The sequence below is a fragment of the Pistacia vera genome, unplaced genomic scaffold (genome assembly GCF_008641045.1).
Source record: "Pistacia vera cultivar Batoury unplaced genomic scaffold, PisVer_v2 Contig230, whole genome shotgun sequence".
In the NCBI taxonomy this organism is placed as follows: domain Eukaryota; kingdom Viridiplantae; phylum Streptophyta; class Magnoliopsida; order Sapindales; family Anacardiaceae; genus Pistacia; species Pistacia vera.
The window spans coordinates 439,901-723,523 of NW_022196036.1; the positions used below are offsets into that span (position 1 = coordinate 439,901).

Consider the following 283,623-nt stretch of genomic DNA (forward strand, 5'->3'; position numbering starts at 1 on the left):
CTCCTTGGCAAAAATCATGGGTCCGTCACTGAATACATCCCAACATTCATTTATTCTTTAATTAAAGATACTGGTTTTGTATCATGTTTGATTAAGTTTCACATGTTATATTTTGAAATTTATCTCACTTTCATTTGCAACTCACATGATAACTTATAAATAATAATAAAAAAACTTATGAATATGATAATATTTATAATTTAACATGTTCTATTTTGAATTCATTAAATTTCCTTAATAATTTTTCGTATGCAAAATAATTTTATAATTATTTCATGTGTTCCGTAGATAACAAAAGAAATATATTAGACATTTTTGACCAAAAAAAAAAAAAAGTGGTGATAATGCTTGGATTTAGAAAAGGGATGTTAATGTTAAACATAAAGTAGAATTGTATAACTTAGCACTCTGAAGTATCAGCCATCATATTCTTTATAAATGGAATTTTTTTAATGAAATTTATTTGCCCTCTCTTTAGTCTATAAACTTCAGCAACCCGAAAAGATAAAAAATAAAAAAATAAAAATAAAACTGTGTGTCCAACGCTTGAAAGTTAGAAATCAAAACAATGAGAATATGAAATGTACCCATGATTCAACTTGACAATGTTTGATTTATGACTGGAAAGAGTTTGGAACCTATTCAGATAGAAAACAATACTAAATTGAGGTTTGATTTTGGGCATTTCACTCTATCCATGGTGTCACAATAGGTACAAAACTGGTCCAAAATGAGCTGACATATTTTTAAATTGCCCAGTCCCCACCACCAGATGCAGAACCAGTGAACCACATTCCCACAAACATTTATAAAGTGCCCAGTCGACCAGTCCCCACCACCAAATGCAGGACCACATTCCCCAAGCCACAAACAAATTTTTAAATTGCCCAGTCCCCACCACCAGATGCAGGACCACATTCCCACAAGCCATAAACATATTTATAAACTATCAGTCGGCCAGTCCTCACTACCAAATGCAAAACGCCATAACCACATTCCGACAAACAAATTTATAAATAACAACCATTAACAAACTCCTTTGCAATTGAAATTTTGTCCCAACATAACCACAACCACAACCACAATCACAATTCACAAACAATTTCAATTTCAGTAAAGCAATTTAAATACACGGCACTACTCTTCACAGATAGTACACAAACATTAACCTTGTATGGGTTTACAGCAACACCACCACGGTCAACCACCAGTAAAGCAATTTCAGTCTGCTCTTCCTAAATTCTTCCACCGGAAAAAGCCCCCTGTTACAGACAAACAATTCACAAAAAAACAAGTTAAAATTTGACGAAAATCATACTGTTTGAAGAAACCCCAAACCCCAAACAAACAACCCCAAACAAACGACCATAGCAGATGATGAAGATCCAACGAAGAAACCCCCTATCACCGATTAAAGTCCAACAAAAATCCCATGAAGGTGATGACGAACCGATGAAGAAAATTCAGATCTAATGAAGAAGATTCAGATCCGACGAAGAAGATTCAGATCTGACGAAGCTTGTACGAAGAAGACGAAGTTCTGACGAAGATCCAATGACGATCAGATCTGAAGAAGCTCATACGACGATGACGAAGATCCAACGGTTGTTGAAGGTCCGACGAAGATGAACAATATCCCACGAAGATCCTGCGAAGCTGACGAAGATGAACAAGATCTGGCCGAAAATCGTTACTTCGGGAGGAGTTTGATTCAAATTTTACGGCAAGGGTTCTACTGTTGACGGATTTTTCACGATTTTGGGATTTTAATAACGGGGACGATTTTGTTATTTTTTAAAACTTGTATTGCATTATTTTCAATTAAATCCCAATAGTTCAAAAATTCTCAAAAAACCCCCCGCTATTTCAAGCCAGGCTCGACTCGCGAGCCTAATGAGCCGAGCCGTGTATGGCTCGAACTCGGCTCGTTTTGTCTCATGAGCCGAGTCGAGCTGGCTCGTTATCAGACAAACCAAGCCGTTAACGAGCTGGACTCGAGCCGAGTCGAGCCGAGCCGGCTCGTGAGCGGCTTGGTTCGTTAAGCAGCCCTAATCCCACATCAAAATAAATGGAGTTTATAGTACAACCTATATATATGGTGTAGCTTTATGATATTCCCAATGGATGAACNATTTTGTGTTAAAATTAGTTCTTACTTGCTGGTTGGAGGGAATATAATTGTTAAGAGTTTGCAAATCATGACCAGTAATTCAATCAATTCATCGGGCTTAAATCTAAACTATGATTTTCGCATCTACAATTTTTGTAGTTTTTTGTGGGTATTTAATTTAATTAATTATATGTTGAGAAATGTACCAAGTAAAATTAGAGGACCATAGATGGATATGAGTAGCAGGTAGCTGATTTACAATTTACATTGTGAAGATTCTGTAGAATGTGGACCTTAAATCATATTCTAGAGTCTTAACTAATTGGCAGAGTTAATTGGATAATATTTGTACAAAGAGAAATCGGAGAAAATCAATCTATTTGTCAATTGAATAAGAATTCGTTACAAAATACAATAAGCATCCTTCTTTTATAATCTTACACATCAATATTTCCACTTTGCTTTCCTCTCATGGACTTAGCCTCTTGGATATACTTTTCAATAATCCCGTTCTCTTATTTTAAGTCTATGGGAAGTGATTTTTAACTGCAACCATAAAAATACTTATTATTACGAGAGTCTCATAGTCTTTTTAGGTAGGCAATATTAACCATTATGTTTCAACTATGTCAAATAATTCAGGCTTTTAGTATTGCTTGGGAAAAAGCTTGCAACTGGAATGGCAATAGCAAGTTAATGGTTCCGTCAGGAAATTACTTGGTCAGTTCAGTGGTGTTTAAAGGTCCATGCAAAGGTCTAATTTTATTTATAGTGAAAGGGTTTGTGAAGGCTCCTAGTGATCTATCAACGTTTACCAATACGAATAGTTGGATCACCTTTCAAGATCTCAACAACTTCACCCTTGCTGGTGGTGGAATTTTGCATGGCCAAGGACAAACTGCATGGCCACAAAATGATTGCCATTAAAATTCAAAGTGCCAGCTTCCTACAGTAAGTTCTTTCATTAATAATATGCTAACATTTTAATCTATGTCGCCTTTCAATAACTGAAACACAATTTCGAGTTAATTAGTTGCTTACTTGCTTCACTTTTTAACAGTCTCTACGATTCAATTCCCTCAACGACTCAACAATCAATGATATAAAATCAGTTGATAGCAAAAAAGTTAATATCAACATTTTTTCCTGCTATAACTTGAAGCTAAAATCTGTCAAGATCTCAGCACCTGGAGACAGGCTCCTTCAAGAGTGAAGATCAACAATGTAAGATACAACAACATTCGCGGCACTTCCTTCTCCAAGGTTGCAGTTAATCTAATGCGTAGCAAAGTGAAGCCATGCTAAAATGTAGAGATTGGTGATATCAACTTGGTTTACAATGGCGGTAATGAAGGTCGAGCAACATCTTCTTGTTCAAACGTTGAAGCAATCCTGAGAGGAAACCATAACCCAACCACATGTGCCTAGGTTATCTCTGTACTTAATAATCATTCATACGATAATTGTTGAATGGAGTCTATAAAATGAGCTACATTTGTTAATTCATTGCTTTGTATGTACAACTTTCGAAAATTATATAATAAAAGCCAACATTTTTGTTTTGGTAGTAAAAAATTGGGAAGTGGAACAAGTTAGACTTTTAGTTTGCATAACATAAAATTAACAATAAAGAAGACTCCAGACAAGACTTTAAAGGTCATAGTACGCTTGATTACCAAGTAATTAAGATAAAATACAAGTTTAGTTTGATTATTGCAACCACTTTACTTTAAACTTGCCAATAAACAGCGTGAGATGAAATTAAATTTTATTTGTAACTAACCAAGAAACAAATCACAACCAACCAAACAGAATCAAGAAAGCACACACACACAATCAACAATCAGATTTCTCTTATATATTCTTTGTAGAATATAAAAGAGAAAGTCTTCGTTCGCAAACACTAAGGGTTTCTCACATCGAACTGTTATGTATTCTTTGTACAAAGTTAGGGTTCTTGTTATTCTGGTTCTGAGTCCTTGTGTAATCTGTGTAATCTTAAGTGGTTTTGGTGTAATCATTTGAGGAAAGAGCGTCTGTGTTCTTGTTCTAGGGATTCCAGGGTTAGAGTATTCCTAGGGTCAGATTGCAAGTTGAATCAGAGGCGTGTGAGTTGGGTTTCTGGGCGTATTTGAGTCTAGGACTGTAAGTGATTGATTCTATTAATCGTAGTGCAGCGAACTCCCCTTTTCCGGAGTTCAACGTGTATGTAGCTTGCTCAAGATAGGGCAAGTGAACCATGGTAAAATCTGATTGTTGATTGTGTGTGTGTGCTTTCTTGATTCTGTTTGGTTGGTTGTGATTTGTTTCTTGGTTAGTTGCATAACACCAAGTTATTATTTGCAGAACTTTTTATTCTCTTACCTCGACAAATGACTCTGCTTTTGAACTTGATTATTATAGGTCAGGTGGTTTGAAGAGTATTTCGCATCAATGCCAAGGCTTCAACATCTTGTTAAAGAAGTTTGTACAGATCTAGCAACTCTTGCAGTCTTTGTTACAATAGTAGTACCCAGTCCCTGTAATTGCCGGCTTAAATGGTATTTCGAGCATGCACCGATGATGAATTCTATTTTTAATAAATTATGGTACCTTCTATTTGATTTTAGCATCTAATCATGTATAAGTGGTTAAGGTATTAAGCTTTATCATTTCATTCTCTTTATTATACATTCATATCCCGCAGTCGTATGCTTATATGTAGACCCGTTTGCCTGTACTTTTCGAGCTGCTAACAATGTCTGCATCGCCCAGTTCCTTTCAAATTATTGTTAGAGAAACGTAAGCCGACAATAATCTGAATTTCATTCTCATTTTATAGTTTTGTAGTATAATAGATGGCTATCATTACAGGAATCTGCTCTATGACTCATATGAAAAGGAAATAGAGAAATAATTTAAATAACATCATTATTTTTTAGATTGTAAAAATGTTGAGATATAATTCATATTTTTGGATTACATTTTAGAGTTTGTTTTGTTGAAATTATGAATACAATAGAGAGAGAGAGAGAGAGAGAGAGTACCTGATCGCTGAAACTGTTGATGAAAATTGGAGGACAAGAAATTGAAGAAATAGAAACGATAAATTTAACTGAGATTTAAACATTCTGTTTAGATTTTGATTTGAAAATTTTGGGTTCTTTTAGCTCGCTTTTCTGCTCTATCGATCCATTGATATTTTGTTCACTACGTCTGAAATTTTCTGATCGCGAATCCTGTGGGGAATGAAATTTGTGCCGGTCCGAGCCTCATCAGCCCAGAGGCTCGTAATTATTTCTAAGGCTAATTACAATAATTATCCAAGACCTCCCTCTATAGTCTATAGCTCTTTATTAACAGAAAGGGCTATTATTCCACACCTCGCCTGAGGTTTCAGCTTTAGTTGTTGACACCCCAAAGGCATGAAAAATTAGCGCTAACCTCTGTCTCCACATTTGGAGAAATATCCAATACCTCCCCCTTATTGGCCTTAATTGATAAATTTCTTACATCTGGTTTATTTTATTGAATCCTATGACATTGATTAATATTAAACCTATCCATTTTATTCCAAAATTATTAAAAACACCCCTACCTTAAAAGATGTCTTAGGGTTTCATTCAATTTTAAAATTAAAAGTCTATTTTATCCATTCTCATCACTTACCAACTTATAAAATATTTTTAATTTCTCCTACGTTATTGTTTCTATTAAAAATTAAACTGGTAGAATAGCTTCCATACAATTTATTATATATTTATGATTTTTAATTTAATTATTTTTTACGGAAAAAGCTTAATTTTATCAAAATTCTTTTTTTAATTCAACTGCTTTTTTGTTTCAATTAAATTTTTATTTAAATGTGTTTATATTTGTGTTACCATCCCTAGGAAGATATAATTAAAAGTTAAAGGATGATTTTGTGGATGAGGGAGGAGAGGGATAATAACCCTTTTTAATTATGCATCTAATGAAATGAAAATTCTATTTGTAATTTTTGCTCCAAATTCAACACTTCACGTCTCAAAACTCCCGCAAAACGAAGCACAAAATTCCTTCGATTCTTAAATGTCGACCGTCCCCGCCGTCCATAACCACCGCCACATCCTCCGTCTGATCCTCTCATGCCGCAAAATCACGGCGCAAGTGTCCAACACATCCACCTCCTCGATCGTCGCCATGGCCTCGTCGTCCCAACACGACTTCCTCAAGCGTTACCACTCCAAACTCAACCGCTTTCCAGGCTCCCACCGCTTCTGGGACACCAGCACCGCCTCGCGCGTGGGCCACAAAGTCGCCTTTCAGCTTAAAGAAATCGGAATCGAATCTGTTGCTATTGATCTCCATGAAGAGCTCTCCAGGCCGCCGCATCAGAAGATCATGGTCTTGCCGCTGTTTGATTCGGTGCGTCGCGCTGGTGTCGTCGTTGATGGAGTTGAGAAGTTGAGCGAAACCGGGCCGGTCTTTGATTAGGATGGGCTAGGATATTAAGAACAATTTTTTAAGCCGGGGGGTAATTGTAGGATTTGAGAATGGTAGTCGTATTCGGATTTTTGATTATTTATTTTGTACTTGTAACTTTTTCAAAGTTTTATATTCTAATATTGTTACAAGTTATACATTTTTAAAATTTGGTTGATGATGATTGGATATCTAATATATTGAATTATTGATATAGTATTTGGCATGGCATTTAGTTAAAGAAAATTAAAATTTTAATTGAATTTAATTTAATCAAATTAAAATTTTTATAGTTCAATTCAGATTAAGATTGATGACATTCGATAGACTTATTGCCTTCAATCCATCCAATACATTTCTACTGTACGGTTGGCAATTTTTGGGCCTCGCCTCGTTCGGAATCCTAGCTACACCGTCCGATCGAATCTTGAATCATTGCCTTCCCTTTTTTTTTTTTAAAAAAAAATTATAATTATTTAAGTTTTTCTGCGGTCTATAATTTCTAGAAGAGAGATATGAATTTTATTAAATGGATTAGTTTATTCATGAGAAGTTAACAATAATATTATGTATATAAAGTCAGAATCCTAGTTCTGGATCGAAATTTATGATGTTGCTCATGTATTAATATTACATTAATTATAAAAAAATAAAATATATATTACACCATTTTACAGTTAATGTGATATTGTTACAAGCTAACCACATTAACTGAAATTTGAAACACCATTTTCAATTATATTCGTATAGTATTATTCTAAAATTTGAAACACCATTTTTGGTATCAGTAGGGCTGGTTAACGAACCGAGCCACTCACGAGCCGGCTCGGCTCGGCTCGAGTCTGGCTCGTTAACGGCTCGGTTTGTCTGATAACGAGCCGGCTCGACTCGGTTCGTGAGATAGAACGAGCCGAGTTCGAGCCATGCTTGGCTCGGCTCGTTAGGCTCGCGAGCCGAGCCTGGCTCGAAATATCGGGGGGTTTTTTTGAGGTTTTTTGAACTACTGGGATTTAATTGAAAATTATGCAATACAAGTTTTAAAAAATAACAAAATGCCCCACATTGTTAAAATCCCCAAATCGTCGAATTCCTTCGCCAGATGAACCCTTGCCGTAATAGTTCAAACTTGAAACTCCTCCCAAACTCACAATTTTCTTCTCCATCATCAGCACAAAATTTCCGTCGAATTTTCATGGGATCTTCGTCATCTTCGCGGGATCTTCGTCATCTTCATCGGAGCTTCGTCATCTTCGTCGGATCTTCATCATCTTCGTCCGAGCTTCGTCATCTTCGTCGGATCTTCATCATTCTTTCAACATCAAAAAGAAAAACAAATTTGAGAAGCTACGAAAGTGATAGTAACTGTTTGTTTCCAGCGAAAAGAACAAGGAAAAACAATGGTTGTTATTGATACACCGATTCTCTCTTGCTTAGATCGTTTAGAGAACATGGTAAGTCCTTTAAAGCCAGATAATAATCAACATATCCTGTCATAATCAACATATCCTGTCTGTTGATTATAATGTGTTAATAAAATATGTGTTGTGGTTAACAGTTGAGACAGGTAGAAGAAATTAGATGCTGTAGCAGGTCACCAAAGAGTTCATGTGCATCTACTCCATCAAGTGGGACCCTAAATAGTGGTGGCCTTCCCTCGTCCGTTGATTTCTCCCCAAAGAGTCTAGAGAAGTGAAATAAATCAGTTTGACAATAAATGCGCACTGCTGCCCATCAAATTTAAAAAGAAAAAAAATTGAATTTTTTATTAAAAAATTGAATTATTTGGAGTTGGCTCGGCTCGAACTCGACTCGATAAACCGGCTCGAACTCGAGTCGATAAGCCGGCTCGCGAGCCGGCTCGAAATATGTTAAAATCATTAACGAGCCAAGCCGAGTCATATAATATATGACTCGGCTCGGCTCGTTAAATTTTCCTTTTTCACGAGCCGAGCTCGTTAAGCCAAAAACTCGGCTCGGCTCGGCTCGATAACACCCCTAGGTATCAGCTATTAAATTGATAATTTAATAAAAATTATTGAGTGACCATCCACCTAACCTTACTAAATCAAATGCCAACCAATCGTTGTGATAAAAAAAAAAAAAATTATTTATATATATATATATATTAATATTTCTGGATATTAATATAATAATTAACATAATTCAATTATGTTATTGAATTAATACTATAGTAAATTTTAATTTTATTTATTATTATAAACTCTTTGAATACTAATTTACACATTAAATGTTATTAAAAAATAACTATACATTAACAAAATATATAGTTATTTATTAAGACCCTAAACAAATTTAGCGAAATAAAACTTTGAAATTTGATCCATTTGACTTCATTTTATATACATTAAACTTAGAATTTAATATTTTCAAGACAAAATAATAAATAAATTGATCTTGAAAACAAATTCTCACACCATGTCCTATAAAAACCCTAACATTGTGCCATCCTTTAAAGTTTAAACACATAAAAACTATACAAAATTCTTACCATTATTTCTCAAATTAATTGTAATGGCTCCTATTACTTATTTCTTCTTATCAATTTTGCTCATTGATTGTAATTTGGAAACAATTTTGGCAACCAAAAAGCTGCCACAATTGTCTAAGGGCTCATTGTCTATATTATCCGCGGTGTTGCCCTTTACGGTGGAGGCAAAGCTGCCATCTCTGAGTTCATTGCCTCCACTCTCTAGCATTTTAGGTGCCATGGCACCTTCACTAATGGGTGCAACCCTACCATCTTCAATATTCAAGGGCTCATTTTCCCCACTTTCCGGCAAAGGACTTATTGTGCAACTTTTCGAAACATTGTGTTAGCCTTGCCACCGGCAGCTTCATTCGGCCGGTCGACCAAATGTCCCTGTAGTTCCAAAGAAACTTCCCTCTCTCCCTGTGCTTTCACTACCATTTGTGCGTAATAGAACTTCACAAGTCTACATAATTTATATATATTCTAGCTACATGTAACAATAATATTATCAAAGGAGACGTTGGTAGCATAGAATTAATCGCATGCTTTATGTCTTGTTTATGCTGGATTTTGACACCAAAGATTCGCACGTGCAAAGTGCTAAGCAGAGGTACAAATGACTGATTATTTAGAGTAAATATCAAGTCAGTCTCTTTCTTGTAGGTTATCTGTGGTCTGAGAATAAAAGGTTACACTCAGAATGCGGGTTTTTTTTATCAGAATCCCAAAATGAGAGGGGGAGCCCTATATTTATAGTAGAAGGTTTCAGGGTAATGATTACAAGTCTACAAGTGGGCAGGTGTAGTACAATTCCTATCGCACTTCCCATTGGTTGATTACATAGGAGATATCCTCAAATTGCGTAGGGCTTGGACAGGTGGGCGGCTCCCATCCACTCGTTGATAAAGCCTGAGTCTACCACGTTGATGATAGCTATACTCTTTCTGTCTTTGGACGACATGACAGCTCCTGGACGACACAAAGCCTTTCTGAACTCTGATTGGTGCTGGCTAACGTAAGCTTACGTCAACCCTGATTTTTTAGGTATAATAGAAGCTCCCCAGTTCTTAGGGTTCAAAAATTGAATTTTGAAAACTGCATGATTATGTCATGACCTGACTTGTCTCAAAGGGCATCTGCTCGAACTATTAGTTGAGAACAGCCTAAATGATACAAGGTCGATAACTTCACTCGACCAGCAAACTGTATAGAGGTCGCAGCACAGATCTTCGAGAGTTACACAAGCGACTTGAGATGATCGTCCCAAAAGGTTTAGCGACCTATGTCGGATCCTACCCAGTACTATACCGATGTGTTTCACACTCTATCTATTATCCGCGACCTGAAAGTACTTAGAGTATTTTGGTATCGAAAGTTAGAAATCACTTTGCTCCAAGTTTGATATATGAGGAAGGGTGTTTTATTTGAACGACCTTTTCAAATGTTTATCTGTTGCGCTTAACAGTTGTCCTGGTCAATAAAATAAGCTTTATCTGACAAGCGTGTCTTTGCGCAATAAGTGTTAGCCATGAGCATTAAATACAAGCCAAGCTCAAATGACATTCTCTTTTAAAGCATTAAATGCGAATGAGGGTGCATTTAATGTGGAGGAGATAACCACGCCAATGTTTGGCGACTCCAATGGAGGGAAACGTAGATTGATCTCCACAAGGCGTGAAGGTTACTCTTCACAAGGATTGGCGACACATGGTTGCATCCAATGGCTAGAAATGCGTCCCGTCCAAACGTCACTTACAAGGGAAGCCAAGCTATGGCTACCTCTTTTAATGCTTTAGAAGAGAATGTCATTTGAGCATGGCTTGTATTTAATGCTCATGGCTAACACTTATTGCGCAAAGACACGTTTGTCAGATAAAGCTTATTTTAATGCGGATGAGGGTGTATTTAATGTGGAGGAGATAACCACGCCAATGTTTGGCGACTCCAATAGAGGGAAACGTAGATTGATCTCCACAAGGCATGAAGGTTACTCTTCACAAGGATTGGCGACACATGGTTGCATCCAATGGCTAGAAATGCATCCCGCCCAAACGTCACTTACAAGGGAAGCCAAGTGTCGCCTTCTTCCCTATAAAACCCTAAGCCCATTCCACATTTTTCACAGAACTTGCGTTTCTAGAGAGAAAACAGAGTTTCCATACTTAAGAAATTAGTTCATCCTCATCTTGGTTGATGCGCACTCGTTGCTGCGATAGAATGTCCGCTCCCAGTAATCCAAAGTTAAAGAAAATTTCTTTTCTTTCTCTTTTTCATTTCTGTTAAAAAACTTAGTTTTTCACAGTAATAGTGAGAGTAGATGCCTACAAGGATTACACGATGCACATTCTCGGGTGGTGTTTAAAATGGAACACTTTTAAGAGTTAAAATCTAGGGCAAAAATCTTTGGGAAATCATCCTCGAGAATTTTTTAGGGTTTATAAGGTTATAGGAGAGAAACTAGACTTTAAGAGCAATGGACACTCTTGATACAAGAGCAACCGAGGGGACAAGCTCGCAGCCACTAGCCACTTCGGTGGGTCCCAGACAGGCGGTACTATCAGCAGCCACCGCGGACGAAATACAAAAGGTGGTAGATCAGTTTGCAATCAATGTAAACATTTACTAACACAGGTTGCACACTGCTCAAGACCCTCTAGAGGGAATAGCTGCGATCTCAGAAGTAATTTTCAAATGTAGGGTGACGATAACCTTTCACCCCTTCATCAGGTCAATCCTCGACCACTTCAAGGTCGCACCGTTCCAGTTAACATCTAATGCACATATGATAGCGGTCACTATGTATATCACATGTGGCGAACACAAACTGGGCGAGCTGACAACTGTGGAGCTCGGCTACGCCTACTATTTGAAGAGGAGTAAAGATAAGAATTCATACAACCTCTCAAAACGATCAATGATCAAGGGAGGGATATTTGGTTACCCTAGCAACGTCGAGGCTTACAAAACCAAATATTTCTTCTTTGAGTATGATAGTTGATAAGAGCTTAAAAATACACATTTAGTTAGTGATTTATGGGGATTAATTGTGGCAAATTATACTTAATTTGGTAAAGTTGCTTAATATTTTCATAACTGTCTTTTAGGGGATCACGGGTGTTTTTGAGTGTTTTTTAGGCTACTAGTGCTTAAATGTTATGCTCAGATGAAGAATCATGTTGGCAACAGAATGAGTGACGAGTGGAAACAAACGGATCAAGATTTAACAACTTCACTATACTAATCAAATGGATACATCTTCCTTAATCATCCAAATTAGCAACAAGTCGTGTATGCTTTAATTGAAGAAAAAATCATTACTGAAATTAGACAAAAAGATGAATAAGATGATCCTAAGGATAATGTATGGAAATACCAAAAGTTTTATGCCAAGAAGCTCTAAACATGCTTGAGGAGCGAGAAATATTTTGGCTTTAACAAGAAGGTATCCATGCTGACAACTTATTACGTATCCACAAGGAAATACCAAAAGTTTTATGCCAAGAAGCTGTAAACATGCTTGAGGAGCGAGAAATATTTTGGCTTTAACAAGAAGGTATCCATGCTGACAACTTATTACGTATCCGCAAGGAAATACCAAAAGTTTTATGCCAAGAAGCTCTAAACATGCTTGAGGAGCGAGAAATATTTTGGCTTTAACTAGAAGGTATCCATGCTGACAACTTATTATGTATCCGCAAGATAAAAGGTGTGGTAACAACTCTAAAGCATAAATGATTGTCCCAAACAACTTTAGATAAATATGTTATTTCATCTTAACATTTAGGGGCCGTTTGGATCGAGGGTATATAAGATAACGGGGGTAATCTTTGTTTATTTTGCAAGATTCTGGTGTTTGGTTTGCAAGTAATAACATATTATAGTAATCTTTTATTGCAAATAGTGTTTACTGTTGGTAACATGAGAGGTAATCTTATTACCTTGTTAGGGGGTATTATTAAAACATTACCAGAGTAATATGATTTTTCTATCCATTTTATCCTTAATTAAAAAGCATTTCGGACATGCCCTCAAATGTCTGCCAAATAACAATTACCTAACCCCCCTACATTTAAGAAATTAGCTAAAACACACTAGTCACAAAAAAGTTTAAAAGGTAAGAAAATACCCCTAGCCACCCAAGACCACCACTAGTCGTGACTCACCACTGCCAGCAGCAGGTCTTAGTCGTCGTAATGGTGCACAACCGGCGGGATTTGGCCAGTCATGAACCAATAAGGGCTTTTTCGAACGGCCAGATCTAGCGTTTCTATGGTCGTTTCACGGCCAAAGATGTGGCCGTCAAACGGCCACAGATATGGCCTTGAAATGGTCATAGATCTGGCCCTTTTTTGGCCACATCTTTGTGATCCATGGCCATTTCTGGATTTGCCCAAGCACGGCCGGCCATATACGGCCAGTCGTGCACTATTTTGTCGACTGCCGGCGGTGGTGGTTAGCTGTCGGTAGTGGCTTGGGGTAGGTGGGAGTGATTTTGCTATAAATTAAAGTTTTATATGGCTAGAGTGTTTTAACAAAATTTCAAATGTTGGGGATTAAAAAAAATGATAATAAAAATAATAATAAAAAATACTATTATATTAATATTTAAAAAGGAGGATAATTTAGTAATCTATATAAATATCCACCCATTTATCCTCCCAACCAAACATATTATTCACTAATTTATTCGAACCAACCAAACACATTTTCTAAACATCCTAGTAATCTTCAAGGTAATCTTTCTTTCCGTTAATATGATATACCTCCATAATAAAACATTATATGATCCAAACGCACCATTAATGCAACATAACATATATTTTTTGCAATATATATATACAAGTTTCTTAAAATGAGACCTAAAGAAATTATAACTTATTACAATGTGAAATTTATTCTTATTTATAATTAGTTCAAGTTAGGACTAGAATTTTTTATGACTATTCTTATATATAGTATCACTATAGAAATGTTCTACCATAATATGATATTAAAGTGTTACTAAAAGAAAGTCTTTTGAGTATTACGAGCGTTCAACTTTTATCTTTGAAAGTCTATATAGACTGTTGTTTTAAACATTCATAAAAAATTAAGAGAAAACATAGAAAACATATATATTCTATGATGGTGCCGCATTAGCACGTTTCATTCACATAATCACATTACAACCAGCTAATTTTATACCATCTTTATAGAGTCATTCACATTACGACCTGATAATTTTGTACCGTCTTTAAAGCCTATATAATATGATGGTACCGTGTTAGCACGTTCTACTATAAGTTCTAAATTTTGAATAGTTTTCAAGAAGAATAACTTTTTTTTTTTACAATTTTTATAAATACTATAATAATCGTAAGCATATTATATCCAAATATATAATTACAATTATATACAGAGGTTAAGTGTGTAAAATATATTCATGAATCTAGAATACATTTAATAAATAATATATACCATACAAAATAAGACACCGCTTAATTATAATGAAAAATTAGGAATTACAGCTTAATGTTATTCAAAACCTTATACTTATTAACTCATCAAAGTAAGTTAAAATCCAGACATTTAAATCACAGAGAATTATTATTTATTTATAGTATAGATATGTTATGCCTAAAAAATTTGGGCTGACGCGAGCTTATGTCAGCCAGCGCCAATTAGAGTTTAGGAAGACTTTGTGTCGCCCAGGAGCTGCCACGTCGTCCAAAGATAGAAAGAGTATAGTTGTTATCAACTTAGCAGACTCAGGCTTTATTTACGAGTGGATGAGAGTCGCCCACCTATCCAAGCCCTACGTGATTTGAGGATATCTCTTATGTAATCAACCAATAGGAAGTGCGGTAGGAATTGTACTACACCTGTCCATTTGCAGACTTGTAATCATTACCCTGAAACCTTCTACTATAAATAGAGGGCTCCCCTTCTCATTTTGGGATTCTGATAAAAAACCAGCAATCTGAGTGTAACCTTTTATTCTCAGACCACAAATAATCTGCAAGAAAGAGATTGACTTGATATTCTCTTTGAATATTTAGTCATTTGTAACTCTGCTCGCTGTTCGCTATACACGACCTCCTGTAACCTCATATATATAAAAAAACAGTGGAAGTGGGATTCTCTTTAAGAATCCAAACCACTTTAAAAATCATCTTCCATATACTTCATTGCATTTTCCATTCACGTGTAATTTCTAAGCCAGCTTAGCACTTCGCACGTGTAAATCGTTGGTGTCAAAATCCAGCATCAACAATTTGGCACTAGAAGAAGGGCGTGATTTAGTATCTGCTCTTCATCAAGAATGTTTGATCAATTAGCTCTGCTTGCTGATAAATGGCTCGTGGTTTTGAAACTGAGCGAACTAGCCCCAACCCCGAGGAGATCCCCCAGATACAGGATAATACTTTTTCCGAAGTACCTCCCATTCCGCAGAATACCGCAGCGGATTTTCCCTCGAGCTCACAACTCAATCCAACTGTGAGGAGTTACATGGAGAGGTTCAACAATACTCTCGAAACGGTTAGCAGAAGGCTAGACTATTTGGATCAGGCCGTACTGCCCGATTCTGATCAGGCGGTACCGCCGCCAAAGACTCTTGTAAGTGGCATTAAAGCACAGAAATGGGCAAAAGTCCATGCCACACACACTACAGCACGTAAAGACAAGGGAAAGCAGGTGGCAGATAATAGGCCAAAGAGCTCCAAGGGACCAACGAATGCCGATTGTGAAGTCGATAGAATACCTGTGGCTTTACGACTTGGCGATATATCGCATCATGAGCTGTCACACGCCACATTAAATGGGCACCCCCGAAAGAGTGCAAGGTAAGGAAATTCCCTTCATCGCCGGCGCGATAGTCCTGACCATTACCGCGAGGGAAATGCCCACCATACAAGGGTTGGTTCTTACCACTATGGAGATCAGGATAGCTCCCCTGACCATTCAATGCCTTCACATGGCTCCAGCCAATGTGTGTCGAGCCATGCCGAAGGCTTTGGTTGAGGTGAGGAAGAGTTTGACCTACGGTCTTTCCTCAATCGCAATCGTGAGGGTCAAACCCACGTCGCGGAAAGTGATCCCCAGATACCTCCGTTTCCTCAGATTGAAGAGTTACAACAAACTTTGGATCAGCTTAGAGCTTAGCAGAATGAGTGCGGGTGAGCTACTGAAGCATCCCCATTTTCCAGCAGTGTTAGCTGCTCCTCTCCTATCAAGATTTAGAATGCCCAATATGCTAGCATTCAATGGGAATTCTGATTTGCAAGATCACCTCTATGAGTTTAACGACCTCATGAAACTTCGCCAAGTTTCCAACTTGGCTAAATGTCGTTGTTTGACAGTAACTTTGATTACCCATGCCAAGTGCTGGTTTAGATCGCTCTCGCCAGGATCTATCAACTCGTGGCAGCAGATGAGTTCATTATTCTTAAGACACTTCCAAGCTATAGGAAGTTCTTAATGTCGTTGAGCTATCTGAGCCACATATGGCATAAGAGAAATGAGTCCCTCAAATCTTATATTGATAGGTTCCACATAGAGCCGCACAAGGTGGCTAATACACCCGAAGAGTCAGTTCAAACTCTCATTATTGCAGGGGTTTGTCCACAAATTGACCTGTGGAAAAAGCTATAATCTGGGGATGACATTTTCTCACTCACTTCTATAATCTTACTGAGAAATACCTCCAAATTGAGAATTATGTAGCTGCTCTAAATCGCCACATTCGACCAGTGCCCCTAGCTGGGGGGAGGAAGTCAGGGGGGAGAATAATAGGAGAACTAATCATAGATGGGCCAACAACAATTAGCAAAAGGGAAAGAGATAACAGTTTGAGCCCAAGAAATCTTATGCCCAGGTTCCTCATCGTGATCGCGACAAGAATCAGTATACTCCATTGAATGCATCGGTATCACCTATTCTGAACAAATCAGAAGAAGTTAGTCTGCTCGAAGAGCTAGAGCCCATGAATAATCCCCCTACGACAAGAATCAATAAGAAATATTGTTGTTATCATCAGGATAATGGGCACCATACCGATGAGTGTCGGGCTCTCAAGCAGGCAATTGAAGACCTCATTAAAAAGGGACACTTCAAGGAGTATGTTGATGGTCCAACTCCTGTTCAGGAGAAGGATGAAGAGGACGAGGAAAAAAAGCGTCGTGGTCACAAAGGTTTCCATCTTGTTGGGATCATATTTGACGGACCGCATTTCATGGGGAATTCTCGAGGTGCTTAGGAAAGGTACTCTCGGGAAGCTCGTCATGACCACATAAGTGTGATGAGCAGGGTGCCGCGACCTGCTAAGGTGCGCAGAGAAGAAGAGATTACCTTCGCAGAGAAAGACATGGAGCGACTGCTTCACTCCCATAAGGATGCACTCATTATTGCGCCTAAAATAGATCGGTGTGAAGTCCACAGGATGCTGGTGGACAATGGTAGCGTTGTGAATATCCTATTTCAGCGAGCTTTTGAAGAAATGCAACTGGACAAGGTAGAGTTGAAGCCTGCTTCTATCCATCTATCTGGTTTTACTGGGATCATCTGATTCCTAAGGGAACGATTGCACTTCTTATCACTTTGGGTGATACCCATGAGGTGACCAAAATTACGAAATTTTTAGTAGTTGACTGTCAGTTCGCTTTCAACGGCATTTTGGGATGACCTCTATTGCGAAACTTCAAAGCCATCACCTCCATCTATCATCTAAAGATTAAATTTCCCACTCCGATGGGGCGTGGGGAAGTTAAAGGATCTCAGAGTAAATCCCACAATTGCTATGTAAGAGCAGTGCAGATGACATGCAAAGGGAAAGGGAGGCCAGTGGGCATTCCCAAGCAGGCTATGGTGATCAATAGGATCGAACTACAATCGGGTCCAATGGAAAACATCATAGATCCTCGTGTTCAGGAGGAGTATTCCTATAGTAGACCTGTTGAGACTCTATCTGAGGTATCGGTTGACCAAAATGAACCGACTCGGGTGTTGAGGATTAGAAGCAATCTTAGCTCCCAACTCGTTGCCAACCTAATGAGCTTCCTTAGACGGAATATTGATGTGTTTGCATAGACTCGTGCTGACATGGTCGGGATTAGCCCAAATGTAATGTGTCATGCACTCAACATTGATAGCGCAATCAAGCCGGTTCGCCATAAGAGAAAAGCCATGGACCCAAAGCGTTATGCTACTCTAAAAGTTGAGGTGGATAAGCTCCTCTTAAATAGGTTCATTTAGGAGGCTCATTACCCGAGTTGGGTAGCCAATCTTGTTTTGGTGAAGCAACCCAACAACAAGTGGCGAACTTGCATTGATTTCTCTGATCTCAACAAAGTCTTCCGAATAATAGTTTCTCTCTACCTAGAATCGATCAGCTCGTCGACACCACCTTTGGGCACGAGCTGTTAAGCTTTATGGATGCTTACTCGGGGTATAATCAAATCTTAATGTACATGCCCGATGAAGAGCATACTCATTCATTATAGATTGAGGACTGTACTATTACAAGGTCATGCCTTTCGATCTGAAAAATGCTGGGGCAACCTACCAACATCTAGTTAACCGTATGTTTTCCAAGCAGATTCGAAAAACAATGAAAGTCTATGTTGACGACATGCTTGTCAAGCCGCGTGTCGCTTCAAATCACATAGCCAATCTCGCAAAGATGTCCGACGTACTTCAAAGATATAGAATGAAGCTTAATCCTGACAAGTGTTCATTTGGAGTATCCTTAGGGAAATTCCTAGGTATATGGTTAATCACCGGGGAATTGAAATCAACCCTGAAAAGATCTAAGCTCTCCTAGATATGAAAAGTCCCGCCAATCGAAAGCAAGTTCAGAGCTTGAATGGGAGAATAGCGGCTCTTTGTCGCTTCATATCAAGAGCAACAAATCGTTGCTTGCCGTTCTTCGATATACTTAGGGCCAATAAGAAGTTTGAATGGACTTCGGAATGTGAGCAAGCCTTCCAAAGTATAAAAGAGCATCTCAGAAAGGCACCTCTTCTGTTTAAGCGTCTTCCCAAATAAATCTTATTTCTCTACTTGTCCATCTCTTAGTATGCGGTCAGCACAACTCTCATTCGGGAAGAAGGCAGAGTTCAGTGGCCAGTATATTATACGAGCAAGCGACTATTGGATGTCGAGACGCGGTATCCAGAGATGAAACGATTGACCTATGCCTTGCTAATCGCTTCCATGCTCACACCATCCATGTTTTTGAAAGATGGAATGCATGGAGAATGATGCATGTGATACTATAACATGTATATTCATATTTTGCAAAAAAAATCAATCAAATTAAAAAACAAGTAAGGTATAACTTGTTACCTTAAGTCCTTAGCAATCTTGGAGACTTTTAATTTCAAGAGGAATTAAACAAAAGAGTATCCACACTAAGGTAAAAGAAGAATTAGGCCAAGAGAGACATTTAGGGTTCTTAGAAATTTTTTATCTCTATCTCAAAATTGATATATCATTTTCTTTATCTATGTAGCCTTGTAAACAATTCAACAATTGTTTTGGACTTCCTTAAACAATTCTATAATTGTTTTGGAGTTGTAAATAATTCCATAATTATTATGAAGTTGTTAAACTTCTTTAAATAATAACATTGGATTAACATTTAATCACCATTAACAATTTCACCCTTAAATTGTTCATATGTTTACAATTACAACCAATTGTTAAATTCAACTTAATATAAAGAAAATGATTAATTATGAATTGGAATTCCATTTAATTCCAATTAACAATTTAACTCTTAAATTATTCATAATAATTAATATAACCCTCCATTGAATCTAATTCAATGATAATAATATAAATAACTTTATTATCCTTGGTGGGTACTAGCCAACCTTGGATAATCAACTCTCTTTGGCTATTTCTCCATTCTCCTTAGTTTTTATGTATGGCCTCTTAGGTTCACTATGGCCTAGCTGTAGGCTCAATATCATAGTCTATTCTAATATGTTTTGTCATAACTCTTTAGGAACAAAACTTCCACCGATTATGGTAGGCATCTAGCAATGTTCCATAACCCCTAAGTCACAATGAAGATATACTCTACCGAACCCTTTTATAATCATACTTGTTGTATAATCAAATCTTTTTGTTGTCTAATCCCAATTAAGAATGAATTCATGGTATGTCAAAATCCTTATCTTAATTTTATATCAAATTGACAATCAATACATATGGAACGTGTCACCATGAAACAACCTTTCAGGTAACATTTTATATACCTTGGCCGGAGATTTCCTTTTTTCAATGTATCTTGACATTTGTCTAGGAACTTGATATGAATCTATACCAAGTCAAAGAATCCCATCTTGACTATCACTTGTCCTCACACATAAACAACACATGGCCAAATCGGCTTATTAACACATGACATAATTAGCCTCGTGTTTATACACCATATGAACCATATGCGTTGATCGTTTATATATAATCCAACCTTGATATCTCAGGTCTAAGGATTAATAATACACTAGTACGATCTTATGATGAATCATTAACTACATTTTACATGTCCATGTGATTCATCATAAATGGCCATATTCAATAAACAGTTCACTAATCGCTTATCCATGCTAATGCCCTAGTGATATAACTTTTATAATTACCCACACTAATAATATCACATGATATTCTACGGAGGCATTCAACATGCCTACTATGTAATATTATTGTCTAATTAATACTACCTATGTAGGGAATACTTTGATGATTTTGATCTCCTAAAGATTTGTATCATCCAGACATTTCACATATAATACATATATATATAAATGAAGCAATAAACCACATGTGAAATAAGAACACTTTCTTCTATTGATAAGATAAAAATGTATATACAAAATATATACATTAACATATATATACAAAATATAATGCCTTGGAACTGATGATACGATTGGTTCCTAGGGTATACACTAACAGTTTTGACCAACTATCCACTCAGACAAGTTCTTCAAAAGCCAGAGGCTTCGAGTAAGTTGCTCAAGTGGGCTATGGAACTGAGTCAGTTCGATCTGCATTACAAACCGAAGGCAGTAATCAAAGGGCAGGTTATTGCTGATTTTATTTTGGAGTTCTCTTACCAGCCAGATCGGGAACCTGAACAGTCAGCCAGCAGAGTTGTCCAAGAAAATATTCGAAACTTATCAACCTAGAGCCTCTATGTTGATAGGTCTTCGAACAGAAGAAAAGCCGGAGCTGGTCTTCTGCTCCTCAGTCTTGAAGGGACCCGCATTCATGGAATCCTTAGGTTTGGATTCAAAGCTACGAATAATGAGGCTGAATATGAAGCGCTACTTGCTGGTCTACGACTAGCAAAAGAAATAGGGTCAAATGCAATTGACATCAATAGTGATTCCCAGCTAGTTGTCAATCAGATTTTGGAAGAATATCAAGCCAAAGAAGAAAACATGATCAGTTATCTAAAGAAAGCTAAGGCCGCACTCAAGCCTTTCAAGCATTATACGTTCAAGCAAATCTCGAAAGACAGTAACTCTGTCGCGGATGCTTTAGCAAAAATAGCCCTATCATTGGATTCTGATGCTCTGGACAGTATTCCAGTTTGGGACATCAAGGTTATTAGCATCAACTCACCTGAGCAAATCATAGCTACAACCGAATCTACTTCCTAGATGACTCCGATCATTCAGTATCTCCGAGATAGGACTTTGTTTAGCAGTAAAACTAAGGCAAGACTCCTACGAACTAGAGCTGCTCGTTACACACTTATTGGGGATCAATTGTATAAGCGAGGGTTTAGCACTCCCCTCCTTCAATGTGTAACCGATGATGAAACAGACTACATCATGAGAGAGGTACATGAAGGGATCTGTGGTAATCACATTGTTGCACGATCTCTTGCCAATAAGATTTTCCGTTAGGGATATTATTGGCCCCTACTTCACGAGGATGCCTTCAACTTTGTGAAGAAGTGCGATAAGTGCCAGTGATTCACGAACATCTCGCGAGCTCCGTCGCACCAGCTAACGACAATGACCAGTCCTTGGCTATTCTTTATGTGGGGAATTGATCTCATTGGGTCCATGCCAACCGGTAAATGGGTCGTCAAGTACGCAGTGGATTATTTCATTAAGTGGGTCGAAGCAGAGCTTTTGGCCACGATCACTATAGAAAAGCTCATAGACTTCATCTTTAAGAATATAGTGTGCCGCTATGGGATTCCTCATATACTCATCTCTGATAATGGGAAGTAGTTCAACAACGAGGAATTCAAACAGTTTTGTAACAAGCTGGGGATTCATAAGAAATTCGACTCAGTAGCAAGACCGCAAGCCAATGGTCAGATTGAAGTTGTCAACAAGACTATTAAGCATATATTGAAGGCCAAGCTTGGCATAGCCAAGGGAAATGGGGCCGATGATCTCCCAAAAGTTCTATGGGCATATAGAACAACTCCGAGAACCTCTACTTCAGAAACACCCTTCTTACTGGCATATAGCTGTGAGGCGATAGTTCTAGTGGAAGTAGGAACTAGTTCACTTCGAAGGGAATTTTTCAATGAAACAGACAACGAGGCACCCTTATGTGCAAGTTTGGACTTAGTTGAAGAACACTGCGACAAGGCTCGGTTAAGGATAACTTCCTACCAGCAGCGGACAAAAAGATTCTTTAACACTAAAGTCAAGAGAAGAGATTTATGGGTTGGTGACCTGGTTTTGAAAAAAGCCATTCTCGACACAAGGGAACCAAGTATAGAGGTATTGGGACCTAACTGGGAAGATCCATATCGCATCGCTAAGGTAGTACGACCTAGAGCGTATCACCACAAAATGCATAATGGTTCCAAAGTGCTATGAGCTTGGAATGCTGAACATCTTTGCCCTTATTATCAGTAATTCCAAACTTGCTCATAGTTTTGATCATTTTACTTGTAAAGTTCTCGCTGTTGTACATTTCATGAATAAGATTGTTCCAGTTTCCTTCAAAGAAACACTTGTGCCGTAATCTCATGTTTTTAATAATCTTGTTATTTGTAACTTTTTGCAAGTTTGATGATCAGACATGTTATATTTGTATTGTGAAGTGCTTATGTATTAAAGTAATATCACAAGTGGTCAAAAAGTGCCTTTATATATATTCGATGAATGTCTACAGAAGAGCGACCAAGAATTACAAAAATGGTAAGCAAGAAAGACTTAAAGCAAAAAGGGGAGGAATCACTGGTCTTCGTTCCCAGGACCCCTAGCTGTGACCCTTTGATCCTCTGGCTAGTTGCTAACCATTGGATCATTTGTTTGATCTACAAGAATGTCATGTCTAACTGATCATCTTTCGGGGGGAGGTTCTTGTTCCTCTTACTGTTTGGCCTCTTCGGCTTCGAGCATAGAAACAAGAATGGCCTGGTAATCATCAGGGAGGTCAGAGATATCCATTTCAAGATTCCTTGCCCGCAAGCTATAAATAGCTTGGATTGCCCAGTGGGCAGCCTACCTCTCAAGCTCAAGATTTTGTCGCTTCCTCTGCTCAGTCAATGAAGCGACTCACCCCTAAAGTAGCTCGAGGTCTGTCTGTAACGCCCTCTTCTATTTTTTTTGTGTTTTCCCACAGCCGAGCTCGATTCTCCTCCGCCATCTTTGCACAATTAGTGTTTGCGTGCAACTCCTTTTCTCTCTCACTTAACTCTTTGGTGAGCCTTGCCACAGTTTGTTGGAACCCTTTATTGTCATCATCTTTCTTCTCGAGCTCCACTTTCTGAAAGTTTGCTGCTCAAAAAGCAGAATCTTTTTCAGTGAGGTACTGATCCGCCTGGATGCAAGTTGTTTTTGCCTCTGCATCTACGACTGTGAGATCTTGCTTCAGCTTGGCATTCTCCTCCTTCAGCTCTTGGAGTCTACCGGTAGAGTCCATGTCATTCTTCTTTTGGGCCACCGTCAAAGCGAGGAAGGACTGCACAGGAAAAGAGACAAAAGTTGGTTTTTTTTTTTAAGATCTTAAAAAACTAAGAGATTGGTTGGTATTGAGAAGTTCTCAAAGAGAACATGCTGCTTTACCTGACTTTGTAACTGGATCGTGGTAGCCACCAAATCAGTGGGTCAAGAAGCAATGAACCCATCAAAGACCGCGGTGAGTTAGCATTCTAACAGGGTGTATACCACCGACTACAGGTGTTCCGACAGTTACCTTAGTAAATCCAACACAGACGGGTCTAGCCTCAAGGAGGCAAGCACCTCCTTGGCGCGTTGTTTGCCGGCTCTCCTTTCGGTGGCTATGGTCATTCTCTCTCCCCAACATGAACTCTCGGGGTTAGTCGGAGTGTCGAGGGCGTCCCTCGAGGTCATCCCTGAGTGAAAGACGTGGTAGGGCTAAGATCTTTCTGGCAACACCTCGAAGCCCTCTAGTTCAGACTTTGACTCCTCCTCGGTGGGTAGTTGCTTTCTCTTCCTAGTCTTTTGGCCCACAGTCTTCTTCCCCACAATCTTCTTCTTTGAAGCGTGAGCAGCTGCAGGCTATGGAGCTTCTTTGCGTCGCTCCATGGTTTATTGCCTTTCGGCACCAATTTGTATCCCTCCCGTGGGGACATCATTAAAGGTCACTCCAGTCGGTTTAGTCGGGTCGATTCTAAGGAATGTGAATCCCCTAGCTCTCCTCGATGTCTTCAGGACCCTTGGTGGCATGGTTGCTTCGTGACATGAAAGTGTGTCAACAAGGAAAGTCTTTTGTTCATAAAGACAGTTCTCCTACATGGGAAGATACTTATGAGTTAAAGCTTCTAAGGACGCCTCAAGGCTAAAAAAATCGTACTTTCGTAAATTGGCTCGCTACATGACTTTGGTCAGACAGTAGACCGAAGGCCTCGATATGGCTAAAATCTGCTAGAGCCAATAACCTAGTCGTCTTATTTTCTGCAAGAAAGCAAAGAGTGCGTTAGCCTTACTTATTAAGGAAGAGATAAAGATAAGGGATAAACAGTTTGGAAATTAAAGGGAAAACCTACTTGGCTCTCTGAATTTACAAACACTATTGTTGTTGATTTTTGCAAGTATATGAAATCGTGCAAGTAATAAAGTGTATAAAATACAAATATCGAACCCAAGGGAATTACTATTATCAATTACAAATTAAACTATCCTATTACTATTTGATCAATCCAAATTTTATCAAGGAAAACCTAAATTAAAAAAACAATTAAATTTAAAAAGAAAACTGAAAAGAGAACAATTAAAATAAACCTTTGGGTAAAAACAAGATGACAAGACCTAGGGCATAGACTTCACACCAACTCTTATTCATATGTATCGATCTCTTATGCTAATTTTATTCAGCTCTTCCTACAGGTCAAACTCCCTAAATTTCCAATAACTTTCTCTCGAACAATTATCAAATTAACCCCTAATTACTAACCCGAATTATCTCTAATCAGATTTAAGCAATTGAAGATCATTATGCTCTATGGAGTTTACCAAAACCTCACAAGTCGCGGTAACCTATCTCTAGCATTCGCTCAACCTATGGTTTTACTACCGTAGACCAACTAAGTATCATCTCTCGATCTCAACCTAGTCCATTAGTTCATTCAATTCTTGGGCCCTTAAGAATCAAAAGCATTAGGAATAATAGTAAAACTTAGGAAAAATTCTTAATAAAAATTAACAATCAAAGATCAATACATAATTAAGAGATTGGGCTACATCTTAACCCTAGAGAATAAATTTAGTTCATAATAAACATGAAAGAAACAATCATATTTATTAAAACATTCATCATGAGTTTACAAGAAAAGAATAAGTAAAACTTCTCTATATTGTAAATCAAAGCTCTAGAATTTCTGTTACTTCTCTTCTCTCCAGATTTTTCTCCCTTTCTTCTCACCAAAGAATCCCTAAAATAATGTTAAAAGACTTCTATTTATATCCCACAAAGGTTAGGGTTTATTTTTCCTTAATTCTATTTGATTTGGAACCCTTAACCCTATTCTCCTGGCTAAAAATGGATAACAAGTTAGTGACTTCGGTGACTGTGCTGTGGCACTGTGCTTGGGCACAGTAGCTACTGGAAAAAGTGTGTCGCGGCATAGTATTGCTGCCCTTTTCTCACATCATTCCACTGTTCTTCAAAGATGTTGATTTTTTAACTCGATAACGATGGAATTTGGAAAAGTTGTAAACATATGAAATGTAGTCATTTGAATCAGCTTTCCAACGGTCCAAGAATTGTCTTAATCCAAGTTCTAAATATCAATATATTCTCAAATACCGAGGCATGCACAAGCAGGAACGTAATCTAGAATCTTCATCTTAGTTTTTACTATATGTTTTAACACTCAAATTTAACATGGGGGAGAAATTCTGTTATTTATGAAAGATAAGAGAGTGGGATATTTTTCTTTTTCACCTGGAAATAATTAGAGGTGGGCAATTGGGACTGGGTCTCAAAACCCGGTCCAAGCCTCAAAACAGGACCAGGCTTAAAGAGGAGGGCCCAGGCCCTTCACTGGGCCCTCCTCCAAGGTCCCAGGCCTGGGCCTAAATTTTTTTGGATTTTTTAATTTAGTCCCTTGCATAATTATATAAAACCCTCTATAATTTGAAAATAAACATAAATTACAAGGGTTAAAATAAAATTTTACAAAATTTATAAAAAAAATTTACTAACCGCTACCAACGGTAATAATTTTTTTTTTAACCGTGCCAACCAACGGTTATAATTTATATTATAACCCCCCCCCCCCCCCCCCCCCCCCCCCCCCCCCCCCCCCCCCCCAACTACACTATAAATACCTTAAAATCTTTCATTTTTTCCACCACAATCAATCTCTCATTCTCTCAATCTCTCTACTCCAATCTTCAATCAAATTCTCATTCATTTTATATATTTTATTTATATTATTCAATTTTTTTCTATTTTTCAATATCATCATAATTTCATATTATTATTTAATTTCTTTTGATTTTAATTATTTATTATTTTATCATAAATTTATAATGGCTTCTCCAAATGAGTTTTACGTTCCATCCACCGAAGAAATTGAAGGGTTCAATACATTTTCACCGTTTCCTCCAGAGGAAGCAGTTGCAATTTCACAACCACATTCGGTTGGGACGAGGAGTAGCCAAACACATGCGAGCTGCGAGTCAACGGGCACAGGCATAGCCCAACCTCCCTGACCGTCAAAGAGGGTCGTGTCCGATGTATGGCGACACTTCACCAAATCAAAACGGCCAAAGCCAAATGGGGAGGGGGAAGAATCGTGTGGGATATGTAATTCCTGTGGAACCATTATTGGCACTGAGAATGGGACTTCGACGATGCGACAACACGTGGAGAAGAAGCACCCCCAAATAATGCAGTTGTCGGATACATCTTCAAGCAGATCAAGTAGACAAATTCAAACTCAACTTAATTTTAATTCACAATCCTCAACTCTTTCAACATGGCAATACAATGCACATGTTGCACAAGAGGAAATAGCAAGATTCATAGTTGCTACGGACTCTCCTATTTGTTAATCTGAAAATCCTTATTTTATTCACATGATTAAAACTGCATTTTGTCCAGCATATACCCCTGTTAGTAGAAGTAAAAGTAGAAGAGATATACTAAAACTTTATAGCAAAATAAATAATAAACTTAAAAACGAATTTCAAAATTTTAGGAATATATCTATTGTATTTACATCAGACATATGGGCTTGTAGATCAAAAACCAATTTTTTAACTGTCACAGTATATTTCTTATATCATAATTGGGGTTTACAACAAAAATTGATGGATTTTAAACCATTATATGACAAACATAGTGCTGAAACTATTTATTTTACAATTCTTGAAGTTTTGCAAGAATTATTATTAACTAATAGAGTTGTAGCGCTAACGCTAGATAATGCAGTTGCTAATACCGCAGCAATCTCTTTATTTAAAAAGAGATTGGATCCGCGTGGTGAAAACAAATTTTTTCACCAGAGATGTGCTTGCCACATCATCAATTTGATAGTTAAAGCAGGTTTAGATGCTATACATTCAAAAAAGGAGAAGGTGCGCATGGCTATCGGATTTATTGTCGGTGGTAGCAATAAAAGATGGTAGGAGTACATCAAATATTGTAAGCAAGAGGACCCACCGGTTCGACCTTTGAAGTTATGTACGGACATGCCTATCCGTTGGAACTACACCTACTTGATGTTAGAAAAAGCTTTGCCAACCACGAAACAAATTACAGATTTCGTCAACCGGAAACACTGTCCAGAGGAAGTTGTCGGCTATGATGATTGGGCGGTTTGTGAACTTTTTTTATCAATTTCTTCACATTTTTTATGATGCTACTAATACATTAAGTGGTATTTATTATCCGACTACTAATTTAGTATTAGATATTTAACTTCAAATTGCTAAAACTTTTGCTCAATATAGATATAATAATGATTTAAGGGAAATTGTTTTAAAGATGGAAGAAAAATATGAGAGATATTGGTTAGATATTCTATTATTATATGGATTAGGCCTTGTTCTAAATCCTAGGTTTAAATTACACGTAGTTAACTATATAATTACTAAGATAGGCCAGCATTTAGGACATGATTATACGTCTTATTTGACTAACTTTAAACAAAAATTGGATAGGCTTTTTTCTTTATATGAGAACAGGTACAATGGAAGTGGAAGTGGAAGTGGAAGTGGAACATTCAGGAGAGAGGATCCGAACCTTAATGCAGCCCTCCGTCAAGGATCGAGCAAGTGGACGTATGTGGAACGTGGCGGAAGTAGCAGCTCTAGCTCATACATACATGGACCAAATGAGCTGAATCGCTACCTACAAGTGGACTTGTCCTTTATGACGATGAAGAAGCAACATGATATGGATATTCTTCAGTGGTGGAACCAAAAAGAAAGTCGATTCAACATTGTAGCCCAAATGGCACGTGAAATTTTATCTGTGCCGGTTTCTACAATTGCATCTGAGTCAACATTTTCAACGAGTGGTCGGATTGTTGAAGACAGAAGATGTTCTTTAACCGATGAGATGATTGAAGTGATAACGTGTTTACGAGATTGGACTCATGCAGAAAGAAGACTACAGCAGCACCCTGAAGATCCCAAACTATTTGAACTCTTTATGAATATAGATTTGAATGATGTAAATATTGTTGAAGATGAAAATAAATAATTTAATAAAAAAATTATTTAATTGTTTATTTGTGAAGCGTGAATGTGTTAAATGTGAATTTATGTTACAAATTAAAATTAACTATTAATTTATTTATTATTTTTTAAAATTAATTAAATTTTTAGAAACTTACTAATCTACCCCTAAAAAATACTAAAAACCCCCTATAGAATTTCATTTCGCCCCTAAAATATTAAAAAAAAAATAAGGGGAAAAAAAAAATATTCAAGCCCATAAAACCCATCCTAGGATCGGTCCTGGGCCTATAGGACCAATCCTAGGAACCAATCCAGATCCTCATATTTCTCATGGGCCTAGGACCGATCTCAGGCCCATGAGCGACTGGTCCCATTTGGGACCAGTCCCAAACGGGCCCAGGCTTGGGACTAGTCCTTGACCAGCTCTACCTGGAATCTTTCTTCCTTATTCACATAGAATATTTCTTCCTTATCATTTAGATGCTTTTCCTGCCGGCCTAATAAACATTTTTCTTTCTTCCATCTTTAGAAATCCTCTCTGTGCTCATGGAACAAAATCAGATTCCCACAACTTCAGATCCATCAGTAGCCCTAATCGTCGGTGTCACTGGAATGGCCGGCTTAGCCTTAGCAGAATCCCTACACAACCACCACCACAATTGGAAAATCCACGGCGCCGCCCGCCGTCCTCCGCCAAGTTGGTTCCCCTCTTCTCTCCTCCACAGTTTCATCACCTTCGACGCCTTAAGCTCCACTGAAACTCTCACAAAACTCTCTCCAATCTCCCGCGAAATCACGCACGTTTTCTGGGTCGCCTTCCAGCTTCAAGAAACCGAAGAAACAAACATCTCAAGAAACTCGACAATGCTCAGAAACGTACTCGACGCTCTCACAAAAGCCTCTCCTTCTCGCCTGCGTCACGTGACTTTGCAAACGGGGACGAAACACTACATGGGTCCGATATTTGACCCGTCGTTAGCCGGGATACTCGTGCGCCATGAGCCGCCGTTTGTGGAGGACTCGCCGCGGCTTCCATATCCGAACTTTTACTATACTTTGGAAGACCTCGTGGCTTCGTATTCGCCGGCGTTTACGTTCTCGGTGCATCGTTCCTCTATCATTGTTGGAGCTTCTTCAAGAAGTTTGCATAATTCTCTTCTCACTTTGGCGGTTTATGCCGCCATTTGTAAGCACCAGAGCTTGCCGTTCAGATATCCAGGTAAGAAATGTAAAAATTACTTAATTGGAGGTTAATTTTTAAACACAAGAAAATTTATATATTTATTTTTTTAAGTGAAAATTGGTTATTATAAATCTAAAATCTACCATATGTTTGACACATTATCGACACTTGGTGCATTATATATATACTGTTTGGTAACATTACAATTACAACATATTTTCACAAATTTTATTTTATAGCACATAATTGATCAGTTTGTAATGAGTTTTATTTTCTTATTATAAGTTTTGTTTATCTATTTACGAATTAATAAATTGTAAACATCATGATTACGAAAAAAAAGTTGATAAAATTAGACTATAAGTCAACTTTATTTAAAAATGTAAAGTCAATTATCATTTCTAGAGTTTCTTCTTGTCAAACATGTATCATTATTGCCAAGATAAATTAATCTAATTTCTGATACAAAGGTACTCGATACACGTGGGAACATTTCTGCGACATGTCTGACGCACGTGTACTAGCCCGACAACACATATGGGCAGCTATAGAGTGTGATAAGGCAAAGAATCAAGCGTTTAATTGCACAAATGGAGATGTTTTTACATGGAAGAGCTTATGGAAAGTGTTGTGTCAAGTGTTTGAAGTTGAATTTGTGGAGTTTGATGATGAGATTGCAAAAGGGTTTGATGCGGTGGAGATGATGAAGGAGAAAGGACAAGTTTGGGATGAAATTGTGAAGAAACATGGGCTTTTGAAGACCAAATTGGAGGAGATAACTTGCTTTGATGCTTTAAAAATTGTGTTGAGTTTTGATTTTCAACATGTTTGTAGCATGAATAAGAGTAGAGAATTTGGGTTTCATGGCTTTGTTGATACATTCAAGAGCATTAGAATGTGGGTGGGGAGATTGAGAGACATGAAAATTATACCGTGAAAGAAGATAAAATTATTTTGGTGCTATTAATACGAAAGTTGTTGTATGTAATATTTTTATATAACAAATTATTAATTTTTTTTTATGATTGGGTGACCGAGAGTATTTAAGTTAGCTTATGCACACCTCAACTAATTCTCTGAGACCTCGAAACTACCGACTAGATAAGAGCTCTAGTGGTCACCCCTATTAGGGGTCGTGAGGACTCGAACTTAGAAAATCATGTTAAATCATCATTTTATTCTTTTACCATTAAGAAGACTCGAACTTGAGAGGTCATATTAGATCTTCTTTTGCCCTTTTATCATAAGGCCAACCAGTAGTGGTTCAAATTATTAATGTTACCATTTAAAACTTTGAAACGAAATAACTTCCTCACTTCTAAGAATTTAAATCGAAAATATTTCAAAAGAAGAAAAATGTAAGAAAATTATGTTTAGCCTCCACCTAATTTACTAGTATCCCTCGCTACTAGATGTACATATTTTATATTTAAAAAAGTCTATTTACATTACACCCCCATTAAATCTCGAAAATAGCTCTCTAAGCTTAATTAGGTTTTTTATTTACACTCTAATTTCTCCAATTTTAAATTTTAAACCTTTTTTTTTTCTTTTCATATTCTCTTACTGTTTGATCTTTTCCTCTATTTTTTGTAATATACTGTCATCAAACAAACAAATACTTGAAATAAAACAAAAGGCTTCAATAATTACGAGAATTTAGAGTTAAGGTTTATGTGAGAATTAAATGCTAAATATATATATAAGGTCAAACTTGTCAAAACATGAAAAGAACATGTAAAAGTAAGAAATATTGATATATTCAATTAAGCGTTAGTCAATTGATCTTATGTTGAATGTGATATTAACCCATTTTAATTTTGGAATAAAGATAGGTTGACAAACACTTTTCACAAACTTCTCTCATAAACGTTGACATGACAACTCGTAATTGGTCAGTTTGTATTTGGACAGATAGGACCTATTACAAGCTGACCAATCACAAACTGACATATCACATTTGTGAGAGAAAGTTAATGAGAAGGGTTTGCGTGTGTAGTATTACTATTTAGTCTTGCTTAAATTAACTTACAATTCAATTTCTAGATCCACCTATATGGGCTTGGGCTTGAAACCGGCCCGTACTAAAAAGCTTCTTCTTCTAGTTATGTTATTGTCATAGCAATTGGCAAGCTTTCTTTTTGTGCTTATCTTACACCTCAAAAAATTAAATTAATGAAATAACAAACTGGCCCTTAATCATATTTTTCACCTAAATGCCCAAAAACCCCTCTCCTAACATCATTTTCAACAAGCATAGAAAATTAAAATGTTCTCCGGCAATATGGACGATGTCATAACAAGACAATTATATATAAGAGGTTAAAGTTTAAAGTTTAGAAAATAAGGACAAAGAGAATAAATACATTTTAAGTGATGAAATTGATATATTATAAGTAAATTTACAATTTCATTACACCTCGGATGGCCATGGTCCCTATTGATATGGATGTTGAATGCATCGATACTAGACATTATATATACCTAAATGTTTGACAATCATGTGGAGTCAATTGTCATTTTAAACGTACTTTTGTCGACACGTGTTAGTAACTTAGTATTACTTAGTTGAGGAAAAAAAAAAAAAAAAATCATATCAAGATTTTTTTTTCTTGAAAAAAAAACCTCTGAAATCCGTTTATTCTTTCTTATTTTTCTTACTATAATTTAATAGGTGAATTAATCTAATTTTTGATACTCAAGTACTTGATACACATCGGAGCATTTATGGGACATGTCATAATCTTTTTTATAATTTAAATTGTTTAATTAAATAGTGTTATGCATTTTTATATATATCATAATCTTTTATCGAATTATTTAGAGTTAATGTTTAATTCCCTTCTTAGATATGATAATAACAAAAATTCCCTTGAGATTCTGAAGCAACAAAAATCTTTCAATCATTAACGAATTGTTAGTGAACTGTTAACAACATTATTATGATTTAGTAAATATTATCAAATTGCCCTCTTATCGTTTATTTTAACACCTAAAGCTTAACAATAGAGAAATTTTTATTATTTCCAAAACTTCAAAGAGATTTTGGTTATGATACCAAAAGGATTACTAGACTTTAGAGATGGTGCCAGAAGATTATTATGGAGCTTATGCATGTGAGAAACTATGATAGCTGACCTACATAAAAGCCGATCAACACAACGATTGGTCGAATCTATGGTCAAGGCCCTCCTCTTATCCCACATACACTTTCTAACATCATCTAAAAGGACTAGTGAAAATAAAACACATTAGAAATACAAATGAAAATGATATATGAGATCTGTTGCTATTCTTACTATTATCAGAATATTACTACCATTAACTCTATTATTTATTATAATGATTGTAGTTATGGACGAATTTCGTAGCACATGGCACATTAGAAATCCTATATAATTAAGTATGGAGCCATGCATGTGACAAATTAATTATCATCATTAGCTTAGTTAGACCTCCTATGTAATTATATAAATTGTGTATTCCATTTTTCCTCCCTTAATTTGGTTGTAGACTTCTCAAAGATGAATTGATCATGGTTATCTATATAGGTGCGCTCGATGAAACAAAATTATTGTACTTATTGATAGAATTTGAGGTGGGTCTGATTTCTCACCCAATAAAACCTTATTGAAATAGAAGGATTATCTTCTCTTATAAATCAGTAGGCTTGAGCGTGCCTAGTCGGTGTGAGACTCCAACACTCCCCCTCACCGTCAAGCCCATAGATTGAGTCATGCTTGCTATTGGAGATAGTTGCTAACTCTAACTCCTCACCCATTGGTCAAGCCCATATGTCAAGAGTCGTCGATATGGCCATAGAAATCTGGCCATTTCTGGCTAGATCTATGGCCATTTGGCCGTTTTCAGCCATCAATATGGCCGAAAACAGCCATATTGGCAACTCCTGGTGACTCATAACAATTTCTAGCGACTTTCGACGACTCTAGGCAACGACCGGCAATGGTGGCAGGCGACTGGTAGTGGCTTCGGGTGGGAGGGGGTGATTTTATTACAAATTAAAGTTTTATATAAGCTGATATGTTTTAACTAAATCTGAAATGTTGGGGGTTAAAAAAAAGTATACAAAAATTAATTATAAAAAAAATATTATATTAATATTTTAAAATGAGAACAATTTAATAATTTAAATAACATACCCATCAATTTATTCCTTCTAACCAAACATATTAATATAACATACTCACCAATTTATTCTAACTAAACAAACACATTTTTCTAAAGATTCCCAATAATCTTCAAGGTAATCTAACTTTTCATTAATATAACATTCCAAGTAATCCAACATTCCATGAATCAAACGTGCCATGGGTTATGTGATTCTTGATTCAGAGGGTGGTATTTTAATATTATTGTGTTAATCCTACTTTTGTTCTAATTTTACCCTTACTTAATAAAAATTTCGGACACAAATGCCTACCTATTGATATCAAATAACAATTAACTCAACTTGTTGAATGACTTCTTTAACCTCATTAATTAATTACTTGGACAAAAATACCCCTCATTTAACAAAGAACTACACATATATAAAGTCCCTTTTAGAAACCTTAACCCATAATTAATTAATTATTAATTTATACCCATTAATCTTATAATCTATGTAAATATTTTATAATTACTGTCAACCAAATACATTAATTATTTATACAGCCTACACTAACCAAACACAATAATAATTCATACTTATTAATCTTTAGGAGGTGTTTGGTTAGGGGTTATGTGAGATTATTGGAGTTAAGTCATCTTATATTAGTTGATTACCATGTTTGATTGTCAAGCAATATAAGATACCGGTAATATTCAAATATCAATAATAATTACTATTAGTAATATTGGAGGTAATTTGATTACTTCGATTTTCTTAGGTATTCTAAGATTATCAGTGTTATATTTTTTTGTTACAACTATATCCCTTATTAATAAAATTTTAGGATAATAATGCCCTTATTTTTAAATTTATTTACATAAATATGGTTTTTACTATTTCATCCCAATTAACTAACTTTTTGGACAAAATTACCCTTGGATTCAAAACAAATTACAGCCCACCCAAGCCACCACCACCCCCACCTACCTACCGCCGACAACCATTGATGCATCCAAAATGGTGCACAGAAGGCCGAAAATGGCTGTCGTGCGTCGATCTATCTGTTGACGGCTAGTTCCATCATCGATCTGGCCATTTTCGGCCAAATCTCTGGTCGGAAATAGCCATACGGCGCATGGAGGCAATTTCCTACCTTTCATGTGCTGTTAGGTTGCTGAGTACCGGTGGCTGGCAGTGGCTGGGTTGGTGGGGATACTTTGTTGATTTTTCAAACTTTTATTAGGGGGTTGTTTTTGCTAAGTTTTTAAATGCAAGGGGGTTATAATAATCAATATTAAAAAATAATATAATAATATAATAATATAATAATAATAATATTTAATTATAGGATAATTCAGTAATTTAAAGAAGATACCTATCAATTTATTCCTCCCAACCAAACATATTAATATAATATACCCATCAATTAACCAAACATATTTTCCTAAAGATTCTTAATAATCTTCAAGGTATTAATCTAACTTTCCAGTAATCCAATATTCTCAATAATCCAATATTCTCTAAACCAAATACCCTCTTAAGATTATTTATCTCACTAGTAATCCTATCTTTCTAGTCATAAAACATTGTCGCAATCAAACACAACCTTAGATTATTAAAACCATCTTGTATAAGTTTTGAAAATCCTCATGAGGGTCAGAGTTAACAAACAGGGGAGGACCCACGTTGGGCCTAATGGGGGCTGCTGACCCCACTGAGCCCAACGTGGCATTCAAATTTACATATATATTTTACATTTTAAAAAGCACTGTAACTTAATTTAAGTTACTTTGACCCTCCAAATCATTGGAAAGATTTTTCCATAAAATAATTGTAAAATTTATTAATATATGTTATTTAAAGAAAGTAAATGTTATATCTCATTTTTGTTTTCTTATTTTTATACATTTGGGCTTTAAGATTGGAAAAAAAAAAAAAAAATTAAAGAAAACATATTTAATCTTAGTATACACATTGATAACTTATAATAATAGTATTGAGTTAAATTATGATTAAATCATATTAAAGAATCTAAAAATCATATCATGAAATTGTTAAATGTTATTTAAAAAAAATTAAGGATGTTTTTTAATATATTGAAAAAATATATAATGAATAATTAAATATTATACAATGAATAATGAATATTTATGTTTAAATATTTTATTATTATATATAGTTGCCCCACTCAGGTAATTGTCTGGGTCCGTCACTGTTAATAAAAATTATTCATCATTTCGATGATTATGGATAAATCCTATATAATAAAGTCTAAGTGGGAGCCATGCATGTGACCAAGTTAATTATCATCATTAATATTTGGACTAGTATATATTTCTAGACATTTCGTGTTTCATCTATCCTTCCTTATTTTGGTTTAAGGCTTCTCAAAGTTGAATTATTCATCATAGATAGGTGCGTCTTCGCCTCTCCTACATAGTTTTGTCAACATCATATAAGCAATTGAGAAATGTTAAGTTTTATTTTTAGACGGCACGGACCAATTTGTAAAGTAAATTATATCAAATTAAAATAATAATAATGATAAGACAAGTATATGAAAATTTTAATTAAAAAAAAATGAGTGGGGTCATCAACCCTCACTTGCATCTACATGGTTGATGGTTCTATCCATCACCCATGCATGGAAATACATTATATTATAGTGTTAACGTGATGCTTCAAGTTAGTTTGTTGTATGTACAGCCAATCAACCATATAGTAAATAATTTTTTTTTTTTTTTTTTTTTTTTCTTGAGTATCATGAACTCTCTTTCTTCTAAACATAAACAAAGATCAAGAGAAAATGCAAAATACCATTGTAATAAGTATCTCATTATTCACCATAAAATCTGGTAAATTTATGTCAAGATAATTTAATGAAAATTTTTGAGTGGGGTCACCAGCCCCCTCTGATACCTTAATAGTTCCGTCCATTAAGTAGGTAGGCATGCATCATGCATGTGAATCATGATCCAATTGTCAACACTAGTTGTTTGACTAGACTGGTTTTTCAAGTGGTTGTCATTGTCTAATAATTAACTATTATTATATATTGATTTTCATCAACTAACACCATTATAATCATGATCCACTTTTTAAATAATAATTCCTTAATTTGGTTTAAGACTTCTCAAATATTAATTAATCTTTCATTCTTCTTCTTCCATCTTACCAATTAATCCCTTTCTTTCTCTGTATCTCATGGAACAAATTCAAACCTTAACATTCAAATCCATCAGTCGCCCTAATCGTCGGCGTCACCGGAATGGCCGGCTTCAGCTTAGCTCAAGCCTTAAATAACCACCACAATCACACATGGAAAATGCACGGTGTTGCCCGCCGTCCTCTGCCGAGCTGGTTCCCTCCTTCTCTCCTCCACAGCTTCATCAACTTCGACGCATTAAACTCCACCGACACTCTCGCAAAACTCTCCCCAATCTCCAGCGAAGTGACCCACGTCTTCTGGGTGGCCTTCCACTCTACGAAACGGAAAACTCAACGTCGCCAAGAACTCCGCAATGCTCAGAAACGTACTCGCCGTGCTCACAAAAGCCTCTCCTTCTCGCCTGCGTCACGTGACTTTGCAAACGGGACAAACACTACATGGGTCCGATATTTGACCCGTCGTTGGCCGGGAAATCGTGCACCATGAGCCGCCGTTTGTGGAGGACTCGTCGCGCCTTCCCTATCCGAACTTTTACTACGCTTTGGAAGACCTTGTGGCTTCGTATTCGCCGGCTTCACCGTTCTCTGTGCATCGTTCTTATTATTATTGTAGCTTCTTCAAGAAGTGTGTACATGCGCTGCTGTCATTGGCGTCTATGCCGCCATTTGCAAGCACCAGAAACTGCCATTTCACTATCCAGGTAACGAAATGACCCATTTCACGTAACAAGTTCTGATTATAAACACTAAAAGCTAGAAATAGCCTTTCGTTCATGCATATGTATTTTCTTGATCGATGGACATATAATTGATATTCTTATATTCTTAATTGTTTTAAAAAAAATATATGGCTTAAATTATGGAGGAACATAACGCTAATTAAAACAACTAAGATTATTTGGTTTAACATGTAAGCTTCATCGCTTTTAATATAAGAAATTTATAAAATTTAGTTAATAAAGAAAATCATCTAAAATACAAGATGGGAAGCCCTCCAAATCCTATCATAGCTCCACTGTATATGTTCAAAATCATAAACTGAATCGAATTGGTAATTGGACCAAAAAAAATAGTTTTCTGATAACTGGTTCAGTTTCAGTTCAAGAATTTCTCTAAACCAATTTTTTGGTTTGGTTATCGATTTAGTAATTTTGAGAATCGATTAACCAAAACTGGTTTTTAAAACCAGTTTTGCAATAAAAGTTAAAAAGCTCAAAGAGACAAAAGGGCCAAAATGGATTAACCGTTTTAGTGAATTTTTTTAAGGTTTGGGTATACATTTTTACACTGTTTTGGGAAAAATTGGTTTAAAATTGATTAACCATTTTGAGGAACTGATTAACCAAAAAGTAGTTCGGTTCAAAACCGGTTTTCTCCTCAGAATCGTTTTTGGTTCAAGAAAATGGATATTAGGATTAGTTAACCAGTTTTGAGCACCTCTAACTATATATAGTCAATTTTTGTTGCCGGACGTCTTGAAGTGTGGCCATACGTCTTGAAGTGCACATTAAAAATTTGAAGATGTTTGCATTTAAGAATTTTCCTTATTGATAAACTATTTTGCTATTTTTTTTATATCCGGCACTTGATACACATGGGAGCACTTCTGTGATATGACTGACGCAAGTGTCTTAGCACACACAAATATGGGCAGCTTTGTCTGATAAGTGTAAATCAAGCATTCATTGCACTAATGGAGATGTTTTTACACGGAAAAGATTATGAAAGTGTCGTGTGAAGTGTTTGAGGTTGAGTTTGTAGAGTTCGATGATGAAATTGCAAAAGGGTTTGATTTGGTGGAGATGATGAAGGAGAAGGGAGGAGTTTGGGATGAGATTGTGGAGAACACATGGGCTTTACAAGACTAAATTGGAGGAGATAACTTGCTTTGATGCTCTAAAATTGCGATGAGTTTTGATTTTCAACATGTTTGTAGCATGAATAAGAGTAGAGAATTTGGGTTTCATGGCTTTGCTGATACATTCAAGAGTATTAGAATGTGGGTGAGAGACTGAAGAGCATGAAATATAACCGTGAAGAGATAAAATTATTTTGGTGCTATTAATAGAGAGTTGTTGTATGTACTTTTTTAATAGAACATCAAAAGTATATTTACTTTTTTAAGTGAAATTGATTATTATAAATCTAAAAATTAGATTTTTTAAAACATCAATCAAATTACAATTCAGAATGATTTTTTTTTATTATTTAACTAATGGTAGGTTTATTATAATTTTTTTGGTCAAAGTATATTATTATTTGTTTTTTCTAAACTGTAATTTTGTTTGTAGAATTTCTTTTTTCCTTTTGATTTTTTTTTTTATGTTTTTTCATTGAGTGAAGTGTTAATCTATTGAGTTGATAACGTGTCAATGGAATTATATTAGGAATTATTATTATTTTTTTTTAATTTTAACTTTGAATAAGGGTTGTGGAGTGTATTACTGTGTAGGGTGAGCACGAGTAGCGGGTAGAACTGAACCGGGGGGTAGAACCGGAACCTATCCTAACAATACTGTGCGGAGGTTCCGGTTCTAATTTTTTGGAACCGATACATGCGGTTCCAGTTTCGGTTCTGTGTGTGAAGGAATCGAAACCAAAATCGAATCTGTAAAAAGGGTACCCTATTTGGAACTTGTAAGAGGTACCCGGTTTGGAACCTGTTTAGACCTGTTTGGAACCTGTTTTAGAACTTGTTTTGGAACCTGTTTGGAACCTATTTTGGAACCTAGACTACAATGAAATATTTGTGAAATGTGAATAATGAGGATTTCTATTATTTTACATATAAAAAAATTTAAAATAGAAAAAGTTAAATTTTTAGAATACCCTAATTAAATAAATATACGAATACAATTATATTTATTACATATAAATTACACCATATTAAAGCTTTATATATTATAATACATTATATTAAAGTTCTGATTAATTAAGTGAATAATTGGAATTATGATCAATTAAAACGTTTTAACATTTTTAATGTATTAAAAGATTATTTTTGAATAAAATAGTATATTTGATTGAGTAATAATATATTTAGTTATTTACTTCAATTCAAGTTCTAAGTATATCTATAATAAATTAGTATTAATTAATTAATATGATAAATTGATAAACATTAATAAATTAATACTAGTTATATCATACTTAATCATTATACCATTACATTATATTTAAATGATTACTTAATTAATTATAATTTTATAATATTACTTAATTGATTTATAGTATAATTAATTATAGCATTACATTGATTGATTACTACTTAATTAATTTACTTATAAGTTATAACATTTAGTATATTTACTTAATTAAATAATTAGAAATTTAATTAATTATAGCATTACTTATAGATTTAGTATAATTATTTAGTCAATTATAACATTTTATTATAACATTAACAAACTTAATTAAATGATTAAAAATTTAATTAATTATATATTACATTAAAAATTTATAATATGATTACTTAATAGTTAATTCACTATAACATTATATTATAGTATGATTATATAATTAATTATAACATTACATAATTAAATGATTACTTAATTGATTATGACATTATATTAAAATATTACTAATTACTAATTTACTATATAACATTAGCATAATACTTAATTAAATGGTTAAAAATTTAATTAATTACAATATTACATTATAAATTTATAGTACGATTATGTAATTAATTGTAACATTACATTATAATTAAATAATTACTTAATTAATTATAATATTCTATTATAATAAATAAATTATAATATTATATTAAAGACTTATAGTATGATTACTTAATTCATTGTAACATTTCACTATTTCATTATAGTATGATTAGTTGATTACATATTAATTATAACATTACATAATTAGATGATTATTTAATTGATTATGACATTATATTATAAACATTAATTATAACATTATTACATTACATTATATTATGATCACTTAATTAATTATAGTATTACATGGTTAATTAGTTATAATTTATAACATCACATTATAAACATTAGTAATTTACTACATTATTATTTATTACATTACTTAATTAAATGATTAAAATTTAATTAATTATAAGATACACTTAAGATCTATAATCTGATTACTTAATTCACTATAACATTACATTATAGTATGATCACATAATTAATTATAACATTAATAATTAAATGATTACTTAATTGATTATGAGTTATGATATTATTTTAAACATTAGTAATTTTAATTTACTACATAAACATTAGCACAATACTTAATTAAATAATTAAAATTTAATTAATTATAACATTACCTTATACACATTTCATTATAAATATTAATTAAGCATTACTATAGTTAAATAATTACTTAATTAAATTATAACATTATTATATTAAATTATATTATGATCACTTACTTAATTATAGCATTACATAGTTAAATGATTACATAATTATTTATGAATTATAACATTACATCATAAACATTAGTAATTTACTATATTATTATATTATTTAATAAACGATTAAAAATTTAATTAATTATAACATTACCTTATATATTTATAATTGATTACTTAATCAATTATAACATTCCATTATAACCATTAGTATATTAATTAAATGTTTTGAAATTTAATTAATTATAATATAAATTATAGATTTATAGTATGATTACTTAATTCATTTATTAACATTGCTTATACTGTTATAGTATGATCATATAATTATATAACATTACATAATTAAATGATACTTAATTGATTATGACATTATATTATAAACATTAGTAATTAATTTACTAATTTACACAATACTTAATTAAATGATTAGAATTTTTATTATAAACATTACATTATAAATTTATGGTATGATTACTTAATTAATTATACATTCTATATAAATAATATTACAATACTTAATTAAATGATTAAAAATTTAATTATTATAATATTACATTATAATTAAACCCTAAACCCAAATAGTATATTTGTTAGGGGTGTATTTGTAAACTTTTAAGGTATTTTTGTCATTTTTTAAACTAATAGGGGGTAATTGATTTTTTATAGGATACCCCGGAAAGGACAAAACCTGCATTTTAGGTTCCGGCTCCTTGAATTGAAGAACCTACACTGTGCGGTTCTGGTTCCGGTTCCTTTTTTTGGGAACCTATACTATGCGGTTCCGGTTCCGATTCTCTCGAAAAATGGAGGGTATCCGGAACCGATCACCCCTATTACTGTGGGAGCAAACTATAGCCTCACAAAACATTATTTTGACCTATATAATATGGCTGGTCCAAAAATGCAATCGCGAGGGGCTTTAAAACACAAACACCCTTTCAAGTTTAGTAGACTCAGAGGTTTAAACATGTGGCATTACATGCTTAAACGTTATATATTTTCATCCAAAAATAATTGTCGCTAGCTTAATCTATCATCTCATACAGAACATCTAACAAAACGACACAAATACCCTTTTGTTTTATATGATATAAATAATAAATAAATGAATATAAAAAATAAACAAAACAATAAAAAAATCAGAGAAATATATTTCATAAAAATGTTATCTTTTATCCAAAAAAATAATCATTTAAATTAGAGAAAAATATTTTATAGCTATAATATTTTTAAACGACATATTCATTACAAATAATAATTTAGAAGATGCATATTATAAATTAAGAAAATAAGATAAAAAAACTGTTAAACAAAATATATATTTATACTTTATTTGATTAATTATCTCTTTACTATTTGGTTCCTCTTATTAATTGTATTATCATGTGACCAAAAAAAAAAAAAACCACATTTGTTTTTTTATATCAAATTAATTTTCAGTGTATTTCTAACTTTACCTCTCCATTTAATGGATTAGGTTAACAGCAGTTATGTTTTGGATGAAAAAATCATTATATTATAACGTTTGAGTCAGTATGTCACTTGTTTAAGTCTTTGAGTCATATATTACTTACACTAAACCTGAAGGGTGTTTATATTATAAGTAAATTTTTAAATATTTTGTTCCTTTAACGGATTAGGTTAACAGCAGTTATGTTTTGGATGAAAAAATCATTCTATTATAACGTTTGAGTTAGTATGTCAATTGTTTAAGTCTCTGAGTTCTATATCAGTTACACTAAACTTGAAGGGTGTTTATATTATAAGTAAATTTTTAAATAGTTTGTTCAACGTAGGGTTACCAGGTACGCAGCCACATAATGGCTTGTGGGTTCAATTGAATCCACTAACTTTTCAAAATTTTAAAAAAAATATTAATAGTTTATAGATTTTATAATTTTTACCTCACTTAACTTTATGTTGATCTCATAAAATAAATTATTAATTAATATTTTTTAAACTTTTCTCTTTTCTTTATTTCTTTTCTTTTGCTTTTATATTATATTTTTCTTTTGGTTGGATATTCAAAAAATACTACTCCTTTAGATTACAAGTTAAGATGATACTAATTTTATTTTTATTTTTTTATTTAAATTAATTATTTTCTTTTAGCTTTCTTGATTAATGAAAGATTAAGAATTATGAGTTTTTGTTGAGTTTACTAAATGAATTTGAAATAATTCCTAGATTTTGATGTGAATTTTGATTTAATCTTATTTTTGTTGAGGTATGAGTTAATTAATTGTTATTTTAAGTTGGGTTTGATAAATTGTTGTCAGTTATTAAGTTAATTTTGAATATGGTTTAAAGAATTGATGAAACCCTAAGTTGTAGAGATTTGGGGATTTGGTTTAATTTTGATATACTGGTTAATTTACTTTATATTTAGAGTTAGATTTGATGAGTTTTCATTTGTTTATGTGTTGAATTTTATTAGGTTAATAGGAATTGTTTGAAAAACCTAAGATATGAGTTGAATTTTGATAAATTTGTGTTGTTTTTTAATTGTAATTGCAAGTAAATTATATTTCTAATAATAATTTTTTTTTTTTATTTTTTTAGTTATGGACAAGTTTTTAATCAAAAGAAAGTTTTCTAATGAGAACCATCAATTGAAGAAAACATAAGACGTCACGATAGTGTTCATAATGAGCCTATAGAATCTAGTTCAAGACAAATATATGTTCAGCTTAACTTGAATAGTCTTCTTACAGATCTTGGATTGATGATTAAAATTTTAGAATATCATCCCAATGATACAGACAAAGTGAGAAAAACATACTTGCAAAAAGGACCTTGCCAACCACAAAATTATAATTTTAAAAAACGAAGCAATTGGGAATTTAATGCATCGTTTTAATCCCATTTGGTTTAAAGAATATGCAAATTGGTTAGAGTATAATGTAGAAAGGGGGTGTTTTTGTTTGTGTTGTTATCTTTTTAAACATGAAATTAGCATTGATATTATCTGTTGCAAATGCAAGTATTGAAAAAGCATTTTCTATGATAAAGATTGTGAAAAATTGTCTACGAAATCGAATAGGAGATCAATTATTAAATGATTGTCTTATTACATATATTGAGAGAGAGATATATTTGATGAAATTGTCAATAAAGCAATTATGCAACGTTTTTAGAATATGAAAAATCGTCGAGAATAAATTGTAGAATTGATAATTTACTATATATAATTTTTAAAAGTACATATTTTATACTTATTAGTATATATTTTATTGTAAACTTATCGACTTTGATGTTTTGAATCAACTGACTTAGAATCCTAACTACATTCCTAAGGGTCGCCATGGTCCCTTCTTAACCATATTGTTGTCGACACTTGGTACATACGTGTTCAATAATAATGTAAATTCAATTATCATTTAGTATTTTTGTCAACATGTATTATTTTTGTCAATTAATCCACAATCTGATAGAAGAATAATACTTTGGGTACTAATGGATGAGTACTAATATGTGTACTAACTAAAGCATAGTACCCGTACTATGCGCATAGTACGGGTACTATGCTTTAGTTAGTACACATATTAGTACTCATCCATTAGGTACTATGCTTTAGTTAGTACACATATTAGTACTCATCCATTAGTACCCATAGCATCACTCCTGATAGAAAGGTACCCGATACACATGGGAACATTTCTGCGATGTCTGACGCACGTTTGTACTAGCCCAACAACACATATCGAAAGCTATAGAGTATGATAAGGCAAAGAATCAAGCGTTTAATTGCACAAATGGAGATGTTTTTACATGGAAGAGCTTATGGAAAGTGTTGTGTCAAGTGTTTGAAGTTGAATTTGTGGAGTTTGATGGTGAGATTGCAAAAGGGTTTGATGCGGGTGGAGATGATGAAGGAGAAGGGAGAAATTTGGGATGAAATTGTGGAGAAACATGGGCTTCTCAAGACCAAATTGGAGGAGATAAGTTGATCTGATGCTTTAAAAATTGTGTTGAGTTTTGATTTTCAACATGTTTGTGGCATGAATAAGAGTAGAGAATTTGGGTTTCATGGCTTTGTTGATACATTCAAGAGTATTAGAATGTGGGTGGAGAGATTGAGAGACATGAAAATTACACGGTGAAGAAGATAAAATTATTTTGGTGCTATTAATATGAGAGTTGTTGTATCATGTATGTACTATTTTTATATAATTAATTATAAAAGAAAAAAAAAAAAGAGAGTCTATTTACAGCCCATTAAATGTCGAAAATAGCTCTCTAACCCTGATCAATTTTTCTGTTTTACATTCTCATTTCTCCAATTTTAAATTTAAAATGTTTTTTTTTTTTTTTTTNCCAATCCGACTCCTATAACCTGCTTTACTTTACTACGCAAACTTTTTTCTGAATCAGACCCGTGCCCGCAAGGCCTCAGACATGTATTTCATTTCCATTCAATTTGGCAACTGTCGGGTCCAACCCGGCAAGCAATTTGCCAATTAACCAAATCCCCAATAACCATTTTCTTCTAATTATTTCAATGGGTTTACTAATTTAAGCTAAGGATGGCTGAGAACCGTCAATGGCGGCCATTCAATAATTAAGCACATAACTTAACTGAAAAAAGATAAAAGAGTATGCGTGTGATATTCTTCAACCTCAAAACACAACTTTGTCAAAATGGGGATGCTCTTGAAATTCAATAAACACTATTTCAAAGTAATTATATTCATCTAAGACTCTAAGCTAGCTACCAAAAATGAAAGTCTTAATCTCTTCATTTAGTGACTACTCCATCGCTTTGATTTTGATGCTTGTACGCATAATCGTACATGTGAAATTTTTTGATAGTAGAGAGAATAAGTTTGAAGTAGAAAAGTTGCTTTCATCCAGCTTGGAATCTGAAGCCGTACTTCACAGAAACTTCGTTTCAGAAAAAGAGTTTAAGTGTCTTAGAACATGTGAGCCCAACTGGCTTCAGCTTTTCTATCATCTTTACAATCACACCAACAATGTTCTTCTTCTTCTTCTTCGAAACTTACAAGCTACAAATTCCGTTCCAAGAAGCAAATTGCATCTCTCTTTTTAACTTTATTCCAGCTTTTATTTTCATTTTCTTTTATGTAATGTGCGTGCATTGATAGCTACTTTATTCTCTGTCCGGCTTTGCCATTGAAAAAAGTTACTCTCCAACTACTCTTTTGTTGCTCCAACACTGGTACTTGCAGTGTTCCCGTATTGCTTTTTTTTTTTTTAATGTCTCTTTTGCTTTTCTTTTCTTGTGTCAATAAAGTTGAATTTATAATTATAGCTTTCTTTTGTGCCCTCTGGTTTACTGGGATGGGCTCAACCGTGGAAGGTTTTAAATGAATGGGCCCAGTGGAGTTCCATTTGGGCCTAAGAACAACTTATGATCAATGAATGCTGTTTTTTGGACCATTGAAACACTTTTTATTGCAACAATAGGGTTTTGGTATGGGCAGATCCAAGTCAAGTTTAGTTCATCATTTTATTGTATTATCCATTTATGCCCATGCTATTTTGGAATTCCCAAAGCATGAATAAAAGGAAAAATATCTCCATCTCTTTGCACATCTCATATAGACTGAGAAAAGCCATGTGTCCATGATGATAGAAGAAACTCAACCACCATATCAACATTTTTAATGAGAACCAGTCGGTCAAGTGACCCAGATGAAAAATATTGAAGCTGAGGTAGGCAGTGTTGTAATTCGATCAGTTCAATAACTACTTCAATATAAAATAATACTCCTGAAAGCATTATTTTTTAGTATTACTTCTTACTTCTTAGTCAATACATTACAAACATTACCTAAACGTGACAAGTCTCTAGGTAAAAGCTTTTTCATACAAGAGTGGACAACCATTAGTACAAAGTGATAGTATGCACAAAAAAGGGTTTCTATTTACACTAGATTTGAAAAAAGAAGACTAGTGTTTGGGGAGCATTTCCAAGTGTTTAATGCCTTCAATTAGACTGTATCAGTTCTGGGATAAGCTTAGTAAAAAGAAATGAGAGTTCATCCTTTGAGATTTCGAGCTTTGTTTTTAATATCATCTTTCCATCCTCTCCAAACAAGCTCTCTTCTTCAACATTTACATTGCTAATTAAATCTGTGATTGCCTCAGTGATCTCTTCAACAAGGTCAACAATCACCCCTTCAACTCCCATTAAACGTTGCAAGAAGACCACCTCCGGAACGTTACTGTGCAGATATCAGAAACAAGTATTGTCAGTTGGGTTGGCGAAATCCAATGTCAATATTAACTTCTTAGAATCAAGTTATAAGCTTACTTCAATTCGCCGTATGTTACAAGAGAAAGCTTGCACTCTTTGATTCTTGCTAATACCCCTGGATTTTTAAAGATAGCTTTTACTTCAGATACAATCCCTTGCAAGCCACCAACCATGCACACCTTAATGGCCTCATCTAAAGAACCCCTTCTTACATCTGTGTAATTTTGTGCCCCTCCATTGGTTAAGAAGAACACCTGAACAGTAGCATTACCGAAAAAAGCTTTAGGTTCTTAATGAAATAAATGAAATCAGTAAATTCGATGTTTTTATCTATCTTAACTTACAGGGTAAGTGCTCTGCAGTTTCCGGATCAACAGAGCAGCATCGGGTTGAAAGCTGGAAAAGAAGATAGGCCTGTCCTTGGCATGCTTAAATACCACCTGCTCCATAATTTTTTTTAACATTGTTCTAGATTAATATGCAAGGATTAAAACGAGTTTATTGCATAAACAGAAGAAGGAAGAAATGGATACCTGCAAGATAACTTGAAGTATATGTGAAAGTTGTTCTTCTTCGTAATCTATCTGATCATCAAACTTCAATTCAATATTAAAGCCTATTGAGTGATCAACTTTCTCGAAAGCCTCTTCCAATGTACATAGAGGAGCATCTTTTTCAACCTTCCATTCAAAAATTCTTCCATCCTTTAGTTTTCTAAACATAGGCTTCCCCACCTGAATTTTTATTAACAACAGAATAAGTAATGACTTTCAATTTGAATCCATCTTTTTAAGAACGAGAAAAACTTACACGAAACATGTCGCGAGCTATCATCATAATTAAGGGTTTCAAAAACTAAGAAACATATGACAAATATTTAGTGAAAATAACCTGATAATACACCATCCATCTAAGAATTTCTCTTCCAAAACACACAAGTGTACATTCAAAAGGAGGCAATAGAATATGACACTTACTTTTCCAGGCTCTTTCTGGGGTCCAAATGAAAGAAATTCTTCTAAACTGAGGTCAGTCACTCTTTTCTGAACAATTAGACCCTAGAATCAAATACCCAAATCAATATAAATCAAAATTTCTAAAGTATAATCTCCGAAGTCATAGAAATAGGTATTCAGAAACATGGTTTATATGAAGCATGTAAAAGGCACTAACCGTTTCTTGAGTGAGGATGAAATTGTCATGGAAAATGACTGGACATTCATCTTTGGTCACCTGTAACAAATATGTTTTTTTTTGTTTACGACAAAAGGTTCTTCGCTCACCCAACCAATAGTAAAAGCCAAAAAAAGAATAAGAAAGACAAAAAGACAAGTAAACTAATCAGTATCCCTCCATTAAAATTCTGCAGAAATTATATTCCCATTAACACCATTAAAGAAACAAAAATGATATCTATTCTTATTTACTACACCGAGGATTGCAATTTGGATAAGATGACTGAGGACTCAACTTCCTATGTAACAAAAAGTCACAACCACCGCTGAAATTAATTAGAGTAAACGACCATTTTCCCACCCAAGGTTTGGCGAATTCACAAGTTCCCATCCATGATTTCATAAATTCCAGATTTTTGCCCTTGAATTGACATAAAACTGTTTAATATAACAGTTAAAAGGGTAAAATAGTCATTTCAAAGATAAAAATTTCAAAATAATCCTTAACTTCTCAAATTCACCCCATCGGCGATTTTAGGTCATTCTGGTCTGTTCTCGACGCATTCGACCCCTCCCGACACCACCATTACAATTATGGGTGGGCAAAAAACTAGGGTAGAACTGAAACCGATGGGTACCCGGGTTTCAGTTTCGGTTTCTACCGGGAACTGATTGCTGCAAGGTTAGTTCCGATTCCAAAAACCTACTATGCGGGTCCGGTTCCACCAGCTTAGGAACCAGAACTGAACCTTGGAACCAGGACTAAATTGAAATATTAAAAAAATATAAGGACCATTGAAAATTTTATGATTCAATTAAAGTTTTTCCTTATTTCTTCAGGAATTTTCTCTTGTTTTGCTTGTTTTATTCACAACTAAATTTAATTGATGTCTTACCTTGTTATTAAAATTAATTCACCATTCTTAGTAAAAACAACTTTATTTTTCTATTAATTTTCTTCTCATCACCTATACTAAACACAACAACACAAAAACCAATTTTTTAAATAAAATTAACTCTATTTTTTCCTTCCATTTTCTTCTCATTGATATTAAACACAACACACACACAAAAAGGAGAAAACATGAAATCCAAATCCAACAAATTCCGCCATTTAACATTAATATTAATAGAAACCCGAATCTTCATATTTCATACAAAAAATCAATTTGGCATAAAAAATCTTTATTATTCATACAAAAAATCAACAAAGCATAAAAAAAATAAAAATCAATTTGGCTAGACTTTCAAATTCTGCCTACTATTTGTAAAAATTCGGCACAAATCCTCTTTTAATAAACGCAAAAAAGGAGGAGAAGGAGAAGAAGATAAGAGAAGAAAAGACATCTACAATAAGGTGTTCTTCGTTTTCTCTTGGCTAGGGTTTTGTGGGGGGAAGAAGAAGATAAGAGAAGAGAAAAGAGAACTTGGCTTGTTTTGTTCGAAGATGAAGAGAATAGAGAGATAGACGTAACTTTTAGGGCTACCTTGACTAGGGTTTTGTGTGGAGAAGAAGAAGATAAGAGAAGAACGAGGAGAACTTGGCTTAATTTGTTTGTAAGCGATGCTTAGGGTTTTAGCTTATAAAAAAGGTTTTTCAAAGTGATTGGTACATGATTTATAATCCAATGGTCAAAATTCGTTGTGAGATGGGGGTGTATTTGTAACTTTTTAAGGGTTTATTTGTCATTTTTTAAACAAATATGGACCATTTGGTAATTTTATCGGGTACCCATAGTTGGAACCGAAACTGGAACCTGTAAAACAGGTTTGAAACCGTCGATTTTGATTCTATTTTTCAAGAACCGGTTGGTTCCGGTTTCGGTTCCGATTCCTTCAAAAAAGGCGGGTACTCGGACCTACCCACCCCTAATTACAATCTCCTCAACCCCCACATCAAAACCCCTAACCTCCCCACTTGATTGAACCGCCCAATTGCCCGCCGCCGTTCTTAGTTTCAGTCGGCGTTTCATCCAAATTTCGGTGGGTCTTGACACCGAAACCACCCTTAACACCACCAATAGCATCAGTGGCTTCCCCCCACCAAAACCCCCAACATCGCTGATCACAATTGCTCATTGATCGCCGCCGCTTCTCCCTTAGGTTTTTGCGTGTTGTCGCGCCTTTCCAGCCAAATTTCGGTACCTCGTCGAGGTGCACTCGGATAGAAAAAGTTAGGGGTTTTGATGAGGAGGATAAGGGAATGTTGATGGTGGTGTTGGGGAGGTCCAATGGTGTTGGAATCAGGTTGGATTTTTGGCTTGGTTGGGATCTCCTCTGGGGTTATTTGAGAGAAATTTGAGATGGAGGGTTATTTTGTAAGAAAATTAATAATGTTAATTTAAAGGTGGGAATATGGAATTTATGAAATCAGGCGTGGGAACTCGTAGATTCACCAAGGTTTGGGTGGGAAAATGTCGTTTACTCAATTAATTAAGAAGAAAAAAGGGACCAAAACACGTGTCTAATCTGAGGCTCCTGTTCAAAGGCATCAGTTTCGCGGCGAAATGCGGATAGAGACAGATAAGGGCTGGGATTGAGCGTGACGTGGTGGGTTTCTAGACATCACATGAAACCCATTCAGTCCACGTGCAACTCTCCACAGATACCGGACTCGGTCAAAACCGTTATTACGAGAAAACGACGATAAAGAAACAGAAGAAACTCGCCGGGAAACAATCGGGAAATTAAATTTAAAGAAAGAAGAATTAAAAGAAATGATAAAAAAAACTAACCTGAACGTCAAATTCAATGAAGTCAAGAGGGAAACTGGTGGCTGCATTGAAGGCAAGAATTGTATTCTCTTTGATTGATTTCATTCTTTTATCAGGTGACTGCAACATGTTCATTCCAGTTCCTCTGTGTCCCATGACAACAAATTTTGGAAACTTAAAACTACCCTTTACTTCATCGCTATCACCATTAACACCTGATAATTTAAAAACAACAAAAACTCAACTAAGGTTTTGTATATATAAAACAAAAATATTTACATATATATAAAAATCAAAACTTCATTCATAAAATGAAACTTACCATTGCAGAAGCGGGTTGCGCAGAAGTTTGATGCTACATTATCAGGGACTTGATCAAGATTGGGAAGATCGGAGACATGAACAGCTTTGAGAGCCATTTTTGTTATTTATTTTATTATATTGTCTAAGAAAGAGGACGATTTCAAGAATGAGAGAAGCAGAGGACAACGGGAATTTCGACGTTGGGTAGAAGGTAACACAGGAGCGTGGTATTTAAAAGGTCGGTATATGATTTTCATTGGATGGAATAAAGGAATATTCCACTAGTTTTTGTCTTTTTTTTTTTTTTTGACTGAAATGTCAAAACGCACATACGGGAATTCGATTTGAATCGTGTCATTTGACGTGTACCAATACGAGATAGATTGATGTCGTTTGGTTTATTATTTAATTTTGTTTTCAGATCATATGATAAAAAGGATAAAAAGGATGTCTTGTGAGAAATAGTTGAACATTCAAGCTTCTAGACAATTGGAGAAAGGATTTACAAATGAAGCATGGGCCAGAAAGTAATAATATGAAACAAGATGGGTCTGCTTAGAATTATAGATACTTCTCTATCATCAAAACAACACACGTACATTTATGAAGAAATCTACGTGTTTATTGGACATCATCAATAATTTAATTTTCATTTGGCTTTATTTATTAATGGGATTTGGTTTTGTCAGGCGGTAGGGAAAAGATGACAAAGTGGAGAAAAAGAAAGGATGGTTAGATTAATACAATGTATTCATTAATGGTGGCGCTGGTGCTAATCGAGTCCAGCGAAGATCGCAATTCCCAAATGGGAGATAGAATCTTGTATGTGTTTGTTTTATTGACTTTAAAGGATTGACATGAAATATTGTTTCTCTGCTTTTGGGTAAATGTAAGATGATAAATAAAGTGGATGGCCAAATACAAGGAAGTTCATTGGAGAGGCCTTTTAAGCAGATGACTATAAGCAGTGTTTTAACCCACTTGGGTCTTTGCTGATTCTTAAGCCATCTTCTAATAGTTGCCAACCAGCCACGAGTGGAATGCACTACCAATTCAATGACATGGTAAACATTATTTTTCTTATTTGGGCTTGAAAGCTTGCGTCCAAATAGGTAGATCTCATCACCAGGTCCAGGAATTAAGTGGCCAACGGTCCAATCCAATATATCGAAACAAACACACATTGTAATTTTCCTGCACTATTATTGTACACAGAAACGCTAGAAATTCCAAAATAATATCTCAAAATCCATATCCCAAATAATTTTATTATTTTAAGTGACAATGATACATAAAGGATGAATTAATGATGGGTCTTATAACATGATATTTACATATAAATTATGAATAACATAATAAGATCACATAAAGAACATATCACCTACAATAATTTTATTACAATAGTACTAACAGTATGTGAGAATACAAATACATAATTACAGTATGCTTATTTATGAATAGCTCAATTGTTACTTCTAGCTCTAGGCCTACTACTTGAACTTGATGTTTTCATAATACGATATTTACACTTAATAATTCTTTTTTTTTTTGGTTAATTGGGGGTGTCTAATCAACTTGCGTGCACCTCAATTAATTTCTGATAATTTTAAATTTAACGGTCAGGTAACCTCTAGTGCCATCCCTGTTATCAATTGAAGGGAATCGTATTCAAAATTTCTTGAGTAATACACCCAAGAATCTATATTCAACTATTCGGTCACCTAAGTGTAGGTTAATTAATAATTCTTTTAATATGATATACATTAGTAATCAAAAGATAAGTATATCTATAAATCAATGTCAATCAGATTATTTGGAATATAAAATTAAGAGGGTAACTTAGGATATATGATAATTGATTTCCATGCGATCAAAATATATACATTTTTTTTTTCCACCTTCACTATCAAAAGACAAAACTGAAAATGGCATGATTTTTGTACTCTTTCTTTTTCAACATGTTAAAATAGTGAAGTAGTTGAAATAAGCACTTGTAATTATAAAATCAAAGGTATAGAAAGATTCAGAGAGAAAGGTGTTACAAATCGTGAAAAGGGGAGCGTGAAGTCCGCCGGTGGTACTCAAGATGGGAACATATGTCTGATTGCATCCTACATTTAGTAAGCACCGTCCATTTTGCCCTCTTTGTATAATCAAAATAGGTGTAAATGGAACTCAAATAACATTACTCTCAACCACGAAACCAATACCACAATACATAGAGGGTTTAATTCTCTCTGTGTGCGCTCAGTCGCTAAAACAAACAAGAAAAGGATGGTAAAGAGTATCCCTTTTTCTATAAGAAGAATAACACCTTTGGCCAAAAGGGTTTTGGCATTAAAGCTAGTAGTTTTAGACACTGCCAAAGATGTTTCCACACCAGATATACGAGGAAGATTAACCATTATATCTTTCTTTCTGTTTGTACATCCCATTCATACATGCTTTTCTCTGGTGTAAAATTATGCACAGATAGTATCTCTTGTGCTGAAGCTTGAAGGGTTAAAATGCTCATTTTTGCATCCAACATTTGAAATAGCAGTACAAGCTTTTATTTTATTCTGGCCCTGTCACAAATCAAGAGTTAAAAGAGCTAAGGAAATAAAATGTAACAGTACATCACACATAGGTCATTCATGCATATCCCATTATAGCTCCGCAAAAACAGCTTACTCACAATACGATCTTCACTATTTATAATACTTTTAACGGGTAATGTTATATACAAAATGCTTTATTAAATGATCATGCGATTATAAAATGTATATCTATAAATCTGTGTCAAATTATTAGGAATATAAAAATGAAGAGGATAACTTGGGATATATTATAATTGATTTCCTTGCTGTCAAAATATGTAGAATTTTGTTTCCACCTTCACTCACAAAAGACGTAACTGAAGTCTGAACGTATTCTTTTTCAACATGTTAAGATTGTCAATGATTCACGACTACTGATTCAAAATTCAGGAGAGAAAGTTGCTATAAATCATGAAAAGGGAGGCGTGAAGTACGCCGCTGGTACGCAAGATAGGGAACACATTAATCTTTATAGATTAGTATATGCTATTATGCTGCGTATTATGACCTTCATTTTTTATTTTATTTTCTACTGAATTTTATTTTCTTATCAGTAGAGGTGTCTGGTCAGTTTGATTGCACGTCAACTAATATTTCAAAACTTTAAAACTCGACCGGACAAGAGCCCCAATGATCATTCATTTTAAAGCTTGAGAGTACGAACTCATATAACTTTCTTTTGCTTTTTTATCACCATACCATGAGTGGTGTTTCAGCGCACAACTCGATGGATGAGTTTACAGTACTCTTCTTCAGTGTCTTCTTAACTAAGAAATCAACCGCACAATACATAAGAGTTGAATTCACTAGGCGTGCGCTCAGTTGCCCATAAACAGAAAGTATAATCAGGAGTGTTTCTATAAGAATAATAACCAACTTGGCCTAAAGGTTATTGGCATTAAAACTAGTAGATTTAGACACAGCCACGGCCGTGCAAGGTTGTGCACTCTTTGCCCAGATGTTTCCACCCCAGATAGAGAAAAAGATTAACCGTAGTGCTTTGTTTTTGTATGTACATTCCATTCATACATGGGGAAAAATGTAGTTTTCTTGAATAAATTAGATAAAGAATATTATTTCTTTTCTATGGTGTAAAATTGTGCGTGGAATAGTATCTCGTGTTTAAAGGGTTAAAATGCTTCTTCTCGCATACAACATTTGACATAGACGTACATCCTGGGTAGCTTTATCATATTCTGGTCCTATCCCAAATCAAGAGCTCAAGATCTAGGGAAATAAAACAAACAACACCTCACACAAGTGCATGTCCCACCATTAGAGCTTCGCAAAAACAGCTTTTCTTTTATGGATTTGTGCTGACACAGCCTCCATTAGATCATCGGATAAAAGCATAGCAGAGTTCCAAGTTGCAACATAATCTAAACCTTGATCCACAGTCATGTCTCGGCCTCTTAGTAAGACTGCCTTTGTCCCAGTGACAGCTAGAGGAGACTTCGCAGCAATTCCTATCAAAAGCAATTTATTAATATCAATTCTCAACTTAAGGCTGACCAATGACGAGACAGGAACTCTGTACAGGCAAATCAAAGAAGTAACCTCTAACTACATATGTTCATGGCATCCAGCCAAACCATAAAAATTAAATCAGACAATTAGCTTCAGATAATACATGATTTTTATGATCTAATTGTGCTTTTCAAAACAATAAACATGTTATTTGATCGTCCCTCAATCTTCAAAATAGCTTGGTTCATTCATCCTGGCAATGCTTAAATCTGAGTGGTGATAGTCTATTTATGGCATTCGGACAAAAGCAAACTAGGAACTCTATAGAGTCTACAAATTTGTCATGAAAAAACCAAAAAGTAACCGAAATTAAGAAACACATTGACTAAAAAGATTTCAAAAAATGCTTAAGATAATCGCACAAGAAGTACCAATATTATTCACAAAAATTAAACATAGTCAGATAGCCTTGTTTCAGTTCAATACAAATATACAATTGCAGGTCTTATATTTGTCTCATTGAACTTTGTCATAAAAAATCTTCACCCAGGAAAGATTTTATACAATCGAGCAGGGTCTCCAAACTAACCCAGACTATTTCAAGGGATTATATTCCCAAATCCATGTTTAAACCTCTTAAAAATTGACCAGACAACAATATCAGTCCCAAAAGTTAATCATGTATTCATGGGACAAGTAGGACCTATGAGACCAGTGATTATCATTCCATTTAAGGTTTATTGGTGTTTCTCTCTATTCAAAGTGTGTAATTTTCCCGCCCTAACTTGCCACATCACTACCAATTAATCTGTAAATAGTTAATAATATATTGTATAGTATATCTCCGAGAGATTCAATCCTGAAATTGCATGTAAAAGATCAAACCAGAAATCAAATTACGAACTCACCCTCAGCAACATGTCTTACACCCGCATCCAACTCTGTCTTCGACCCGAAAGCCCGAGAAACCAGACCCAAGTCCTTAGCTTCCGAACCCGAAAATCGTCGACCCGTCAACGCTAACTCCATCGCGTTACCAAACCCAACGATCCCGGGCAACCTCTGTAACGTGCCGAGATCCGCTGTGATCGCCAAGTCAACCTCTTTGACAGAAAAAAAGGCATCTTTCGTACAAAACCTAATGTCACAGGCGGTGATAATATCAATGCCTCCTCCAATACACGCCCCGTGGATAGCGGCAATCACCGGCTTCCGGCACAGCTCGATGGCGGTGATCGCGTCTTGCAAGAACTTGATATCTCGCCGGAGACGCTCGGAGGAGCGCCCGCGGTCGGCAGTGGAGGAGTGATCAGTGACTGAATTTAGAGTTTTTAGGTCGATGCCGGAACAGAAATGATCGCCGGAGCCGGCGAGAACAATCACGTTGACATTAGGGTTTTGGTCGAGCAAAGATAAGGCCTTGGGAAATTCGGAGAAGAAATCACGTGACAGCGCGTTGCGCTGCGATGGACGGTTTAGGTATAGGTAGACGACTCGAGAGTTGGGGGTTTTCTCAACGATTTCAAGGGTTTTGTAATTCTCTTCCATGTCTTTAGTCCGAAGAAACAATTTAGGAAATTTTGTGAGTTCGAAGAAAATTAGAAAGAAAAGTAATTTAAAAAAAAAAAAAAAAATGAAAGAGAAAATAAAAAATTATCCAAAAACACAAAAGGTCCTACCGGGAGTCGAACCCAGGTCGCTGGATTCAAAGTCCAGAGTGCTAACCACTACACCATAGAACCATTTTGTTTTTCGAAGTCAACAAATTTAATTTATATATATTTAATTAGTGTATTGTATAACAACTGTTTTAGATTTGTTTTCATGAGTGCTTGATTACGTAAATGGTAAAGTTAAATCAAACTACTTTTCATATAACTACTCCAATAATTATACCACTTTTATCTCGTGTATAATGTTTTTTGTGAAGAAAATATCCGAATGCACTTTCCGGCAGAAAAACATTATCAAATAAAGTTTCCTTAAAAGAAATCCACGCATGATGTAATAATATTGCTGGAAATATTTTTAATTTATAGAGATTTAATTGGTGTATTGTATAAAAGGGTAATCCATGCAGTAATTAAAAGTTTAGAGAGTATTCAAATTCGATAATCATATTGTTTAGAAGACTGGATTAGAAGTATATCTCATCAGTTTGCTAATCATTGACCTAGAGAGTTGTGTACGGAAGCTTCTTCGGTATATTTAGGTTCAGCTTTTCATCACGATTTCCTACAAATGATTAATTATTTAAGGCCAAAGAAAGAACTATTTGTCATAGACGAAAGATATTGGTCTTTCAATTTGCAGGAATTTCGGCGGAAGTAATAGTATCATATAATATAAATTAAGACTAAAGACCTCCAGCTCACACGTAGTTAAATTTATACATAAAAGGAACACATGAAATGTATTACAAATTCCCCCTTAAATTAAGTCAATACAGGATTATCATCATGTTTACCTTGTTTAGAATGCTCCTTTCCCCTGCCTAATCAAATTAAGATTTAAGCTATTTAGCTGGCTTTATTAAATGCTGGGAGTCATTATCTTAGTTTACCCCACCAACCTTATCTTTGGTTCCTCAATAATGAAATGATATTTGGTGATCAAACCACACTAAAATTTGGCCACAAGATGGAAATTTTTATGAAGGGATGTTCGATCACATATCTTGTTTCTGCATGCAAACAGCCAGCTAGATTTCTCAATTATAGGAGTCGGGAGATGTGTTCAATTCCAAATATGAATAAATAATATGCCACGCGTTACTTGTTCATCTCATATCAAATAATACAACTAATCATATGGTGATATCTATCAATTCTCTCCATATAATTGCATGAACATACATGGTGATGATGTAATATTATGTGATTGTTGTGGCCTTGTGGGAGCCATTAATTAATTCTAAACCCTATTTAATTCCCACTAATTCAAAGACCATTAATTAAACTATGACGATAATGGTAGTGCTTTCTATTTTTCGTTGAATGTTAAATCATCTTTAATATTAAAATAAAGCAGACAAATTAACCAATCGAAAGAGACGCATTCCATATTAAAATAAAATGTTTATCGATCCATCACTTCTCATTTCGTCATTCCCCCTTTCCCTTTGGATCAGATGAATGATTAGCCAGACAAGATAAAAAGTTTTGAGCTTTAAAGAAAAAATTATCCAAATGGGATGAACCGCATTAATACTAGTAGCAAATAGAAGAATTATTAACCACAGAAATGGAAGGGTTAAATTAACTACTAATGAAAAGAGAAGAAGAAGAAGAAGAAGGAGGAGGAGGAGGAGAAGAGAAATCAAAAGCATCAAGACTCTTCTTTTAGTTAGAGCCATAAATTAATTATCTGGCGAATCCTACAATATCCACCTAGCGTTATTTAAAATTACGTATTATAAAAACAAGAAAGAATCATATGATTGTTTATTATGTCATACGTTTTGTCGATTTCTTCAAATCTTCATATAACTGCAGGAAAACAACTGGCTTCAAGGAGAAAAAAGTCATGAGATCTTCATCATCCTCTCACACACGACACCTTTTTTCCCTTTTCTTTTGCATGAACACCCGAAAACACTATCAAACAAAATTAAAACAAACAGAATTTTAAAAATTAAAAAATTAAAAAAAAAAATCCCCATCTAGGTAGGGCTGACGCTGTGTGGCGTGTTTTCTTCGGCCTTTTTCACTTACTTATCATTCATCTCTCCTTAAAGAAACGGCTTTTAAGGTCTATGTATTTCGAGAGGTCACGTGAATGGCAGCCCTACTTAAGGACACCTTTGCGGCCTCTCAGTAACGTAAAAAACAACTCCTTATTATATATAATTTTCTCAGACTATTATGTCACGCTTTTCTCACAGGCGCGTCTCTTCTTTATTACACTTCCAATGTTAAAATAATTTAATTTGTTAATTATAGTAAGTAAATAGGATTTTATGATTAAATTGGATTCCACGTATTAGAGTAAAACGGTGAAAAATGGGTCAAAAAGATCTGAATGCCATGTGGTTGGAATAAATGACACGCGACTGGGGTGGCACGTGGGGGTGAAAAAATAGTTGGGTGAATGATTTCAAGCAACGCCACCTACTAAAGCCTCCACTTGTCATGCAACAAGAATGAGTTCATTACGCACTCTTCTTTTTTTCATTACTGTGTGTGTCAATAATTTTGTGTATAAAAAGGCCACTTCCTAAACCTATTAGGACCATTCCTCATTGCCTTCACTGCAGTTTATTTTGCATGTGATATTGAGGGTGCTCCAAAACCAGAGAGAGCGAGAGGAGAAAGTGTCCCTGCTGCTTTCATCTTCTGTGTTTTTGTTAATTTGTTTGTAGAGTGTGTCAAACATTTTTGTTTGTTCATTTTGAAGAGATGGCTCTCATGGGTATCAGCCACCATCAATTGGCAGTTGCATTTGGCGTCTTAGGTATAAAAATAATGCCCACATAAACATATTATAAGCTTTGCCATGCATCTAGTTTTCTCCATTTTCCTAACGACCCTTCATTCCTCATGTTTGTTCAACTCTTTTTTCCGGCTTATTCGTTCCTCCCTTTATCTACTGTTAATCTTCAATCTATCCGCAGTTCATATTATGTTTACAGTCTGTTCATTTCTCATCAGCAAACTACTACACAGTGGAATAGTTATATAACACATGAGAATCATTTTTTAATATTATATTTGTTTGGTAAAAGTTGAGGCTGGCATGAAAAAGATGATCAACCTTCCTCACAGTCACATGTCTATTGTTCATATTTTATGCATAGAAATGAAAACTCATGAACCATTGAAAATTTTTTATAAGTTAAAATACTGTTCAACTATACACACACGTTGTTGCTGTAGTAATAGTAAGTTCATTATCATAATCATGCTTACGCGTTTTCATTACTAAAACTAACCTATTAATTAATATTTGTTTTTAACTGGTTTAAGGAACTTTTTGTATTATGTATAATGAAATCTTTTTTGTTGATTGATTGATGTCAGGTAATATCATCTCCATTCTTGTGTATCTTGCTCCTGTGTAAGTATTTTACCTTTTTTCTTATTTATATCTTTTTCAATTTTGAAAAGAAACAGAATAATATTTATAACATATATGCTTTGATATGACAGAATAATAATTGGTTATATACTTTTCGCAGGCCAACATTTTATCGTATTTTCAAAAAGAAATCAACGGAGAGCTTCCAATCCTTGCCTTATCTTGTAGCGTTGTTCAGTTCAATGCTATGGCTCTACTATGCATTGCTTAAAGGAGATGCCTTTCTCCTCATCACCATCAACTCCTTTGGATGTTTTGTAGAGAGCATTTACATCACTATGTACATTGCTTATGCATCAAAAGACAGCCGGGTAATTAAGATGGAAAACAACTGATTTTTTTTTTTTTTTTTTTTAAAAAACAAATTATGTGACATTCAACAATCAACTTACCCTATTAATTATATGACTGCAGAAATCAACTATCAGAACATTTGCTTTAATGAACTTGGGAGCCTTCTTTTTGATCCTCATCGTTACACACTACCTTATTCATGGTAATACTCGGATCCAAGTTCTTGGTTGGATTTGTGTTGCCTTCTCTGTGAGTGTTTTTGCAGCACCCTTGAGCATTGTGGTGAGTATTAATCAACATACCAAACTTAAAAAGATTACCTAATTTTTTGGTATTTTATAATCATTCGGCTGATTATTTTTTTTGTTTTGTAGGCACGAGTTATTCGAACCAAAAGTGTTGAGTTCATGCCATTCAACTTATCATTCTTCCTTACGTTGAGTGCAGTTATGTGGTTCGGTTATGGCCTTTTCCTGAAGGATATTTGCATAGCTGTAAGTTTAAATCTTCCTTCGTTAAATACCTTTTTCTTTGTTTCATATTATCTGTTATATTAATTTTTTGGTTTGTTTTTTTAATGATACTCCAGCTCCCAAACGTTTTGGGTTTCGTCTTGGGATTACTCCAGATGGTCCTTTACACGATTTACAGGAACACCCGTAAGGTCATAGAGGAGAAAAAGCTACCTGCAGAACCCTTAAAGAACATTGTTATACTCAGCGCATTGGGAGCTTCTGAAGTATATCCCGTTGATATTCAAGTTGAAACCAAAGTAAATGGAGATATTGTGAATGAAGATGCCAAAGAGAATGAACAAATAGAGGAGCCCCAGAAACCTGAGAAAACCTTAGAAGTCATGTCAAAGGATGACGTCCAAAAAAATGAATTATGTGCAGCCGTTTAATTCCTACCTACTTCTCACAAACCAAAGAAGCCTTGTCTTTTTCCCTTTCTTGTTAATTTTGCACTGTATGTATGAATCGAAAATGAAAGCTTAATTAAGCTACTCTCATAAGCGTCCTTTGTTTTTATGTATACTGTTCAGTTTACATAACAAATACAGTGACTGTCCCAGTTTGTTTTTATGTATACTGTTGAGGATCTTAATATATGTTGCCGCTTTCAAGATAGAAACATAAAAGTTCGTGCTTTCAATTTTGAGTAAAATGAAAATTGACAATTGCTAGCTCATGAATCTTTGATTGAACAATCAATAATTTAGATGCCCTATAAAAAACTAACGTGCTAGAAATGAGCAAACTGGACACTTGGAATCAAAGGCGTGAACCAAGGCAGCCTACTTTGATATTTGACGGACCCATTTCAAGGACGTTCTATGTTTTGATTGTTTTCATCGCCGGGGCAAGTTGAAAATTCCTGACCTCAAAACACAACACTCCACCTATTTTGTGCCAGATGGAACTCGTTATGGTACTCCCACTTTATATTATTGTACCTTGCAGATAATCTCAAATTCAGTAATCATCTCATCTCAGCGATAGAGATTTAATCATTTAATATAATATAGGAGAAGCATAGAAGTGACAGAGATCTTTGATGCCAAATTGTTAAATAGAACGAACAAGTGGCGAGAAGGCGTCCAGACAAGATAGAAAGCAAATACAATGTTAGGTAGTAAAGCTAAAGCATATGCACGGATAAACTAAATCAACGGGTTGTATAGAAAGTTTGTGTATGCATAAATGAACTGTTAAGATTGACATATGAAAGTGTTTGATAAAATTACGTCAATTAGTTGGTATAAAGTGTGTTTTGAAGAAGATTACAAGATACAGAGAACATGAACAAGCAGAAGCACAAGATGAGCAAGACGTGTTTACTCTCAAAATTTTTATAAATACGTCTTGTTCTGCTTTCACTCTCCTAGCAGATAATGTACACTCTTTTACATAATCATAATCATCTTCGTCCGCTATGTTCCAATCAAAGAAAATAAAAAACGATAAACAGGAAAAAACAAAAAAGGGTTTAAACATTGGTTGCACCAAGTCCCTTATGATGCCCGCTCAGAAGTGAGAGAAGCATTGTCAAGCTGTTTGGATGAACCCGCTGGAATTATAGCTAAGCTTCCAATGTTTCTTCCACTGTCTGATAAGAATGCTAAGAGTGGTAACAACTACCCGTTATTGCCATCGAAACTGCCTTGGGCGCTTTGCCGCCTTTTTTCTCGCCAATTCTCTCCCCACATTTTGGCCTCGGCAACAGCTCGTTCTCTATCTAAATCCCTGTTTAACATCCTACCGGTTTCTCTTGGGGAGTCTTCCTTCTCTGACCCTTCCAAGTCCGACCTGCGTCCGGATCCCCCCCCTTCTTCGTTTCTTAATATTCTTCCGCCTCTATCATCTCTGCTTCTTCTGTCTTCCTTGTCCCCAGAACCTCTGTACCCATGTGAAGCAGTATTAGGGTCATATGCCTGGTTTGCCAAATAAGAGAGGGCTGTGACCACATCCCCAATCAGAGGACGAGTGGCTGCCTGTTCTTGGATGCACATTGATGCCACAGCTAGAGCTTGGTAGAGACCACGCATTGGGTACCGGCCCTGAAGTTGTGGATCAGCCAATTTAGCAAATTTCCTTCGATCATTGAACAACGGACGTGCCTGTACATGCATAAAACCACTACCAGTCTCAGTTACAAAGAAATGACAGAACTTTCAGCTGGACACACTGTTGTACAGAAAAGTTGTAACTACATTTCACAACATTTAAATATATTACCCATGTGACTAGGTTCTGTTCTCCATGGGGTCGGGTACTGTCAATGGCTTTTCGTCCAGTAATCAGCTCTAAGAAGACCACCCCAAAACTATAGACATCAGATTTTACTGTTAATTGTCCAGTCATGGCATACTCGGGGGCACAATAACCATATGTTCCCATAACTCTGGTGGAAACATGTGACTTGTCTCCAACTGGACCAAGCTTTGCAAGCCCAAAATCAGAAAGCTTAGGATGGAATCCTTCATCAAGTAATATGTTGGAGGACTTAAAGTCTCTATAAATAACTGGAGGGTTTGCTTTATCATGAAGGTATTCCAAACCTTTGGCAGCACCAGCTGCTATCTTCATTCTTGTGTTCCAATCAAGTGGTTCCTTGTCTGGTGGAAGATCTGTAACAAAGAAATCAGCAGTTACTTCACATCGAAAAACAAACTCTTTTAATTTAAAAGGTTTAAAAATAAATAAAAATATATCAAGGAACATAAAACTGCAATTACGGCACCCTGTGGCCCTTAATAGACCAACTTTGTGAAGAATATTAATATCCGAACTATAATAACTTATTTCTTTCTGCTTTCCAACACCCATCCGTATTCATAAACACATACTTTTGACATCAAGATTCTACAATTCAAAGTGTTGTAGTATATGGCAACTTGCAAGTGTTGACAGCAAAACCATCGAATGAAATGAGTATCAAAAATCCATTATTTAAGTTGTGTCTACCTATTTGGCATTACCACCCCTTCTTCCATGATAGCTCACAATTCATTTATTTCTTATTTATAAGCCAATACGTAATGTTTAAAAACACATCTAAGAGAGCAATCAAGATAGTATAAGGCAAAAAACATATATCCATCAAAAAGGAATTCAGCAACCCTACCTATTGCTGGGTTGTTTATATCAATAGCACTAATTCAACCAACATAACAAGAATGAGTTATTCACAAAGGCATCTCAACTACTTGTTATTGGCAACATAGTATTACCCCATTTGCAGGCTTTGACTAATCATAGGATGTGAATTCTTCTAATATCCTATTCAATCAACCAAACATCCATCTCATCATTTCAGCAAGCAGTAAGTCACCTCTCATTGCACTGTCAACTTATTCATCTCAAACGGGCTACTAATAGGATTCATATATAATAAAATTCCGATAGATTCTATAGTCGTCCTAGGTGTGCGTGAAACTATGAACAAATGAAATAATGTCAAATTTGGGAACTCAGAAGTGCAAAAAAAGTTACCATGAAGGTGATCTTCCAAAGATCCCATGGGCATAAATTCATAGACAAGGAGCCGCTGATCCCCATCAGCACAATATCCAATTAGGTTCACTAGGTTTGGGTGATGAAGAAGGCTGAGCATAAGGACCTCCACCAGAAATTCCCTATTACCTTGAAGGCCATTTCTATCCAATTGTTTGACAGCAACAACCTGCAAAGAGCAAACAGAGTCAGAGAAATCAAAAACATATTCCCATCAAGACCAGAAGCTGCAGTGGTACCATGGTGCAAGTAAAATCTCATAATTTCAATAATAATCTAATGAAATCTTAGTCATATAGTCTAAATCTTTGATTTGTCTCACTTTAAATAAAGTACTTGTGATCTCTTTGGAATTATTACAATTTTCATATGGTGAATCTTATCATGCATTGCAGCTTTGGTAAAAGCAAGGAATTAATTATCCAAATAAATAGTATGTTGTAGTTACATCTTCTTCACATTTGTTCCGTTTAAGGGGTTAAGAAAGTAACCACAGCTGATGCATATCATGCAGCAATAGGAACTTAATAGCAACATTAAATCAAATGTTCACTAGATTTTTTGAATAGAGAATTCACATTCGAACACGTAGAGATTGCTGCTCTCTTTGCAGAAAGGTTGACTACATCAAGATATAACAGTAACCCCACAAATGCTATCATGTCAGAGTGTAAGGTATGGGCTCAAGAATCAATTATGGTGAAGAATTTCAGAAAAAAGGTATATGCTAACAAAAAATTCACAATTCAAAGCCCTGAGAAGTCTTGCCACTTGATAATTTTATCCTTAATTTTGTTCTGGCAAAATATATAGATGATGTTCTGAAACTATTTAATTCTCCTGACCATATTAAATGGATTCACCAACTTGGTGGTCTACAAGGGATTTAGAAAAAATTTGGAAAACATATCCACTATAGTTAAATTTATTCAAAACCATTCCATTTTCACCAGATAGTTGGCCTCAAATTGCTGTAATCATCATGCTATTTCAGTCTAGGAATTACCTCCTCTTTCTTTATTGGGTAGGTAAAGATAAATTAATCAACAAGAATGAAAGACCTATTGCCAGTAAATCCAGGTATAATATAATGTCTATTCATTTCAACTATATACTCTGATTCAGATTTGATAGATGAAAAAAGCAAGAATGGAATAATTTACCTGGCCAGTGCTCTCAAGCCGCCCTTTGTACACACGTCCAAATCCCCCTTCCCCTATGAAACATTCTGGTCTGAAATTCCTGGTTGCAGCTGCAAGCTCACGGAAAGTAAATGTTTGAGCTGCGATATTGGCACCACCGGGAAGTTCTTTGGGAACTGGCAGTTCCCTTTTAGAACCCCCATTGCTTCTTGATCTGAGTCTCTCTCTTCCTGCAGGTTCCATCAAAACAAAGAATAATGGATCGCTGATACCATCTTATGCCAACCAGACAATCTAAGGTCAAGAATTAAGCTCCTTAAATTTGAAAAGAAAAGGAAGACTAGTAATTTCTACCACATTGGTCAAAAGATGAAAGCTTAATTACACTAATTTCAATCCAAATCATTAAGCAAAGTTGATGGACTCAAACTTTAATCATAGTAAGTAAAGATGATTGTACTAAATTTATATAATTTCAATATCTGACCTTAAATTAAACTAATGTTTCCAATCCCACTAACTAAATTACCAATCAGATCAACCTAAGTGATCCAAATTCATCATGAGATCTCACTTATCAGTTATCCCAATCCATAATCCAAAGCTCTAAAATTCTTTGAAACAAAAATCAATCAAGTTATAATCCACAAAACGAAGAGAATGATGCTAGCTCCTAAATCTAATCAACCTGATTAATGATGCAGAACTACACAACATAAACAATATAAAAGTAATCGAATGAAAAGAGCGTCATCAGCATCTTATCCCAATCATCAATAAATCAAACAGACCCAGATCAGATCAATCAACCAAATAGCCAAAAATTATAACAATAAGAAAACACGTAAATTATAAACAAAACTTACCAGAAGGCAACCTGGAAATGTTATTAGAAACAGTAGGTTGGCCTTGCTTTTGATCATCCGATTCTTTAACTGGATTCAACTTCTCTTCTTCCCTCGAATCAAAACAAGGAAAACAACCCATCTCCTCAAATCAAATCAAAACCTATTCAAATCCTTCTCTTCCCAAAGATAAAAAAATACAAAAGAAGGAAAAGAAAAATCAGATTTATTCACACTCAATCAACGGTTCATATCCCAATACAAAACATCTATGTATCTCCCACCAAACAAAAAACAAATGAATCCAATAAAGATAAAAACTTTGAGTTGGTATTGGGTAAGCAGAGATGATAGAAAGAGAAAGAGAAAGAGAAAGAGAAAAATGTTTTTGAAGTGAAACAGAGCCGGCTTTGTCTTCGGCTTGCTGAACACTACAGTGTGCATACAAATGCAATGTGTTTATAACAATCTCTGCCACTACAAAAAGTTTGACCGTATTAATAAAAATAGAAACTCCTCTCTAGATTTTCACAAGTTTCCATCTTTAATTTTTTATCCAATCACCACTTCATTTCACCACCAGAGAGAAAGACAATGACGTTGTAAAAAGATAAACCAAAAATACGTGTGTACGTGTCAATTGGCGGGACTGGCGGAACGCACAAGGAAAACGTTACATAAAGCCTCCGGTTACGTTCTGTACTTTGTGTTACAGTTAGTTCTAACAACTTTACTTAGATTATGTCTTTTTGATCCTTCACATTTTTGGTGTTAACAATACTTTGATTTGGGTTTCCAATTCTAGTTCAACCGTAACTCAATCCGTCTATGATTCCTTAAATTTGTCGACAAATTTAGTTTATGTTATGGGCTAAAAAGTACATCATATTTTTCAGAAGTTGATTATGGTCACAATTTGGTTAAATTGAAATTGGACAGAGTAAGTTACGTAAGAGGAGAGGAGACCAAAAGAATTTAATTAGGATAAAAAGGTTAGTTTGGGATTGAAGTATGTAGAATAAGCATCTATCATCTCATATGAATATATATATAACTTAAGCACAAAGTGAATTATTCAACCAAACACGTGCTCTTCTCTTCTTTGAAGACATTCTAGAGAGAGTTACAAAATCAAATGAAGATGCCGATTTCATTACTTAAACCAATTAGGTTAGATCCCAAATCCTTTTATATATTCCCTAACCAATTGTTTTATCCTTTTTGTTTTTTATCACATGGATGTTTGGACTAGTTTGCACGCACCTCAACTTAGGAACGGTCTAGAGAATATCCTCAAATTAAAAAAAAAAAATATATATTAATATGTATTTTTTTTTCTTTTTGTGGCAATTTCGATTAGAAAAACATAATATAAATGTTATATGCAATCAGTTTTTATTTTAGCTTATTCTAATAGAAATTTCTAGATCTATTACTGCCTTAATTAATCTTCCGAGACCTTGAAATTATCAGTAGGATAAAAACCCTAATGACCATCCTTATTAGTGTCTGGGGGGATTTTGCTTTTATTGATTTGTCCTCCCATACAAATTTTGTCCTTCAAAGAAGAGTCAAACAATTATTGTTATAGTTAGGCAAGGATTTTTGTTTTACTATTTCTTACAGGGTAATTAGGGTTTTACTATTTTTGGAAGATTGTAAAGTTTAACGAATACTTCATCACCAACCATTTCTTAAAGATTGTAAAGTTTGACATGGGTTTCGATTTCATACTTGGATTTTCAAATTAAATTTGGCGTTGGCTTTGTTTTTTTAGGAAATTGGATGATAGAATTTCGTATTTATTTCACACGCAGAAACAACAAACAAACAAGTTAAATTTCTTATCATATGAAACTAATAATTTGATGTTGTTTTCCCAAAGAAAATGAAAGAAAAGCATCTGCCAATCATGTATAGCATTGTGATTATATAGATACCAAATGTGAGGCGTAGATGAAACGGAATTGCCAACACAGCAGTGCTCTCAGAAAATGACTCCAAAAATCAAAATCGCCATGTCAAGTGGGTCGCCGCTTAAGCCACATCTGTCCATTCAATTTTTGAACTGCTCCACCCATCGCACTCATAACATGCCACCGACAATAATACAAAAACCAACGCCACCCCCCTGATTCTTCTTCACTTGTAAATCCCCCTATCTCTGAGATTCCAACCCTTTCAAATTTCAATTTTTGTCACAATTCTATTGGAAGGATCCTTTTGTCTATGTCTATACAAGATTAGGTTTAATTCATGGATTTTGAGTGGTCAACTACTACTAAAACTTGACCAAAAAGAATTTACTAGACCAAAAAGAATTTCCCAAATGGAAAAAAGTAAAAGGGAAGAAGGTGATTAAGGCGGCTATAAGAGGGGAAAACGTGCGAAAAAGCACTTGGCGTCTGCCCGCGATCGATGAGAGTTGCAGGTCGGGATGAAGGGCTTTTGTTAAGGGTAGTTTTGTCTTTACAATAAATATTATTGTATTTAACATAAATTACTAATGAAATATAACGTTTAGGTAGGAAAATGGTATTTTAAAAATCGATGGGCGAGAAAGTGTCGTTAGTCTATTATTTGGGTGTGACAAAGTCATTTACTCTTTTGTCTATGTCTATACAAGAGTAGGTTTAATTCATGGATTTTGAGTGGTCAACTACTACTAGAACTTGACCAGAAAGAATTTACTGGACCAAAAGGAATTTCCCAAATGGAAAAAAGTAAAAAGGAAGAAGATGATTAAGGCGGCTATAAGAGGGGAAAACGTGCGAAAAAGCTGTGGACGTTCGCCCGTGATCGGTGAGAGCTGCAGGTCGAGATGATGAGGTTTTTGTTAAGGGTATTTTCGTCTTTATAATAAATATTATTGTATTTAACACAAATTACTAACGAGATATAACGTTTAGATAGAAAAATGATATTTTAAAAGTTCATGGATGGACGTCTTCGGTCAATTATTTGGGTGGGACCAGGTCGTTTACTCTTTTGTCTATACAGCTATACTACCTACACAAGAGTAGGTTGAATTCATGGATTCTGAGTGGTCAACTACCATTAAAAGTTGACCAGAAAGAATTTACCGGACTAAAAGGAATTTCCCAAATGGAAAAAAAGTAAAAGGGAAGAAGGTGATTTAAGGCGGCTATAAGCTTTCACTTTCTTGACCAAATAGCTTTCACACTGAATTTTAGATGGATTATTATGAAGAATCCTCTACGTGCCCACGTGCTCACCGCTAATTAACAATCGTTGAACGTTCAATTTTAAATTTTATAATATCAACCAATACCAAAATAAAAACTACCCCAAAAACCCCAGATCAGATGTGTACAGAAAAGCTAGAATAATTAGCTAGTATATTGATATTTATAGCATGATTTAAGGCCTCCAAATTCGGTGAATGGCTGAATAAAGACTAAAGAGTGCTTGCTGACACATATTATACCAATTATATGAAAAATATTCAGATGATATGTAGTGTAGGCCAGATTTTGTACTAAAAAGTACAGTCCACTAAAATGGTGGACACTTTGTCCATTATACTTCTTCCTCTTTTGTTTTGTCCAATTACTCGCCACTAATTACGATTTTATTATTAATTAAGATACAAATTAAATTATAAATCATGGGTTAAGCATGGAATTTTTTGAGTCTTATTGGGCCTCTATAAACGGAAGGCCCAATTGAGAAAAAGAACCAATGAGATCGAGGGATTTCCGCAAGGCTAGCCGAAGAACATGCGGGGTGATGACTCGTCGCATAGGTCGGGGATAATTATAAGAGAAACTGGGAAGGTCGTGCAAAGCACAAACAAAATGGGAAATGGGGAAAGGTCAACTGTCAACGAGAATTTGCCACCTTACAAAAAACTAACGGCCACAACAATAAAAATATCACAATTCTATCCACCGTGTGCCAGCCCAAAACTAAATTATGCCTGATTAATGAACAACAAGTCTCCACCATTTACGCTATGATTCTTCACCTCCATTATCGTTTGCTCCATCAGTCTGATCTAATCTAATCTAATCTTCAACAGATTAAAAAAAAATAAAAAATAAAAACGAAATTACATGCAAAGTGTCTGTTGAAAGTTAGATTCAGCCATGGAGAAATTCTTAGCTCTAGAGACCTCTGCAACTTTACCCAAAAGTCGTGACCATAGAAGGAATGAATGTGCATCTCATGCCAGACATCAATCAGAAATCATTCGTACAAAATCAACTATGGACCATTTAAAAGGGGATGCGGCGGCAGCTTATCAAAAGGAGATACCACAGAAGAATATTGTTGATGAGTCAGCTTCCCTTCCTCAGGTTCTTCCAGAGGTTGATGAATTCATTGATACATTATCTCCAGAACCGTCACAAATTCCGGAATCAATAGGGTCCTTTTACAGGATTTTTGAATCATTCATTAAACAATATGAATCCAGGGAAAGTTCAATGAGGTTTGGAGAAAATCAGGAGGAGGATGATTTGTTATTTGAATGTGTGAAACGCGTTTCAAAGCTGTTAAATGGCATGGGTGAATTTTCTTCCAAAGATGAAATGGGGTCTTCTCTAAACCAAGGAAGCAATGTTCTTCATCGAGCCATGTCTTTGTTGGATGAAGAGTTCCGTGCACTTTTATACCCTAAGCGCTGCCGTTTAGAACTCAAAACTCCAAAGACACCGAAACAATCCACTTTCAATTATAATTCCCTCTCAACTAAAGACTTAGATCGATGTGCTCTACCAGAAACCGTGTCCAATGAAGACGAGGAGTTCCCAGATTTCTCACAAGAAGCAATCTCAAACATGAACAAGATTGCAACATCAATGATCTCAGCTGGTTACGAATCAGAATGTTGCTTGGTGTATAGTATCTTCAGGAAAATGGCGCTCGGAGATCAACTCACCAAGCTAGGATTTGACAATATTAGTTTTGATGATGTACAAAGAATGCAATGGGAATCACTTGAAGGAGAAATCAGCATGTGGATCAGCATCTTCAGGCATTGTTACACGGTTCTCTTCCCCGGAGAACGCAAACTTTCGGACTCAATCTTCTCCGAGTATCCATCAATATCTCAAAGATTGTTCAGTGATCTTGCAGCGGTAGTTATTAAAAGGTTTCTTAACTTCGGTGAAGGTGTTGTATTAACAAAGAGTTCAACGGAGAAACTGTTTAAATTTTTGGATATGCATGAGACTTTTAGAGACATGCTTCCACTTATGGGTGATTTGTGTTCTTGTGAGAGTGCCAAAGATTTAATATTCGAGATATGCGTTGCTCAATCCCGGATTGGCAAAATGGCCGTCAACATATTCTCTGAACTTGAAAGTTCAATCAAGAGTGACCAAGGTAGAATCCCGGTACCCAGTGGTCAAGTTCACCCCTTGACTCGCTATACAATGAATTATCTAAAATACGCTTGTGAATACACGGACACGTTAGAAGAAGTGTTTAAACAGCAGGAAGGAGTAGACATGTCAAATGAGCCCGAACCTGAGAACTGTTCGGATAATGGGACGCCAAGAAAATCTCCGTTTTCGAAACGATTGATGACGATTATGGATTTGTTGGATGCAAATCTTGATATGAAGTCAAAGCTGTACAGGGACCCTTCATTGAGTAACATTTTCTTGATGAATAACGGGAGATATATTTTACAGAAGATCAAAGGTTCCACGGAGATTCATGATATAATGGGTGCCACATGGCGCAGAAAGAGGTCAACTGATTTGAGGCAATACCATAAGAGTTACCAGAGAGAAACGTGGAGTAGAGTGTTACAATGCATTAGCCATGAAGGGTTACAAAGTAATGGGAAGGTGTTGAAGCCTGTATTGAAAGAAAGGTTCAAGAATTTTAATACATTGTTTGAAGAGATACATAAGACACAGAGCACGTGGGTGGTGAGTGACGAACAGCTCCAATCTGAGCTTCGAGTTTCGATATCGGCGGTAGTGATCCCGGCTTACCGGTCATTTTTGGGAAGATTTAGGCAATTTTTGGAAGGTAGTAAACAAGGAGAAAAGTATATCAAGTATCAACCAGAAGATATCGAGACATACATTGAAGAATTATTTGATGGAAATCCAATGTCTATGGGGAGGAGAAGAACCTGATAATGGTGAAGCTGATTGTTACATTAATTAAATCCATGCATTCGTGTGTTTCTATTTGACACAGTGTAACTCTTTTTTAACATAATCATTTAATTACAGGGAGGTTTGAGATACTTCATATGCAGTTGTTTTTATTGTGTATTTTACAATTTTATAGGAATTAAATTTGTAAAAATATTTTGATACACGTTATGGAGAAATTACATGCTTAGTAATTAAGATATAGTACTATGCTAAGCAGGAGATATACAGGAAATTAGTTGATAACTTTTTCAGTTAATTAGGACTTAGTAGGTGAAAATTATGATGGATCATTATAAATTGTGAAAAATGTTAAATGTGTATTTAGCAACGAGGGACACTAACCTCTAACGGTTAGCCTGGCAATCAAAGAGGTTTGCTTCCTTGAGTGCCTCAGTACAAATGTTGTTGTCACCTACTATAATAACATTGTGATTTATCTAGTCCTTTGAACTTGTAGGGTGTTTAATAGATCTCAAGAACTAATTAAGATTCGTGCAAAGAAGTCAAAATATCCCCGTTACCCAAAAAAACCAAAAAAAAAAAAAAAAAAATTTTGAGAGATACAAATCGATTTGATGAGAGCTCAAATTTACTTCTTAGTATGACCCTTAACCTGATCCTATTAGATAGAGTTGGGTTGGTCGATGTGGGGTTGGGCTTAGCCCATTATCATGTTTATGGGTTTTTTCTACATGTATTTATTCATCATTATTAATTCACCTATCAATATATTGTCATTTATTATACAACAAACTACAATAAAAGAATCCTGAAGTTTCCTTAATCATCCGTTAGAAACTTAGAATACAACATCAATGCACCAAATCATCAAAACCTACCCCTTCGGCACACCAAATCAAATTCATACCAATTCAAGTTGATTACAGAATCATTACAAAATTCAAACTTGATGTATTGGCGGTGTGGTCACTGGGCGTAGCTAGCAATGTTGGCACGATAAATTTTTGGAATTGAGTATATCCACTGAAAAAATGTCCATCGCTAGTTTCAAATTGGATGTGGAGTTAGTTCTACTTTGTCATAGATGTTTGACCCATCTTCGAAGTGTGTGCTCCAATGGGCATTGGGTAGAGGTGTTCAAAAGAACCGAATAGAACCGGAATCGACGAGTACGCGAGGTTTGGTTCCGGTTCCTACCTGGAACTAATTGTCAACAGGTAGGTTCCGATTCTAAATTTTTTGAACCGTCTTTGTGCGGTTCCGATTTCGGTTCAGTTCTTACAGTTAGGAACCGAAATCGAAACCGGGAACTGAGACTAACATAAAATAAAATTAAAGAGTAGGAGGGTTTAATAAAAAACTTTTGTAAACAAAGTAACGTGAATACATTTATATTTATATTTCATAACATTTAAAGTAAGTTGGTTTGACTTTTGAGAATCTACCTTTACAAAGTAATGAAGTTCGTAATTTTGAATTTGTAATTTTATTTTTGTTAACAAGTGCTAGGTGGGGGGGATTTGTAAGTTTTTAAGGATTTTTTTCCATTTTGAAAACTTTTGGGGGGTAATTGTAATTTTATAGGGTACTTGAAACCGAAACCGAAACCGAAACCGTTGTTATAGGTTCTGGTTTTGGATACCCATTACCCAAGAACCAGAACCGTCGGTTCCGGTTCCTTAAAAAAATGCAGGATACTCGAAACCAAACACCCCTAGCGTTGGGTGTGGTACTTAAGTTAGTATTTAACCCTCACACAATCTCTTACATTACCGTCAAAATTTAGTTCACATGCCCTTTCTTATTGTTGTGAACTTGCATATTGAGTTGTGTAATTAATTCTATACTTAGACCGCACGGGATGTATAGAAGATCTCATAAGATAGGTGCTGCATTTAGATTATCATGTCCAAAGTATATATCATCTAAATTATCTCCCTTTGATTTATGCTCATCACCACTGTTGATGCTTGATTTTGACACCAACTACTCACACGTGTAAAATGCTAAAATGACTTAGAAGTCACACGTGATATGAGGCGATTGAATCAAATAAAAGGTGAAGAGCAATATTTAAAGTGGTTCGAATGCTCTAAAGCGAATTCTACGTCCACTGTTATTGTATTAATAAGAGAGAGTGATCATGTTGCGTTCAGCAAGTTGAGTTACAATTTAGAGAGAGAGAGAGTTATTTCAGCGTAAAATCAGCTAATTCCCTCAAATGAGAGTGAAGTCCTCTATTTATAGTGGGAAAGTTCAAGGTAATGATTATGAAAACTACAAGTGGGTAGGTGCCGTGCAAATCCTTTCTTTGCGTCCCATTGATCACCTGTCTAAGGGATTTCCTCGATTAAAGCAAGGCTTTGACACGTGGGTGATCTCCAGCTGCTTGTTGGCCTGGCACTCACCTGCTGCACTGACATGAGCCATGCCACTTGCACTAGGTGCGATGTAGCCGCACATGGACGGCGTAGAACTGTTCTGAACTTTGACCATCCTTTACTGACGAGGCTCCATGTCAGACCTACTTTTTCCGGTATAGCAGAAGTCCCCCAGTTTTTAAGGTTTAAGGATCGAACCTTGAGAACTTCATAATTATGCCATGATTTGACATATCCAAATGACGCCTGGTTGAGCAGACCTGGCTACAAGGAGGTCGCAAAACATTTTTCTATGAGCGACCTGAGATGGTCTTCTTCCACAAAGTCAACGACCTGGATTAGACCTTACTCAGTGCTGTATCGATGCACCTCTTATCTTAACCGAGGTCCACGACCTGATTGCACTTGGCATGTTTTTGCTGGAGGCAAGGAATCACATCGCTTTGCAATCGCCATGCGACGAAGAGTGTTCTTTTCCAACGACCTCTTTAAATGTTATCCGTTGCGCTTGACAGCTAATCCATTAATGAAGTATCCTTTATTTTGACAAACGTGTCTTATGCGCAATAAGTGCTAGCCATGCGCATTAAATGCAAGACATGCTGAAATGACATTCCTTATCAGGACATTAAATGCGGATAAAGGCGCATTTAATGTGGAGGAGAGAATTGAGCCGTCGTTTGATTATTTCAACGGAGAGACGCGACGATTGAATTTCTTGAAGCGTGGCGATTACTCCTTCTCGCTGTTGATCGCGACCATCGCTGATTGATGACACGTGGTCGAGATCAACGGCGAGAGACGCATTCTACCCAAAAGTTGCTTGGCTTTGGCGATTGGGGAGACCAATCGCCGTTTCCTCCACTATAAAACCCCAGGCTCGCCTTATGCAATGTCATAACACTCATACTTTCAAAAAAAGCAAAAAGCTCTTACGAGACCAGATTTTCAATCCTTCAAGTTGGTGCGCACTTTCCGTTAACAGTAAGAAGTTCGACCCCCACAGCCAAAAAGGTAAGGAAGATCCTTCCATTGCTTTCCTTTTTCTATTTCGTGGACAACTTAACCAGGCGATAATGGTGGGTGTTTATGGCTAGACTTCTGTAAGGAATAGGTTTTCAAGGTAGGAACCATTGGGGGTGGTCCCCAAGGGTTTTTTTAGGATTTTTTGAAGATACATTAGGGTTTTGTTCTTCCACGTCATCGTACAAAATTTTGTACAGAGACTGAGTAATCAATATGTGTCCCCCTTTTTTAGACCGTAGAAGAGAGGACCCTACAGCGACTAGAATAAACGAGGGGACGAGCTCGCAGGCGTAGGACCCCCCAGTGGCTACTCGAGAGTAAATACAGAAGGCAGTAGACCAATACGCACTTAGCGTAGACGTCTACCGGTACAGGTCACATACAACTCAAAATCCGCTAGAGGAAATGGCTGCGATCTCTAAAGCTATATTCAAATGCGGAGCACTAATTCCCTTCCATCCCTTTATTAGGTCGATCCTCGATTACTTTGGGGTCACACCTTTATAGCTGACGCCTAACGCATATATGATAGCCGTGACTATGTATATCGCGTGCGCCAAGTACGGCCTCGGCCAGCTGACTGCGCTGGAGCTCGTTTGCTCGTACTATTTAAAAAAGAGCAAGGACAAAGATTCTTACTACCTCTCGAAGCGATCCACGATCGAGGGAGGCATATTCAATTACTCCAGTAATGTCAGAGCATACGAGACCAAGTTTTTCTTTTTTCATTATGATGGCATTTGCCACTTTAGGGAGCCGAGTAAGTCTTCCCTTTTTGTACTTAGTGAATTTTTTCTTTTCTTTTTGGGATTTACTTTCTAATTCTAATGATCTTTCTTGTCTCTTCGCAGGAAACAAGTCGACCAGGTTGACAGATCTCTTTGACTTCAACCGAATAGTTTCATTCGATAACTTGCCAAATCACTGTCATGATGTGAAACTACTCATAACAACCGCCAATTTGAGGAAGTACAGTTTCTTCAATTCTGAAGCGACTTTGGAACCCTTACTTCGTAAGTGTCCGCAATCTTTTCAAATTTTTGGTTTTGCATGTAGCGAACTCTTTTACTAACAGTACTTGCATGCAGCGAATATGCTGCCCAGAGTGCCAAGGTCGTTGAGAGAGAGGGGGTTCGTTTTCCCCTGGGTTGGGGCCATGGAACCAGCCGAGGCGGGCCCTAGTGACACCCTTGTTGAAGGAGCACAGGTGGGGGCGCAACCACCCACCGAACAACTAACAGAACCTTCTCAGCCCACGGTCGCACGCCCAAAGCAGAAGACCATGGGCCAAAAGTCTAAGAAACGAAGGGTGCTGCAACCCAAGGAATCAAAGTCCGAGCCGGAGGGCTTAGGGGTGTAGCCTAGGAGGTCGCAACCTTATTAGGCTTTTTGCTCAGGAGGGAGCTCAAGGCGCGCGACGGGGGTTACACTGGTTTGTCCGCATAGGGGACAAAGGGAGTCTGCAGCTTCCTGGAGGAAAGAAGGCAAAGGGCTAACTCGCGAGGTGCCCTTTGCTTCAGGAGCTGACACACCAGTGTTAGACTTTATGGGTCAACTTCCAGAGCACCTGCAACCAGTGGTGTTCACCCTTTTGGAGTGCCAACTTGCCAAAGTCTTTGAAGAGCTTGTGGTCTCCAACCCTGCAGACCTAATGATTAAGGCGGTTCAAATGCAAAGGCAGGTTAGACAATTTGTCCTTGTCGAGGACTTTCCAATACTTTACTCTTTTCCAGGAGACAGTCTAATGCTTGCTTATTTCACTATCCAGTATTTGCTCGCCATGCACTTGGCCCAACAAAAGATCCAACTGGAAGCTACCGGGGGACTCTTCGAGCTGAAGGAAGAGAACACGCAGCTGAGGCATGACTTAGCAATTGCGAAGGAAGAGCTAGGCCTGAACATCGTTCAAACGAACCAGTACATGTCAAAGAGAAACTCTACTCTTCACACAATGGACTTCCAGAAGACCGAGCTGGAGAAGAGGGGAGAAGAGCTTAAACAGCTTCAAAGGACAGTAGCCAAGCTCACCAAAGAGGCTAGCGAGAAAGAGCTAGAGTTGTGAGGGAACTTCGAGCGGGCCTTGCGGGCGGAGGAAGAGAGAGCTCGGTTGTGGGAAACTTTCGAGAAGTAGGGGAGGGCACTTGAGGCGAACCTCGAATTATCCCAAGGGCGGGCCGCTTCATTAACCGAAGAGATGAAGCGACAAGAATTGCAAATTGAAAGGAAAGCTACTGATTGGTTGATTCAGTCCATTTATGCCCTTCGGCCAAAGAACCCGACCATGGACCTCACCGACCTTCCGGATGATTACCAGAGGATCCTTGCCTCTATGGCGAGAGCTGATGAGCAGGAGGAAGGTCTAGGGCCTCACTTAGAAGAGGATCAACCGGAGGAGTACGTCCCGGAGGACCCAGCAGCTGACCAGGTGGTCGGCGACCAACCTGGAGATACCGAGGTTGCACCTTCAGGGCCTAGGGACGAAGACCAGTGATCGCTTCTGCCTTTATTTTTCCCACAATCTTGCTTTTGATTGCCTTTGCATATTCTCTTGTACTTAGAAATTTATGAATAAAATGATCATTTTTTAAATTATTTGTGAGCACTTATAATTTTTCGTACTTCACAAACATTACATATGCGAACAGAAAGATAAAAACAATGCAAGGAATAAAATCATATATTTATACAAGATGAATTTGGCTTAAAAGCGATCTTAATTACAAAGTTTTCAAGGGAATTTTGACGAGGAAATTAAAAGAGTGAGTTCGGGATTACTGATAATAGAGGCGAAGATGCTCAGCATTCCAAGCTCGCAGTACTTCGGAACTGTTGAACCTTTTGAGGTGATAAGTCCCCAGCCATATCACTTTAGCGATGCGATATAGGCCCTCCCAGTTCGATCCCAATACTCCCGCTCTTAGTTCCCTTGTACCGAGAATGACTTCTTTCAGAACCAGATTGCCGACCTAAAAGTCTCTTCTCCTGACTTTAGAGTCGAAGAATTTTCGCACACTGCTGGTAGGCTGTTATCTTTAATCGAGCTTTGCTGCGGTGTTCTTCAACTAAGTCCAAACTTGCACGAAAAAGTGCTTCGTTGTCTGTTTCATTGAACAGGTCCTTCCAAAGTGAACTAGCCCCCACTTCCACTGGGATTATAGCCTCCCAGCCATATGCTAGCGAGAAAGACGTTTCTGAAATAGAGGTTCTTGGAGTTGTCTTGTATGCCCATAGGACTTCTGGGAGGTCGTCGGGCTAATTTCCCTTGGCAACGCCAAGCTTAGCTTTCAAAGTATGCTTGATGGTCTTGTTGATAGCTTCAATTTGGCAATTGGCTTGCGGTCTTGCGATTGAGGCGAACTTTTTATGGATCCCCAGTTTATCACAAAACTGCTTGAATTCCTCATTGGCAAACTGCTTCCCATTATTAGAGATGAGTGTATGAGGAATTCCGAAACGACACACTATATTTTTGAAGATAAAGTCCGTGAGCTTCTTGGTAGTGATCACGACCAAGGGTTCAGCTTCGGCCCACTTGGTGAAATAATCCACCACGACCACAACATACTTGACCCCTCCCTTTCCGGTTGGCATGGGTCCAATAAGATCAATTCCCCACATGAAAAATGGCTAGGGGCTGGTCATAGTTATGAGCTGGTGGGAAGAAGCTTGCGGTACGTTCGAGAACTGTTGGCACTTGTCACACTTTTTTACAAAGTTAAAGGTATCCTCTTGAAGTAGGGGCCAGTAGTACCCTTGACAAACAACTTTGTTAGCGAGGGATCGTGCGGCAGTGTGATTACCGCAGATCTCTTCATGTATCTCACTCATAATATAATTTGCTTTCTCGTCGGTTACACATCAAAGAAAAAGGGCGCTGAATCCTCGCCCGTACAACTTATCTACTATGAGTGCGTAACGACCAGCTCTGGTTCGTAGGGTTCTTGCCTCAACCTTGTCATTGGGTAAGGTCCCGTCTAGGAGATACTGAATAACTACGGTCATCCAGGAAACTGATTTTATCGTAACCACGACCTGTTTGGGCGAGCTAATACTAGGGATCTCTATGTATCGAACATGAATACTTTCTGGGGCATCTGAGTCCAACGATGAGGCTATTCTTGCCAAGGCATCTATGACAGAATTATTGTCTTTAGGAATCCGTGCGATCGCAAAGTGCTTGAAAGACTTGAGTGCGGCCTTAGCTTTCTTCAAATAATTGATCAGGTTTCTTTCTTGACTTGATACTCTCCCAAAATCTGATTAACAACCAGCATAGAGTCGCTATGAATATTGATCGCGGTTGACCCCATTTCTTTTGCCAATTGCAGACTAGTGAGCAGTGCTTCATACTCAGCCTTGTTGTTGGTAGCATTGAACCCAAACCGAAGAATATCGTGGATGTGAGTCCCCTCAGGACTAAAGAGGAGAAGACATGCCCGACCTTTTTCCTATTCGAGGATCCATTGACATAGAGGCTCCAGGTCGATAGATTCTGAATAGTTTCCTAGGTGACTTCGCTAGACTGTTGCTCGGATTCCTAAATTGGTTGGTGTGAAAACTCTGAAACGAAATTGGCAATAACCTGCCTTTTAATGGTTGCTTTCGGTCTGTACTGCAGATCGAACTGACTTAGTTCCATCACCCACTTGAGCAACTTACCAGAAGCCTCTGGCTTTTGGAGGACTTGCTTGAGCGGGTAGTTGGTCAATACATGGATAGTGTGGGCATGGAAATAAAGTCGTAACTTTTTGGAGGTGACTAGCAGGGCATAAGCTAATTGCTCCATTTCTAGATACGTATTTCGGCGTCCAGCAGACGCCTGCTCGCATAATATACTGGCCATTGGACTCTGTTTTCTTCCTGAATCAGAGTTGCACTGACCGCATGCTGAGAGACGGATAGATACAAGAGAAAAATTTCTTGAAGAAGCAGCTTGAACAGGAGATGTGGCTTTTCGAGGTGCTCTTGTATGCTTTGGAAAGCCTGTTCGCAGTCCAGAGTCCACTCGAACTTCTTGTTAGCCCTGAGTATATTAAAAAATGGCAAGCAACGATTTATTGCTCTTGATATGAAGCTACTAAGAGCCGTTATTCGCCCATTAAGACTCTGAACTTGTTTTCGGTTGGTTGGGCTCCTCATATCAAGGAGAGCTTGAATCTTTTTGGGGTTAATTTTTATTCCCCTCTGGTTAACCATATACGCCAAGAATTTTCCCGAGGATACTCCAAATGAACACTTCAGGGGATTGAGCTTCATTATGTACCTTCGGAGTATACCGAACATCTCAGCGAGATGTGCTATGTGATTTGAAGCGACATGCAATTTGACCAGCATGTCATCGACATAGACTTCCACTGATTTTTCGATCTACTCGGAAAACATTCGGTTAACCAACCATTGGTAAGTCGCCCCAACATTTTTTAGGCCGAACGGCATAACCTTATAGCAATACAGCCCTCGATTTGTAACAAAGGAGGTATGCTCTTCGTCTGATGCGTACATCAGAATCTGATTGTATCTCGAGTAGGCGTCCATAAAACTCAACAACTCATGTTCGGAGGTGACATCGACGAGTTGGTCGATTCTCGGCAAGGGAAAGTTATCTTTCGGACATGCCTTATTGAGGTCGGTGAAGTCAATACACGTCCACCATTTGCTGGTAGACTTCTTTACTAAGATCAGGTAGGTAACCCAGCTCGGGTAAAGTGCCTCCTAGATGGACCCATTCAAGAGGAGGTTATCTACCTCAACTTTTAAGGTGGTATACTGCTCGAGGTCAATTACTCTCCTTTTTTGGCAAACCGGCCTGACTGCACTATCAATATTCAAGGCATGACATATAACATTTAGGTTGATCCCGACCATGTCAGCATGAGTCCATGCGAATACGTCGACATTTTCCCTAAGGAAGCTTGTGAGGTCGTTGGCGAGCTGAGGGTTGAGATTACTCCCGATCCTTAACACTCGGGTCAACTTGCTTTGATAGACCGATACCTCGAATAGGTCCTCGACCGGCCCATTGTGAGGGCATTCCCAAATGTGAGGATCCATGTCATCTTTAATCAGGCCAGGCTGTGGCTTGATCCTGCTGATCGTCATTGCTTGCTTAGGGATGCCAACTGGTACTCCCTTTCCCTTGCACGCCATCTGCACTGCCTTTACATAGCAGTCGCGAGATACGCGTCGAGATCCACTTACTTCCTCTATCCCCGTCGGGGTAGGGAACTTCATCTTCAGATGGTATATTAAGGCGACTGCCTTGAAGCTTCGTAGTAGAGGTCATCCCAAGATGCCATTGAAAGCAGAAAGACGGTCTATTACTAAAAACTCAATCATTTTGGTTAACTTGTTGGTTTCTCCCTACGTGACCTGAAGCTAGATCATCCCTTTGGGAATCAAATGATCGCCAGTGAAACCATACATAGGGATAAAGGCAGGCTTTAGATTTGTCTCGTCTAGTTTCATCTTCTCAAAGGCTCGTTGAAATAAGATATTCACAGCGCTTTCATTGTCCACCAGTATCTTGTAGACTTCGCACTGACCTATTTCAGGCGTGATAACGAAAGCATTCTCATGGGGATGATGCAATCACACCGAGTCTTTCTCGGAGAAAGTGATTTCCTCCTCTCTACGAACCTTGGCGGGTCGCGGTGTCATGCTCATGACACTTATGGGGTCATGACGGGCTTTCCGAGCATACCTTTCCTAGGCACCTTGAGAGTTCCCCGCGGGGTGTGGTTCTCCAAAGATGATCCCCACACTGTAGAGACCTTTGCAACCACGACGCCTCTTCCTTGGTTCCTCATGAATTTTCTCCTAAACGGGAGCTGAGTCATCAACATACTCTTTGAAGTGCCCCTATTTAATGAGGTCCTCAATTGCTTGTTTGAGAACCCGACACTCATCAGTGTAGTACCCATTATCCCGATGATAACGACAATACTTTTTATTGTTTCTGGTTGAGGGGGGATCCTTCATGGGTTCGGGCTCTCCGCGCAAACCGGTCTCCTTTGATTTATCCAGAATAACCGATACCGAGGCATTCAAAGGAGTGTATTGACTTTTGTCATGATCGCGACGAGGAACTAGGGCATAAGATTTCTTGGGCACGTACCGCTACTTCTTTTCTTTTCTCTGATCATCATTAGTCCATTTGTGATCAGCCCTCATATTCTCCCCTCGGTTGGGAGCACTGCCCGACAGACCAGGGTCATGGCGACTAAGAGCTACCACTGAAATTTTGATCTGGAGGTACTTTTCAGTAAGGTTGTAGAAGCGAGTAAGGGAAACATCATCCTCAGATTGCAGTTCCTTCCATAAGTCTGTCATGAGAGTCCGAACAGACTCTTCGGGAGTATGAGCCATTTTGTGGAGCTCCCTGTGGAACCTATCTATATAAGATTGGAGGGGTTCAACCTTTTCCTACCGTATATTGCTCAGGTAGCTTAGCGACATTGAGAACTTCTTGTTCGCTTGGAAGTGTCTCACAAATGTTGTGCTCATTTGAGGCCATGAGCCGACCGATCTTGTTAGAAGCGACCTAAACCTGCGTTTGGCATGGGCGGTAAGGGTTACTGCCAAGCAACGACATTTTTCCAAGTCAGAGACTTGGTGAAGTTCCATGAGGTCGTTGAACTCTTATAAATGATCATGCGGATCGAAATTCCCATCGAATGCTCGCATGTCGAGCATTCTGAATCTCGATGGGAGAGGGGCAGCTAACACTGCCGAAGAAAAGGGAGATACCTCTGTGACCTGCCCTTGCTCATTCTGTTGAGTCTTAAGCTGATCCAGAGCTCGCTGTAGTTCCTCAATCTGAGGTAGAAGAGCTACCTAGGGATCACTTTCCGCAATGTGGGTTCGACCCTCACGGTTACAGTTAAGGAAAGACCACAAATCAGACTCTTCCTCACCTCGGCTGAGAGCTCCGACCAATCTCGACACATGCTGGCTAGAGCCGTGTAATTGCATTATGTGATTCGGGGAGTCTTCCCGACCTTCGCGGTGGTACGAACCGACCAGCGGAGGATGGGAATCCCCTGCACGACGACGACCGAAGTCGTCATTTTGGTGATATTGGGAATCTCCCCGCCTTGCACCTTTATAGGAGTGTCCGTGCATCGTGGCATGGGACGGCTCATACTGCGACATATCGCCAAGTCGCAATGCCACGGATAATCTACCCGGGGCGCGATCGGTGTTTGCTAGTCCCTCGGAGCCCTTGGGTTAGCTGTGCGCCACTTGCTTTCCCTTTCTCTGACGTGTTGCAATGCGCGAGGTATGGGCTTTCGCCCTTTTCCATGCTTTCACGTGACCTGTAGGCGTTTTTGCGCCTCATTGGATTCTGGTGGCATGACCTGATCCAATCGGTCTAGCCTTTGGCGAACCGTTTGAAGAGTATTATTGAACCTCTCTAGGTAACTCATAACGGCTGCCGCGAGCTTGATGGAATATCCCCCATGATATTCTGCTGGATTGGCGACATTTCGGGAGAAGTGTCCTCTTGGATCTGGGGGATTTCTTCATTGCTATGATTGGTTCGCTCATATTCGAAACCACGAGCCATTTGCTGTTGTGGGACCGATTAGTCAAAGATTTTTCTGATGAAGAGTATGTACTAAATCAAGGTCTTCCTTCTAGCGTCAAACTGTTGATGCTAGATTTTGACACCAACTACTCGCACGTGTAAAATGCTAAAATGACTTAGAAGTCACACGTAATATGAGGGGATTGAATCAAATAAAAGGTGAAGAGCAATATTTAAAGTGGTTCGGATGCTCTAAAGCGAATCTTACGTCCACTGCTATTGCATTAATAAAAGAGAGTGATCATGTCACGTTCAACGAGCTGAGTTACAGTTTAGAGAGAGAGAGAGCTATTTCAGCGTAAAATCAGTTAATCCCTTCAAATGAGAGAGAAATTCTCTATTTATAGTAGAAAAGTTCAAGGTAATGATTATGAAAGTTGCAAGTGGATAGGTGCCGTGCAAATCCTTTCTTTGCGTTCCATTGATCACCTGCCCGAGGGATTTCCTCGATTAAAGCAGGACTTTGACACGTGGGCGATCTCCAACCGCTTGCTGGCCTGACACTCACCTGCTGCACTGACAGGAGCCATGTCACTTGCGCTAGGCGCAACGTGACGACACCTGGACGATGTAGAACCCTTCTGAACTTTGACCATCCTTTACTGACGAGACTCTACGTCAGCCCTATTTTTTCTGGCATAACAACCACCAACTTAGTTTTGTGATAGCATATATCTAACTCACCTGCCACTTGTTTCTCTGTGTGTGCTCCAAGTATCCATGGCAGTTAATTGGGTTAACGCTGGTAATCCTTCGCCTGTACCTTCACCATTATCAACAAACTTCATTAATTTTTGGAGGCTTCCATTAATTTAAGCCATCGCTTTGATTGCCTCATAAATAGCTACTATAAGGTTTGTAATTCTTCCGCTTCTTCCAAAATTGATGACATCCTCTCTGATACTCAAATATTTAATATACGAACTCTCAATAAATCCTCGTACTCTTTTACTTATGCTGCTCAAAAATTGAAAAGAGGAATATATCTTCATATCACTAGTGTATGTGTACGGCTGCACCATAAACCACTTACATTATAGGTTAAGGGCGGGTCAAGTCCAGGGAAATGGACCCAGTTAGGCCGGATGAAAGGTATTAATATGATTGGAAATGATTTTTAGCCTCATTAAGTTTCCCATTTTTTAATACATTTTTGTTTGGATAAATTTAACCTTAATAACATAATAATTTCGAAATAAATTCATTCTTTATTTTATTTTAATTTTTAACCTTTAATTTTGATGTAAACCTCAAATCTAAATTTTCTAAATCATTTAAACATTTTTTTATTTTAAATAATTTTTTATTTGATGAAAATATATTAATAAAGCTATGAAAAGAATAATCAAACAATGGAATGAATTTAAATCTGAAGGAAAAAAAAGTGTAAGTTTCAAATTTGAAATTGGGAAAAAGGGTATAAACCAAAAACCTAATTAAGAAATTGAGGAAAAGTTGTGTAAACAAAAACCCTAATTGAATTTGAAGTTAGGGGAAAATTGGTGTAAATAAAAAACTCTAATTAAACAGGATTATTTCAACATTAAATTGGGTTTAAAGAACGTTTTTTAAAATGTAATAAATCTGTATTGAGCAATGAGGGATACGATCAATTTGATGGGGGCTAAAATTCACTTCCTACTTCCTAGTATGACCTTTAACTTGATCATACTGGATAGAATTAGGTTGGCCGATGTGGGGTTGGGCATAGCCCATCATCATGTTTATTGGTTTTTTCTTAGTGTATTTATTCATCATGATTAATTCACCTATTAGTAAAGAGTAAAGATAGCCAACAAATTTTTCTCATTAACTTTTCTCACCAACGCAATATAACAACTTGCAATTGCTTAGCTCGTATTTGATCAAGCGAAACCCATTGCAAACTGATTGATTGCGAGTTGATATGTCGCATTTGTAAGAGAAAGTTAATGAAAAGTGTTTGTCACTTAGTATTACTTATTAATAAATTGTCATTTATTAAATTTTTTGGATATGAGTTATTTCCACCGAAAAAATGTCCATCCCTAGTTTCAAATTGGCTATGGAGTTAGTTCTACTTTGTCATAGATGTTTGACCCATCTTCGGAGTGTGTGCTCCAATGGGCGTTGAGTGCGGTACTTAACTTAGTATTTACACCACCGCTTCCACTAATGGGCTTCGTAATTTTGAATTTGTAATTTTATTTTTGTTAACAAGTGCTATGAGGGGGGTATTTGTAAGTTTTTAAGGGTTATTTTCCATTTTAAAAATTTTTGGGGGGTAATTGTAATTTTATAGGATACCCGAAACCGGAACCGTTGTTACAGGTTTTGGTATTGGGTATCTATTACCTAAGAATCGGAACCGTCAGTTTCTGTTCCGATTTCAAATTTCAAAGAATAGTCGATTCCGGTTCTTTAAAAAAATGTAGGGTACCCGAAACTAAATACTCCTAGCGTTGAGTGTGGTACTTAAGTTAGTATTTAAACTTAGATCATATGCCCTTTCTTCTTGTTTTGAACTTCCATATTGAGTTGTGTAATTAATTCTATACTTAGACCGCACGGGATGTATAGAAGATCTCATAAGAGGGGGTTGCATTTAGATTATCATGTCCAGAGTATATGTCATCTAAATTTTCTCCCTTTGATTTATGCTCATCACCACCAACTCAGTTTTGTGATAGCATAAATCTAACTCACCTGCCACTTGTTTCTTTGTGCGTGCTCCAAGTATCCATTGCAGTTAATTTAGTTAACACTGGTAATCCTTCGCCTGTACCTTCACCATTATCAACAACCTTCATTAATATTTGGAGGCTTCCATTAATTTAAGCCATCCCTTTGATTGCCTCATAAATATCTACTATAAGGTTTGTAATTCTTCCGCTTCTTCCAAAATTGATGACATCCTCTTTGATACTCAAATATTTAATATACGAACCCTCGATAAATCCTAACATTCTTCTGGATCGATGCAGGCTATATTAATTCTTGAATATCTTTGTCTTGTGATGAATCAAACAAGCATCATTTACTAATTTTCAGTAGCACCGAGAAATATCTTAATATGACAAGACAGAAACGAACATGTTAATTTAATAACCATAGCACCATACTAATTAAGAAAGAACAGAGATCGAAACAGGTATCACTATATTTACTGATATACCAAAGAAAGTTAATAAATTTTAGCCATTTTTTATACATCTCTCTGGGCTCTGCTTTTTAATAGCTACCCAGAAACAGAGCAGACAGTAATTACATTTACAGTTCTGTCTGGCTGAGATATATATGCCATGTTAAATGCGTCAAGGTCAACTATTTACTTTGCATTGCATTGCATGCTTATAATATTTTACTGCGAGTTAAGAAAACCAGAAAGACAGCTGAGCTGAGCTGGTAGCAGCCAAAAAAAAAAAAAGTGTTAAACTTGTGGTCGGATCTAACCCGACCCACTTTACAATACAAAGATGAAAGATGCTGGCAACCCGCCGGTATTCGGCGCATCCGTACCCGCCGCCTGAATAGGCCTGTGGTTGCAGGCCACGCCTTAACTCTTTATGTCAAGCGCAACTGGCACATTGTCTCTGCTTTAGGTAAACATAGTCCCAAAATATAATAAAACTATTACTTACCCATCTTTCTCTTCAATTCATCAATTAATATCTGGTATAATGGACTGATTTTGTTTCTATAATTAGATGATCATCTTCTTCCTCTGCAATCCAGCTGCATTACGCAATGGTTCGCATAACGATACAATTATATACATCACAATTACTAACTGGAGTTCCTTGTACTGCCAAATTCTTCGTTGGGTTGTAATCAAGATCGCTTCTTCCTAATACTAATCAAACTCTGTTAATAAGTATGGGGATTCTCCAATCCCCAAAACAAACACTTAAAATATCTCCCATTTTCTTCCATAGAAAATTTTAAGGTTTGCAGAAATTAAAACATTAACTTGAGCAAAGTTTCTAGTTTCACCATGACTTTGACCATGAGAAAAGTAGCCTTGAAATTGTCATGGGCATGAAGATGAAGGTGAAGGTAAAGAGAAAGGCGTTGAATTTGCAAATCTCCGAGGACTTTTGAGATTATAATCATTGTTAAAAACTTCATGTTTATCGTTGAGGAAGTAAACAATTATATTATAATTAAAAAAGGGTGGACATGCGCGTAAGAGTCACGTCATATATATAGAAATCTTAATCCCAAGAACCGACAAGGAGGACGGGGACAGCCGTCTCTAAATCCCCGTCAGCCTTCGCCTGAAAAAGCCTGCTGCCATGTTCCAGGTTTTAGTTTTATATTATAAACCCTAATTTAATTCTTTTTATCTACATTAATAACTAGTAATAATTGTACCTCTATTTACTCTCTTAGAGTAGACAAAGTTTATATAGCCGCCTTCTAAAACTGACACCTTGGCTTCTACTAAAGCTCACTCTAAGTATACATGCAGTGTCTTGTATCTCCACTCTCCAGACAACAATCCTTTTAAAGCAAAATCCAAAAAATCTTCTAAGCACGCGCTGCGACAACAACAGACAAACTTCTTTTAATTACCATTATACCATCCTCTTCGCAATCCCTATATAAACAACCCCACCAAACTTCACTTTCCAAAACACACACAGCTCACTTACTCATTTACACATCTTCACTTCCTTTTAAGATCAAATTTTAGTCGAATTCTCTTGTGTTCTACTGTTCTTTTGAGAAAAATGCAGTACCAGATAGCTGATTCATGGGGTTTCTACGTGCCAATGAGGAGCAGGAACATGGAGGATCCACTGGAGAGAGTTGCGAGGCTGGCTTCAGAGAGTGCAGTGGTGATTTTTACTTTGAGTGGTTGTTGCATGTGCCACGCTGTGAAGAGGTTGTTTTGCGGAATGGGGGTGAACCCGACTGTGTACGAGCTGGATCATGATCCCAGAGGGAAGGAGATTGAGAGAGCATTAATGAGGTTGCTTGGAAGTTCTTCTGCAGTTCCTGCTGTGTTCATTGGTGGCAAACTGATTGGCTCCATGGACCGAGTCATGGCTTCCCATATTAATGGCAGTTTAGTCCCACTTCTCAAGGAAGCTGGAGCTCTTTGGCTTTGAGTTTTGACAAATAATAAATAACAACATCAGTCTAATTTTAATGCAGATTATAAAGGAGGAAGGAGAGTGTCTGTTTTTCATGATCTCCATGTTTTAGATTAATTTACCTTCTTTTTTTTTTTTTCTTTTTTTTTCTACTGAAAGTCGAATGTAAAATGAGAGCTGAGAATGAGCAAGGCTTAATTATATAAACTAATGCAATCAAATTAAATCAATGTATGTTAAACTTGGATCATTACTGGGTTTCTTTACAAGTTGTTAGTGTTTCTCGTTGATGAGTGAGTTCACCATTGATAGAGCCTTAGAGCTCGGACAGAAGGAGTCAAATAATTAATAACAACATCAGTCTAAGGAGTCAAATAATTAATAACAACATCAGTCTAATTTTAATGCAGATTATAAAGGAGGAAGAAGAGTGTCTGTTTTTCCTGATCTCCATGTCTTAGATTAGTTTACCCTTTTTTTTTCTAATGAAAGTCTAATGTAAAATGAGAGCTGAGAATGAGCAAGGCTTAATCATATAAACTAATGCAATCAAATTAAATCAAAGTATGTTAAACTTGGATCATCACTGGGTTTCTTTACAAGTTAGTCGTCTTTCTTGTTGATGAGTGAGTTCACTAGTGATAGAGCTTCACTCCTCACCCAATAAAGTCTTGTTGAAACGGAGAATTATCCCCTCTTATAAATCAGTAGGTTTGAGAGTGCGCTTCGTCGGTGTGGGACTTTAACTCTCTCTCTTATAGTCGGTATGGGACTTTAACTCTTTCTCTCTTATGGTTAAGCCCATATACTGCGTCCTGTTGATAGAGGTAGTTGCTGGCTCTAACTTTTCACCCGTTAGTCAAATACTCAGTTCAACTGAGTTTAACTCTAATAGTATGATAGATTTGAGATGGGTCTAACTCTTAATAAGACCTTATTGAGTGAGAAATCAACCTAAATCAAATTCTATCAACAGAGCCTTAGAGCTCAGACCGAAGGAGTCAAATAATAAATAACAACATCAGTCTAATTTTAATGCAGATTATAAGGGGGGAAGGAGAGTGTCTGTTTTTCATAATCTCCATGTCTTAGATTAATTTACCCTTTTTTTTTCTAATGAAAGTCGAATGTAAAATGAGAGCTGAGAATGAGCAAGGCTTAATCATATAAACTAATGCAGTCAAATTAAATCAATGTATGTTAAACTTGGATCATTTAAGGGTTTCTTTACAAGTTAGTCGTGTTTCTTGTTGATAAGTGAGTTCACTATCGATAGACCTTGACTGCTCACCTAATAAAGCTTTGTTGAATGGGAGAATTATCCTCTCTTATAAACCAGTAGGCTTAAATGTGCCTAATCAGTGTGAGACTCTAACTCTCCCTCTCATAGTCAAGCCCATATGTTAGGTCTTGTTGATGGAGGAAGTTGCTACCTCTAAACCAGTAGGTTTGAGTATGCCTAGTCGGTGTGAAACTCTAACTTTCCCTCTCATGGTCAAGCTCATATGTTGAGTCCTGTTGATGGAGGTAATTACTGGCTCTAATTCCTTACCCGCTAGTTAAATACTTAGCTCAATATAGTTTAATTCTGATACGATAATAGAATTTGAGATGTGACTGATCTAAACTAATGCAGTCAAATTAAATCAATGTATGCCAAACTTGGATCATTACTGGGTTTCTTTACAAGTTAGTCGTGTTTCTCGTTGATGATGAGTGAGTTCACCATTGATAGAGCCTTAGAGCTCGGACAGAAGGAGTCAAACTTACTCCAGTTAATAAGCCACGTATACAGATGTGATGACACGATGGAACTGACCCACATGATATCCAGCAAGTGAATGCCACGTAATATAGGAATGAGTAGAATGATTGGAATGGGGAGTGAAAAGAGGAGTATAGAATCAGAAACATGCATGCGCCAAGCTAAGTTAATTAAATTTTGTTTCATTCATTATGTTGAAATGACTTTGAATTAAGGATTTTTTTTTTTTTTTTTAACTGGTATAACATCACGCCATGTAAGCATGAGGTAAGTATTCTTCTTCTTCCTCGTGTTATGAAACCAAAAACCAAAAAAAGTGGGAATGGGAGTTGAATATTGTAAACATGATGATATTAAACTTGCACTTCCGAGAAATCATAAATCATAATGTTGCGAAAGTTCTTTCTTGGAAGATAAACGCCAAAACAGCGACAAAACATTATGATTTTGCTTGCCTTTAAATATACCTTCCTATAAACTTTTTCATAATCAGTCTTGACGATATGCTAGCGTCAAAATAGCTTATTCAATTATCCACTAGGGTTTTTTTTTTTTTTTTTAAACATCATTTTGGATTTATCCATATGATTAAATTAACTTTTACAAGAAACTGAGTCTGGGCCTCCAAAAAAAGGAAATGGTCTGGCAGCCCAAGTTCCTTTGACAGGCCCATCAACCTGACTAATTTAATTTTTTTTTGGGCTGTAACAGAGCGAAAGCTGCAGNGTCAAATTAAATCAATGTATGCTAAACTTGGATCATTACTGGGTTTCTTTACAAGTTAGTAGTGTTTCTCGTTGATGATGAGTGAGTTCACCATTGATAGAGCCTTAGAGCTCGGACAGAAGGAGTCAAACTTACTCCAGTTAATAAGCCACGTATACAGATGTGATGACACGATGGAACTGACCCACATGATATCCAGCAAGTGAATGCCACGTAATATAGGAATGAGTAGAATGATTGGAATGGGGAGTGAAAAGAGGAGTATAGAATCAGAAACATGCATGCGCCAAGCTAAGTTAATTAAATTTTGTTTCATTCATTATGTTGAAATGACTTTGAATTAAGGATTTTTTTTTTTTTTTTTAACTGGTATAACATCACGCCATGTAAGCATGAGGTAAGTATTCTTCTTCTTCCTCGTGTTATGAAACCAAAAACCAAAAAAAGTGGGAATGGGAGTTGAATATTGTAAACATGATGATATTAAACTTGCACTTCCGAGAAATCATAAATCATAATGTTGCGAAAGTTCTTTCTTGGAAGATAAACGCCAAAACAGCGACAAAACATTATGATTTTGCTTGCCTTTTAATATACCTTCCTATAAACTTTTTCATAATCAGTCTTGACGATATGCTAGCGTCAAAATAGCTTATTCAATTATCCACTAGGGTTTTTTTTTTTTTTTTAAACATCATTTTGGATTTATCCATATGATTAAATTAACTTTTACAAGAAACTGAGTCTGGGCCTCCAAAAAAAGGAAATGGTCTGGCAGCCCAAGTTCCTTTGACAGGCCCATCAACCTGACTAATTTAATTTTTTTTTGGGCTGTAACAGAGCGAAAGCTGCAGGATAAGTTTTGGGATTGGACTTTGTAGGACTCATTGTATAAGATCTTAGATCTCCAATGGAATCGCTTACCAACTGCAGAAAGAGAGAACTCCTCCAAGGAAAATGGAGGAGAATTATCTGGCCATAATAAAACAAAAGTGACGCCAGGATTGGTGTTTAAAATTTTCTACAGACTAAACCTTGATTTGATAATCCAAACAAATTAGGAGGCAGGAGGCCTTGAGTCACACCACATGGCCCAATTCAATTAATATTACAAAGCAGACAGCTTAATCAGGAGATTACCTTAATTTTGTTTATCAATGGATTCCCAACCCCCACCAAAATCCAGGGTTGAACAAAACAAAACAAAATCTGTAAGTATATCTAACTGGGTCCCTAACAAGTCATTGCTTTTGTTTCTTAAATAAATTTCTACCATACATCATAAAATCTCATTGTATTTTCAGTTTCATCTTATAGGATTATCGAGTATATGTGCATTTGTTTTGTGGCTCTCGTTTTGTTCTACAAATGGATGGGTGAAAATATAGCCCCCACAAATGGAAATACAAGTTCAGAAACAAAGTGAAACTGATGCAGAATATCGAAATATTCCAATCTTTCTCTCCCATTAACATACAGTGTTGTTTCAGTTTTGGAACTTCTCTTGTATTTCAACTTACCAAATCAATCTCCACCACTTTGTCAATCTGCTAACAGTTGCTACCACCTCTTTTTCTCTCTGTCCCTCGCAAAATTCCAAAAGGCTTTTTCACATGTCTTTGTTTGTAGTGAATTAATAATGCACTTCACCTATCTGATTACAGTTGGTCCTAACACCAACTACTCACGGGTTCCCATTTTATGCATTTTTCTCAAGCTAAATATTAATGCTTAATATGCTTTTCATACACTACTGACTACACCATCTATAATTCTCAATAATTATTGATGCTTTTCAAGAAGCTTCTTCAAACTTCTCCCATGTCTGATCATATCTTCTTTGTTCTTCTTGCTATCTTGTTCATTCATCCTCTTTCTGCATCACGTAAACCAGCAATACCCACCTCTCGGATCACTGTTGTGGGAGCTGTTTTTTGTGATACATGTTCAACAAATTCTTTCTCTAAACACAGCTACTTTTTGCCGGGTGACAAACTCTTAGAACCAACTGATTTTTTCAACTTTTTAGTTTTTTTTTTTTTAATGAAGTTAACAATTGAATTTTCATGTTTTACTATACTAATCAGGAGTGGATGTTCATATACAATGCAAATTCAAGGCAAATTCCCCGAAGACCATGGAGCAGATTGCCTTCTCGGTGAACAGAACGACGGATAAATATGGAGTTTATAAGCTTGAAATACCCCATGTGGATGGTGTTGACTGTGTGGATGGTATGGCAATAGAATCATTGTGCCAAGCAAACTTAATAGGAAGCTCATCTTCAGCATGCAATGTTCCAGGTTCAAATATGGCAGCAAATGAAATATCAGTCAAATCAAAACAAGATAGTCTCTGTATATACAGCTTAAAAGCTCTGAGTTACAAACCATTCAAAAGAAATGTTAGTTTGTGTGGAAATAACAAAGAGGGATTGCAAAGGCAGACTTCTTTTAACTCTTCAAAGTTCTTCCTCCCTTATTACTTACCTTCTCAACTACCTCCTTTATTTCCAGGGCCACCATCTTTGCCTTTCCCATTTCCAACAGCCCCGCCTATTTTTTCACCACCACCATTCAATCTAGGAGATCCAAAATCTTGGATTCCTAAACCTCCTCCACCTGCGTTTAATCCTGGAGATCCAAGAACTTGGATTCCTAATATTCCTACACTATCTCCTCCACCTCCACCTGCATTTAATCTTGGAGATCCAAAAACTTGGATTCCTAATATTCCTACACTATCTCCTCCACCTCCACCTGCATTTAATCTTGGAGATCCAAGAACTTGGATTCCTAATATTCCTATGCTATCTCCTCCACCACGGCCTGCATTTAATCTAAGGGACCCCAGGACTTGATACCTACATTCCACCATCTCCTGGCAACCCTCAAAGCCAGAAACCTTAGTATTGGGTTTATATTTGTTATATTTTTACTCCAGTATTCTCAACAAAGACTATGTTTTTATCATGTTATTATTTGATCATTATATATGCTTTTATTTGTGTGCTTGAAAACAGATTGAAATAGAATAATAATTAGAGGTTCTAGAATTTTTAATTAAAAAAAAAACAGCGATATTTTCATTTAACTTTAATAGCTGTGCTGGTATTTACCGGGTAAAATCAGTTTCTTTACATATCAGTCCTTTAATCTTTTCGTAAAAGCTACATTGCTATCATGGAGTTCCCCTCCTTTCTTCAAGCCACTTCACCTGAGCAAGTAGATCATTTATGGTACTCGATGCTTCCTACAGCAGATGACATTCAAATAAAGTTAGAAAAAGAAACAGCTCATTAAATGATTATGCAAATTCAATGGAAGTTTTTATCCTACCCTTAACTTTTCCCTCAATCTATCCTCCTCTGCATCTCGCCGCCCCCTTTCCTCTTGAATCATATCAATTAGAGTAATCTGCTCTTGGTCCATCTCTTCTATTTTCTGTTGTGCCTTCTGAAGCTGGAGGAAAACCAACAGCGAAGTTATATTTAAGAATTGACATGAGACACAAATCAAAACTATGAAGTTGGACGTGTACAAAATTAAATATAAGGAGAACAGTGAATGGAAACCTACTTGATTTTCAAGGGATCTACATTTATCTCTTTCATACTGTAAATCGCTTGGCAAATCATCCTTTCTTGAACTGTCCTTTGTTTCCAATCTACAATCAAACATATATAAAATTAGTAAAAATGATTCAAAACTAACTGGAACAAGGATGAGCGAATTCAGTACTAAAGGAAATTTAAATATCACCTTTCTATTGATTTATGATCCTTTTCTTTAGACTTGATTAGACTCTCTATATCACCATTAGAGAGAACTCGTCCATCATTTTCTTTAGACTTGATTAAACTCTCAGTAGCACTGTTAAAGAGAACTGGTCCATCCTTTTCTTTAGACTTGATTAAACTCTCTGTATCAACGTTAGAGAGAATTCGTCCATCTTCATGGACAGCAGCTGCCTGTGCATTCTGGGTGTAACAAATGAAATTTTAGGGACAGAACGTATAGAACAAATGACTGTTTTGAGAAATAAAAGTATTGCACCATCTAACAACTGTAAAGGCTTAAAGAGAAATTACATTTGAGCGAGGTCTCCTAGGTATATGAAGTCTTGTTTCATGTAGATGTAACCTGGGGGCATGTTGAGATTGACCACTAACCGGGGATGGTTCATGACTGCTTCCATCTTCACTTGTGTTATCTGATTCTGGTGATCTTTTGTCCAATTCCGTCGACAGTTTTGTCTTACTCCTACTGTGGTCACGCTCATTCTGATTTGAAGGTGAGGAGCATTTGTCTTCATCTGATGTTCTTGAGTCTGTCTTTGCAGAAGCAGGTTTTGAAGGCGTAGATGGTTTTTCTTTATCTGATGTTCTAGAGTCTGTCTTTTCAGAAACAGGACTCTTTAAAGAAGGCCGCCTTGGAGCATAACCAACTTCCTGACAGTTTGTACACCTAATGAAAAGAATAGTAAACTGTCAATTATTTGATCTCTAATCCTGAAGGAACGAAGGTACATGGGAAGAGTGCAAACCAGTAATTCTTCTGAATTGCAACTAAACGATTTTCTAGTCTTAATAGCACAGGTGTGCGCTCAAAGCCTTGTTTGTCATGAGCTGGTTCAACAAAATTAGCCTCCAATACACCTGTTACAAAAGAAGGCATAACAAAAGTGAAATAGGGTAAGTAATGCATATAATTAATTGGTTGACTAAAAGCAAAAGAAAAAAAAACTGTCTAAATACAAGTATTTAGCAAAACAAAAACAATTAACGATTACCTATAGCCCCACGACCATCACTTCCAGCAGCATTCCAAACTCTCCAGAATGGCTGTATGCATCAGATTACCGGTCAATGACAAAAAAAGTTATAGTAATAATAAAGGGAAATCATATAATCCTTGTCAAGCATAAAATGCTTAGTGAAACATGAAACTAACCTTTATAAGTCTGTTTTTATGATAAACATTAAATCCTTGAACATCGATATGATGTCGAGCATCCTTCACGAACCCGATTGTCACAGTTGCAACCATCTAATACAACAGATACAAGGTTATGCCAAGCTGGAAGTGAAACCAAACAAAATTCAAAATATTTCTAACATTACATTCAAATCTCTTGGAACTCGTTCAGGAAGATGCAGAGGTTTGTATGTGATCTCCTTAGTCAGCATCATATCATTGATTATGTTGTGATGCAGGACATCTTTTCCACGCAGTATAATTCTAAAGCCAGCTGGAAGTCTGAGATAAAGAATTGATGCATAGCTCTGGCATAACGAAAAGAGAACGAAAAAAAAAAAAAACAGGGATAAGGAATTTTGTAAGGAAAGAAAAAAAATATAAAATTAAGAGGGAAAATATGAACCCTAACATTTCAAATTAAACTAGGTAAAATACTTTGTATAGAACACATATACTGATACATACCCTTAGAGAATGTCGATAAGTTAAGAAATGTCTTGAGTTGGGATACTTTTTTGCCATCTCTATGTTTTTCTCATCTCGATTGACTCCTCTAATTTGAATATCCTGTCATTCAGAATATAAATCAGATATAATATCATATACTATCAGAAATTAAACATTCAACCTTTTAGTTCTTCATGAAATTCTAAGGAAAGTAAAACTGCTAAGGGCATACATCTCGATCAGAGTCAAAATCTAGTTCCAAATTTCCTTCATCATCCTCCCAAAGATTGTATATAATTACGCGTGTACCTTGATCTTCTAATAAGTTGAACTGTAGCATAAAACGACAACAAAAGCAAATTTGGTGAGAGAAAAATTAAGATATTATAAATGCAAATAGCTATAAAGAGTGTCAAACCGAATTTATTACTTCAGATTCAATATGACAAAACAATAACCCACACAATCACTACAGCATTTGAAATATTGAACACTTAAAGCACAGAAAACAACTATAAACACTGATAATCACGAGCATGAGTGGATACATAAACAATCAGAGGTAGAATGTCAGAAGTGAACTATCCAGAAAGTAATAGGCCTCTCAGAACAAACATTCATGCAAGAATGTCAAACTCTCAAGAATGCAGCTCTACTTAATTAATTGTTTTTATATAGGGTCTGTCTTTTCTTTTGATAGAAGCAACCAACATACCAAAGCAAAGAGTACATAACAGGTAACCCAAGAAAACAATTTCTTTCCACATCTGAAAAAAATAGTAAACATAATAGGATAATATCGTAAACCTGATGAAATAGATCTTCTTCACTTGTATATGGTGACCACTGTACTATGGTTTCTAAATTTCTGTTCCAATCATCCAGTGAAGACCTTATCATCTTGTTCCAACTTTCTCCCTTTCTCTGATAGTCAATCTTGTCATTGCAGAAGAAGAAACAATTAAAAGGCAAAGAACATAAATCAAGCTAAAATGATAAATAAGAAAGTGATATACTATCATTTGCTAAACATGCAAACAACAGCATCTGAATTAGTGAGCTCTACTTTGAATCACATACATACAGCCAGTGTACATCCCAAACACAGAGTCAAAATGAGAATAAATAAGTTGAGGTGACCTAACATACCATGGGAACCACAATATCTTGCTTTCCAGTGCCCATCAGAAAAGAATAGGACAGTAGTCCAATACTTCGCGTCAGGCTAAAATAATGAAAAAGGTTCAATTAGTTTTGGACTTCTATCATTGCAAATAAACTTGAATAAGAAAAACAAAATTGTTACTAACTTGCTGATCACAAGTGGTGAAACAAAACTCAGTGTATAATCTAAAAGTTTAGAACTGAAAACTGACATAGTATCAGTAATCACTACAAGTAGAATTCTGAAAAGCAAAATTAATTCATAACTAATGGACCAACCTGTTTCCGTTGTTCCCCTTACAACATGAAAACACAATAACATCTGCTCCAAGCCTCATAGTACTCGTCTTGAACCCATTTCCATCTGAAGTTAATATGCAAAAATTAATGCGTTTGAGCATATAATAAGATATGTAATCACTATAGTTCGGTTCTTAGCGTATCCCTAGTAATAAAGAAACTCACATTGACCAATGGTGTTTGCCATTTTGCTCTTGGCAGAATAACCAAGAGACATGCACTGCCTCATTTTATCAGGCGTCATTCCACCACCATTATCTGTTTTCAAAGAACAAAATTAGAAAACCACCTAGCATTGTCATGAGAAGAAGTAACAGGTACTATGTATCAGACACAAATACAGAAGATTCTGAAAACCAGCACGTATTGACTACAATGTACACAATTTTATGATAAACAAAAACAAAAGCCTATCAGGCACAAAATCATCCTTAAAACTTTTTTCAAGTTTTATCAATGCGAATAGAAGAACTAAAGAACCCCTAAAAAGCTACCAAACATGAAAATAGGACAGTGTACCTTCAACAAGCAACATGTTAGAACCATCTTTTTTATTCTTCATCATATCTACATTAACATAAGTGGCTCCATGGCAAACCTGGAAATAGCTGATAGTCAGAAAGATTACAAGGTAAAAATGCTTTAGACACTGATTTATAAGTAAAAGTGATCCAATACCTCATCCAAAGAATTGTCTAGAAGTTCAGCGAAAGCTGCACACAAAATTCAGTCAGTAAAATTCACAGAAGACAAGTAATAAAATATATCATACATACACAATGTTATTGTTTTTCATGCTTCAATCGCTATTTACCTCCCAAAGCCCATTTATGGCTGGTTGCGTTTGAATGTAAGAACTTTGGATGCACCCTGACATGATCCATTCCAACTGATGATAAGATATAAAAATTATACGTTAGCGTAGTATTAAAATTTTCATGTCAAAAGAACAACGTCGATGGCAAATTATTCACATGAATGTAAATCTCTAGCACATAAACCAACCATATACTTTTTCTTCATTCATCAGAAAATAAACAATTTATGATTCTTCGTTCATCATAAGAGAAACAAATTTTCGACAATTCTAAGATCCGGTTGATTCATTCTTTCAAATTAATAATAATTAATAAGAAATCGTAAGCTCCATAATTTTATACAATCAACGCAAACAACATAAGGATATCATATGATTCGCAAGTGTTCAATGTCGTCTACATTCAGAAAAATATATAAAAAAAAAATTTTAAAAAACCAATCAAATCGACCAAAACAAACATAATGAGAAACTAAATCACCAGAATTAATTGAAGAGTCATCAGCATTGACTCCTTCATAGTCCCCGGCTTTCCAAAACTGTTTACAAGCCCTCAAAACCGGAGCCGCTTGAAAATTAATATTCTCATTAGCATCTGCCGCTACCGGCAAACTATCTTGCACCTGTTCAGCATCCGCGACGGTGTCAGGCGCCACGAAGTTCAACGGCAAAGGCGGTGGAAGAAAAGAAAGAAACTTAGGAGAAATCGCGGTATTAAAATCAGGACTCTCGAGTTTCGGTTTCTTTCCAAGCAAGTAACCATTGTTAAATTCGTTAAAACTACGTTTCTTGTTCAATTCAGATCGCATATTAACAAAGAACGAATTATCGGTATCTGAATCGTCACTAGAACCGCTGCTGCTGCTGCTGCCGCTACCACTGCTTATATCGGTGGGTAGAGCAGTGGAAGTTTGTTTCCGTAAATTCTCAATGTCGCTTTTTTTACCAGAGTAAACAAAACAAGGTTTTTCTTGTTTCACGTTAGAGAAAGCCATGGAATGTTTGGAGCCCGAGAAAACGAGAGCAATTCTTTTGATTCACACGAGAGATTCAGAAGAAGAAGAATTATGTTTGGTCTTTAAATCGTTATCTAAATCAAATTCTATAAGGAAAAGGAATATTGAATCAAATTCTACTAGAATTAGGAATTATTTCTTCTTTTTTTTTTTTTTAATATTGAATATTGGATTTTAAAATTTTATGATAACACTTCATTTACGCATATCTAATGTATTTGAAAATATATTGACACAAATTTGCAATAAAAACTATTGATTTTTATTTTAATGCAATGCTAATAAAAAGTTGAAGGGTTGAAATTGAAAATAATTATTTTTTTATAAAGGCTTTCGATCATTTCAAAAGGTTTTTAATAATTCTAGAGACGTTTAATGATTTTCAAAAGTCATTAAAGCTCTTGATATTTATCGATCTCTGAAGGGCGAATGAAATTAACCCTCATGTTAAAGTAAAATAATTAAAATTTTATTTTACAATGCTCTTAGCATGTATCCTAAGGTCATATGTCAATATTTATTTGATAAGAAAAGTATTTTTAATGATTTAATCCAATATTACAGTTGACTAAATATTAAGGTTTTCGAATGCCTAGATTGAGAGAAGTAAATGAAATTTAAACTATGTTTGGTATGGCTTTATAAATGGGCAGATGCATAATTTGTAATGTTATACTTGTAAATAGTAAGACATTAATAATACCAAGGCTGATTCACATGTACCGGCCCCAACGATCGCAAAACTAATTCATACCCCAAGCTCCAAAAACCAGCAACATTCCACCTGTGATTAGTGTCCATTAATGAAATCGGGTGCTAGACATAGAAAGACGAAATTGCCCCTAAATCATTGGCTTTATGTGTTTAAAAGATAATATATTGTGAAAATATGTTAAATGACCAATATAGCCCTATTAAACAATATATTGACTGAAAAAATCATTTATTAATATATTGATTTTGGAAATATATTAATAAAAAATCAACATTAATTATCTTTAATATCAAAGTTAACTGTAGTTATCCTGACTAATCGAAAGTTATCAACAAAGTACTGAAAAAATCAATAAAAAATTGTCAATAAATCCTTACAAATAAAAATTGAAAATAATCTATAGACATTCAGGAAAAAAAAAAACAAGTAAAAAATTATTCCAAAATAACACACTTTTGCGAGCAAAACCTTCATTACAACTTCATAAAAAAAAATTGTTTTTTGTTTTTTGTTTTTTTTATTTCTAGCTAAAAACGATGATGATTGAGAGAATTGAGTTATATATATATTGGATAAAAGTATTTTTAGGTTTAATTTAGTTGCGATGGTTAAAAGACCAAAACACCCATTGACCGTTAAATTTAACATTTGAAGTTGAAAACTAGGTGGAATGTTAATGGTTTTTGGAACCTGGACTTGGGGTATGAATTTGTCATTTTGCAATTGTTAGACCATCTCCAACCTATTGCACCAAATTGGTGCAAAATACTATTCCATCTCCAACCCACAACACCAAATATTACATCAAAAAGAATATTCCTTAGAATATTCTTTAAAATATTCTTTTTTTTCTTTTATTGTAATAATCAACAATTAATCTATTTCCCACATTATTTTTGTATATATTAATTAAATATTAGGAATAATATTTTTATTAAATAATAATTATTTTGAAAATTATACTAATTTAATAAAATTAAGCATTTATTTAATCAAATAAACATTACATTTAATATAGAAAAACATTACATCTAATATAAAATGATACAAAAAAAAAAAAAAAACAACAACAACACAAAGGTAAAATTCCATATTGATAGTAATTTAATTTTTATTTTGAGTTATTATAGTTTAATATTTGCATTGACTAAAGTTCTATTTTTAATTTTTCATCATTTTTTAAATTATATCATTATTATAAATAATAATTAAATTAAATACAAATACTCAAATTTGGTGTGATTTTGGGTGTAAAATTTAATACTCAAATTAACTTAACAAAATTAAAAAAAAAACCAAAAAACCAAAATTAAAAAAAATATATATTTTTTTTATTTGAGCTACAGTGTTGCGCCATTTTGGCGAAATTAAAAAATATATATATTTTTTTTATTTGTGCTACAGTGTTGCGCCATTTTGGCGCAGTGCTGGCGCAGCACTGTAGCACTGCACCAAAATGGTGCAGTGTTTGGTGTGGGTTGGTACAATTTGGTGTTTTTTGCGCTATTTTGGCGTGGGTTGGAGATGCCCTTAAGGTGGACAAATGTCAGTGAGTGTAATACTAATTGGCCTTACTTTGATAATTGGATTCGGATCCATGTGCCAAAATCTAAAACAATAATAATAGTCTCACAAACATCTTTCACTAACCTATCTGGCAGCTCACAATTGGCTTGGTCAGACTGGACCCATTATTGGGTAAACAAGACTCATGCGAGTTGACCAATTACGACCTGACACGTCGCGTTTGTGAGAAAAAGTTAGTGAGAAGTGTTTGTCAATGTAGTATTACTCGGAAAAAAAAATTCTCCCCTCGTGATCGGATGGTAAACCCTTTAGCTACTAGGGTTCGTTATACTCAGAGAGTCTTATGTTTGAGTCGTAGAAGAGGTATCTACCACATTTGTGCAATTACCTTGGTCTATTAGACTTGTGGGGTGTTTCGTGGTCCTGAGGACTAGGCAGACTCCAATGTGAGCTTGGAAAGGAAAAAAAAAATTATATTTTCTCATATTAATTAAATTAAGATTCATAAAAATATTTAATAAAAAAATTATAGTGACATAATTTAAAAAACATCAATCTCTACCAAAACCAATAAACCATGACACGGATTTAAGATGTAAAAATTGAGTCAAGGATAATTCAAAGTCTTTATAATAAATATAGATATAGAAACCCCAATACATTAATATTTTGTTTACAATTGAGTTATACAACCGAGTCATACAAATAGATAAAAATTACATAATATTTATGTAAAATGATTATTCTGTCTTTTATTTTTTGTCTGTTTATATGATTCAATCATAAGCATAATATTGCTCATCTTACAAGGAGATTGTTATTTAATATTATCGGATTAGTCTTTTTCACCATTATTATCATGCTATGTAAAGGTGAAAGGAACTCACGAGTCAAACAATTAGGTAAAATACGAGGATTGGCAAGATTTGTGCCACTTAATTATTTAATTTCAACCATGTACGTTACAATAAGACACTATTGTGCTATGTGTTGGGTTTTAAGCCACTATATTTTCAACAAATATTTATCTAGATTAATTAAATAAATGAATATGAAATTAACCACCAAGTCCACCACTAGGTGGCATGATAATAAAAAAGTAAAATAACGTTTTATAAGTTTTTGAGATGTTTATCCAGTCGTCAACAAAAGGGTACCGAAAAATTAGTTAAAATATGCACAAACTGATCCAGACACTCCTGATCACCAAAATAAATAAATCTACAATCTCATTGATTTGTTATTTCCAAATACTTTTTACCTCAACCTATAGTTATTATTTTTAATTTTAATAATATAATTAATAGGATACAAAATTGGAATTTATTATTCTGACGATTGAAATTGTCAAAGCAAAGGTCGTTTACAGACAGATTTATCCGGAATTGTTTATTGCTTTGAAGTTGTCATTCTTAGGTAAAATATAATAGGCTATAATATGTTATTGCTACTGTTGATACCCAACCATTTTCCATGATTTGGTTAGTTAATATTAATCAATATTAATTATGTAGCAATGTCAATGTTGATAACGTATTCAAATATTAATTAATTTTTCAAAACTTGCATTAATCCCACCGCCCACACATTAATGTTTGATTCCTCTTAGGTTGTGTTTGGTTAGTATCCTTGAAAGATTATTCTGATAATCTATCTTTTAATTTGGTCATTATTTTATTTAGTTTAGTAGATAATAAAAGATTGTGACTCAGAGAGTAGTATTTTAAGATAACCATAGTAATTTTATTTTTGTTTCAATTTTATCCTTGCTTAATAAAAATTTCAGACATAAATGGCCTCATGTTGATGTTATATAATAATTAATCCAACTTATTGAATGACTTCTTTAACCTCATTAATTAATTATTTAAACAAAAATGCCCCTCATTTAATATATAACTACTCGTATATAAAGTCCTCTTTAGAAACCCTAACCTACTAATCTTATAAAAGGGTATTTCAGTAAAATAATATCTAAGTATTTTATAATCACTATCAACCAAACACATTAACTATTTATATAGTCCACACGAACTAAACACAATAATAATTTATACCCATTAATTTTTTAAAGTTATCTATTTTATCGGTAATTCTATATTTTTAGTAATAAAATATTATTGGAATCAAACGCACCTATTTCACTTTTGATGAAATGGTCTCCATCTTGGCCTTTAGAACCACATATTTAATGTTAGATATTAACATAATTTAAGAGCCATACATGTATGTTTGTTGTTTAAATTGAATCCTAAAACAAATAGAGTTGTTATAATGATGAAATGTCAACATATATAATTCAATTCATTCATGACAAAATCAATGTCACGTGTAACGAAGGGAATCATAATTATTAATTAGAGTACTTAACTGAAGTAGATATAATAATAATAAAACTTGAATTATATATATATATATATAATTTGATCGTGTAGGCAAACAAAACTGAAAGTGGCACAACTTGTATAATAAACCTGTCGAAATTAAAAAATATAGTATTAAAATAGCAAAGTCTACTTGAATTATGTATAGTTATAATTAATAAAGAAATGGAAGAGGAGAATAAGAACATAACACTCGGTAGTGAATCAGCAACGAGCTACGTGGCGATTATAAAAATAATAGAAAAGCTCAGTAATTTAGATGCTTAATTTGGTCACATCCAGTGCCGTCATATACAGTGTAGGATTAAAATGTGGATAGACTATAGTAGCAGTTTCCTCCATAGCCACGGCAATCCAAATGCAAAATGGGTTTCATTTTTTTTTTTATATGTACTTTTGCTTTGCTTTCACGTTATAATTACTAGGGAACAATTTAGGTATACAATTTAATCTTATCATCTGTGATATGATAGTTCACAACTGGTTAGCTCATAAATAGACAGGACCTATACAAGCAAGCAGAACTCATTTTATGAGCTGACCAATGATAAATTGTTACGTTGGGGGTCGTGAGATTGGGTTATGGACCTAGCATTACTCAAGGGTAGTACTACACTTACAACCTAATATTACAAACTTTTTCTTATAACTCTAACTTGACATATCACAATTGGTCAATTTGTAATGGGTCTTGTTTGCTCAATTGTGAGCTGCCACGTTGGGATTATGAGAGAAAGTTTATAAGATTGAATTGTGACTTATGACCTCATCTTTATTGATTTGGCCAATATATACCACACAAAATTAAATAATAACTTAAACAATAGATATATAACAATTTTGTAAACAAATTTAATAATAGTTTTTTTTTTTTTTTAATCTCAATTTACCACGTGGTTAATATAGAATTTGAGTCTTATTTTGCTTTTTGCACAAGTATATTATAATCTCTATCTAAATATTTTTTGTTTTTCATCAAATGAATATATCATGGTATGACATATAAAACGTCTTAATTAGAGAATTATTGATATAATGTATAATAATTCTCTAGTCGAGCATTAACAGTAATATTTTAAATATCTTTAAAAAAAAAAAAAAACTAAAATTCTTTATATAAATACAGTGTTGAATGGATATATATTATATAAGTTAGAATTAAAAGTAGAAAAGAAAGCAACATGAAATGAAATATGTAAGGAGAATGGGACATATGGGAGATTTTGATTAGAATTTAGAAGTGAATTTGGAGACATTTGATAGTGGGCAGAAGAAAATTATGATTGAAATGTTTTTTGGGTCCACAATTATTATAATCGAAGGCTCACATTATATTGCTGCAACTATTTCCAAAATCAACATAGATTGACTAAGCCCACCATGGCTTCAAGTAATCAATATTACACTGTTAATTAGATTGATTATTACTTTTAGAGTAAACAACATATTCGCACCCAAAGTTTGACGAAATCTTCAGTTGATACCTCAAGTTCCATTTACTATAGATTCTCACCCTTAAAGTAACGAAAAATTGTTAGATATAATGGCTCAGAGGTAAATTGGTCATTTCGCAGAGGAGGGGCACATTAGCAGATCACCACCCCTAACAAAGCTCTGGCGCACGTTAGCCAACATATCACCGCTGACATTTTTCGCCATTTTCTAGCGATTCTTCCATCAAAAATCACCCTTGTCAGCACCATTTGAATCCTCATCCTCCCCTTTACAAAACCTTACCCTTCACAACCCCTCATCACTCGCCGATCGCTAGCCACGACAGCTGCCACATGCGACTGGTTTTCGTCGGTCTCCACCGGTGAATGACCACTAAACGGTTGTTGGGGACATAGGGGTTTTGGATTTTCATCGCGGGAATTGACCAGAATCCAACGAAGAACGATGAAAACCTAAGCCTGACGGTGCCGACGATTGGAGGGGCCAATGAGTTGGGAACCAAAAGGGTTTTGGATGACGGACGATGGGGAAGGTGATGGAGGTGACCAGGGGGTTCAATGTCATCGGAAACAACCTAGATCCGGTGAAAACCGAGACGGTGCATAGTCATTAAGGGTGTAATTGAAGTAATTTCAAAATAAGATAGTTAATTTTATAATTTTAGTGATTTAAGGGTCAAAACATAATTTATTAATTTAGTGTTAAGGGCATTATGATAATTGCACCCTCACTACCCTAAAAATTGTTAACAGTGTTATTTTAAGGGTAGGAATCTGGAATAAATGGAACTTGGGGTACCAACATAGGTTTTCGTCAAACCTTAGGTGGGAATATGTTGTTTACTCTTACTTTTATTAATTGTATGTATTAGTTTTTCATAAACCAACAAACAAATACTCCATCCACCATTCTCTATGGGGGAGGTCATCAGGAGCTTACCGGCGGCTACTGGTAAACTTCCATCAGGTTTCTAACCTTTGTGGTTACCCAAAGTATAATATAAGAATACTCCAAAATATAATATATTAAATCTAGTTGAACAATCCAGAGAATTTTTTTTTTCTAATTCTGTATCTCAATTCTGTCCTCCCGGATAAAACTAATGAAAATATTCGTAAAAAAAGAGTAAAACTTATTTGTCCACTTCTATCTGTTTCTCAATCCACAGAAACTGGCCTCTTCAAGCCATTGTAGAGATAAAAGAGCCAAAAATTAAAGAGAAAAAATATCGCCCCCTTGTGAGTTTGACAAGTGGATTATCTTTTTTTTATTATTTGTTTCGATTTGAGGCCTTATATGTATGTGTATATATATACATATGCTATGCAGTTGAGATCGCATATCCTGTCAACTGTGAAGCAGTCATTCCGTTTTTATATATTCTCCTCTTCTGCATCTCCCTCCCTTAAATGGCTATTTCGCTTTGAATCATTCAACTCCGCTTTATAAAACTATCTGTTTCACCTATTTCTCTGTTAACTTCTGGGTTCTTCCTTTCCATCTCCCTCTTGCATGATTTCAGATTTTACTTTTTTTGATTCGGAATATATGAGTAACACAATGAGGCCGAGGATTAAGTTCATGTTTTATATGGTTTATGACAGAGGTTAACACGATCCTTTTGCTTCATTTTCTTTTTCATCTGTTAATTATTGAATCAAGTCTTGTTTTCTTTCATAAATTCTTCATCAATCGTCAAAGGCGTTGTGTGGTTTTTAATTTATCCCAACATCCCAATTAGTTTTCTGTTTATATCTTAATTTCTTGCCTTAACTACGATGGATGTGATGAGTAAAGGAAAAGGGAAGAAAGGCAATTTGATCGTCAAGACATGGGAGAGATGCAAATCAATCGGGCGTAGCAGTAAACTTAAACGTTCAGTTCCAGGTCTCACAGTGAAGAGCAAATCATGGCCACGCATGGATGCCTCTGCAACCTCGTTTGATTATGACGGAGATCATCATCAAAAGCGTCCAAGAAAGCGTCGAGTGGCTCCTGAAGGCTGCTTCTCTGTCTACGTTGGGCCACAAAAACAAAGATTTGTCATCAAAACCGAGTATGTAAATCACCCACTTTTCAAGTTGCTCCTGGAAGAAGCTGAATCAGAATATGGATTCAACAGTGAAGGCCCTCTCGTTCTTCCATGCAAAGTTGACGTATTTTGCAAGGTTTTATTAGCAATGGATGCAGACAAAGATGAGATTCGTCAAGGTTGTACCTTCCCCAGGAGCCATAGCTCTTATCGCCTCCTCAGCCCGTCTCGGATGATCCCCATAAACCAAATCTAATCAATCAAATTTTATTAGCTTTTTCTAGTACTTGTGTTTACTTAGTTTTAATTCCTCCGTTTGAGAACGTGCCTGAGATTATCTACAATAATCAATAATCATGTACAGTAGTAAAGGATAGTAATAATATCCGAATCCAAAGCTCTATCTTTGTAAGATTATGAACACTCTACTGTTATGAAGAAGTTCTATTTTGTTATGATGGAGTTGACTATCTCAAAATACGGTTGGTTTTGGTTTTGGTTTAATTTATAATTAATTAATTATCTTTTTTAATTATGCGAAAAAGGCGGTAGTTGATCTTATTATAATGTTAATTAATTCTGCATTATTAACAATAATATAACAAGTTGCTGTTAATCAATCACTGATTGATTAAAGAGTGTGGTTGTGTGAAAGCATTGCGATGAAAGAGACTTATTAAATTAAAGTTCTATGCATATGTTACATCATGGTTGATACCTTTCTGGCTAAGAATCTCCATCATGGCTCATGCATGTTGATTTGAAGTTCATAAGATAAGATCCATGAGGCTAATAGAAGTTTTGATACTACATGCAAGTTGGTTATATTTTGTCATCACCCTCTTTGTATTGGAATAGAATAATAGACCATACATACACCCATTTATTTCATTTCATTTCTTCTCTACTTGATATTTAATTTAATAGAAATTAATTTAAAATAGAGTAAACGACTTTTTCCCACCTAAAAAGTTTCATACCACTTTCTCAGCCAACGTTTGGTGAGTTACCAAGAGCCAGTGTAAAAGGTGTTTTGTGTAATAGAGGCCGGTGGATCGAATGGTGACGACTGATTGAATATTTACTATCGAAATCAGTAAGAAATCAGGCACTAGAGTAAAACGAGTTTTATAGAGAAGAGATCAAAGGTTTAAATGATGGTGACAGAGAAAATTTGTATCGTCAGAATCAAGTTTGGGTATTAACAAAATATAAACTTTGGATGAGAAAGTGGTATTTTAAAATTTTTTGAGTGGAAAAGTGTCGGTTAAGGCAAACCTTGGGTGGGAAATAGTCGTTTACTGTTTAAAATATGTAGCGAGGTATGTCACTAGCACGCATGCTACACTCACTCAAACAATTCTACAATCTAAATTAGTTGGACGACTAAACTTAAATTATTTAATTAATTTATAGATAATAACCTATCATTTTCCGCTTCGTTATCATTTAGATATGCATCATGCTTCTTCCTCCCCTAGATCGATTCTCATTTTTCTAAGGATATGCAGAGATTACTCAGTCCATAATCCATATTGCCATATCAATATAAAGATCTATTTCCAATTACAATTTCACTTTGAAGCATAAGACAGACGTTGGTGGACCTTCCTGGTACTTTAGGTGAGTGTGCCTCACTGATTGGGTCGTCAGAGTGTGACTTTGATACCTTGTGCACCTATTTTGACTAACAAAAGATGGTGGGGTGCCAACCTGAGTGCATCGACGTCGTTTTCATAATGTTTGAAACTTTCGAATCCGCACATAATTCAATTGTAAAAAGGGGCAACTTTTTTAAAAACATGGATTAAATTCAGTGAATGAACCACATTTCTCCTTTATTGTAACCTTCCAAGAAAGAAGTCATAAAATAAAGTAATCAACACATCTTTATCATTATAAAGCCGCCAAGTTTTTTCTGTTTCGCTCGTCCCTCTGTTCTAACAATCATAAAATAAAGACGAAGAGTCTGCATTAGATCACTGCAGCCCCAAAAACGACGTTGGATCAGATAAAGATATGAAATAGTTTTGTGGTAACAGAAGTAAAACTAAATCTTGTTGGACCAATTAAGAGTGGACATGAATCATGATTTGGATGAGCATAAGACAAATGAAACCACTTCCAAGGAGTAGGTGAAATTGGACAATGTTACGTAGTCTTAACATTTTTCCAATCTGTTTTGCTGCAGGTTCTGCTTGGGAGATTTTAAGGGGTTTTTTAGTAATGGTTTTTAAAACATTTAATTTATGTTTACGAATTTATTTTTTAGCAGTTTTAATAGTTTTTAAAATGATAAAATTTATATATAAACTCATAAAAATACTCTATAAAAATACTCAAACTCCAACTAGTATTTTATAACTTCAAAAGTGATAAAGTCTCTTTATCATTCTTTGTTATTCTTAGCACGATAATTGAAAGATTATAACTCCACTTCTCCAATAAAACATTTACAAATGAGATTTTAATAATTTTTTTAATGATTGCTTAAAATTATTTTATATTTAATATGGTTAGAGATGCAAATAATATGATTAAACTTTTATTTTTAAATATAATTAGGATAGTTTTGTTATGGAATAAAATTTTAAAAGTAACCAAAACACTCTGATTTGGGGGGTTTTATAAACATCTAAAAAATATACTATACTAATTTTGGGAAGTTTTTGAGCCAATTAAAACTAGTACATATAAAATCTAGCAAGTAATTATTTTAGAACATCTCAAAACTAGTAGAAAAAAAAAAACCCGCAAGCAGTTAAGAAACCAAATTTGGATTTCACCTATCTCAATTCCTCTGTTTTATTAAATTAATCTGATTTTAAAATTGGACCCACATTACATAATGAGTTTATTAAATAATTATTATAATGTTTATGAGAACTTTTTTTTTTTTTTAATCGGAGTGTTCAAATTAGTTTATACATATTTTAATTAATTCTCGAAATTTATTAAACACCTTACAAGTCCAAATGATTAATTTTCAAGATTCATTAAACACCTTATAAATTCAAAGGACTAATCCCCAAAATTTATTAAACACCCTATAAGCCTAAAAATCAGGTAAACCACAACCCAAGGTTTGGCGAAATGACACTTTTCCACCCTTCAAGTTTCAAAATAACATTTTCCAACTATTCGCTAGGTTATGTTATATTTTCTATTAATATTAATATTTTACTGAAAATATGAAAATGCCTTTAAATATTTGACTATATAAAATTTTATTATTTTCTAATTAGCCAAAAAGTTAAATATTAAAAAGTCAAAAAAGAAAAAATATTGATGCTATGGAATTGTTTAAAATTAAATGACTTTAATATTTATTTATTTATAATGTCATCATATCTTATAACTATTATTTAATAATCAACTAAATTTATAATGCTTTTCATTTTTATTAGTTAACATAAAATATCAATATTTCTAATTAATTAAATAAACAAAGAAAAAAAATATATCCTTATATTTGAATTAATAAATAATCAACTTAAACTAATAAATAATTAAATAAAGACTTTGACTTAACTAAATTTTAATTTATAATAAACTAATTAAAAAATAAAATTTTTAAAGATATTTTTATTTTTTTAATCAAATATTAACCGAATTTGACTAACATAGAAAATATCATTTTGAAACTTATAAAGTATCATTTTGAAATAAAATACCGTTTTGTGGGTAGGAAAATGTTGTCCTCCCGTGAACAAATCCCTTCGGCCGGAACGCCAACCCCTTGGGCCTTAGGTTTGTTTACGGGAACTTTACCCACTGTTAAAACCTGAATTTTTATTTTAGTTAAAATTAATTAAATAAATAAATCTCTCTTTTTCCCTCTCGGAAGGCAAAACGGTGCGTTTTATCATTTTAGTGGCATTTCTGAGCCTGATCGGGGCTTGACTGTTGTCGTGTCGAGTCAGTAACAGTTATTGAGTCAAACAGTAAAGAGTCAGTGCTTACTGGAGCAAGAGATGGAGACGAAGAGCGGCAACGCTAGCTCAACGATGATACTCCATAACGCGGTGATAGTCACAATGGACAACGAAAGCAGAGTATTTCGAAACGGAGGCGTTTTTATTGCACGAGATCAAATCAAAGCCATTGGTCAATCTGCCGATATTCTTCGACAGTTTTCCTCGTTGACCGATCAACTCGTCGATCTTCACGGCCGAATCCTACTTCCTGGTAATCTGTACATCTCTGTCGGAACCAATTAACATGAATCAGTTTTTGTTTCTGAAAGAAAGTGAAGTGTTTTCGGAATGAAAGCATTTACTCTTATTAGTGTTAATATTCAAATTATGGTTGTTTATGATAGGATTGATTAATACTCACGTTCACACATCTCAACAACTAGCAAGAGGGATAGCTGATGACGTGGATTTGATGACCTGGTTACACGATCGAATCTGGCCTTATGAATCTAACATGACCGAAGAAGATTCTTACATCTCCACTTTACTCTGCGGAATTGAACTCATTCACTCTGGTGTAAGACATAAGAGAAAACGCTGCTTTTTTTTTTTTTTTTTTTTTTCTATATGAGAGTTTCTTTACAGGTTGTTTCGATGTAAGTGATGGTGGTTGGCAATTTTGGGAAATAGGTAACGTGTTTTGCTGAAGCAGGAGGGCAGCATGTAACTGGAATGGCTAAAGCAGTTGAGTTACTGGGTATACGCGCATGTTTAGTCCAGTCAACGATGGACTCCGGTGAGGGTTTACCTGCTTCTTGGGCGGCTCGAACTACTGATGATTGTATTCAGGTTGTTCATAATTTGGTATTTTCCGTAGAATGCTTGAAAGTTTAAGTATGATTCAATAATGTTATGTGCTTTATATATAACCACTCACAGTTATATCAACTTCATGGATTTATGGAGGTAATCCATTTTGTGCTTTAAGATTCTTTTGTGAGCTTAAGTTAAATTGTACTTAGATATCTTGCATTCTGGATTTAACTGAAGATTTTTATGCTTTTGGATCTCAAGAGGAGTTTTTCAGTTAAAGAATGGATTGTACAGTGTGCTGTCTCGTTTTATATGTGCTTTAATGTAGCTATGGCTAGCCCTGAGAAGCTTGTGTTTAGAAATTTTATACCTACTTAATTGTTTACACAGACAGATGTTACATTTTCATCTGATTGAATAATTAGTTTTATGACTTGAGCAATTTTTATATGACTGAAGCTAATTTTCTTACTTCACGGATGCAGTCTCAGAAGCAGCTTTACGAGAAGCACCATAATACAGCTGATGAGCGCATTAGAGTATGGCTTGGGATTAGGCAAGTCATGAATTCAACTGACGCTTTGCTACTTAAAACAAGAGATACAGCTAGAGAACTGAAAACTGGAATCCACATGGTACTGAGCTCTTCCTTTTGTTCTCTGTCAGTTGCAGATGAAGATTGTACATGTTTCTGAGGATTCAAATTATGTTGTTCTGATGCATGCTGAAATCTTCTTTTTAGTATATTGTTAAAACATTGCTGTCCATGCAGGTATAGGTGATAGGATGGAACCTGAAAGAGTGTGGTGTAGAGTGTTCATCATTTTAATTTGTCCATTTAGTCATTTTAGTAATTTATCATTTCTATTTGAAATTATAAGATATGGAGACATGGCATCTAATGCAATGTGGACTTCATATGGTACTGGATAAAAATGTTAGAAATGAACTTGAAGACGTAGTATTGAATTACTGTGAGAGCCTTTCTTTCTTCTTTTCGGAAAAAAATATAGGAGTTATATCCTTATTTCCTTCTTCACTTTGAATTTATTCAGCCTAAGCACGGGAATTTCTGTATAAAAGTAGGATGAACAGAGTCCAAAAGATTCTGTTTCCAAAATAGATTGGCTGACTTTTTCAGTGTTAAGCATGTTGCAGAGATACCCTATGAGAATCAACTTGTGATGGATACTCGAGAGGTTGTTCATGGAACAGTTACATATTTGGACAAGATAGGATTCCTGCAAAACAACTTGCTTTCGGCCCATACCGTTTGGGTAAACAGCACTGAGGTAAATTGTTGCTCATAGTTAGTGTTGCAGGTTTGGAAATTTTTTCTATTGTGCGCAATTTTTTCATCAATGCACCAGCTTTAGATAAAATCAGTTTATTAACTTTTCTGCAAAAAAATCATTTCTGTTTGTGCTTGATTGACATGACAAGTACATTAACTGAGTTCACACTTAAATGTGAATTGGATTTGGGTCCAATGGTTCCTTCAGGAAGCAAGTGTATGTACAAACTGGAGATTTTTATTTTTATTGTGACTGTATATGTGAATAGATATTTGATGTGTGATACGTTATTCACTCGCTACTTGTGATGAACCATGACAATAATATATGATAGTTGTCATCATGTTATCTTCAGATTGGTTTCCTCTCAAGGACTGGTGTCAAAGTATCTCACTGCCCTGCTGCTGCAATGCGTATGCTAGGGTTTGCACCTATAAAGGAGATGCTTAAGGCTGACATCTGTGTTTCCTTGGGAACAGATGGGGCACCATCAAACAATAGGATGAGCATTGGTCTGTTCCTTGCTTTGTTATTCTCATTCTTCTTCTGTATTTGGTAATACCATACCACTAGGGTGTTGGCTTGCTTTGCATGCATATCCTGGACACACTTTGTAGTTTACACCTTTAAAAAGTACAAAAATATAACATGCATAAATTTCTAAACACATAAGCAGAAAAACTCAGAGTGTTCTTGTAGAGCAGTAGAGGTACTGTCATATTCTTTGGGTCTTATTGAGCAACCAATAACTCAGTGGAAATGGTTTAAGTACTGGTTAGTTATGTAAGGGGAAAAAAAAAGTTGTTTCAAAAATTTTCTCAAGTGCAAGAATGCTTTGGGTTGGTAATTGCTTAAAAAATTTATCTGTGGATTTACCTTTTTGCAGTTGATGAGATGTATCTAGCTTCTTTGATTAATAAAGGAAGAGAAGTTTTTGCAAATGGAACAACCGATCCAACAGCTCTCCCTGCTGAAACAGTTCTCAGAATGGCGACAATAAATGGTGCAAAATCAGTTCTATGGGACAATGAAATAGGGTCGCTTGAGATTGGGAAAAAGGTTAGATTACTACTGTGTTAGATTGGTTTATCTTCTTTGTGTCTCTAATGTGCTGAATAGGGTAATGCAGTGTTTAATTCTTTATGGAGGTACAACTTTAGAGTTTGGCCTTCTGAATTTTCTACTTTGTGTCTCCTCTTGAGAATATTTTCTAAACAAGTTCTGAAAATATTTAACTTGTAAAAGGAATTGCTGGAGTGTGTCAAATATACCATGTCAGCTATGCTGGACTATCTGATGCAGGAAAGAACAGAATTTTATTTCATTTTTAATTAGTGTGCAACGATATGTGTCCATCAACTACCAAACCAAAAGGAAAGAAACTTGTGAGCAGCAGAAATTTTTTTTATATAGCGTATCCGCAGGTTGCTGAAACAAAAAGTTTATTTGACAATCTAAATAAACTTTGCAGAATTGAAAAATCAGAAAGAAAAAGAGGTGAAAAGAGTAGAAGCAGCATTTTGGAGAACAGTTTCTTTTTGTAATGAAAAAATTTGACAAATAATGAATTTAGCTGCTAGAACACATATTTTATAAATGAACAATGTTTAGGTCATATTCTCTGTTGGATACTGATTAGTAGTCCTTCTGCATGCTTTTGCTAAAAGAGGCTTACTGATATGTGCCTTCTGATTTGGTAGGCCGATATGGTTGTGGTTGATCCTTTCTCTTGGTCGATGGTTCCTGTTCACGACTGGTATGTAACTATGCTGTCATTTCATTTCATGACATGAATTTTAACTGATCCATTATTGTACTTCTCCATATTCCGAAGAAGACGTTCTTCTGTCTCTTTAAACAAATACTCAATGTGACTTTGGTGATCAACCTCATCTGATGATGACTTTATGGGACTTCAGAAGTTATTCTGTGTTATGACTTGTCAGTAGAATTCCAAATTTGTAAGGATTAATCATTGGCCATATAACTATTCTCTACAGATTCTTTTCCTACTATTCACTGGCAAAATTTCTTGTAATGATTTATCTATTCATTCTCTACAACCTAGCCAGTTAGTAAATTACATTAGTTGGATTCATTTTTTGCTTCACCTATTGCAGGATTACAAGTCTTGTGTATTGCATGCGAACAGAGAATGTTGTCTCTGTGATGTGCAATGGCCAGTGGATTATGAAGGATAAGAAAATCTTGAGTGTAGATGAGGTATTGTGCTGTGCATTTCTTTTGCTTCTCTTTTTGATATTCCAGTTGATGCCTTTCAAGTTAAAATCATGCTTATGCATTTTAGTTAATTGTAGATTTAAGTACATTATCATCAATTTGATGGATTCCATGACATTGCCACATGCTCTAATTGGAAGCTTGGGCGCTGTAGTACATGCAATTTCTGAACCATTATATTAACATTTACCGTTTCCAATCGATCTGTATTCATACATATTTTACCAAAAGTTACTGTTGTATACCTTATGTTCTAGGCTTACTAATGGATGTTAATTTTTATGGGACAGAGAGCAATTATTTCAGCGGCAAAACAAGCTTCCACCGAACTTTTGAAAAGGGCGGGCATTACATTGCCAAACAGGATGAATGTTCTCTGACCGTTATCGACTTGGACAATCTCGTAATAACAAATGCTTCTTGTTGTTATTTTATTTGAAATGTAAATTAATTATGTAATTTGTCTGTCATACAGTTCAGTATTTGATTACATGGCCTTCTCAGTGCATGATATTTATTTGTGTTTAGTAAAAAAAAAGAGTTTGTGATAAAAATGGTTATTTAATTAAATTTAACATCGTATTCGTAATCGTAGCTGATTTTGGAAGGGAGAGAAAAATCCACTATTGAAATTGAAAACTTACGTCAGATGATTACCGAATCCCATATACGTCATACAATATGTTGAGGAAGCAGCTTAAGACTTTAGGGTGCGGAGCAGATGATCCAATTTCAATAAACCGCACGGTCCTACTCCCGCGCTAAAATTAAAGAAGAATCTCCACTACTCTAGAACATAAAACGGTCAGGCCCTTTATCCAAAAATATCTTCCCTCCCTGCATCTTCTGGAACTTTCAAGCACAACAAAGAATACCTTATAAATCTCGAGCACAAAACATATCTCTCAACACAACCAAAACAAAAATACAAAATCAGGAAAGCATTTCAGATCAAAGAATTTTTTTGTTTCTATATTCTCTGACGAGATAATGGATACTCCGTTTTACGGAAGCTTCTGGAATTTGCCTTCTCGCCCTCGTCAAGCGCCGATTGTCAGAGAAATACCGGTCCACTACGTCGGTTCGGAGCAGCGCGTGGATAGATCCGGTTCGGCCGTGAAGATCCAGAAGGTGTTCAGAGGTTTCCTTGTGAGAAAAAGCGTGAAGAAGATCGTGGAGATAAGAAAGAAAGTTGAGGAGATCGAGAAGCGGATTTCAGAGAAAGACACTGTCGATTGGATTAAAAGCGACGCAAAGGAGCGATTAAGAGTTAATGAGATTTTGATGAATTTGCTCTTTAAGTTGGATTCGGTGAGAGGCGTTGATTCGGGAGTTAGGGATTGTAGAAAAGCGGTTATTAAGAAAGCAATATCACTGCAAGAACTAGTTGACGCCATAGTTTCTGGTAATGCTGATGTGGAATTGGATCACGCTGAACAGATTATTGAAGCTATTGATGAGACGGTGATGGAGTGTGCAAAAGATGGTGGAAATCGTGATGGTTCAGTGCAAGACGATGCGGAACTTGTGGATGATGAAGAAAATAAAAGAGTTGTCGACAATCGAAGCGATGACTTAGACCGAGAGGTGGTTGAAAATTGTGAGGTGAAGACACCGGCGAGTGATTATTTGGAAGAGAGTGTAGGAACGAATCAGACTGAGTCACAGTCCGATTCCTCTGCAAATCCTCAGAGTTTGATCGAAGCGTGTGAAGAAGATGTTAATTCATCATTGAAGGAAGAAAACGATGCCGTTGAAACACAAGAAGCAGAAGATAGGGAAGTGAATGGAAAAGAAAATAGAACAGGAGATGAGAATACGAGGAACAGAGAGCTGTTGGAGAGGATGATAGAAGACAATGAGAAGATGATGGATATGATGGCGCAGTTATTCGAGAGGAATGAAAAGCAGACGAAGTTGTTAAACTCGTTATCACATAGGGTTGAGCAGCTGGAGAAGGCTTTTGTGTGTGAGAGGTTGAGGAGGAAGAAGAAGAGAAATTCTGGGACGGTTGATAGCTGCGAAACGTCACCGGATAACAAGAAATGCGGCAAAAGATAGAGAGTTTTAAGGATTATTTGTATTTTGTAAATTCCATTAGAAGTTGATGTTGATGTGTTTCTTTTACTATGTTTTTTATGTTTGTAAGTAATAAGAAGTTCCCCTTGCTTAACTCTGATATTCTGTTGTGGATTAAATACGTGTTACTTGGAAAGGATGAAGATTATGATCACATGGTTCGATTTCAATTTGACTGTGATTGAGAATTAATAGAAAAGAATAGTAACAAAAAGAAATACCAGTTACATGGAGGTTGGATAAGGGCATGATATTTATTCTTAATGTCTGTCAACCTTCTACCTTTTCTTCCTACCGAGCAGTATGGCAAGATAAATATGTTCTGGAAATATCAAACAGGGGGTAGAAATATAGGGGAATGTCATTAGAAAAGTTGCCTGAAGTTTATGTCATTGGAGGTAATCCATTTCATTCATCTTTCATCATGGATTATATCTAGAAAATGTCTCCCTAATCTTTGTGAATTGTATATAAATCTCGGATGAGGTTGTTCCAATCGTCGTCCCTGCTATGAACTTGGAACCTAGAACTTCGGCGTAGCATGAGTTTAGAGATGAAGAATGTTCTTTTGGTTCGCGGGCAGGCTTCACTAGTTTGGATATTCAACCCACGTAAATTTTGGGAGGCTTCTTGTTAAAACTAAACTTTTATCTGCTGCTTCTTCTATCTTCTTTGTAGTACAAATCTTGTAGTTGTTGATGAGCACTTTATATTCATCTATACTTGGCTTTTGAGAATCCTTTTTTTCATCAATTGATGTAAAAAGTTGCAAGAAATTCTCTTGACACACGATAGGAAAACTTAAATTTGCCTGCAACTGTTCTACTTCTTCTGCTCCAGTATCCTCTTATCATCTACGAGGCTTGCCATTCTTGACTCGTCAAATATGGTGTGTTTTGCGGCTAGATTCTCCCAATACTTAAGAGAATTTTTCTGAATTTGGAAGGACAGCGTTACTTCCATCCACAAAACTGGTGTAGGAACACCCAAGTTAGCATTGGACTACTATAATGTTCATGACAACAATAGTATTTTTGCATTTTACAGATATAGTAGCCTGCCAAAAGGTATCTCCTTGAGTGACTGGGTGGGGCGATAGAGACTCTTGAATGTAATATTCGAGCGGTCCGATGGATTTATCTAATCGTTAATTTCAAGGTAAAAGAGATTAGTTGAGGTACACGCAACTTGTCCAGTCACCAAAAAAAAAAAAAAAAAAAAATCAACATTCTCTTGTTTTCATGGAGCAAGACGGTCTGATTTCGCTGCATTGTATGCTAGACATGTAAAATTGGTGCTTCTAATTTAAGTTGTGATTAGTGATTACATACATAAAGGAGATTTCTAACCCGGAATGATACGGAGCCTGGGCCCGGGAGGCCCTTCAAAATGGGGCCGCCCATAATTTTGGCAAACAGCCCAAAGAAAAAACAGGTCATTCGTTTTGTCATTTTTGTTTTCTCTTCACTGATTTTTTGAACTTTATTAAATATCTATATAAGGTTACATAATTGTAGAATTGCTCTAGACAATAAGTCATAGGACTTTCCCGTTATTGCCTTACTTAAAATGAGCTTAGTTTAGCTCTTTAAATGTTTAACCCTAATATATTACTAAAATATTTCCTTTTCTTGATTAATATTTAAATTCAAAATTAATCCATAATTTCTTCAAAAATGTTTTATCTCTCATATTTTTATTAAATTCTTTTTTTAATTATAATAAATGGAAGGGCAATTGTGTAGCGCAAACCTAAATCCCAACCGATTTTAAATTAAAACAGTATGAAGGTAGATTTATTGATTGATTTTGATTCATGGATTTATGATTCATAGATTTATGATTAATTGATTTAGCTGTTCTGACCACCCAAACCCTCTTTAGTCTTTACCCTTTTCTTCCTCTCTCTCTCTCTCAATCTATCTAATCCCGTCTATTCTCTCCCTCTCCCTTCGCTCTTGGACAAAAAATTCGAAACTCTTTGCAAAAAAAAAAAAGACTTGAACCATTTAATACGCACAAATACATACAACCTTCCTATTGAATCCCGTCTCTTCTCCTTCACTTGTTTTCTCTATTTGCTTTGTTACTCCTATCATTGCCTGCCTCTCTTTCTCTCTCGCTCTGTTTTTTTTTTTTTTTTTGTTGTGTTTCTTCTTTCGATCGTTATTACTGTATTCGATGGCTGAAGGCAAGTACGATCCACCCGACGATCTCCTCTCCTCTAAACCCTCCGATCGTCCCTGGACTCCAAAAGGTATTCTTCTATTTTTCATTTCATTCGATTAATCGCAATCTCGAATTTATAGTTAATGCCAACGTTTTTATTCGTTGATCTCCATTTAATTTTCTGTTTCTGAACTTAGCAATAATTAATTCGTTAGGTTTTTTTTTTTTTTTATAATTTTTTTTATTGGTTGATTGATTTGAATTTGAGATTTTTTTGGATTATGATTTTTTTTTTTTTTTTTTAAATGTCACATTGGCATCTGGCATTGAGGACTTCAGCATTTGAATTTCTATAAAGTAAATCGGAAAATATCTTGTTTCACTGATGATTGTTATGGTATATTAGCTCGATTGTTTAGTGGATAAAAAACCTAAGTTGTGTATCATTTTTGTGCTTGTCGTTTATTTCCAGGGGGTGCATCAGGGGGAAATGAGGATAAGGTCCATTTGGGGATACTTGATGATTCCAAAGGTGGAACACGTTTGATCTTATCTGTTTATATATCTTTCATTTTGTGCTCATTGTCATTTATGTGTTTTTCTATTTTGTGTGAGTAATCTGGTTGGTTGATTGATTAATGAACTGCAGATCATTTGACGTCAGAAAGCAGTATTCCATTGTCTCCCCAGTGGCTTTATGCTAAACCAAGTGAAACCAAGATGGTACGTATTTGTTGGCAGTGGAATCTCTATATTATAACTTATTAGCCAATACTTTATCAATTGCATCTTTTACGGTTGACAGATTCACTTATCAATCATCTAGATTTGATTAATTGTTATGAGGTTCTTTTTATTTTTTTCTTTCCTGAAATTGCTAGTTTTGGTGTTTTCCCAATTTAATTGAGTTTGCCATGTGTGTGTATGTATTCATTTTTGACATTTACGTAGTGTCATTTATGAAGGAGTATATTAATAATAATTTAGCACATCTAAATATAATATATGTAATTTGTTACTGTGCATTCACTTCCAGTTGTTCAGAGAAATTATGGACATTCTAAATAATCACACTTCAATATTTATGGTAATCCACCAATTTAAGTTCCAGCTTATAATTATAGGTGCCTTAGTTGTGTCAGGAGACGTTATTTCTAGTTGGAACATTTTTCTGGAGTTCTTTTTCTTTTTTTTGAATGACAGGATGTGCGTGCTCCAACTTCTGTCTCTCTTGGAAACTCCACTGATTCCAACCTGAAGGAGAGCTGGCGTTTGGAAGGATCTGAGGACAAAAAGGACTGGAGGAGGAGTGTTACAGATGGTGACAGTAGCCGCCGCTGGCGTGAAGAGGAAAGAGAAACTGGCTTACTTGGTGGTAGAAGAGATCGCAGGAAAGTAGACCGTCGTAATGACAGTGTTTCTTCTAGAGATACAGCTGACAATAGAGCTTTATCGTCTTCTGACCGATGGCATGATGGTAACACACGGCGCGATAGCAAATGGTCTTCTAGGTGGGGTCCGGAAGACAAAGAGAAGGAAACCCGAACCGAGAAGAGAACAGATGTGGAGAAGGAGAAGGAAGATGCTCACACTGACAATCAATCTTTTGTAAGTAGCAACCGCTCAGCTTCCGAGCGTGACACAGATGCTCGGGATAAATGGAGACCTCGCCATAGAATGGATCCTCATTCTGCTGGTTCTAGTTCATACCGTGCTGCGCCTGGATTTGGACTTGAGAGAGGACGAATGGAGGGTTCAAATGTGGGGTTTACTATTGGACGAGGAAGGTCAAATGTTATTGGGAGGGCTTCGTCTATAGGCCCCATTGGTGCTGCTCATCCATACCAAAGTGAAAGTGCCTTAGGGAAATCTGGCCTCTTAGCTGAAACTTTTTGCTACCCTAGGGGGAAGCTTCTTGACATTTATCGTAGGCAAAAGTCTGATCTATCTTTTGCTACCATGCCCAGTGAAATGGAGGAATTATCCCCTATTACTCAAGGAGCTTTAATTGAACCATTGGCTTTTGTTGCCCCTGACAGGGAAGAGGAGGTAAAGACTAAAGATTTACTAGTCGGATATGTGATTTGTTAATTTTCCAATAAAAAGTTTTCAATTAATTAATTTTTTTGTGCCTCACTTTTGATTACTGGATGCTGGCAGGCTGTCCTTGGTGATATATGGAAGGGAAAGATCACAAATAGTGGGGTGGTATTCAACTCACTGAGACAGGGGAGATCAACTGATTTTGCCTCAGGTATTTTTTATTTTTTTTGTTGATTTACTCCAATTTTCTGCACTTGTTGTTTGAGACAACCAACCTGTCCCTTGGCTAGGTCCTGAAGACTTGGAATCCACTGAGGGAAAGAAGGGTGTCCTCCCTGCAGATATTGATGAAACTGTTCAGACATTGCGGGAAGCTGGAAATGTTGCATATCAATTTGATGACAATGGTACCTTGAAGGATTATGGTTTACATGTGACTGTGGCAGACGGTGAGTAATATTTTGGTGTAGTTCTTGAAAATAGGCTTATATAGATCTTGTTCGAGAAATGTTATATATATATATATATATATATATAATTCTCCATTATACTCACTATCTTAAACTGAAGCCAAATTCCCAACTTTGGTCTGAGTAAGATTTAATTTGAGTATGAGAGACCTTACCAGTTAAGTTAGTTGGTACCCGTACTGTTGAAACAAGGTTATTTGTACATGTATGCAACTGAAAGTAATTGGATGTGTACTATTTCAGGAAGAGAGGTTAATTATGAAGAACATAAATCAGACTTGGATGGAAGGTTCTCAACTCTCTCAAAAAGCAATGGTGTTAGCAGTGCCATAGCCATTGATGGTGCTTATCATTATGGTGAAAATTGGCAAATGGAGGATTCAACTTTGAATAAACAGCCTCAGTTTGATAACATTGACTCTGCTGCTTTTGACGTCAGATCCAAGCTTCCTGATGATTCAAGCTCTCTGTTGGATACAGCATCATCTGAGCAAAAACAGGGTAGCAATATGCAAGTGTTGGGGAGTATGGGGAAAGACTTATCAAGGGGTACTCCACCAGAGCAACAAATTTTGTACTACATTGATCCTCAAGGGGCAACTCAGGGACCATTTCTTGGTGCAGACATTCTTTCATGGTTTGAACAAGGTTTTTTTGGGACAGACTTACCTGTTCGCCTGGCTGATGCTCCTGAAGGAACACCTTTCCAAAGTTTGGGTGAGGTGTGGCAACATCTGAAGGATAAAGATAGGAATGTCAGTTCTAACGATCCAAATTCTGAGCTGGAAAAATTTGACTCTTTGGGAGGAAATTTAGAGGCTGCTTTACCTGTGTCTGCTCCTGTTTCAGCAATTACAGGTTCATCCTTGGTAAATGACATGAACCAACCTTTGCCTGAGTTTGACAATCTCTCAACTCAACATCTGCAGTCAGGATTATCAGAGCTTGAAGCTCCTTTACAATTGCTCCATTCTGAAGGTCAAAGCATTCAAGATTTTGCTGTACAAGATGAAGGTTTGTATATATGTACATTGATATTTTGGTTTGTTTGGTTGTTTTTTCCCTAAAGCCCATGCTAATTGGTTGATTTTTACTTGCTCCAGAAATCTTGTTTCCAGGAAGAACAGGGAATACTGGATATCCTATTGTAAAGTCTTCTGGGAACATTCATGATACTAGTGTCCAGCCCTCTCGTCCAACTGAGTTGATAGATTCTGGCATTGCAATTCAGAATGATAATAAGTTGCATCCTTTTGGCTTGCTGTGGTCGGAGCTTGAAGGAACTCACACAAGACCTACAAATGTGCCGTCTGGTGTGGGAAGGACTGCTCCATACGGTGCGATGGCTGATCCAACTCTTGCTGCAGAGACGCAGTCGGATATTTATAGAAAAAACATACTTGCTGACCCCATTGTGTATCAAGATCCTATGGCTGCTCACCATATGCGACGCATGGAACAGGAATCCAACCATTTTGATCTAGCAGAGCAGCTTTTGTCTAAACAATTGCAGCAACAGCAGCTCCAACAGCGAAATATGTTTCCTCATACACGCCTGAATGAATCAGTTTTAGAACAGTTGCCAAATCAGAATCTGATTCATCAACAACAGTTGGCAAACCATCCAGCTCCAGATATGGAACATTTCTTGACCCTTCATCTGCAACAACAGCGTCAGCTTGAACTTCAACATCATCAATTGCAGCAACAGCAGCAGTTTCATCAACAACAAAAGCTTTTGCAGGAGCGACAGCAATCACAAGCTCGACAGGTGCTTTTTGAGCGGTTGATGCATGGTCAAATGCCTGATCCTGCCCTTGGGCACTCACATATTGACCCAATAAGAGCAAACAATGTTCTCGATCAGGCTTTATTAGAGCAACGCCTTTTACATGAGATGCAGCAACGGTCTCATCATCCTCAAAAGCATTTTGTTCCATCTTTAGATCAGCTTGTGCAAATGAAATTGGGTCAGATGCCACCACAAGATAATCAAAGAGAACTGTTTGAGTTAATGTTACGTGCTCAACATGGACAAATGCCAGCGTTGGAGCATCAGATTCTTCAGGACCAGATCCGAGCAAGACAGTTATCAATGGGATTAAGGCAACGAACCAATGTGCAGGAAGGGAGACATATTGATTCTATTTGGCCAGCTGATGAGCCTGATCAGTTTCTTAGGAATCTTTCTGGTGCTCACTCCTCAGGGTTTAGCCCACTAGATATTTACCAGCAGCAACAGAGGCCACCTCATGAGGAGCAGCTGGGTCAGCTTGAACGGAATCCTTCATTACAAGAGCAGCTGCAGCAAGGAATTTTTGAGCCTGGCTCACTGTCATTTGAGCGGTCCTTGTCTTTGCCTGCTGGTGCTTCAGGGATGAATTTGAATGCACTTAATGCTATGGCTCATCATCATGGTTTGGATGTAAAGGAGTTGAGCTCACGTATGCAATCTGCTGGTCATGCAGGGACATTTCCTTCTGGCATTCACCCTCATAATCTTCACCACCCTTTAGCCTTGAACCAGTTCAATGCTTCACATTTGGATGCAGTGGAGGGTCGCTGGGCTGAAAACAATGGGCAGCTTGCGAATGAGTGGGTAGAATCTCGAATACAACAGTTGCACATTAATGCGGATCGGCAGAGAAGGGAGGCAGAAGTTAAAATGGATTCTGAAGATCCAAGTTTATGGATGTCAGATAGGTCCCATGATGACAAGTCAAGGCAATTGTTGATGGAGTTGCTCCACAAGAGATCAGGTCATCACCCTGCTGAGTCATTGGACATGAATATGAATGTTGTACCCTTTGGAAGGAGTTCACCATCTGGAATCTACTCTGGGTCAAGCTCTTCCAATCACCCGTTCAGTATTCATTCAGACCGAGAAGCTGGTCCAAACAATTCATTTACCGTAGGATCTTATGGTTCTAATTCATCTGACCCACAGCAGGTATATGTAGCTGACAAGCAGGCTAACAGTTTTGATAGCAGTGAGAAATTATGGTTAAGACCTGAATCCGGAGCATTCTCCGAGGGAGAGCCATTCTTGTCTGTTGTGAATGAAGGTGCTCAGGTAATTTACACTGATTCTAACATGATTGGTCAGTCTTCTGTAAACAAAGAGTTTTCCAATGTGGATGCAAGGAAGCATGGGTCCAAAAGTGAAGATATGATTAAGGGTTCCGTTTTTGAAGTTCAAGATGGAATGGCCAAGCAAGCAGGTTTGGCTACTTTAGATCGGGTGGATATTCCAACTAATCCTCTTAACAGACATAATTCACATGTTGCAGGTAATTTTCTTCTCCTTTAGCTTATTCTATAGCCCTGCATTTTGTTGGAGTGATATTGATATTTTCTGAATCTATTTTTAGGTAGTGATACAGGTTTTTATGATTCTTTCAACGAAGATATTTCCAAGGATAAGTAAGTATCATTTCTCTGAATTTCTTTGCTGCTGAGGTGTAGGAAAAAGTATTTACACAAAAAAAAAAAAAAAAAAAAATGTAAAGATATGCTCTTTTAGAGAAACTGTATTAAAGAACATGGATAGGCCACTTTTGGAAAATAGTTACTAATTAGCTTTCCTAACATATTTACCTCAGTGAAATTGCAGTTGGTACTGGGTTTACCAAGTTAGCAAGTTTGTTATCCCATTGCATGCATGATCTTTTTTATGATGGACTGTATAATTTTTCATGCCTATGTCATGATTTATGAAAGTATAATTAATGGATGTGTGAGCTTGAAGCATGGATGGAAAACAGCATAATTATTTGGTGACTGGACTGGAACATGCCTTTAATCATGTCAATGCTTTCATCTATGATGTCTGATCAATATCAGACATTTATTCGGATCAATCTTCTTTATCCTATCCATTACCCTGGATTTGGGCATTTTAGAATACTGCTAACCCTATGTGTGGCCTGCTTGTTGGGATAAATACAATATTTATAACCTATTTTGTAATGCTTTTCTTACCTTGAGATTCTCTTTAACAGGGTGCTAGTAGCATCCAGGATTCAAGAAAATATTTTGCTGAGACGTCCACCAGTCTCACGTGCTTCATCATCCCAGGAAGGATTATCTGATCTCACCCCTAATCCAGCTATCAGAGGAAAAGTTTCGTCTAGTACGGATGGTATTGATATCTTTTAAATTTCCTAATTTATGTATTTGATTTCCGGAGGGACAGGGGATGGGGGATAGTGGTATTTTTTAATCAGGAACCCGTGTCACTTATGGTACCCTGCAGTTGGTAACTTTGCTTGAAGCAAATGTAGAGGATCTGCTTGCTTTGTTTTCTTAGTGGTGAGGGTAGAGACGGAATTTGAAGTGCATGAATTTAATTTCTTTTATTAGACTGGCAAATAATTTATATATGTGAAATTGCAGGGAGGCAAGATCCCGGGGGAAATCCTGTAAGCCAAGGTTCAGACATAACTTCTGGGAAAAAAGAAATGAGGTTTCGCCGCACCTCATCCTGCAGTGATGCTGATGTTTCAGAGCCGTCATTTATAGACATGTTGAAGAGTAATACAAAGAAAAATGTTGCGCCAGACGCCCACGCGGCAATGGGGATGACAGATCCAGATGGGACACAAGGTGGTCGAAGTGGTAAAAAGAAAGGAAAGAAAGGGAGGCAAATCGATCCTGCTCTCTTGGGTTTTAAAGTTACAAGTAATCGCATCATGATGGGTGAAATCCAGCGCTTAGATGATTAGCCCAAATAATTTTGTAGTCTCCATGTAATGCCCCTTTTCTTAGTTGTATAGGTTGAGATGAAAATTATTTGATTTTTTTTTTCCGTATACATGTTCATTTCGATACAGGAAAGATTCCTGGTCTAGGACTAGGATATTTTTTACATCCATAGAGTAGTCTTGTATAGACTAACAAGTTTTACAAGGCAAGATCATTTCTTTGTAGAATCTTGTAGAAAATTCGGTGATTTTTTTTTTTTTTTTTAACTTCACGTGGCTGAACTTATACGAGTTTAAATAAGAATTAACATTTGCTTCTCGGCTTCTGAAACTGCCGGACTTTTAGAAGGTTATGCAAATGTTTGAAATTGAAACCTAGTTGGGACAGAAGATTAATCTGTAATTGTTTGATAATTTTGGAAAGAAAGTTGTAAGAAAATGCAATTGATTGTAACTGTAGCTAAAATTCTCTTAACTATTAATGAAAAGTGAGAGAAACATAATTCTTGTTAAGTAAAACCAGTGATATTTTTTATCGGAATAACCTTTACTGTCATAAAAAAATTTAGTCTTAACTCGGGATAGTTATAAACATTGTATTAAAACTAGGATCAGAGGGTAACCTGTTTTGGTGTTTGGGTCATGAGTCAACCAGTCCAACTGGTTGGACCGGCTAGTTGGACCGATGATATCAGCGATAATTTTATTTTTAAAAAATTATTATTAATCCCTTAAATTTTAATATATTATAAAAATTTCCCTAAAAAAGTTCAATTAGTCCCTAAAATTTTTATTTATTTAAAAAATGCCCCAAAAAATTACCACTTAATCCATAAACTTTTGACATATCTCCAAAACACCCATATAAAATTACAAATTAACCCCTATAATTTTGAAATATTATAAAACCCCCCTAAGACCTGAACTAGATCGGAGAAGCTGCCAGGCCCCAGTAGGACCTGTCCAATTTTTAAAACAAAGGTTATAAATAAGAATAAACTCTAAATTGTAATAAATTATAATTTTTTTAATTCTTATCTTAAGAAAATTGTCTTCACATAGTAATAATATACTGTTACATTAAAGGTGTAAAATAAAATAAAATATTAATCTAAAATTGTTTGGAACAATGATTAATGTTTTAGAGTTGTTACCACATATATTAACTTGCGAATACGTAATAACTCGTTAACATGAACACCTTCTTGTTTGAGCCAAAATATTTTTAGCTTCTCAAGCATGTTTAGAACTTCTTAACTGAAAATTTTTTGTATTTCCGTACTATCATCCTCAGAATTATTTACTTTATCTTCTTGTCTAATTACAGCAATGACTACTAAAATAACGAATTGAATCCTAATACATACTACTAAAACGTGAATTATAAAATAAGAAATGAAAATAATAATTTTTGTAACTATACCTCTATTTAGTTATAACCTCTTTATTGTAATAAATTAGTTTGATCCCACTATTATGACTATGGAGAGGTTTTACTGTATAATGTATCTAATTTTACGGATAGGTAGTATTACATCATTAATAATTTACTATTGCTTATGGAAGCCATTGATCTTGGAAAAGTTGCATGATTGTTCCACCCATGATCCACTCCAACTCAGAAGATGACAATTTTGCTTCATTGGCAATGAGAGACACTGCTTCTTTTCCTTCTTTATAACCACATTCAGCAACAACGTATGGAAAATCACTGTAAAAAACATGTATAGAATAGACATTAATGTTTTCAATTGCATTATTTGAACATTTATACAGTATCTAGTGTGTTTGATTGGAAAATGGAGATGTTACCTGCCCCACATAACACGGTTTGCGCCAAAGCTGGAGACAACTTGAGAGAGAAGAGATGATAGATCCTGGTATGGGAATGCCATTCTAGACAGCCTAAACAGAGCACTGAATTTGATATATACCTGTAAAAATTAAATTTCCAAATCACATTTTAAGTACGTAAAATACTGCCCTAAAAAAAAAATAATAATAGTATATATTGGTGCCAGCCTGAAGTTCAAAAGTAAAAAGGAGTCCAGAAAGAGCTGCTTTTGATTCCAATATCTAGAGAAAAATAGGAATAAAAAGATGGTGTTCTCTAACGATGGTGATAAAATTTGCAAATGAAAGCAAAGCTTTGGAAAAGTCACATGGTACGCTATACCTGTGGGAACCTGGATAGCTTTAAAAGCCTTGAGAAGGCAAGACTTTCATCATCATTTCTGCAAGATAACACATGAATAGTGAGGATAACACAAAAATTTTAACAGGCTTCTTGAGCAAAGTCAAATTTATAAGGGAGCTCACGTTGGCTGTTTGCAGAAACCCAAATGATCAAGCAACACAGTTGTTGAAGGAAATTCATTGCATAGTTCCTCAATTTCTGAAATGTGTAGATTAAGACCCTGAAAATGCCCATGGTTTTACTATCACATTACTCTAACCAATCATGTTTAGAACTAATGTGTCAGTCGTTTGCCAGGAGATCAAGGTGGTCAATGTAATTTTAATTGCATAAATTGCTGATTAAGATACAGTAGCTCCATATTAGAATGTAGCAATCAGTCAAGTCAGACAAAAAATTTCACCAATTCTTTTTTTTTTTTTTTTTTTTTTTCTCTTATTTTGATTTAATGGAGTTAGGGAAGAATTGTAATACCTTCATACACATGAAACCCACCGGCACTCCAAGTTCTCCTGCCCGAGAAAACATTGCCTTGCCAACTTCGTTGGTCATCTGCACAAATTTATAAGAAAGAAAGACATAATCATCATCATTACTCTTTCATCAACATACTGCACCTGAAATGAAGATGTCAAGAGGAATTAAATACTTCATTTGATGGGAATCCCACAAGTATTTAAAAACTAAATTAATTGTCATAAAATTGTTTCTTCAATTAGTTAACTAACTGCAAGAATAGTCTTTAAGCCAGAAATAAAGATTACCAACTATTGATTTAATATAAGTGGAATGTCTAGACACAAATTTTTTCTGTCCAAGATGGTGAACTAGTTGATGAAATTAAATCGTTACAAATGTGCAAAGTTTGATAAAACATAACATAATGAAAAGAACTGAGGACAAAAAAACAGGCTATGACAACTGGCAGTGACAAATTTTACACTGAAATTAGTACCTGTTGGCCAGATGGCCATAGATATGGATTAAAACGAACAGCACGGAAACCATCCTAGCAAGGAAAGAGAATGAATCAGAATGATTATCTGAGAGAATAATGCAATTATGAGATAATGAATAGACAATCCAAAGACCTTCACAAGCTGTTCAAGCTGCTTAATCCCACTGCCATCTTCTGCAGGATTTGCTAGGCAACAACCAACAAATTTGGTTGGGTACTTCTTCAGGACACTGTCCAATTATAGAATTGCTTTAGGCAATACCATATCTATAAAGTAAAAACTATATCAACTATACAAATCTTTGAGGTTAAATAACTATAATGAATCAACGTGTGACCAGCAATTCACTATCTGAATAGCATGATCGAAAAAGCGATGTCTAAGATGAAATATAGCTTTAAAGTAAAGAAACAACAGCCTCCCCCAACCATGGACCTTTGTCCTTTGTCTTACTTAGAAATCCAACTCTACAGGAAGTCAAAGGATCTTCAGATTGAGCACAACTCATTGGGTGCAAGGTCTTATACGAGTTGTATTAAGTTCACAATTTTCATGCGGCTTCGCAGGTTTCTGAAATCTTGATCTCTAATGCATATGGAGAAGAAAAAATTCTAAACTTATCATTTTGCAATAATGTAATCTTAACAGACCTTGTCACCAAAGAATGATCAAACTTATGATTAATGGGCTGCACAATGAGTGCCCCATCCACACTCGCTTCTGCCATGTTCTACAGGGAAAAAAAAAAAAAGAATATCAGAAAAGAATACTATCACATATTCAATGAATCTATATAAAAAGAATCTACTCATCCTTCAAAATCAATATCATGCCTGTAAATTTCTAAAAAAATAGTGGTAAAGGGCAAGAAGAGAACATGAATTAATCAAGATCTCCAAATGTATTGAAAAGCACCAATAATCATATTTTCACTCATTTACAAATTAAACACTTATAGTACCCAATCCCAACTACACCAGTAATTAAATCATACAATTTTAATTCAATGCAAACCCATGTAAGATCAGATAGCAAATAACATAAAGTACACTAACTATGCTAACAATAAGAGGCGTACCTGGAGCAAATCAACATTTCCGGCAAAGTGGGTTCTTGGCCAGGAAAGTAAGGGTATTTATCTGCAGCCTTTGCAAAGTAGTAAAAAAAAAAAAAATTTAAGCATTTTGAATGCCCTTTGTTCATTAAAATAGATAGATATGCAATTTAGTCTTACCTCTTCAGGTAAAGCCCATACGTGTAGATGTGAATCGATGGTTTTGATGCTTGAAAAAGCTTTAGTCTGGGATTCACTGGAGCTCATTTTAGCAGCAGAGATTGTGAACGGTGATTTTTTATGATTGGAGTGTGAAAAATGAGGAAAGGCTGAAGCTGTAAGCAGTGGCTTTAATAACTTCGTCACCACTGCCATGCCCATCACAGAAAAAATGTAATTGATTTATGACTGGTTAGACTTAGGGCCTTTTACGTAAATCTCTGAATTTTTATCTTTCTTTTTATTATATTATTAAAAGAAGAAAATTCTTTTCATTAGTGAGAGATTCTTCTTAATATATCATTCATTTTTCATTAATAAAATCTTTAATACTAATATCTTTTCTGAATTGAGCGAAATGTCATTTACATCCTCTCCAATAAAATATTCCAAAACGCCTGGTGGATTGATACCATTAGAGGATACATATGTCATTTTGTGCCCACTCGTCTCTCGAATTCCACGTTTCTACAAAACCCACCCAACCCACACGCCATTCTCTTATCATCATCTTCAATCTTAATCAGACAAGAGACTGCTCCATCATGGCGGCTACTTTTACAACCCAAGTACCATCTCTTTCATCCACCCCTCGTTCTGTATTTTTATTTCTTTCCACGTTGCAAAGTTAATATCTGATTTTTTTCTCTTTGTTTTTCGCAGATAAATGTGGGCTCGTTATCGGGTCCACGAGCAAGCCTTTGTCAGACAAAAGTGTTGGGTGCTACGTTTAATGCATCAAAATTCCCAAAAGGTTTGCTTTGACGTCCAATGCTTCTTCGTACTCCTGTTTCTTATCCGGTTCGCTTCGCCGGTTCCTCTAACTTCTTCCACACAGAAACCCGGTTATCGTAGCTGGTCCGTGCTAGTGCTGAGGTTAGGGTTTTGTTGTTTCTTATATTTTATTACATTTTCTCAATTACAAAATGTTCCCATGTTGAGATTGGAGTTTTGATATGGGTCTTTTATGTAATTTTATGAAATGGTAAAAGCCCTGATATTGAAGTCCATGATTTGGGATTAGGGTTACATGATAGCAAAAGAAATTAGTATTGTGAGAGAAAACTGAAGTTTTTTTATATTTTTGAGTTGGTTTCAGGAAGCCAGTTTACAATCAAAAGTTACCACAAAGTGTTCTTTGACATAAGCATTGGGAATCCAGTAGGGAAGTTGCTGGAAATTGTGATTGGATTGTATGGCGATGATGTGCCACAAACGGCTGAGAACTTCCGTGCTTTATGCACCGGTAGTTTTCTATGATTCTTATTTTAATGTTCAGTCCAGATTTTTCTTGTTTCTTTTTTCTTTTCCGTTTTTGTTTTTTTATCAGTTGGTCTGGTTTTTGTTTTTTATAATTTGATTTTAATTGTGTATCTGAGCAGGAGAGAAGGCTTTGGCTACAAAGGTTCCACATTTCATCGTGTCATCAAATTTTCATGATCCAAGAGGGGACTTTGACAAAGGAAATGTGGTTTATCTCTCGCAGTTCTAGATTACATATTTAATTATTAAATTCTTGAAATGAAAGCCGTATGCTTCTCCAAGTAGGTTCTTAGTAGAGTGGTTTTGTCACACTGAGAAGCATCAAGCATTGATGCCTTCTATCTTTTATGAGTTCTAAATATTTGAAGTAAAAGTAGGCATTTATACAGGTGTCAGCTTGAATAGGTTTATATCTAAGATATCAATTTTCTAAGCTCATTATCCTTTTTGTGTTACCAATTCAATTCCCTTTAATACTGAAAATTAGAAATAAAGATAGGTCTATGCCCTGTTCATTTTTGGAGCATTTAGTGACCAGTGTGTTTACCTGTGAATGCAATTAATATTATTGATCCCAAAGCTATTTTTGACTTTTGGGTATTTTTTTTCTTATTGATGAAAATCGGTTTTCCTGGAATGCAAATATTTTGGGAAGATATTTGGTCTAAGGCTTTTTTTTTTTTTTTTTTTGGTAAGGGTGGATATTGTTATTTTGATTGGACAAGTTTCAATAGATCTCTTTGACTCTTAAAACTTGTCCTTGTCACAAAATGGCTGCCATTTAGGGTAAACAAGATTAGAGTTAAACTCCTGTTGACTTTGAATGGGGTAACAAATGTAGGTCTGTGTGGTTATTTGCATCAAGTGGGTTATAATACATAAGTTTGAGAGTAAAAAGGTTGTTTGGGTTTAAGTTTATTTCAACATCGCCTTATAGTTCTTTGGAAGGTGGAGCTTGGCCATTGAAATTATAATGGACCCATTGCACAGCTACATGAATTTCTTCTCAACTTCCATTCCTACTCTTTGCTTAGTTGGAATTGTAAGATAGCTTAATGCCACCAGGTGATAATGAGAGAATGACTATCACCTTTTAGGGCAAGAATGTGTAAAGTATCATTTTGTGGACAAAAAGAGTCTTAAAAGTGTTTGAATAATTAAGGGTTCATTTGGTTCATTATTCTGATACTTTTTATAATAGTATTTTGAAAAAAGTTAAATTGGATGGATATTACGATGTAAGATTTGAAAATTAACAAAAATACCCCCTATGTTTGTTTATTTATTAAACACCCCTATAGTAAAATATTAAAATTTAACAAAAACACCTCCAACCCACCCATTAAATACGGACAGCCGGCCACCACCGCCGGAGTTGCCGTATCAGCGTATGACCGGCTGGATCTTGCCGATCGTGCGCCGATGTGGATCTGGCCATTAACGGCCAGATCTGACTGCATTTGGTCGTCAACGACGGCCAAAGATACGGCCGTCGTTGATGATTGTCTACGACCAAAGATCTGGCCTTTTCCGGCCAGATCTATCGTGGATCTGGCCGGAAAAGGCTAGATCGACGCACTATTGACCAGATTTAGCCGGTAATGCGTCATTATACCATATTCCGGCCAGCTTTCGACAATGGTGGCCAGAATCTGGTATAATGTGGGTTGCTGGGGTGTTTTTGTAATTTTAAAAAAAAAATTAGGAGTGTTTAGTTAAATTAACAAATTTAGGGGGGTTTAAAAAAAATTGAATAATATTTTCAGAATAAGCCAATTTTACTGTTTAACTTTATTGGGAAAACCAAGAATACTATTTGGAAGAGTGTATCACACGGAGCCTAAGGATCCGTTTGTTTAACTTTTTAGAATAGTATTATATTCTGAATAGGATTTAATCAAATAGGATAGCATTCTGAGAATGTGTTTGGTACATTTTCTGAAAATATTTAGATTATTTTTTAAAATATTTAGGATTTAATCAAATAAGATATTTGTTAATTTAGCTGAACAACCCCCTCCCCCCCCCCCCCTCCCCCAACCAAATAAAGTTAATAAATTAAAACACCCTTCATCTACCCAACTAATTGCCGACATTGGCTATCACTGTCGAACGTGCCAAAAGTCGTTGGAATGCGACGACTGGCCAGATCAGCAGTCTCAATGCCTATTCCGCTACTTTCGTCCAACGGTGGCGGTCGGCTGCTGAATTAGTTGGGTGAGTGGGTGTGTTTGTTAATTTATAAACTTTTATTGAGAAATGTAATTGTTAGGCTTGTTTGATACACTTTTCCAAATATTTTCTGCGTTTTCCTATAAAGTTAAACAGTAAAATTGGCTTATTCTCAAAATATTATTCTATATTATTCAATTTCTTTTAAACCCCCCTAAATTTGTTAATTTAACTAACCCCCCCCAATTTTTTTTAAAAAAATTGCAAACACACCCCAGCAACCCACATTTACCAGATTCAAGCCATCATACCAGAAGCTGGCCGAATCTGGTATAATGGCGCACTACCGGCCGAATCAAGCCAATAGTGCGTCGATCTAGCCTTTTCTAGCCAGATCCACTGTGGATCTAGCCAAAAAAGGCCAGATCTTTGGCCGTACAGTGGTCAACGACAGTCGTATCTTTGGCTGTCGTTGATGACCAAATGCCGTCGATACGGCGATTTCGGCCACTTTCCAGCAGTGGTGCCGGCTGTCCTTATTTAATGGGTGGGTTAGGAGTGTTTTTGTTAACTTTTAATATTTTATTATGGGGGGTGTTTAGTAAATAACACACATATGAGGTATTTTTGTTAATTTCCAAATCTACATCGTAATACCCTCCAATTTAACTTTTTTCAAAATATATTCTAAAAAGTATCAAATATGAATCAAACGGACCCTATGTTTTGTTGAATAGAATATGATGAATTTTGATTAATATGCAATATTAAAACAAATATGTATTTTACTGATTGGATAATAAATAGGATAGGATACAGTTTGAAAAGTTAAAAAAAAGCGGCGGGGGCGGGGCGGGTGGTTTTGGGTGTTATTCAGAAAAGGGTAGCATGAACTCCTACTTCAAATATTCGGAATGTCACCGTAGAGTTGTAGGCCAACTCCTGAGGGGAAAATTGCTCCTTCTGTGCCTGTCCTTTCAATAATGTTAATAGTATTCAAGTTCCTCATTTCTGAAGTTCATATTTGAATTTTAATCGAATTCTTGAAGCTAGTGCTTCTCTTGAGTTTCAATTGCTACTTGGGTGTTATATATCTGTTTCCATTTTCCCTGCTCCTTGAGTACAATGGATGCAAATAATTTGGATACCCTGCTGATTTTTAGGCATATTTCATCAACTTCAAGGGTGTCTTATGCAGTAGTTTGCTTAATAATGAACCAAACGACCCTAAATGTTTTGAGTTGAATAGAATATGATTGAATTTTGAATTAAATAAGTCAATATAAACAAATATGTTATTCACTGGATTGGATAAGATAATAGGATACAGTTTGAAAAGTTAAACAAAAGAAGGGGTGGGGGTGTTGGGGTGGGGTTGGGGTGTATAGAAGAAGGGTAGCATGAACTCCTACTTCAAATGTTCGGAATGTCACCTGTAGAGTTGTAGCCAACTCCTGAGGAGAAAGTGCTCCTCGGGTGCCTGTCCATTTCAATAATGTTATATATTCAAGTTCCTCATTTTGAAGTTCATATTTGAAGTTTAATCTGAATTCTTGAACTAGTGCTTCTCTTGAGTTTCAATTGCTACTTGGGTGTTATATCTGTTTCTATTTCCCTGCTTCTTGAGTAGCAATGGATCAAATAATTTGGATACCCTGCTGATTTTAACATATTTCATCAACTTCAAGGTGTCTTATGCATAGTGCTTAATTTGCAAATACTTATATTCGAGCCTTTTCTCCATTTCCATCTCCTATATATGGTTGTCAAATATTGTTTGATTTGGCGAATTGTTAAACCAAATTTCCTTTGATTAATATTATTTATCAGAAATTTAAAAAAATATGTGTATGTTACTGATTTTATCTTTTGTGCAGGTCATTAGCATTTGAGCTTGAGTTAGATCTGTAATGTTTCACTTTAACTTTGCTTCTGACTTGATCGGAGTACTAATCCCACGAAATTTGAAATATTTTTCAGGGCACTGGAGGAAAAGTATATATGGTCGTACGTTTAAAGATGAGAATTTCAAATGTAAGTTGATCCTTCTCACATAACTTGGGGCTGTTAATACTTCTCATAGAGCCATGTAGGTATATCCTTTTACTTCATGAAATTAAAAAGTGATGATGGACCATCTAGTTAAACGTCATCTTTTTCATTCAATTTAAAAATTTTGTCTTCTAGTAGTGGATTTAATTAAAACAGCGATTATGGTTTGTGTGGAATATTGACTGGCACTTGAGGTCACCTGATAGTTCATTTCTTTTCTTCTATATCTATATAATCTGCACGTTTTCATTCTGAGGTGTATAATGTATTGCAGTGACACATACTGGACCAGGAAAGTTAGCATGGCAAATGCAGGCCCCAACACTAATGGAAGTCAATTTTTCATTTGCACTGTGAAGGTATATTGATTTATTTTCCAGTAAAAGGAAATTAAAAGTTAAAACTCTGCTGGTAATTTGTCAGTTAACAATCCATAAAATATATTCCAGAATACCTTTTGAGAGGTTAGAGAAAGTGGCTGTGCTATCTTACTGCATTTTGGAATAACTTTTTATCCAGAAGAATGTGTTTGAATCCACTTGCCAAGTTATTATAGCTTGCTTGATAAAGTTTACGATGTACCTGCCTAATGAGAGTAGGATTAGTAAATATGTTTCTCAACCAAGCTGTACCATTCCATTTCTGGAGAAACAGATTTTCCTAGATAGGTAGTTCAGTGCTTTGTGAAAGATTCTTTTGATCTTTCCCGTGGTCATCCTCCTTCCTGTGTTGGCCAAAATTAATATCTATTTGCTCTTCACGTTTTTTCTGAAAAATGCTGGTTTGACTGCTGTTATGAAATATGTGTAGTTACTATCTTTTGTGTTTAATTACGAAATCTCTGGGGACTTTCTGCTAAGAAATGCAAAGAGATATCACCTAAAAGAAGAGCTTGTTGATTTATGATATCATCCGGGTACTTGTTTGTATATTTATAAAGCAAATTTTTGATGCTCATGGATTTTGGATTTCCCCAATTAAGTAAAATTTTCTTGTACTTTCTTGATTTTGTTAATCATTGTGTGAGTTGATACTTCAAAATTGATTATGTTTCATTGATAATGATAATGAAAGCACCCTTATGACAGAGACCGTCTTAAGCTGGTGGTTTTTGAAAGTTTCCACATTGCCTTGGTAACTTTAGCTAGTAAACTATTTGTTATGTAATGTTACATGAGATATTGCTGTTTGACTAATATATTGATATTTTTTTCATATTTTGGCACGTGACAGACACCATGGCTAGATCAGAGGCATGTTGTTTTTGGGCAAGTTTGGAAGGCATGGATATTGTTAAGCTTATTGAGTCGCAAGAGACTGATAGAGGTGACCTCCGAGTAAGAATGTGTCATTAGCGACTGTGGGTAGCTTCCGATGTCTGAGTATGATGAGGTAATTCCGTTTCTTTTGCTGCAGCTTTTAATTATTGGACTAGTCTATCCAGTTTAATGGGCCTCTATTAAATGAACCTGGAGCCATGTTTGAAAGTTCATTATGGTCCCTTGTATTCGTAATAAGCTTAAGTTACCGGGAGTTAAAAGTGATACTGGTAAGTTTACCAGCCAAATTGTTGAGGTGTATCAGTGGATATAATGGGTTTCGTTTACTCAGTGAATCAGATTTTAATGTTTGAGGTGAGTTTGAAACAAAATTCCTGCACTCATCAATCTATGATGGCATTATTATGATTAGATTGGAATGATATCTCTTTCTGAATTCTGATGATGAAAGCTTCTGCAATTGATGCTGTCAATCAAATTCCATTCCATATCCCCTTCTAAATAAAATTCCTGAATTTTATGGTGTAATGATCTATCATTCATTATTAATGATTTCATAGTTATGGCTTCTTTTTTTATAATAATATATTTTTCTATAACGACATAAACACTATTAATATAATATTAAAAGAAATGAGGTCATAAATAAAAAGTTTTGGTTTGAGTTTTCACATCAATTACTCGCAGGATAATCATAAATTATAATCCCCAATTGAAATAGAAAGTTCGGATACATGGTATTATTAGATAGGAAGTTCAAAAGTGGTCTTACTTTAGATTTATAGAAAGTGGAGTAATGGCCCTCAATGCTTGACCGCTATTGAGGGTGAAACTTGATTGAGTTAAAAAAGGAGATATGCATCCACATTCAGCTTTATTTGGTGTATATCCTTTTAATTTATGTGATATTGATGTATATTTGGATAGGGTCTTTATCTTTTTTAATAATTGAAATATCTGATTTAGTTTATATACACTTCGGAAAAATTAACCCAATAAATTTTGATACCCCAATAAAGTGACTATTTCATTTATAAGTTTAATAGTGTATTAAATATTAATAATAGTTTAGTTAATAAAAATAATCCAAAAAGAAAAGACAGAGAAGGTGTTCATAATCGTACGGCAGTTAAAGAAGATTCTCTGTGTATGTTCCAATGTTTAATGTTATCAAATTTTAGAGTTAAGAGAATGACAAGACAGGTTAAAAACATCACGTGCCCCGAGGAGGATTCGATTCAATAGAATCCTAAGCACGTGACATTGTGGTGGACCATGTTACGTTACGTCAACATCCTATTCCTACCCCAGAAAAAATTAAACGGACTAGCGACACCACCTTCACCACCACCACCACCAGCAGATAGTACACAACCGTGGTCCCCACCTGTACCTGGCGGCTTTCCTTTCCTCTTTTTGTGATCCCCATCTTGCCACGTGTTCTTTTATGTTAGCTGTCTTCACAACCTCTATAGAAACGACAACCAAACTCGAAAACGACGTTTCGTTTCTAGACGACGTGACGGGACCCCATTCAGATTCTGTCGGTGAAATCTATTTTACTTTTTTGGATTCATTTATATTATTGTCCTCATCATTACTATTAGAATTAATTGCTCCTTAATTAAATGATTAAGTGTATGATCTTTATACATAATGAATAGTGACTGTACCTAACTCAAAGCACTAGGCTCCACTTGAACAAAAAAATCTTTGGATTTGGATAGAAACATGTCCAATTCTTTCACTAATTAATGAATCCAATCAACAAAGATTCAGTTTGAACAAGTCAATCTTGATGGCTCAATTATGTATTAGACAATAATGTGGGATTGTGATTTCAGCCCACTTTATTAAAACTCATCATAATCACCTCATTAATCACGTTCTCAGGATCACTGAATCTTAGTTATCTAATTAACGTGAAGCAGAGAAAGAGGTTCAGTTCAAGTCCTGTCTGGAGAACCATTGTTGTCTGGCTACTTTTACAAACCAAGTACCATCTCTTTCATCCACCCCGTTCTGTATTTTATTTCTTTCACGTTGCAAAGTTATAATCTGATTTTTTCTCTTTGTTTTTCGCAGATAAATGTGGGATCGGTATCGGGTCCACGAGCAAGCCTTTGTCAGACAAAAGTGTTGGGTGCTACGTTTAATGCAATCAAAATTCCCAAAAGGTTGCTTTGACGTCCATGCTTCTTCGTACTCCTGTTTCTTATCCGGTTCGCTTCGCCCGGTTCCTCTAACTTCTTCCAACAAGAAACCCGGTTATCGTAGCTTGGTCCGTGCTAGTGCTGAGGTTAGGGTTTTGTGTTTCTTATATTTTATACATTTTCTCAATTAGCAAAATGTTCCCATGTTGAGAATTGGAGTTTTGATATGGGTCTTTTATGTAATTTTATGAAATGGTAAAAGCCCTGATATTGAAGTCCATGATTTGGGGATTAGGGTTTTACATGATAAGCAAAAGAAATTAGTATTGTGAGAAGAAACTGAAGTTTTTTATATGTTTTGAGTTGGTTTCAGGAAGCCAGTTTACAATCAAAAGTTACCAACAAAGTGTTCTTGACATAAGCATTGGGAATCCAGTAGGGAAGCTTGCTGGAAGAATGTGATTGGATTGTATGGCGATGATGTGCCACAACGGCTGAGAACTTCCGTGCTTATGCACGGTAGTTTTCTATGATTCTTATTTTAATGTTCAGTCCAGATTTTTCTTGTTCTTTTTCTTTTCCGTTTTTTGTTTTTATCAGTGGTCTGGTTTTGTTTTATAATTGATTTTAATTGTGTATCTGAGCAGGAGAGAAAGGCTTTGGCTACAAAGGTTCCACATTTCATCGTGTCATCAAAGATTTCATGATCCAAGGAGGGGACTTTGACAAAGGAAATGTGGGTTATTCTCGCAGTTCTAGATTACATATTTAATTATAAATTCTTGAAATGAAAAGCCGTATGCTTCTCCAAGTAGGTTCTTAGTAGAGTGGCTTTTTGTCACACTGAGAAGGCATCAAGCTTGATGCCTTTATCTTTTATGAGTTCTAAAATATTGAAGTAAAAGTAGGCATTTATACAGGTGTCAGCTTGAATAGGTCTTATATCTAAGATAATCAAGTTTCTAAGCTCATTATCCTTTTGTGTTACCAATTCAATTCCCTTAATACTTGAAAATTAGAAATAAAGATAGGTCTATGCCCTGTTCATTTTTGGAGCATTTAGTGCCAGTGTGTTTACTTGTGAATGCAATTAATATTATTGATCCCAAAGCTATTTTTGACTTTTGGGTATTTTTTTTAATTGATGGATGAAAATCGGTTTTCCTGGAATGCAAATATTTGGGAAGATATTTGTCTAAGGCTTTTTTTTTTTTTTTTTTGGTAAGGGTGGATTTGTTATTTGATTGGGACAAGTTTCAATAGATCTCTTTGACTCTTAAAACTTGTCCTTGTCACAAATGGCTGCCATTTAGGGTAAACAAGATTAGAGTTAAACTCTGTGACTTTGAATGGGGTAAAAATGTAGGTCTGTGTGGTTATTTGCATCAAGTGGGTTATAATACATAAGTTTGAGAGTAAAAAGGTTGTTTGGGTTTAAGTTTATTTCAACATCGCCTTATAGTTTTTGGAAGGTGGAGTTGGCCATTGAAATTATAAAGGACCCATTGCACAGCTACATGAATTTCTTCTCAACTTCCATTCTACTCTTTGCTTAGTTGGAATTGTAAGATAGCTTAATGCCACAGGTGATAATGAGAGAATGACTATCACCTTTTAGGGCAAGAATGTGTAAAGTATCATTTTGTGGACAAAAAGAGTCTTAAAGTGTTTGAATAATTAAGGGTTCATTTGGTTCATTATTCTGATACTTTTATAATAGTATTTGAAAAAAGTAAATTGGATGGATATTACGATGTAAGATTTGAAAATTAACAAAAATACCCCCTATGTTTGTTATTTATTAAACACCCTATAGTAAAATATTAAAATTTAACAAAAACACCTCCAACCACCCATTAAATACGGACAGCCGGCCACCACCGCCGGAGTTGCGTATCAGGTATGACGGCTGGATCTTGCGATCGTGCGCCGATGTGGATCTGGCCATTAACGGCCAGTATGACTGCTTTGGTCGTCAACGACGGCCAAAGATAGGGCCGTCGTTGATGATTGTCTACGACCAAAGATTGGCCTTTTCCGGCCAGATCTATCGTGGATATGGCGGAAAAGGTAGATCGACGCACTATTGACCAGATTTAGCCGGGGAATGCGTCATTATACCATATTCCGGCCAGCTTCGACAATGGTGGCCAGAATCTGGTATAATGTGGGTTGCTGGGGTGTTTTTGTAATTTAAAAAAAAAATTAGGAGGGTTTAGTTAAATTAACAAATTTAGGGGGGTTTAAAAAAAATTGAATAATATTTTCAGAATAAGCCAATTTTACTGTTTAACTTTATTGGGAAAACAAGAATATATTGGAAGAGGGTATCACACGGAGCCTAAGGATCCGTTTGTTTAACTTTTAGAATAGTATTATATTCTGAATAGGATTAATCAAATAGGATAGCATTCTGAGAATGTGTTTGGTACATTTTCGAAAATATTTAGATTATTTTTTAAAATATTTAGGATTTAATCAAATAAGATATTTGTTAATTTAGCTGAAAAACCCCCTCCCCCCCACCCCCCCCCAACCAAATAAAAGTTAATAAATTAATAAAAACACCTTCATCTACCCAATAATTGCCGACAATGGCTATCACTGTCGAACGGTGGCCAAAAGTCGTTGGAATGGCGACGACTGGCCAGATCCAGTCAGTCATGCGCTATTCCGACTACTTTCGTCCACACGGTGGCGGTCGGCTGTGGCAATTAGTTGGGTGAGTGGGGGTGTGTTGTTAATTTATAAAACTTTATTGAGAAATGTAATTGTTAGGGCTCTGTTTGATACACTTTTCCAAATATTATTCTGCGTTTTCCTAATAAAGTTAAACAGTAAAATTGGCCTTATTCTCAAAATATTATTCTAATTATTCAATTTCTTTTAAACCCCCTAAATTTGTTAATTTAACTAAACACCCCCAATTTTTTTTAAAAAAAATTGCAAAAAACACCCAGCAACCAAATTACCAGATTCAAGCCATCACTACCGAAGCTGGCCGGAATCTGGTATAATGGCGCACTACGGCCGAATCAAGCCAATAGTGCGTCGATCTAGCCTTTTCAGAGCCAGATCCACTGGGATCTAGCCAAAAAAGGCCAGATCTTTGGCGTAGGCAGTGGTCAACGACAGGTCGTATCTTTGGCTGGCGTTGATGACCAAATGCCGTCGATACGGCGATTTCGGCCCACTTTAAGCAGTGGTGGCCGGCTTTGTCCTTATAATGGTGGGTTAGGAGTGTTTTGTTAACTTTTAAATTTATTATGGGGGTGTTGTAGAAATAAACAAACATATGAGGTATTTTGTTAATTTCCAAATTCTAATCGTAATACCCATCCAATTTAACTTTTTTCAAAATATATTCTAAAAAGTATCAAAATAATGAATCAAACGGACCCTAAATGTTTTGAGTTGAATGAATATGATTGAATTTTGAATTAAATAAGTCAATATAAAAAAATATGTATTTTAATGGATTGGATAAGATAATAGGATAGGATACAGTTGAAAAGTTAAAAAAAAGCGGGGGGGGCGGGGGCGGGGGGGTGGTTTGGGGTGTATATCAGAAAAGGGTAGCATGAACTCATACTTCAAATATTCGGAATGTCACCGTGGAGTTGTAGGCCAACTCCTGAGGGGAAAAGTGTCCTCTTGTGCTGTCCATTTCAATAATGTTATAGTATTCAAGTTCCTCATTCTGAAGTGTCATATTTGAAGTTTAATCTGAATTCTTGAAGCTAGTGCTTCTCTTGAGTTTCAATTGCTACTGGGTGTTATATATCTGTGTTCCATTTTCCCTGCTCCTTGAGTAGCAATGGATGCAAATAATTTGGATACCCTGCTGATTTTTAGGCATATTTCATCAACTTCAAGGGTGTCTTATGCAGTAGTGTGCTTAATAATGAACCAAACGGACCCTAAATGTTTTGAGTTGAATAGAATATGATTGAATTTTGAATTAAATAAGTCAATATTAAAACAAATATGTATTTCACTGGATGGAAGATAATAGGATACAGTTTGAAAAGTTAAACAAAAGGGGGGTGGGGTGGGGTGTATATCAGAAAAGGGTAGCATGAACCCTACTTCAAATGTTCGGAATGTCACCTGTAGAGTTGTAGGCCAACTCCTGAGGAGAAAAGTGCTCCTCGTGTGCCTGTCCATTTCAATAATGTTAATAGTATTCAAGTTCCTCATTTTGAAGTTCATATTTGAAGTTTAATCTGAATCTTGAAGCTAGTGCTCTCTTGAGTTTCAAATTGCTACTTGGGTGTTATATATCTGTTTCCATTTTCCCTGCTTCTTGAGTAGCAATGGATGCAAATAATTTGGATACCCTGCTGATTTTAGCATATTTCATCAACTTCAAGGTGTCTTATGCAGTAGTTGCTTAATTTGCAAATACTTTATATTCGCCTTTTCTCCATTTCCATCTCTATTTATGGTTGTCAAATATTGTTTGATTGGCGAATGTTAAACCAAATTTCCTTTGATTAATATGTATTTATCAGAAATTTAAAAAATATGTGTATGTTACTGAATTTATCTTTGTGCAGGTCATTAGCATTGAGCTTGAGGTAGATCGTAATGTTTCACTTAACTTGCTTCTGACTTGATCTGAGTACTAATCCCACGAAATTTGAAATATTTTCAGGGCACTGGAGGAAAAAAGTATATATGGTCGTACGTTTAAAGATGAGAATTTCAAATGTAAGCTGATCCTTCTCACATAACTTTGTGGCTGTTAAAACATACTTTCAATAGAGCCCATAGGAATCTTTCTTCATGAGGAATTAAAAAGATGATGATGAGGACCATCTATTAAAGTCATATCTTTTTCATTCAATTTAAAAATTTTGTCTTCTAGTAGTGATTTAATTTAAACAGCGATTATGGTTTGTGTGGGAATTATTGACTGGCACTTAGGTCACCTGATATGGTCATTTTTTTCTTTATATCTATATAATCTGCACGTTTTCATTCTGAAGTGTATAATGTATTGCAGTGACACATACTGGACCAGGAATAGTTAGCATGGCAAATGCAGGCCCCAACACTAATGGAAGTCAATTTTTCATTTGCACTGTGAAGGTCATGATTTATTTTCCAGTAAAAGGAAAAATTAAAGTTAAAACTCTGCTGGTAATTTGTCAGTTAACAATCCATAAAATATATTCCAGAATACCTTTGAGAGGTTAGAGAAAGTGGCTGTGCTATCTTTAAACTGCATTTTGGAATAACTTTTTTATCCAAGAAGAATAGTGTTTGAATCCACTTGCCAAGTTATATAGCTTGCTTGATAAAGTTTACGATGTACCTGCCTAATGAGAGTAGGATTAGTAAATATGTTTCTAACCAACTGTACCATTCATTTTCTGGAGAAACAGATTTTCCTAGATGGTAGTTCAGTGCTAATGTGAAAAGATATTCTTTTGATCTTTCCAGGTCATCCTCCTTCCTGTGTTGGCCAAAATTAATATCTATTTGCTCTTCATTTTTTCTAAAAATGCTGGTTTGACTGCTGTTATGAAAATGGTGTAGTTACATATTCTTGTGTTTAAATTAGGAAAATCTGGGGGACTTTCTGCTAAAGAAATGCAAAGAGATATCACTAAAAGAATAGTTGTTGATTATTATGATATCAATTCCATGTGTACTTGTTTGTATATTTATAAAGCAAATTTTGATGCTCATGGATTTTGGATTTCCGTCCAATTAAGTAAAATTTTTTGTACTTTCTTGATTTTGTTAATCATTGTGAAGTTGATACTTCAAAATGATATATGTTTCATGAATAATGATAATGAAAGCACCCTTATGACAGAGACGTCTTAAGCTGGGTGGTTTGTGAAAGTTTCCACTGTCCTTGGATGACTTTAGCAGTAACAGTTTTGTTATGTAATGGATACATGAGATACTTGCTGTTTGACTAGATATATTGATATGTTTTTCATATTTTGGCACGTGACAGACACCATGGCTAGATCAGAGGCATGTTGTTTTTGGGCAAGTTTTGGAAGGCATGGATATTGTTAAGCTTATTGAGTCGCAAGAGACTGTAGAGGTGACCGTCGAGTAAGAAAGTGGTCATTAGCGACTGTGGTGAGCTTCCGATGTCTGAAGTATGATGAGATCAATTCCAGTTTCTTTTGCTGCAGCTTTTAATTATTGGACTAGTCTATCCAGTTTAATGGCCTCTATTGAATGAACTGGAGCCATGTTTGAAAGTTCATTATGGTCCCTTGTATTCAGTAGATAAGCTTAAGTTACCGGGAGTTAAAAGTGATACTGGTAAGTTTTACCAGCCAAATTGTTGAGGTGTATCAGTGGATATAATGGAGTTTCGTTTACTCAGGTGAATCAGATTTTAATGTTTGATGTGAGTTTGAAAACAAAATTCCTGCACTTCATCAATTCATGATGGCATTATATGATTAGATTGGAATGATATCTTCTTCTGAATCTTGATGATGAAGCTTCTGCAATTGATGCTGTCAATCAAAATTCCAATTCATAGCTTTAAATAAAAATTCCTGAATTCTTAACATGGTGTAATGATCTATCATCATATTTAAATGATTTCATAGTTATGGCTTCGGAGATCAAGGTGGTCAATGTAATTTTAATTGCATAAATTGCTGATTAAGATACAGTAGCTCCATATTAGAATGTAGCAATCAGTCAAGTCAGATAAAAAATTTCACCAATTTTTTTTTTTTCCCTCTTATTTTGATTTAATGGAGTTAGGGAAGAATTGTAATACCTTCATACACATGAAACCCACCGGCACTCCAAGTTCTCCTGCCCGAGAAAACATTGCCTTGCCAACTTCGTTGGTCATCTGCACAAATTTATAAGAAAGAAAGACATAATCATCATCATTACTCTTTCATCAACATACTGCACCTGAAATGAAGATGTCAAGAGGAATTAAATACTTCATTTGATGGGAATCCCACAAGTATTTAAAAACTAAATTAATTGTCATAAAATTGTTTCTTCAATTAGTTAACTAACTGCAAGAATAGTCTTTAAGCCAGAAATAAAGATTACCAACTATTGATTTAATATAAGTGGAATGTCTAGACACAAATTTTTTCTGTCCAAGATGGTGAACTAGTTGATGAAATTAAATCGTTACAAATGTGCAAAGTTTGATAAAACATAACATAATGAAAAGAACTGAGGACAAAAAAACAGGCTATGACAACTGGCAGTGACAAATTTTACACTGAAATTAGTACCTGTTGGCCAGATGGCCATAGATATGGATTAAAACGAACAGCACGGAAACCATCCTAGCAAGGAAAGAGAATGAATCAGAATGATTATCTGAGAGAATAATGCAATTATGAGATAATGAATAGACAATCCAAAGACCTTCACAAGCTGTTCAAGCTGCTTAATCCCACTGCCATCTTCTGCAGGATTTGCTAGGCAACAACCAACAAATTTGGTTGGGTACTTCTTCAGGACACTGTCCAATTATAGAATTGCTTTAGGCAATACCATATCTATAAAGTAAAAACTATATCAACTATACAAATCTTTGAGGTTAAATAACTATAATGAATCAACGTGTGACCAGCAATTCACTATCTGAATAGCATGATCGAAAAAGCGATGTCTAAGATGAAATATAGCTTTAAAGTAAAGAAACAACAGCCTCCCCCAACCATGGACCTTTGTCCTTTGTCTTACTTAGAAATCCAACTCTACAGGAAGTCAAAGGATCTTCAGATTGAGCACAACTCATTGGGTGCAAGGTCTTATACGAGTTGTATTAAGTTCACAATTTTCATGCGGCTTCGCAGGTTTCTGAAATCTTGATCTCTAATGCATATGGAGAAGAAAAAATTCTAAACTTATCATTTTGCAATAATGTAATCTTAACAGACCTTGTCACCAAAGAATGATCAAACTTATGATTAATGGGCTGCACAATGAGTGCCCCATCCACACTCGCTTCTGCCATGTTCTACAGGGAAAAAAAAAAAAAGAATATCAGAAAAGAATACTATCACATATTCAATGAATCTATATAAAAAGAATTTACTCATCCTTCAAAATCAATATCATGCCTGTAAATTTCTAAAAAAATAGTGGTAAAGGGCAAGAAGAGAACATGAATTAATCAAGATCTCCAAATGTATTGAAAACCACCATATAATCATATTTTCACTCAATATTTACAAATTAAACACTTATAGTACCCAATTCCAACTACACCAGTAATTAAAAATCATACAATTTTAATTCAATGCAAACCCATGTAAGATCAGATAGCAAATAACATAAAGTACACTAACTATGCTAACAATAAGAGGCGTACCTGGAGCAAAAAATCAACATTTCCAGGCAAAGTGGGTTCTTGGCCAGGAAAGTAAGGGTATTTATCTGCAGCCTTTGCAAAGTAGTAAAAAAAAAAAAAAATTTAAGCATTTTGAATGCCCTTTGTTCATTAAAATAGATAGATGATGCAATTTAGTACTTACCTCTTCAGGTGAAGCCCATACGTGTAGATGTGAATCGATGGTTTTGATGCTTGAAAAAGCTTTAGTCTGGGATTCACTGGAGCTCATTTTAGCAGCAGAGATTGTGAATGGTGATTTTTTATGATTGGAGTGTGAATAATGAGGAAAGGCTGAAGCTGTAAGCAGTGGCTTTAATAACTTCGTCACCACTGCGATGCCCATCACAGAAAAAATGATAATTGATTTATGACTAGTTAGAGTTAGGGCCTTTTATGTAAATCTCTGAATTTTTATCTTTCTTTTTATTATATTATTAAAAGAAGAAAATTCTTTTCATTAGTGAGAGATTCTTCTTAATATATTATTCATTTTTCATTAATAAAATCTTTAATACTAATATCTATTTCTGAATTGAGCGAAATGTCATTTACATCCTCACCAATGGAAATATTCCAAAACGCCTGGTGGATTGATACCATTAGAGGATACATATGTCATTTTGTGCCCACTCGTCTCTCGAATTCCACGTTTCTACAAAACACCACCGAACCCAACAACGCCATACTCTTATCAGTTCATCTCATCAAGACAAGAGACTGCTCCATCAATGGCGGCTACTTTTACAACCCAAGTACCATCTCTTTCATCCACCCCTCGTTCTGTATTTTTATTTCTTTTCACGTGGCAAAGTTAATCTGATTTTTTTCTCTTTGTTTTTCGCAGATAAATGTGGGCTCGGTATCGGGTCCACAAGCAAGCCTTTGTCAGACAAAAGTGTTGGGTGCTACGTTTAATGCAATCAAAATTCCCAAAAGGTTTGCTTTGACGTCCAACGCTTCTTCGGGCTCCTGTTTCTTATCCGGTTCGCTTCGCCCGGTTCCTCTAACTTCTTCCAACAAGAAACCCGGTTATCGTAGCTTGGTCCGTGCTAGTGCTGAGGTTAGGGTTTTGTTGTTTCTTATATTTTATTACATTTTCTCAATTAGCAAAATGTTCCCATGTTGAGAATTTGGAGTTTTGATATGGGTCTTTTATGTAATTTTATGAAATGGTAAAAGCCCTGATATTGAAGTCCATGATTTGGGGATTAGGGTTTACATGATAAGCAAAAGAAATTAGTATTGTGATAAGAAAACTGAAGTTTTTTATATGTTTTTGAGTTGGTTTCAGGAAGCCAGTTTACAATCAAAAGTTACCAACAAAGTGTTCTTTGACATAAGCATTGGGAATCCAGTAGGGAAGCTTGCTGGAAGAATTGTGATTGGATTGTATGGTGATGATGTGCCACAAACGGCTGAGAACTTCCGTGCTCTATGCACTGGTAGTTTTCTATGATTCTTATTTTAATGTTCAGTCCAGATTTTTCTTGTTTCTTTTTTCTTTTCCTTTTTATTTTTTTTTACCAGTTGGTCTGGTTTTTGTATTTATAATTTGATTTTAATTGTGTATCTGAGCAGGAGAGAAAGGCTTTGGCTACAAAGGTTCCACATTTCATCGTGTCATCAAAGATTTCATGATCCAAGGAGGCGACTTTGACAAAGGAAATGTGGGTTATCTCTTGCAGTTCTAGATTACATATTTAATTATTAAATTCTTGAAATGAAAAGCCGTATGCTTCTCCAAGTAGGTCTTAGTAGAGTGGCTTTTCGTCACACTAAGAAGGCATTGATGCCTTTTATCTTTTATGAGTTCTAAAATATCTGAAATAAAAGTAGGCATTTATATAGGTGTCAGCTTGAATAGGTCTCATATCTAAGATAATCAAGTTTCTAAGCTCATTATCCTTTTTGTGTTACCAATTCAATTCCCTTTAATACATGAAAATTAGAAATAAAGATAGGTCTATGCCCTGTTCATCTTTGGAGCATTTAGTGACCAGTGTGGTTACCTGTGAGCAATTAATATTATTGATCCCAAGAGCTATTTTTGACTTTTGGGTATTTTTTTTCTTATTGATGAAAATCGGTTTTCCTGGAATGCAAATATTTTGGGAAGATATTTGGTCTAAGGCTTTTTTTTTTTTTTTTTTGGTAAGGGTGGATATTGTTATTTTGATTGGTACAAGTTTCAATGATCTCTTTGACTCTTAAAACTTGTCCTTGTCACAAAATGGCTGCCATTTAGGGTAAACAAGATTAGAGTTAACTCCTGTTGACTTTGAATGGGGTAACAAATGTAGGTCTGTGTGGTTATTTGCATCAAGTGGTTATAATAATAAGTTTGAGAGTAAAAAGGTTGTTTGGGTTTAAGTTTATTTCAACATCGCCTTATAGTTTCTTTGGAAGGTGGAGTTGGCCATTGAAATTATAATGGACCCATTATAGCTACATGAATTTCTTCTCAACTTCATTCCCTCTTTGCTTAGTTGGAATTGTAAGAAGCTTAATGCCACCAGTGATAATGAGAATGACTATCACCTTTTAGGGCAAGAATGTGTAAAGTATCATTTTGTGGACAAAAAGAGTCTTAAAAGTGTTTGAATAATTAAGGGTTCATTTGTTCATTATTCTGATACTTTTTATAATAGTATTTTGAAAAAAGTTAATTGGATGGATATTACGATGTAAGATTTGAAAATTAACAAAAATACCCCCTATGTTTGTTTATTTATTAACACCCCTATAGTAAAATATTAAAATTTAACAAAAACACCTCCACCCACCCATTAAATACGGACAGCCGCCACCACCGCCGGAGTTGCCGTATCAGCGTATGACCGGCTGGATCTTGCCGATCGTGCGCCGATGTGATCTGGCCATTAACGGCCAGATCTGACTGCATTTGGTCGTCAACGACGGCCAAAGATACGGCCGTCGTTGATGATTTCTACGACCAAAGATTGGCCTTTTCCGGCCAGATCTATCGTGGATCTGGCCAAAAGGCTAGATCGACGCACTATTGACCAGATTTAGCCGGTAATGCGTCATTATACCATATTCCGGCCAGCTTTCGACAATGTGGCCAGAATCTGGTATAATGTGGGTTGCTGGGTTTTTTTGTAATTTTAAAAAAAAAATTAGGAGTGTTTAGTTAAATTAACAAATTTAGGGGGGTTAAAAAAAATTGAATAATATTTTCAGAATAAGCCAATTTTACTTTTTACTTTTTGGGAAAACCAAGAATACTATTTGGAAGAGTGTATCACACGGAGCCTAAGGATCCGTTTTTTTTTCTTTTAGAATAGTATTATATTCTGAATAGGATTTATCAAATAGGATAGCATTCTGAGAATGTGTTTGGTACATTTTCTGAAAATATTTGATTATTTTTAAAATATTTAGGATTTAATCAAATAAGATATTTGTTATTAGCTGAACAACCCCCTCCATCCCCCCCCCCAACCAAATAAAAGTTAATAAATTAATAAAAACACCTTCATCTACCCAACTAATTGCCGACAATTGGCTATCACTGTCGAACGGTGGCCAAAAGTCGTTGGAATGGCGACGACTGGCCAGATCCAGTCAGTCATGCGCTATTCCGACTACTTTCGTCCAACGGTGGCGGTCGGCTGCTGGCAATTAGTTGGGTGAGTGGGGGTGTGTTTGTTAATTTATAAACTTTTATTGAGAAATGTAATTGTTAGGGCTCTGTTTGATACACTTTTCCAAATATTATTCTGCGTTTTCCTAATAAAGTTAAACAGTAAAATTGGCTTATTCTCAAAATATTATTCTATATTATTCAATTTCTTTTAAACCCCCCTAAATTTGTTAATTTAACTAAACACCCCCAATTTTTTTTAAAAAAATTGCAAAAACACCCCAGCAACCCACATTTACCAGATTCAAGCCATCACTACCAGAAGCTGGCCGGAATCTGGTATAATGGCGCACTACCGGCCGAATCAAGCCAATAGTGCGTCGATCTAGCCTTTTCTAGCCAGATCCACTGTGGATCTAGCCAAAAAAGGCCAGATCTTTGGCCGTAGGCAGTGGTCAACGACAGTCGTATCTTTGGCTGTCGTTGATGACCAAATGCCGTCGATACGGCGATTTCGGCCACTTTCCAGCAGTGGTGGCCGGCTGTCCTTATTTAATGGGTGGGTTAGGAGTGTTTTTGTTAACTTTTAATATTTTATTATGGGGGTGTTTAGTAAATAAACAAACATATGAGGTATTTTTGTTAATTTCCAAATTCTACATCGTAATACCCATCCAATTTAACTTTTTTCAAAATATTATTCTAAAAAGTATCAAAATAATGAATCAAACGGACCCTAAATGTTTTGAGTTGAATAGAATATGATTGAATTTTGAATTAAATAAGTCAATATTAAAACAAATATGTATTTTACTGGATTGGATAAGATAATAGGATAGGATACAGTTTGAAAAGTTAAAAAAAAGCGGCGGGGGCGGGGGCGGGGGGGTGGTTTGGGGGTGTATATCAGAAAAGGGTAGCATGAACTCCTACTTCAAATGTTCGGAATGTCACCTGTAGAGTTGTAGGCCAACTCCTGAGGAGAAAAGTGCTCCTCTTGTGCCTGTCCATTTCAATAATGTTAATAGTATTCAAGTTCCTCATTTCTGAAGTTCATATTTGAAGTTTAATCTGAATTCTTGAAGCTAGTGCTTCTCTTGAGTTTCAATTGCTACTTGGGTGTTATATATCTGTTTCCATTTTCCCTGCTCCTTGAGTAGCAATGGATGCAAATAATTTGGATACCCTGCTGATTTTTAGGCATATTTCATCAACTTCAAGGGTGTCTTATGCAGTAGTTGCTTAATAATGAACCAAACGGACCCTAAATGTTTTGAGTTGAATAGAATATGATTGAATTTTGAATTAAATAAGTCAATATTAAAACAAATATGTATTTCACTGGATTGGATAAGATAATAGGATACAGTTTGAAAAGTTAAACAAAAGAAGTGGGGTGGGGGTGTTGGGGTGGGGTTGGGGTGTATATCAGAAAAGGGTAGCATGAACTCCTACTTCAAATGTTCGGAATGTCACCTGTAGAGTTGTAGGCCAACTCCTGAGGAGAAAAGTGCTCCTCGTGTGCCTGTCCATTTCAATAATGTTAATAGTATTCAAGTTCCTCATTTCTGAAGTTCATATTTGAAGTTTAATCTGAATTCTTGAAGCTAGTGCTTCTCTTGAGTTTCAATTGCTACTTGGGTGTTATATATCTGTTTCCATTTTCCCTGCTCCTTGAGTAGCAATGGATGCAAATAATTTGGATACCCTGCTGATTTTTAGGCATATTTCATCAACTTCAAGGGTGTCTTATGCAGTAGTTGCTTAATAATGAACCAAACGGACCCTAAATGTTTTGAGTTGAATAGAATATGATTGAATTTTGAATTAAATAAGTCAATATTAAAACAAATATGTATTTCACTGGATTGGATAAGATAATAGGATACAGTTTGAAAAGTTAAACAAAAGAAGTGGGGTGGGGGTGTTGGGGTGGGGTTGGGGTGTATATCAGAAAAGGGTAGCATGAACTCCTACTTCAAATGTTCGGAATGTCACCTGTAGAGTTGTAGGCCAACTCCTGAGGAGAAAAGTGCTCCTCGTGTGCCTGTCCATTTCAATAATGTTAATAGTATTCAAGTTCCTCATTTCTGAAGTTCATATTTGAAGTTTAATCTGAATTCTTGAAGCTAGTGCTTCTCTTGAGTTTCAATTGCTACTTGGGTGTTATATATCTGTTTCCATTTTCCCTGCTTCTTGAGTAGCAATGGATGCAAATAATTTGGATACCCTGCTGATTTTTAAGCATATTTCATCAACTTCAAGGGTGTCTTATGCAGTAGTTGCTTAATTTGCAAATACTTTATATTCGAGCCTTTTCTCCATTTCCATCTCCATATTATATGGTTGTCAAATATTGTTTGATTTGGCGAATTGTTAAACCAAATTTCCTTTGATTAATATGTATTTATCAGAAATTTAAAAAAATATGTGTATGTTACTGAATTTATCTTTTGTGCAGGTCATTAGCATTTGAGCTTGAGTTAGATCTGTAATGTTTCACTTTAACTTTGCTTCTGACTTGATCTGAGTACTAATCCCACGAAATTTGAAATATTTTTCAGGGCACTGGAGGAAAAAGTATATATGGTCGTACGTTTAAAGATGAGAATTTCAAATGTAAGTTGATCCTTCTCACATAACTTTGTGGCTGTTAAAACATACTTCTCAATAGAGCCCATGTAGGTTATATCCTTTTACTTCATGAGGAATTAAAAAGATGATGATGAGGACCATCTAGTTAAACGTCATATCTTTTTCATTCAATTTAAAAATTTTGTCTTCTAGTAGTGGATTTAATTTAAACAGCGATTATGGTTTGTGTGGGAATTATTGACTGGCACTTGAGGTCACCTGATATGGTCATTTCTTTTCTTCTATATCTATATAATCTGCACGTTTTCATTCTGAAGTGTATAATGTATTGCAGTGACACATACTGGACCAGGAATAGTTAGCATGGCAAATGCAGGCCCCAACACTAATGGAAGTCAATTTTTCATTTGCACTGTGAAGGTATATTGATTTATTTTCCAGTAAAAGGAAAAATTAAAAGTTAAAACTCTGCTGGTAATTTGTCAGTTAACAATCCATAAAATATATTCCAGAATGACCTTTTGAGAGGTTAGAGAAAGTGGCTGTGCTATCTTTAAACTGCATTTTGGAATAACTTTTTTATCCAAGAAGAATAGTGTTTGAATCCACTTGCCAAGTTATTATAGCTTGCTTGATAAAGTTTACGATCTACCTGCCTAATGAGAGTAGGATTAGTAAATATGTTTCTCACCCAAACTGTACCATTCTATTTTCTGGAGAAACAGATTTTCCTAGATAGGTAGTTCAGTGCTAATGTGAAAAGATATTCTTTTGATCTTTTCCCGTGGTCATCCTCCTTCCTGTGTTGGCCAAAATTAATATCTATTTGCTCTTCACGTTTTTTCTGAAAAATGCTGGTTTGACTGCTGTTATGAAATATGGTGTAGTTACATATCTTCTTGTGTTTAAATTACGAAAATCTCTGGGGGACTTTCTGCTAAAGAAATGCAAAGAGATATCACTAAAAGAATAGATTGTTGATTATTATGATATCAATTCCATGTGTACTTGTTTGTATATTTATAAAGCAAATTTTTGATGCTCATGGATTTTGGATTTCCGTCCAATTAACTAAAATTTTCTTGTACTTTCTTGATTTTGTTAATCATTGTGAAGTTGATACTTCAAAATTGATATATGTTTCATTGAATAATGATAATGAAAGCACCCTTATGACAGAGAACGTCATTAAGCTGGGTGGTTTGTGAAAGTTTCCACATTGTCCTTGGTGGATGACTTTAGCCAGTGAACAGTTTTGTTATGTAATGCATACATGAGATACTTGCTGTTTGACTAGATATATTGATATGTTTTTCATATTTTGGCACGTGACAGACACCATGGCTAGATCAGAGGCATGTTGTTTTTGGGCAAGTTTTGGAAGGCATGGATATTGTTAAGCTTATTGAGTCGCAAGAGACTGACAGAGGTGACCGTCCGAGTAAGAAAGTGGTCATTAGCGACTGTGGTGAGCTTCCGATGTCTGAAGTATGATGAGATCAATTCCAGTTTCTTTTGCTGCAGCTTTTAATTATTGGACTAGTCTATCCAGTTTAATGGGCCTCTATTGAATGAACCTGGAGCCATGTTTGAAAGTTCATTATGGTCCCTTGTATTCAGTAGATAAGCTTAAGTTACCGGGAGTTAAAAGTGATACTGGTAAGTTTTTACCAGCCAAATTGTTGAGGTGTATCAGTGGATATAATGGAGTTTCGTTTACTCAGTGAATCAGATTTTAATGTTTGATGTGAGTTTGAAAACAAATTCCTGCACTTCATCAATCTATGATGGCATTATTATGATTAGATTGGAATGATATCTTCTTCTGAATTCTGATGATGGATGACTCACTGGGCCTAAACTCTAATGATGGAAGCTTCTGCAATTGATGCTGTCAATCAAAATTCCAATTCCATAGCCTTCTAAAATTCCTGAACTCTTAACATGGTGTAATGATCAATCATTCATTATTAAATGATTTCATAGTTATGGCTTCTTTTTTTATAATATATTTTTCTATAACGACATAAACACTATTAATATAATATTAAAAGAAATGATGTCATAAATAAAAAGTTTTGGTTTGAGTTTTCACATCAATTACTCGCAGGATAATCATAAATTAGAATCCCCAATTGAAATAGAAAGTTCGGATACATGGTATTATTAGATAGGAAGTTCAAAAGTGGTCTTACTTTAGATTTATAGAAAGTGGAGTAATGGCCCTCAATGCTTGACCGCTATTGAGGGTGAAACTTGATTGAGTTAAAAATGGAGATATGCATCCACATTCAGCTTTATTTGGTGTATATCCTTTTAATTTATGTGATATTGATGTATATTTGGATAGGGTCTTTATCTTTTTTAATAATTGAAATATCTGATTTAGTTTATATACACTTCGGAAAAATTAACCCAATAAATTTTGATACCCCAATAAAGTGAGTATTTCATTTATAAGTTTAATAGTGTATTAATAATAGTTTAGTTAATAAAAATAATCCAAAAAGAAAAGACACAGAAGGTGTCCATAATCGTACGGCAGTTAAAGAAGATTCTCTGTGTGTGTTCCGATGTTTAATGTTATCAAATTTTAGAGTTAAGAGAATGACAAGACAGGTTAAAAACATCACGTGCCCCGAGGAGGATTCGATTCGATAGAATCCTAAGCACGTGACATTGTGGTGGACCATGTTACGTTACGTCAACATCCTATTCCTATCCCCCCAAGAAAAAATTAAACGGACTAACAACACCACCACCACCACCAGATAGTACACAACCCTGGTCCCCACCTGTACCTGGCGGCTTTCCTTTCCTCTTTTTGTGATCCCCATCTTGCCACGTGTTCTTTTATGTTAGCTGTCTTCACAACCTCTATAGAAACGACAACCAAACTCGAAAACGACGTTTCGTTTCTAGACGACGTGACGGGACCCCATTCAGATTCTGTCGGTGAAATCTATTTTACTTTTTTGGATTCATTTATATTATTGTCCTCATCATTACTATTAGAATTAATTGCTCCTTAATTAAATGATTAAGTGTATGATCTTTATACATAATGAATAGTGACTGTACCTAACTCAAAGCACTAGGCTCCACTTGAACAAAAATATCTTTGGATTTGGATAGAAACATGTCCAATTCTTTCACTAATTAATGAATCCAATCAACAAAGATTCAGCTTGAACAAGTCAATCTTGATGGCTCAATTATGTATTAGACAATAATATGGGATTGTGATTTCAGCCCACTTTATTAAAACTCATCATAATCACCTCATTAATCACGTTCTCAGGATCACTGAATCTTAGTTATCTAATTAACGTGAAGCAGAGAAAGAGGTTCAGTTCAAGTCCTGTCTGGAGAACCATTGTTGTCTGCTCTCTTCTGCTGAGCTAACATTAGATTATATAATAATAATATGCCAAAACCATATTGCTGATTTCAACTCAACAGATAGATTCCCAATTCAAGCACAGGCAAAACTGAAATACTCCAAAAAAAAAAGTATATAGAACTTTGCGTGACAATCTTGCATTCAAACATTTCCTTTATTTGGAGTGCGACATAAGCTTGAGAGGATTTTGATCCCAGTTCAAACAAGTTGATATATTCAGTCTAAAAAGGTCTGAAGCTTTGCGTGACATTCTTGTACACAAACTTTTCCTTTATTTAGATGCTGACAAAATGGTTGAGAGGATGTTAATCCCAATTCAGCAACCTCCAGCTGTATTGCATTACCTGTTTCTATGCCATGTGAGAACGCTTAAAGAGCTACAACTGACTGAGAATACGAAATGAAAATTCTACCAAGTAATAGAAGAGAGATGTATGTATTTACAATATCTTTCAAGACAAAAGAAAAGCAAATGCGAAATGTATTTACAGGAGCCTTTACAAAGTTGCAACAAGTTTGTGACCTGACTGAACCGAAGATTGTCAAGGGACTAACCTAAATGTTTTGCAATGTGGTTCTGAAGCACATTCTATGACTAAAGCAAACTAAACCAACATATACGGGCTCTGGCAACGTCTAGTTACCTAGTGAACTACTCCTGAACATGACTTTATCAAACCCAAGTTATAGAGGAACTTCTCTGACCTGCTTCTGAAGAGATTACCCAGAGAGAATCTTCCACTCTCCTGGGGTGGAGATTTTGAGTAAGCTTCATCCTTCACACGAAGTATAGTCTGGCCAATCTCTTGACGAACTGCTTCAATTGTTTCACTCTTCACGGGATTTCCTGATGTATCAATCACATAGAAAACATTCACAGCTTGGGAACCCCTGGTAGTAACCTCAGCTCGGGTGACTGAAAGACCGTTTTCTCTAAATATGCGAGTAACATCAGACAGAAGGCCAACTCTGTCTTCACAACAAAGTTCTAGACTTATACCCTGCATAACAAACAATGCAATGACATCAAACAGGGATTGGGCAGACAAGAAAGGGAAACTAAATTCTAAATTAAAATCTCCACATTGTCTGTACCTCAGAAGCTCGCCTCTTGATTGCAGCCTCCAAGCAATTTACTACCCTTTGTCTCTCTGCTTCAGAACTAATAGGGTTCCCATCCACATGTCTGATATAATATTCCTATCACACAAATAGTAAAGCCAATATTAACTTGAGATGCCCCAAATTGATACCTTTTGACATTCTCAATAACTTGGAACTTACTTAGGGAAACAAGGCAAAGTTTAAACTCAAACTAATTGGAAAAAGTCAATTAGAAATTGGAAAAGCAACTTGAGAGTTTTAAGGACAACCTGGTAAGCCTCTGGTCCTTCAGCTATAACGGTTGCATGGTATACCACATATTGCATATCTGTCAATGTGCACACTGAATCAAACAGTAGCTTAGGGCGGTCTGGGCACCTCAAGTTCACAACAGTATATCCCTTATCTGAAACATTTTCTACAGTTACAAGAGGTTTGCATCGCTCACTTGCTGAGCCAACTGTATCATTCATATCATAATCACGGTCAGCATACATCATTTGATGCAGCCTCCTTTCCTTATGAGTGGAACCCACAGAAACAGCAGTGTTGGCACTCCGCTTATCTCTATCTCCTTTGAGAACATATAAAAGAAGCTGTTTGATCTTAGCAAGTGTATCAGGATCGTCAATTGGCAATCCAGTAGCTTCACTAGTAATATAAACCACTGATGCCATTCTAGAATTATGGGTCCAGACTTCTGCAGCTACCACATTACATTTGAGGTCAGCAAGAACAGCAAAAACCTCTGAAAGCAACCCTGGTCGATCTCTTCCTGTCAGTTCAATGGTCGTGTGTTCTGGGGCAGCCTGAACACCCACAGACCTTCTCAAGGATCGGAAGCTTCGAGCCCTTGGTCCCAGTGACTGTAACACGTAAATTCAATCATTAACATCACATGGAAGACAAATGGATCCACAAATATTGTAGCTAAGACATCACACAGTAATTGAAACAGAAACTACTGTTTCTTCTCAGCCTGGTCCTTTAGTTATCTACTTCTTGATGCATCTGATCAAGGTCATTAATTTACAAGTCCTTCTTAGCTACAGCCTACTAGCAATTAAGTATGCAGTGACCGCTCTTAAGTACCGTATCTGTACCTATGTACAATTCAACCGCCATGTTTCTTTCCCCAGCATTTAAGCACCTCAACAAAGGCTTTATGAACGCTGTTTTCTGACCTCTTTATGACTTTCTCTCTCTTTTTTAGAAGGGAGTCTGTCACGGCTTTAGAACGATGTATAGCAATTTTTTTAGAATGAATGTGATCAAACCAATCTCTGTTCTAGGTTTAAATTGAGAACTAAAATAAGAAAGAAGAGTATAAAACTGTACAACTAATACGGGCAAAGATTGATTCCATAATGGTTGCGGAAAATAGTTAAAACCGATGGAATCTACTCTGAGGTGTCCTTTTGACATCATAAGTTTGTTCAAACAAATAAAAAACTCTAAAGTGTCTGTCAATAAACAATAAAATCAAAATTATATTCTCAATTCCACTCCAACTTGGATCTGTGTAATTATCTTTCAAAAAAATTGTTAGTTACAAGTAATCAAGGTTTCTGCAGATCTACCTGTTGAATTCTTTCGGCCACATCATCCTCAGAGAGCTTGTTCCCATGCTGATCTGTAACATGAAACACTGCAAAGAACAATGAAATTAATCCCAACTCATACAACAACAAAAAAAAAAAACAGAAATTTATAAGGCTAAGCCTTTGAGAATCAAAAGCTAACCATCCATGAACCACTCCCCATCTGAAGCAATGTAAGCTCGACGAATTATGAGATCCATATCATTCAAAACCTGAACAACCTCTAACAAACTTCCACGCTTATTTGCACTATCAACCTGAAAAAACATTAGAAAGAAAAAAACATCAAACAAAAATCGTCAAGAATTTGCTTGTAATATATAACCAGAGAATTCCATATAATTCAAGCAAGCACCTTTATCAAAGTAGTCTTCCTGCTTGAGGTGTTATCAACAGCGACTCTGCAAATCCCACATCACCAAGAAACAAAATCACGTATCTTTAAAGCCAAAACCTTTCAAGCGCCACCATTTCAGCTCAAGAAAAGGAAAATTTTTACGAAAAACAAACAAAAAGAAGCCAACTTTCATACAACAAAAAAAATGGAACCAAATTAACAAGAAAGAATAAAGAAGAAAAGATACCTTGGAGGGTTCATTCGAAGCACAAGCTTCTTAAACTCATCATCAACGCTAAGAGATGAAGTCCAGCAATCCATTTTTCAAAGAAGAAACTAAAGATTAAGAATTGAAGAAGCAAAAGTGAGGAAAGGTTATAGAAAAAACTAGAAATGGGGCTATCTGAGTTGTGTGTTTGTGAATTTAATTCTGGTTTTGTGGTGTTGTGTTGTGTGTTTGTTGGGTGGTGGTGGCTCTTGAGCTGGACGAAGAGTTTTGGAGGGACATAACATAACACACAACATAACCCAACATCTAACAGACAATAACAAAATACTTATAAATACATCGCAAATACTTGAAAAATAAATTAAAACAAAATCTAATATTAAAAATAAAAAGGAAGTAGTGGAGATGGCCCTATCATCTGGGTTTATCGCTGGCTTAAGTGGGTCCTACCCTTTTGCCTTCTCCTCTCCTGGTCCTCTTTCTTAGGTCTTTGTGATGTGCTGTTGGGTGCTCTTCACAAGGCGGCTGCCTCTACTCTATAGTCTATATGCTTCTTTCACTAACACGGAAGCTGTTAAAGCCACCCCCTTTTTTTTATAGGCAGGCTTTATTTATAACAGACAATATAATTCAACCCCTTCTTTGATTCTAATTAAAATTGAAGAAGTTTGAGAGGCATTGGCATTGGCAATGGCAATGTGGTGGCACAGAAAAGAGAGAAGATTAGCTTTTTTTTTTTTTTTTTTTTATCTGCAGGATTTGCTGTGCTTTAGGGAACCCCTTTGGCTTAAAGGGAAGTCCATCTAATTGTAATGGATATGATTCATGAATTGAAAATCTAGCTGGATTTGGTTGTGCTTTCGGGATATTGAAGGAAGCTATAGATCTCATTCATTTGCTTTCCATATCTAGTACGATTCTGCTAAGCTGTATACGATTTTTGACCATCTTTTTTTTAAATCTACAGATTTGATCTGTTTGGGTACTTGTGGAATACAATCACCTCACCCTCCTACATTATTATTATTATTATTCCTCTTTATTCAATTTAAATAAATCAAGAAATCCCGAGTTGAAAAAACGATGTACATCTTTATGAGAAGATTCCAACACTAAACAAATCCCCATAACCATAATATTATTATTGTCTTTAATTTATATCCTCGTCAATGCTTGTACACGCCTATCCTTCTCATTTCCAACTTTATTTGGTTAGAATAATAATTACACCCTCAATTTACACCTTTTTTATTATTATATGATTAATTTTTAGTTAATGCGGCCCTTTTTTTTTTTTAATATTTAATTTTAAATTAATATGATTAGTTGTTAATTAGTGTACAATCATCACTTTAAACAATTAAACTCGTGCCATTATCTCTTCCATCGAAAAGATAAGAAGATGATATATCCATTGCTGGGTTTTAGGAGATGGCTGTTACATTGACTTTAAAATTAGTATTTTGATTCAAAATTTATTGGATAATATCATTTGTAGATAGATTTTTATTGAAGATAAATTTTAAGATTTTAGAGTGAAGGAGAAGGAGAAGGAGAAGGAGAAGGAGGCATGTGGATGATCTGGTGGGTGTGAGTTGTACAGTAAAAAGGTTGGCAGGTGGGTTAGAGTTAGATGATCATAACCACCCATCAACATCACATCAAAGGTGGAGATGGGGAATTTAAGTATGTAAAAATGGGAAAAGTTTGACCAAATTTTAAACAATGAGAATGAAAACCCAGCCTCATTAAATGCCCACTTCCCATAACTACTTGTCCTCCACATCAGACCCACATGCACCCACTCAGACTTTGGCACCACCACCACCGCACATGACATTTCCCTTTTTCAAAATTAAAAAAAAAAAGGGGGACACAGAAAGTGTCCGTACCACGACCTAAAGGGAAGAACATGTGAAAGAGGGTGAAATTGCACATGGTGAAAGCATGGGATTGCCGAATTTTGTTTCTGTCCAACATTGTTGCTCCTTGTTTTATTTTTTACCATTTTTAAGTAACCCATTTCATGCTTATTTTTGGTAAAACTCCTATTTTTTTTTTTTATTTTACTTTTCACTATCATTTTTTTTATGTTTAAACTATCCTCACATCACATCTTCTTGCTAACTCAAATCCATTCCAACCTTTTCAATCCGCTCCGATCTATCGGCACATCCCATCAATATTTTGGATCTTCCGGTCTAATAAGATTTATTGAAAAAGTCAGCATCAAACATACTCTAATTATAAAGAAGCTCTATCTTTTTTTTTTTTTTTTTTTTTAAATGATTAAGTGTCCAATTAGTTTGCGTGTAACATAATTAATTCTTCGGAATCTTAGAACTATCAATCGGATAAGAGTTTTAGTGACCACCTTTATTAAATGAGAGACCGTGTTAGATCTCCTTCTTATTCTTTTACTATATCAGAGACTCAAACCTAAAAGATTATCTTAGATCATTCTTTGCTCTTATCAAATTACCCAATAAGCCGAACCGGACATATGGCAGTATATTAGTAGACCATCTTCCTTCTATTCTTATTAATTTCAATATCTTAAATAAAATAAATTAGTCTAACTCTGTCTAAGCTGACTTTCGTCAAACAGTTGGAATACATTGAAACCGCGTACAGTTGGAACACATTGAAACAGAGTGCAAAGGGACATGTGTATCTCAAGATTCAAGAAATCTTGATTGGTGTCTGCTTCCGTAATGAAATTGGATCGAACCCAATAATTCAATTCATGTTGATGTGGTCCAGACAGAACTAGAACTCACTCCTCCACTGGACCACTTTCTATACCAAATTGCCCACTTCTTGAAGATGGAATTTCCCCAACTTCCTCAAAATATGTTTATATTCTCACCTACAATTAATATGATGCCATCGTCCATATAGTTCAAGTATTTTTCAGTTTCTTTTCATTCCTTCAACATTATCAATCACATTCACAGCTTGCTGATACCCAGCCCAATGCATGTCACGCTTCCAATGTACTGTTGCCCATGCAATATGTGTTGCTTTTAGATGGTCTTGGCATTATACAGAATTTTGGGTCTGGGCCGNTTTATATTCTCACCTACAATTAATATGATGCCATCGTCCATATGGTTCAAGTATTTTTCAGTTTCTTTTCATTCCTTCAACATTATCAATCACATTCACAGCTTGCTGCTACCCAGCCCAATGCATGTCACGCATCCAATGTATTCATTTCAGTTGTCTTGTACTGTTGCCCATGCAATATGTGTTGCTTTTAGCTGGTCTTGGCATTTACAGAATTTTGGGTCTGGGCCGTATTGACAGGTTTAAAGATCAGACCCAGTTCATACTTATGAAATAGCTCAATCGGGTTCTCTATATAGTATATAGACACATTTGCTTTCTCTTATGGAGGGTTAGGCTAGAGTAATAAAATTCTTGAGGCAAATTCTTAGTTTGTGATTAAATGTAGTTAGATGGACTTCATGAGAAATTAAAGTTAATTGTTTTTAATGGGCAAAAGCCTAATGGAACAGTGCCGTGTGAAGGTAAAAGGCCCACAAAATCTTGAATTTCAAACCTGATGGATTTATGGAATAAGCAAGGACTATGTATCAATACTCGCAATAATACAAAGGATGCAAGCATGGTTGGAAATGATTAGACGTAAAGGGCCTCTTGGTGGCTTTTTAAGTCTGCAGTCAAATCACATTAGGATTAACTACTTGATCTTGAGTTTGATCTTGAGTTTGTGTTCGGACTAGTTTGTACGTATTTCAATTAATCCTCTAAAGTCTTAAAGTTGATAGTCAGATAAATCTCCTCAATAGTCATCCCTATTAGCAACCCAGATAGATCAAACTCAGGACCTCTTAAATAATACATTCAAGAAATCTAGTTGACCAGTGGGCCATCCAATGGTGGTTGATCTTGAGTTTTGCAAGCATTATTGGAAATGATTAGACGTAAAGGGCCTCTAGCTGGGTTTTTAAGTCTGCAGTCAAATCATATTAGGATTAACTACTTGATCTTGAGTTTGTGTCCGGACTAGTTTGCATGTATTTCAACTAATCCTCTAAAGCCTTAAAGTTGACAGTCAGATAAATCCCCTCAATAGTCATTCCTATTAGCAACCCAGATAGATCAAACTCATGACCTCTTAAATAATACATTCAAGAAATCTAGTTGACCAGTGGGCCATCCAATGGTGGTTGATCTTGAGTTTTGTTACTTCCCGAGCTTTTCAATGGGCTTTTTTCCAAGATGAAGCATTAGAAAACGGGAAAAATTTGAGGATAGCTATATACTGAAATATTTTAAAGATTTTGTATTGAAAGCACCCTGCCATTTATTTAACCAAGAGAGTAAACATTGACAGCGGAATCAAGTGATTCAGTTCACAAGGCAGGCAAGGATTTTAGTAAGAATAGGAGTGAAGTTTTTGAAGCAACAGTTGGCCCTATGTGAGCTAATCAAGGCCGAAAACAGGCGAAGAATGAGAGGAATTCAAGTTGTCAATTCCAACCTGGTGGTTAATTATAGACTTTTTGCTGAGAATGAATGCTTAATCTTAAAGGAATAAAGGAAAGATTACAAGTGAACCGACTGATTTATAGCCATTGATTAATCTGTAAGAAGCATTTCAAGCTGTCAAAGTTGATTTGGCAACACCCCCACCTTAGACAGACTTAATCTCAACAACAGATAAGTTCGAGAAAACCCACTTTAATTTTCACGATTTATCTTAAAACTGGATACAAATATGTCACTAGTGGCAACCACCAAAATAGTTAATGAATTTTCCTGCATGATGCATATACTAATACAAATTCTAAATTTAATAATATCAATGAGAAACAAAACAAATGAACTGGTGTACTGAGATTTTCTTCACGGAATCTGTCTTAATAGAAACAAATAAAATCTTTTGCAGGCTAAAAGAGATTCATCAAGTAATAAAAAAAAGTGTTCATCCCATGAATAAAAGAAGACAAAAACGTTAAAAAGCTGGAGATATCCAGGAGAGCATGCATATAATTGAAACACAGACAAATATTACATCGCAAACCTTATGTAAGTATTTTTTGAGCTGCTTTGATGGAAAACTATGCTTCAGAATCCATACTTGCTCGCCTGTAAACCCCGGCATGGATATAGAACTCCCAAGTTCACTTTCAGAAACAAATAAACACTCCATTCAAATATGCATATTGCTATGTATAACACAATTACAATCTCAAGAATCTGTAGCTAACAAACTCAAATCAAACCTTCAAGCCACTGTTCTCTTAATAATTCATCTCGCATATAACAAACTTTCTCTTAAGGAACTAGAGTAAGTTTTGATGTTATAACTCAGTTCATAAGGGCTAAAGTAGCCTACTTTCTTTAAAGTCTTGACTCCAACTTCATGTCTGCAACGAGAAATATGAGAGACTAAAAGCTTCTGAACTATGCTACTCATTTCTGACCAAAATTTTGTTTCACAACTCTTCTATCTTAATCAACCTACTCTCTTGATCCTTGAGAGTCATCTTTTTCAGGATGTTGCTGGTGCTGTTGCAGATTCAAAGATCCTGAACCGTTTCTGTGGTTCCCCATATGTTGATAAAACTGGCTAAGAGCTTGAGAATTCAACATCCCAACATGCCCATCCTGCGAGAGACCAAGCTCCAAGCCTGGAACTTGTTGGTGAGCACCACTCAACATGGAGGAAAAACTCATTAAACCCATATTCATATTTGGAAATTCAACTCCATGGAACCCGAACTTCGACATGGTATTCAAGTTTTCGCTTCCAAAACTTGATGCTAACTGCCCAGAATTTTGAACAAACCCTGAGCCAATTCCATTTATAGTTGGCCATACCCCACTTGCTAAATGAGACCTTCCTAAATTTGCACTCATGGATGTCCAGTTGGCCCTATTCACGGACCCAGCATCTGACCTCAGCCCCTCTATCTTTGTGTGCAAACCTGCTGAAAAAGAGGTCCCCTGTTGGGAAACAGAGGCCTCAGCAGCTGCAAGCATGGAAGCTGGAATAGTACCAGTACCAGTAGCAGCAATAATAGATGGTTCAGATTGTTGTAACAGCCATTGAATTGTCTCTCCGTCAGATTTATGACCCAATTCTCTGGTCAATTGAAAAATCCTGGCGGCACATAAAGCTGGCATCCTGATTCTTCTTCCTCTACCATCAACTTTTTTGTGTCTATCTTTGTTAGAGCTTCTTTTTGGAGCTAGCTTCTTTGAACTATCATCTTTGTTTGCAATCATGATTTGGAAGTCTTTGATCTCCCCAGGTTTGTTGTTCTCTGCCATGTTTGCCTTTTGGGGAAGACTCTTGAAGGTGGGTACCTCTTGTGGATGGTGATTTTCAGGCCTTGGATTCCATGGGAACAAGGAAAAAAAATAGGGCCCTTCTTTTGATTGGTAAAGGTAACCTCAAAAGGACTTGCTTTCTTGACCTTTCAATGCAAGTGTCAACGTATTGGCTTCATGTTCAAATTTGGAACCACGAAGTTTCAACTTAAAGTTACCACTCAATCATTTAAGTTAATTATAGATTTATAGGAACTGACATCTCACTATTGTTTTGTAAGAAAGTTCAAAAAAGTAAAAAAAAAAAATGAAGAAGCACTAAATAAATCTATATTTCATACTGAACTCCACACATTCCACTGCTAATTTAACTCAGGAAGCTGATACTGAAAATTACAGCAATCAAATCATGCGTGTATTGTGCCTCAAATTAGTGACGTGTTTTGCTAATGGATTATAATTATTTGTCAGCATTTGTGAGGCAATTGGGTTCACTATTTTATACCAGAAGATGATAAAGATAATGGGTCTAATCACCTTGAGATATTAAGTAATGGCCACGGGTGGGTCCTTGAAAAGAGGATTACACGAGATATAATTCCACTTATTTTCTTTCTTATTTGGAACCAATCATGAAACATGGGTTACTCAGACACTCCAATCTTCTTGATAAGTAAAAATATGATTCAATATGCTGTATGGCACAGGGGAAAACAACAGTGTTTTTTTTTTTTTCCTCCTATGTTGGGCGTGCACCACATTCTTAATAGTTCCAGCAAATTTTACATGATTATAACAGTAAATATTTTATGTTGAGCACTGTAAAATCTCTCAAAAATGCAACAGTTTGAGGTGCATGTGAGGTTCATTAACAGTTGTGGGAATGAGTTATGAAGAAGGGCAGGTGAGAGTTGAGACCAATCACCAATATAAGTATGTTAAATCCTTTCAATGCTTTCATGAGTGTTTCCCTCCTTGTAGACACAGGAGGGTCCCTTGAAAAGTTTGTTATTGACATTTCACCCTACATCACTTGAATTTGAAGATTTGCACCGATATTTGGTAGGTTTGAAATTGAAGACATGAATGATATTTCACAATTAGAGGGTCTAAAATTCTTCATTTTTCTGAAAGCATCATTTTCTTTCTCATACAAATTCCTTGATTGGTTTGAGTTCTCATCAAAACACCATTCAAACCAATTAATTGCCAAAACTGCACCGCCTCTTCTATGTAATCCTCAAGCTTTCATGATTGCTAAAGGGTTTTCTACAAGTTGCTAAGTGTTAGTAATCAAACTTGTACTTTTATCACCTCTCTAGTCAATATTTGTTTGCTGTAATCACTAACCCCATCCAACTTTCCTTCCTCAAATCACAACAACACAATCCTTATCTTTTACACTGATGACTTTACTAAACCCAAAAAAGAATAAAAAATGGTAATATATCACTTCTCATTTCATTTTCAGAGTCTATTTAAGATAAAATACTGCAACTGTTCAAGACCTTATGTGTTAAGATTAACAGCACAACAGGGCTTAATTTAAACAACAACCCATTATAATTATAATATTGGTAAGCAGTAATCTATAAAGATTCTCAAGCTTTAGACCTTTAGTTTTCTTTATGTATTATTTCCAGGCAATCAAAATCAAACCAACTTCGTTTCTCTCGCACAAAAATACAACATTGATCACAGCACACATGGTTGTCTCTTGGTTGATTTACAGCAAGTGGGTAATGAGTGATTGATTTTAACTATCTGGATGCTCGTGTACGGTTATGGAATCGGACAAAAAGCTGACGCTGGAATTTTCAGAATATAAACAGAAACCGTAAATGGTTTATCATATTTTGCTTATGGAACCACTTTGTTTACTGCTCAAAGCCTGGTAGCCATCAAAATGAAAGACATCCAAACAGCAAAACTATTTTTATGTTACTACTAGCCCCTCATGTGGATTCTGAAAAAGCTGAGGTTGAGGCCCCAGCGTGATGGAGCTTGTAATATTCAACTAAATTTGCTGACTTCTATTTCGATTCATTATACACAAAACAAGAAAAACAAAAAAAACAAAAAAAAAAAACAGTCGTTTTCTGAGGTACTTTCAGACTGCAAATAGATGGGGTTAGGCAGTTGTTGGATGTATGACATTAGTACACAAGCACAATTTGAAAAATGAACAAAACGAGTTCAGCTAGCATGTTTCTAGATGATCAAAAAGCCATTCTAGAAGTACATTTTATTTAGATTTTATGCCCAGTTTACACCATTTTATTGAGAATAAAGATTTATCACTGTACTCGAATCACACTTCAACCAAAGCACAGACAACTAGTCCCCATGTAGCAAGAAGCGCTCATAAATTTTTCCTTTAGGATCTTCTTGCAAGCAGCTGTGCATGCTTCGATAGTGCATGGGTTCATTATGATTCCGATTACTGCCTCTGCTGTGCTAGGATTGGTGGCCATGAAGATTAAGCCCACAAGAATTAACACCATAAACCACTGCAGACTTGGTCTACCTTCCATTGAAGAACAAAGAAAGCTTGATTTTTCTCTTGTTCTTGATAGAAATTTGAGTGATCTATTGTNCAAATTCCTTGATTGGTTTGAGTTCTCATCAAAACACCATTCAAACCAATTAATTGCCAAAACTGCACCGCCTCTTCTATGTAATCCTCAAGCTTTCATGATTGCTAAAGGGTTTTCTACAAGTTGCTAATTGTTAGTAATCAAACTTGTACTTTTATCACCTCTCTAGTCAATATTTGTTTGCTGTAATCACTAACCCCATCCAACTTTCCTTCCTCAAATCACAACAACACAATCCTTATCTTTTACACTGATGACTTTACTAAACCCAAAAAAGAATAAAAAATGGTAATATATCACTTCTCATTTCATTTTCAGAGTCCATTTAAGATAAAATACTGCAACTGTTCAAGACCTTATGTGTTAAGATTAACAGCACAACAGGGCTTAATTTAAACAACAACCCATTATAATTATAATATTGGTAAGCAGTAATCTATAAAGATTCTCAAGCTTTAGACCTTTAGTTTTCTTTATGTATTATTTCCAGGCAATCAAAATCAAACCAACTTCGTTTCTCTCGCACAAAAATACAACATTGATCACAGCACACATGGTTGTCTCTTGGTTGATTTACAGCAAGTGGGTAATGAGTGATTGATTTTAACTATCTGGATGCTCGTGTACGGTTATGGAATCGGACAAAAAGCTGACGCTGGAATTTTCAGAATATAAACAGAAACCGTAAATGGTTTATCATATTTTGCTTATGGAACCACTTTGTTTACTGCTCAAAGCCTGGTAGCCATCAAAATGAAAGACATCCAAACAGCAAAACTATTTTTATGTTACTACTAGCCCCTCATGTGGATTCTGAAAAAGCTGAGGTTGAGGCCCCAGCGTGATGGAGCTTGTAATATTCAACTAAATTTGCTGACTTCTATTTCGATTCATTATACACAAAACAAGAAAAACAAAAAAAACAAAAAAAAAAAACAGTCGTTTTCTGAGGTACTTTCAGACTGCAAATAGATGGGGTTAGGCAGTTGTTGGATGTATGACATTAGTACACAAGCACAATTTGAAAAATGAACAAAACGAGCTCAGCTAGCATGTTTCTAGATGATCAAAAAGCCATTCTAGAAGTACATTTTATTTAGATTTTATGCCCAGTTTAGTTTACACCATTTTGTTGAGAATAAAGATGTATCACTGTACTCGAATCACACTTCAACCAAAGCACAGACAACTAGTCCTCTTGTAGCAAGAAGCGCTCATAAATTTTTCCTTTAGGATCTTCTTGCAAGCTGCTGTGCATGCTTCGATAGTGCATGGGTTCATTATGATTCCGATTACTGCCTCTACTGTGCTAGGATTGGTGGCCATGAAGATTAAGCCCACAAGAATTAACACCATAAACCACTGCAGACTTGGTCTACCTTCCATTGAAAAACAAAGAAAGCTTGATTTTTCTCTTGTTCTTGATAGAAATTTGAGTGATCTATGGTAATTGGTCATCAAGATAAAACTTACAATAAGAGACATGTGAGAAAAAGGAAAGAAAAAGGACTAAGATATCTGTGGATTATCTTATGATCTATTTTTTGAGCTGTATTTGTATGTAATTGATGATCCATTACCATCCTGGGTAAATTTTAAATTTTTACTATATTTTACTGTAAATGAATGATTCTGTTACATATCATGAATATTACAAAAAGTCAACGACTTTTTCCCACCCAAGGTTTGGTTTAATGACACTTTCCCACCTACAAAATTTCAAAATACCATTTTCTCACACAAAGTTAAATATTCTGATTCTCTTCGTTATCACCATTTGAACCTCTGGTCTCTTCTCTACAAAACTCCTCTCACTCCAACACTTGATTTCTCACCGATTGCCGGCCATCGCAAAGCTAGGGTTCATGTTCTTAGTTGATTTCCAGTTGATTCTAGCAGCGAATATTCAATCGGTTTCAACTATTCAATCCACCGGCCTCTAATTTATAAAACTCCTCTAACCTTGACTCCTGGTAACTCATCGAACGTTAGTTGAGAAACTGAAATGTATTTTGAGTATTAACAGAATATAAACTTTGGGTGGAAAAATGGTATTTTGAAACTTTTTGGGTGGAATTAAAAGGCAAACATTGGGTGGGAAAAAGGTATTTACTCAATAGTATAACACCTGAAATGGTATGTGGCAATGGCATATCACAAAATAGGTGATGTCAACGTGCGCCCATGAAAGGACAAATTTTTTTTATTATATCAACGTATATGGTACGTGTAAAGATAAATAGATAATATCAAATCCATCGTTTAGAAAGAAAATTTTAAATATTACTTAAAATATATTAATATTACACTTTCAAGAAAATGTATTATATTGGTAGTCTTCTTAATCAAGTTCAATATAGACTCTTTACTATAATTTTTATTTTATTTTAAAGAAGTAAAGGCAACAAGAAAGCTGGGTTAAGAAAAGGCTATTACCATGTTTATAACCAACATTAAGAACTCTTATCTATTTCCCTTTCAACTCTGGGAAGAACCAAGAAAATATTAAAAAGGCAGATCATATGTGGAAAAGAAAAAAAAAACAAATCTCGCAAAAGAAAGGGTCCTGCTCTTCCTTGATTTGACCTCTCTATTTGCTTTACAAACCTGACCTGCCTGTTTCTAATAAGAGCTATCTTCATCCACTACCATACCATGGATAATGCAAACTTGATGCACCCGAATACAATAATATCTATCAGTAAGCTTTTCTGCTTGCATAACGTCTCTCTGATAGCAGTTATTGCTCTACATTGAGGTCGCCCCATCTAACTTTATATCTGGCTGCAAGGTAGTGAGCTCCAACAGGTCCCCGACTTCCATAAGGATAGTACTCCGGGATAATCTTTTTCTCTTCTAGTTCTTTGAGAAGAGGAGTGAAGAGAGCCCAAGCAGCATTTAGTTCATCACTTCGGATAAACAGCCTCCTTTCCCCTTCAATAGCATCCAGTAGAAGCCTCTCATATGCATCTGGAATCTCCTTTGAATATCTACAAAAAACATAACCAATAAGATTAATTGTAGTGACAAGTACGTGCAAGTAGATATTAAAAAACTAAAAAATTAACATCTACGTGAGAAATGCAAAATTTGAGTATTTTCACAGGCAAAAAATCAGAGATGCATAAGCAGCATATCCACTTCAAATTCAACCAAAACTTATATTAGTTGTTTTTCAACATGTTTTCATGCCCAAGGAAAAATGCCCAATGTTCATTTCTTCAGCATACCATACAAATGCGAGCTGATCCCTAAGATCTATGAACATGTTTTACAAGCATATTACAGAGCTAGGTTTAAAATGTCTACCTAGCTGCATAGTGAAGGTTTAGATTACTACGGTCCAATCTCATTCCCAGACCAGGGATCTTGTTATTGATCTTCAAGTAAATAGCCTCATCGGGCTGCACACGTATAACAAGTTCATTTGTAGCTCGATCAAGATCTGTTCCAAAATTTCGGTTATATAAATTGCCAGGCACATGCCTAAACTGCACCCTTATCTCTGCCCTGAAAAAAGAAAAAAAAAACAAAGTCAAAGATGATCAAGTAATGGATTACCTAGCCCAAAGACGCAAAATATGTAATTATATCATCCTTAGTTCCACATACCTCTTAGAATGCAATGCCTTGCCAGCTTTCATGAGAAAAGGCACCCCATCCCATCTTGCATTGTCTATGAAGAGGGCAGCTGCCGCAAAAGTTGGAGTCAAGCTGTCCTTTGGCACAGTCTTGTCATCGGTGTAAGCAGGGTAAGTAACTCCTCCTTTTGTATGGCTCTTATATTGCCCCACAACCATGTCTTCAAGTTGTAAAGGTCTCATAGAACGTAAAACTTTGACCTGGCAATCAGAAGCAATTAAAAATTTTAAATTTTAAAATAGAAGTCCCACGTCAAGATATCACAAATAGCCCAGCTTCAGTATTTTAGTAAAAAAGAACCTTTTCATTTCTGATATCTTCTGCATCCAAACTGACAGGAGTTTCCATGGCAAACAGGGCAAGAATTTGAAGCAGATGGTTTTGCATTATATCTCTTATTATCCCATAATTGTCAAAGTACCTAGATTTAACCCATAGAAAAAAGAATCATAAGATCTTTATGCATATGGAAACTAAAACGTGTATATAAGAGAAAAGACAATACCCTCCACGTCCTTCAGTGCCAAAATCTTCAGAGAATATTAACTGTACATTCCTAATATACTGCCTTGACCATAATGGTTCGAAAATGAGGTTGGAGAAGCGGAGAACAGATAAGTTTTCTACTAGCTCCTTTCCCAGATAATGATCTATCCTGTAGAATGTATATTCGTTCAATTAGAGAATAGTCCATATTCTTTCATAATAAGACCGATCATCATTAGAAATTTGTACCTAAATATTTGATCCTCATCTAGGTAGTTCTTGAGGGCTTTTGTCAATGCTGCTGAGGATTCTGAATCTCGACCAAAGGGTTTCTCAACAATGACTCTTGTCCAGCCATTACCAGATGATGCTGACAAGCTTGCACACTTAACAGCATCTATGAATATATTTGGAGGGATGGACAGATAAAAGAGGCGATTAGAAACCCTCCCACCCTGCAGAAGTGATTTCTCATTGTCAAAGAAATTGAATCTCATGATGTAGGAGTGAATGTTTCAATCAAGTGATATTGGCATAAAAAATAATCTTAATTCCTAACTTGTTGCAAAAGAACAAATAAGAGCTCTCTGTGTATATGAGGAAAAAAGAGTTGCATTTGGTGGTAATTAAGAAGTAAATGATATAAACACCACCAGATGCCTCAATATTATATTGCATCCAATTACAATTCTATCATGCACCGTAACAGACATTGTACTCATAATTTGTGGATCCTCTACCTATCAAATGCAAAGTCACCTTAGGAGGGATGCTACCTCTGGTAATAGTAATTCTAGAACTCATAAGAAAAATTAAGATATTGCTGCCAAAGTTTCTCAGAATAAAGTATCAGCATGATACTAATGATTATTAGCCAACAGAACTTACAGATCTAGACACATGTAACTCAACAGGTCCAGAATGCCAACAATTCAAATATTTCAACTTGGATTAAAACTAAAGTGTTTTCTCTCTCTCTCTCTCTCTCTCTCTCTCAATCAAGCTGCAGGTCAAAGCTAACACTTAATGAAGCAAAAATATCTATACATGCAATATCTTTTGCCAAACACCCATCCTATTGTTAATCATCAAATGCTTTGAAACGTGTAGGACAGAAGAGTGCAGAATTGATCATGAATTCATGATCACAACAACCAACCAATATAATTTCCACTAAAAGGAGAACCAAATATTTTCTTAAACTGCAGTGAAAGGTTGTAAGAATCACAAATTAATGAACTACTAGTAAACTGAAATGTGCAATGTTATCACCATGCACATCCTACAACCTAATTACCTCATGTTTTTTCAGCTTCTTGTCAAGCTCAGCAAAATTTTCCTCAGAATCATACTGACCAGAATGGTAGAAACATCTTTTAAGAAATTGCTCCATCTTTTCATCACAGTTCTCTCTGAGAACCAAAGGAAACAAAATTTATCAGGTCTGAATTAAGTTGGGCAACAATATAAAACACAATTTGAGAACTTGAAGTACCCATGGATGAACATGGGTACTTCATCCAAATACACTACAAACATCTATTATGTCAACTTCAAATCAAAAACAAGCAAAACCAAGCCACCTCTTATCAATTCTGCAAGTGAGGGTCCTGCTAACCATGGTTCTGAGTTCTGCATCACTCATTTTACTCCGAGCATAACCGTATATAGTAAAGTGCTGCAACCAGACAGATTCACACATTGCACAAAAATCTTATGTTAACACAATAAAAACTTACACCCCTTATAAGCAAATTGGAATTACAGAATGCCAACCCAGATTAATGAAAGAGAAATAAATTGAAACCTTAGGAAGACAGTCCTCATAATAAAGTGCGAAAAGTGCAGGAAATATCTTCTTCTTGGCAAGGTCTCCAGAGGCTCCAACAACAGTAATACTAACAGAGGGCTCATTTTCATTGCTATCGAAACCGACTGCATCTTTACATTCCTCTAAAGATGTACCCGACAACAATCCACCTTTTGATTCCTTGAAAGGGGTTTCATTTCCAAGGGGGGTTGCTGTTGTGGCCACTGGACCTATACAAATTACCCAATACATAAAAGAATCAACATTAAATTAGATAATTCAGCTGTCTTTCTATAGCCGAGAAAAGTTTATAAAATATCATAAAAACATAAATTTCAAGTTTCTTATATTCCATTCTAAATTTCAATGAAATAGTTAGCTTCCATTAACCTAATCATATTTAACAACTCCCAAATAATTAAAAGCAACGTTCAAGCAATTTTACCAATCGTTTTATTCAATTCAATAAGTAAGTAATACAATAAAGACAGAAAATTCAGCTAAAAGTCAGAAAATGAAAAGCACCCAACTTATTAAACTAAAAAACATGAACGTTAACAATAAATATATATATACACAATAAAAGAACAACTAACCATCTTGCATGAGAACTACATTTTGATGGGAATTTTTCAAACATTGAAGAGATATCTTAGCCCGTTGGGGCAACGAAGAAGTGAAGCCAACACGTTGATGCTGCCCATTTGATGAAGAAGATGATAAACGATGATAGGCATAAGATGGACAATGAGCTGATGAAGAAGACAAAGTCGCCATCCACGAAAAAAAAAAAAACTCTCTTTATATTTTCCAATCCAACAGACAAAGATTAGAGTAGACAGAAGAAATAGAAGTGAAGGGTGAAGAAGATGAGTTGGTTTTGAAGAGAAAGAGAGGTTAAAAACTTCTTCGTAAACATCGAGGGGTCAGTCTCTTGAGATCTCCGAAAGGCTGCTTTTGCCTTTGTCCTACCAACAATTGGAAGGCAAGTCACAAATGGCGTTTGATTCCTTTTATTTATTTATTCGTAATTAAATTAATTAGAATGGGCCAAACCTAATCAAATATATAAACACCATCTTAGCCGTTGGATTACACTCCCTAGGCGATCAAGAGGTTATTATTATCATAAGTTTTGTAAATTAAATTTGTTTTTTATGTAAATAAATTGAATTTATTTACATGATTAAGAAACATATTTTAAACCTTTTGCTCTAAAATTCTATATATCTTATTTTTTAAAACAGAAATTTAAAATTGGTATTTTAGTTGTTAGAAATAAATATTTTTTATTAATTATGTAAAAACAATGTGAAAAATAGTTGTATGGAATGAGGCATGCATGAAACATGTTGAGCACATCACATGTAATGGCACTTGGCAAAAGTCAATATCCAATTTCCCATTCACCATTCAACACAATAGCACATCTAAAACTAAATATTTAATTAATTGCATTTTTTGTGAAAAATAATAATAATAATAATATGGTGCGTTTGGTTTAATATTTTTATCCATATTCTCAATCCTATTCCCGAAATATTTATTTGTTTAATTTTTTAAGAAATACTATTATATTTTTTAATTATTTTTAGACCCCTTAAGTTTATTAATTTCATTAAATACCCCCAGAAAAAAGTTTAAAAATTAACAAAAAACCCCCACCCACCCATAGTTGCCAGATTCCGGAAACCACCGTCGGTGGTAGTCGAAATTTGTCACAACGGCCTAAAAACGACCAGAAATGACCGGTAATTCACCGATCTGGCCTTTTCCGGCCAGATTTGGGCCTTCGTTGACATAAAACGACGATCAGATCTGTGCTGGATCTACCCGGAAAAGGCCAGATCAATGCACGTCCGGTCAGATCCACGTAATCTGCGTTGTAACGCCAGATTCCGACGGTGGTGGCCGGAACCTAGCACTGTGGGTGGGTGGGTGGGGGTGTTTTTGTCATTTTACAAAATTTTTATATATTGGGGTGTTTAGTTAAATTAACAAGCCTAGGGTTTTTTTTTTATAAATTTTACCTCGTAATAATCACCATATTCAACTATCCCATACTATCTCCAAAATCATATCCAAAATAATAAACCAAACGTACCTATTTAATATGAGGGTGTTGTATGAAAAGAATTAAGGAAATTAAGTATAATTAAATTAAAACTCAGTTGAAGTATGAGTTAGTAGAGCAACTTTACCTTCACAAATAATTACTTAGTACTGTCTGTCTTCAAGAGTGTTAAAAATAGGGAGAACCACATTTTCCCACTAAGGTTTGGCGAAACGGCACTTTTTCGTCTATCAAGTTTCAAAACGGCACTTTTCCACTCATATTAGGATCCGCCCATCAAATTTAATTGAAGAAGGACATAATAATAAATTCAAAAAAAAAAAAAGTTGGAGGGCAATTATGTCATTTCATCCCCAAATATATAGACTTTAGAAAAAGAAAAGAAAAGAAAAAAAACATAAACCCAAATTCAAACCCTTTTTACTTTCTTTCCCATCTCACCGCCCTAAAATCCTCCATACCCACCAATCAAGCAAAATCGCACCTAGTCTAGTGCAATTCCGATTGAATTGCATTCGACCAACTATTTTTTTTCTCAAATTTTTTTTTTTTAATTTGGATGATTTTGCTGTGTGTTGATTTGGATAAGAGTAGAGATTTTGTGTGAGAAAATTGTGGTGAGAAGGGAAGGGGAGAGAGTCTGAGAGACTGAGGAGGAGAAAAAGAGAGAAGGAGAAGAAAGAAGAAAGGCAAGGCAATGAAGACGAAAAGAGAAGGAAAAGAGAGGTGGCGAAGAAGAAGAGAGAAGATATACCACGTAAGAGAACGGGTTTTCCTAACAGAACATAACGGTGTACATGAAAATGTTTTTTAAAACTTAACGGGTTGGAAAATATCGTTCTCCCTTAAAAATATTTGTAAACTTAGAATTAAATTTAATCTTAATATTAAATTTCATTAAAGCTTTTTCTAATATGATTGAAAAATTGGGTTAGTGATTAAGAGAAATAAACAGACGAACAAGATTTGGAAAAGTTGGGCCAATGGGCTCCTGCACTCATTATTTTTGAGCCTGTGACTACCCTTTACTTTTGCATGGGCTTAATCCCATCCACCACACTTATAATAATTTAAAACTTAAAAGAAATAAATTAATTAAGGTTGATAATCTTTAGTAATTATTATTAATTTATATATAGTTACAATACTGCTGTCCATGAACACAAAGATCTTCTTCAACTTACAAAGCAAACATGGGCATACTTATCATGATTTAATCTACAATATTTTTACCACTTAATTCTTCCACAAATTTATGTAGTCATCATCAAGCAATCTTTAATTTTCATGCCCGGCAACAGACTAATGATTTGGCTTCAAGCCATCTTTGCTTGTTAACCCTAGCAATGAAATCTTCAACTCTCTTGGTCAGTTCCTGAGCAGGCAATCCAACCTCCTCCTCCTCCTCCTCCTCCTCTTCTTCTTTATGATCATCTTTTTCTATTTCAACTTCTTTCTCTTGTTCTTTGATGACCTCTTCTTTCACTGCTTCATCAACTTGATCCTCACTCTCCTTAGTCAAATTCACCTCCTCCTTCTTCTCTTGAAGACTATTATAACTCGAGGCATGACCTCTAAGCCTTTTGCTCCTCGCAATATACTCATCGTAATACTCATCACAAGCTGAAGATGATGAGTTTGAACCCACAAAATTTGATTCTCCAACGAGGACGACGATAATAACGTTAGCTACTACGAACAACCACTTAGGTTTAGAAAAGGAAGACCAAATATACGGGAGATGGATAAACAGAATCTCCTTCACGCAACAGCTTATAGAAGAAAACCAAAAGGGATAAGAGGAAAACAAACTATAAGCCGACCCAGTAAGAGCATAAACAAATATCAAATTACAAACAAAAAACCAACCCTTCTTGTAATTCTTATCGGCTTGAACCTTCATCACTCTCTTCACTAAATCCATTGCCAGCGAAGAAATAAAATACAGAAAATATAGGATAAAATTTGAGAGGATTTGGGTAGAAAAGCTAAGTGAGAAGGATTGACATATGACTGAACATAGAAGTGGAACCAAAGAATGGTTTATATAGTAGGGAAAAAGCAAGGAGGATATGTTGGTTGGATTCAGAGTTGCTACTTTTAATTGTTCTTTTAATGTATGGGAGAGTTACTTTATGAAAAGACATGGCAGGTTGAGTATTATAATTTTCGAGGCTTTTGGTTTAGCCTCCGCCTGCCATTTTAGCTTTTCTGGTGTTGATGGTTTTGATTTTTCCAGTATTTCAGAATATTTCCCACATAAAACTTTCTTAATATACATCATTGAATAACTTTTTGAAAGATTTACGTTTGTTAATTAAAATGTAGAACCAAATGTATGTATAATATGCATCGAATATCAGTCTATATTTACATTTGATTAACTTAAACAGTATAAAGTACATGGTTAGTTTTGATACGAGTACTGTGAATTCAAAAGCTTTTTACATCTTATTATATAAATAAAATAAACAGGAGATAATATGTGATTGCAATAAATATCTGATGATTCACGTGCATAAACACTGTTTCCAGATTACAAGTACAATGATTTCAGCCCTGATGTCACAACTTACAGAAAGTTAATCAAAAAGAAAAGTGGAGAAGATATTTAGTGCATAATTCATTCTCCTGTAGTCCTGTGTAACTTCACTGTTAATTTGTTTTTTATATATTAAAAAGCAGATGAGTAATACTATAAACTTCCATACTTTGTTGTTTGCCTTTAATGGGTGGTCACTGAATAGACTAGAAAATCTTAGTAAAAAATTGAATATTGTCATTGTCAAGCTGCCATGCTTTTGTATCAAATTGCTCTGCTTTTTCTTCCATAATTGAAAGCTGAAAGCATTAGGTAGCACGTTTGTTGAAAGGAAAAAAAGTTGGTTTGTGAAAAGAGATACAAAGTTCAAGAAACATGAAACTAGAGTCATTATCAAATGGTTTAATTATTAAGTTAAAAAAGGTAAGTGAGATGAAAAGTTTTTTCTGGGTTCACTCTAGTTCCAGTTACAGCCTGCCCTTGCTTATGTAATTTGCTGGAAAAAAAAAAAAAAAAAAAGAGGTTCAAGTTCAACGAATTGGTATATTGCTTTTGGGAAATGGGGAACTATCAGATTCTCTTTAAAAAGATCCTTTACTTAATGTAAGAGAGAAAGGAAAGACGTGTTTGAAGCTTTCATAGAAGAAGGGAAAAAAAGAGTTATGCTTTCGTCAATTAATAGCATCCAGCTACGCCAAATGTGGGTAGTTAAAAAGTATTAGGCAGCAAAGATAGATAATTAGATCCCGATAATTGCAGGGTAATATTGTTTATTGAACAAAGATTACATGCAATTCTATACTAGATATTTAAACTGTTTGGCGTGAAAAATTTTCAATTTTATATGCCTTGATAAATCTGTTAAGATTCAATCTAATTTATGTCACTTTCAAGGTATATTATTATACAATATTGAATTGAATTAAGATCAATCTAGAAATATTAATCTAAGAACTTTATAAATTGTTATTATGGCTTAATGAAATTGCTAATTTATGTATACATTTAGATTACAAAAATACTACGTTTACAACTCAATCTCACAACCTTCTCTTACAACCATAACATGACAACAGAATTCGCACTACCATTTCAACAAACGACTTTGACTAAATATGAACGACTGTTTCTTAGAGACAAAAAATCGCTCCTTAGAGACGAACGGCCATTCATTCAAATGAATGATTGTTCCTTATGAAAAAAACAATCGTTCCTTATAAATGAACGGCTATTCCTTCATAAAGAACAGTCATTCCTTATCAAAGAACGGTGATTCGTCCCTAGGAGACGATCGTTTGTGTTTAGTCAAAGTCATTTAGTGTCTTAGGTGTGGTGAGAACTGACGAGATTAGAATAAGGTAGTTAGTCATAAGCATGTCTAGAAACTTCTTAGTGATTGTTCCTCGTCTAGAAACTTCTTAGTGATTGTTCCTCGATTTGGTCTTCTTGGGTTTGTTTGGTTCTCCTCTGTGGTCGATCATTCTAGCAAGTTCGGGTTACCTCTGAGGCTACATGGTCTTGGAGGAAGATCCTCTTAGCAGAGATTGGTGTTGCGGTCTCATTGTGACTTGTAAAGGTGATAACAGAGATTCCTTTTTAAGGCAGGATTATTGGCTACCACAGGGACGTCTATGCGATTTGTTTCCTTTTAGGACTCTGACTTCTACTGGTTTACCTTGAGATGCTTGGGTTTCAAATATCATTTGAAATGACTCATGGGTTTTTCCTTCGGGTAGTGCAGATATTCAACATATCTGGGACTCTGTTACTGTGAAGCCTTCAATGGGTCTTCCTGACCATTTTGTCTGGAAGGGTCACTCTTCTGGCAGATTTTCCATTGACTCAGCTTGGAATGTGTTATGGGATAGACGAGATGTGAACTCAATTAATCATCTCTTGTGGTTTTTTAGGCATGTTCCACGCCACTCCTTCATTTTATGACTCGCTTCTCTTGGTTGGCTTCACACCAGGATCATCTTAGCTCTCACGATGTCATTGCATCTTTTGTGTGCCTTTTGTGCAGGTCTATGTAGAGACTCATAAGCATCTGTTTTTTTAGTTGTGTCTTCTCTTCTTATATTCAGCGGTAGGTTACTGCCAAGACGCTCGTTGTTGCTCGTTGTTTGGCCATCTTTCTCTTGGTTCTCTTTACTTCAGTGGGCTAGTTTGTATCTTAGGTGCAAAAGGGACTTCGGACACCTTTTTTTGCGGTTAGTCCTTTCTGCTACAGTTTATTTTTTGTGGTATGAACGGAATAATCGTGTGTTCCATCAGCATTACAGCTCTCGCAGAAATATTATGTCGATTATATGTGATTTAGTTCAAGCCAAGGTTTTAGGTTTGACACCCAAGTATTAGATCTCGACCCACCTCCATTCGATATGACATTTGCCTGACTAGTTTTTTGTGAAGAGCTTGTATGCTCTTTTTGTGCCGTTTGTGGTTTTTGTGGATGTTTCTCTTGAGACTTTTTGTCTTTGCTTAGAGTATATCTCTCATATCTTTGTATATTAATTTTGTCCCATATATTTAACTCTTACCTTATTAAAAAAAAAAAAAAAAAAAAAATAAGGTGACAATTGTCAGCTCAACTATCAAGTTGAAGTTGTAAGAAAAGGTTGTGTGATTGAATTATGAACGTAGTATTACCCTTTACATTAAGACACCAGTATTTTTCCCTTTTTCTATGACCTGCCGAAGATTGACCATGATGCGCTATGGTATAGAAGATCTTGAAATAGTTTCTGACAAGCTAAAACCACAAGACAAGAGACAAATTAAAACACCATTAGCAGAACAATGAAGGTCCAATAATTTACAATAAGGTAAAGTGCTTGAAAATTAGCTGGGCAGTGCACTTTGAAACAACAAAGAATAGTCAAACATGCCTCTCTTTATTTAATAATCTTAAACCTCAAATAAGTAGAAAGGTAGAAAAAGAGAGACCCTTCAGGATTTGGAGGACTTCATTTCTCCATTGCTCCTTATTTTTATGTTTATCATGTCAATAAGAAACTGGCTTTGAAAGAAGTTATAGTTCCACACAGATCATGGGCAATTTGGATTTCAAATCAGTCAATAGTGAAGTTGGCTAAATAGTCTCTTCTTTCATCGACTCAATGAAGAACATAATAAAATACAACAGAATGGAACTATTCTGGCTTGGAAGAAATAGCACCAGAGACCAATACAAGCAACCCCAGAAGGAACTCAAGAATAACAAGAGAAGCCGGCAAAAAACACTACAAAACATTACAGGGTTTGCTCAATTGCAGGCACGAAACCTGCTAGTTAAGAGTCAAAGATGACCAACTCTAAAAAAATGTTAACAAAAAAATGATTTCTATGCAATATTCTCCTTGTGACCCAGAAAAGAATCACGAGAACTAAACTGCATGACAACGAGAGGAGAAAAAAGAATATAACTACTTCTACTCAAACTCTACGCCACAAAACTGCAGACTAATGTCCTCAAAGTACCAGAGCAACCTTCTCATTGGAGACAAGTGCACATGGATGGGCGATTAATGGCTCATAATGATCAGCTCCAGCACCACACCAACCTGTATGTGAGGAAATTCCAGTCAGTATCTGGAGAGTTGATAAGAAAATAAAGCTGGCAATATTATTACCACTATCTAAGTGATCCAAAAGGGGACAGTAATGAGACAGATTAACAAAAATCATACAAAATTTTGGCCTTGTTGCTAAGTTGAGGTCAGTGAATTCTGGAATGCATTAATGAGAAAAAGTACTAAGCCCTAAAGGCAATACTTTACAATAAAAAACTGTGATTACCGGTTCCTTTCATAAATAGGAAAAATGGAGGTTCACAAATTTCACTTCTTGGGTGATGTGGAAGGAAGAAGACACAATTTTCTTCGTCAGCCATTGCATCGGATCCATGTGCTTGCACCTAGAGATAATGCAAACACAAGAAAACATAGTAACAAATAAGTTTCCAACCCCAGGATTAAAGAAATTTTCTTGTTGTAACAAAAATTAATACATTTTCATAGAAAGAAAAAAATGGGCCCAATATGAGAGAGGGCTTCCTCATCACATGGTGCTGTCATGTATTTAATTCTTTTCTCCATAAGTCACTATTACCCATCTTTTACACAGCATTCTCAGTCCAACTCAAGATGAACATGAACTGATATGATTACAGCATGAGTGTCACCAGATGCCACAAATTATATTCGAGTGCATGGATTGGTTAAAAATACATATCTTGGTGCCAGATTAGAAATCATAGTGACAAGCAGGACATAAGTAGAAACAGAAATATGATATAAACCAAATCTCCAAGAAATCAATCATAGAATTGATTACACGTAAGGACTCTTTATAATACTACAGCACCAAAAATCCCTTTGTCTTAACAGGAAATTTATATACTCTATTTTTCCAAGAGAGCATCATAAAACTTCAGAGACTACCATAATACCATGAAGTAGAAACAGATTAGAAATCAGCATAAACAATCAAACTGATTAACCAGCACAGATGAAACCAAATTTGATAAACCAACTACAGATTTCTGAAATATGCACCAACTAGCAAAAAACAAAAAATCACAACCAAACTGTGGATGATGAGAATAACGAAACAATTTCAATTGAAGCAACAAATAGCTCACCACATATATCTCTCGCTTGAACTCTGTTGCAAGACACTCGATAGCAATATCATCTCCGAAAGCAGCAGCATGACCTTCTCTGTTCTCATCTACAGATAATAAACCGTCCTCAGTATACTGCAAAGTGATGATATCATACTCATCATCAGGTGAACCAGAGATCAACATGTACTTAGCCCAACTCGGGCCATCATTCACGGGAATACATCTCTCTTTGTATATAGATTCCGCCGCCATCTCTCTTCAATAAGAAAGGTAAATAATAAAACACTAATATAGCCAAACTACACCGCAATCTGAATTTAAATTCCCAATTGAAGAAAATAAGGTCATATTTTGGTTGCTCCCAAAATGATGATAAATAATAAAAATCAATATATTTGCATTTAAATTTTTTTACATTCATTTACGTTGAAAAAATAGTAAATACCATCATAATTCATTACTTTTATGATTTCATACACTTTTTCCTTTCGTTTCTTTCCTAATTTTCTCATTAACCAAACAGACAACACATCTAACCGAAAAAACAGATCCGAGCACAAGCAATAAAATACATTTTTATTAAAAAAATTACCTTTGCATACCGAGCTGAACGAGCTCGTCAATAGCGGAGTCCAACCCGACCCGATCTTCTTTCTTGGCCAACATTTTCACCTCTTGAACAACGTGGATCCCCCACCCTTTTTTCAGATCCGGGGAGTACATATGCCTAATCGCATCGTTTATAGCTTCTCTATCCTCTTCACTCACCGATTTAAGGTCCTCCGTAAACCTCCTCACCGTCCGCCTCCGCAATTCTCGCGCGTCTATCTCACGCGCTATTGCCTTTTGCGATGCCGTGAAGAGGCAGTTCCCGTCCGCCAACACCTCTCCTCCGTGAGACAACTTGAAAACTATCGAACGCGACTGGTCCTCCGGATGCTTCCAGAGGACTCCCTTCGCGTGGAGTCTTTGTAAATGCCGTCTCTGCTGCTCCTCTAGACCGATCACATCCTCCCACGCGCCATCAGCCACCGCGGTTACGACTACGTTGGACTGGTCAACGAGATCGACGGATGGCTTCGGGTCTCTCCAATGTACGGTCGGAGAAGCCGTTTGAAATGTCTCCGCAACGGTCGTTGAATCGCATAATAGCTTACCCATTTGAATTTCTATTTTCCCTGTTAATAATTTCAAAATATATTTAATTCAAAATTCTTGCAGCAAAGATCCTCGTACAGTTTGTTTCCCTTCTCTTCTTGAATCCAAAGACAGCTCCAGAGAGAAGAGAGAGAAGAGAGAGAAGGAGTGAAAGAGAGGGAGAGAGATTAGGGTTAACGGATAGATGTACGACGCGGGAGAGTTACTAGTACACGTGTCGGTATCAAGGGCTATTTAGCACACTCAAGGAATTCTTATTTGTGTGTCTGACTGCGTGAGAGATGCTAACGTAAGCCGGTGGACCATGATGACTGATGAGCAAACCTAAGCCAGTTATATTTTCAATTTTTAATGTATTTTATTCGCCAGTGGCGTTTAATGTTCTTGTTGTTAGTTGGCATGCGTTGGCGTTATGGTAGGTAAGTAATGATTTACAGTTATGCATAACAGATCCAATGAAATCCTGACATTTCAGATTATGTGGGACCGGCCTTTTTAGATATCCAATGGAATTCTATTACTCCGCGTGTGTGAACAATACCGCTGAAGTTTGACTGACGCGCATGCGGCTTCTCGGCCGGCACGAGGCAACGGTACAAAAATGACGTGGCTTGATTTAATCTTGTAACGGGCAAAAACTTATCCATTTAGTACACTATTATCCCAACGGCTATATTAGTTATTTCGATTTAAGTACGTTATGGTTATGCTTTGTCTTAACCTTAATAACAATAGCTTAAAAGCAATATTTGTTCTTGCTTAATTTTAACACTAATGATTTACACGTATAAAATATTAAATTATTCTTATAAATTATGGTGCAAAGATTATATATGTTTGTAGAAACATAAATAATAGATTGACAAGAGAGATTTTTATAGTGTTTCAGATGTTTAAAGCGAATTTTACATCCACTGTTATTTTATTATTCTCTAACTATTTTTCTGATATTGCCTGTAAGACGTACAAAAATTGAGAAATATTTTGTTTACAGAGAGAAAATAATAAAGCTCAAATATTTATCTAGCTCTCATATGTCTAGCCAGTCACTTTTTCCTGAAAAGAGATGTCTATTTATACCTGTAAGATCAATGTAATAAATGCTTTTGCAAGTTGTCTTAACACGTGAGGACCAATCCTTAATCCTTATCTTAAAATGGAATATAATTGATATAAAATATCTTTTCGAGACGGTTTGAGTTTTTTACAGCTAATATCACATTATCTTTAAGTACTTGTTGAACTCTGATCGATAATGGTGACACTAATGTGCATATTTGGTACAAAAATATTGTTTTAATTTTTTTACTAAAAATAAAGAATTTTAGACCAAAATAGAAAAATAATTATCTTTATACTATAAAAGAATTACAAAATTTAATTAGATATAGTAAATCTTTAATATCCCATATTATTACACTATTAAGGTGAATATTTTTAGGATTATTTTTATTCATTACTTTATCATATTATAGTTGCCTTTCTATGAAAGGATTTAAAGGACGCGTGGTTGTGAGTTAAATGAAACAACCTTATTTTCGTCCTTAATTTTGTTTCCATCTCACCTAAATTATTATGTTTTCTCTCTACCCTACCGTTGTCTCCTTCACTCTCTTTCTCCACCCAAAAATAAAAATAAAAATTAAAAAAAATCAATGATTTATAATCATATAAATTGAGTTTAAGTAGGTGTTTGTCTGAGCTTATGAAAATTAGTTTATAAGCTAATTTTAGGGCCTATGGGGATTAGTATTGGTGTATGAAGTGGCCCGACACCCTCGATGAAAAAAAAAAAAAAAAAAAAAACTGATCATTAAAATACCAAACTTTTGTTGAAAATAAACACTTCCATTGTTTTTTTTTCCTTTTATTTTATTTTATTTTTAAAATAAAAGTGTATCAATATAATAATTTTTAATGATTGGGATACAATTTAAGATTACCCTCGGATTAATTATATTTCATGATTAAAAAACACACATTTACAATATGAAAACCATATAATTAATTACCCCATTCTTTATATTGAATATAATTACATATAAGAGAATCCAAGACTTTATTTGATACCCTTAAATGGTTCTACATTATCAAACATGAATGAACATATTCATCATTAAAGATTTGACAACTATAAACATTATTATTATTATTCCAGTTCCAGGGACACTGAGGAGGATAATAGATCATATTCTCTTCCTTGTCTTCTTTATTGTTATAGCTATTCTCCTTCTTTGCTTCTTCTTCTTGTTTCACGATCTCCACGTACTTTCCAAGTCTTCTGGTAATCTTTTCACCAAGCTTTGGTGGATCAAATACCCCCTTTACTTTCACTTCAGACTTACCCATATCTGCTTCAACACTTAAAACTCCTTCCATTCTTACTATATTTCTCTTAATATCATGGACACAACCTTCACAATGCATGTACATTTTGAATATCACCACCTTCACTTGAGGTTGAGGCTACATAAATAAAATACAGATCATCAACATAAGTAAGTAATAACCAAATTACTGTAGTATGGCTTACTAGATAACAAAACTTGAGATTGACCTCTTTTTTTTCTGGTTCTTTTTTATGTTGGAAGACTTCAACAGGTTTGCGTTTTGGAGAAAGAAGTTCAATATTTGTACTGTACTTCTTTCGAATTCTCCGAAAAATCTTTTCTGGGTCAGCATTCTTTCCTCTCACAATCACCTTATTGTTTGCTCTATCGATCATGATTTCTTCCACACCTAAAGGGTTAATTGATAAGAACAAAATATTGCACAAGTCCCACGTGGATAAACATAAAATATTGAATGGATATTACTAAAAAAATGCCAAATACATATAATATATTGAACATACATTTATCACAAGACACCAATAGAAAAACTATATATCTATTACCATTGAAACCTTGAAGGCAACGCAGAACCGTATTCTCACATCCTTTACAATGCATATAAACTTTCAAAACGATTCCTTCTTTACTTTCCTCCGGTTTTGCTTTAGTCTTGTGATCTTCATCACCTTGATATTGTGACATTTTGGTCCGTTTTCGATAATTTTTCCTGAGATAAAATCATAAGTTGGTAAAAGGACTATGAAAATATCGAATTTGTAGATAAACATCAGTGAAAACATATGTAGTACTGTAGTAGAATTAGAGGTTAACCTTTTTCTTTCTTAAAATTCAAGAGGATTTCATGGGTTGTAACAGTAGCTGGGAGATGGACAATAAATACTAATAACAATTGCCAAAAATGGGTTATATATAATTGAGTATTATTATTGAAACATAAGATCAGAAATACGTAATTCAAAATGAATTTGTTGCTTATATAAGGAGTGGGTTTACAGTTTTTCCAAACATATAGATTATCTACCAATGTTGATTCTCATTGCAATATTGGAGTGATAATAAATAAAACCCAAGATATGGCGTCAACCAATTAAGGAAGCAATCGGCATTTACATCCTAAAGCAAATTACAATTAGTTTCCTCTTTCGTAAGATTCTCTAAATCATCCAAATTTTCAATTAGTTTAAATTCTGTCGTTTAAAACTGAGGATATCAAATTCCGTTGTAGTCTAGTTGGTTAGGATATTCGGCTCTCACCCGAAAGACCCGGGTTCGATTCCCGGCAACGGAATTATTCTTTTTGGGCCTTTTGGCCCGTTTCAGTTTCCCAAAATGGGCTTTGATTCTGCTGGCCTTTAAATGGGTAGGCCTGGGCTTTGATTCTGGATATGTAGGCCTCGTTTTGGTATTTTAATAATATCATTGGGTGCGTTTGGCTTATTATTTCTACCCATATTTCCAATCTTATTCCCCAAATATTGTTTAGCACATTATTCCAGAAATATTAGTCTATTTTTTTAATTACTTTTAGACCCCTTAAGTTTATTAATTTCATTAAATACCCCCAGAAAAAAGTTTAAAAACTTACAAAAACACTCCCATCCACCAATACTTGTCAGATTCCGAAAACCACCGGAATCTCTCACAATAGTCACACCACCACCGGAAATGGCCGGTAATTCACTGATCTGGTCGTCGTTGACAGACAACGACGGTTTCCAACCGTCGATGGCCACATCCGGCCTTAGATTTGGCCTTTTTCGACCAGATCCGTGGTGGATCTGACCGAAAAAGGCCATATCAATCGAATACCCACCAAATCCGACAGGTATGTGTCCTTAAAAATTTTTCTGACTAGATTCCGACGGTGGTAGTCAGAATCTGGCATTGTGGGTGATATGGGTGTTTTTGTCATTTTACAGTATTTTAATATATTAGGGTATTTATCAAATTAGCAAACCTAAGGGGTTTTTTATAAATTTTAAAATTTTACCTTGTAATACTTCCCTATCTAATTATCCAATATTATTCTCAAAATCCTATCCAAAATAATAAACCAAACGCAATCATCACTATTATAATTTTGGTTGCCCTTCTCATAAACAGTGATGATATTATAAAAATACCAGAGAAAATACTCTTTAAATGTAAATTGCTGATGCATATCAACATTGACGAGGCAACCGATAACCTCAAAAGGGCACGTGAAAATAGACGCATATGCCACATGTGAGACAGAGACCTTCGCCACGTTGAGTTGCAACCATGTGTCGAGCATTACCTATTACACGTTGTTCAACATAGTTTTTGTTGCATATCCACCCGCTCATTACTATTTTTAAAACTCAAATCTTCTCCCCTGATTCTCTCTATTCGGATACTGGTTTTGAAGCCCTCAAATTGTCATCAGTAAGATCTCTTCTTTTTTCTCTTTCATTCTCTTAATCATCAATGTCTTGCTAAGATCATTGCTTTTTTCTTCACGTTCTTGGGGGTATGAAATTACAAAGTAAACTTATTTTCTGTAATGGATTCGATTTTCACTAGATTGCAACTTTGCATTACTTTTGTTCCATGCTGGTGTTGAGGGTTCTTTTCTTTAATTTCTTCTGTTTTTACTCTTCAGGTTTTGACAACAGCCGCGAAATTCTAAAATCGTTTCAGTTTGCACCCTCCAGAAGGTTTAACCAAATCAATTATAGCAGAAATTTTTCACTGGAAACAAAAATGTCCGGGGTATCTCTTGCTGTAGCACCTAATGAGGAGGTTGACAAAACCACAAGCACAGCCCAAAAGCCCCTGAAAAATCAGCGGCAGGAGCAGTCAACAACTGTGGGCAGTGTCATGGGATCATTGCGCGTAATCGAACTCCAACTAGTTGCCTTCATTATGGTTTTCTCAGCCAGTGGACTCGTCCCACTCCTAGATTTAGTGTTCCCCGCCTTTACATCGGCTTATCTACTAGCCCTCTCACGTTTGGTTTTCCCCGCACATGGCAACGGTTCCTCGAGCACGCAGGAGATCTTCCAAGGTAGCAAATTTTTCAGGTTTTATGTGATTGTAGGAACCACAGTTGGGTTGTTCTTGCCACTGGCATATGTGTTGGGTGGGTTCGCGAGAGGCGATGAGGAAGCAGTTCGCTCAGGCACACCTAACTTGTTCTTGCTCTCATTTCAAATACTAACTGAGAATATCATAAGTGGATTATCATTATTTTCAGCACCAGTAAGGGCACTAGTTCCATTGCTTTACACTGTCAGGAGGCTCTTTCTTATCATTGATTGGATATCTGATGTTTGGTTTAGCAAAACTCTGCCTGCCACTGTAGAAGTTAAGGTGAAATTTCTCAATCAAACTTTTTGTTCTTTAAATGTGCTTTTGATATAATATAAAAAATTTGTTGTGGTTCAGGACATGGTGTGGTTTTGGTTTGGGAGGATTCTTGCTGTTGCCAATCTGGTGTATTTCTCAACTAATCTCTTTTGCGTCCTGATTCCACAATTCCTTCCTCGGGCTTTTGAGAAGTACTTTAGGGAGAGAGATGAGATTCAGGGAAAGCATGCAGAGGATAAACGTTCTACTGCTGCAAACAAATCCAAACCAACAGATGAAAAAACTGACTGATTCTGTTTCGTTTTATGGCGATTTCATTTGCTGCTTATAAAATCCTTGTTTTAGGCAAACATTTTGGTTTGCTTTGCAATGTAAAAAGCAGTAGATTTTCCCTGTCATTTCTAAAATTCCATTAATCATAAAAGTTCACTTTGCCACTAATTATGAAAGATGATGTAAAGGAAAAGCCAATTACCAAAGTCCATTATTGTTTTAATGCTTTCATCAATTAATTACCACCATCAATATTACACTCTGTTTGATCATTCAAAACAACAGATCCCACAAAATATGCTGCAGGATTTGGTGAAAACCAAAGCAAAATGTCAATGGCATATCCCTTTGATTAGAATCCTGTTTGATTATGCATTTTCTGAGTTGGCCAACTACAATGTGTACATCCCACTAAGGGTGTTAAAAAAATACAAAAATCGAACCAAATCGGTAACAGAATTGAATTTTCGATTATCTGAAACGGTTTTAGCTCAAAGAAAATAGAAAATTAGTTACCGGTTTAACGGTTTAAGAGAATATGAAAACCGTTAACCGAAACTGATTTTATTAACCGGTTTATTATAAAAATATTAAATATAAATATAAAAAAAAATTAATTTATTATAAAAATATTAAATTATAAAAACCAGTTAACTGAAACCGATTTTATTAACAAGTTTATTATAAAAATATAAAATAAAAATAAAAAATAAAAAAATCCAGTTTATTAGAAAAATATTAAATTAAAAAATATTAAATTAAAATTAAAATTGGTTCAAAACCGGTTAACCAATTTTTCAGTTAACCAAAGATTCAATTTCCCTTTAATCGGTTCGATTTTGGTTCAGAAAAATTCCTGAACCGAAAAATCAGTTCAATTCACAAAACCGGTTTGATTAACCGGTTTTAAACACCCTTACATCCCACCTTTTTGTAAACATATATTCTTCACTTTTTTCTAATTGCTCAGAGGGAAGAACATTTACAGAACTCTGGAATATTTTTATGGTCCAGTGCAATGTGGGTGTCATTTAAAACATATTTGTAAATCCAGTGGTCGGCATACAAAAAAGGCTAAGCAAATAGGAAATTGGATTAGATATAATGAAAGTATGTTTGATCATTGCTTCAGCCTTTGAATAATTGACGAGAGATGCTGGGCGAAATGTGGTTTGCGTCTAATTAATTAATTAATTAATTAATGCTACTAAAAACGATATCAAAACCTATGTGATAGCCACTTTGGACCTTCCAGGAAAGTAAAATTCCAAGGAAGAAAAATCCTCCTGATTGTCGCATCATGTTCCCTTATTTCATTTCACTCTCGGCGGCACTAGTTCAATATTTAATTTAATAAATTAACTGTAAGCTTTGCATTTAACTCCAAAATAGTATTTGCCAAAGTGGGGGAATAAAAAACTTTTGCGTGACCAAATAGTTTTATTTTATAGTATGATTTTTGTTTTCTTTATATTGGGAAACAAACATTGGACTGTTTGATATAATCTAAAAGCATATGGTTGGTGTAAACGAACTTTTTACTAACACTAAAAAAAAAAAAGATCAAATTAAATAATTTTTACCTGTTTTACGGGAAACTCAAAACTGCTTCTTATTTTCAATGTTATGAACCTTGATAGGCATATTTTGAAGTTGGAAACCATTATTGAGAGTCCCGATGGTAAAAGAGAAAATGATAATCTACGTTAACATGGTTTTCCTTCGACTCCCTACGATTGCTAATAAGAGTGACCATTAGAATTCTTACTTGACCAATAATTCTAGGGTTTAAGGGAATAATCGAAGTGTGTATAGTTAACCTAAACATCTCGGTCATAAAAATACATTTTTTGAAATTGAAAGCCACTATTAGGTGATCTGATGGTAAAAGAGTAAAAAATAATCTAAGTTTACATAGTCTCTTAAGTTTAAATTTCTACGACTACTAATAAAGATGGTCATACAAACTGGCCAATGATTTTAATGTCCAAGAGAATAATCGAGATACGTGCAAATGGACCTAAATACGGACTGTCGTAATAAAAAAAAATATATATTTTGAAGTTGGATTTACAAAAATGGGCTTGGTTGGGACAAGGAGAAATCTAGTCAAAAACAACCCACAAACCTAGTGTAAAACGCAAAAAACGAATCAAAGTGATAAAACAATAAGACTCTTTATAAAAAAGTAAACACATTTTTGCAGTTTGACCAATCAAATTCTTACATCTCCTCGAGCTCTCAACCTCTCGCATCCACCTTATAAAATTTTCACACCCTTCTATTCTTACTACTTTTTGGTCGGTTGTCTTTATCCATATTTGCTTACTCATCACTAATTTACCCATCAAATTTTAATGTTTATTATTAAATTGATGCTGAAAGTGTCTGTGCTTATTTGATGCTAAAAAGGTCAAATACTAGCTGTATCTGTACCTGTGCGGTGCGGACCAAGTGGCGCAGAGTCTTACGCCACTTCCGACCCTCGGCAGCGAATGTCCACGCGCCAAATTCATTGGATCTTCACAAGTGTGTGTGTGTGTGTTTGTGGGCCTGGTCTCGCCTTGGTTCAGGATTCGCTGGGCTGTAAATTAACCAATTCCAGATTAATTATTGAAGAATTTTAATTAGTTAAATTATTTAACTTAATTAAGGGTCAATTATTGGATGAAGTTGTACCTCTACATTTTAAGGGATGTGAAACTCATGCCCAAAAGAAAAAAAAAATATTAAATTCATAGAAAGTTTCTTGAACCTAAACCAAAATGATTTCAGTTTCACAATGAAATACCCAATTAAAAATTAGTTTGTATAATAATAAGTGTTAATACAAGAAATCACAACAACAAAAGATACATGATTAACAACGTTAGAACCACGTTAGAGACTTATATAATCCTAATGGATCAACATTGGGACAAAACGATTTTATATAAACAGCTATTAAATGCAAAACAAAATAGACAAAAACAGTGGCGGATCCAGGAATTTCACTCGATGGGGGCAAAAAATGAATAAAAAAATTTGTGGGGGCAAAATGTCAAAGTCTTATAGGGGGTAAAATGCAACTAAATATATATATTTATACAATAAAAGTTTTTTAAAGTTTGAGTGGGGGCCGTGGTCCCCACTCGTCATTAAGTAAATCCGCCACTGGACAAAAATAAGTCTTTAAAATGGTTCGGTTGCTTATAATGCAAAAATAAGTGATTTTATATAAAACCCATTACAAGTTTGAATTGAAAATAAACACTGAATCTTCTAAACAAGAAAACAAATAGATCTCCGAACTTTGATTTTACGGTCCGTATCGCATGATGTCTTTTTGCTAAAGTGAAATTATTATTTCTTGACAAAGAATTATCTTTTCCGAATTTACTGCACAACAACAAGTTTATCACAATTGATTAATGGAATGATTAAAAACAATTAAGAAAACAAGAAAAAATATACAAATATAATGGAATTTTCTAAATTAATTAAAATTAGAAAATAAATTCTTACTGAGAGAAGTATTGAATTTGACTACAATTTTATTCGCCATTGAAAGTGGAGGAGGTGAAAAAGATGGAGAAAGGAACATATTCTAATTCTATACTTAGCTGCGATGTCGTACAGTTTTCTTGATTAAGCATGGTACTAAAAACATGTAACACACAATGACCGTCTCCCACACGCGCCCACAGTGACACGTAAACCTCAAAAACAAGGAACGGTGACCTCTCCCTCTGCCCGACGTACCTTCTCTTTCTCTTCCTCCTCCCTCCTGCCTGCCTTGTTCATTAAGTAAATTAAAAATATTTACCTATTAAATAAACAAAACCCTACCCACTGTTTCATCTCTCTCACTCTCACCGCACCAAATAATTCATTTTGAATAAAAAAGAAAAAAAAAAAACCTCAGTACTACATAGAAAAGATAAAGATAAACCAAGCAAAGTACAAAAACTCCATTTCATCTTTGAAGAAAAGAAACAGCAACAGCAAACATGAAGATAAAGAACAAAGGTAAAGTATACCCATCTCCCTCTCCGTCTTCTTCTTCTTCTTCTTCTTCTTCTTCTGCAAACGGAGACTATCTTTCTGGGTTGAAGCTTCTCCCTGCTGCCATTATTGCTCTTGCAACCGTCCTCCCTCTTGAGGACCGTGAGGTTTTGGCTTATCTTATCACCAGGTCGATCAAAACAACAGCTACAACGTCGTCTTCATCAATCATCCAGAGGAAGTCTTCAAAGAAGACTGCTGCAAATGGTAGCAACAACAACGGCAACGGCAGCACTGTTACTCATAAGCCTCCTGTGTTTGATTGCGATTGTTTTGACTGTTATACCAGTTACTGGTTCAGATGGGATTCTTCTCCGAACCGGGAGCTCATTCACCAAGCCATTGAAGCCTTTGAAGACCACTTGACCAACGGTGAAGCTCAAAAATCGAAGAAAAATGGGAAAGCCAAGAGAAGAGACAAAACAGCGCGCCGTTTTGGTGCCGATAATAACAATAACCAAGTTCTCAATGTCCTCCTCCTGGGTCAACCCGAAAGTTCTGTTCCGGAAAAACAAGTTGAAGACTCCAAACAACCCACCATTAACGTTGTTGTTCCCGACGAGGCTTTTTTGGAAGACGACGTGGCACCCGTGAATTCGCCTACAAAAGAGTTTGAGGAGAATGAGGTGATGGAGTTTTCCGGTGAATCTAAGCCAGCGGAGGACGAGACGACGACAGAGGTCATGCAGACAACGGCGGCGGGAGGTAGCTGCAACCACAAGGGTTTGGCTAGAAAAGTGCTGCCGGACGTGTTAGGGTTATTCAATTCTCGTTTGTGGTCCCTTTGGAGTCCGAATGCTTAGGTCAATAAATATGAATTTTTTATTTTTCAATCACTTTCTTTTTCTCTTTCTTTGTTTTTTTAATTTCCGAGCCAAGAGCCCCTCCCCCCCTCCCCCACAAAAAAAAAAAAAAAAAAAAAATTTAGAGGGAAAAAACAAATTTGTTCTATTTTTGTGATGCCGATATAGTATTAAATTCAGTACTGGAATATGGTAAGTTTGGTCCCTCTATATTGAATGAAACGTTCCCTTTTCTTTTACTCTTATGTTTGTTTCTTAATTTGGCTAGATTGTGTATGTAGTTGCCGGCAAGAAGTCACTTCAGGAAAAATATGTTCATGAATAACTATTAACTTTCTGGGTGATTAATTTTTGCTTAGAATTTAAGTATGTGATTAGGTGAAGTGGGCCAATGGAATGTTGAGTTTTGATAGTAAGTGGGAAAAGATTAAATTATAGGTATTATATGCTTTACTATTATGAACTTTAAATTTGCTTTATTCTATTCTCTTCTATTTTCATGAATGTCAATGGATGCGATTTTCTATGATTCTTTTTGGCTGGAACCCTCTTTCGAGTAATAATTTTCTTTTCTCTGTAATTTAATCTTTTTTCAAGACCAGTTAGGTGCCCTATGTTTCTGACATCTAGGATACTTAAGTTGGATCTTATGCGTAGAAATGAAGGTACGTTACCCTAATGAAGAACAAAGACCAGAAGAAGTATACTTAGCTTTAGGGTACCTTTCTTTGAAGGAGATATACTTAGCTTTAGGGTACCTTTCTTTGAAGGAGACATTTGGTTTCAAATTAAAGTGGGTAATGTAGATTTTGAGAGAGGCACTTGGGTTTGGGCAACTGGGCATCCTCTTCTATGTTGTTATGATGAAGGCAGATCCATTTCTTTAGGGACCCATAAGTGTTTCTTATGATTTCTGTTGATTGTAGTTGGTAATTGAGCAGTGAGGGATTTGTTTATTGCTTTGTAGATATGGTACTTTTGTGACTGAAAAATCTATGGGAATTGAGAAAGAAAAAGAAGCAAAAAAGTAAAGACTTGGTTGTGTTGATAATGGCTGGCAACCGTGGACGGTGGGCAGCAAACAAAGAGTTAATGAGAGTTAAGAAAAAGGTTGGCAACGGCCAATGTGTATAGATAGGCACAAAGGAGTTTCTGAATAAGGCTTATCCTCTGCATGTGAGTGGGAATGTTGGGAGGCCAATCTAAATAAGCGAAACAAAGGCAACAAATTTAATTCATGGGGACTCCATTGTCTGCTTCCATTTTGTTTGGTTTGAGAGTGACAAAAACTTGAACATCAACTTGAGCAGAAACCCCATCACCACAACCACTACCATCTTTTGGGATAGTGATCAGTGGTGGTGACACCATCTTCAACTTCACCAAATTCCTCAATTTGCTCCTCACTTTTTAACTCACTATATAAATCCTTCATTTACAGTTTTTGACTTATTAATATTAAAAATTAACATGAGAATAGTGTAAGATTTTGATACAAAACTTTGAATGGCTGGTTTAAGATGGATTAATTGGTATTAAAATTTAGTAAATAATAGAACATAATTGCTTTATCTGAAATAGGTATTACTTCGTTTGATTTGATGGACCTTACCATGGTTGGGCTTGGGTCTTATCCATGACATCAATTTTCATTCAATTGAGTTTCGGCCTGCACATATTTTTACAAATTTCAATCCAAGGTTCGGCCTAAACAAGTAATGCCATATTAAAGATGGAGCAACCGTCATATTTTCACCGAGGTTTAACGAAATCCAATCCTAAATTGATACTCTTAAACTGTATTTATTCTAGATTCTTATCTTTAAAATAATATCGTTTCTTTTATTTTAACAGATCTCCAACTTTTTACTGTAACATGCGCAAGTTAGCACGTTAAAGTGCGTTAGCGTTTTCTTTCACGTTAGCAAAAAATAGCTCACGTTAGCAACATCTAAGTCAACAGTTTTTGGCTTTTTCTGGCCGATTCCGAAGTCCAAAATCACTTATGAGACCACCGTTAAACTCCCCACAACCTGCTCTACAAAACTTATACATTCACTTGTCGATCTCACTCACTGTTTCCAAACCATCTCTAACAGTCACTAACGGTGTTAGTTTAAGAGTGAAAATCTGAAATAAATACAACCAGATATATTAACTTTAGATTTTGCCAAACCTCGGGTGGAAATATGCCGTTTACTCGTAAAAGATGAGATCAATAAATTGAAGTAAAATCAAGTAAGAGGAATAACTATATAAATTCAATGCTTTATGTAATTATTATTAAGAAAAGGTTGTTGTTTGACTTGTGGCTTAAAAGCATACGCATACACATAATTCCCAACAAAATAATAGTTAAAAGAAAAGCAACGAAATGGAGAAGGAAAGAGCAATGTTGGTAGCACTTGGTTTCTAATGTTTGACACGAGATAACCTTAATTTTCCCTGAAAACAGTCATTTACAAAGTGTTAAGTTGGAATCAAACAAAAACAATCAAACCCAAAACACATCTCATATGCTTATCATCAATTGTTCTTCAACATTGGGGACCATGACCTTGACTTTTTGAACAACCATGGAAAGAAGCAATTCAGTATGGAGTAATGCTACAATCACCGAAGGATGCGCACCGAATGACGTGACGAAATCTTGACCGTCGATTAATATTTGAATTAATATTAATCGATGGTCAGGATTGCGCCACATCATTCGGTACACGAATTCGATGCACATCCTTTGATAACTGTATTATTTTTCTTCAGCATGGGTCCGTCATATTATTTGGACGACTTCAAATTTCATGGGATATGTAGTAAACGACATATCCCATGAAATTGATTTTGAGGTCAATATAACACAATTCTTTTAAGATGGTTGTTGAGAATTAGGATACCAACATTTTTACTCTTAACTAGAAAATTCTAAGGCTAGTTATTGTTTATTAACACCTATTATTGTTAAAATAAACATTATTCGACACCAATTAATAAAATCTGTTTCAAGGAAAATAATATGAATACCTCCAAAGGTTTGGTCTAGTGAAAGGGAGTTTATTCCAATTTCTCAAGTTCGAGTCTCCACCGTGACGGAGCCTTCTAGGGTGGGATGTTTTGGCTAATATTTGAGTTTCTAACTTATATTGAAAGGTTAAAAATGTCATTTCTATTTTTAATATATATTCCAACAAAATGGGGTTATAGTCTAATTTCCCATACTAGTGGGTAGTTATTGCTATTTCAATAAACATAAGGGGTTTGACTTAATTACATCTACCAACTATAAATAATACGATATTCACTAATGAGAGAGCTACATACTAATGTTAGTTAAAATTAGTGCAGAAAGATTTGTAAGAGACTAAAAATCTTGATTTTCATAATGAAATTACTAGAGAGTTGGAGTTGATGTCTCAGCAGTTTCATTATTAGGTTCATTAATAAGTTGAAGTTCTAATTGCATTACAACAACTAAGCTCCAAAAACAAAAAAATGAAATGACACAACTAAAACTTCAAGTGGTGTTACTATGGATCAATTTGACTCTAATTGATCCAGCCGAATTTGGATTGACACTAAATACGCTCTAGCATAACGGTTCGAATCCACTGATACGTTCGAATCCATGAACAATAAATCTTGAATCCACAAGAAGATGTTGAATCCATGAACAATAAATCTTGAATCCACGAGAAGATGTTGAATCTATTTATCATAAACTATTCCAAATGGTAATTAAAGAAATCCCAATGAAAAAGGAAAGCAAATACAACTTAAATAAGAAAACAAAGCTTATATAAATTAAAACTTCCTCAAATAAACTAAACTCCAAATTAAAATTGAAAACTATAACTATCTCGGGGTGACTGAGTGGTTTAATAGGGACTCTTGGGTATATTACTCAAGAGGTCTTAAGTTTGAGTCTCTCCTCGATTGCTAATAAGGATAATCACTTAAGCACTTACCCAGAAGGTAGTTTCAGGTCCCGAGGGATTAATTGAGGTGCGAGTAAGTTGGCCCAGACACTCCTGATCATCAAAAAAAGAATAATTGAAAACTACTTAAATTCCTAATATGGAACCCTAAATAAATAAGAAAATCAAATAAAGGAAGAGAAATAAAATCATTACAATTTATTTGCGGTTCATACTGTATGAACATATTAGATGTATACCATTGAGATAAGAAAAGAAAAATCAAAGAGAAAGTAACAGCAACGTAAAGATTAGATTAGACAAATCATGTAAGGGGGGTCCAATAAATTGATACCAGCAACTCTTCTCTCTATCATGGATGCATGCTTATGTTTAATTGAATGAACACAAAATTGAAAGATAATGATGTTATCTGGGCCAAAGTCATGGGATAACATCAGATAGTGATACTGAATCCCAGTGGGTTTGGGTGAATTGTAGCTCTTGGATTTTGAAGGAGAGTGACAGTTCAAATATTTGACTCCATTGTTGTTGTTTCTGTTATCATCCACTTTATTCTCAAACCAATCAATACAGAGTTGCGAAACTGAAAATGTGCTCCAAATGAATACCTGCAATCTGGAATTCCTGGAGCCAGCAATAATTTTTTTCTTTCTGAACTTTTATCTTTTCTCTATATAAGATGCCTGGCAGAAGAAAACTTGAAGATATTGGCCATGTTTTAATTAAAATATGTATGAAGATATGATAAAATGGACTCTGGAGATGCATTATGGCTTTATGGGAGACTCCGAATGGACTCTGGGTATTTTTTTGGTAATGGTTTGCCCAAAATTTGAGGCCATAACCACACAAGTGCAAAGCATCAAACTGCTGATAACTTCAATCCACTGCCACAAGTAAAGCACAGAAAGGCGCATGGACGATGAAGTACTTTCTGAATTGTCAAGAAATTAATCGACTTGCCTTCTACTCTTCTTGTGGAATCAGCATCATCCCTTGCCTTGATTTTCCCTGAAATGTTAAAGTTAGAATAAAAAAGAAACCATCAAACCCAAAATAGATATCATATGCCATTAGCTTGACTTTCAAAACAATTATGGCAAGAAACCATTTAAAGGCACTGTAAAAAAATGAGAAGGTAGCTACCCAAAGGATCATTGGGGCTGATGGTAAAAAAACAAAAGGAGGTTCGATGAACTTCTGAGTTCGAGGCTTTCCAAGTATTAATACAGATGATCATTGGGGCTCTCACTCTATCGACAGATTAATTGAAGTACGCATAAACTGATCTAAACACCTCTGTTAAAAAAAAAAAAAAAAAAAAAAATGGGTGTAACAATCGTCTACCTATTTGACTTTGATAGATTTAGAAACTTGAAAAGTTACTACATTCTATTTGCGTCTATGTTGAAAATTAGATGTTTACCATGAAGATAAGGAAATACAATCAATGAAACAATCAAATTGATAGAGATTACACATATCATGTAAAGAGGGGTCGAATAGATTGATTATCAACGACTCGTCTCAATCAAACATGCACTTTCATGTTTAATTGATTGAAAATATAATTGAAGGATAACGATGTTATATGTTTTAAAGCTTTTTGCCATGGCTGTATGGGACAAAGACATGGTGTAACATCCGATAGTGCTACTGCTACTGTATCTTAGTGGGATTGGATGAATTGTGACTCTTAGGCCATGTTTAATTGATGGAATTGTATTGAAATGGAAAGCGAAATGAAAATAATGAATCGGGAATGGAATGCATTATAATTATATTGTTTACTTATAAGATGAAATATTGAGGGAATGAAATCAAATGTGTGGACTATGGACCATATGGTGGCATCCAGTTGTGCACAGCGGTGGCCAAGTAGCTGCCGCAATATGGCTTTAAGGCCAAATCGTGGCCAATTGCGGTTGACCGAGATTTGGCCTTGCCAAGGCAAATCCTGGCTGCCGGCCACTTTTTTATTTTATTTTTTTTTCTCTTAACTGTTGATCTTCTCATTTAATTTTTGAGTGAGGTTGGTTTTAAATTTCATTCTGGGTAATACAGTGTTTTTGGATTTTTAATTTTAACGGATGATGGTTTCGGATTTTCATACTTAAACACATCTCTCCTTAATCAAAATATGACAAAACGGACTCCGGAGATGCATTCTAGCTTTCTCGGAAAGTCCGAATGTACAAGTCTCATCATCAACATTGCTTATTATTTTTCTTTATAATACTCCATGAAGAAGTACCAAAGCATGGAGGGCCAAAGGGAAACTCAAAAGGCACTATATTACATTATGCTTAATTTTGATATCAACGACCTCGCATGTGCAAAATGCTAAGAAAGTCTTAGAAGTTATACGTGATTAATTATGAAAATTGATTGAGGGTTACTGTTATCACAACTGCATGCAAAGAATTAAAGTAAACGAGACGATGAGAATATTATAGTGGTTCATATGCTTAAAGCGAATCATACATTCATTGTTTTCTTTTATATGAGTGTTCTTGGTGATTAGCCAAGTTTGCAAGAGGTCGCAAACTGCAAACTGAATTACAAATGCTTAGTATTCTGAGAGAATATTAAACCAGTCTTTTTCCCGTGGCATGTCTTTGTTATTTTATTTATTGAATTCAGAGTGTTTGATCTCAATTTTTTTTTTTTTTTGGGGGGGGGCTGCCTATTTATACCTGTTCAAGATAATGATTATAAGTCTGTAAGTGGGTAGGTGTCGTGCAAATCTTTCTTAGCATCCCATTAGTTTATAAAATATCCTTAAATTAAATGGGGTTTGGACAGGTGTGCAAACAAAATTCATTTACAGACAAAACTTGAGCTGGCTGAGTTGTTGACAGCTATATTCTTCCTGTCTTGGAACGACATGGCAAGCTCTGGACGACATAAAGTCTTTCTGAACTCTGACTAGTGTTCGTTAACTTAAGCTTACGTCACTCATGATTTTTTTGGGCATACCAGTACACAACACCCAACTGGTGTTGCCAGGGAATTAAGTGATGCTGGATATTTATCTGTGACTGTTTTTGCCCAATGTTCGAGGCTGAAAACACACACTGTTCTATATGGACTCACATTATTGTGTTCCTCTCTGTTCAACACCATACAAGTTGCTAATCACTTGAATCCACAACCACAACCACAAGCAACGCAGATGAAAGGTGCATGGACATTGAAGTGCATTCTGAATAGTCACTCAAGAAAAATTAATCGCCTTTCCCTTGTGCTCTTCTTCTAGAATCAACATCATCACTTTGTTAATTAATCCAACAAGTAGTACAGCTCGTTTTGACTCTATCTGTTTGCAAGATATTCTCCACAGTTTTGCTCACGATCGGGAATCCTCATCTGTTCAACAAAGGGAGAAATTCAAGGCCCCACCCTTCAATAAAGTTGATACGAAAACCAGAATTTAATTAGCAATGTGACAAAGATCACCGTATATTGATGGGACCAACATAAATTTTTACATCGCTTGCATGCAGTGGAGGTGGGTGGGCCTGTTCATCACCAGTTGTTGATGATAGAAAATGTCAAGTGGGGATGTATTTGTCTCTTAAGTGTCTCCTGGAGACTGAGTTTCCCTCATGTTTGTGGCAGCAAACTTTCCAACAGTTTCGTATTCTAGTTTCATGTTGGCTTCCAAAAAAGAGGTTTGGCTAGAAAATTCACCTGACCCTACTGTTTTTTTATTTTTTATTTTATAAAGAATTATATAATTAGTGTTCATTTTCGAACAAAGGATGGCTTACACATGGTTTGATTCATTTCTGTCAAAGCTCCTTTTCGTTTTCAGAGAGTAGTTAATTTGTTTCATCGGCACCATGTGATTGTTCTTGTTCTTGACTATAACCCATACTGTATTCCAACAAGAAACAGAAAGAAAATCCCAATTGGATTAGCATTTGATGCAGATTATCGAATTCATAATTTACTTGGTCTTCATTGGTAGAATGTCGCTTCCACGTTAAAAAGTAACACCATTTAAATGGAAAATCTTCCATTTGAATAAGGACATCCATCAGGCTAACATGTTCCCACCAAGAAAATGATAACTCTAAACTCGTATTCCACTATTTTATTGGATTAACAATTGATGAGTTGAATGACCAAGAAGATCTTAGTTCCATTAATATTCAAGACTTTATTTTTTAAATTGACACGGAAATGGACAACATTTGCTATTATCTTCGGTACACCTTCATGTCTATGGCCCAGTTAACTCAGATCTTTCTCCAGCTATTTCATCTTTGATCAAGTAAAGAATTAAAATAGCTAGAGAGAGTCAATCATCAGAAGAGCATATATATATATATATATATATATGTATATGTATATAGTATGTCTGATTTGCTTTATTTATATATATCTTTCAATATTATAATGGCCCTCGTGTACGTGTCTGTCTTAAATTATCAATGAATTGTATGGAAAGACGTTTGTTCTCTTCAACAATGGCTCTATTATATACCTTTGTCTCAAAGTTGTGAACCCGTTTCCCTATTTTCGGTAAGTGCTTGTGGGGAACACACAGAGTTTTTCCAAGGCCAACAGCCCCTGATCCAGTGGAGCTTCACCTAATAAGAGAGAACATCTATGTTTCTGCTTTAAATGATCATGGTGATGGAAAAAAGTGAACATGACAGGCTAAAAATGAAGGAAAATTAGTTCACTTCATCGATCTTCTGTTGCAAGTAGGGCCATGTACTCATAATCTTCAAACTTTCTACTTGGTTAATTTATAGTCACATAATATCACCAGAAATAATTTTGGTCATATATTCACAGAGCTAAATACGACATTAATGTTAAAGCTTTGAAAAAGTACTACGACAACATGTCAAGTAGAGGTGTAGATTTCAGAGAAGATGAGATACCTCCGATGTGTATGAAATCCCATCAGAGCTTGCTGTCTTCCAAAATGATTCGAGTGCATGGTTCCAAACAGCAAGTTTATAAGCATCATCATCATATTCATAAATAATACATTGAATATAGGTAGATATTATCATAGGGAAAGAAAATCACTGATCAATTTATTGTGTCCTATCAGCTAAATAATATTGAAACCCCACAGGAGTGGACCATTTAACAAAAAGCATAGGATAGTCTAAAACTTTTTGTATTCCAAATGAGAAAGGATCTTCTTCTTTGTCATATTATCGTTAAACCCATTGCCCTCTCGCAAATTATTCTCTATATTTCATACTGTTTTATGTGGGCTCTTTTCTCTGTATTCATACCTAGTAAACTAGTTTTTCTGATCAGATAACCTTGAAGTATTGATATATCACATCCCACGCACAAACTGCAACTGGGTTTACTGTCAGCTTTGGAGGTCGGTTGCATTGATGCAAATGTATATATCAGAAACAAAATCATGCAGAAAGTTAAAATAAATAAACTTGAGTACAATGCGTATGACCAACCATGCACATGAACTTGAGTAAAATGCGTATTTAGCATCCCTGGCTCCTGGATTTGAGGACCCACTATCCATTTCCCAGTGGCCACATGATTTGATTTTGACAAACAATAGCTATAGCCAACCTGAATCTTGTACCTATCTCTGTGTTTCTCTCTTCCCACCTTTATTATCTCATACACGGCTTCGATCAACTATTATATTTCATTGCTAGCTCATATTAAGCATTACTCTTTAACATCTAGTAATTAAAACTAGCTCCTCTTCCACCATTTCTGTATAATCAGAGTGATCAAATTCAAAGCTTGGGACTCCTTAAAGAGAACACAGCATGAAGGTAAGACCGTGCATATTGTCAATATTCATAGAAGAAAGTTGATTATATAGTGTTCCATATTTAGTATTTTCAATCTCTTTGTTGCAGTTACTGGGTTGGATGCACAGGAAATTCCGGCAAAATAGCAGTGAGCCACTCAAAGATTTGGCACTTGGTAAGTCTTGCTCTGCCATTTAGATATCTTTCGTGCTAATATGTTACCACAGGCTGAGTAAAAGACCACTATAAGGGAATGCCTGACTATCCATGGTCAAATGAGAGATGAAGAATCAAACCCGGTGATTCTTCTAGCTGATTAGATTTATGGGACTCGTTATGTAAATATAACAGGCTGTTGCCCCTTTTCAGGCTGGCTCGTATGAATCTGGAAGCATAAAAAGTAACTTAACTATCCAGGACCCTATACAGCGCACACATACTAATAGAATTACTTTGACAAAGACCTCAAGTAAAATTTTACCCTTCCTGGCTGAATGCTAAAATGCGTGACTATTATAAAGCACTAAGATATTTGAACTATATATACTTGGAATATTACGTTGGTGTTAAAATGTAGAAACATAAAAACTGCGACATCACATCATGGCCAAAGAGAACAAATCAGAGGGTGTTCCTGGCGAAATCTGAAGGCAGAAATTTTTCTGCTTGTTAATCTGACCGTCGTCAGAGTTGTTTTCATTTATTTCTTTCATTGTTTCTTTAACATATTCTGTGTCAGGGAACGCTTGTTCTTGTCTTACAGGGCAACCCTCACTTGATGACCAACAAGGCTACCCGAAGCCAAACTATGGTGCCAAACCATTCCGGCAAGGCCAGAAAGAGCACCAGCTTCGAAACTCTTTCGCGGGCTTAGAAGCTGCCCGAGTAGAAGAAGAAGATTATGAAGATCAAGAAACTTCAGCTGCACTATCTGAACTATTCCATGGCTTTCTTGCAATTGGCACCCTTGGTTCTGAACCTAATGTTAATGTTCCATCGACACCAACATTTGGTATCTCTGTTGAGAATATAACTGAGAAGGAAACTGAAGTGACAGAAAATGAATTGAAGCTCATCAACGATGAGTTGGAGAAAGTTCTAGGAGCTGAAGCTAATAAAGAAGACGGCTGCAATGAGTCATCAGGGAGAAACAGTCACGTGAGTAATGGAAGGAGCAGTCATGGAAGCACCATTACTCTTAGTGGGAAGCCATTGGAAGGCTCAGACAACAATGGGAATGGATTTACGGTGTGTCCACTCCAGGGATATCTTTTCGGTTCAGCAATTGAATTGTCTGAAACCACAACGGTGGCAAAGAAGGAACATAGAACATCGCTTGGAGAGCTTTTCCAGAGGACTAAAGTAGCTGAGGAGAATCCTAATTCCGGAAGTAAATACGAGAGGGAGGAGAAGCGAACAGACAAAGAAGCAGATAAATCAGCTGTACAACTTATGAAAAAGATGTTAAAGAAAAAAATGCTTCATGCTTCCAGGAGCACCACTGGTGGAGGTGTTGATTCTGCTTCAGCAGAAACAAAACTGCACAAGGTATTGTTACAAAAAGTACTATAAATTCAGCCAAATGGTTCTCATTTACATTTCAAGTATATAATTTTAATAATCTGTACCATAAAATTCATGAATTAAGCTACATATTCAACATTACTTTTTCATCTTAACCATTCTGCTTCTGGCTTTTATGTTTTTGGTGATTCTGAAATGTGTGGTATGCAGATCCTGCATATGTTCCATAGGAAAGTTCACCCTGAGAGTTCCACAACCACAAAAAAGAATGATAAGCCCCCAAAAAAAAAGAACAGAAAGAGTATGGGGTATGAAGGAGGAGTAGACAATGGAGGTCAGATGGTCCCAGATGAAGACATCATGATATTTCCTCAGAGAAACCTCTCTAAAGAAAAGATAAGACGCTACAAGAGCCAATCCAACCCACCACAATTCACACTTGGTGGCTGTGACTCAAATGGAAACAGAGAGTACTGGATCAAAACAGACGCTGACTGTAAGTACACAACCATTTCCTATTCCCAAGTTTCACTATGCAACCACATTTTCGTTCTTTCTGTTGTTTAAACTTTAAACACCATACTTATCCATTCTTTGCATATACAAAATATATATAACATTATTTACTTTCTCTTTTGTATATTTAATCTTCAATAAATATATAGGTAAAAACATCTCATAAGATGGATATACAGATGACATGATATGTCTGTCTCAGTGAAGACTTTCTTTTTAGTCACTGAATATATATCACATGCATAATGTTACGATTATTTTGATACTAATTTTCCTAGCCAATGTCTTGATTCAATTATATGGAATAACTTGCATTGTAGACCTGGTGTTGGAGCTCTAAGAGGAAGAGGCTGAGGAAGAAGAAGTCTAAGTGTGAAGAAGCATAATTATGTTTGTAAGAATGTCATTATATAAGTGGTTGTGGGTAGTAATATATAAGCATGTGAGTGATTATTATAATTAAGAAGAGCTTGAATGAAACAAATAAATAAAGGAGGCACTCCTCCTAGAAACCTCCCTGTGGCTATGAATGATCTATGGTTCTATATATGTAATGGAAGGTGTAATCCTGCTTTTGGTAAAACATATTTTGACAATATGATCAGTTTTATTCCGCATCATCAAATTTGCCTCTTTTCTCATATGTTCAAAAGACAAATCACAAGACTACAAATATATGTTTGCCTCTAGCTGCCTAACCTTTTATATCTTAGCTATTCATGAATGACCAGACAAGTGGCTGTGGCTCATAAAAAATAAATCATCCTAGCATCTGCATCAACTTCAACTTCCCTCTTTCTTGTTAACTTTTTCAATGTAATTCATAGGTATAATCCATATATAGAAACAAGCATCTTAATTAAGGCAAAACGGAATCTCCTTCTTCAGTCAAATTAAGCGAACGAAAAGATGAAAACTTGGACCCTCCCACACAAAAGTTCATAGGTGAGGGCGACTGTAGAGCGTCGGCATTTTGATGCTTTTTCATCTTGACAAAATGGTGTACACATTCCGATGAATTCATCTAATTTCCTCTGTAGTATGATTTTCCAGATTGTGCAATCCCATATTATTAGATTAACTTTAGTAAAGGCCTGCTTTGTAAATCTAAGTGGATCAACATTGTTTTTGATATGAGAATGGCTATAATAATAAAATTGCAAGAAGTGAGCTCAAACGGGTAAAAAAAATCTACACGGAAACTAGAGTAAACAATCAAGATAAAGCGTAGGTATATCATTTATTAGTACAGTTTTCTAACATAGTTTAAATTCAGGGGACTCGTGTGAGAGATGAACATTAATAAAATCAAAGTACATTGAATCAGAAGTATGTGAACAATCAGGATGGAATGTGACTAGCATGTAGAATCCATATAATTTACCAACAATTCCGAAACCATGCCTCTATCTGGCATCTTTCCTGCAGCACCATATATTGGTGCTAGGCCACCACTTATTGGACCTGGATTTGCTTTCACCGTAAATTTTACCCTTCCTGGCTGAATGCTAAAATGCATGATTGTTATAAAGCACTAAGTATTTGAACATATATAATGGAATGTTACGTTGGTTTTATGTAGAAACATAAAAACTGCGACATCACATCATGGCCAAAGAGAACAAATCAGAGGGTGTTCCCGGCGAAATCTGAAGGCAGAAATTTTTCTGCTTTTAATCTGCCGTCGTCAGAGTTGTTTTCATTATTTTCTTTCATTGTTTCTTTAACATATTCTGTGTCAGGGAACGCTTGTTCTTGTCTTACAGGGCAACCCTCACTTGATGACCAACAAGGCTACCCGAAGCCAAACTATGGTGCCAAACATTCAGGCAAGGCCAGAGAGAGCACCAGCTTCGAAACTCTTTCGCGGGCTTAGAAGCTCCAGTAGAAGAAGAAGATTATGAAGATCAAGAACTTCAGCTGCACTATCTGACCTATTCCATGGCTTTCTTGCAATTGGCACCCTTGGTTCTGAACCTAATGTTAATGTTCCATCGACACCAACATTTGGTATCTCTGATCATAGGGAAAGAAAATCACTGATCAATTTATTGTGTCCTATCCGTTAAATAATGAGAGAACGACATGTTTCCACCCAAAGTTTGGCGAAACGACAATTTTCCACCCATCAAGTTTCAAAACGACATTTTCCCACCCACAGTCCGTTAACTTTAACTAAAAAAAGGATAGAATGGTAAATTTAAAAACCAGATATAGGGTATTTATGTCATTTTATCTCTTAAACATAAACTTTTGAAAAAAATACCCTGAATCAAACGCTTCCTTCTTCACCCCATTGCCGCTCTCCACAACTTTTCCTATCAACGCCATTATCGGTCAAGCTCTCACCTATGTTCAGTTCATCTGCCAAGTTAACTCTCTCTGCTTCTCACTCAAGACACACTACTCTCTCTGCCAAATGATATCACTTTCATCATTTCCCCTCCCCCACCAATTGCCCAGATCTGGCATTGTATTGTTGTCTTTTGGGAAAATGGGTTGTTTTTTGTTTATTGAATTGTTGGGGAATTGATGGGATCAGAGAAGTGATGGTAAAAAGGGAATCGCACCAGATCCGCGTCAATTTGGCCGGATGCGATTTGGTCGCCAAGGTATTGGAAGCTATTCTCATGAGAGGTCATGTTGAGGAAGCCCTTGGACGCATTGATCTACTGATGCACAATGCTTGTGCACCCAATTTTGGTAGTCTTCTATATATTCTATCTGAGAAAGGGAAGACCGTTGTTGCTCTGAAGTTGTTGTATGTCAAAGAGAGTAGTTTTGCCTTTTTATCTCCCTTTCTAATTTTAGTGTAGTTTTTCAAGTAGAGAACTTTTGCTTGAAATTTTTAGATTGAGAATGATTCGAAGAGCTCTATCTTGATCAGAATAACTTGTGAAAAACATAATGTCATTTGTTCAGAATTTGAAAGGTGTAACACCGCACTAATCGTCTTACTATACCGCATGAAAGTTTTGCTTCATATTTCTGAAAATCCAGTTCTATGTTCAAGCTTGCACAGTCATTCTAACATAAATATTTTAATACTATTTGCAGCTTTGGAAAGGATGATTTGTTTTTAAAATCAGTTTTTTTGTCGCAATGTTAATATTGTAACACAATCTAGTGAACCTAAAGCAAAGTCAGGCTTCCAGGTAAGGTGCAAATCGGCAGCCTATTTTTGCGAAGGAGAAAGAAGAAAAAAGAGAAGGGTAGTTTTGTCTTTACACTGTTTATACATGTTAAAGAACAGATTTTTATGACTGAACATAACGGTAGGTGGGAAAGTGTCGTTTTGAAACTTGGCGGGTGGAAAAGTGTCTTTTCGTCGAACCTTGGGTGGGAGCATGTGGTTCTCCCTTAAATAATATTGAAACCCCACAGGAGTGGACCATTTAACAAAAAGCATAGGATAGTCTAAAACTTTTTGTACTCCAAATGAGAAAAGATCTTCTTCTTTGTCATATAATCTTTAAACCCATTGCCCTCTGGCAAATTATTCTCTATATTTCATACTGTTTTATGTGGGCTCTTTTCTCTGTATTCATACCTAGTAAACTAGTTTTTCTGATCAGATAACCGTAAAGTATTGATATATCACATCCCACGCACAAACTGCAACTGGGTTTACTGTCAGCTTTGGAGGTCGGTTGCATTGATACAAATTTATATATCTGAAACAAAATCATGCAGAAAGTTAAAATAAATAAACTTGAGTACAATGCGTATGACCAACCATGCACATGAACTTGAGTAAAATGCGTATTTAGCATCCCTGGCTCCTGGATTTGAGGACCCACGATCCATTTCCCAGTGGCCACATGATTTGATTTTGACAAACAATAGCTATAGCCAACCTGAATCTTGTAACTATCTCTGTGTTTCTCTCTTCCCACCTTTATTATCTCATACACGGCTTCGAACAACTATTATATTTCATTTCTAGCTCATATTAAGCATTACTCTTTAACATCTAGTAATTAAAACTAGCTCCTCTTCCACCATTTCTGTATAATCAGAGTGATCAAACTCAAAGCTTGGGACTCCTTAAAGAGAACACAGCATGAAGGTAAGACCGTGCATATTGTCAATATTCATAGAAGAAAGTTGATTATATAGTGTTCCATATTTAATATTTTCAATCTCTTTGTTGCAGTTACTGGGTTGGATGCACCGGAAATTCCGGCAAAATAGCAGTGAGCCACTCAAAGATTTGGCACTTGGTAAGTCTTGCTCTGCCATTTAGATATCTTTCGTGCTAATATGTTACCACAGGCCGAGTAAATGACCATTATAAGGGAATACCTGACTATCCATGGTCAAATGAGGGATGAAGAATCAAACCCGGTGATTCTTCTAGCTGATTAGATTTATGGGACTCGTTATGTAAATATAACAGGCTGTTGCCCCTTTTCAGGCTGGCTCGTATGAATCTGGAAGCATAAAAAGTAACTTAACTATCCAGGACCCTATACAGCGCACACATACTAATAGAATTACTTTGACAAAGACCTCAAGTAAAATTTTACCCTTCCTGGCTGAATGCTAAAATGCGTGACTATTATAAAGCACTAAGATATTTGAACTATATATACTTGGAATATTACGTTGGTGTTAAAATGTAGAAACATAAAAACTGAGACATCACATCATGGCCAAAGAGAACAAATCAGAGGGTGTTCCCGGCGAAATCTGAAGGCAGAAATTTTTCTGCTTGTTAATCTGGCCGTCGTCAGAGTTGTTTTCATTTATTTCTTTCATTGTTTCTTTAACATATTCTGTGTCAGGGAACGCTTGTTCTTGTCTTACAGGGCAACCCTCACTTGATGACCAACAAGGCTACCCGAAGCCAAACTATGGTGCCAAACCATTCAGGCAAGGCCAGAGAGAGCACCAGCTTCGAAACTCTTTCGCGGGCTTAGAAGCTGCCCGAGTAGAAGAAGAAGATTATGAAGATCAAGAAACTTCAGCTGCACTATCTGAACTATTCCATGGCTTTCTTGCAATTGGCACCCTTGGTTCTGAACCTAATGTTAATGTTCCATCGACACCAACATTTGGTATCTCTGTTGAGAATATAACTGAGAAGGAAACTGAAGCAACAGAAAATGAATTGAAGCTCATCAACGATGAGTTGGAGAAAGTTCTAGGAGCTGAAGCTAATAAAGAAGACGGCTGCAATGAGTCATCAGGGAGAAACAGTCACGTGAGTAATGGAAGGAGCAGTCATGGAAGCACCATTACTCTTAGTGGGAAGCCATTGGAAGGCTCAGACAACAATGGGAATGGATTTACGGTGTGTCCACTCCAGGGATATCTTTTCGGTTCAGCAATTGAATTGTCTGAAACTACAACGGTGGCAAAAAAGGAACATAGAACATCGCTTGGAGAGCTTTTCCAGAGGACTAAAGTAGCTGAGGAGAATCCTAATTCCGGAAGTAAATACGAGAGGGAGGAGAAGCGAACAGACAAAGAAGCAGATAAATCAGCTGTACAACTTATGAAAAAGATGTTAAAGAAAAAAATGCTTCATGCTTCCAGGAGCACCACTGGTGGAGGTGTTGATTCTGCTTCAGCAGAAACAAAACTGCACAAGGTATTGTTACAAAAAGTACTATAAATTCAGCCAAATGGTTCTCATTTACATTTCAAGTATATAATTTTAATAATCTGTACCATAAAATTCATGAATTAAGCTACATATTCAACATTACTTTTTCATCTTAACCATTCTGCTTCTGGCTTTTATGTTTTTGGTGATTCTGAAATGTGTGGTATGCAGATCCTGCATATGTTCCATAGGAAAGTTCACCCTGAGAGTTCCACAACCACAAAAAAGAATGATAAGCCCCCAAAAAAAAAGAACAGAAAGAGTATGGGGTATGAAGGAGGAGTAGACAATGGAGGTCAGATGGTCCCAGATGAAGACATTATGATATTTCCTCAGAGAAACCTCTCTAAAGAAAAGATAAGACGCTACAAGAGCCAATCCAACCCACCACAATTCACACTTGGTGGCTGTGACTCAAATGGAAACAGAGAGTACTGGATCAAAACAGACGCTGACTGTAAGTACACAACCATTTCCTATTCCCAAGTTTCACTATGCAACCACATTTTCGTTCTTTCTGTTGTTTAAACTTTAAACACCATACTTATCCATTCTTTGCATATACAAAATATATATAACATTATTTACTTTCTCTTTTGTATATTTAATCTTCAATAAATATATAGGTAAAAACATCTCATAAGATGGATATACAGATGACATGATATGTCTGTCTCAGTGAAGACTTTCTTTTTAGTCACTGAATATATATCACATGCATAATGTTACGATTATTTTGATACTAATTTTCCTAGCCAATGTCTTGATTCAATTATATGGAATAACTTGCATTGTAGACCTGGTGTTGGAGCTCTAAGAGGAAGAGGCTGAGGAAGAAGAAGTCTAAGTGTGAAGAAGCATAATTATGTTTGTAAGAATGTCATTATATAAGTGGTTGTGGGTAGTAATATATAAGCATGTGAGTGATTATTATAATTAAGAAGAGCTTGAATGAAACAAATAAATAAAGGAGGCACTCCTCCTAGAAACCTCCCTGTGGCTATGAATGATCTATGGTTCTATATATGTAATGGAAGGTGTAATCCTGCTTTTGGTAAAACATATTTTGACAATATGATCAGTTTTATTCCGCATCATCAAATTTGCCTCTTTTCTCATATGTTCAAAAGACAAATCACAAGACTACAAATATATGTTTGCCTCTAGCTGCCTAACCTTTTATATCTTAGCTATTCATGAATGACCAGACAAGTGGCTGTGGCTCATAAAAAATAAATCATCCTAGCATCTGCATCAACTTCAACTTCCCTCTTTCTTGTTAACTTTTTCAATGTAATTCATAGGTATAATCCATATATAGAAACAAGCATCTTAATTAAGGCAAAACGGAATCTCCTTCTTCAGTCAAATTAAGCGAACGAAAAGATGAAAACTTGGACCCTCCCACACAAAAGTTCATAGGTGAGGGCGACTGTAGAGCGTCGGCATTTTGATGCTTTTTCATCTTGACAAAATGGTGTACACATTCCGATGAATTCATCTAATTTCCTCTGTAGTATGATTTTCCAGATTGTGCAATCCCATATTATTAGATTAACTTTAGTAAAGGCCTGCTTTGTAAATCTAAGTGGATCAACATTGTTTTTGATATGAGAATGGCTATAATAATAAAATTGCAAGAAGTGAGCTCAAACGGGTAAAAAAAATCTACACGGAAACTAGAGTAAACAATCAAGATAAAGCGTAGGTATATCATTTATTAGTACAGTTTTCTAACATAGTTTAAATTCAGGGGACTCGTGTGAGAGATGAACATTAATAAAATCAAAGTACATTGAATCAGAAGTATGTGAACAATCAGGATGGAATGTGACTAGCATGTAGAATCCATATAATTTACCAACAATTCCGAAACCATGCCTCTATCTGGCATCTTTCCTGCAGCACCATATATTGGTGCTAGGCCACCACTTATTGGACCTGGATTTGCTTTCACCTGAAACAAATAAATTAAAGCACTCTGTTAGTTACCGGCACCAAGAAGCCAATCGCTATCTCTCCTCACAATCAGCAGATCAGTGCGTCGTATATTACAATTATCACAGTAAATAGATGTTCCTTTCACTACATAGTAGAGATAATTTTGTATATTGATGGTGGAAAACTACTTACAGTTTGCACAGATTCTCTCAAATCTTGGAGGAAGTCGTCAACCACTGACACATGTTGAAGGGTAACACAGATGTGAATGCTGATTTAAACACACACACCCCAAAAAAACAAAAAAAAAAACAAAAAAACATAGAAGCATTTCAGTATCTAAAATAGATCAAGCTATAAAACATATTTATACTGAAAAAGGAACTCATGTTGCTAGTTTTGAACCATTAAGACTGCCCAAGAAATATAAAATCAATTCATTGATGCCATCAAGCAATTCAAATTAAAAGGATGATAAATGGATACAACAATGCCACTCAGTCATATTTCCTCATGCTTAAAGAGGTCACCTGTTGGGTTTCTGTAATGCATTCAAATGCCAGCCCTTGGAAGACAAAATATCATTCACTTCAAATATATCAAGAACATCAGATCCAAATGCCACAATTGTCATGTCTGGTCTTCCAATTATAGATAATTCAGTAATCTCCTTTATTCTGCACATAAAACAGCTGTTATTATCGATGGTACAACATTTTCAAACAGGGGAGAAGAAAGTTTAAAACAAAACTGACCCCTTCTGAATGCTCTTTGACACTTCCATTATGGCTTTTGTGTTCTCCAAGTATCCTACAGTATATAATATCATAATCAGCATTAGTAATAACATCAAGTAATCATTAAATTTCTTCAAGAATGCATCTGTTCTGTCACCTTCTTGTCCAAGAGACATCATTGCAGCCCAAGCCCCAGCAATCAAACCCCCCGGCCTGCTTCCAGCTATGGTTGGAGACACATATAGCCCACCTGACCACTCAGTAACTGCAGCAAGGGCATAAACAAAACAGAAGTAGATGTCATAAGCATAAGCTTTAAAACCATGGTCTATTGTAGCACAAACTAAAAACTTATACCTTAGGAACCAAATAAAACAGTTCCACCTGGTATCAAAGTCAGGCATAACCCAGTCTAAGACTAGTGCAATATTTATTTACTAGACCAGTCGGCTGTTTATGTCAAAATGCATGACCAAAGCAATAAAAAAATAGACAATTATACAGTTGTTATAACAAGTTATTTTTTAAGGTGAGTACTTACCAGCAACAAATTGATGCTGTAGAAATACGAGAATCCAAGAACCCACGATTCATATAATTAGTATCCCGCCAACCCCGATAACATGAAAAGCAAAGCATATTAGGAAGAAATTAAGGAGAAGAACCAGCAAATAGATTACTGATTCCTAACCAGATCCAGTCAATAAAGTAATATAATTTCAAAGTGATTGAACACCAATCTGAACTAGTAATGTCATTCCATGACTTAAACCAGATTTTTTTTAGAACCAACAATTGAATCATATTGATAGAGCCATAGGACATTAAGGCATGTTAGCCAAAAACATGTTTTGTCTTTGTAGAGACACTTAACTTTGTCCTGACAAATTTGTCCATCCACATAAATATACTTAAGAATTAGGCATAACTATAGGTATGGAAATTGAAAATTAAAATTTGATAATAAACAATGGCAATAATCTGTGCCAGTACCTAATTATGGATCCAAACAGTTTTCCAAAAATTTGAAACATGTTCAACAATTACCTTTCTTATTTCATGATTTCTGTATAAAACTACACTGGTTCCTTTTGGAGCCAGTCCATATTTATGCACATCCACTGATATTGAGGTTACTCCTTGAACAGAAAAGTCAAATGGTGGAATTGGGTACCTATTAAGAAAAAGGACTCAATAATTGCCAAACAATTACAGCCAGCCAACAAAAGGCAGACTGCAGAATGTTGTTAAAAGCTTGTTTTACAAAATATATAGTCCACTTCCCCAAAAGAAAGAAAGAAAGAAAATTGTGAATGAATGTTCACATGAGTGATGAGAGAGAGTACAATAAACATATTATCACATTAGAAGTAAATCCACAAGGTCTACCCAATTATGCTTCAGAATCAAAATAAAATCGTACTGCATTCAATTGTAAGTCCAAGAATTAAAGCTTAAAGATCACACAATATTCTGAGCTCTAATTAAACACGACGTAAAATATATATATATATATATATATATATATATATATACATATTATAATATATATATATATATTTCTGACAAAATTATATTACTGTTACCCCAGACATACATGCTCAACTATATATACAAAGCTCTTGACTTATTGAAAATGTTGAAGAAACATAGCACAGCTTTTAGAAATGATTAATCAAGAGATGACCTGACAATAACAAACCAAGCAGACGTACCCAAGTTTTCGAGCAAAAGGCAACACAAAGCCACCAAGACAGAGGTCAACATGGAGACATATACCATAGCTAGAAGCCAGTTCGCCAAGCTCCTACAAGGTAAATTGCCATAGTTCCTCAATCAAGAATTAAAAAGATAATCACATATAAGACTCATGCTTCACAAGCAGTATTACTACAGGAAAAAATGAAGGAGATCACACACCTCAATTGGGTCGATGATGCCATGAGGAAACCCAGGTGCAGATCCAACAATCTGTACCATCAAAAAATTTAGGAGAGATCCCTTTGTTGAGACACACCACAAAATATAGAATTTAACTGATAGTAAAAATAACCAAAAAATGTGATGATTTTTTTTTTCTGTAGAATCTTGGAAACAGGATAGTTAATTTGAAGTATGCAGATTATCACAGATTAACGAGAAGCAAATGAAAACAAGCAAATAATCATTACAAAGCATGATCTAGAAATGTATACCAAAATGGTGTTTTTGTTAATGTATCGTCTTATTGCTTTGACATCAGCTTGAAATTCTTTATTAACAGGAACACGCCACAGCTTGACATTAAAATATTGCGCTGCTTTATCATATGCTGAGTGAGCAGATTCAGGTATGATCCTGTGCTTGAAACGAAATACATTCAGAGTAATAATTCTCTAATCAGAAATACACTTAAAAAAAGATGGAAGTAAAACATCAGGAATCACATACATTTCAGGCCTTGTAATTCCCTTCTTATTTTTCATGTAGTCACGGGATGATTTAACAGCTAATAATATGCTCTCAGTTCCTCCTGATGTCATGTTTCCACATACTTGTCCTCCAGAAGCCTTTTCTTTATTGCCCAGTAGAGCAGCCGTCATTGCAACTACTTCTGCCTCAAACCGGGCTACACTCTGGAATACATCCAAATGCAATGGATTGGTATGCGCAAACCTGTGAATAAATTTAGCAAAAGTTCATATGAGAGTTAACAGAAGGATGTGGACAGGAAACGAATGGAATGATAAGAAAAAACTCTCTGCATCTTCAAATGAAATATTAAATAGAGATCATTACTGCACCATATATTACTAACATTGAACATGCCTCATTTATCAAGGAAAAATGTCCTTCAGATTCACTTCCTGCAATGTAGCTGCAACAAAACAATAATCCAGAGCATATCAAGGCTCAACACTATTCAAGCAGAACTGAAAGTCCAATATTCAGAACACAAATAAAGAGTTACAATCACAATAATTACAAACATACACTGTACCGGAACATTTTCCTTGCCAAACTACATCTTTTGCTTTTTCCTCTTTCATTGTCTCAATGACCGTTGCTCCTAAGCCCGCAGAGGGCAACTCTTTCCTCCAACCCTCTCGTTTAGATTTAACACCAGACTGCATCTTATCCACAACCTGAACATCACATTTAAAGAGAGAACACAAATCTCACTTTCAGAAGTGTGGCTGATTTTATATATCAATAAAGAAAAAACCAAGCACATCTATTACTCTATCATCCACAGTGCTTAGAAAAATAAGAGAAAAGTGTGAGTTGTGCAACATCCATCCAATAAATCTATACTACTTATGCAAATTAGTGAACAAGGGATTTGTAAAATAGTCCACGTATCAGATATCATCACTCATCAGACCATTGATATTAAACTTCTATACTCAATTTTCAGGACCCGCCAATAAGAAAAAAAGTTATGACACAATCAGTATGAAACTGCGTATCTCTAACAATAAACAGCCTTGAAAACTACAACGCAGCTCATTAAATACATTTACAAACTCGTTTCATTTATTGCTAAGCAAAATACACTATTCACATGATTTCAGTGACAGAATTGACCCCACAAATCAATTAAAAAAGAATTCCAATGAAATTATAAAAAAAAAATTCCAAAAAGAAAATAAAAACTATATATAAAATAAGAAACATCTCTGACCTTCTGTTTCTCCGCTTCAATGTAACTATTAACACCAGGAATCAACCTGCAGAAATAAAAAAAACAATTTAAATCAGATTCATTAATTACTAAACAGAAATGTTAAAAAATTAAAGAAAAAAGAGAGTGAACTACTTGATAGTACTCATGGAAAACCCTATGATGGTTTGTTTGAATCCTTTCTCGTGAACAACGTGAAGAAACGATTGCAGAACACGCCCGACGAAGAGAGTGAGAAAAGCGGTGAGAAACAGTGCGAGAGGCTCGTACTTGGACAAGAAGGAATTAGCAGAAGCTCTCAAATCAATCAATAATGAGAAATCCATTACCAACAGTTGGATACTGAGCAAGCAATTCTGAGAAAATAAAATTAGAAATGGATGGATTTGGATTGACGAGTGTTTTAACGTTCGCTTTATCGCGTGTGAGATCCGTCCTTTTGTTTTTATTTATTTATTTTGGCGCGGTTGCGTCTGTTTAGGCGTTTGTTTTGGATAAATGTTTTTGGTTCCATTGAAGATCATCACAGATGCTTGTCGGTTGTCGCGTAGGTAAATAATATGATTATTCAGTTCAATGAATTATTTAGAAAGCAAATATCTCAAATTGATTTGACTTAATATTAAAAACTTATTTCATATATTTAAGTTATATTTTTTAATACTCTGCAGATAAGATGGATCCATTCATAAATCAGGCAGTGAAATAAAGGCTGAAGTTCATAGACTTTAGATATTGGGCTGGGTTCATGACAGTTTTCAGTTGAAAAGCCCATGTATTAAACAGAAAGAGACATACATAAATTCAAAATTTTAATTTCAATCATTTAAAATATATTGATTCAATATATTAAAAATCATACTATATCTTTGTTTGAAGATCCTAAGCAATATGGTTTTTATAATTAATATCAATTAGGATATAAAAACTTAGAAACAAGCTTAAAATGTGAGATATATTCTTCAAACTGAACAAGAACGTCAATCATTTGTTGCTCAATCACATCCGTAATTTAACTGATGGTAACTTTATAATTAAAAAAAAAAGTCAACGACGCATTCTAGCGGCAAATAGACAATAAACTCGGTCAAAGCTATTGGAGTTTTTGAAAATGGGAGACTGATGAATATTTTGGTGGTAGAATGTTGGATTTTGGTGGTTTGATTTGGGAGGGGTGGTTGCGCAAACTCTAATCACTCAATTGTTGGCGGTTGGCAAAAGAAAGGTTTAAGGGGTTTTGGTGAGTAATGATCGAGGAAGAAAATGATGGTTGTGTGAGGTCACAACGATGCCGAAATCGAAAACGAAATATAAATTTGGATAGTAAAGTGGTATTTTAAAGGTCTATAAGTAGAAAAGTATCATTAAGTCATTATTTGGGTGAAAAAAGTCGTTTACTCTTTAAAAAATAGATGGGAGCAGGGCGACATTACCCTGAGCATAAAAAATTAATTAAATTGAGATATACAGCTTAAAAAATTAATGGAATTTGTCTAAAATTAAATTACTAATTGTAGTTAAATAAGGACATTCATGTATATGTTTTTGTAATTTAATTGTAGTTTGTTAATGCTTGATTTTGACACCAATGATTTGCATGTACAAAGTGCTAAGCTGGCTTGGAAATTACACGTGAATGGAAAATGCAACGAAGTAAATGGAAGATGATTTTTAAAGTGGTTCGGATGCTTAAAGCGAATCTTACATCTACTGTTCTTTTATATTTATGAGGTTATAGGCGGTCACGTACAGAGAATAGCGAGCAAAGGTACAAGTGACTGATTATTCAGAGAGAATACCAAGTCAGTCTCTTTCTCGCATGTTATCTGTGTTTTGAGAGTAAAATGTTACAATCAGAATCCCGAAAATGAGAGGGGGGATCCTCTATTTATAGTAAAAGGTTTCAAGGTAATGATTACAAGTCTACACGTGAGCAGGTATAGTACAATTCATATTGTGCTTCCCATTGGCTGATTACACAGCAGATATCCTCAAATCACGTAGGGTTTGGACATGTGAGCGACTCTCATCCACTCGTAAACAAAGTCTAAGTCTGCCACAACTATACTCTTTCTTTCTTTTGACAATGTGACAACTCTTGGACGGCACAAAGTCTTTATAAACTCTGAATGACGCTGTCTGAAGTAAGCTCCCGTCAGCCCTTATTCTTTCGACATAACATAATTAAATAAGGACATTCATGTATATATTTTTGTAAATATGACGAGGTTGATTGAAACAGCTGATTGTTTCAAACGTCAAATTAATTAATTCCAAAAATCCAAAAGTCGCAAACCCTTTTTCAAATTTTTGTTCACAGTTTGACACCATTTTTTCTCTAAATTCCAGGTCAAGTTATTGGTTGGGGTTTTCCTGTTAACTTCAATAACCACTCTCATGATAATCATTAATTTTCCGAGATAATTATACTCTTTAGTGAACGTAATTAACAGCTGACTCATACTGCATTAATGAATTTCATTTATCAAACCAAGCAAAGCCCTTTGAGAAACACAAACGTTTCTCAAACTTTTGAAAGATTGTTTGTAGTATAATGATAATAATAAATTATTGGAAACAGTCAAACCATATATACCAAGTGATTGTAACAGGGGGTTAGGTGCAGAGAATTAATTTATCTCTTTTGATTAGTCAAGAAAGGCATACGAAAACTTCTTAAATACATATACTTCACCATAATGGCTCTTTGGCTGCGGCACTATCAATATAAAAATTATTGGCTGGAATAGTGATAAAAGAAAACCTGCCGCCTGCACGAACATATAGTAGATTTTGAAGAATGGAGCCACCAAACTTTTCAAATGGATTATTTAATCCACAACGTGTTCAATGGCATATGAATTGGACTCAAATTATTGTAAAAGATTTGATAATCTTTAGCTTCAAGAAAAAAGATTTTCGTCAAACAGTTGAACTTCTCAATAGTCGTAGTATTTGACTATTTGCTTTTCGTTGCCATGCTAATGGGGTCGAGCTTATCTGGTACATGTCATCTTTCTAGGAAGATCAGAAAAATAATAAATAAAAAATTACTTCACAAATTCGAAGATGTACCAGAAAGATTAATTTATTTAATTAAGGAGCCCGTTAAATTAATAAACAACAGCCAACAGTTAACTTGTTTGTTGCAGTTGTATATCAAGGGACAAGGGTTATTATCATAGAATTAAAGTATTGTTTAAATTATCAAAACCTCTCAAAACAAGGAGCTTAAATATCAAAACCAGATGTATTAGTTTACTTTTTTCGGTTTAATTACCAAAGATCGTCCCAAAATTATTAAACCTATGTAACAAGGAGCTTATAATACTTTTTTTTAGAAGAACAAACCATTAAATACATTTTACCTTTCCAAGAAGAACGAGAAAAAATAAATAAATAACTCTACGTAACTCTTTACAGTTGTTGATGCTCAGTTTTTGCACCAACGAATTTTTACGTGTATAATGTTGATTGGCTGTTCAATACACATGAAAATGGAATATATGAAAAGTGAAATAAATGTAGAGGGAGTTTTTTAAGTGGTTCGGATGCCAAGGTAGCAAGTCCTACATCCACTGATTTGTATTGATATTAGTGTGTGTCAGGTCGCGGTCGCGAACTGACTCACATAAGACGAAAAAGTCAAAAGAAAGGATTACAAGAGAGAGATTTCTTTGTATGAGAAATGGTCGAATCCCCCTAATGAAGGGGTCCTCCTCACTTTATACTGGACTGAAGCGTATAATCATCACTAAATCCATGGTTTGGTGTGATTGTCAGTATGTAATCCGGCTTTACGTCCCATTTTCCCTTTTTCCAAGCTGACATCGCACGACTTGTTGCAGGAAAAAGGACGCGTGTGGGCTCCATATCACTTGGCAGGTCTGACGTGTGCGTGCTGCTCTGACGGGAGCAGGTCGTCCTTCACGTGACTTTCCCACGTCAGCCCTTTATTTCCTTGGGCATAACAACAGTTGCATTAATTATTATAAAATGCACAAGAACATGATCAATTTAATTAAAACGTGAACCCTAAGATGTTAGTATGGCGGTCAAGGAGTACTTTTGCTCCCTTCATTGATTTTCTGGGTTCGAATCTTAGGGTCATCTATCATATTGTAACTTACTTAGTCCTTTGGGCTTGTAAAGTGTTCAATGAACTTTGAGAATTAATCGAAGTACGCACAAACTGGCCTAGATACCTCGGTTATAAAAAAAAAAAATTAATTAAAATGTGTTAAATTAAAGTATAACATCCAATACTAACTTATTACAGTTGTATCAGTTCTTATAAAATACACAAAGGGGGCGTTTGGACATATATTGTTTTATTATAAGAGAATATTATATTAACGGAAAGAAACATCACATTAAAGATTATTAAAAATGTTTAGAAAATGTGTTTGGTTGGTTCAAATAAATTGGTGAATAATATATTTGGTTGGGAGAATAAATGGATTGGTATATTATATATATTACTAAATTGCCCTTCTTAAATATTAATATAATAGTATTTTTTTTTAAATCATTATTTTAACTCCTTACATTTGAAATTTTACTAAAACACCTCAGTTATATAAAACTTTAATTTGTAGCAAAATCATCCCAAACCACTGCCGGCAGCCAGCCACCATCATCAGTTGTCGCCTGCAGTCAACAGAATGGCGCACGAATGGCCCTATATGGTCGTTCGTGCACCAGCAAAGCCGAAAATGGCCATGGATCACAAATTCATGGCCGGAAAACAGCCAGATCCCACCGGTCGTTCACCATTACGGTGATCGACGTTGACGGCCGACGGTAGTCTTGGGTGGCTGAGGGTATTTTGTTAACTTTTAAACTTTTTTGTGACTGAGGTGTTTTAGCTAATTTCTCAAATGTATGGGGGTTGGCTAATTGTTATTTGGTAGACATTTGAAGGCAATTGTGTCAAAAATGGTTTTTAATTAAGGGCAAAATGAGTAGAAAAATTAGATTACCCCAGTAATGTTTTAATCACAGGGGTGGGGGAGGGTATTAAATTACCCTTCATATTACCAAAAGTAAATACTATTTGCAATAAAAGATTCTTATAATATTTTATTACTTGCAAACCAAACACTGAAATCTTGTAAAATAAACGAAGATTACCCCCATTATCTTATATACCCCTGATCCAAACGCTCCCAAAAAGTAAAACTAGATTAGCTTATTCATTAAGTTTATTCAATAAAATCTTATGATAACGTGCAATAATTTATTTTGTTAGTCTATTTGTATAACATTGTGTTTGTAAATTAAGTAAAAGCTACTCAAAACGTGATACTCGCCTTAAGAGGACATTTGAGTCTTCTTCTCAAAAAAGCTAACCATTAACTGTTGCTTTCTAATTACTTGAGCAGTAATTGAATAGAAAAACAATACTATCCTTATAACTAAGTTGTGACAAAAAAAAAAAAAAAAAAAAAGATAAAATAATCATTTTACATAAATTTTATGTAATATTTATCTGTTTGTATAACTTAATTGTAAACAAAATATTATGATCGAATAGAATAATAAACACGCACATCAAGCTCCAGTCAAACGTAATTAGATCATATATAATATGATTTTGTCAATAATTAGTAGTTTGGAATCGTGTAAAAATGACAAGCAACGGCGTTGATGAAATGACAGGAAGCGAATAAGACGATTAGCTAGCTGGACTTGTATATATCAAAGAAATGTTCGGGATTACGTTAACATCAGAAATCGTCACTTGCTACGTAAAAATTGGGAGACAATAGTAGTTGAAGATGTAGAGAAACATGCTCTTATCTCTATTTCTATATCATTTTATTCAACCTAATTCAAAACCTTCCATTCAATCCAGATTAGACGTTTGTTTGTATATAAATTTCACGAAGTTGCTTGTTCTTTTCGTTACCATCCAAAACCATGGGCCAAGGCTGTTTAGAAAATTTCCCAGTTATTATTTCTTGTTTAAAACCTAATCTACATTATTTTTAACTTTAACAACTTCACTAAAACACGAAATTTTTTAGGTTCATGATTCGAGAAATTTGGTTACCAGTAGTCTCTTTTATAAATAGAAATCATACTGTTCGAGATTTTCATTCTAATGGGAATTAGGTTTTGTTATCTTTCTGAAAGTTCATTTTCAGATACTGACGTTGGGTTGACATGATAATAAGCAGTATGCGAAAAGTCCACAGCAAGGGCAATCGTGAGGGGCCAAATGGCTGGCTGCTGGCAGGCTAAATTGTCCTCACTTTTAACCTCAAGCTGTTTCATTGAACCTAGTCGTTTCATTAATGAAACTGCTGCATCCAGCAAGCATGTTAATTTTGACTCCTGCAATTCTAAATCTTATGTGTCATCAAATAATTGTTCTTCTAAATTCCTTGCAAAGAAATAGCAGCAATGTGCTTTAAAAGCAATATATTTATATATATATAATGTGGCACTACAAAATAAGAAAGGGATTTGATTTGAATCCTCTTTTGTCTTTGTACAATCAGCTAGTATTACTTTCAACATCGCATACAGTTCATACGACACTGTAACGAACAATCGTGTATGAAACTATTTTTGGTCTTTGGTCAATTCAAAGAGGAAATATTGACAAGCCAGCTCTATACACCATCTGTTTCCATGTGTTTTAGCTTCACTCTGTCATAACTTATAGGACAACATAAATGCAATATGAAATAGAAACTCAATAGTAAACAAAAAACAATTGAAAAGTTTCTTACTTGCATGAAACGTTAAGGGTTTCAGTCGAGGGATTCTTTGCAAAAATTCTCCCATGTCTCTAAATGTGTACATATGTATATATATCAGGCATGTTGTATATATATATATGTTATGCCTGGAAAAGTAGGGCTGACGCAAGACCCTGTCAGCGCAAGTAGTCAGAGCTTAGGTAAGTCTAGGTGCCATTCAGGTGCAGCCACATCGCGCGCTGAAGCAAGAGGCGTGCTCCTGCCAGTGCAGTAGGTGCACGTTAGGCTAACGAAAGGCTGGAGGTGATCCACGTGTCCAATCCCTGCAAAACTCGAGTAAATTACTCGAGCAGGTGAATAACAGGGCACAACGATGGATTTGCAACATCAATCTGACTCATTCACTGATTTAGTAATCATTACGTGATTTCATCTCACTATAAATAAATGGCTCATCTCCCGTTGATGGGATTAGCTAATTTCTCTGTGTAATAGCTTATTTATCTTCTCTTTGTAATCACTTGTAAGTCAGGTCGCGTTCCTTAGTATATTAATACAATATCAGTGGACATAAGAGTTGCTTGTTTAAACATCCGAACCACTTTAAACATCGTTCTCCATTTTTTATCCATTATCATACCCTCAATCGTGTGTGTTCTCTGAGTCAGCTCAGTATTTCACCTATGTGTTTAGTTGGTGTCAAAATCACGTATCAACAATATAAATTAAAGGTACTTGTAAAGATTTAAAAAACACTCCTACATATTACAAAACCCATTGTCTTATTCGCACGTATATCTGTAATTTCTTGAAATACAGACCTAATTTAATTTGAAAATTTTAAAGCTGAAAATGGTCCCAATTTTTTGGTAACCAGTCCTCTTCAAGCCATAAATCTCCTATTCTTATCACAAGAGGGTTAGCATGAGGTAGGGTAGGGATCTAATTAAATCAATTGAAGTGTAACATTGGGCCATAATGCCATTAATTCGTATATATTTATGTATATAGATTATATATCTTCATCTAGGTTATATCTATCAATATTTGGGATCAGTACCATTTCACATTATTTATGGAGTCGTCACTCTTGCTACCAATCGTGTTACGTCTAAATTCTAATATAGGTTTAATTTGGCACAGTACTATATAGTATTGTCCTCTTATATGTTGTGGAGGCCAACCTGTGAGAACCCCACAATACGTCAATCAATGAACAATACATCAATCAATAAAATTTTCCATACGGGTTGGCCTCTAATTTGTCCCTTATTTCATGATTAATAAGGTGTAAATATTCCAGATCTATATATATCGGGATCACATATCAGCTGTTGTGCTTTGAAAGTTTTACATGTTTTTAAACTATAATGTGAAACATGTTTTCTATTTATTTTATGTTGAACGCTGATTCTGGAACTCAGCTGGGCGTGGAAAGGATTCATGGAAAAAAAAATTTAGTCGTTTTAATACTGAATTTCATGGAAGTGTCACTGCTGCAATGATAGTTTTCGGATAGAATAAAGTTGCACGTTATTAATTTAGTTTATAAAATGCATGTTTTAATCCTCTAAATCATCAATTATTTTGCTACAGAGTTTATTCTGTAGCAAAATTAAAGGCTGCTCGCGCGCCCGCACCAACCAACCAAATTTCACAGAGGAAAATAAATTTTTCCACCCAAGGTTTGCCGTAATAACATTTTCCACCACAAAAGCTTGAAAATACTATTTTCCCACCCAAAGTTTATATTCCGTTAATACACAAAATACATTTCACTTTCTCAATCGATGTTCGGCGAGTTACCAAGAGTCAGAGTAAGAGGAGTTTTGTAAAGTTTGAGGTCGGTAGATTAAATAGTGGTGATCGATTGAATATTCGTCATTTAAATAAGTTGGAAATCAACTAAGAAGATGAAAATCTAGCTTTACGATGGCCGACAATCGGAGAGAAATCAAGTGTCAGATTAAGGAGGTTTTATAGAGAGGAAACTAAAGGTTTAAATGGTAGTGACGGAGAGACTTTTTACCATCAGAATCGGTTTTGGATAGTAATGAAAATATTAACTTTGGATGGGAAAGTCTTTTACTCAGATTCAAACGGCATAAAACTATCATTAGTTTTACGACTTCTTTTACTTAAATTTTATTCAAACCCAGGTGCTCATCACGACACCTCCCTCCTCTCTCTCTCTCTCTCTCTCTCTCTCAAACACCATGGACTATTAATTAATTAATTAGTTTTAAGGTTTAATTTCCGCATCCTTTGAATTCCACAAAATCTTCTTGCATACTTTGTTATATATAATACGTGGAATTTAGTTCTTCTATTTATCGGTAATCCGTCACATTTACAAGTAATTTTTTTTATATATATGTCCGCAGATCTTGTTATGATTTCAAATTAAGATGATATAATCATGATTAAGAAGTTTGAATTGTCTCCTCTGCTGATGTTTTTTATTAGGACTAAGAAAACAATTATGTGAAATGGACACTTTAATTGAACATTTTTTACGAGCATTCACATTCATAAAACTACAAACAATGCAAACGTTCCATGAAGGTTCCAAAAGCAATACGAAAGGTAAGAGCCGTCGCACTTTGAATCAATATTTATTTTAACAATTAATTAATATCATTTTTTTTTTTTTTTTTTAATAGCAAGTGCTCATCTTTAGGTATCTTAATGATGCATGAGCTTTTTTTTTTCAATTGATCTCTAAAAATATTCCTTTTTTTCTTATTTTGTAACGTGTTTAATTACGATAATTACAACAATTACTTTTAGAACACATTTTTTGACCAAAAGACACACCTCTAGTAAAAAAAATAACATTATTAACAATCTTTGAGTGGTCGATTGATTCGATTTGTATCTCTTCAATATATTACTTAAAAGCTCGTGAGTTTGAGTCTCTCCTTAATTGTTAATCGGGATAGTCATTTAAATTTTTATTTGATCGATAGTTTTAAAATCTTAAAAAATGAGTTGAGTTGTTCATAAAAAAAAAAAATGATAATAATAATAAATTAGCAAGATATCTTATTAAGTGTGGGTCAGTATTTACAAAATACTTAATAGAATATAATCCATTTTCCAGGTTGAAGTACTCTCGTACGAAATACAAGTTTGGTCAATACCAACCAATAAATTATATTTTAAACATTGTTGATGGAGGATTACTTGTCTAATCTTATTGAAACAATATTATTAGTTTATTGTAATATCTTACGTGCCGTTTACGACACCAACCGCAGGATAAAGATCGAAGTTGCTAGCCCCCGGCCCTAGCTATTTAGCCATCAGGCCGCCTTACTGTTTTGAACTTTTAATTTATTATTTTATTAAATCCTCTAATCCTACAGCTTTATTTATAAGAGTCACATTCAACACATTTACAGTCTCTCCTTCTTTATACTTTGGTTCCAGTCTCTCTTTCTTTCTCTCTCTCTCTCTCTCTCTCTTTTCTCTCTGTTTGACATGGAGAACTATCCACCATTTTTTCCTTTTTCATCTTCAGCATCATCGGGTTCATTAAGTATGGTGACTTCTCAGTCTAATCATAATGATTTTCAAGGTAACAAGTCAAATGGGTTCTTGGGATTACTGTCAGAGATGGAAGTTCCTGCAGCTAGTCTAAATCTTAACAACAGCAACAACAACAACAACATCATGAGTCAGACCAAAAGTTTTGTAGGGTCTGAAAATGAAGAGAAAATAGGAAAGAAAAAGGGTTCGGAGAAGAAGATAAGGAAACCAAGATACGCTTTTCAAACCAGAAGCCAAGTTGATATACTCGATGACGGGTATAGATGGAGAAAATATGGCCAAAAGGCTGTGAAGAACAACAAATTTCCAAGGTATTTACCTTCTTTCTCTTGTCTTCATCTTTTTATTCATTTATTGTTAATGCACTTTTTTTTTATGACATATCTAATAAAATAGGACACCGATATCTCCTACTTCTATATATATTTATGTGTTTATTTTGTTACGAAACATATACCCTGTTTACTGGGTAGCCGTAGGCTAATAAGATACAAACGGAAATTAAGAAAGTTTCCACAGTAACTTCTGTTTCAAAATCTAGTATTTTTTTTTTTCCAGTATCTTACAGAAAATATAAGAAATTTTTGCGGTAAACAAAAGTTAATAGTTTCAGTTAGTTTAACTTTGAAATTAATTTCAGTCTGTAATCTGTATATGTTAAAAATAGAATCCACTGAACTCTGACATAAAATATAAAAATACATAAGCCTGTGATTTGTTGAATTTCATGTCGATGATCGTAAGTATAGAAAAACTGTGTCAAACGTAGCCTGTGTATATAAATATCTGAAAACTATCGGTTTAAGATTAGGTGATCTGTCCGTTTCTATGTATAGTTGTGGCAGCAGATTCTTCCCTTGATCAGAGAGTACGCCTACCCTCTTTTCCAACAGTGTCCTTGCTAGTGCTCCTCATTTTTGTTATGGAAATTAATTAATGTCCCATCCTAATAACATAGAGCTTTGTCTTCTAGAGTTTCAAAGACAATTATCAGTAAGATACAAAAGTATATTTTTTATTGCCCAAGCTATAGGTTAATCCCTCTTAGAGGAGATGAAAATACCTCGAATTGATTCTCTGTATTTGGAGAAGTAAATAGGAGATATGTCGATGCAGGCATAAAAATTTGTCCTCTTTGCAACATTACTTAATTAGCATTTGCCTTCCTGCAAATAATGGTGACCAAATGCTGCATGCTTAACTTCTTCTGTTCTGAGAGTGTGCATTTGGAGTTCAACATTAAACCCAGACCAACTGCAGCCCATGTCTTGAATGTTGCAGCTATTTAATAAATCAAATTTCCAAAAGCCCCCGTATAGATACTGGTTGCCATTAATTTGTCTTAATCCCGATTTAAATTCCTCCTTTTTGTTTGCCAACTTCTTAAGCTAAATTTCAACTGTTAACTACTACTGGGAATTGAATGGAGCTTGCCAATTAAGTCTAGACTGTAGATATTTAGTCCTTCAGCCTTTTAAAGACTACGTTGCCATCGTTATACTCAAAATACATTAAATACTAAAACAGATTAAAAAGAATATAGAAGAAGGAATCGGTCTCTTCTTTATAAAATATATCTGTTTAAATCTTGTCATAGCTCATCCATCTGTAAAATTTATCTGTGTCATGAAGAAGAAACTTGTGATTTATCAACTGTTCATTATGTTGTCTGGAAGGATGATGAAATCATGATCCTTCAGTCTCTACTTAATTAAAGTTGAAGTAGCCGACTCGTGGAAAGAGTATTAATATGAATACATTAATATACTGGGAACAACATCTAATTGGAAGAGAGACGTAAGACATTTTTTTATTCTTGATGAGGTCAACGTGTAGAATTGAAGTTCTTCTTCCTTCTTTAAATTAAAAAAGGGATTAAAGTTACATGTTATCCTGACATCACAGTGATTACTTAAGATCAAAGAACAAGGACCCCAGTTCACATAACGTATATATTCTAGATTAGGTTGAGTTTATATAATTAATCTTTGGTTTTGACCTGATTTGTCTTTGTTTATTCATAATCTGCAGAAGTTACTATCGATGTACACATCAAGGGTGCAATGTGAAGAAGCAGGTTCAACGATTAACAAAAGACGAAGGAGTGGTGGTGACAACCTATGAAGGAATGCATTCACACCCAATAGAAAAGTCTACTGATAACTTCGAGCATATCTTGAGCCAGATGCAAATTTACACTTCTTATTAAGTCTCAAGTCCTCAAAATCAAATTAGCTGAAAGCTAGAATTATACTCATCAATATCAAATACACCTTTTTTTTTTTTTTTTGTAAATGATCTACTATTGAATTCAACTCTCAAAATAAAAATGTGTTGTAGGAATGAAGTGATTATATACCTTTAATTAATTATTTCAGATTGCCTCTGTTTTCATTTTCAATATCTACCGTCAAACATAAGTGAAGCGTAGACTTTATTAACTTCTCTTTCGCTTGTGAATTGATCGTCTTTCTCTATCTATGAATCGGATTGCTGTTACATTCATGAAGATGGAATGAAAAGGACCACCTTTTTTGTGGCCGCAGCGGTGAGATGAAAGGTGTTCCTGGCGGCAGAACGTGGCGCATTTGCTGCCTCTAGGCAGAGCCAGCCAACCACGACTCGACTCATCAACTGGAATTTTTCTATGTCAATTACTGGTATCTTAATTTCCGTCAACAAATTTTAATTTAAAATTAGTATCTATTTTATAATGTGATTTTTGCAGAGGAAAAATAAATAAATTATAATTTATCTGAACTAAATAGATATTAACGAAAGAGTAATATTACACCAACTCTCTCTCATAACCCTAACGTGACAGCTTGTGATTAATTAGTGAGATTCATGTAGAACCTGTTGTGAACTGACCAATTGTAAACTGTCACGTCAAGGTTGTAAGGGAAAGTTTGTAAGAGAGGGTTATTAGTGTAATATTACTCTTAATGAAATAATTCATAACCAATCACAAAGACAAAGAGTGATGGAAGCATGGGACATTTTGAGAGACATTGTACTACTGAAATATTTGATTTTTTTTAATTCTTGAATAATACATTAGTTTCTAAAAAATATTTTGTTGATACAGAATTCTGCACCAACCAGTGTGATCCGATTGACCTTACCGAGATTAGAACTGATGTGTGTGTGATTAGTGAAAATCAGCAGTGAATATGAACAAAATGAATTAAAAACAAAGAGATTTTTAAAGTGGTTCAGCAAGGTTAACAGCCTACGTCCACTGAGTTTTTTGTATTTTCGGTGAGAGCTTACAATGTAACTCTTATTTGAAAAAAAATCCCACTTCCTCATCGTTCGAGGGGGTTTTTATACAAGATTTGTACAGAGGAAAAAACGAAATTTAGGGGATTACAATCGATCTAAATCATAATTTCGATACCCTCGCGATTTGGTGTTGTGATTTCGCAATGATCGCTATTGATTGAGTCATTCTCGTAATATCTAGGATCTGCAATAATCTGGATGTTGATTGAATGATTCCTTGAACTGGCTGTGACTAGCTTGTGTTGGGTCGAACTACGACTTGATGAGCTTATGCTGAGTCGATCAATTATTGTTGTCGAGCTCATTCTGGGTCAAGCTATATCCTCGCGTTGGCCCGAGTTTGGCAGAAAAGTCACACACAACATATTTATTTTACCTCAAATTACTATGGTTTTGTTAAATGAGATGAATTATTTAAGATTGCAAATTAATTCCCGAGGTCCATCATAAAACGAAAATTGTTTTCTCCATCCAAGTCATTTCTTTCACATATTATAAAAAAAAGTAATACCAATTACATAAATTAGGTGTATAAATTTTATCACTAATTTAATATGGTACAGAATGAACACTAGGAAAAGTTAAGTCAATAAATATATTTTAATAAAGAGCAAACGACATAATCCCATTCGAGGTCTAGTAAAATGTCAAATTGATACCTTAGTTGTATTTATTCTAGATTTTTACCCTTAAAGTAACACCGTTTCTTTTATTTTAACATATTTCCAACTTTTCACTATAGCGCGGCGCAATTTAGCGCAAGTTTGTTGGTGCTTTCTTTGATAGAAGACAGACTCATTTTAGCAAAAAAGGGCTTACGTCAACAGCATCCAAGCTGGTAGTTTTTGGCTTTTTCCAACCATTTTGAAGTCCAAAATCACTTCCGAGACCACCGTTAGACTCCCAATAACCTTCTCTACAAAAGTCATACCTTCACTTGTCAACCCCACTCATTGTTTCCTACCACCTCCAATAGTCACTAATGGTATTAGTTTAAGGATGATAATCTGTAATAAATGTAATTAGAGGTATCAATTTGAGATTTCGCTAAACTTCGGGTGAAAATATGTCGTTTACTCTTTAATAAATAATATTAAAGTGGATTAGTGTTATACATACGAATTAAATGTAGTATACAAAGTAATATTACATTACTTTTATATTGTCATATCGTAAAATGTATTTTATTAAGTTAATTTTTAATATTAATTTGTCAATTCATTTTATGACACATTGTCTTGTATGTAAGGTTTTTGCGTATAATATTATCCAAACAAATTAATATATAAACTAAGGTGACATAACTTTTAATTTATCAGTATTTAGTAAATATTTATAGTATCTCGGTTTATATAATTATTATTTTGTATAGAACTGCTAAAATAACTTGTATTAAAAAATATACAGTATATATTTTAAGAATGGCAAATCTTTGAAAATCAAGAGTCCGTAATAGTTCCTCTACAATATATATTTATTGACACTTGTGTAATATAAAAAAAAAAAAAGTAAAAATGATTTAAAAAAAAAAAGGGAAAATTCGTTTAATCCTTGTAAATAACCGCAAAGACAAAGGTGCTTTAGGCAACGAGCTGAAATAGGGTTGTTTGAAGAAGCCCAGCCCACTCGCCCGCCCACAGTCCTCACTTACGACTAGGGGTGTTCGGTTTCGAGTATCCTACATTTTTTGAAGGAACCGGAACTGACAGTTCCTTGAAATTTGGAACCAGAATCGGAACTGATGGTTCCAGTTCCTAGGTACCCATAACCGGAACCTGTAACAATGGTTCCGGTTCTAGTTCTCGGTACCCTATAAAATTACAAGGACCCTTTAAAAGTTTTTAAAATGGCAAAAAACCCCTTAAAAACTTACAAATACCCCCCACCTGACACTTGTTAACAAAAATAAAATTACAAATTATAAATTCAAAATTACAAACTTTATTACTTTGTAAAGGTAGATTCCCAAAAGTCAAACCAACTTACTTTAAATGTTATGAAATATAAATATAAATGTATTCACATTACTTTTTCTACAAAAGTTTTTATTAACCCCCCTAATCTTTAATTTTATTTTATATTAGTTTCGGTTCCTGGTTTCGGTTCCTATTCCGGTTCCAAAAATTTGGAACCGGAACCTACCCGTTGATGGTCAATTCCGGGTAGGAACCGGAACCAAATCCCGGGTACCCGTCGGTTCCGATTCCAACCAGTTCTTTTGAACACCCCTACTTACGACAGATGTAAATAAAATAAAAAATTAATAGAATTATTAAAAAATAAATAAACTGCTACTACTTGAGAATGTTGGTAAAAATTTAGAAAAATTCAATTAACCATAAGAAAAAAAAAATTAACAAATTAACGTATTTTAGACATTTTAAAAAAATTCTAAAAGATTATACCTAACAAACACTTAATGTTACTATCAGACTGTTTTTTGTTTTAGTGATCACTAGAGGTGTCTGACTCAGGTTACGCATACCTCAATTAATCTCTTGGGATCTTAAAACTGTCAGTTGGATAAGAGCCACCTCAATTAATCCCTCGGAGCCTAAAACTTTCGACTTTTTTTTGTTAATCACCAGGGGTGTCCAGGCCAGGTTGCATGCACCTCAACCAATCTCCGGGACCCTAGAATTGTCAGTCGGGTAAGAGTCACCTCAACTAATCCCTCGAGGTTTGGAACTACCAATCGGGTAAGAGTCTTAATGGCCACCTTTATTAGTAAATGAGGGACTCGAACTTATGAGTTTATAGAATCTCATTTTGCTCTTTTACCATTAGAGCCACCCAATGATGGTTGGTTCAGTTTACATTTTTGATTAGTTATGTTTTTTACTAAATTAGTTGTTATTGTGTCTTTCAGGTATTATTGGATCGGTTCTTGCAAAAGAAGGGCGACTGTCCAAATGTTTCTGATTTGGTTTCAGGTGCTTTAAAGGAACTTTTACTGTTGTTCTGGGTACCTAAAAATTATATTAAGTCTGAATTTACTTGTGCATTGATTTTTATGTTTACTTGTAGATTTCATTATGTTTTGTTTGCAATGCTCATTTGTTTTTTAATAACGTCTTTCCCGTAATCTTAGTTTTGCTTTGGGCAGGAGGACTAGACATTGCTTGAAATAAATGACTTTGAAAAACTCAATTTTTAGGGTAAGAGTCATGGTTGTGATGTGTGGCGTTTAGAGCCTAATATTCTGTTTCTGGCTATAGTTTCAATTTCGTTGATTGAATGAAAACCTCAGATTTTCTGAGCATGTAAATCTGCGGTTAAAATTCCTTTTATCAATTAATTATGGTATGGGGGATTCTGTTTTCTGACTGGAAAAAGATTTATGTGTGATTCTAAAGTTGTATGAAATTCTTGAATAAACGTATCTAAAGCAGACTACTTAAGTTTTGAAAAAATTTCGTCTGTCACAGCTTTTCTCCAATGCTATTAAACAAGATGAATCTCGTTCGTCAGCTAGCAAGCCACACATTGACAGTTTATTGAGTCAGGGAACTACACCACCCATGAACTGCTAAAAAGGGTTTTGTTAGTTTCTGTTGAGTATTTACTTTTTCTTTCAATTTTTATTGAGTTAATGGTATGTGAATACTTTTAGATGTTCCTAATGTGGGTTGTGATTTGGTTCATGGATCCGTTTCGGGTATAGGTGGGTTGGCAGATTGGTATTTGTTTGTTCTATGAGCTTTATTATTTGTTTTGGAGTAACATTTCTTCATCATCCTAGAGATCATGTCAGAGTTAGAGAATGGAGGTTGTTGTTGAACTTTTCACTTTTTCTGGTTATTCATCTACGGAAGGAGCTGGAGGGCTTGGCAATTAACCGTCCAATTACAACTGTAACTGGAACTGGAACAAGTTCTGTTGATCATGTGACAGATGTTGGTTCCTTCTTTTAACAATTAATTTCCATTCTTGTTTGATGCTCATGTATTGCCATGGTTTTGCTGTCAGTAGTATTTGACAACCTCAGAAACCTTGATCACTGCATTTCTTATTTTACTTCAAACATCCATTGCTACCCTTTCTTGAAAGCAGAACTCCCTTCCAATCTTTCAAAAAAGTTGTAATTCATGAGCTCAGGAGTATCCTTTCTAACCAAATCGGTTTTGGATAGTAATGAAATATTAACTTTGGATGGAAAGTCTTACTCAGATTCAAACGGCATAAACTATCATTAGTTTTACGACTTCTTTTACTTAAATTTTATTCAAACCCAGGTGCTCATCACGACACCTCCCTCCTCTCTCTCTCTCTCTCTCTCTCTCCAAACACCATGGACTATTAATTAATTAATTAGTTTTAAGGTTTAATTTCCGCATCCTTTGAATTCCACAAAATCTTCTTGCATACTTTGTTAAATAATACGTGGAATTTAGTTCTTCTATTTATCGGTAATCGTCACATTTACAAGTAATTTTTTTTATATATATGTCCGCAGATCTGTTATGATTTCAAATTAGATGATATAATCATGATTAAGAAGTTTGAATTGTCTCCTCTGCTGATGTTTTTTATTAGGACTAAGAAAACAATTATGAAATGGACACTTTAATTGAACATTTTTTACGAGCATTCACATTCATAAAACTACAAACAATGCAACGTTCCATGAAGGTTCCAAAAGCATAACAAAGATAAGAGCCGTCGCACTTTGAATCAATATTTATTTTAACAATTAATTAATATATATATTTTAGCAAGTGCTCATCTTTAGTTATCTAATGATGCATGGGCCTTTTTTTTTTTTTTTTTCTTTTTTGTAACGTTTTAATTGTTAGAATTACAAGAATTATTTTTAGAACACATTCTTTGACCAAAAGACACACATCTAGTAAAAAAATAACATTATTAACTATCTTTGAGTGGTCGATTGATTCGATTAAACTCTTGATGTTACTTAAGGTCATGATTTCGAGTCTCTATTCCTTGTTAATCGAGATAGCTATTGGGTTTTTATTCGATCGATAGTTCAAATCCTCAAATTAGTATAGGTCATGAGTTCGATCTTTCTTATTTTTTAATCGGAATAATCACTGGAGCTTTTTTGACTAATAGTTTCAAAATCTCAAAATTTTTTGAGTTACACGTACGAAAAAATAATTAATAATTAATAAGATATCTTATTAAGTGTGGGACAGTATTTATAAAATATTAATAGAATATATCCATTTTCAGGTTGAAGTACTCTCGTACGAATACAAGTTTTGTCAATACCAACCGATAAATTATATTTTAAACATTGTTAATGGGATTACTTTTCTAATCTTATTGAAACAATATTTTAGTTTATTGTAATATTTACGTGCCGTTTCGACCCCAACCGCAGGATAAAGATCGAAGTTGCTAGCCCCCGCCAACTATTTAGCCATCAGCCGCCTTACTGTTTTGAACTTTTAATTTATTATTTTATTAATCCTCTAATCCTAAGCTTTATTTATAAGTCACATTCTACACATTTACAGTCTCTCCTTCTTTATACTTTGGTTCCAGTCTCTCTTTCTTTCTCCTCTCTCTCTCTCTCCTTTTCTCTCTGTTTGACATGGAGAACTATCCACAATTTTTTCCTTGTTCATCTTCAGCATCATCGGGTTCATTAAGTATGGGACTTCTCAGTCTATCATAATGATTTTCAAGGTAACAAGTCAAATGGGTTCTTGGGATTAATGTCAGAGATGGAAGTTCCTGCCTAGTCAAATCTTAACAACAGCAACAACAACAACATCATGAGTCAGACCAAAGTTTTGTAGGTCTGAAAATGAAAGAAAATAGGAAAAAAAAGGGTTCGGAGAAGAAGATAAGGAACCAAGATACCTTTTCAAACCAGAAGCCAAGTGTGATATACTCGGAGACGGGTATAGATGAGAAAATATGGCCAAAAGGCTGTAAGAACAACAAATTCCAAGGTATTTACCTTCTTCCTCTTGTCTTCATCTTTTTATTCTTTATTGTTAAGTCACTTTTTTTTATGACATATCAATAAAATAGGACACAGATATATCCACTTCTATATTATGTGTTTATTTTGTTACGAAACATACACCCTGTTTACTGGTTAGCCTTAGGCTAATAAGATACAAACGGAAATTAGAAAGTTCCACAGTAACTTCTGTTTCAAAATCTAGTATTTTTTTTTTTCCAGTATCTTACAGAAAATATAAGAAATTTTTGCGGTAAACAAAAGTAATAGTTTCAGTTAGTTTAACTTTGAATAATTTCAGTCTGTAATCTGTATATGTCAAAAATAGAATCCACTGAACTTTGACATAAAATACTAGCCTGTGATTTGTTGATTTCATGTCGATGATCGTAAGTATAGAAAAACTGTGTCAAACGTAGCCTGTGTATATAAATATCTGAAAACTATCGGTTTAGATTAGGTGATCCGTCTGTTTCTATGTATAGTTGTGGCAGCAGATTCTTCCCTGAGTAAGAGGTGCGTCTACCCTCTTTTCCACAGTGTCCTTGCTTGTGCTCCTCATTTTTTGTATGGAAATTAATTAATGTCCCATCCCATAACGTAGAGCTTTGTCTTCTAGAGTTTCAAAGACAATTATCAGTAAGATACAAAAGTATATTTTTTATTGCCCAAGCTATAGGAATCCCTCTTAGAGGAGATGAAAATACCTCGAATTGATTCTCTGTATTTGGAAAGTAAATAGGAACTATGTCGATGCGCATGAAATATGTCCTCTTTGCAACATTACTTAATTAGCATTTGCCTTCCTGCAAATAATGGTGACCAAATGCTGCATGCTTAACTTCTCTCGTTCTGAAGTGTGCATTTGGAGTTCAACATAAACCCAGACCAACTGCAGCCCATGTCTTGAATGTTGCAGCTATTTATAAATCAAATTTCCAAAAGCCCCCGTATAGATACTGGTTGCCATTAATTGTCTTAATCCCGATTTAAATTCCTCCTTTTGTTTGCCAACTTCTTAAGCTAAATTTCAACTGTTACACTACTGGGAATGAATGGAGCTTGCCAATTAGTCTAGACTGTAGATATTTGTCCTTCAGCCTTTAAAGACTACGTTGCCATCGTTATACTCAAATACATTAAATACTAAAACAGATTAAAAAGAATATAGAAGAAGGAATCGGTCTCTTCTTTATAAAATATATCTGTTTAAATCTTGTCATAGCTCATCCATCTGTAAAATTTATCTGTGTCATGAAGAAGAAACTTGTGATTTATCTACTGTTCATTATGGTGTCTGGAAGGATGATAAATCATGATCCTCATTCTCTACTTAATTAAAGTTGAATTAGCCAACTCGTGGAAAGAGTATTAATAGAATACATTAATATACTGGGAACAATATCTAATTGGAAGAGAGACGTAAGACATTTTTTTTATTCTTGATGAGGTCAACGTGTAGAATTGAAGTTCTTCTTCCTTCTTTAAATTAAAAAAGGGATCAAAGTTACATGTTATCCTGACATCACAGTGATTACTTAAGATCAAAGAACAAGGACCCCAGTTCACATAACGTATATATTCTAGTTAGGTTGAGTTTAATATAATGAATCTTTGGTTTTGACCTGATTTATCTTTGTTTATTCATAATCTGCAGAAGTTACTATCGATGTACACATCAAGGTGCAATGTGAAGAAGCAGGTTCAACGATTAACAAAAGACGAAGGAGTGGTGGTGACAACCTATGAAGGAATATTCACACCCATAGAAAAGTCTACTGATAACTTCGAGCATATCTTGAGCCAGATGCAAATTTACACTTCTTATAAGTCTCCAAGTCCTCAAAATCAAATTAGCTGAACTAGAATTTACTCATCTATCAAATACACTTTTTTTTTTTTTTTTAAATGATCTACTATTGAATTCAACTCTCAAAATAAAAATGTGTTGTAGAATAGTAATTATATACCTTAATTAATTATTTCAGATTCCTCTGTTTTCATTTTCAATATCTACCGTCAACATATTGAAGCGTAGACTTTATTAACTTCTCTTTCGCTTGTGAATTGATCGTCTTTCTCTATCTATGAATCGGATTGCTGTTACATTCATGAAGATGGAATGAAAAGGACCACCTTTTTTGTGGCCGCAGCGGTGAGATGAAAGGTGTTCCTGGCGGCAGAACGTGGCGCATTTGCTGCCTCTAGGCAGAGCCAGCCAACCACGACTCGACTCATCAACTGGAATTTTTCTATGTCAATTACTGGTATCTTAATTTCCGTCAACAAATTTTAATTTAAAATTAGTATCTATTTTATAATGTGATTTTGCAGAGGAAAAATAATAAATTATAATTTATCTGAACTAAATAGATATTAACGAAGAGTAATATTACACCAACTTCTCTCATAACCCTACGTGACACTTGTGATTAATATGAGATTCATGTAGACCTGTGGTGAACTGACCAATTGTAAACTGTCACGTCAAGGTTGTAAGGGAAAGTTTGTAAGAGAGTGTTAGTTAATATTACTCTTAATGAAATAATCATACCAATCACAAAGACAAAGAGTGTGGAAGCATGGGACATTTTGAGAGACATTGTACTACTGAAATATTTGATTTTTTTTTAATTCTTGAATAATACATTAGTTTCTAAAAAATTTTTGTTGTACAGATTCTGCACCAACCAGTGTGATCCGATTGACCTACCGGAGATTAGAACTGTATGTGTGTGATTAGTGAAAATCAGCATAATATAACAAAATGAATTAAAAACAAGAGATTTTTAAAGTGGTTCAGCAAGGTTAACACCTACGTCCACTGAGTTTTTTTATTTTCGGTGAGAGCTTACAATGTACCTCTTATTTGAAAAAAAATCCCACTTCCTCATCGTTCGAGGGGGTTTTATACAATTTGTACAGAGGAAAAACGAATTTAGGGGATTACAATCGATCTAAATCATAATTTCGATACCCTCGCGTTTGGTGTTGATTTCGCAATGACGCTATTGATTGAGTCATTCTCGTAATATCTAGGATCTGCAATAATCTGGATGTTGATTGAATGATTCCTTGAACTGGCTGTGACTAGCTTTGTTGGGTCGAACTACGACTTGATGAGCTTATGCTGAGTCGATCAATTATTGTTGTCGAGCTCATTCTGGGTCAAGCTATATCCTCGCGTTGGCCCGAGTTTGGCAGAAAAGTCACACACAACATATTTATTTTACCTCATATTACTATGGTTTTTTAAATGAGATGAATTATTTAAGATTGCAAATTAATTCCCGAGGTCCATCATAAAACGAAAATTGTTTTCTCCCTCTCAAGTCATTTCTTTCACTATTAAAAAAGTAATACCATTACATAATTAGGTGTATAAATTTTATCACTAATTTAATATGGTACAGATGAACACTAGGAAAAGTTAAGTCAATAAATATATTTTAATAAAGACAAACGACATAATCCCATTCGAGGTCTAGTAAATTCAAATTGATACCTTAGTTGTATTATTCTAGATTTTTACCCTTAAAGTACACCCGTTTCTTTTATTTTAACATATTTCCAACTTTTCACTAACGCGGCGCAATTTAGCGCAAGTTTGTTGGTGCTTCTTTGATAGAAGACAGACTCATTTACAAAAAAGGGCTTACGTCAACAGCATCCAAGCTGGTAGTTTTTGGCTTTTTTCCAACCATTTTGAGGTCCAAAATCACTTCCACCCACCGTTAGACTCCCAATAACCTTCTCTACAAAAGTCATACCTTCACTTGTCAACCCCACTCATTGTTTCCTACCACCTCCAATAGTCACTAATGGTATTAGTTTAAGGATGATAATCTGTAATAAATGATTAGAGGTATCAATTTGAGATTTCGCTAAACTTCGGGTGAAAATATGTCGTTTACCTCTTAATAATATATTAAAGTGGATTAGTGTTATACATACGAATTAAATGTAGTATACAAGTAATTTACATTACTTTTATATTGTCATATCGTAAAATGTATTTTATTAAGTTAATTTTAATATTAATTTGTCAATTCATTTTATGCACATTGTCTTGTATGTAAGGTTTTGCGTATAATATTATCCAAACATTAATATATAAACTAAGGTGACATAACTTTTAATTTATCAGTATTTAGTAAATTTTATAGTATCTCGGTTTATATAATTATTATTTTGTATAGAACTGCTAAAATAACTTGTATTAAAAATTACAGTATATATTTAAGAATGGCAAATCTTTGAAAATCAGAGTCCGTATAGTTCCTCTACAATATATATTTATTGACACTTTGTAATATAAAAAAAAAAAAGTAAAAATGATTTAAAAAAAAAAAGGAAAATTCGTTTAATCCTTGTAAATAACCGCAAAGACAAAGGTGCTTTAGGCAACGAGCTGAAATAGGGTTGTTTGAAGAAGCCCAATTAAAGGTACTTGTAAAGATTTAAAAAACACTCCTACATATTACAAAACCCATTGTCTTATTCGCACGTATATCTGTAATTTCTTGAAATACAGACCTAATTTAATTTGAAAATTTTAAAGCTGAAAATGGTCCCAATTTTTTGGTAACCAGTCCTCTTCAAGCCATAAATCTCCTATTCTTATCACAAGAGGGTTAGCATGAGGTAGGGTAGGGATCTAATTAAATCAATTGAAGTGTAACATTGGGCCATAATGCCATTAATTCGTATATATTTATGTATATAGATTATATATCTTCATCTAGGTTATATCTATCAATATTTGGGATCAGTACCATTTCACATTATTTATGGAGTCGTCACTCTTGCTACCAATCGTGTTACGTCTAAATTCTAATATAGGTTTAATTTGGCACAGTACTATATAGTATTGTCCTCTTATATGTTGTGGAGGCCAACCTGTGAGAACCCCACAATACGTCAATCAATGAACAATACATCAATCAATAAAATTTTCCATACGGGTTGGCCTCTAATTTGTCCCTTATTTCATGATTAATAAGGTGTAAATATTCCAGATCTATATATATCGGGATCACATATCAGCTGTTGTGCTTTGAAAGTTTTACATGTTTTTAAACTATAATGTGAAACATGTTTTCTATTTATTTTATGTTGAACGCTGATTCTGGAACTAAGCTTGGCGTGGAAAGGATTCATGGAAAAAAAAAATTTAGTCGTTTTAATACTGAATTTCATGGAAGTGTCACTGCTGCAATGATAGTTTTAGGATAGAATAAAGTTACACGTTATTAATTTAGTTTATAAAATGCATGTTTTAATCCTCTAAAGTCTAAATCATCAATTATTTTGCTACAGAGTTTCTTCTGTAGCAAAATTAAAGGCTGCTCGCGCGCCCTGCACCAACCAACCAAATTTCACAGAGTAAAATTTTTTTTCCCACCCAAGGTTTGCCTTAATAATTTTTTCCACCACAAAAGCTTCAAAATACTATTTTCCCACCCAAAGTTTATATTCCATTAATACACAAAATACATTTCACTTTCTCAGTCGATGTTCGGTGAGTTACCAGGAGCCAGGGTAAGAGGGGTTTTGTAAAGTTGAGATCGGTGGATTAAATGGTAGTGATCGATTGAATATTCGTCACCTAAATCAGTTGGAAATCAACTAAGAAGATGAAAATCTAGCTTTACGATGGTCGACAATCGGAGAAAAATCAAGTGCCAGATTGAGGAGGTTTTATAGAGAGGAAACCAAAGGTTTAAATGGTAGTGACGAGAAGAATTTTTACCATTGGAATCGGCTTTGGGTAGTGTTATGTCTGGGAACTTAGGGCTGACGTGGCGTCTTGTTAAATGCTCAAGGTCAGACCTCGGGAAGAGCCTACTGCCATCCTAACTCAGTTGTTTCGTGTGATCACGGTGGCACCCACAACTTACTTCCGTCAGAGTAATGGGTGCACGTCAGGCCAGCAAGGAGTTGTGACGATCCCGCGTGTCCAACCCCTGCAGCAAATCACGTGAATTACTCTAAACAAAGGATTTGCACAGATCATCCCACCAACTTGCAGATTCAGTGATGATTGTCTTAAGGCATCCCACTATAAAATGGGAGTTCCTCTCTCATTAAAGGGATTCGCACATTTTACTCTTGATAAGAACTCACTCTCTAGAAAAGACAGTCTTTGATACCTTGTATCATCAGTGTAAAGTCAGTCGTCTAAAGCAACTTGACTATCATCATAAATAAAAACATCAGTGGACGTATGATTTGCTTCCTTAGCATCCGAACCACTTTAAAACTCTTTTCTCACTGCATTTATTTTTATTTTTCTTAAAACCTTTCACGTATGTCTTTTGGGGATAACTCAACATTTCATGTTTTTAGTTGGTTTCAAAATCGTCCATCAACAGGTGGTAATTAAATTATTAACTTTGGATGGGAAAGTCCTTTACTCAGTTTCAAACGGCATAAAACTATCATTAGTTTTACGACTTCTTTTACTTAAATTTTATTCAAACCCAGGTGCTCGTCACGACACCTCCCTCCTCCCTCTCTCTCTCCCTCTCTCTCTCTCAAACACCATGGACTATTAATTAATTAATTAGTTTTAAGGTTTAATTTCCGCATCCTTTGAATTCCACAAAATCTTCTTGCATACTTTGTTATATATAATACGTGGAATTTAGTTCTTCTATTTATCGGTAATCCGTCACATTTACAAGTAATTTTGTTTATATATATGTCCGCAGATCTTGTTATAATTTCAAATTAAGATGATATAATCATGATTAAGAAGTTTGAATTGTCTTCTCTGCTGATGTTTTTTTATTAGGACTAAGAAAACAATTATGTGAAATGGACACTTTAATTGAACATATTTTACGAGCATTCACATTCATAAAACTACAAACAATGCAAACGTTCCATGAAGGTTCCAAAAGCAATAGGAAAGGTAAGAGCCGTCGCACTTTGAATCAATATTTATTTTAACAATTAATTAATATCATTTTTTTTTTTTTTTTAATAGCAAGTGCTCATCTTTAGGTATCTTAATGATGCATGAGCTTTTTTTTTTCAATTGATCTCTAAAAATATTCCTTTTTTTCTTATTTTGTAACGTGTTTAATTACGATAATTACAACAATTACTTTTAGAACACATTTTTTGACCAAAAGACACACCTCTAGTAAAAAAAATAACATTATTAACTATCTTTGAGTGGTCGATTGATTCGATTTGTATCTCTTCAATATATTACTTAAAAGCTCGTGAGTTTGAGTCTCTCCTTAATTGTTAATCGGGATAGTCATTTAAATTTTTATTTGATCGATAGTTTTAAAATCTTAAAAAATGAGTTGAGTTGTTCATAAAAAAAAAAAATGATAATAATAATAAATTAGCAAGATATCTTATTAAGTGTGGGTCAGTATTTACAAAATACTTAATAGAATATAATCCATTTTCCAGGTTGAAGTACTCTCGTACGAAATACAAGTTTGGTCAATACCAACCGATAAATTATATTTTAAACATTGTTAATGGAGGATTACTTTTCTAATCTTATTGAAACAATATTATTAGTTTATTGTAATATTTTACGTGCCGTTTACGACACCAACCGCAGGATAAAGATCGAAGTTGCTAGCCCCCGGTCCTAACTATTTAGCCATCAGGCCGCCTTACTGTTTTGAACTTTTAATTTATTATTTTATTAAATCCTCTAATCCTACAGCTTTATTTATAAGAGTCACATTCAACACATTTACAGTCTCTCCTTCTTTATACTTTGGTTCCAGTCTCTCTCTCTCTCTCTCTCTCTCTTTTCTCTCTGTTTGACATGGAGAACTATCCACCATTTTTTCCTTTTTCATCTTCAGCATCATCGGGTTCATTAAGTATGGTGACTTCTCAGTCTAATCATAATGATTTTCAAGGTAACAAGTCAAATGGGTTCTTGGGATTACTGTCAGAGATGGAAGTTCCTGCAGCTAGTCTAAATCTTAACAACAGCAACAACAACAACAACATCATGAGTCAGACCAAAAGTTTTGTAGGGTCTGAAAATGAAGAGAAAATAGGAAAGAAAAAGGGTTCGGAGAAGAAGATAAGGAAACCAAGATACGCTTTTCAAACCAGAAGCCAAGTTGATATACTCGATGACGGGTATAGATGGAGAAAATATGGCCAAAAGGCTGTGAAGAACAACAAATTTCCAAGGTATTTACCTTCTTTCTCTTGTCTTCATCTTTTTATTCATTTATTGTTAATGCACTTTTTTTTTATGACATATCTAATAAAATAGGACACCGATATCTCCTACTTCTATATATATTTATGTGTTTATTTTGTTACGAAACATATACCCTGTTTACTGGGTAGCCGTAGGCTAATAAGATACAAACGGAAATTAAGAAAGTTTCCACAGTAACTTCTGTTTCAAAATCTAGTATTTTTTTTTTTCCAGTATCTTACAGAAAATATAAGAAATTTTTGCGGTAAACAAAAGTTAATAGTTTCAGTTAGTTTAACTTTGAAATTAATTTCAGTCTGTAATCTGTATATGTTAAAAATAGAATCCACTGAACTCTGACATAAAATATAAAAATACATAAGCCTGTGATTTGTTGAATTTCATGTCGATGATCGTAAGTATAGAAAAACTGTGTCAAACGTAGCCTGTGTATATAAATATCTGAAAACTATCGGTTTAAGATTAGGTGATCTGTCCGTTTCTATGTATAGTTGTGGCAGCAGATTCTTCCCTTGATCAGAGAGTACGCCTACCCTCTTTTCCAACAGTGTCCTTGCTAGTGCTCCTCATTTTTGTTATGGAAATTAATTAATGTCCCATCCTAATAACATAGAGCTTTGTCTTCTAGAGTTTCAAAGACAATTATCAGTAAGATACAAAAGTATATTTTTTATTGCCCAAGCTATAGGTTAATCCCTCTTAGAGGAGATGAAAATACCTCGAATTGATTCTCTGTATTTGGAGAAGTAAATAGGAGATATGTCGATGCAGGCATAAAAATTTGTCCTCTTTGCAACATTACTTAATTAGCATTTGCCTTCCTGCAAATAATGGTGACCAAATGCTGCATGCTTAACTTCTTCTGTTCTGAGAGTGTGCATTTGGAGTTCAACATTAAACCCAGACCAACTGCAGCCCATGTCTTGAATGTTGCAGCTATTTAATAAATCAAATTTCCAAAAGCCCCCGTATAGATACTGGTTGCCATTAATTTGTCTTAATCCCGATTTAAATTCCTCCTTTTTGTTTGCCAACTTCTTAAGCTAAATTTCAACTGTTAACTACTACTGGGAATTGAATGGAGCTTGCCAATTAAGTCTAGACTGTAGATATTTAGTCCTTCAGCCTTTTAAAGACTACGTTGCCATCGTTATACTCAAAATACATTAAATACTAAAACAGATTAAAAAGAATATAGAAGAAGGAATCGGTCTCTTCTTTATAAAATATATCTGTTTAAATCTTGTCATAGCTCATCCATCTGTAAAATTTATCTGTGTCATGAAGAAGAAACTTGTGATTTATCAACTGTTCATTATGTTGTCTGGAAGGATGATGAAATCATGATCCTTCAGTCTCTACTTAATTAAAGTTGAAGTAGCCGACTCGTGGAAAGAGTATTAATATGAATACATTAATATACTGGGAACAACATCTAATTGGAAGAGAGACGTAAGACATTTTTTTATTCTTGATGAGGTCAACGTGTAGAATTGAAGTTCTTCTTCCTTCTTTAAATTAAAAAAGGGATTAAAGTTACATGTTATCCTGACATCACAGTGATTACTTAAGATCAAAGAACAAGGACCCCAGTTCACATAACGTATATATTCTAGATTAGGTTGAGTTTATATAATTAATCTTTGGTTTTGACCTGATTTGTCTTTGTTTATTCATAATCTGCAGAAGTTACTATCGATGTACACATCAAGGGTGCAATGTGAAGAAGCAGGTTCAACGATTAACAAAAGACGAAGGAGTGGTGGTGACAACCTATGAAGGAATGCATTCACACCCAATAGAAAAGTCTACTGATAACTTCGAGCATATCTTGAGCCAGATGCAAATTTACACTTCTTATTAAGTCTCAAGTCCTCAAAATCAAATTAGCTGAAAGCTAGAATTATACTCATCAATATCAAATACACCTTTTTTTTTTTTTTTTGTAAATGATCTACTATTGAATTCAACTCTCAAAATAAAAATGTGTTGTAGGAATGAAGTGATTATATACCTTTAATTAATTATTTCAGATTGCCTCTGTTTTCATTTTCAATATCTACCGAGTTTGTATTCACTTCGCATCTGAAATAATTGAAGAGAAACGAACACTATTGATCGTCTTTCTCTATTAATGAATCGGATTAATATTACATTGATGAAGACGGAATGAAAAGGGCCATCTTTTTTGTGGCCGCCGTGGCGAGATGAAAGGTCTTCCTGGCGGCAGAACGTGGCGCATTTGCTGCCACTAGGCAGAGCCAGCCAACCACGACTCGACTCATCAACTGGAATTTTTCTATGTCAATTACTGGTATCTTAATTTCCGTCATCAAATTTTAATTTAAAATTAGTATCCTTTTTATAATGCGATTTTTACAGAGGAAAAATCAATAAATTATAATTTATATAAACTAACCGTCTTACTCACTTTTGTAAATATAAAGTATAGTATAGGTATTATAAGCATAGTACGGATACCATATGTAATTTTAACAAAGATGAGTAAGACCGTTAGTAAGTTCATGAGTAAGTATAGCATTATTGTTAATGAAATAACTTATAACTACTCACAAAGACACAGAGTGATGGAAGCATGGGACATTTTGAGAGACATTGTACTATGGAAATATTTGATTTTTTTTTTCTTCTTGAATAATACATTAGTTTCTAAAAAATATTTTGTTGATACAGAATTCTGCACCAATCAGCGTGATCCAATCGACCTTATCGGGATTAGAACTTATGTATGCGTGATTAGTGAAAATTAGCAATGAATATGAACAAAATGAATTAAAAACAAAGAGATTTTTAAAGTGAATCGGCGAGGTTAACAGCCTACGTCCATTGAGTTTTTTATATTTTTGGTGAGAGCTTACAATGCAACTCTTATCTGAAAAAAAGTCCCCTTCCTCATCGTTCGAGGGGGTTTTTATACAAGATTTGTACAAAGAAAAAAGAGAAATTTAGGGGATTACAATCGATCTAAATCATAATTTCGATACCCTCGCGATTTGGTGTTGTGATTGCGCAATGATCACTGTTGATTGAGTCATTCCTATAATATATGGGATCTGAAATAATCTGGAGATTGATTGAATGATTCCTTAAACTGTCCATTACTAACTTATGTTGGGTCGAGCTACGGCTCAACGAGCTTATGCTGGATCGATCAATCATTGTTGCAGATCTCATTCTGGGTCAAGTTATATCCTTGCGTTAGTCCGAGCTTAGCGGAAAAGTTACACACAACATATTTATTTTACCTCAAATGACTGTGGTTTTATTAAATGAAAGGAATTATTTAAGATTGCAAATTAATTCCCGAGGTCCATCATAAAACGAAAATTGTTTTCTCCATCTCAGTCATTTCTTTCATATATTATAAAAAAGGTAATACCAATTACATAAATTAGGTGTATAATATTTTATCACTAATTTAATATTGTACAGAGTGAACACTACGAAAAGTCAAGTCAATAAATATATTTTAATAAGGAGCAAACGAACATATTCCCATCCAAGGTTTAGTCAAATGTCAAATTGATACCCCTACTTGTGTTTATTTTAGATTTTCATCATTAAAGTAACGCCGTTTCTTTTATTTTAACATATTCTCAACTTTTTACTATAGCGCAGCACAGTTTAGTGCAAGTGCATAGTTGACGCTTGCTTTGGTAGAAGACATACTCATTTTAGCAAAAATGGTTCACGTCAACAATGTCTAAGCTGGCAGTTTTTGGCTTTTTCTAACCATTATGAAGTCCAAAGTCACTTCCGAGACCACCGTTAGACTCTCAACAATCTTCTCTACAAAACTCATACCTTCACTTGTTAACCTCACTTACTGTTTCCTACCACCTCCAATAGTCACTAATAATACTAGTTTAAGGATGATAATTTGGAATAAATACAATCAAGAGTATCAACTTGAGATTTCGCTAAACCTCGAGTAAAAATATGTCGTTTACTTAAAAAAAATATATATTTAAGAGTCCGTAATACACCTTTACAATACATATTTATTGACACTTGTGTAATTAATATATATATAAGGAAAATTTGTTCAATCATTGTAAATAACCGCAAAGACAAAGGTGCTTTAGGCAACGAGCTGAAGTAGGGTTGTTTGAAGAAGCCCAGCCCACTCACCCGCCCACCGTCCTCGCTTACGACAGCCGAGTTAAATACATTTTGGTACCCGTAATTTTTTCTTATGTAAATAAAATAAAAAATTAATAGAATTATTAAAAATAAATAAACGGCTGCTACCTGAGAATGCTCGTAAAAATTTAGAAAAATTCAATTAACCATAAGAAAATAAAAATTAACAAATTAAGGTATTTTAGACATTTTAAAAAAAATTCTAAAAGATTATACCTAACAAAGACTTAATGTTACTGTCACACTGTTTTGGATCCAATTTTTTTTTTAGTGATTACTAGAGGTGTCCGGGTCAGGTTACGCGCATTTCAACTAATCTTTTGGGATCCTAAAACCGTCGTTGGGTAAGAGTCACCTCAACTAATCTCTCGGGGCTTGGAACTATCGACTTTTTTTTGTGATCACCATGGGTGTCCGGGCCAAGTTACATGCACCTCAACCAATCACTGGGATTCTAGAACTGCCAGTCAGGTAAGAGCCACCTTAACTAATCCCTCGGGGCCTGTAACTACCAGCTGAGTAAGAGTCTCAATGACCACCTCTATTAGTGTCTAAGGGACTTGAACTTATGAGTTTATAGAATCTCTTTTTACTCTTTAACTATTAGGCCACCCAGGCCACCCAATGATGGCTGGTTCCAGTTAGTTACGTAAAATTCCATTAACATTTTTTATTAGTTATGTTTTTAACTAAATTAGTTGTTATTGTGTCTTTCAGGTATTGTTGGATCGGTTTTTGCAAAAGAAGGGCGACTGTCTAAATGTTTCTGATTTGGTTTCAGGTGCTTTAAAGGTACTTTTATTGTTGTTCTGGGTACCTAAAAATTATATTAAGTCTGAATTTACTTGTGCATTGATTTGTATGTTTACTTGTAGATTTCATCATGTTTTGTTTGCAATGCTCATTTGTTTTTTATTAACTTCTTTCCCGTTATCTTAGTTTTGCTTTGGGCAGGAGGACTAGACATTGCTTGAAATAAATGACTTTGAAAAACTCAATTTTTAGGGTAAGAGTCATGGTTGTGATGTGTGGCGTTTAGAGCCTAATATTCTGTTTCTGGCTATAGTTTCAATTTCGTTGATTGAATGAAAACCTCAGATTTTCTCAGCATGTAAATCTGCGGTTAAAATTCCTTTTATCAATTAATTATGGTATGGGGGATTCTGTTTTCTGTCTGGAAAAAGATTTATGTGTGATTCTAAAGTTGTATGAAATTCTTGAATAAACGTATCTAAAGCAGACTACTTAAGTTCTGAAAAAAATTTCGTCTGTCACAGCTTTTCTCCAATGCTATTAAACAATATGAATCTCGTTCGTCAGCTAGCAAGCCACACATTGACAGTTTATTGAGTCAGGGAACTACACCACCCATGAACTGCTAAAAAGGGTTTTGTTAGTTTCTGTTGAGTATTTACTTTTTCTTTCAATTTTTATTGAGTTAGGGTATGTGAATACTTTTAGATGTTCCTAATGTGGGTTGTGATTTGGTTCATGGATCCGTTTCGGGTATAGGTGGGTTGGCAGATTGGTATTTGTTTGTTCTATGACTTGTTTGCTGATCCAAGGGTTAAAGGGCTCTTTTTTGTTGGTAGTTCCCTGGGTCAAAATGAGCTTTTATTATTTGTTTTGGAGTAACATTTCTTCGTCATCCTAGAGATCATATTAGAGTTAGAGAATGGAGGTTGTTGTTGAACTTCTCACTTTTTCTGGTTATTCATCGATGGAAGGAGCTCGAGGGCTTGGCAATTAACCGTCCAATTACAACTGTCACTGGAATTGGAACAAGTTCTGTCGATCATGTGATAGATGTTGATTTCTTCGTTTAACCATTTGATAGAATTTGAGGTGGACCTGACTCCTCACTCATAAGGTCTTATTGAATGGGATGATTACCCTCTCTTATAAACTAGTAGGCTTGAGCGTACTTAGTCGATGTAGGACTCCAACACTCCCCCTCACGGTCAAGCCCATATGTTGGGTCATGCCTGTTGACAGAGGTAGTTGTTAGCTCTAACTCCTCATCCACTGGTCAAACACACAGTTCAACTGAACTTGGACTCTGATACCATGATAGAATTTGAGGTGGGTCTGACTCCTCACCCAATAAGGCCTTATTGAATGAGAGAATTACCCTCTCTTATAAACTAATAGGCTTGAGCGTGTCTAGTCGATGTGAGACTCCAACACCATTAATTTCCATTCTTCTTTGATGCTCATGTATTGCCATGGTTTTGCTGTCAGTAGTATTTGACAACCCCAGAAATATTGATCACTGCATTTCTTATTTTACTTCAAACATCTATTGCTACCCTTTCTTGAAAGCAGAACTCCCTTCCAATCTTTCAAAAAAGTTGTAATTCATGAGCTCAGGAGTATCCTTTCTAACTTAATGCTCGTAATTTTCTCTATTTATGAATTGTATTAAAGAGAAGGACCACTTTTTTTGTGGCCATTAGTGTTGTGATGAAAGCTCTTATTGGCGGCAGAACGTGGCGCATTTGCTCCCACAAGGCGGAGCCAATCACCACTCATCCACTGGATTTTTTCCCATCTTAATACTAATTTCGGTCAACAAATATAATTTTTATATTTAGTATATTCTTTTAAATAGAAATATTTTTAAACTCATTTATGATGTGTAACATGTTATCTTATTACGGCGTGCTATGTACTGCCGTATGTTTCACACTGATTCTTTGTCACTATTTTGTCCTCACACAAGCGAGGAGTCTAAGGAGTGATGGAAACATGAGATACTTGAGACATATTCGATTCTTTTTAACTTTATTCTCCATTAATAAATATATTATAAAAAAAAATAATAATATCAATTATTTAAAATATGTGTACAAAGACTTGATAAATATGGATAAATAACATGATAATAAAATTGGGTACCGAAGTTAAAAGTAATGTACAAAGTAACATTATCGTTCGACATATTAATTAAGCTAACGTTTTATATTAATTTATCAATTCATTTTATATCACATCTAATTAATATACAAATTAATTATTGTGACATAACTCTTTAATTTATCATTATTTATTGATTTTTTTTTTTTTATCTTTATATATATATATATTTCTCTACTCATTTTGTGTTACGAATAATTTGTATTTAATAGTTTATATAGAAAGTGATTTGTACATATATTATTACTCATAAAAGAAATATAACATATCAATTTGTACATCATAGTCTATTAATTATCAAATAATTTGTTAAAAATTTTAAATTTTCGTAAGAAGCATAGGGATGTCAAAATGACCCATGGGTTTGGGGATGCTAACCCTAACGGGTTGAATTTGGATAGTAAAAAATTTTGGGGTGGGTCGGATTTCGGTTTGAATATCTTGATCTAAATTATTTTGAGGCGGGAATGAAAATGCTAATTTTGACCTTGACTTGTTCCGTTCGGCCCAAAATTATATAACTATGAATAAATAATTGTATATAGTATTTAACATTCAAATTATATGTATTATTTATAAAATGTTATATTAAATTTTTTAATCTATAATTACTAACATCATATATTTTATTTAACATTAATAATTGTATGAACATTAATTTTATATTAATTATTTCCTTTTACGTTGTCAAATTAAGTAGTTTCGAATGAGTTATTTCATGAATCATGATTTTACATTATTTGGAATAAGATTTAGTAATATATATATGACTTGTTTGGATAATTTTTGTAGTAGAATTATTAGAATTTGAATAAATATTTTATATCAAATAGTTAAAATTATTATTTATCAATGTAATTAATTTACTCTAAAAAATAGTTTGTATATATGTGTTAGATTTAATTTTTTTATATATAAAATGGATCAAATTTTGGCTCGACCCCTTAAACGAGCCATTCGAGCTTGAGCTCGACTCAATTGACTTCGAGACGAGTTTGAGCTTTTCACGAGCCGAGCTTCAGTAGCTCACGAACTGCTCGACTTGCTTGTCATCTCTCGATTAGCTTAGAGATAAAGGTAGTTTGCCTTTTTCCTTGAATTATTGAGTTCAAACATTGAGATTACTTACTATAATAATATTGTGACTTACCTAATTTTTTGGACTTGTAAGGTATTCAATAGACCTTAAAGATTAATTGAAGTACGTACAAACTGACTCAAACACTCCAATTACAAAAAAAAAAAGGTCATGAGCACGTGCATGAATTTCTTAGATTCCAACCTAACCCGCCTCATTAACATGCCTAATGAAATTTCTGCAGTATAAAAAAAACTAAAATAACCAGTATTTTAGAAAAATATTTAAAATCTTTGAAAATAAGAGTCCGTAATATTTACTCTTAAAAATTTATATTTGTGTAATTTTAATAAAAGAGAAGGTAAAAAAAAAGAGAAAAAGAATATTCGTTTCATCGGGATGAAAGTCTTCTTGTTGTAAATAACTACAAAAGCGAAGGTGCTTTACGCAACGAGCTGAAATAGGGTTGGAAGAAGCCCGGTAGCCCACTCACCTGCCCACAGTCCTCACTTCAGCGAGCCAAACCCGAGTTCCAGTTTCTTGTTCAGCAAATTTCTTTTCAACTCTCCGATTCAATTTAAAATTTGTCATGTCGTATCGTGGCTCATAGCACAGCCTTCACATACCTATAAAATTATAATTAAATTATTAAACAAAATAATAATCTCCCGGTCATGTCTCTTCCTCTCGGCAAGTTAACCATCCTCCTCGGCGCAGGTCCGTACAATTCATCTTCTTTTCTTTTTATTTTCCTCGATTTTAGTTAATTGTCTACTTTTTTCGATGTAATCGTTCCTTTTCATCTTGTCAATTAGTCATGGTACTAGTGTGGAATCAAAATTTAGGGTTTTTTTCTTGGATAAACCCTAGATCGTTAGTTGAATAAGTTATTCTGTTGAGTGATGGGATTGGGATAAATTATGGTTAAGTGGAGCTATGTTTAGGGTATTTGTGATTATATTCGCACTATAGTTATTGGAGATAGCAGTGGACTTTAGAGTAGGGTTTGAGAGAGTGATTGTGTTTTTAGTGTGGTGGGACTAGAATTAAGATTTTTTTGTTGGTTTAGATAAGCTGATTCTAGAAGTTTTCGGATGAAAAGGGAGTGATGTTGTGTAGTTTACTACTGTTTTCTGATTTTGTTGGTATGATTTTTTCCTAAAATTCTTAAAGGAACTTGTGACTTTAGAGTTCTTTTAAAAATTGATTTGTAAGCACGACAATGGTCATTTAAAGGCTATGTTTAGGAAGTTTGAGTTATTCTTTCTTGCGAATGTTTGGCTAGTAAATAGGTTGTCTTGTGTGAGCAGAGAATAATATGGCATTTTCATGGCATCATTCTCTTTGTCCATTCGTGTTCTCGTCCTGGGTTCTCACTTTCATCCAAAGGCTTATTATGTCAGGTTGATATGTCCTGAGTCCTATCAGAATATGTATGGCAAATCAGCAAGTCTTGTGCTTTATGCACTTGGTATTTGCAGTTAGGCTATAATCATATCAAGTGATATTTTAATTCCCATTGTTTCTGTAAAATTTAGTTTACTTTTTTTGATTACTTATGTCCGAGTCGGAAGAACATTTTTACTAAGTTAGTTGTTATTATGTCTTTCAGGTATTGTTGGATCGGTTCTTGCAAAAGAAGGGCACCTGTCGAATGTTTCTAATTTGGTTTCAGGTGCTCTAAAGGTATTTTTGTCATTAAAACAAGCTTTGTTCTTTCTGGGTTCCTAAAAATTATATTCAGTTTGAATTTAGTGGGTGCATTGATTTGTATGTTCACTTGTAGATTTCATTATATTTTGTTTGCAATGCTCATTTGTTTGTTAATAATTTCTTTCCCATAATCTCTGTTTTTCCTTGGGCAGGAGGACTAGACAATACTTGAAATAAATTGAAAACTCATTTTTGAGATAAGAGTCATGGTTGTGATGTGTTGCGTTAGAGCCTAATATTCTGTTTCTGGCTGTAGTTTCAATTTCATTGATTGAATGAAAACCTTAGATTTTCTGAGCATGTAAAGCTGTGGTCAATACTCATACCTTGTAATATACTGCCTCTTTTATCTTGTAATTATGTGGAATTCTGTTTCATATCTGGAAAAGATTTATGTGTGATTTAAAAGTTGTATGAAATTCTTTATTACTATAAATGTATCTCAAGTAGACTACTTCTGTTCTGAAAAAAATTTTGTCTGTCACAGATTTTCTCCAATCCATTTAAGCAAGTTGAATCTCATTCGTCAGCTAGCCAGCCACACAATGACTTTTTGATCGCTGAGGTTTGCATTTGACATCTTTTTTGTGTTTCTCATATTCATATGTTCATTTCAGGAAAGGTTGGAGAAGGAGTGGAACTTTGTGTTCTTTATTTCCTTATTGTTGAGTATCCCTTGGTTAAATAAATTTGCTACCTCTGTTTTTTTTTGGTTTTTTTTGTTTGGGGGGGGGGGTGGGATTTTGTTTATTGTGGCAGGTATTACTTTTTTCTTTCAATTTTATTGAGCATAGGGTATGTAACTACTTTTAGATGTCCTAATGTCGGTTGTAATTTGGTCAATGGATCCGTTTCGGGTATGGATGGGATGGCAGATTGGAATTTGTTTGTTCTATGACTTGTTTGCTGATCCAAGGATTAAAAAGCAGTACTCCCTTCCAATCTTTTAAAATCTTGTAATTCATTAGCTTATGAGTATTACTTTTTCTATCAATTTTATTGAGCATAGGGTATGTAAATACTTTTCCTAATGTGGGTTGTAAGTTGGTTCATGGATCCGTTTCAGGTATAGATGGGTTGGCAGGTTGGAATTTGTTTTCTGATCCAAGGGTTAAAAATCTCATTTTTTTTTTTGTGGTTCCTTGGGTCAAAATGAGCTCATTATTTGTTTTGGAGTAACTTTTCTTTGCCATCTGAGAGATCAGATTAGAGTTTGTAAAGCGAGGTTGTTGTTGAACTTTTCACTTTTTCAGGTTAATCATCTACGAAAGGAGCTGGCGAGCTTGAATGTTAACTCTCCAATTACAATTGTAACTGGAAGTGGAACAGGTTCTTGTTTTATACTCTTACATCTGAAAGGAGAATATATTGTTTACCTTCCACTTTTACACTGCATATGTACTGATTAGATTTTTTTGATTGAATATTTGCCGATTATGATTTTTTATATAAATTCTTCCTGGAAATATGCAACACTTTTACCGACCAAATGCACTGATGTGCTTGTGAGTTTCCATGTTCTTGAAGATCTCTTAGCCTTTGAATTATTCAAAAATATGGTTTGCAGATGGTTGCTCAGTCCATCATGTGACAGATGTTGATTTCTTCTTTAACCGTTAATTTTCATTATTCTTTGATGCTCATGTGTTGCCATTGTCTTGCTGTCGGTAGTATTTGACAACCTTAGAAATCTTGGATCACTGCATTTTGTTATTTTACTTATAACATTTATTGGCACCCGTTCTTGAAATCAGTACTCCCTTTCAATCTTTTAAAGTCTTATATTTCATTAGCTCATGAGTATCCTCTCTCACTTGTATTACCATGTGCAGGTGGTAGAAAATATGGCATAATTATAGTTGTTGTAGCGGTTGGATATGGCTACATTTGGTGGAAGGTATGCTCAGGAGATGATTCAAATTTATACATAATTCTCTCATAACATATAGAAATGTTGAACTACAATCCTAATCACCAAATTTGTGTCATTTTTTCTTTGTTAAATAGCCAATATTGGTCTAGCATACTCAATGACGAGTTACTATGTACATTTTATGGCACTTTATTTGTCATGTATGCTTTAGAGTTTTTTGCTTGGTTTGGCTGAGTTTCTAGGCGCTTTTTTTTTTGTTTTATGTTGAATGCTGTTATAGTACTCTGAATTTACAGTTTAGGTTTCTCTTTGACCTATGATTTTTTAGTCTTATCAAATATAACCTGACGTCTAATTTATTTTTCATGGGTCTGGATCCTGTAGAAACATATTTCATAGTGAAATATGATTGACCTCTGGTCATTGAGGAACATACTATGCTCATTGATTCTAAAATTTATCTCGGAAGTACATCTTTTCACTTTGCCTCATATCCTCTTCCTTGGATGAAATTTTTTATCCAAACAGTTGATTAATGTGCCTCCTATTTATTTATTTTTTCCTTTCTGCAAGAAAAATTTGTTCTAGTTCTTGTCATAATCATCTTATTTAATCCAATATTGAAGACAAATGACTGCTAATTCCATGCAACAGAATGATGAAGAAACAAATGATTCATTTTCTGACACCTTTTCACCCTTTTTATGCATGCGTGTAGCACCAATTCTGTATTATTTTCTTTCTTTTAGTAACAATTCGGTCTGATATCTTTCACAAAGCTGCTGTTAAACCAGAAAAAAGTTAACCTACTTGCCAAATACTGCTGCAAGGAAATTAATAGTGTGAATTCTGAATCACTTATTTTATTTAAATTTTGTCTTCAAACTTCTTGACCTTCTCATATAATTATTTCACCTCTTCCTATAACCTTTTAAACTAACTCCAAGCATGTCTCAAAAGGTTTCAATTCTTAGTTCCATGCAGTTCTCATATATATACAATTCATGAGACACTGCTTCCTAATCTCTCTAAGTACTGTAGTTCTTCCTCTTGTTTTCTCAGTATTATATGGCATATTTCTACGTCTGCTATCTCATGCTATTACATGATTCTATGTCTTGTTAATATGTTTTCTGCTTCACAACTTCTTTGGTGGTTTTGCAATCAGCTTAATCCGTTTATTCTGTGAATATTCTCAGGGTTGGAAGCTTCCTGATCTGAGGTTTGCTTCTAAACGTAGTTTATCTGATGCCTGCGGTGTTGTAGCCAAACAGCTTGAGGATGTTTACTCTTCAATCTCGGCAAGTTTCTCATATACTGATTTCATTTTTGTTGCTGCAATGTTGTGTGCTTATATTTGTTTGGTGATTTTTCTAATAATTGATGGTATAGTGTATTGAACTGTCCCATAACTAAAGATATGGTGGTACTTAAGTTAATTCTTATGAGTTGGATATTAATGTGGTTTTGTTTTTTTTTTTTTTTTTTTTAAATGTTGTTTCTCTTTATTATTTAATCTTTATAAGCTTCAGTTGTTGCTATAATATGATAGTAATGGTAGGAATTCATTATAACTTGTTAATTATTTATCAAAAAACTTGACAGTGTTACCTACATTGGTACAGTAGAAGTATTGAGTTTTTCTGCTGGCAATAATTAATTATTTTTTTTCATATATTTGTACTAGTATGTGAAAAAAACATGAAAGTTACGGAATCTCAATTGATGGGTTTCTCCTTTTCCTTTCTTTCCAGTCTGCCCAGAAGCAGTTGTCTTCAAAGGTTACCAGGGTGGATCATGATGTGAATAAAGTAGCAGAAATATCTCAGGCTACACAGGAAGAGGTGGGTGGTTAATGGATGTTAGCTATAGCATGTACTTTAATAATATTTCAGATGTTTTGAGTTTATTTATGGACTTATCAAGCCCTTTAGGTTTCTATACTTCGAGGAAGATCAAAGCTGATAGGTGATGAATTTCAATCTGTTCGTGATGTGGTTCAAACTCTGGTGAGCAATCTGTAGAACTATAACTTTGTTCTTTTGCCTAACTATTTTAAAGATGTGGGTCCTGGATGTGAATTTAAGCCTCTCTTTCATTTTGGTTGTGTCAGGAAATTAAACTTAGTGAAATAGAAGGCAAGCAGGTAACTTCTATGTTTACAATCTAAATTGCTCTGCAGTGATTAACAATTTATTTACACTGCTTATATTAATGGCTGTGGCTTCTGATTATCTGCTTAGGATTACACAACCCAAGGAGTGTTGAAGTTGTGTGATTATGCCCAGAGACAGGGAAGTGGTGGAATTACAGAGCATATTCAGGCACGAACTGGTCTTTCTCTTCATTTGTATTACATTGCTTGTCAGATCCAGGATGGTTTAAGCCATAGTATTTGTCGAATCAGTTTTCATTGTGGTGGTGTTGTATAATTACTTCAAAGGAGTTTTAACTCCACAATGAATTGAAATTTTCAAGCTTAAGTTTTGTTAATTTTATTTTTAATCATAATTTTCGTAAGCTTGTTTCTAGATTGTTGTGTTTCCATATTACTTTTCAGCTTATTTTATATATATATTTTTCATTTAACTATGCTCTCTGAATCCTGCAGGCTTTGCATTACAGTTCCTCCAAGAAAGCTCTTGAATCACCAACAATTACACCATCATCAAGGGTAATTTTTGTCACTGATTTTTGAGGGAAAGATGGACAATGCTTGAATGCTAGTTTAATACATGTTCTTGTTACATAAGTACACAGGTTACATATAAAAGAAACAGAAAAAAGGATTTTCATTGTCTATTATTAAATTTTGTTTTTTTTCTCCAAACTGTGTTTGAGAGATTGCTCATTTAGGCAGTCAGTGCTTTTGCAAAAAAGAAGATATATTGATGAAATTGAATAGTTAATAATGGTTAAATGCATTGTTCAATTGCCTCTCCATAAACAAAAAATTCCCCGTGAAACTGTTTTTTTGTTCTTTATGTGTTTAATTTGTTACTAGTATCTTTCTTACTGGTATTTTCTGTGCTTTAACTTTTTCTTACTAGTGTCTGTTTGTGCTTTAGCAGACTGGATCTTTACCTCTACCACTTGAACTGCCATCTCCATCCAATTCCAATGGATCTCAGAAGGTTTGAAGACTTTTAACTGACATGAACATGGTTGGATAAAAATATTGAAGGGCTGACATGGGGAAAAGTAGTTTCTTTTTAATCTTTCCATTTTGGTATTAAATAAACTTGTCTTTTTACACCTTTCATTGGCTTGACCATTTGCAGGGGGAGTGGCCTTCGCATAATTCTGTCTCAGCCTCTGGCCTGAAGGTGAAACTCCAATATTTTACTTTCTATTTTTCCTTTATTCAGTATTTGCAGAGGGTCAATAACTGCCAACTCTTTCTTAGGATTTTAGTGAAGTTTCAGAAGAGGGCGAGTCATCAAGTTTTAGGGTTCCTAATGGAAACCGAGCTTCAGAAGACTTGAGCAATAGGTCTTCAAGTAATGGAGTGCTTGGGCTTGCGCGACGTTTTAGTGGCGCAGTTTTGACAAGACAGCGCAGCGCAACAAATGCAGTTGCAGCACTTTCAAGTGGACAGCAATGCTGATGATATTTCTCTTTGATGAGCATTAAAATCTCTAAATGATAAAATAGTTGTACTCTGCATTGGGAGAAGACTGTCTGGTTTCTGCATTAGCTTAGTTGCTGATAAGAGTCTCTTCTCCCTCAAATAGAGAGTGCCCAAGCCAAATTGATGGAAATTGGACTGGCTGGCGAGTTTTGTAGAGATGCTGTTAATAACAATTTATTGAACCCATTTATTTTTTTCTTTTATCTTTTATAAAATTTTGTCTATAAATATAGGATGCTGGAAGGGGCATGGGAGGGGAAGAGAACTAAGAGACCCTTTTCTGTTCATCAGACTAATGTCTAGTGAGAATAAAAGAAAATCTTTTTCTATTATGTTGATTTAGGTTTGAATTTGATGTGAATGCTGCAACTTCCATGCATGAACCAAAATTATGTGGTCTCGGCATTTGAATACAATCACTTTCGCTGGTGTTAACAGTAATGTTAATTATTATTACTCTGATGAAATGGGATTTGGTTAAAATTTGATGAGGATTTCAGAAACGGTGATTGATTTCCCTTGAGAAGAATCCTTACCCTCGGACTCCAAAGTTCTGTGGGGTGGGCGGGCTTACCAGATAATTGAGTTATGTGATTAATTTCTGTATAAATTTTGACCCAAGTTATAGGAACTATACATGGATGTAATGCTTGTGGGTTTTTCCTCCATAAATACACTAAATAAATATCCAATTCTTCGGATTAGGACTTAGGAGTATGCAATAAAAAAATGAATATAAAATGAAAAGTACTTATAAGCTGAACTGAGGTAATAAGGAAGCCTTTTATAATTTGTTGTTAACAAAATAAAAAATATGTTAAATCTCTCATTAATCTTATTATTATTGGGTAACTTATCTAATACTACTTCTACTTCCTTAATTTACCAATCTCTCAGAATCAAGCTCTCCCGAACAGGCTAACACTCTTTTTCTTCACTTGACGGTCAACTTTTTTAACAGTCTGCGACTCTTCTTCATCACTGGAGGACCATACATCTCTAGGATCAACTGCACTACCTTTGGGTCTGGTTTCAGCTGCAGTTCCTTCACTTACAATCTTGGCTCTGGTTTTACCTGCAGTTTCTTCACTTACAATCTTGGCTCTGGTTTTACCTGCAGTTTCTTTACTTACAATCTGCACACGCTTTGAAACTTCTTGCCAGATGTGCTCCACTAGCCTTCTCACATCAAACACACCCTCAACAATCGCCAGTGACAGATTCTTATTTAACACTACACCTGAAATTCCTGCACAAGGCCATAGCATTCATTAATTTCATCCAACAACCTCGAAAATTAAGAAATTAAAAAGTTTTAATGGAATTAATAGAAAAAAAGTAATGCAAGCATGGATATGGATGATTCAAAACGCAGCAGACGCTCACCCTTTGAGTACTTCTTGATGCACTTCTCCAACTCCGAATTGCAGTGTTCACAGTGCGCATTGTACTTCAACACCACTTTGATTTTCTGAAATAAAAACCCCACCCCACCCCACCAAACTAATGGTTTATTTAAGGCCAAGACCAAAACTAACAGGAAAATAATATTAATATAAGTTATCAAGCAACCTTTTCTTCAGCTGAAGGCGTAGTGTTCTGAGTTTTCTTGGAGCAAACCCACTTCTGCAAGGACTTCTCCATCAGCCTAACCTTTATGAATCACAGAAGGCGAAAGATCTTCTCTGAAAGAGCTTGTGTCTTTCCTTTGACAAAACCCTCTCCAATTAATTTATAGCCTCTTCTTCCTTATTATCAGAGTTTGATTTTAAAGAGTAAATACGGAATATTTAGAATTTCCAGAATTAATAAACAGCATTTTCCCCTTCCAAACTCATATAATTTATTATTAATTCATGATTGTTTCCTCTTTCGATCATAGGAACAAATTTGTTTCCTGTTCCACTAAAGGAAATATAATTAATTCTAAAGTGACCCTTTCTAGCTACCTATATACGAGGATCACACATCGTATACTCATAGATGGTATATCAACAGTTTTAGGACGAGTAATATTACATTCACAATTTTTTTCATAACCTTGACATAATAGCTCGTAATTGATTAATCGTAATTTATCAAATAAGATTTAAGTAAAATTTATTATAAACTAACAAATTACGAACTATCACCCTCGTGTGAAAAAAAATTATGAATGTAATAGTTTCTTTTTACAGTTATGCATGAGTCATGACACGTTGTCCATTTCTTGTATGACATGTCGTGCGCGAGGGTCATCATTTCCCGCCATTTTTCTTCTTTGGCGCGCTCATATATATAAAAACCTAATAGGAAAAAAAAAACTCNTTCTTTACTTACAATCTGCACACGCTTTGAAACTTCTTGCCAGATGTGCTCCACTAGCCTTCTCACATCAAACACACCCTCAACAATCGCCAGTGACAGATTCTTATTTAACACTACACCTGAAATTCCTGCACAAGGCCATAATAGCATTCATTAATTTCATCCAACAACCTCCAAAATTAAGAAATTAAGAAGTTTTAATGGAATTAATAGAAAATAAGTAATGCAAGCATGGATATGGATGATTCAAAACGCAGCAGACGCTCACCCTTTGAGTACTTCTTGATGCACTTCTCCAACTCCGAATTGCAGTGTTCACAGTGCGCATTGTACTTCAACACCACTTTGATTTTCTGAAATAAAAACCCCACCCCACCCCACCAAACTAATGGTTTATTTAAGGCCAAGACCAAAACTAACAGGAAAATAATATTAATATAAGTTATCAAGCAACCTTTTCTTCAGCTGAAGGCGTAGTGTTCTGAGTTTTCTTGGAGCAAACCCACTTCTGCAAGGACTTCTCCATCAGCCTAACCTTTATGAATCACAGAAGGCGAAAGATCTTCTCTGAAAGAGCTTGTGTCTTTCCTTTGACAAAACCCTCTCCAATTAATTTATAGCCTCTTCTTCCTTATTATCAGAGTTTGATTTTAAAGAGTAAATACGGAATATTTAGAATTTCCAGAATTAATAAGCAGCATTTTCCCCTTCCAAACTCATATAATTTATTATTAATTCATGATTGTTTCCTCTTTCGATCATAGGAACAAATTTGTTTCCTGTTCCACTAAAGGAAATATATAATTAATTCTAAAGTGACCCTTTCTAGCTACCTATATACGAGGATCACACATCGTATACTCATAGATGGTATATCAACAGTTTTAGGACGAGTAATATTACATTCACAATTTTTTTCATAACCTTGACATAATAGCTCGTAATTGATTAATCGTAATTTATCAAATAAGATTTAAGTAAAATTTATTATAAACTAACAAATTACGAACTATCACCCTCGTGTGAAAAAAAATTATGAATGTAATAGTTTCTTTTTACAGTTATGCATGAGTCATGACACGTTGTCCATTTCTTGTATGACATGTCGTGCGCGAGGGTCATCATTTCCCGCCATTTTTCTTCTTTGGCGCGCTCATATATATAAAAACCTAATAGGAAAAAAAAAACTCATCAATAATCGTAGCTGAATTAGCTCCCCATACGGACGGAGAAGAAATGGAAATAGTTCGACAAGACAGGGCAAGAACAAATCATCACAATGATGCCGTTTCTACTCTGCCTCTTTATCGCTCTGCCCCTTCACTTGAAGTCAGACTCGAAGATTTCGAGCTCTTCGCTATGGATCGCCTCCGAGGTACTTAACGTCTCATTGTAATTTGAAACTTGAAACTTCAAATTAATTTACTTCAGAGCTTCGTAGTTGTGTTAGTTTGTCTCTCATATTCACACGAAGTGAAGAATTTGATTTTCCTTTCTGTCTGTTCGGATCTTGATCTTGTACTTAAGGTCTTATTTTATCGCATCTTCTGAGAAAATGTTGGAGACGAAACAAGAGTAATTATTACCGGAAACAAACTGGACTTAAAATTTCTTTTATACATTGGGCCAGTTCAAATTTTATGCTAATCATTGAAATCTAGGGTTTTAACAGTTTATGAGTTATAAATGCAACTAGTCCACTGACTGAACTCGATGCTCCATTTAAGAACCGAAATTAAAGAAAGAGATATCGAATATATATAATTTGAGCTATTCACTTTTTTCTTCCTTTAAGAACACGGTAAATTGGGCTTTGCAATGTTTTTTTTTTTTTTTTTGGATAAACCGTTTCAATGTTTGACACATGAGAATTTTGAAATTTCGGCTCGACTGTGCTAGATAAATAAAATTGGCTGAGTTTCTCGTTATTTTGGTCGCTAATGACTTGAAACATGTGATTTCAACTTTACTTTCCAATTTCTTTTCCCCCTTCTAGCTTGTTTTTCCAATGGAGTTTAAGCTCTACTTATGATTGCTGTTATTGCATGTGCTTAATGCAGTTCTTAAAGGAATCTCTGATGGGCTTTCCCGAGGAAAGAAGCCTGAAGAAATGGAAAAATTGGTAATAAGAATTATATATACAGATTGACTGTTTTCCCATGTGAGATCCACAATCTAAGTTTACTTCTTTGCTTTGGGCAGGTAAAGGATTTGTGGAAAGCTAATATGGGGCATCAAGATGCAACTGAAGTTGTCAACAAGGATATAATATCCCATTTTGTCCTGCGTCTTGTTTATTGTCGAACGTAAGCTTATGAAATTATTGTATTGTTTTGTGCTTGTTGTTTCTTCTGAGTTTCTGGCTCATTGTTAAACCCATATTTGTTTAGGGAGGACTTGAGAAAATGGTTTCTTTCGATGGAGACTGCTTTATTTCGCCATCGTTTTGGGCGTGAACGCTCTGATGCTCAGGTAGGGTTTTTGTTTTCTTAGTTCTTAGTTTTCTGATTCAGTTAGATGCTGATTGTACATTATGCTTCTGGTTTGGAAGAGGGCATTGATGGCAGAGTTTGATCTTCCATGCAAACCTGTTAGCAGTGCAGAGTTTGAGGTAATCATATTCCATCTGTTTGTAAATATGTGTGAACACAATTTACTGGATCATTCTCCGCAAACACACACAATTGCATGAAAATGATAGAAACACAACTTCATAGGAAAGTCTCAACCTCTTATACATCGGGAACATATTGTGGATGAGTTTTTCAAATGATCTGACTAATAAAATTACAATGGTGTTTGTGATCTATTTTTCTGTTCAGAATCTAAAGGAAAAATTGAGCCAGGTTGCACGGTCAATTATTGGTCAACAGACACCCACTGGTAAGCGGACTTTGCTCTTGCTTTGTTGTCTAGTTTTCTATGAATAAGGCTCATGTTTCTTTGTTCTGTTTCTAATTATGAAGCTGCACATGTCTCAGTCGAGTAATTTCTTGTGTGAAATTTAGTTTTTACTTTGTTGTCCGCTAGTGAACAGACTTTGTTGTCCAGTTTTCTATGATTAAGGCTCGTGTTCCTTTGTTCTGTTTCTAATTTTGAAGCTGCTCATGTTACAGTTCAGTATTTTCTTGTGTGAATTTTAGTTTTTACAGACTTATTACATGCCACCTAGTCTAAGAAAAATAAAACAAGGAGGTTGGGATTATAAATATAGTATAGCAATGAAAATTGTCTTGTTTCTTTCTTTCCTTCTTAATTTTTTTTTGGTTTTATGTCCTAATGTGCTTGTTTTTGCTCTTGCCATTTGCAGCTGATTCTATATACTACAAGGTATGCTTATCTTTGCCCGACTATTTATCTGTACAGAAAATGCAAACTGCTGTTGATAATAGAGAATTGTATCATATGATAGGATCATGTGAAAACATCTGATGTAGTGATGTATTTAGTATCAGCTAAAGTGTTTTAGCAAAGATCCCTTTATTCTTTCAATTTCATTTAAAAAGAACAAAAAATTCCCTTTCTTTTGTGTAATCTGCCAATAGTAAAACAGTTAAATTGTTTCGATCTTTGACTGTCTTGCTTAATGGGTGGATGGAGAAGAATATTTCATGTTCAATTTTCCCATGAGAAGCAGGTGGCAGATAATTTTGAGGGCTCTTCATGTATGGGAAGGAGAACCTTCTCTATCTTTGAGTCTTAGAAGGAGAAATTTATCATGAGTATTCAGGTTTTATTTGGCTTATTTGTTTTTATTTGTCCTACCCAAATGAAGGTACCTTTTGAAGAAGTTCCAGAACTTGTAGCTGGTCGTAGAGTATTTATCCATAAAGGGTATGCTTATGTTGCTATGAATCAGGTGAGTATTATTATTCCTTCCTATTAAATTTTTGACATATGAAGTGTATATTATTGATGTTTACGAAACATGTTTCCTTTTCATAGGTGGTTTCACTTGTGGTTACACAATTTCGCAGTAATCTATCGAAGGCACTCATTTTAACAAACAGGTTTAGTTTCAAAATCTTTACATCTATTATGTTCAGATTATCTGCTTTGGTCTTTCTCATCTCCTTCTTGTAAGTGAAAGTAGAGAAATCACTAAAAAATGCTGCATAGTATACCGCTTACACTGGCTAGAACAATAGACGGTATAGTTAACCTTTTGCGATAGAATGGTTTACAGATATGCTTTGTCAGAAGTAATGCATGATTTTGTTCTAGTGCTTTGTGCTACTAAGTGGTAAGATCCGAGCACTTACAATGATCGACGAGCAATTCAAGTTGATGAGGGAATGTAATTCATATTGCTACTACCATCATTATCATTTTATCCTTGACTGCAGCATTATTGCTAATACCAATGTCAGTGTTGTATTAACACATGCATTGGCCTGTAATGTGAGCTCAATGTGGGTGAATAAGGTTGCATCTTTTAGATATACAAACTCTCATCAGTTGTAGCTTTCGCTTACAGAAAGTGGACATCTACAATCAGAGAACAAGAAAAAGATCGGTTGACTCCTGTGAGTATTGGATTGCAAATATTATATATTGAAAATGGCTTTTGCTTTTATTGACATTTTTTTCTTTTGTTATTGTTTAGATCGTGGAAGCCCTGTGCACAAGCTATTTGGGTCCTGACTATTCTCGGGTAATTTATCGAATGTTGTCAACTGATCATTGGCCTTGGTCGCAAATGTTGAAGTTGACTTGTATAAATTTGACTGTGTCTGCAGCCCAAAGAATTTGGTGAAATTTCAATTAATGATTTAGATCAATTAGCTGAGAGTTCATTTCCTCTATGCATGCGCCACCTATTTGTCAAGGTAAGATTTGGTTGTAAACTCAGCCTTACTTTACATATTCTGAGTTATTTCCTGTCTTTATTGTCTTCTTCCTTCCCTCTCTTGTGATTTTTTTTCCTGATATTGTCTATATGTTTCTTTTAGTAAATTGTCTTTTGCAACTTATGTGCAGCTGAGAGAAGATCATCATTTAAAGCATGGAGGGAGAATGCAATTAGGTCTCTTTCTTAAGGTTGTGTTTTTACTTCAAATATGAATTTGTTTCTGTTGTGGTAAGTTTAGGAAATTAGATGATGGAACATGGAAGTCCTATTATGGCATGTCACACATATCCATTGCAAATGCACATTTAATACTGGGCTATCAATTCTTCTGTTGCAGATTTTGTTTGCATTTGCTGCATCATTCTTCGACACATACTTGTGTGCATACAACTTGCTTAGATATGTATACAATTGTACATTGTACATTTAACTTTTTGACAATTATTTGATACAGTGAATCCTCAATTTTACAGGCTTAATGGCTTGCATTTTTTTTTAATGTTGTTTGCATTCATCACAGATGTGCAACAAAAATAAAAGATCTGTTGAACCATGAGTGTGGAAACTTCTAATATAGTTTTCTGATAAAATAATGAAATATAATCCCAAGAAAAGGTAGTTTGTGGTCTTCTAAATTTTCCTGGTGTTTCTTGTTTTGTTATACTTAGGGTGTTGGGTTGAAGCTGGAAGATGCCTTAGCATTCTGGAAAGCTGAGTTTTCCCAAAAGGTAAGTACAGTACTATACAAGCATTCTGTCAATTTATTTTGTCTACCAACTTTTTCCTTTATCATTTATATTATTATATTTCATTTCATCAACTACAAGCAGGAGAAAAAATAATATAAAATGGTATATAAGTATCATATACATGGTTTTTTAATCTCTGATTTTATGCCATGTGCAACCATATAAGGCAAGTCTAAATGATTTATTTGGTCAAAGGATAATAGTGCATCAAAAGAATCTTCTCTCTTTAATACACCTCCATACTCGTCGCTTATTCATATATGAGTACTATGGCATGAGCATGCGGCATTATCTTGTTTCATTATTTGATTCCTTGGAACCTGCAAGCTGCATTATATAGTATTATAATGCTTCTTTAATCTTCTATGTCAAAGGTTGGTGCAGAGAGGTTTGATAAAGAATATGCATACAGCATACGGCATAATTATGGAAGAGAAGGGAAGAGAACGGTAAGATTCAAAATTAATTTAATAAGTACGTAAATGTCGTAGGTATCAATACTGAATTGGTAACTTATTTTTTGTGTTGAGTTATGGTCTAATTAAGGAGAATGGAGTTAATTGAATACAATTTCTGTTAAGTGATTGTATCACAAAGTTATTGGTTACAGAAATATATCAGTTGATAATATTTTTATAGGTCCTGACCTTTCACCCTTTATTTACTCTTTGAAACTTGGGTGCGTATTATAACAGCATTTAATAATTGTTCATCTGTGTAATTGCAGGATTATACTCCTTATTCTTGTCAAAAAATCATTTCATCAACTCCTGGTGTGGGAGATCATCACGGCTGCCCCTATCGTCATTTCAGGTTAATTCTTTAATGTATAACAATTTTTCCTATCATTTATTGTACACTCCAGCTACACACAACAGAAAATTACTCTCTTAACTGGCTCACTGGGAAAAAAAAAATTGTTTAGTGGGCTTAGATCAGAAATTTTAAACACTAAAATCTAATGCATTCAAGTCATCTATTTTATTCATCATGAGTACCACTTGAATGGAGGTTGTACTATGACTTATTGTAAACTTATGGACTATGTGTTTTACATGTTGAATGATTCTTCCTGTGGGTTTCAATTTCATGCAACAGTGAGGAAAACTTGCGGGCTGCAATCGGTAGAATGGGAGTAGGTAGTTGTGCAATTGAAGATGTAATGGATAAAGTGCGAAATAGGCATTATCAGGTCATACATTACCAGCCATCTCCAAAACTTGCTTTTAGATGCATCTACTTTGTTTGTGAACAATGTGGTGAATTTGTGCAGTTGGCATGTACCTTAACATTTGAAGCTGTTCATGGCTCATCATGTGATGCTGGCATCAATCATCCAAACCAATACTTCAATGACAGCCAGAAGATTTTGCAAGCTAAGGTAAATGCTGCATTATGATATCCATCTCATTCTTCACTTGAACTTGTTTCAAGAATGAAAGTTTACTTAAGTGCGCAGAGTTGCAGTTTTGGCAACTTTGTCCTTTGCTAAGTGTCCGACTATGCAGTGTCTTGGGTGGACATGCAAGTAAATGAGATCTAGCAATTTGGTTTTCAACATGGATATTCCAAGGAATAGTACGCATGTCCCCAGCCACTTTTGTCATTATTTTTATTGAGGATGTGTACCTGATCCAAAAAAGATGTGGTTGTTGGCATTACATGTATCATTTTAGCCGTCTCTCAGACAATCGTATCTTCTTCAAGATCTAAAAGATTAGATTTGTGAAATTTAACAGTGTTTTCCTACATTAATTATCAAATTGTACCTATCTAATGTCTCTTAGTTCCTGCTACTTTTTTAGTGTGTAACGGCCTTTGGGTTGTAGACAACAGGAAGGGTGAAAAATAGAGATTCAGTTACATAATTTTAATAGATTTCATTGAATTAGATCCTTAATTCCTGCATGTAAAAGGTGGTCTGAGTTTAGATATGGCATGAGTCTGTGGCTTGAGCTTGTTAGATACCGGGGTGTCATTGTTCCAATTCGTGCTTGCTTATTGTTCAATTTCTTCAGTGATAGACATTTCAAGGAATTTAAACCGCAATAGAATAATCATGACCTTGGTTATCCAATTTGATTGTATGGAATTGACAAAAATATACACTTAGGCCTGCAGCCCATATGGTGTTAGTCAACCTGACTCAGTTTCAGGCTGAAAGGGCCAAGTTTTAGGAAACTCAATATGGAGTCCTGAAAGCCGTAGTTGAAAGTTATGTTATCTTTTAATTATATGTTTACACTTTTTTTTAAATCATTTTTCAGAACAATGCTGGGGCATAAAGAGACGGAATTTCCGGTGTCCATATGAATATTACTAATGCAGTGGACCATATGAGGTTTGTATTTAATTAATGTGGACCAAGCCTCCCTTGATAATCTTTCACTTTTTCAAATTTGTTTATACATATAAGTTAATGTATTAAAGCAAGTTGAAGTACTGATGTATTTTAATCTAATAAGTTGAACTGAATTAATCTCATTATTTATTTAGATCTTTTAGTGAAGGCCCATGAATAGTAGTTTATCTGGCCAAAAGATGCAAAATGGCATACTTACATATGGGAATTAATTAAAGGTGGTATACCCTACCACTAAAAGAGAGTGCCCTGCCCCACTGGCACTTAAAATTTGTTAGGGGAACCGTTGGGGTTGTGTTTAGCTTTGAAAAGCATAAATATATATTAGGGAGTGTGGCCAATAGGATAAAAACAGCACATTGGTGGTTGACACTCTTTGATACCAAAGGCGTTTGGTTGGTTGATGGTAAATGCTTCTTTACCTAACAACCTTTTCCCTCCCTTTGGTTGTAGTTAGTAAGCAATATCTGATAGGAACTTTGTTTTCATTCATGGGACTACCGAGTGTTGCCAATTGGGACCAGCTCTTAAATTCACCAATTTCCCCAGGTGTTCACCTCCTATTGGTTTAAGATTAATGCTTTAGATTAGTTGTGCTTATCGGTGGTGTTGGTTAGTCGTAAGTAGATCTAACCCATGTGAACGAATTGGAGAACTCGCCAATCAAATCTTTTTTCTTTGTCCCCCTGGAGTCATTTGATTTGGTTGTATTACTTTTAAATTGATCAATAAGGATATAATTTGAGCATATTTGAACCTAATATTATAGGTATGAATGAATGGGGGTGGCGGCGGGGGGTTTATATACTTGCTTTAGAATTTGTGGTCAATTTGCCTAAGTGAAAGACGAAATTGGTTTGTATTTATTGATGAGTGGTTGAGGTAGAGCATCATCCACCGGCATGAAAACAATTTACACTGTTAACACTTACATTTGATTCAAGCTTTTAATAATTTATTATAATACTACTTTTCAGGTGGGAGACTTGGGAGTGTGCAATCATTCGTATTCACATGCTCTTCACTTAAGTATGGTGTTTACAATTGATTTTTTATGAATATTATTTAATTTATTCTAGCATGTTGATCTTTTTATAGTGATGAAACATCAAATTGGTTCTACCCAATTAAGGGGAAAAGATGAAATGGAAAAATCCTAAAGTGATTGCCCATTAAGTATTTTTAAAATATGGTTCCAAGTAGATGTCACTGTTTCCATAATTATGAAACTTAAGCTTTCAAAAAAGAAAATTATTATTGAGAATATAAAACACCTAGAAGAAAGTACGTTTGAATTTTATATTTACTGAAATTGATTTTATGAAATGACCCACACTGATGACCACTCCATTTTGTGACAATAAAGGAGGTGGGTTGATGTTATGATACTTAACTAGTCACAGCTCTGTAGCTTTTTGTCTGGCTTAAGCTTATGTACCTCAATCGCTCTCTTATTTTGTAATTTTATGACTATAATAAATTCCACCCCGTGGCTTGGGAGCCACTTAATAACTAGGTGAAACAGTGGATGGGACCTAGAGGAAGGCAACTTCATTGTGTTTGGGTTTGGGTTTTGAGTTGGGTCCTATTTTATTAACTCAACCCCTCTTGGACTAGGAGCTGTGGGGCATCAGCATCATCACCTTTGAAGTTGGAGGACCGACATGGTACTTCATTTTTGAATAATGGTTTCTCTCTAATCATATATTTTAATTTAATAATACAAACCAAACAGGTGGTTTAATTAATTTAAAGACTGAAAAAGAAAAATTTGCATTTTATAGTATGACATTTTCCTTAATTTACTCTTATCTTCATCATTAAACAAATATACAGTTACTTTTGAAAAAGTTTTGTGGGTAGTGTTCACACTTCACAAGTCTAGAAGTATAGCATGCTCTTTATGACCTAGTGATGCGCAAAAAGCCCTTTTGCTAAGCTGGACCATTACAAAAGTTTCCATTTTTGTAGATTGTGTTATTAGAATCTCCTTCCTGTTGTGTTCTTCAAGAGGCCTTAATAATTTAATACAGCATGGTTATTATTTTTAACAGAACAATAATAATTCTGGGTATAGCTTTGTAGCTTCCTATCTGAAAATAAAGTTCCTGAAGGTAGGATTGTGGGTATTAAATTAATTACAGTGGGTATCAGGGTATATCTTTTCTTTCTGATTGCATGGTCTCATATGAAAAGTTTAAACTGTCTTCTAAAATTACACTACAGGCTACAGCCTTACATGAGACTTTAAAGGAAACATTTAGATCCACCCATCTGTAAGCTTACTTTTAATTGTTTTAATTTTTGTTCATTCAAAATGGAGATCATAATTGTTGACACTTGATTGGAAAATAATAAAATAAAGCAAATTGAGATGTTGGATTTGAAAAAAAAAAAAGCTAAAGATGAGACGGAAATTCTTTTGGAAAACACTCGTGCAATTGGGCAAGTGCTTTCTATCTAGAACCAAAGCATGTTCACGGTGGAGAGTTGTATGACGGATGTCATTATCTCTAGAAATCATTTGAAAAAGATGATCAAAATTTATCATGTGCTGTAGCCGCATCCACTGATGTCATCGTCTTCGTAATCTTTTGCTCATGCTCTTTATTCCTTATTATAGCATCTATAAACTTATAGCTCACCAATCCCGTATGTGGTAACAAATTGTCCTCATGCAAATCATTTTATTCTTTCCAGTTTCCAAAAGAAAAAAAAAAATGGTGATTTTTGCTTCTGATAATTGAGACAAAGACAAAGACTTGGTATATAATTTGATCCTAGAAAGTAGAAACTTGTACAGTCAAAATCAAGTGCATAAGAAGGGAGTCGAATAACAGTTTGTGGTGGGGGGGATTCCCAAAATAACAAAGCTAAAAGCCTAAAACCAGAGAGAGAATATGAACTGAGTAAAGAGTAATGACTAATGAGGCAAGACCAGGGAAAGAACGTCATGGAATACGAAACACAAGAAACTCACACCCCTACCCCTTCCCTTATTTAGTTTCGTACTTTTCTTTTATCTCACTTGGAAAGTTGATAGCAACTACACCCTGTCCCTTTCTTTGCCACTCGTTTTTTCAGCATTTTTTTTTTTTTTTTTTTAACTCGTTTTCTTTTTCTACATTATTTTACTTACTTTTCTTCTCCATTTCCAAACCTGCAACGCCTAAAAAGGAAGCAAGAAGACTTGCAAAGACTAATATCCCTCTTGCGTTTCATTCTTAATTCTCTCTCTTTTCTTCCTCACACACGTCTTTCTACTTCTATACATTATCCATTCTTCTTGTTGGTTACTGTTCCATGATCACAACCTAGCCACTTCCCTCCCAGCTTCCTTTTTTTCTCTCTAGATTTTTAAGAAAAACTGTTGTAGCTGCTTAATTCACGACTGGAAAGTGATCAACTCTTGTTGCCATTTTAGTTTTCCTATTCTTGCTTACAACAGTCAGTGCAAATCTTCCCGCCTTTTTTAGGTGTCTATGCAACTGGGCAGGCTGGAAGTTACCAACACAACAATCTTTGCTTCTTCTGTGCCTGATTTCTGAGACTCTCAGGTTAACTTTTTTATTGATTCTTTCTTGCCTTGTGTTTTTTTGTTTTATGATTTAATTATGAATTTCTAGCTGCTTTCTAGGAAGTACGGACATTATATGAATTCGATGTCCAATTTTTGGGTTTCTTATGACTTGGCTTGCTTATTACAGTTTAAATCGTGTCATTTGTTAAAAACACATTTTACAAGAGCGGGATAAGTGTAAATTATTGCATGCGGGAAAAGTGTAAGTTTTTTCATTTGTTAAAAACACATTTTACAACTAGAAAAATGTAAATTATTGCATGCGGTTTCATATATATATATATATTATTATTTTTTTTTTGTTTATCGATTTTTTCTGAGGAAATATAAGATTTCTTATAGTGATGGGCGGAAGCTTTTGGCAGAACTTTGAAACAAAAGAAAGAAAAATAATTTCTCAAGTTTTACCTGATAGAATCATATAACTCGTAACGGAAATTTGCTTGTTTAAGAGTTTAATTTATTCAAACATGAATATTTCGTCTTTCTCGGCCCATAAAATAAGAAAAAGAAGAAGAATCTTTTTCTTTTAATGGATTTAATTTCTGTTTCAGAAGAAAACTTGTGAGAATGGTAAGAGCATTTTTGGAAAAGAACTTTTGAGGCTAGTGGCTACGTGTGTTTGGGATTGTAGTACCGACTCCTGTGATGTGACATTTACATAAGGGTATCATGATACAGATGAACTAGAATCACTATCAACGCACCTTTTTCTTTATCTGTCTACTTTAATTTATCACTGCAAATTCTTTTAGAAGTAATTCCATTCAAGAACTGGGAATCCATTCTTTTGAATGGAACTTTTGTCATGGGTCTTAGAAAAAAAATATGTATAGACCATCTTTTACTGTTTGTGTTATAGTAAGCTATCTACTGCACATGAGAACTCTTTTCACTGTGTTGATAATTGAAACACAAGAAGACTAGAAAGCTAATACAAAAATTTTGTACTAGGTTTTTTGTTCTTGCTATATAGTGTTACGAAAAATGGTGTGATCTTTCACTAGGAATTGAGTGTGAGCAGAAGAAGGAAAATGATGTATGGGACAATTTTTTAGAAAGAAGGCATTCTCTCAAATAGCATTAGTTGCTGGGTCTAGTAGCTTCAGGCTGCAAGGAGTTGCTCTCTGGACTTGAAGCTCTGAAGTTAGGTGTTTTGGAGGACACGTTAGAGCAGAAATTTAAGTACCCTTGGGTCTCTTTGATGGAATTATCAAGATCTGGTTCTTCGAAAAGGGCTAAAACACCTGGCAATGGGACCCAAGTCCCTTCTTGCTTGGTTGATGAGTGCACAGCAGACCTTAGTAAATGCAGGGACTATCATCGCCGCCATAAAGTATGTGAGCTCCATTCTAAGACCCCAAAAGTTACAATTCAGGGTCAAGAACAACGATTTTGCCAGCAATGCAGCAGGTATGAATAAGAATGCTCGTTAAATTAGGACAGAATGGAGGTTTCTGCGAGTATTTTTGCCCTTCTATTGTTTTGACTTTTCGTAATTTATAGCTGTTACTCAATTTAATTTTGATGCAGCATATTATTTCATTTGTTCTGGTTTCCACCATTTCTTAGTTGTATGGAGTGATTACCTAGTATTGTATCAGCTGTCTTTGATGTAACGTTCCTTTTTTTCAAAGAAGTTAGTTAAAATTTTTAGCTTTGCTGAGTTGTATGGAGTGATTACCTAGTATTGTATCAGCTGTCTTTGATGTAACGTTCCTTTTTTTCAAAGGAGTTAGTTAAAATTTTTAGCTTTGCTGAGTTTTGTCATGAATACCTTTTAGATTATATACATTCGCACAAAACATATTTCTAAATTTGGGCAGTACTTAACTAGCTTGTGTTGCCCAAAGCAGATTAGGCATGGATACTATTATGCTTGAAACTCTTAGAAGTAGATTTTTATAATCTATATGTAGTTTAGCATTTTATTGCACTAAATGGTGTGGAAAATTCAAAGAGTGATTCATCTTTGCAGTCAACCCATATGATAGGAAGATACTGCTCTATTAGTGGATCAAGAAACATGAAGGACCGTTTTAGTTCTTTTGGAGGTTGAATTGTGTGTAGGCTGATGAAACCTAGTCTAGACGAGGCAGGATATCTTTTATCACTATTTGTTCTTCTAAGCAGAGATAGCAGATGTTTTTTTTTGGATTTCCTCTGTACATGATAATCTTTTCATCCATTTGCATGCATTGGTTCAATTTTTTTCGTGTAATGAAGTTAGATTCTTTGTTTCTCGAGAACACACCTGATCAGGTTTCATTCATTGGGGGAGTTTGATGAGGGAAAGAGAAGCTGCAGGAAACGGCTTGA

General features: G+C 35.2%; 33 protein-coding genes, 2 non-coding genes and 3 pseudogenes across 44 annotated transcripts in view; 23 read left to right on the forward strand and 15 right to left on the reverse strand.

Moving 5' to 3' along the window:
* Positions 1-29,707: 29,707 nt before the first annotated feature.
* On the forward strand, positions 29,708-31,319 carry LOC116131202 (iridoid synthase CYC2-like). Its single transcript, XM_031416847.1, has 2 exons — positions 29,708-30,380; positions 30,815-31,319. The coding sequence occupies exons 1-2, from the start codon at positions 29,708-29,710 to the stop codon at positions 31,279-31,281; spliced, it is 1,140 nt and encodes a 379-aa protein (XP_031272707.1). The 3' UTR covers positions 31,282-31,319.
* A 6,368-nt stretch (positions 31,320-37,687) lies between these two features.
* LOC116131203 lies at positions 37,688-46,139 on the forward strand (annotated as a pseudogene).
* A 1,680-nt stretch (positions 46,140-47,819) lies between these two features.
* Positions 47,820-52,569, reverse strand: LOC116131277 (glycerophosphodiester phosphodiesterase GDPD1, chloroplastic-like). Its single transcript, XM_031416937.1, has 8 exons — positions 52,439-52,569; positions 52,138-52,331; positions 49,401-49,460; positions 49,205-49,285; positions 48,761-48,961; positions 48,572-48,667; positions 48,285-48,481; positions 47,820-48,195 (listed from the first exon to the last, which is right to left on the reverse strand). The coding sequence occupies exons 1-8, from the start codon at positions 52,533-52,535 to the stop codon at positions 47,958-47,960; spliced, it is 1,164 nt and encodes a 387-aa protein (XP_031272797.1). The 5' UTR covers positions 52,536-52,569; the 3' UTR covers positions 47,820-47,957.
* Positions 52,570-56,029: 3,460 nt separating this feature from the next.
* On the reverse strand, positions 56,030-58,081 carry LOC116131268 (delta(3,5)-Delta(2,4)-dienoyl-CoA isomerase, peroxisomal-like). Its single transcript, XM_031416928.1, has 2 exons — positions 57,374-58,081; positions 56,030-56,464 (listed from the first exon to the last, which is right to left on the reverse strand). Exons 1-2 carry the CDS (start codon positions 58,011-58,013, stop codon positions 56,274-56,276), a joined length of 831 nt encoding a protein of 276 aa, XP_031272788.1. The 5' UTR covers positions 58,014-58,081; the 3' UTR covers positions 56,030-56,273.
* Positions 58,082-58,135: 54 nt separating this feature from the next.
* Positions 58,136-58,207, reverse strand: TRNAQ-UUG. The gene has a single exon. It is a non-coding gene; the product is annotated as a tRNA-Gln (tRNA).
* Positions 58,208-60,705: 2,498 nt separating this feature from the next.
* Positions 60,706-62,967, forward strand: LOC116131300 (bidirectional sugar transporter N3-like). The gene is made up of 6 exons (XM_031416963.1): positions 60,706-60,917; positions 61,484-61,520; positions 61,642-61,852; positions 61,956-62,117; positions 62,210-62,329; positions 62,425-62,967. Exons 1-6 carry the CDS (start codon positions 60,863-60,865, stop codon positions 62,737-62,739), a joined length of 900 nt encoding a protein of 299 aa, XP_031272823.1. The 5' UTR covers positions 60,706-60,862; the 3' UTR covers positions 62,740-62,967.
* A 599-nt stretch (positions 62,968-63,566) lies between these two features.
* Positions 63,567-68,321, reverse strand: LOC116131299 (serine/threonine-protein kinase PBS1-like). The gene is made up of 5 exons (XM_031416962.1): positions 67,860-68,321; positions 67,015-67,223; positions 65,831-66,020; positions 64,574-64,965; positions 63,567-64,455 (listed from the first exon to the last, which is right to left on the reverse strand). The coding sequence occupies exons 1-5, from the start codon at positions 67,978-67,980 to the stop codon at positions 63,973-63,975; spliced, it is 1,395 nt and encodes a 464-aa protein (XP_031272822.1). The 5' UTR covers positions 67,981-68,321; the 3' UTR covers positions 63,567-63,972.
* A 3,626-nt stretch (positions 68,322-71,947) lies between these two features.
* On the forward strand, positions 71,948-73,954 carry LOC116131204 (exocyst complex component EXO70B1-like). The gene has a single exon (XM_031416848.1). It carries the CDS (start codon positions 71,948-71,950, stop codon positions 73,952-73,954), a length of 2,007 nt encoding a protein of 668 aa, XP_031272708.1.
* A 16,691-nt stretch (positions 73,955-90,645) lies between these two features.
* LOC116131310 (glutaredoxin-C1-like) lies at positions 90,646-91,080 on the forward strand. Its single transcript, XM_031416977.1, has one exon. It carries the CDS (start codon positions 90,646-90,648, stop codon positions 91,024-91,026), a length of 381 nt encoding a protein of 126 aa, XP_031272837.1. The 3' UTR covers positions 91,027-91,080.
* A 4,048-nt stretch (positions 91,081-95,128) lies between these two features.
* LOC116131308 (proline-rich protein 4-like) lies at positions 95,129-96,505 on the forward strand. Of its 2 annotated transcripts, XM_031416974.1 has the most exons (3): positions 95,129-95,489; positions 95,590-96,210; positions 96,280-96,505. In XM_031416974.1, the coding sequence occupies exons 1-3, from the start codon at positions 95,291-95,293 to the stop codon at positions 96,360-96,362; spliced, it is 903 nt and encodes a 300-aa protein (XP_031272834.1). In that variant the 5' UTR covers positions 95,129-95,290; the 3' UTR covers positions 96,363-96,505. The 2 variants fall into 2 exon arrangements, with proteins under 2 accessions (XP_031272834.1, XP_031272833.1); XM_031416973.1 differs by having other exon boundaries at positions 95,132-95,489; positions 95,590-96,505.
* A 177-nt stretch (positions 96,506-96,682) lies between these two features.
* Positions 96,683-102,177, reverse strand: LOC116131205 (protein MICRORCHIDIA 7-like). Its single transcript, XM_031416849.1, has 19 exons — positions 101,691-102,177; positions 101,207-101,281; positions 101,071-101,105; positions 100,912-100,990; positions 100,558-100,650; positions 100,372-100,456; positions 100,078-100,153; positions 99,736-99,864; positions 99,161-99,259; positions 98,947-99,048; positions 98,625-98,786; positions 98,455-98,550; positions 98,294-98,345; positions 98,048-98,159; positions 97,593-97,968; positions 97,264-97,481; positions 97,081-97,168; positions 96,841-96,963; positions 96,683-96,754 (listed from the first exon to the last, which is right to left on the reverse strand). Exons 1-19 carry the CDS (start codon positions 102,016-102,018, stop codon positions 96,683-96,685), a joined length of 2,400 nt encoding a protein of 799 aa, XP_031272709.1. The 5' UTR covers positions 102,019-102,177.
* Positions 102,178-109,623: 7,446 nt separating this feature from the next.
* On the forward strand, positions 109,624-110,796 carry LOC116131261. Its single transcript, XM_031416922.1, has one exon. The coding sequence runs from the start codon at positions 110,085-110,087 to the stop codon at positions 110,592-110,594; it is 510 nt and encodes a 169-aa protein (XP_031272782.1). The 5' UTR covers positions 109,624-110,084; the 3' UTR covers positions 110,595-110,796.
* Positions 110,797-114,034: 3,238 nt separating this feature from the next.
* On the forward strand, positions 114,035-119,101 carry LOC116131188 (5-methylthioadenosine/S-adenosylhomocysteine deaminase-like). 3 transcript variants are annotated; one of them, XR_004128229.1, is made up of 11 exons: positions 114,035-114,526; positions 114,660-114,832; positions 114,946-115,104; positions 115,554-115,703; positions 116,217-116,360; positions 116,719-116,875; positions 117,250-117,422; positions 118,064-118,119; positions 118,198-118,324; positions 118,484-118,586; positions 118,895-118,932. XR_004128229.1 is itself a non-coding variant. In XM_031416838.1 (10 exons), exons 1-10 carry the CDS (start codon positions 114,313-114,315, stop codon positions 118,982-118,984), a joined length of 1,419 nt encoding a protein of 472 aa, XP_031272698.1. In that variant the 5' UTR covers positions 114,037-114,312; the 3' UTR covers positions 118,985-119,101. The 3 variants fall into 3 exon arrangements, 1 of the variants encoding a protein (XP_031272698.1); XR_004128228.1 differs by having other exon boundaries at positions 118,201-118,324; XM_031416838.1 differs by lacking the exon at positions 118,198-118,324 and having other exon boundaries at positions 114,037-114,526; positions 118,895-119,101.
* A 493-nt stretch (positions 119,102-119,594) lies between these two features.
* Positions 119,595-120,665, forward strand: LOC116131206 (BAG family molecular chaperone regulator 6-like). The gene has a single exon (XM_031416850.1). It carries the CDS (start codon positions 119,595-119,597, stop codon positions 120,663-120,665), a length of 1,071 nt encoding a protein of 356 aa, XP_031272710.1.
* Positions 120,666-122,551: 1,886 nt separating this feature from the next.
* Positions 122,552-130,293, forward strand: LOC116131207 (protein ESSENTIAL FOR POTEXVIRUS ACCUMULATION 1-like). The gene is made up of 11 exons (XM_031416852.1): positions 122,552-122,940; positions 123,325-123,384; positions 123,502-123,575; positions 124,056-124,901; positions 125,013-125,106; positions 125,186-125,344; positions 125,609-126,379; positions 126,469-128,674; positions 128,741-128,788; positions 129,367-129,506; positions 129,761-130,293. The coding sequence occupies exons 1-11, from the start codon at positions 122,865-122,867 to the stop codon at positions 130,087-130,089; spliced, it is 4,803 nt and encodes a 1,600-aa protein (XP_031272712.1). The 5' UTR covers positions 122,552-122,864; the 3' UTR covers positions 130,090-130,293.
* Positions 130,294-131,399: 1,106 nt separating this feature from the next.
* Positions 131,400-134,665, reverse strand: LOC116131208 (4-sulfomuconolactone hydrolase-like). The gene is made up of 11 exons (XM_031416853.1): positions 134,459-134,665; positions 134,303-134,370; positions 134,186-134,195; positions 133,875-133,954; positions 133,357-133,453; positions 133,221-133,274; positions 132,740-132,817; positions 132,388-132,485; positions 132,245-132,302; positions 131,881-132,002; positions 131,400-131,779 (listed from the first exon to the last, which is right to left on the reverse strand). The coding sequence occupies exons 1-11, from the start codon at positions 134,657-134,659 to the stop codon at positions 131,626-131,628; spliced, it is 1,020 nt and encodes a 339-aa protein (XP_031272713.1). The 5' UTR covers positions 134,660-134,665; the 3' UTR covers positions 131,400-131,625.
* A 788-nt stretch (positions 134,666-135,453) lies between these two features.
* Positions 135,454-143,879, forward strand: LOC116131209 (annotated as a pseudogene).
* On the forward strand, positions 135,672-149,630 carry LOC116131275 (annotated as a pseudogene).
* Positions 149,631-150,031: 401 nt separating this feature from the next.
* LOC116131210 lies at positions 150,032-152,161 on the reverse strand. The gene is made up of 7 exons (XM_031416854.1): positions 151,916-152,161; positions 151,753-151,824; positions 151,319-151,398; positions 150,801-150,897; positions 150,665-150,718; positions 150,184-150,261; positions 150,032-150,058 (listed from the first exon to the last, which is right to left on the reverse strand). Exons 1-7 carry the CDS (start codon positions 152,114-152,116, stop codon positions 150,032-150,034), a joined length of 609 nt encoding a protein of 202 aa, XP_031272714.1. The 5' UTR covers positions 152,117-152,161.
* A 309-nt stretch (positions 152,162-152,470) lies between these two features.
* On the forward strand, positions 152,471-159,777 carry LOC116131243 (photosynthetic NDH subunit of lumenal location 5, chloroplastic-like). The gene is made up of 7 exons (XM_031416893.1): positions 152,471-152,525; positions 152,618-152,833; positions 153,065-153,215; positions 153,352-153,440; positions 157,942-157,996; positions 158,307-158,392; positions 159,308-159,777. Exons 1-7 carry the CDS (start codon positions 152,502-152,504, stop codon positions 159,464-159,466), a joined length of 780 nt encoding a protein of 259 aa, XP_031272753.1. The 5' UTR covers positions 152,471-152,501; the 3' UTR covers positions 159,467-159,777.
* A 2,035-nt stretch (positions 159,778-161,812) lies between these two features.
* LOC116131253 (ACT domain-containing protein ACR4-like) lies at positions 161,813-164,993 on the reverse strand. The gene is made up of 7 exons (XM_031416914.1): positions 164,665-164,993; positions 164,436-164,481; positions 164,223-164,337; positions 164,060-164,127; positions 162,749-163,345; positions 162,471-162,575; positions 161,813-162,376 (listed from the first exon to the last, which is right to left on the reverse strand). Exons 1-7 carry the CDS (start codon positions 164,736-164,738, stop codon positions 162,020-162,022), a joined length of 1,362 nt encoding a protein of 453 aa, XP_031272774.1. The 5' UTR covers positions 164,739-164,993; the 3' UTR covers positions 161,813-162,019.
* Positions 164,994-169,494: 4,501 nt separating this feature from the next.
* Positions 169,495-171,157, reverse strand: LOC116131259 (transcription factor TCP20-like). Its single transcript, XM_031416920.1, has one exon. The coding sequence runs from the start codon at positions 170,950-170,952 to the stop codon at positions 170,140-170,142; it is 813 nt and encodes a 270-aa protein (XP_031272780.1). The 5' UTR covers positions 170,953-171,157; the 3' UTR covers positions 169,495-170,139.
* Positions 171,158-175,987: 4,830 nt separating this feature from the next.
* On the reverse strand, positions 175,988-180,459 carry LOC116131264 (glucose-6-phosphate 1-dehydrogenase, chloroplastic-like). The gene is made up of 10 exons (XM_031416925.1): positions 180,084-180,459; positions 179,485-179,717; positions 179,261-179,355; positions 178,975-179,089; positions 177,927-178,132; positions 177,697-177,846; positions 177,492-177,612; positions 177,162-177,391; positions 176,859-177,059; positions 175,988-176,539 (listed from the first exon to the last, which is right to left on the reverse strand). Exons 1-10 carry the CDS (start codon positions 180,262-180,264, stop codon positions 176,290-176,292), a joined length of 1,782 nt encoding a protein of 593 aa, XP_031272785.1. The 5' UTR covers positions 180,265-180,459; the 3' UTR covers positions 175,988-176,289.
* Positions 180,460-187,320: 6,861 nt separating this feature from the next.
* LOC116131257 lies at positions 187,321-190,022 on the reverse strand. Its single transcript, XM_031416919.1, has 4 exons — positions 189,323-190,022; positions 188,746-188,986; positions 187,902-188,019; positions 187,321-187,666 (listed from the first exon to the last, which is right to left on the reverse strand). Exons 1-4 carry the CDS (start codon positions 189,889-189,891, stop codon positions 187,575-187,577), a joined length of 1,020 nt encoding a protein of 339 aa, XP_031272779.1. The 5' UTR covers positions 189,892-190,022; the 3' UTR covers positions 187,321-187,574.
* Positions 190,023-191,970: 1,948 nt separating this feature from the next.
* On the reverse strand, positions 191,971-192,923 carry LOC116131211 (heavy metal-associated isoprenylated plant protein 8-like). Its single transcript, XM_031416855.1, has 3 exons — positions 192,785-192,923; positions 192,446-192,627; positions 191,971-192,354 (listed from the first exon to the last, which is right to left on the reverse strand). The coding sequence occupies exons 1-3, from the start codon at positions 192,921-192,923 to the stop codon at positions 191,971-191,973; spliced, it is 705 nt and encodes a 234-aa protein (XP_031272715.1).
* A 534-nt stretch (positions 192,924-193,457) lies between these two features.
* TRNAE-CUC lies at positions 193,458-193,530 on the forward strand. Its single transcript has one exon. It is a non-coding gene; the product is annotated as a tRNA-Glu (tRNA).
* A 1,030-nt stretch (positions 193,531-194,560) lies between these two features.
* LOC116131185 lies at positions 194,561-195,930 on the forward strand. The gene is made up of 3 exons (XM_031416833.1): positions 194,561-194,648; positions 194,866-195,575; positions 195,651-195,930. Exons 2-3 carry the CDS (start codon positions 194,967-194,969, stop codon positions 195,861-195,863), a joined length of 822 nt encoding a protein of 273 aa, XP_031272693.1. The 5' UTR covers positions 194,561-194,648; positions 194,866-194,966; the 3' UTR covers positions 195,864-195,930.
* Positions 195,931-199,695: 3,765 nt separating this feature from the next.
* LOC116131272 lies at positions 199,696-200,780 on the forward strand. The gene has a single exon (XM_031416933.1). It carries the CDS (start codon positions 199,835-199,837, stop codon positions 200,690-200,692), a length of 858 nt encoding a protein of 285 aa, XP_031272793.1. The 5' UTR covers positions 199,696-199,834; the 3' UTR covers positions 200,693-200,780.
* Positions 200,781-210,311: 9,531 nt separating this feature from the next.
* Positions 210,312-212,957, forward strand: LOC116131319 (protein LAZY 1-like). 2 transcript variants are annotated; one of them, XM_031416989.1, is made up of 5 exons: positions 210,312-210,410; positions 210,498-210,564; positions 211,129-211,937; positions 212,124-212,409; positions 212,750-212,957. In XM_031416989.1, exons 1-5 carry the CDS (start codon positions 210,405-210,407, stop codon positions 212,767-212,769), a joined length of 1,188 nt encoding a protein of 395 aa, XP_031272849.1. In that variant the 5' UTR covers positions 210,312-210,404; the 3' UTR covers positions 212,770-212,957. The 2 variants fall into 2 exon arrangements, with proteins under 2 accessions (XP_031272849.1, XP_031272850.1); XM_031416990.1 differs by having other exon boundaries at positions 211,153-211,937.
* A 3,535-nt stretch (positions 212,958-216,492) lies between these two features.
* LOC116131212 (protein LAZY 1-like) lies at positions 216,493-218,049 on the forward strand. The gene is made up of 3 exons (XM_031416856.1): positions 216,493-216,498; positions 216,586-216,652; positions 217,217-218,049. Exons 1-3 carry the CDS (start codon positions 216,493-216,495, stop codon positions 218,047-218,049), a joined length of 906 nt encoding a protein of 301 aa, XP_031272716.1.
* Positions 218,050-219,720: 1,671 nt separating this feature from the next.
* Positions 219,721-224,912, reverse strand: LOC116131298 (sphingosine-1-phosphate lyase). Of its 2 annotated transcripts, XM_031416960.1 has the most exons (16): positions 224,518-224,912; positions 224,383-224,428; positions 223,692-223,843; positions 223,516-223,575; positions 223,149-223,373; positions 222,914-223,055; positions 222,639-222,689; positions 222,434-222,525; positions 221,766-221,892; positions 221,260-221,275; positions 220,876-220,983; positions 220,737-220,791; positions 220,512-220,658; positions 220,174-220,252; positions 219,825-219,997; positions 219,721-219,792 (listed from the first exon to the last, which is right to left on the reverse strand). In XM_031416960.1, the coding sequence occupies exons 1-15, from the start codon at positions 224,706-224,708 to the stop codon at positions 219,875-219,877; spliced, it is 1,614 nt and encodes a 537-aa protein (XP_031272820.1). In that variant the 5' UTR covers positions 224,709-224,912; the 3' UTR covers positions 219,721-219,792; positions 219,825-219,874. The 2 variants fall into 2 exon arrangements, with proteins under 2 accessions (XP_031272820.1, XP_031272821.1); XM_031416961.1 differs by lacking the exons at positions 224,383-224,428; positions 224,518-224,912 and having other exon boundaries at positions 223,699-223,837.
* Positions 224,913-234,518: 9,606 nt separating this feature from the next.
* LOC116131234 (probable WRKY transcription factor 75) lies at positions 234,519-236,987 on the forward strand. Its single transcript, XM_031416878.1, has 2 exons — positions 234,519-234,955; positions 236,676-236,987. The coding sequence occupies exons 1-2, from the start codon at positions 234,576-234,578 to the stop codon at positions 236,851-236,853; spliced, it is 558 nt and encodes a 185-aa protein (XP_031272738.1). The 5' UTR covers positions 234,519-234,575; the 3' UTR covers positions 236,854-236,987.
* Positions 236,988-251,571: 14,584 nt separating this feature from the next.
* Positions 251,572-254,077, forward strand: LOC116131235 (probable WRKY transcription factor 75). The gene is made up of 2 exons (XM_031416880.1): positions 251,572-252,045; positions 253,766-254,077. The coding sequence occupies exons 1-2, from the start codon at positions 251,666-251,668 to the stop codon at positions 253,941-253,943; spliced, it is 558 nt and encodes a 185-aa protein (XP_031272740.1). The 5' UTR covers positions 251,572-251,665; the 3' UTR covers positions 253,944-254,077.
* A 6,608-nt stretch (positions 254,078-260,685) lies between these two features.
* Positions 260,686-267,786, forward strand: LOC116131301. Of its 2 annotated transcripts, none has more exons than XM_031416965.1 (14): positions 260,686-260,954; positions 261,850-261,923; positions 262,438-262,515; positions 263,204-263,279; positions 263,783-263,847; positions 265,023-265,124; positions 265,578-265,667; positions 265,758-265,832; positions 265,937-265,969; positions 266,067-266,147; positions 266,435-266,497; positions 266,892-266,957; positions 267,105-267,149; positions 267,230-267,786. In XM_031416965.1, the coding sequence occupies exons 1-14, from the start codon at positions 260,912-260,914 to the stop codon at positions 267,428-267,430; spliced, it is 1,092 nt and encodes a 363-aa protein (XP_031272825.1). In that variant the 5' UTR covers positions 260,686-260,911; the 3' UTR covers positions 267,431-267,786. The 2 variants fall into 2 exon arrangements, with proteins under 2 accessions (XP_031272825.1, XP_031272826.1); XM_031416966.1 differs by having other exon boundaries at positions 260,687-260,954; positions 266,895-266,957.
* Positions 267,787-268,353: 567 nt separating this feature from the next.
* Positions 268,354-269,215, reverse strand: LOC116131213 (heavy metal-associated isoprenylated plant protein 3-like). The gene is made up of 3 exons (XM_031416857.1): positions 269,027-269,215; positions 268,841-268,925; positions 268,354-268,703 (listed from the first exon to the last, which is right to left on the reverse strand). Exons 1-3 carry the CDS (start codon positions 269,096-269,098, stop codon positions 268,354-268,356), a joined length of 507 nt encoding a protein of 168 aa, XP_031272717.1. The 5' UTR covers positions 269,099-269,215.
* Positions 269,216-269,259: 44 nt separating this feature from the next.
* On the reverse strand, positions 269,260-270,404 carry LOC116131215 (heavy metal-associated isoprenylated plant protein 3-like). Its single transcript, XM_031416858.1, has 4 exons — positions 270,216-270,404; positions 270,030-270,114; positions 269,774-269,889; positions 269,260-269,403 (listed from the first exon to the last, which is right to left on the reverse strand). The coding sequence occupies exons 1-4, from the start codon at positions 270,285-270,287 to the stop codon at positions 269,260-269,262; spliced, it is 417 nt and encodes a 138-aa protein (XP_031272718.1). The 5' UTR covers positions 270,288-270,404.
* A 555-nt stretch (positions 270,405-270,959) lies between these two features.
* Positions 270,960-278,850, forward strand: LOC116131293 (probable DNA primase large subunit). Its single transcript, XM_031416955.1, has 20 exons — positions 270,960-271,136; positions 271,822-271,883; positions 271,964-272,067; positions 272,152-272,233; positions 272,313-272,372; positions 272,584-272,644; positions 273,072-273,091; positions 273,537-273,620; positions 273,707-273,771; positions 274,239-274,287; positions 274,368-274,415; positions 274,501-274,590; positions 274,742-274,801; positions 275,282-275,341; positions 275,737-275,811; positions 276,090-276,175; positions 276,461-276,554; positions 276,636-276,743; positions 277,630-277,703; positions 278,702-278,850. The coding sequence occupies exons 1-19, from the start codon at positions 270,998-271,000 to the stop codon at positions 277,645-277,647; spliced, it is 1,365 nt and encodes a 454-aa protein (XP_031272815.1). The 5' UTR covers positions 270,960-270,997; the 3' UTR covers positions 277,648-277,703; positions 278,702-278,850.
* Positions 278,851-280,899: 2,049 nt separating this feature from the next.
* LOC116131318 (teosinte glume architecture 1-like) overlaps positions 280,900-283,623 on the forward strand; it is a 3,801-nt gene continuing 1,077 nt past the window's right edge. The window contains exons 1-3 of one of the 4 annotated variants that reach the window (XM_031416986.1): positions 280,900-281,281; positions 281,859-282,717; positions 283,567-283,623. The exon at positions 283,567-283,623 is cut by the window's right edge and continues 80 nt beyond it. In XM_031416986.1, the coding sequence (XP_031272846.1) occupies positions 282,509-282,717; positions 283,567-283,623 (266 nt within the window). In that variant the 5' untranslated portion in view covers positions 280,900-281,281; positions 281,859-282,508. Of the gene's footprint in view, positions 281,282-281,615; positions 282,718-283,566 lie in introns of those variants that run through there. The other 3 variants (XM_031416984.1, XM_031416987.1, XM_031416985.1) reach the window with 3 other exon arrangements.

Bases quoted from the DNA above. Each gene is read 5' to 3' on its own strand.
- LOC116131215 (XM_031416858.1), bottom strand. From the start codon at position 270,287: ATGGAGAAGTCCTTGCAGAAGTGGGTTTGCTCCAAGAAAACTCAGAAC. The intron at 270,115-270,215 runs GTTGCTTGATAA...TTTTTATTTCAG, and splicing joins CGCCTTCAGCTGAAGAAAAG to AAAATCAAAGTGGTGTTGAA. The intron at 269,890-270,029 runs GTGAGCGTCTGC...GGCCTTGTGCAG, and splicing joins CATCAAGAAGTACTCAAAGG to GAATTTCAGGTGTAGTGTTA.
- LOC116131264 (XM_031416925.1), bottom strand. From the start codon at position 180,264: ATGGCGACTTTGTCTTCTTCATCAGCTCATTGTCCATCTTATGCCTAT. The intron at 177,847-177,926 runs GTACAAATTTCT...TACATTCTACAG, and splicing joins GATGAGGATCAAATATTTAG to GATAGATCATTATCTGGGAA. The intron at 176,540-176,858 runs GTAGACATTTTA...TGTTTTTTGTAG, and splicing joins AACCTTCACTATGCAGCTAG to ATATTCAAAGGAGATTCCAG.
- LOC116131298 (XM_031416960.1), bottom strand. From the start codon at position 224,708: ATGGATTTCTCATTATTGATTGATTTGAGAGCTTCTGCTAATTCCTTC. The intron at 223,576-223,691 runs GTATGTTTGTAA...GTTTTGTTGCAG, and splicing joins GGAAAATGTTCCGGTACAGT to CTACATTGCAGGAAGTGAAT. The intron at 220,659-220,736 runs GTCAGTTTTGTT...TTTTATGTGCAG, and splicing joins TCAAAGAGCATTCAGAAGGG to AATAAAGGAGATTACTGAAT.
- LOC116131185 (XM_031416833.1), top strand. From the start codon at position 194,967: ATGTCCGGGGTATCTCTTGCTGTAGCACCTAATGAGGAGGTTGACAAA. The intron at 195,576-195,650 runs GTGAAATTTCTC...GTTGTGGTTCAG, and splicing joins CTGCCACTGTAGAAGTTAAG to GACATGGTGTGGTTTTGGTT.
- LOC116131259 (XM_031416920.1), bottom strand. From the start codon at position 170,952: ATGGCAGAGAACAACAAACCTGGGGAGATCAAAGACTTCCAAATCATG.
- LOC116131202 (XM_031416847.1), top strand. From the start codon at position 29,708: ATGGAACAAAATCAGATTCCCACAACTTCAGATCCATCAGTAGCCCTA. The intron at 30,381-30,814 runs GTAAGAAATGTA...TCTGATACAAAG, and splicing joins CTTGCCGTTCAGATATCCAG to GTACTCGATACACGTGGGAA.
- LOC116131272 (XM_031416933.1), top strand. From the start codon at position 199,835: ATGAAGATAAAGAACAAAGGTAAAGTATACCCATCTCCCTCTCCGTCT.
- LOC116131308 (XM_031416973.1), top strand. From the start codon at position 95,291: ATGCTTTTCAAGAAGCTTCTTCAAACTTCTCCCATGTCTGATCATATC. The intron at 95,490-95,589 runs GTGACAAACTCT...TATACTAATCAG, and splicing joins ACACAGCTACTTTTTGCCGG to GAGTGGATGTTCATATACAA.
- LOC116131207 (XM_031416852.1), top strand. From the start codon at position 122,865: ATGGCTGAAGGCAAGTACGATCCACCCGACGATCTCCTCTCCTCTAAA. The intron at 125,345-125,608 runs GTGAGTAATATT...GTACTATTTCAG, and splicing joins ACATGTGACTGTGGCAGACG to GAAGAGAGGTTAATTATGAA. The intron at 128,675-128,740 runs GCTTATTCTATA...ATTTTTAGGTAG, and splicing joins GGTAATTTTCTTCTCCTTTA to TGATACAGGTTTTTATGATT.
- LOC116131277 (XM_031416937.1), bottom strand. From the start codon at position 52,535: ATGGCTCTCAAAGCTGTTCATGTCTCCGATCTTCCCAATCTTGATCAA. The intron at 48,962-49,204 runs GTAAGTGTCATA...ATAAAAATTCAG, and splicing joins CCCAGAAAGAGCCTGGAAAA to GTGGGGAAGCCTATGTTTAG. The intron at 48,482-48,571 runs GTAAGTTAAGAT...GCTACTGTTCAG, and splicing joins AACTGCAGAGCACTTACCCT to GTGTTCTTCTTAACCAATGG.
- LOC116131253 (XM_031416914.1), bottom strand. From the start codon at position 164,738: ATGGATTGCTGGACTTCATCTCTTAGCGTTGATGATGAGTTTAAGAAG. The intron at 163,346-164,059 runs GTAGATCTGCAG...TACGTGTTACAG, and splicing joins TGGCCGAAAGAATTCAACAG to TCACTGGGACCAAGGGCTCG. The intron at 162,377-162,470 runs GTACAGACAATG...TTTGTTATGCAG, and splicing joins TCAAGAGGCGAGCTTCTGAG to GGTATAAGTCTAGAACTTTG.
- LOC116131235 (XM_031416880.1), top strand. From the start codon at position 251,666: ATGGAGAACTATCCACCATTTTTTCCTTTTTCATCTTCAGCATCATCG. The intron at 252,046-253,765 runs GTATTTACCTTC...CATAATCTGCAG, and splicing joins AAGAACAACAAATTTCCAAG to AAGTTACTATCGATGTACAC.
- LOC116131211 (XM_031416855.1), bottom strand. From the start codon at position 192,923: ATGTCACAATATCAAGGTGATGAAGATCACAAGACTAAAGCAAAACCG. The intron at 192,628-192,784 runs GTAATAGATATA...TTAACCCTTTAG, and splicing joins TTGCCTTCAAGGTTTCAATG to GTGTGGAAGAAATCATGATC. The intron at 192,355-192,445 runs GTCAATCTCAAG...TTATTTATGTAG, and splicing joins AAGAACCAGAAAAAAAAGAG to CCTCAACCTCAAGTGAAGGT.
- LOC116131299 (XM_031416962.1), bottom strand. From the start codon at position 67,980: ATGGGTTGTTTTCCTTGTTTTGATTCGAGGGAAGAAGAGAAGTTGAAT. The intron at 67,224-67,859 runs GTAAGTTTTGTT...TGGAACCTGCAG, and splicing joins CATTTCCAGGTTGCCTTCTG to GAAGAGAGAGACTCAGATCA. The intron at 66,021-67,014 runs GTAAATTATTCC...TGCTCTTTGCAG, and splicing joins GGCTTGAGAGCACTGGCCAG to GTTGTTGCTGTCAAACAATT.
- LOC116131293 (XM_031416955.1), top strand. From the start codon at position 270,998: ATGGAAATAGTTCGACAAGACAGGGCAAGAACAAATCATCACAATGAT. The intron at 274,802-275,281 runs GTTGTGTTTTTA...TGTTATACTTAG, and splicing joins AATTAGGTCTCTTTCTTAAG to GGTGTTGGGTTGAAGCTGGA. The intron at 275,342-275,736 runs GTAAGTACAGTA...TCTATGTCAAAG, and splicing joins AAGCTGAGTTTTCCCAAAAG to GTTGGTGCAGAGAGGTTTGA.
- LOC116131310 (XM_031416977.1), top strand. From the start codon at position 90,646: ATGCAGTACCAGATAGCTGATTCATGGGGTTTCTACGTGCCAATGAGG.
- LOC116131257 (XM_031416919.1), bottom strand. From the start codon at position 189,891: ATGGGTAAGCTATTATGCGATTCAACGACCGTTGCGGAGACATTTCAA. The intron at 188,020-188,745 runs GTGAGCTATTTG...CATTATCTCTAG, and splicing joins TCAAGCGAGAGATATATGTG to GTGCAAGCACATGGATCCGA. The intron at 187,667-187,901 runs GTAATCACAGTT...CCTCACATACAG, and splicing joins CCTATTTATGAAAGGAACCG to GTTGGTGTGGTGCTGGAGCT.
- LOC116131204 (XM_031416848.1), top strand. From the start codon at position 71,948: ATGGAGAAATTCTTAGCTCTAGAGACCTCTGCAACTTTACCCAAAAGT.
- LOC116131213 (XM_031416857.1), bottom strand. From the start codon at position 269,098: ATGGAGAAGTCCTTGCAGAAGTGGGTTTGCTCCAAGAAAACTCAGAAC. The intron at 268,926-269,026 runs GTTGCTTGATAA...TTTTTATTTCAG, and splicing joins CGCCTTCAGCTGAAGAAAAG to AAAATCAAAGTGGTGTTGAA. The intron at 268,704-268,840 runs GTGAGCGTCTGC...GGCCTTGTGCAG, and splicing joins CATCAAGAAGTACTCAAAGG to GAATTTCAGGTGTAGTGTTA.
- LOC116131243 (XM_031416893.1), top strand. From the start codon at position 152,502: ATGGCGGCTACTTTTACAACCCAA. The intron at 152,526-152,617 runs GTACCATCTCTT...TGTTTTTCGCAG, and splicing joins CGGCTACTTTTACAACCCAA to ATAAATGTGGGCTCGGTATC. The intron at 158,393-159,307 runs GTATATTGATTT...GGCACGTGACAG, and splicing joins TTTTCATTTGCACTGTGAAG to ACACCATGGCTAGATCAGAG.
- LOC116131261 (XM_031416922.1), top strand. From the start codon at position 110,085: ATGGATGTGATGAGTAAAGGAAAAGGGAAGAAAGGCAATTTGATCGTC.
- LOC116131188 (XM_031416838.1), top strand. From the start codon at position 114,313: ATGGAGACGAAGAGCGGCAACGCTAGCTCAACGATGATACTCCATAAC. The intron at 115,105-115,553 runs GTTGTTCATAAT...TCACGGATGCAG, and splicing joins CTACTGATGATTGTATTCAG to TCTCAGAAGCAGCTTTACGA. The intron at 116,361-116,718 runs GTAAATTGTTGC...TGTTATCTTCAG, and splicing joins TTTGGGTAAACAGCACTGAG to ATTGGTTTCCTCTCAAGGAC.
- LOC116131234 (XM_031416878.1), top strand. From the start codon at position 234,576: ATGGAGAACTATCCACCATTTTTTCCTTTTTCATCTTCAGCATCATCG. The intron at 234,956-236,675 runs GTATTTACCTTC...CATAATCTGCAG, and splicing joins AAGAACAACAAATTTCCAAG to AAGTTACTATCGATGTACAC.
- LOC116131210 (XM_031416854.1), bottom strand. From the start codon at position 152,116: ATGGGCATCGCAGTGGTGACGAAGTTATTAAAGCCACTGCTTACAGCT. The intron at 151,399-151,752 runs GTACGCCTCTTA...TTTTCCCTGTAG, and splicing joins ATGTTGATTTTTTGCTCCAG to AACATGGCAGAAGCGAGTGT. The intron at 150,898-151,318 runs GTCTGTTAAGAT...ATAATTGGACAG, and splicing joins GATCATTCTTTGGTGACAAG to TGTCCTGAAGAAGTACCCAA.
- LOC116131208 (XM_031416853.1), bottom strand. From the start codon at position 134,659: ATGGGCATGGCAGTGGTGACGAAGTTATTAAAGCCACTGCTTACAGCT. The intron at 134,371-134,458 runs GTAAGACTAAAT...TACTTTGCAAAG, and splicing joins TATGGGCTTTACCTGAAGAG to GCTGCAGATAAATACCCTTA. The intron at 132,486-132,739 runs GTATTACAATTC...GGGCATTTTCAG, and splicing joins TGGGTTTCATGTGTATGAAG to GGTCTTAATCTACACATTTC.
- LOC116131268 (XM_031416928.1), bottom strand. From the start codon at position 58,013: ATGGAAGAGAATTACAAAACCCTTGAAATCGTTGAGAAAACCCCCAAC. The intron at 56,465-57,373 runs GTGAGTTCGTAA...TGCTTTTGATAG, and splicing joins TGTAAGACATGTTGCTGAGG to GAATTGCTGCGAAGTCTCCT.
- LOC116131205 (XM_031416849.1), bottom strand. From the start codon at position 102,018: ATGCGATCTGAATTGAACAAGAAACGTAGTTTTAACGAATTTAACAAT. The intron at 101,106-101,206 runs GTAAATAGCGAT...TTTTGTGTGCAG, and splicing joins CCATAAATGGGCTTTGGGAG to CTTTCGCTGAACTTCTAGAC. The intron at 99,049-99,160 runs GTATGCCCTTAG...TCTGAATGACAG, and splicing joins ATTTTGACTCTGATCGAGAT to GATATTCAAATTAGAGGAGT.
- LOC116131300 (XM_031416963.1), top strand. From the start codon at position 60,863: ATGGCTCTCATGGGTATCAGCCACCATCAATTGGCAGTTGCATTTGGC. The intron at 61,521-61,641 runs GTAAGTATTTTA...TACTTTTCGCAG, and splicing joins CTTGTGTATCTTGCTCCTGT to GCCAACATTTTATCGTATTT. The intron at 62,330-62,424 runs GTAAGTTTAAAT...ATGATACTCCAG, and splicing joins TGAAGGATATTTGCATAGCT to CTCCCAAACGTTTTGGGTTT.
- LOC116131301 (XM_031416965.1), top strand. From the start codon at position 260,912: ATGTCTCTTCCTCTCGGCAAGTTAACCATCCTCCTCGGCGCAG. The intron at 263,848-265,022 runs GTATGCTCAGGA...GAATATTCTCAG, and splicing joins ATGGCTACATTTGGTGGAAG to GGTTGGAAGCTTCCTGATCT. The intron at 266,148-266,434 runs GCACGAACTGGT...TGAATCCTGCAG, and splicing joins GAATTACAGAGCATATTCAG to GCTTTGCATTACAGTTCCTC.
- LOC116131319 (XM_031416989.1), top strand. The intron at 210,565-211,128 runs GTAAGTCTTGCT...ATTCTGTGTCAG, and splicing joins ACTCAAAGATTTGGCACTTG to GGAACGCTTGTTCTTGTCTT. The intron at 211,938-212,123 runs GTATTGTTACAA...TGTGGTATGCAG, and splicing joins CAGAAACAAAACTGCACAAG to ATCCTGCATATGTTCCATAG.
- LOC116131206 (XM_031416850.1), top strand. From the start codon at position 119,595: ATGGATACTCCGTTTTACGGAAGCTTCTGGAATTTGCCTTCTCGCCCT.
- LOC116131212 (XM_031416856.1), top strand. The intron at 216,653-217,216 runs GTAAGTCTTGCT...ATTCTGTGTCAG, and splicing joins ACTCAAAGATTTGGCACTTG to GGAACGCTTGTTCTTGTCTT.